The 288,358-nt window shown below is 40.1% G+C and overlaps 2 protein-coding genes and 2 pseudogenes across 7 annotated transcripts; 1 reads left to right on the top strand and 3 right to left on the bottom strand.

The window, feature by feature from the left end:
- Positions 1–30,837: 30,837 nt before the first annotated feature.
- Positions 30,838–42,143, bottom strand: CCKAR (cholecystokinin A receptor). Its single transcript, XM_045799260.2, has 5 exons — positions 41,743–42,143; positions 40,790–41,041; positions 37,385–37,646; positions 35,365–35,492; positions 30,838–34,119 (listed from the first exon to the last, which is right to left on the bottom strand). The coding sequence occupies exons 1-5, from the start codon at positions 41,852–41,854 to the stop codon at positions 33,587–33,589; spliced, it is 1,287 nt and encodes a 428-aa protein (XP_045655216.1). The 5' UTR covers positions 41,855–42,143; the 3' UTR covers positions 30,838–33,586.
- A 64,661-nt stretch (positions 42,144–106,804) lies between these two features.
- Positions 106,805–106,984, bottom strand: LOC123793450 (cytochrome c oxidase subunit 7C, mitochondrial pseudogene; annotated as a pseudogene).
- Positions 106,985–112,053: 5,069 nt separating this feature from the next.
- Positions 112,054–262,681, top strand: TBC1D19 (TBC1 domain family member 19). 6 transcript variants are annotated; one of them, XM_087864241.1, is made up of 22 exons: positions 112,054–112,277; positions 149,551–149,623; positions 150,583–150,628; positions 156,613–156,688; positions 168,628–168,702; positions 169,908–169,971; positions 170,979–171,025; positions 173,536–173,646; positions 182,713–182,785; positions 187,260–187,298; positions 188,996–189,108; positions 198,118–198,192; positions 201,549–201,611; positions 231,984–232,068; positions 234,186–234,230; positions 244,576–244,608; positions 248,053–248,162; positions 250,306–250,397; positions 256,584–256,699; positions 258,120–258,212; positions 261,194–261,264; positions 262,252–262,681. In XM_087864241.1, the coding sequence occupies exons 1-22, from the start codon at positions 112,179–112,181 to the stop codon at positions 262,324–262,326; spliced, it is 1,674 nt and encodes a 557-aa protein (XP_087720367.1). In that variant the 5' UTR covers positions 112,054–112,178; the 3' UTR covers positions 262,327–262,681. The 6 variants fall into 6 exon arrangements, with proteins under 6 accessions (XP_087720367.1, XP_045655226.1, XP_087720369.1 ...); XM_045799270.2 differs by lacking the exon at positions 258,120–258,212; XM_087864243.1 differs by lacking the exons at positions 149,551–149,623; positions 150,583–150,628.
- On the bottom strand, positions 209,994–210,281 carry LOC123793458 (small ubiquitin-related modifier 2 pseudogene; annotated as a pseudogene).
- Positions 262,682–288,358: the final 25,677 nt, after the last annotated feature.

Genomic DNA, 288,358 nt, shown 5'->3' with positions numbered 1-288,358 from the left:
GTGGTGTGTCCAATCTACCTTGAAAACCCAGGCTTATGTTTTAATTCAGAAGCTTGGTAAAGAATGGCTTACTCTGGAAGTTTAGAAGTGATGGGAAATACTCAAGACCAGAGACACAACGCAGAGACAAGAATATCAACAGTGGGAATGAAGGGATTCTTGGCAGCCAAGAATATGGGATAATAAAAAATCGATTTAGTGTTTTGGGGAGTTTTTTTCAATGAAGATTTCCATTATTAGGTAAAAGGAAGTGGGAAGGGCTTATGAACTTTGGTGCTTTGGTAGAATTTTCTCCAGTGTTTTTTCTTTGAAATTTCTTTCCCTCCATTGTCTCTATTCTCTCTTTCCAGAATTCCTCCCAGTCAGATGGCCCTCCCAACCCCATCACCCTGACCAATTCTTTAATTTTCTTGTCTTTTATTCTTTGTTTTTCATTACTTTGTTTTTTTTATTCCATTTTTTCAAAGAGATTTCCTCTACTTTTATCTTTCCTCTCCATTTTCTCATTTGGCTCTATTTTTTTTTTAATTTTCTAAAGCTCTTTCTTGTTTTTTCATAGCACCCCCTTCTTAATGTCTTTGATGGATACAATATATATATTTTTAATCTCCATTTTAAGAGAGTTTCTGACTCAAGAGGTCTGGGTTGAGCCCAAGAAATTGCACTTCTAATGAGTTCCTAGGTGATGCTGATGTGGACCCAGGGACCCCAGATTGGGAACCAAGGGTCAAGAACTATTTGCCCACATCTGTCTTTCCTTTGTAACTTTTCCTCAATTGCAATTTGATGTCAAAAAGTAAAGGAAGGAAGGAAGGAAGGGTGGGAGGGAAGGAGGGAGGGAAGGAAGGGGCGTAGGGAGGGGCCTGGAATGCAGCTAAGAAGCTCAGAGGCCAAGATACAAACACTCCTTTCTTCCAAAAGTCACCTTTGACAAACTCGAATCTTTAGTGGAAAGAGCGTGAGCATGGATTCAGGAGATCAGCATGTCAGTCCCGGTCTCTCTCTAACACATCGCCTGGCCCCTAAAGTTCCCCTAAACTCTCTGGCCTCTGTCTCCTCATCTGTAACCTGGGGGATTGTCACAGATGGTCGCGGAAGATTCCACGGCCGCCTGTCATCAGACGGTGGTACTATTTGCAGAGCTCTCATGTGCCACAAACTATGCTGCTTTACCCCCGATCTTAAGTTCAAAGTGCTCAACAACTCTGGAAAGCAGAACTTCTTATTCCCGTTTCATGGAGGAGGAAACTGAGGCTCAGAGCGACTAACGGGTCCAAGAGCAGATCGTCAATCGTGTCAGCACTGGTGGAAGGCAGCATAGCACGGGCACAGACCCGGGCTCAGGTTCAGCTTTTGCGGCTCTCCTAGCTGGCCGTCTTGGACTCCTCACTTGACTTCTGCAAGCTTCAGTGTTCTCATCTCTAAAGTGAGGGTGACGACATCTGCCTCACAGAGGTCGTTGATAAACGTAAAAATGCAGTCGGATGCCGCAGGTGGCTGGCATGAAGGAGCCCTTCGCCCGATGCTGCATTCGATCTGGGTCTCGGGGAGACTCAGCGACGCTTTTCTGCGGAAGGCAGCCTGCTTGGAAGAGAAAAGGCAAACCTGGATTATGTGTGAAGCCAACTGGCTTTTCATCCCCCCGAGATTTATCAGCCGGTGGAGGGGTGGGGGAGTTACCTGCGTCGGAACAACCATCTGGTTCTCTAGTAAGAAGGGCGATTGCTCCGTGTTCTCAGCCTCCCAGAAACCACGTTTGTCATCTTGAATTAGGCTGCACACGATTCAGGATGCCCCCGGGGTAGCAGAGAATATAAAGGCGGAACTGAGAGGGAAATGAGGCAGATTTCTCCATCTCTGCCGTGGAAACAGACCCTCTGTTAGGATTTTGAATTCCTGCAAACACCTTTCTTTCTTTCTTTCTCTTTCTTTCTTTCTTTCTTTCTTTCTTTCTTTCTTTCTTTCTTCTTTCTTTCTTTCTTTCTTTCTTTCTTTCTTTCTTTCTTCTTTCTTTCTTTTTAAAGTTTGTTAGAATAACTTTATTTGCTTACACTCAAATTTATAATTTTTATAGTCTTACACATCTAACAAATAGAATATTCACTTATTTGATTAGTAAGTTCAAGTAGAATAAGAATGTATGCCTGTATTTTATTTAATGTTAACAATTAGGAAGACATGGCTGTTTTTATAATACTGAAACAATCTTATTTATCATAGGTTTACTCAAATCAAGTGAATTTGAAAAATATTTCTATATTCCCAGGAATTTTAGGAATATTTAATTTATATAAGCACTTATTTTTATCTAAACCAATTAGAATAAAGTTTCCTGAAGGGATTTTATAAATGAATTTGGTAACACCATCTGGAGGAGGGAAAATATCACACATAACAGACAGACAGACACAAGTAGAGATTTTATGGTTTTCATTCTAAAATTTTAACCATGAGTCAGGCATAAACACCAAATCCAATTCTGATAAAAATATAAAGAAGGGCAGAGGCAAAGACCAACACTTACACACACTAGAGAGGGGCTTTCTAAGTGGAGGGGAATGAATCCTGGAGGGGAAGGGATGGCGTGGAGCCTCCAAAGACACCGTGCAGAGCAGAGACGGGCTGAGTTAGGGCTGCCCTGTAGCCAGAAGGTCAAAGACAGAGACACAGAAGAGCCTCTGAGCCAATCAATGATGAGAGCGGGAGGTGGAGACTGTGTCAGGGCTCTCCGTCCCCAACAAGAGCTTTCTCACTGCAGGGGAGGAGGCTGCCTTCCCCGGGGAACAGGTCAGCCACCAGCAAGCATGTTTCCAAACAGCTCCACTGGCTCTTCTGTCTCCTGGAGTCTAAGGGTATCCTCGTCCGTGAAAGATAAGCCGGTGTTCGAGGGTCACACAGGTGTGCAGGATCTCACAGACGCCCAAAGACCGGGTTAGGGCCCCAGCATCCGGGTGTTCTCACCCCAGGCAAGGACAATGCAGAAGCAAATAATGAAAACACTGCAAAACAAAAAAAGTTTCAAAAGCAAATGTTGACATTAAACAGAAGACTCCTTTGAACCCACAGGAGGACATGTGTAGCCAAACACAGGCCCGGCTGTTGGAGTTCCTGTCTCGGCAGGGGAGCCCGACCAGATTAGTGATAATGACTCTTTATTTATTTTTTGAGATAATGCAATTACAGGTTGATTATAAAACAGCATCTCAGCGGGTCTGTCTGGGGGCGCCGGCCTGCAGCCCCAGGGTGGGCTGGCTCAGGTGTGTGCAGCATCTCTCTGTGGCTTTCCCAGCCTGCCCCCAGCTCCTGATCTGGGCGCGGTGACAGAGAAACTGCCACATCCGAGCCTGGAGCCTGGCACCTGAGGAAGCAGGCCCAGGGGAATGAGATTCGCTCCCAGGGCCCTCTTCCTCGCTAAAGGCCAGTTTCTATAAATGTCCTTGATTCTGGAAGGACAGGGGCCTGGGGGCAGGGGGCAGGGTAGAAAGACCAAGCCAGAACTTGCCTAAGCCAGAGCAGAGCAGAAGAGTGGTAAGAGCTGGGGCCCGGGCCCTGGGCACAGCCGCCCCGAGGTGGACAGAGACAGGCCACTTCCATTTCTTGAAGCAGCTCGTATGTTACGAAGTGAAGGCATGACCCTCTAATCCCACACTCAAGGCACTGAAAGCACAGGTCTGTGCAAAGGCTTGTGGATGTTTAGAGCAGTTGCACTGATAATGTCCCCAAACTAGAAACACCCCAGTTGTCCATCATCTGGTGAAAGAATAAACAAACTGGTCTATCCATATGTACTGGGTTGAACGGTAGCCCCTGCCCCCAAAGTTATATCTACATGCTAATCCTTGGAACCTGTGAATGGGACCTTTTTTTTTTGAGAAAGGATCCTTGCAGATGTAATTAAAGTAAGGATCGTCATAGATTTTGGATACAACCCTTTATCAGATATGTCATTTGCAAGTATCTTCTCCCATTCTGTACGATGCTTTTCCATTTTGTTGATTGTTTCCTTCGCTGTGCAACAGCTTTTAATCTTGATGAAGTCCCAATAGTTCACTTTTGCTTTTGTTTCACTTGCTTCCGTCAACCTGTCTAGTAAGAAGTTGCTACAGTCGAGGTCAAAAAACAAATAATCCAGTTAAGAAATGGGCAGAAGACATGAACAGACATTTCTCCAAAGAAGACATCCAGATGGCCAACAGACACATGAAAAGATGCTCAACATCACTCATCGCCAGGGAAATACCAAATCAAAACCACCATGACATACCATCTCACACCTGTCAGAATGGCTAAAATTAACAACACAGAAAATAACAGGTGCTGACGAGGATGTGTGGAGAGGGGAACCCTCTTACACTGTTGGTGGGAATGCGAGCTGGTGCAGCCACTCTGGAGAACAGTACGGAGGTTCCTCAAAAAGTTAAAAATGGAACTATCCTATGACCCAGCAGTTGCACTACTAGGTATTTACCCAAAGGATACAAAAATACAGATTCGAAGGGGGTACATAAACCCTGATGTGTATAGCAGCATTATCAACAATAGCCAAACTATGGAAGGAGCCCAAGTGTCCATCGACTGATGAATGGATAAAGAAGAGGTAGTTATATATATATATATAAATGGAATATTACTCAGCTATCAAAAAGAATGAAATCTTGCCATTTGCAACAATGTGGATGGAGATAAAGTGTACGAAGCTAAGCAAAATAAGAGAAAGACAAATTCCATATGATTTTACTAATATGTGGAATTTAAGAAACAAAACAGATGAACATATGGGAAAGGGAAAAAAGACAGAGGTAAACAAACCATAAGAGACTCCAAACAATAGAGAGCGAACTGAGGGTTGATGGAGGGAAGTGGGTGGGGGATGGGCTAGATGGGTGATGGTATGAAGGAGGGCACTCATCATGATGGGCACTGGGTGTTATATGTAAGTGATGAATCATTAAATTCTACTCCTGAAACTAATATTACACTATATGTTAACTAGAATTTAAATAAAAATTTGAAGAAAAAAAATAATAAAAAACCTTGAGTTGAGATCATCCTAGATTATCCAAATTGAGTCCCAAACTCAAAGACAACTGTCCTTGTAAGTGACACAGAGAGGGAGACGAGGCAAAGAAGGCCATGTGGGGATGGAGGCAGAGATTGGAGTTACACGGTTCCCAGCCCTGGAACGCCTGGAGCCACCAGAAGCTGGAGGAGATAAGAAACGGAATCTCCCAGAGGCTTGTAGACATCTTGATGTTGAACTTCTTGTCTCCAGAATTGTGAAAGAATAAACTCCTGTAAATAAATGTATAAGAAATAAACAAGTTTGTGGTAACACATCATATGATGTCATGCTACTTAGCAACAAAAAAAAAACAACGAACTACTGATAACATGAAATAATTGGATTGATCCCAAATGCCGCTTGCTAAGTGAGAGAAACCACTCACAAGAGGCTTCAGACTCTGATTCCATCACACCACCTAGAAAAGGCAAAACTCTGGGGACAGACATCAAAGCAGTGGTTGATGTGGGCTGAGGGGGAAGGGAGAGGACTGAATACAAAGGGGATCCAGGGAACTTTGGGGGGTAAAGGAAATGCTGCATATGTTGATTGTGGTCACAGGCACACAACTATTTGTCAAATCCATATTAAAAGATTGAATTTCATTGGATGTAAATAGTACCTCAATACATCTCATTTTTTAAAAAGTAAAGGAATGCTAAAACATTGTTTTTAAATTTGTAGTATATTTTAAGTGTTTACATTGAACAAATCAACACTCTTGTGACAACCAGAATAAAAACAATGACATATCAGGATGCCTGGGTGGTTCAGTTGGTTAAGCATCTGCCTTCAGCTCAGGTCATGATAGCAGGGTCCTGGGATCGAGCCCCATGTTGGGCTCCTCAGTCAGCGGGGAGTCTGCTTCTCCCTCTCCCTCTCCCTCTGCCTGCTCCTCCCGTGCTTGTGTGCGCACGCTCTCTCTCTCTCTGGCAAATAATAAGTAAAATCTTTAAAACTAAACAAAACAAAAACAATGAGATATCCCATGTAGCCTTTGGTGGAGGTCATGTTGGAGGTGGAAATTTGTGGCAATGAGACCCGTGGTGAAGGGTGCTGTGGTCCCTGCTCTGTCGTAAGACCTTGCCCAAGGGCAGCTAGAGGGCCTACCAGTCATGGGTATGTGCACCTGTAGGATGCTCTCTTCTTTGGAAACACCAGCCTCCAGGTGAAACATTGAGGGCCTCATCTGAAAGGTACCCTAACAGCTAGGACGTGAGGTAGAAGCCCTTGGCCTTGGGTATCCTTCTCCTCCTGGATTTTTGGAGGCCTACTGTTTGTGGTTAGCTGGATTCTTCAGGCTTAGATCTCTTCTCAAGCAGTTCCTTTATGCCTCAGTTTTGCCCTGGACTCTGGACCTGGCTTGTATGTGGCCTTTGCTTATGTGTAATATTGTGATTTATATTAAGAAATATATATTTGGCTCTCTCTAAAATAAATAAATAAATCCTTAAAGGGGCGCCTGGGTGGCACAGTCAGTTGAGTTTCTGACTCTTGATTTCTGCTCAGGTCGTGATCTTGGGGTCCTGGGATCGAGCCCCACATAAGGCTCCAAACTCACTGGGGAGTCTGCTTAAGATTCTCTCCCTCCCCCTCTGCCACTCCCCCCTGCTCTTGCTCCTTCCTCCCCCAAAATAAATAAATAAATAAAACTTCAAAAAAAAGAAAAATATATATTTGTTCTTTGTCCTCATTTCTGGCACAGAGCTCCTAAAACCCTTGGAATTTCCTACGATAAGAGAGATAAATGTTTCTTCTGTTATGTTAGTGAGATGACTTTTCAAAAGCACTGGAGGCTGGGGAGCTAGTTGCCAGTGGAGGCAACTGCAGGATTGGGAACCCTCAGGTTGAGCCAACCGCCATCGCCCCCAACCCCCCTGCCTTGAAACTCCAGGGAGGGAAGAGGGTCAATTCAATCACCAATGGCCCATGATTTAATCAGTCATGTTTATGTAATGAAGACCCCATAAACACCCCAAAGGAGGGGTCCAGAGAGTTTCTGGGTTGGTGAATACAAGGAGATTTGGGGAGAGTGGTGCACTCTGGCGGGGGGGGGGGGCGCAGGGGAGGGGGGCAGTGGGCATGGAAGCTCCACACCCTTTACCCACACCTTGCCCTGTGTTTCTCTTCCGTGTGGCTGTTCCCAATTTATATCCTTGTATAATAAGCTGGTGATTAGTACGTTAAATGTTTCTCTGAGTTCTGTGAGCTGCTCTAGCGAAGTAATCAAACCCAAGAAGGGGGTCGTTGGAAACCCCCGGTCTATAGCCAGTTGGTCCGTCAGAAGTGATGAGGTACGGGAAGCAAAACAACGCTCACCTTTAGCTCAGAAGGCCGACCTAAAGCCTGCGTAGCTCCGATAAGGATCAAATACGTGCTTGTTGCTACCTTCTTAAAGGGTCTCATGACTGCCTCTGTAGCTCACCAACGGTTAATATCGAACTGAATGCTAAACACCCAAGACATCTTTCCAAAGTAGTTTTACTAGTAGAAATTTTAAAAAAAAGATTTTATTTATTTATTTCAGAGAGAGAAAAGAGAGAGAGAGTGCATTCTTGCAAGCATGAGCGGGGCAGGGTGGGGGAGGGAGGCAGAGGGAGAAGAAGACTCCCTGCTGAACGGAGAGCCTGATGCAGGGATGCGGGGCTCAACCTCAGGGCCCTGGGATCATGACCTGAGCTGAAGGCAGATGCTTAACCAACTAAGCCACCCAGGTGCCCCCACTAGTAGAAATTTGAAGAAAACATTTATGATCTAACACTGCCTACATGTCCCTTCCACCTTGAGCACTAAGCGTGTAAGCACCAGCGCCATACCGCAAAAGAACAGCTCTTTCTCCCCACGGGTCCTGTTCCTCTGCTTCTTAAATGAACTTACCAAGCGGCATCACACAACATCTCAAGAATTCCTTCTTGGCCACTGTGCTCACGGAAGTGCAGGTGACAATCTGGATTTGCAGTGGGCTTCTGAAGTGGGGAGGAGGCAGGGGCGCCGTCTTGTAGGGCTGAGCCTTTAACCTGTGGAATCTGGTGTTGTCTCCAGGTCAGAATGAAGTTAAATTGTAGGACACACAGCTGGTGTCCCAGAATTACTTGGTGGGGGGAAAATCCCACAGTGGAATTGGGTGCCGAATTCTATTATGCCTGTGTCCTCTTCCTCTGGGGCTCTGGCTGGTGACCTCACCTCTACGGCTGGTACCCACGCCCCACAACTCTCAGAGATACTTCCAGGGGATTAGCTTCATTTTCATCTTGTCTCTCTCCCTCTTCGTCTCCCACTGTCGTTCGCCAGCCCTAGATCCGCCATCTTTTCAGAAAGACACACATGGTGGGTTCTCTCAATTTACCAGTGACTGAAACTTTTCAGGCACTGGGCGAAGCCTCAGACTTGAGGAACACGAGTCCAAATCTGCAAGTGGGCTCCTGGGAAGGCTAGGGAAAGGGAAAAAGTCTGCTTCCATCCTTTGTTTCCTGGACCTGAGTATTCTCTCTTGGGAAGAGAGTACCGTATTTTGGTCTGTGAGTCTGTGTATGTATGACATTCTTTTTTTAAAAGATTTTATTTAGGTATTGAGAGAGAGAGGGGGAAAGCGCAAGCAGGGGGAGGGGCAGAGGGAGAGGGAGAGAGAGAATCTCAAGCAGACTCTGCCGACTGCAGAGCCCGATGTGGGGCTCGATCCCATGACCCTGAAATCATGATCCAAGCTGAACTCAAGAGCCGGACGCTCAACCACCTGAGCCACCCAGGCTCCCCTCAGTGCGTGTATTTCATTCTGAAGGACAGAACCCGAACCGCACGAGGTGCTTCTTTGAGCTGACATCTTAGCTGAACCATGAATAGTTCCTTCTACTATTCTACGGGGCGGCTGTTTCCGGCTGAGACAGTATAAGGTCGAACCCCGGCTCTCAGGGGCATGCACCCACAGCCGCATCGCTGTGCCATGAAGTCGTTGTTTCAGCCGAAGTGCTGACATGGGGGATGTTGGTCCCGGCGGCGGTGCTGTGGGCAGGGAAAGCAAACTTCTATCTGGCACTGGCATCAGTTCCAGAAAGGACAAACTATGGCCCCTTCCAGAGGAAAGTGGATCTGAGGAAATCCATTTGTCACCAATGTCCCCTAATCTCATGGTGGCATTTGCCTTTTAGAAACACTTTTGGTGCCAATTGTCTTAGCCTAGGTTCCCTCAAAAACCAGAGCCTGAGACAATAGCTTTCAGGCAGATAGCTTATTTTGTGAAACAATCCCAAGAAACAGCGGTGGGAGATGGGGAATGGTGGGCCGAGGAAGGCGGAGAGCCGTGTAGACGCGCACTAGAAAGCAGGCAAGTGGGTTCTGCCCCGCCGCACACCATCCTGAGGGCCAAGTAGAACACGACTGAGATGCTTCCCTTGCTGGGGTGGGGAGAGCGTGGATGACATTCTTCCCTCCCCCGTTGGTCAAGGGGTCAAGGGGTTCCCTTGTAACAATTCCAAAGGAGACTCATGGGTGCATAATTCTAGTTAACCTTTTTGAGCACCTTACATACAGTGAGTGCTATTTAAAAAGACAATCGCCTTGGTCCTCTGTAATTCCCGTAGGGAAACGGGCGCGGGGAAGCCACAGGGCAGAGGAGTAGCCCAGGGGAGGTGAGGGTGGGTGGCTCTCGCTCCAGGTGGCTGTTAAGAGCGACAGCCAAAGTAAACCGGGGGCTGAGAGGAGGTGAAGCAGGGCCAGAGGAGCCTGGTGCAAAATGGATACAAAATATCATTGTTAGCCGAATTAATTATCCAACATAACACTCAAATATTTTTTATTATATTCTATTTTATTTAATGCAGTAAAATATAATGTGTAATACATACAACATAATATAATAAAGTCTAATATTTTATTATATTTGGAAATGATTTTTGATTAGATTTTCTCGCTTGGCTAGGATTTGGGGTATGCCTGATGATTGCCAAAAAACTGACCATTTGCTGATCGAATGTATCGGCCTGAATCGGCTCTGATCACAGAGTTGTCTTGCTGACTTGGTCCTAAACGTTTCCTCATGCTATCGTTTTCCGAGGCCATTGGCTCTTGTCCAAACCTCTGCCATCTCTCGTATGGAGTTCTCCAGTAGCCTCTAAATGAATCTCCCCTCATCCGCTCCGGTTTTCCACGGAAAAGCCAGCAGGACCTCTCTCGAAATGCATCACATCTCTTCCTCTTAAACCCATTATCCATGACTGGATTGTCGGCGTCCTAGTGTGAACGACAAAATTCCTAACAAATCCTTACGTCCTCCAGGGTCGGGCCCCAGCTTGTCTCTCCTGTCTCATCTCTCCTTTGTCCCCTGGCTTCTGCTCCAACCACATTACCTTTGTCAACCGCTCCTCACCACCTTCGCCCCGTCTCTTCCTTCTGCCTGCATGCCTTTCCCCTCAGCCTACGTCCCCTTGAACTCCCACTCCCTCTGCTGAGCTCTGCGCAGACAATCACTCCCTTCGGGAGCTGTCCCCTGTCTCGCCTCCAGCAGCACCCTCATCAGCTGCTCTTGGCTCCCCGACCTCCCAGTTAGGAGGACGACTATTTGGTCCTTGTTTTTTTCAAACCTCCGGCACCTGACAGAGTGACTAGCCCTTGCTAAGTGCTCCGCAGTGTCCGTGAAGTGATGATAACGGAATGAGTGAACTCTAGGTATTCCCTTCCCCTGGGGGCCCAGCGCAGATGCAAGCACCAGCTTACTTAGAGGAAAAGCACCACGAGCAGCAGAGCCGCTAATCCCGAGCTTGGACGATGCCCACCTGCTGCCCAGCAGACACTCTGCCAGGAAGGGGACCAGCTTCAGGCCACAGGATTTCTCTGTCCCTACGACCCTCAGGATCCAGAGCCCTCAGTGGCCCTCTGTCGATCAGGTGCGGGCTCGGATCTGCGAGTCTACAAGACGTGGGACCTGGCAGCCCTCATCCACTGTTTGGCGAGCGGCATGGATACAGTCTCTGAGGAAAGCTTTCCCAGAAGAGCAGAGACAGGAAATGTTATCAGAGTCACCCAGAAAAGTTGTTTCGGGAAGTGCCGCTCGTGGTAAAAATTTAAGGTGGATGAAATCTAAGGTGGCCTGGAGAGGGCACTTCTTTTCGGCCTGATCGCTTACTTATTCATTTCCCCCTAAGGAAAAAAAAAATGTCAGCACCCGCTCTGAACCTCCAGCCTAGGGGGAAATGGAAGCAGTATAAAGCATTTTCCTAGAAGTCAAGTCACTTGCAGTCCGAGGCTATCAAATTCACGTAGGTGAAACCATTGTACCATTTATTGATTCCTTTGGCAAACAGCGAACACCTGTTACGTGCCGGCCCGCTTGCTCCAGGTGTCTGCAGCTGCCGTATTGTTTGCATAGGTGTAGTCAGGGCCATGGGCTCTGTAGCTGATTGCCTGGGTCTCGTTACAGGTTCTGCCTTTTTTTTTTTTTTTTTTTTTTTGGGTCGTATAAACTTGGGCAAGTTACTTTAACCTCTCCATGCTTTTTCTATGACGTTGGGACTAATGATACTGCCGACCCATAAGACTGTTACCAGGATCTACACCTGAGAAGTGCCTAGAATGGCACCCAGTGGAAGTTAGCCTTCCACGAATTATTATTACTGCTGAGAGTACCCTGTCCTTGTTTCCCACGGTGCGGATCATTTGTAATTCCTCCCCCAGCATCCTCCGCGCCTTCTCCTTAAGATTTTCGTAAGTGATCTTCCCTCCACTCTCTGCTCCTTCTCGGGGTCAGCCCGGGGCTGCATTTAGGAATCTGGGGGTGGAGCACATGACCCAGATTTCAGCCAATCAAAACACTGCATTTCCGGCCGCCAAGACTGGCCCCGGGCTGATAAAGTGATGTGCTCTCTTGCAATCCGAGGGGCTCCCAGGCCCCTGGCTTTCTCTTGCGAGGTTGGGTCAGGGCCGAAGCTGCGGCCACAGCATCTTACTTGAGAGTGAAGGCCTGAGATTTCCTGGGGAACGCGGAGTTCTGGGTTCACCATAGAAGCCCCATGTCCGTTGGGTGAGAAGCCCAGTTTAGGTCCCAGCCCTTCCATTACCGAGGCAAGACATTTTCTTTTGGCTTAAACCGGAAATTTTCTGCCTCTTGGGACAGAGGGTCCTAATAGGGCATCGCACATCCACGTAACACTCTTTTATTGAGTGCCTGCTACCTGCCAGGACCTGAGCTAGGTGCCGGGGGTGGGGGCAGGGTGGCTAGTGTGTCCTCAGGAACCTTGAGTTTTAGGGTGAGACCGCGAGACCCAGGCGCTGTCTGCTCCCCCCTTCCCCCAAGGGCTACCCGCTCTCAGGACATTTGGGAAAGAAACCCTTAGTTTTATTACATGTGTGGCCAGCTCAGCTGCAGGCCACGGGCTATCTGTGTTCAACCTCTGAAACCTCAGAACCACCCTGCCCTTAGCCTCTGCTGCCACTTTCTCACCTGCTCAGGGGAGGCAGGGATATGGGGGTCTCCACTCCTCCAGGACAATGCCGCGTGGTGCTGCCCAAAGCCGTCAGACTGTACAGAATGACCAGGTAATTAGGACCCGTGGATCTAAGCAGAGAGGATGGTGGCAGTCCCCACAGTCATAGAAGAGAAAACACACACATAGCATACTGGGGACCCACACTGGCACACATTAGGTCCTCATTTTCCTTCCCTGTCTCCGAAAGAGGAAGGAAAAGCCACCCTTTACCCAGAAAACTAGTTTGGCCCTGGATCCACCTCCCACCCCCACTCCCCACGACACAGTTCTTCCAGGTAATACCTGCCAGTTGCGTCTTCTCTCACATAATTCAAAATTTTTAAGAGCCTGGACTCCGCAGCCAGGCTACCTGGGTTCGTGCCATTTGCTAGCTGGATGACCTTGGGCAATTTACTTATCCTTTCTGAGCCTCAGTTCTTTCATCTGTACAATGGTACTTCTTGGGGGTTTCGTGATGATTTTTTGAGGTTGTGTACGTGGCGCAGTTCTGTTGGTTCCTTAAACATGCCGAGAGATTCCCACCTCTAGGCCTTTGCACCTGCTGTTCCTTCTACCTGGTTTGCTCGTCCCGGATCTTGGTGTGGCTGTCTCGTTCACCTCATTCAGGTGTCTGCTCAAATAGCATCTTTCAAGGATGACTGACATAATAAATGTCTCTCCCCTGGCCCCCTCGTTCATTCACTAGTTATTGCATTCCCTGTTTTTGTTTTTGGGTTTGTTTGTTTGTGTTTTTTTTTGTTTGTTTGTTTTTTTCTTTGTGTGTGTGTTTTTTTAAAGATTTTATTTAACACAGGAACAGAGAGGGTCAGCAGAGGGAGAAGCAGAATCCCCACTGAGCAGAGGGTCTGATGCTGGCTTCAATTTTAGGACCTTGAAATCGTGACCTGAACCGAAGGCAGACACTTAACCAACGGAGCCCCCCAGGCGCCCCTGCACTCCCCGCGGAGTATTCTGGGTGGCACGCACCACTCCTGCGTTTGTGAGCTTGTGTATTGCCTTTCTCTCCCACTAGAAGGCGAGATCCTAGTGAGGAGACCCTCTCATTCACCCCTGTATTCCCAGGGCCTGCTGTGGCTCCATAAATATTTATTGGATGAATTTGTAGAATGAATGAGCTACATGGAGACTGCCCCGCAGGTCACTGGGAGGCGGGGGGAGGGGACTTTGTCAATCCTGGCCAGTGAGAAGTTGTCCAAGAGGCAACTCTTAAACCAAACACGCACACGTACAGACACACCTGTTCTCAAGGAAAAGCACTTCATTCTCAGAGACTTTAAGTCCATTTTCAGAAAGGCGACTTGTTTCTGGACCACCGCATGTGGTGTGCCCACCTGCCGCTGGAGCTCCTGGACCAGAGCGGGCTCTCTGTGGTTCCGGGGGGCGATGGCAGCTCTGAGCAGCCTGAAGATCAGGAACCAGAGGCTGGGTCTCTCAGTGTATAAAAACCAGGGCCCATTTCAGGACCATCAGCTTCTTGGTAGCCATTCCTGAGCCACCTGTCTTGGAAGAATCTTCGAAATTAAGAATGTGTGTGTTTGTTTGTGCCTTTTCTTTCTGGGGCCATTTTACTCATTGGACCAGACTTCCCTCTGATATGCAGTGGGAAGTAGTGTGAAGGGATCTCTATTTCCCTGCAAGCACCCCTCCGTGACAGATCAGGTATTAAAAAAGTATAGTAAGGATGCCTGGGTGGCTCAGTCGGTTCAGCGTCTGCCTTCAGCTCAGGTGATGATCCCGAGGTCCTGGGATCGGGTCCCATATCTGGCTCTTCGCTCAGTGGGGATTCTGCTTCTCCCTCTCCCTCTGCCTGCTGCTCCCCCTGCTGCATGCTCTCTCTCTCTCTCTGTCAAATAAATAAAGTCTTTTAAAAAAGTATAGTAAATATTCTCTGTCTCTATCACCATGGGGAGCAGAGAAGATGGTCTTCCTGGTGCATCGTACTAAGACTGCTGCTGAACCTGCCAGACTTCTGAGTCTACATTTCCGGGGTTGAGTGTCTTCAGGAGACACATTCAGACCCAATTTGCTTTTTTTCCAAACTCACAGACTATGGAGGAATAGCCATAAATCACAGCAAAAACAGCACCTCCATCCTACGAGGGTATCACATCATTTATTGATCGGAAATTTCATTGAGCTCTAATTTATGATCTAAGCCTTTAAAACACTTACTCCAAAACAGTTTATATTCATTCCTTTGGAAATGGGATATTACTGCCAAGTCTTTTTTAATCGATCTTGTTTCCCTAATTTTCTGCAAATATTTTAAGTTTCACAGGGGGTTAGTTAAAATTTAAATGCACTCAGGCAAAGATAGTGTTAAGTTTCGGCCAGTAGATGGCAGCAAGTTTGAACCTGGCCTGGAAACCAGATTTTCTTGTTTGATGTAGCACAGTAAAGGCTTACAGGCAAAGGGCTGGGTAAAAGCAGGAGCCCCATGTGGTCTCCAGTCATAGTCTTGATGAGCATCTTTCTAACGTCCATTCGGGTCTCTAAGTTTGATGGTGTTTATCACGCAGTGTAAATCGAAAACCATGTCGTGCCAGGTGGGGTGGTCGCGGTAGACAGGGTTTCTGCCATGTTAAAGGTATGTTTTAGCATGAATCCTTAGCTTATCATCCCAATGCAGATCATCTCTAAATGATTTTTTAAAAAGATTTTATTTATTTATTTGACAGAGAGAGAGCGCACAAGCAGGGGAAGCAGCAGGCAGAGGGAGAGGGAGAAGCAAGCTCCCTGCTGAGCAGGGAGACCGATGCGGGACTCGATCCAAGGACCCTGGGATCCAAGGACCCTGGGATTGTGACCTGAGCCAAAGGCAGACGCTAAACTGACTGAGCCATCCAGGCGTCCTTCTAAGTGATTTTTTTTTTTAAAGATTTTATTTATTTATTTGACAGAGATAGAGACAGCCAGCGAGAGAGGGAACACAAGCAGGGGGAGTGGGAGAGGAAGAAGCAGGCTCCTAACGGAGGAGCCTGATGTGGGGCTCGATCCCAGAACGCCGGGATCACGCCCTGAGCCGAAGGCAGACGCTTAACCGCTGTGCCACCCAGGCGCCCCCCTTCTAAGTGATTTTTAAAAGCAGGTATATTATTGAGGTGCAAAGCAAAGGTGTTACGAGGCGGTATACAAAGTATTCTCATTTCAGCATGCCTGACAGCTCCAAATGGGTGCATTCACCAAGGATGAAAAGCAGGTTCCTTGCCTCGCTAAAGTGAGTTCACCAGTTACGAGAAGAAAATTTTGTTTCTGGAAGGTTCGATCATATCTTAGAAATGAACAAACAAATTTTTATGACACCCTGGGCTGAGTTGATTAATGGGTAGTGAGCATGGACAGGCCTGGAAAATGTTTGACGGGGTAGTAAGAATTTGTCTTGTCTTAGAAATCTATCTTTAGGGTTTGTTTATGTAGTTGGAGACTCAGAAATGAGGCTGCCTTCCCATCAGTCAGCATGCTGTTCTGCTGTGTTTCCTTCGGCCTAGCAGGGGAGCAAGGAGGATTGCAAAGGAGAGAAGGTATTTCTCACAGGTCCGTGACACAGGGCGGTGAGACAGCCAGGCTCGTGCTCCCATTTTGTGTGATGCTACCGCACCATCCTAAGCCCCGTTGATTGGTCCGGCATGGACTTCCAATGCGGTGGTTGTCAATTCACTGGGGGCTCAGTTAGGAAGAGCAGGTGTCCGAAGCATGGCAGCCAGAAAATGGGCGAGTAGGGATGTGCAGAGGCCCAGGCAACAAGCACCAGAGGGAGTGGGCTGGAGCCCATGTGTTTGGAACAGTAAAAAGGAGATGGGCACTTGGACTGGAGCAAGCTCAACCTATCCCAACTTTTCCTTGATAATAAGAATCACCCAGGATGACGGGGTGGGGGTGTGCTTATTAAATATACAGAGAACTGGGTCTCTCCCCAGAAACTCTGATTCAGGGAGTCTGGGGTATGAGTTTCTTTATTTCTAACAAGCTCCCACAGGGTACTGATAGGCTAGTCCTTGGACCACACCTCAGGTAACAAGGGCTTAAACTCCCTTTCAACTGGAAATTCTACAATGGCTTCATGTCCCTTTGTATGTAGTAGGGAAAAGAAGATGGACACCACCATTTCCCTAGGGCTGTCCTATGGCGGTCTTGTGCTTGACTCTACAAAAGCTATCACATTTAATGCTCTTGACACCCAACCTTGTGACCGTCTTATAATTCCCACTGTACTGAAAATGAAAGTGAGGATCAGAGAGGTTAAGTAACTTAACCAAGGGGGAATGGTAAACAGGTGAAGGATTTGGGATTCAAATCATCATCAGACTCTGATGATCGTCTGATGAGCAGATGCTCATTAAGTTCTTAAAAATATTTTTAAAGATTTATTTTTTTATTTATTTGAGAGTGGGGGGGAGGGGCAGAGGGAGAGGAAGAATACCCAAGCAGACTCCCCACTGAGCGCAGAGCCCAGCTTGGGACTCCATCTCACTACCCTGAGATCAGGACTTGAGCCGAAACCAAGTGTTGGATGCCTAACCGACTGAGCCACCCAGGTGGCCCTCAATGCTCATTAATTAATTAAACTAATTCATTAATCCAAAAAGAATTACTAAATGTATCTATGAACTTGGCCTTGTATGAGGCGTTAGGATCTAAGAGTCAAACAGATGAGGCTCTGGTGCTCATGGAGCTTAGAGTTTAGCGGGACAAACGATGTTGAAGTGGGAAATGACATCAAGAGTGAAAACAGATCCCCAAAACTGCCGCTTGTCACTGTGTCCATTGCTGCCACCCTGGTCTATGTCTCCCTCTTCTCTTGCCTAGAGGACTGCAACCATCTCGTTCCTTCATCTGGGGCACTCCTCCCCAGATCTTGATGTGGCCGGCCCCTTCCTCTTACTTAGGTTTCAGCTCTAACGTCACCTGCTCCATTAGGCAGCATATTGTAAAAGTGCAGGTAAGGGTGCAGACTGTCTCAGCAAGGCCAGGCTGCATCCCAGCTCCTCTACTTCCCAGCTCTGTGATACAGGGCACGTTACTTGGCCTCTCTGAGCAAGAGTTTCCTCCTCTGTAAAAGGGCAGGGATAGTACCTCCCCCAAGCTGCTGTGAGGATCGAATGAGCAAATCTATGTGAAGTACTTAGAATAGTGTTGGTCACGGGGGAAGCAGCGAGGAGGCTTCTGGTTCTGTTATTCCCTGACCACCTGACCTAATTGTAACCCACCTCCTCTTATTCACATATACCGTGTCGTCCTCTTTTGTTTCCTTCATAGTCCTTACACCGAACCACTGTGTGTTTACTCTTGTGTTGTCTGTCTCTGCACCTCCAGGATCTAACCCAGAAACCTGAGCATTGTCCATGTTTCATGTGTCTCTAGGTCCTGGACTTGGCATGTAGCAGGTTCTCAATAACTCGTTACCAAAGGAATGAATGAATGAACAGAGAGTCTGGGTTCCGTGGCAGAACAGAGCTGTGTCCTCCAGCCCATGCCAGGCAGTCAGGAATGGTTGCCTTCTACGCATCATGATTTCACCCAACCATGTGCTTTATCTGCAATATGGAAGCTACAGCTTTGCCATGAAGAACAGAGGATGGAAAGAAATAGGTGGGCTTTGTTGGTGTCCATTGACCTCTTCCTTGAGTACTTTGAGCCTTCCTGGAAAATCTTTCAGGGCTTTGAGTCCAGAAGTCAAAACTCGAAGAACATGTAGTTATCAAAGGTTAGGCCCGGCAGCCTGTCTTGGGTCACGCTGGTCCGTGTCATACCCTTGACATTATATTTAAACATGGATTTTTATATTTAATAAACAAAAGGGCCCTGAGAGATTCTCTGGAGCCTTGTGCTAACATTAATCATCTTTCCGAACACATGCTGCCATTTGGACTGGGGACCTGGCCAAACTTTCTGGGAGGGCTGGGAGGGGGAGAAGTCCTCATACACCCAGCTAGAATTGCCAACCCATGCTTCAGCTTTTTCAGAGCAGATGATAGAAGGAAACAGATGCATAGCTTTTGCCAAGCCCTTCTCTCAGTACTTAAAGCCTCACCCCTGCCCAAATCAGCTATATGTTGGGGTCTGCCCCACCCTAGGCTGCTAGGACTGTGAAATCGGGAGATCTAAAAAAAAAGTGTCCCCTGTTTGTAAAGGCCTTTCTCACCTGCTAGCTGATTCCTGAAATCCTAAAAGCAAAGCCTCTCTTCCCACAAAGAGATGGTCACTTGAAAAGCACATACATTTGGGAGGGGAAGTCTGTAACCGACATTCAGTCTGAGAGGTGAGAGGTTGACCTCAGACCTTTTAGGCTGAAAGGTTCTGATAGGGGGAAGACAGAGGCAAAGGAGGGGAGCCAGAGAGAGAGGTGGTAGGCAACAAGGAAAGGGCGCTGTGTCAGTCAGCCATTGCTACAGTAATGCTGCGTAAGAAATCAGTCAAAGTTCAGTGACATGTGTTAAGCATTTATTTCTTGCTCAGGCGTCTGTTGGTCAGCTTGGGCTCGGCTGATCTGTGCTAGGCTCTGCTCTTCTCGGTTCCAGATCTGCCCGTGTGTCTGTCAGCTTTCTTGGATGAGCTGCAAACCGAGGAGTAAATGCAAACACGTGATGCTTCTTCAGTCTTAGGCTCAAAACTTGCTCACCGTCACTGTCCCTCTCCCAAATTCTTTTGGCCAAAATAAGTCACACGGTCAGTCCCAATATTGAGGGGGTAGGGAAGGGCATGCTTCCCAGGGAGGAGCTGGTGGTGTCAAGAGAAAGAATATTTCCTGAATGGTAATTTAAACTTCCACAGGCAAGCTGGGTGTTGAAGGCATTTTGCCCACCTCACAATATGCCGCTCTCGGCGGTGATCCCTTTCAGTTTCACAGACTTCGGACATTGACTCCAAATGGTGCTCAGGGTCTTTGGGTCACGGTAACCCTCTCATGCACCATAATTATAGTCTGCAAAGGACTCCCCTCTCCTCACTCGTCCTCCCCTTTCCACCACTCACTCCAAATGCCAGGATTCCAGGCCCCACTTCTCTATTTCTTTGGGCTAAAGTTGATCAAATTCCATTTCCTTCTCTAGGCCTTTTTTTTTTAGATTTTTATTTTATTTTATTTATTTGAGAGACACAGAGAGAGAGAGCGAGAGAGTGCATGGGGGGGGGGCAGTGTAGGAGCTGGGAGATAAGCAGTCTCCCTGCTGAGCAGGGAGCCTGAGGGGGGACGCCAACCCAGGACCCCAGGATCATGACCTGAGCGGAAGTCAGATGCTTAACCAACGGAGTCACGCAGGCGCCCCTTCTCTAGGTGCCCCTGGGGGGGGGGGGGATGTGTGGCGGGGACAACACCACCATCCTCCTCCCCAATAAAAAAAACCTTATAAAAATGAGGGGTAAGAGGGCCAGGAACTGGAGTTTCAGACTCACTTTAACGAGATTATCTTTCCCATAAGAAATTCAATAATAAAGTCTATTTTCATAGTTAATAAGTGTAATTTGTTATTGCCAAGGTAAAAATAAGAAATTGACAGATCAAAACTGACAGCAACTGGGCGGCCTAAGCACATTTTGCCATGTGGCCCGAGTGCGCATGCGCGGCGCCTCTCCCCTGTGGCTTCCCTGTTGCGCTGTGCCCGCGGCTTGGCAGCCACTTAGGGAAACAAGAGGCATGGGGACGGTCCGGGGCTGCAGGACGCAGGGGCAGCGTTTTTCCTCCTCTGGTGGCACTGGTTCTTGACTGCCGTCGGTGAGACCGGCAGGCCTGCCGCCCATCCCCGCCCCTTGTCAGCCTGCCGGACCCAGTTCACACTGTGCACACTCACCCGGTGGGAGGGACGCGGAGGCACGGGAAGCTGCCCCGGGCTGGGCGAGAAACCGGGGTGAGATCGCGCGTGTTTACTGCTAAGTCACTGGGGTGTGAAGGAGCCTCGGAAAGACGGAAAGACGTAGCAACGCTGACTTCCCAGTTTTATGGGGAATAAAGAGCCTGCTGAGTCCGCGTTTAAAGTATCAGGGGGCGGGGTAGGGAAAATGATAGAACTATCCCATGGGATCCATTTCCCCCTGGCTTTAGTTCCAGTGGCGTGGGGGCTCGTGGGTGTCATTCAGCCCTGTGCAGAGGACACCGGAGCCATTCAGAGGGCACCAGGCCCGCCCTGCTGGTGCTTTGGATCGAAAGGTGGAGACAGGAACAGCAAGCAAGCAAGGTTTGCAAATGCTAAACAATGCGCACAAAGTCTCCCTGTGAGGGGTCAGATGCAGGGGTGGGGATGAAGGGAGGGGTGTCAGATGGGGGGGGTCAGATGTCAGGGAGTCAGATGGCGGGGGTCAGATGTCTACAGGAGATTCTTTCCTCTGCCTTTGACCACATTACCTCCTGGTGGGTCCCAGCCTGTGACAGCCTCCGCACACCAGCTCATGGGCAGGGCCTGCGGTGAGGTCAACAGGGAGTCAAACCTAAAGACCAGAAAGCTCCAGAACAGAGATTCTGAAAGTGCACCCTATGAGCCATCACAGAAATACCACCGGGGAGTTTGTTAATAATGCCTGTTCCCGAGCCCACGCCAGCCCCCAGGGATGAGGCCAGGAATCTGAATTTGTATCAAACTCCTCCCATGTTCTCCTACAAACTAACGTTTGAGAACACTTTATTCCATTCACTTTTTTACCAGGGGGTCCCTGCAATATTGCCTTGGGCTGGGAAAGTGGTGACGTTTACCTGGGTACGAGGACCTACACTTTCCCAGGGCAGGGTAGAGTGGCATCTGGGTGCTTAGAATGGCAAATGCCAAGCTGCTGTGTCTGTGTGAGTGTGACCTGTGCCTTATTTTCCTTGTCTAGGCACAGGTGTAGGCTCCCCTGTCACTGGAAGCTGGCCTCCCCCTACGGGTGAATTGTTGTTCCCTGCTAGTAGCAGTTTTGCACTTCAAAGAATTTGCCAGAAGACCCCAGCACCTGCTCAGCTCCCTACTGGGGACTCAGTTTTCTATTGGGGACTTCCTTTGGTGGGTCCTAGTCCTGCACCTCACTCACGTGTTCCTCTTCTCAAGGGGTCAGAGAGTGCATGTGTCTCCAGTGGGACTCAAGGCTGCCCCAGGGCTGTGATCTTGAGAGAAAGCACATCGTGCCCTCTGCACTCAAACCAAGTGAAACATGGGTGAAAGCAGTATTTAAGGCAGTCTCGGAGTATCGCGACTGCCCCTACAGGGTAGGCTGAGGGGTGTATTCAGAAGGGGCAGACCCGAGTGTGTCTATTTTAGCCTCAGATCTGCTTTCCTGTCTTCTCTCAGCCTGCGCATGGCCATGCCCAAGGCTCAACCCCTGGGACTCAGCATCTTGATTTGCCCACACTGTCCTTGTCTGTACCGAGGAGACCTGGCTCCTGGTCAAACTCTGTTGTTTCCCCAACAGCAGCCTTGACAAGTGGCACAGGTCGCAGGGGAGACAGAGGGTGGTAGGTGGAAAAATGGCCGCACAAAGATGTCTACATCCTAATCTCCAGAACCTGTGTGTTACCGTTCTCCAGCTGGACCAGTGCCATCACAAGGGCCCTTAAAAGATGGAGAAAAGAGAGGTAGGGGAGGAGGGGGGACCATGGAAGCTGGAGAGAAGGGGGCGGGGTTTGAAGAAGCTACGCTGAGGGTCCCTTACACATGGAGAGGTCAAGAGCCAAGGAAGGCACATGGCCTCAAGAAACTGGAAAAGGTGAGAAGTAAGTTTTCCCCTAGATACAGGCCCACTGATGTCTTGATTTCAGTCCAGTGAGACCCATCTTGGGCTCTGACCTCTGGAACTGTAAGATGGTGGGTATCTCCTAGTGTTATCTCAGGCCATGAAGTTGGTGGTTATTGGTTACAACAGAAACAGGAAGTGAAGACAACACCGGCTTCTTTGCCTTGACTCCAGATGAGGGGCTGCAGGCTGGGGACCTGCCAAGGACACATCACCCAGAGGCACTCCCTCCCTTGCTCCCAAACTGGCTCAGCACCTATTATGCGCCAGTGCCTGCCATCTCCTCTGGGGGTGCGGTGCCACATCTGGTTTGATTTCCCTTCTCTCAATTTCCTGACCTTCCTTCCCGCCCCCAGCACCTCCCCAACGACCGTCCCTGGATGTGGTTGCCAGTTGTAGCGAATAAAAATACAACATGACACAGGACATGCTTCTACTGAAACGCTACTCATTGGGAATCTGAAATTCAAATTCAAGTGGCCTCTTGTGTTTTCTCTGGTGACCATACTCCTGGACGGAGCCCAGGATAACACCTGCTGAAGTAGGTCTTGGGAGCTGTTGGCCCCAGCCCAGGGAATTTTTCCGCTGGGCTGAAAACCCATCACTTGCCCATCTCGTTTATTTATCCCCCGACCAGCTGTTTTCTTATCACAGCTGCTGCTTCTGTGCTTGAGGGATGAAATTAGAGCCCAAGTGGGAGAGAGCAATTGAGGGAGACGCAGTCCGGGAGCAGGTGGAAGGACTTAGCCCAAGCTCCCGCGGGCTCTGGCTGGTGTCCACGGCAGGGCTTTTGGGAGGCTCCATCTTCTCTGACCAGCTCGGGCTGGTTCTGGGCCACAGGAAGGGCGATGACCCTCTGAGCACTGTCCCCGTCAGGGAGGGAGAGGGATTAGTCAGCTTGGGCCGCCGTGACAAAATACCACAGACAGGGTGCCTTAAACAACAGAAATTCATTTTCCCACAGTTCTGGAGGCTGAAAGTCCAAGATCAAGGTGCCGGCAGCGCTGGTTTCCTCGGAGGCCTGCACGTGGCCGCCTCTTCACATGGTTGTGTCTCCTCAACTGTGGTGTTCCTGGTGTCTCTCTGTGTGTCTCGTCTCTTCTTAGGAGGACTCCAGTCCGATTAGATTAGGGTCTCCCCAGATGGCCTCATTGCAACATCATCACCTCTTTAAAGGCTGTTATCTTCATTTTTTGCTTCTTTCTTTTCTCTTTTTTGTCAGAGAGAGAGAGAGAATGCAATCAGAGGGAGTGGCAGGCTGAGGGAGAAGCAGGATCCCTGCTCAATGCCAGCACCCTGGGATCATGACTTGAGCCAAAGGCAGATGCTTAACCGACTGAGCCCCCCCAGGTGCCCCTAAAGGCCCTCTTTTCAAATACAGTTGCATTCTGAGGTCCTGGGAGTTAGGATTTCCACATATGAATTTTAGAGGGACACAATGCAGCCCCCAACAGGAGACTTGTTGGATTACTGTCCCCAGGGTTTCCTCACAGCTACATGCTGTGACCCACAGGGAGGGTTCAGGTATTCCTCACCAGAGGGCCTCCACCAGACCGTGGGGCCACTTCTCCTCCCCGTGCTAAATGTGAGTTGTATAAATTGTGCTCGAGGTCCTGGCTGCACAAAACCTGGAAGGGGCACCGTGGTTGCCGCAGAAGAGCTGAGCGGATGTCATAAAAAGCCTAGCGGGAGGGGCCTTCGGAAAACTCACCTCAGGACTGAGGAGTACGAATGATGGGAATGGTAAGAGGTCGGAATAGACCTCTGCTCACTCAACAAAGCCAAGGGCACAGCAAGTCTGGAAGTTCATGCCCTGAGCTTATGAGGCCAAGCTTTATTCAAATCACTGGCTAGTCCTGATATATTGACTGATATATTACAGGTCCTGGGATCACAGTTTATTAGTCCTGGAATGGAGCTATAAATTAGTGGTTTTCAAACCACGTTCTGTGGAACCCAGGGGGTTCTGCTAAGATTTCAATAAACTGTCTCAGATTCCCGTTCCTTCAACTAGAGCAACTATACGGTTATCTCTTTCCTCTTCGGGCTTCCAAACAGAGTTGCTTTGGGGGAAAAACGAGAAGTTTCTCTTTGTTAAAATTCAGAAACCACTGATGTAGTTCAAATACTTTATTTTAGAGGCAGGGGATTCATTCATCAAACATGTTTTGAAAACCTCCATATATGACACTCTGTGCTAGATTTGGGGTTGTTTGTTATTGAAGCATAATGCAACGAAAACTGATCAGTAAATCCAGAAACCCCAAGCAGATTTCTCCTTGCATTTCCTTGGTATCTTAGTCCATTCAGCTGCTACAACAAAAGAATCATACACTGGGTGACTTAAACAATAAACATTTATTTCTCACAGTTCTGGAGCTTGGGAAGTCGAAGATTAAGGTGGTAGTAGTTTCGGTGTCTGGTGAGAACCTACTTCTTGGTTCATGAATAACCAAGTGTCCTCAACATGGTGAAAAAGGCAAGGGAGCTCTCTAGGTTCTCTTTTATAATGGGTGCCAATCCCATTCGTCAGGGTGCTACCCTCATGACCTGATCACCTCCCAAAGACCCCACTTCCAAATACCAACCCATCGAGGGGGTTTCAACATATGAATTTTGAGAGGATGCAAACATGTCTACAGCAATTGGCTAGAACCAGTGGTGTGTTAGAATTGGCTTTTATTCAGGAAACTTGGTAAAAAACACTCAAAATATGTCACTTCCTCATTATTTTACTATGCTTAGCTCTCATCTATTTCCTTGATGTTACTGTGTTTCATGTTGGCATGGTGGAAATACTATAAAATGGTGTGCTACTATGCATCTCCTCCAAGTTCCATGTCCAATAATGTCTCACCGGTCACTTGAAATTGGCCATGGCGGGAGTCATGGTACCATTGAAATCAGCAAACTTTTGCTATGGATTAAGGCTTTTTTTTTTTTTTTTTAACTGGAGGGTACAACGTTAAATGTTACTGGTGAGAACTGAGACCCAAACTTACCCCTAAACCAACCACTAACAAAGAGAATGAGCTTGTCATGTCTAGCCTAGCTCCACCATGATTTATTCCTCAGAACTGGGCTTTTCCCCTCTGGACATAAGACCATCACTACCTGTGTGTAACGCAAGCAATGAGAGCAGGATGGGGGAACGAGCTTTGGTTGGACAACTGAAAGTATACAAAGGCAGTGTTATGGGAGCTCAGAGGAAGGAGAAAGCTTTTCCAATAGAAGATTTTGGAGGTTTTATGAAGAAGATAATGTGTGAGCTGGGCTATGAAGAGTGATAGGGTTTTATCGGGAAGAGCAAAAGATTAAAGAAGCACATGCAAACTGGGGGGGGGGGCACGAGTGCCCAAAGATGCTTTTGGAACAGCAAATCATTCTGCTCCGAATGGAAGAGGAGCCTGATTGATAAGGAAGGAAGTTGGGAGGGAGGGTTGACTCCCAGTTGCTGGGGACTTTGATGCCAGGCTAAGGCAATGGGAGAGTAGGGTGAACTGGAGGGGAGAGAATTGAGGGTTGAGAGGCCAGCTGAACTGTGGCTTTTTGGGTGATAAGTACAGAGGTAATTCTGATTAGAGTGTTCTCAATAACAACCCAGTGCACCAGCCAGACTGGGCTAGTAACTGACACAGGTGTGTTAGATATTCCTTCTGCTGGCTGTCATTCCCCAAGTGCGTGCTGCCTGCCAGATCCCCTTCACGCGTAGCACATGTGTTGGAAGATTTGGCTTAATCATAGGAAACAAACTGAGTGTTGCTGGAGGGGAGGGGTGGGGGGATGGAGTAACTGCGTGATGGACATGAAGGAGGGCACCTGACATAATGAGCACCAGGTGTTATATAAGACTGATGAATCAAAAAAAGAAAAGAATTGGATCAATCAGGAAATAGCTTTATTTTTCTCTCTTTAACCCCTGTTAGATCAGCCCCGCCCCCACCGTGATTATCTCTGGCAGCTCCCATAGCTTTCCCATCTCTTCCCCGTCTCTTTTTTCTCTTCATTACAGCAACTTAATTTTTAGGGATTAAATACGCTATAAATCAAACGTTTTATCTCACATCCAGCTTGCAGCTTCTCCCCTTTCCTCTAAGCCAGACTGGTCCCAGGCAAGACATCCACCGGTGAAGAAGAAGCTGGTGGTCTTTTCCCCCCTTTTCTCTCTTCCTCGTTCCATCTCCCCCGCTTGAGGGTATGGGGAGAGGGTACGTGGTAAAACTGCAAAAGCGAGGTTGTTTGTGGCTCTTCCTCCGTGGACAAATCACCTTTGTCATGGTGGGTGTGCAAATGCTGGCTCCTTCCCCTGGGATGCAGCACTGTAGGTTTTTCAGAGCCTTCCAGGCCCCCCCCCATTCCCCTCCCACCTCTCAACCACATACTGTGGGGGGGCCTCCAATGCCTCATGATTTTCTGAGTTGGTGATGCATTCTCCAGTCAGGTCCTGTTCTGTTGGGCCAGCTCCATGACTGCTTGCTGTCCCAGAATGAGCAAGCCTGGCTATTCTCTTTGATGTCTGCTGTGTCCATGGAACCAGACTCTCTTTCCTCTCTGCTATGGACTGAATACTTATGTTCCCTTGAAAGTCACATGTTGAACTCCAATCCCCAGCATGAGGGTATTAGGAGAAGGGGCCTTTGGAAGGTAATTGGGGCATGAGGGTGGAGCCCTCATGAGTGGGATTAGTGCCCCTCTAAGAAGAGACAGAGGGAGTCTCTCTCCTTCATTTGAAGCAAGGGGGCATCCTTCTGCAAACCACAAAGAGGGTCTCATGATGAACCAAATCAGCCAGCACCTTGATCTCAGGCTTCCCAGCTTTCAGAACTGTGAGGAATACACTTCTGTTCTTTAAGCCCTCCCCTCCCCCCTCCCGTTTATGTGATTTTTGCTGTAGCAGCTGAAACCAACTAAGACACTCTCCATCCTTGGAACCTGGTTCCAGCCAGGCTCCTCTTCTTCTTCTTCTTCTTCTTCTTCTTCTTCTTCTTCTTCTTCTTCTTCTTCTTCTTCTTCTTCTTCTTCTTCTTCTTCTTTTTTAAAGATTTTATTTATTTATTCGACAGAGATAGAGACAGCCAGTGAGAGAGGGAACACAAGCAGGGGGAGTGAGAGAGGAAGAAGCAGGCTCCTAACAGAGGAGCCTGATGTGGGGCTCGATCCCATAACGCCGGGATCACGCCCTGAGCCAAAGGCAGACGCTCAACCACTGTGCCACCCAGGCGCCCCCAGCCAGGCTCTTCTTGAACCCTTTACACCATGAGATACAAGAAACAAATCCTGAATCCAGGAGCTACAAGTTCCTTTGGAACTTTTCCCCAAACTGAGGTCCCATGAAAAGAAGGATGAGATGTCAGTTTTCCCTTCTGGCAAAAATTCCACCCTCTCCAAATGTTTCTGGAAATCTCTCTTGCTTGGTTCTGTGATGAGAGGAGTAGACAATGGCACAGAATTCCCCACTCACTCAACTTACAACACTCTTCAGAGAAATCCTCTCTCTTTCTCTCTTTTGTGTTCATATGAGCAAGCTAAAGGGAAGAAACATGTATTCCAGAACGCGCCTCACTATCTCTTTGCAAGTCATGGGACTGCAGCGAGTCCCCCTTTTGGAATGTTGGACGGCTTGCCACTTCTGTCCGCAGCCACAATATGAGTCTGAAAAAGTTTCCTTTAAGATCCTTTCATATTATTTTAGATTTAGTATCATTAATCTCCTTCTCACCCCTGAGGTGAGCCCTGCGGATGAGGACCGCACGCTTGGCCCCGTGTAATGGCCTGAGATCCCACAGCCGGTGAGTGGTGCTGGGTCTGAGGTTAGGAATTCAAGTCTTCCTGACATCAAAGTCCACATTCTCCACTGCTTTCTGATACCACCTTGTAAAAGATGAGTCCGACTTTGAGCCTGAGGACCTGAGAGACTGAGGGTACCATGAGCAGGCAGAGAGAACTGGGAGAAGCGTTGTGGGATATGGCAAATGGCTCCATCTCAGATATGATGAGTTTGGGGACGTGGGGGGACATCCAGGGATCCTAGAGGTGCCCTGCAGGTACCAATAATCTGCCAATTTCACCGGGAAAGAGGGACTTGCTAAACAGGGACTGGGTGAACGGGCAGAGCGGGGAGCTTTACACCGCAGGCTGCTGGATAAGTTGGCCCCGTGTTTGTCTCCTCTCCGATGATTCTGAGAAAACAGATCTGCCTTAATAATGTCGATGATTCGTGAAGGGGTGAAAGCTTGTTTACTGACATTATCTCTTGGCTTCCCCGTGAGGTGGCAAAGTGTGTTATCTTTCTTCTAAAAATAAACACAGGGCTAGCAGCATCCAGGTCACTGTGCACAAAGCCAGCTTTCAAATCCTCCACATTCAGGGAGCTCAGAGAGAGGACCAATGCCTGCGGAGGTGGGGAGGGGAGCGGGACACAGACAGGACCTCTCTTCCTTGGGCACGTCCTAGCACAAGGACTAGGAACTGGAAAGCACCACCGCAAACAGAACTGCCAGCCTGACTTCTTGAACCTCTAGCTGTCGCCTCATCTCCACGGCAGCCTGGTGGCATTAGAACGGGGCCCCATCCTGTCTGTCATTTACTAGTGGCCTGACCTTGGACACATTATCACCCCCCTGGAGCCTCAGTTTCTTCACCGGAGAGATGTGGACGGTGATGCCTCCCACACCTTGCTTTGGGAATTAAGTGCGTGGCAAACATTCATTCCTCCCTTTTATGAGTGTTTACTGTCACCTGCTGTCACCTGCAGTGACCAGCACAGTGCATAAAACAGCCTTTCATCAGTGTTGGTCCCCTCCTACCTAGGCTACATTTATCTCGGGAGTGGCTTTTTATGTCTGCATTTCAGGGCAATGGGACCGGTGTTGCAGGGACTAGCTTCCCACAGGTGGCTCTGGGCACTTGTGGCCTAGAAGGGGCTGAGGGCTTGCAGATTCCTGTCGGGGCCCTGTTCTTTCTGGCCATGGCAGGCTCTCTCAGAGGGGTTCCAGAGGCCGAGCCTTCCTCAGAGGTGGTTATGTGCTTGGGTGTCGAGAAGCATTTCTGATTGCAAAGTCAACGGGAAGCCAATGAAATTAAAGAGCAGATGTAAGCTAATAAGAGGACAGAGCAAATTCTGAGCCACCGAGTCACACAGTATCAGAGAGGATCGACAACCTCTCATTTTGCACATGAAGGAACTGACACCCAGAGAGGGGATGACTCGCCTGGAGCCGCACAGCAAACAAGGAAGAAGGCTACAACTGGGACGCAGGCTTCCGGACTTGTGGTCCACAGTACATCGGCTTTGCCCTCAGAGGAGGCGTTTATGGTTAGTGAACTTGAACGTGGGATCAGCTGGATTTCATGTACATCATGGAGGACTAGAAGGACAGTGTGCTGCCCATCAGCATTGCCCCTTGTCAAGCACCCCCTGCAAGATGCTCCCCCGGCCCCAAGTGGCCAGGAGAGAACTAGCATCGAGGACCGACTCCATTCAAATATATTCATTCATTCACTCATTCATTCACCCCCTGAACGCTTACGAGCACCTGTATGTGCTATGGGTGCTGGATAATTCATGCTTGTCTGACCTCTCTTCCTGGGCAAGAAGGAGGGGCTAGGATTCCTCCCAGGCTGGGCTTTAAGAGAAGCGAATGGGGCGCAGCTGACCTTTCACTGTGGGAGCTGGTATAGGAAATTTGGAATCGATATTCCATTTGAGGGTGGCTAGGAAGCCAGAGGGGTCAGACACATCCCAAAGCAGAGGGATGCAGCACTTCGGCTGGAGCAGAGATGCTGTCAGAGGGGTCATACAGGAGAGCAATGGATGGGAGGGCAAAGCTAAGGGCACCAAGTGGGCTTCGATAATATTTACAGCCCTAAGGAGTAGTTGGCTACTTTAGCACGGATTAGGATTGCTCTGATGGTTCTCTGCTATTCTCCTTAAAGAGAATGAGGCCAGAGAAGAGCAAAACTTTTCATCTTGCAACACGAAAACTCTCTACTTGCTAAACACGAACTCCCCCTCCTCGCTCGCTCCCCCAGCCCTTGGTAATCACCTTCCTACTTTCTGTTTCTATGGTTTTCGACCACTTTAGATGCCCTTTGCCTGGCCCTTTAAAAAAATCTGTGTCTAACACTGTTCACAGACACACAACATCTTCCCACTAGTAACATCTACAGTTACGCACGCATACACCCACACCCACGCACACGTGCGTATGCACACACACACACACACACACACACACACCCAGGAAGAGAGCAAAGGGAAGGGAGCGATGGCAGCCAGCTCTTGGGTGACGATCCATATAGTGCTGGGAAAGGCCCTCTAGAAATTCTGGATACTCCCCCAAGAATCTATCCGCCTGGTGAGAATCACTGCTGTGGACAGAAAGAGCGCTCCCCAAAGCCTAGGAGGCAGAACAGAAGTCAGTCACAACATTTATTGAGCACTCCCAGTATGCAGAGTGCTGGGCAAAACACTGGAAGGAATTACAGGGGAGGCTGGAGGTTCAACAGATATTGACGCGTGCCTCACGATTACATTTTAACCGAATGGAGAGATACGTGTTAAGCATACACAAACGTGTGACCCACATACAGATACATGCATTGCTCATTCACCACGACAAGTTTATTACGAGAAATTACCACAGTAACCCGGGCACCAGAAGCCACTGGGACATATGGGTTAAGTAAAGACCAAGGACACGAGTTGTAACTTACCGCACTGGTGATGCATAGAAGCTACCAGAAAACACTAGAAAATACTAGGAACTTGGTGAATCTGTTTTCTTAACTGTATAGGCCCCTTTAGTTCAAATTCAAATTAGTAATCCACTGCAGCACGAAATGCAGGCAGTTGATTCAACAAAGTACTAGAATAGCTTTACGTTAATAAAAATGTTTCTTAAGTAAAATCAGCCTGCTGATAGTACCGTTCCCAAAGGTCAGACACAGAATCTTTCTGAAATAATAGCACCTTTCTTCTTTTTTAAAAAAGCTTCTATTATATGAAAGACCATCCAATAAACTGAAGTGAACAGAGGCATATTATTATCCTATATCTGGGAAATCTTATTTCTATTTTTATGTACTTTTAAAATTATTTTAAAGTAGGGTTGCCAGATAAAATACAGGATATAGGTTAGTGCATGGGGCATACTCATGATAAAAAAATTATTTGTTGTCTATTTGAAATTGGAATTCAACTGGGCATCCGGTATTTTTATTTGCTTAATCTGGCAGCCCTATGTGAAGGTTAACACACGTTTGGAATTTCCAGAGGTTCCCAGTAATAGGGGGGAGGGCCCAATTTATCTTTATTTGTATGCTGACACTGTCAAAGGAGAAGGCTTTTTCTTCTGGAAGGAGAATTATAGATTTTGTAGAATTTACTTAAATAATGGAGACAATTTCATGTCTTACTCCTTTTATCATTTAGCTGTACGTGCTATGGTCCATTGAATTTTTTTATCTTGAAATATTTGAGATGACTGGTTATAAATACTAACATTACATTGCAGCCTGAGAAACAGAAAAACTAATATATGGCTTGAAAAGTCCCCTTTGATAAACGGTCATATCCTCAATAATGTTTCGTCTGTTAGCACACGGCCATCCCACCCGAAAAACCAAACGGTGACACTCACACCTTATTAAGTTACATAACATCACTTCCCCTATTCGAGATCCCTTCTTGCCAACTGTCTTCCCCTCCCTCCTTTCCACACCGATTTTTTTTCCCGTGATTGAAATCACCACCTTTGCGCATCCGCAGAATGTCAGGCCTGGAACGATGGATGATCTTGGTCCCATGAAAACCAGGAAAAGAAAAGCTCACTTGTCAGATGCTTGGAGGCAAGGATGCTATGAAATTCCTCCTTCCTTCCTTCCTTCCTTCCTTCCTTCCTTCCTTCCTTCCTTCCTTCCTTCCTTTTTCATTCCTACATTAGCGTGTACACTTATTTCTGTCAAAAATGCCTGTGTTAATTTATTTAAACAGTCAAGACAATGTTGCCCCGAAAAAAAAGAAAAAGAAAAAGAAAGAAGCGCTGGCAGAGCAGATTGATACATTCTATCTTAGAAATGCACTTCCTACTATCTAAATTTATAGCTCACGTCTTCTTTTAATTGAGATTTCTAAATAGGAGGAGAGAGAGTTCAACCTTAATTTTGGAAGGAAAAGTTCACACAGAGCTCCAGCTGTTGTGAAAGAATGAAAAATGATAACAATTATTGAATTCCAACATCCATTCACTATTTTTTTTCTTTTTTAAACACACTGAAGAATATACCTATGTAAAGAACATACTTATATGTTTTGTTTTTACATATACATAAAATTAATACAATTACTGACAAATACATAGATTGTATTTAATGGGACAGACAGATTTGACCTTTAAAGCTATTTGTGAATGGAGTCTAAGTAAGCCAGTTTTTCTCCTGGGACTGACTACACATGTTTGTTTCCACCCTTGGAAAGGTACACATAGTTACAATTCTCCTTTGTACCTGGAGTCTTTCTGGAAAAGAGACAGTGCCGGATGAGAATGAGAAATTGAGGCAAAGAAGCCAGGGGGTTCCATATCACCATATAAAGGTGGAGTTAAGTGATATATGTCATTAAAGTAGAAAAAAAATTCTGTGTACCTTCTGGCTCTTCATATTCACAATGGGAATTCAGCATTCGCAGCTATTTGCCACAAATCTCTTTTCTTTTTAGAAATATAAATTCCCAGCTCAATCTTTCAGACAACATTCCTTATGCTGTTTGACGACACCATAAAATTATGTCTCTGGATGTCCTTCATCAACCTCAAAAAGAAAAAGTCAGGCTGTTGTCTTACTTCAGAAAAACGGCCAGAAGAGGGTTTGCTTCACGTTCCCTTTTTGCGGTCCTGATGAGGGGGGATGGCTACGGCGTGTATGTGGTAGACCCTCTCCAGGGACAAAGCAGCCTCCACACTTCCGCATCAGCAGATGAAGCAGAGCATAGAACTCTGTCCCTAGGGGGAGTGAGAGCCCCCCTTGGATGTTCTAGAAACTTCTAAAGCTTCAGTACGGTCCACATCTCCATGCTGACCACGTGTTTGGCATTGCATTTGCAATATGAGCCCTGTTGGACTCCGGCTGGACAACTGGCCTGTTGAGGTGTTTCTGATGTGAATGTTACTGAACATTTCCTGCCTTGAATTGCCTAGAAACCAAGTCACAGCCCCGCTCTGCTGGAGCTCTCCTGGAACCCGGATGAAGGATGAAAAGCAGACAATGAACAGTTCCCACTGGCAATGGCAATCTTCCTTCTGGGCTCGCCCCTCCGCCCCCTCCTCCCTGCGGCGCTGGGGGCGGGCACAGCTCAGGGGGGCGGCGCAGAGGCGCTCATGTGGCTGTAGGAATACCTGGACAGAGAGGCCCCCGTGGTCCTGCCTTCCTCCTCCTCTCCCACCTCTCCTCTCGCTCCTGGGGGACCAGGGTTGGGGCAGCAGGGGAAGGTGGCCATGAAGCCGAGGCGGAAGCGTCTGTTCATGAAGCAGTAGATGATGGGGTTGACGCAAGAGGAGGTGTAGGACAGCAGGAGGATGAAGGAAATGGGGGTCCCCGAGAGGCGGCGCTCGGCCGAGGCCGTGTCATAGGCCCGCCAGGCGTTGGCGCTGAAGATGGGCATCCAGCACAGGAAGAAAAGGAGCACGATGACCATGAGCATGCGGATCACCCGCTTCTTGGCCATGAGGTTGGCCGTGGAGCTGCTGCTCCTGATGCGGTTGACCCTGGCGCTGCCGGGGCTGGACAGCTGCTGAAGCTCCAGCTTCCTGCGGGGCTTGGCCTTCTGCAGGTAACAGCCGTCGCTGTCCTCGCACCGGCCGCTGCTGCCGGTGCTCGGCTTCCTGTCTGCGTGGGCAAGGGACATACTTATTGTTGGGGATGGGTCATGCCGGACAGACGCCCCCTCCACCAAGGGGATCAAGCCAAACTGGAACTGAAGCAGAGGCAGGGATCCTTGGGCCTGCGCTGGCAGGGGTCAGTGTCATCTACAGCGGTCCTTTCCTTCAAATGGAAAGCTACCTAAAACTACCAAAATAATATGGGGCGCCTGGGTGGCTCAGTCGGTTAAGCCTCCAACTCTTGGTTTCGGCTCAGGTAATGATCTCAGGGTCTTGAGATCAAGCCCGGCATTGGACTCTGCACTGAGCCCAGAGCCTGCTTGAGATTCTCGCCCTCTGCCCCTCCCCCACTCTCTCTCTCTCAGGTAAATAACTAAAATCTTTTTTTTTAAAAGATTTTATTTATTTATTTGACAGAGAGAGAGACAGCCAGCGAGAGAGGGAACACAAGCAGGGGGAGTGGGAGAGGAAGAAGCAGGCTCATAGCGGAGGAGCCTGATGTGGGGCTCGATCCCATAACGCCAGGATCACGCCCTGAGCCGAAGGCAGACGCTTAACCGCTGTGCCACCCAGGCGCCCCTAGATAAATAACTAAAATCTTAAACAATAATATATAATCTATCATATACATAGTATATAATAACAGAATATTTTATGCACGTCAATTATGAGGATAAAAATTACTTAAGAATGAATGTTTGTACTCCTTCTTTCCCCAGAGCCTCAGGAGAGAGGTTCCTGCTTGCTTGGTAAGCCTCCAGAATGCTTTTACTGGGAAACCTGGATAATGAGCAAAAATCAACCAAAACCAAAGAGGCTCTAGGGACATATAAGTTCCGGGAAAGAGCTGAACGAAGGGGTGGAGTGAGAAGGGCAAGAAGTTATATCAACAAAGGTGTTGGGGTAAATTTTAGTGGCTAGTGGATCATCATGAGTGGGAAGAAACGAGGCTTTGGGTAACTGCACCGTGACAAAGAAAGGCAGGAGAAAGGATGGGGGGTTGGAGTTATAATTCCCTTCAGTTGCAGAAGGAGGGGTCCATCTGAACGCAACACTGCGGACCGCAAGGGACACGCAGGCCCTCAGCTGATAACTGGGTGAATGCGGGTTCTGTCATTTTGGTTCCATTCAGCACCGTTTTGAGAGGATACTTTCAAAATCTCCAACATACACTCTGGGTGTATCTACTTAAGTTATAGGAAACAAGCTTTTGTTATATTTTGACATAAACATACAGCGAATAGATAGTTACCCCTAGCAGACTTCTTCTGGATTGCATCAAATTTTATTCCTTGGTAAAGTTCCAAAGAGATCAATCCATATGCCACCATCATCACGATTCCAGGAATAAGAAAGAGGATGAGTAACAGGAACGTGTGCCTAATAAAATAAAAAGAAATTCAATAACCAGCAACTCTAGTATTTCAGACTCAGACGGGATGGAATAAATAGGGTTCATCTTCATTTTAACTGGGCTGAGCAAACACATTAATTACTAGTATTTAATAGCCCTGGAAAGTCTATGTCTGGACGTTCAGTCTTTTGAAGTTGTTTACTTCTCTTCTTTTTGTTTTCCGATAGTCTCTTATGAAGGACTAGTTAAGCTGGAAAAGGCTGGTGTGAGTCTGTGCCTGAAACAAGCCTTCATATAAAACGAATCAGAAATTAACAACAACCAAAGGAATGTGCATAATCTCAATAAAGCTGTTACCAAAAACGTGAATAAATACTTGTAGGAACTTACATTCATCGAGTACTTACTACATACTAGGCTAAGCATTGCATACATAATAATATTTCATATTTATATGTAACACTAGATTTAACTCCCATAGTAACCTTTGAGGTAGGTGCTATTATCATAATACCTATTTTATATGTGAGGAAACTGAGATTTATAGAGATTAAATCATCCGTCCAGGGTCACACACATAGTGGCAAAGATGGGATTTGAACCCAAGGAATATGATTCTAGAAGCTGTGCTCTTAATAAGTATCACAATATACTATTTGTGGACTTTACAACAACAGAACCATCAAATGCACAGGTAGGAATGATGGATAACCTCCGTGGTTTAGCAAAATAGGGCGTTCTGGCTGTTTCTGCCCCCTTGGCATTGTGGCGGGCTCCTGCTAGTGCCTGGCGGGGCAGAGCTGTGCTTTCTCTAAACATGTTTGATTCCTGAAGCCCCGCAGCCTCCTTTATGGGTCTGGCCCCTAAATCATTTTTGCAGTCTGGCATGTGTAAGGTTACAGGATTAGGCCACAAAATTGTCAGAGGCACAGTGGCTGGGCCATTTCTCATTTCAATTGGACATGTTTTGATAAGATTCCTTTTCAAGTCTTGGAAATGTTTCTCTCATTTGCAACATAATTCTTTGTGCGTGTGTGTGTCTGTGTGTGTGTGTGTGTTCCTTGGTTGAAATGAAAAAAAAAAAAAGGAAGGCAAAGAAAGCAGAGATTATCTTAGTTTTGAGCCATTTTTGAATGTCCAGTTCCCTGATTCTAAAATATGCTTGGCGTTAGTAAACGTAATACCCTGCATTTGTATTTTTTAAAGATATTTCATGACATCTTCATACACATGCTCTCCTTTGAATCTCACAGCCACCCAATGAGGTAGATTTAAAAAAATCTATACTATTAAATCCTTGCATAGATAAAGAACCTGAACCTCAGAGAGGTTACTTGAACTTGTCCAACATCAGTCGGCTAGTAAGCAAGGAAAGAAGTCTTAGAACCTCGCCTGTTTATTTCTAGTGAAGTGTTCTGTGCCGGCACCATAGCTGCAGATCTAAAAAAAGAAAAAAAAAAAAAAACCTCATGGGATTTGGGACTCATTCTCTGCTTTATCTCCAGTTCTTAGAAAAATCATAGCTCTCCAGATCCTGTAGCCAACACCCCCGCTCGACCATCCAGAGGCATTCTGCACAGGGGTAAGCAGAGAGGCTCTGTGTCTTCTCGGTTTGTGATCGTAAGCAACCCACTTAACGTCTCCATGTCTTGGTTTCATCATCTGCAAAATGGGGACCATAACAGTACCTACGCTATTGGGGTTTGAGAGGATTAATTGAATTCATATGTGTGTGGCATTTAAAACAGCACTTAAGTGTTTGCTATCACTATTATCCGAAAAAGAAGTTAGAATAATTCTTCTCAAAGTCTCCCGGACGTGAATGTCCCCCAGCCACTCTGGCAACACATTCCCGTTTTTATAAAACCTGCGAACGATAACGAGTTGTATTACACAAATACACACCGCCCCGCCTTACCAGGACTGCTGCATAACATCGTTTGGCAGGAGGAAGCGGCACATATTCGCAGTCTGGTTGTTATTTTTGGTAAAAGGCACCAGGTTGCTGTAAATTGGGTACGGAGTCATGATGGTAAAGGAGAGGCACCAGGTCGCGGCAATGACCTTCAAAGCGTGGGATTTGGTCTGCCAGACCCGGGACTGTAAGGGTTTGCAGATCGCACCATATCTTTCCAGAGATATGGCTACCAGATTAAAGGTGGAGACACTCACAGAGGTGCCTGGGAAAGGAACAAAAAGTCGGTTATGACGGCTCTGAAATCCCAAGTTTGTTTGCACATTAGCTTAAGCATATCTGCTCTGCACAGGTTCCATATCAAGGGACAACACTCAGAGGGGAAAGAAATATCATGTACCTGTATCTTTTTAAAAAATTATTTATTCCCAGCTTCGCTTCAAAAAGGATTAAAGGCAGTAAAGAAAGGTATTTACGAACACATCTGATTGCCAATTTTTAGATAGGTTTATTGAACTTTGATTACTACCGAATTCCTTCTCCGACTAAAGTTGCTCATTAATTAATCACCACGGGGATAAGATACGTTCCTCTCCTACAGAAGAGGATTTTGAGTCACCCAGGGAGAAGCTCTCATTTTGAGCATATCCTGAAGTTAGGTTGACCTAATAACCCAGATTCTTAAGGACTGTGACCTTGAAAGGTCACTGGGGTCTGAGCCGGAGGCATTAAAACTTTCCGAGAATTTCTAGTACAGACTGTTTTTAAGAATGAAACATTACAAATTTGAAAAAGCAGTTTGTTGAAAAAACACATAGTAAAGAAAGGATAAAGGGAGGACCCTCCTCACTGTAACTAAAGGTTGCTCCCGGCGGGAGGACTAGAACTTTCCTTCTTATTCTGTTTGCTTTTCTGTGTTTTGTAGAACGAGCATGCGTCGTCAGCGCGAAAGACATCACAGTACCTCATTTACCATGACGTGCTTAGGCATAGTCAAAAAAGCTTAATTTTCTTTAACTTTTGTATTTTGTGTGTGTATTATTACCACATCTCAGCCCCTTGAAATTCTCTTTAACTATTCATCCATGGATTCCGTCAGTTTTTCTGATTTTCTTTAGCATGATTTCTTAAACCTTAGAATTAATATAAGTTGGGGAGAAGAAGCTCGTAGCCTGGGGCCTTTTATGGATATATATAAATTCTCGGCAACTGTGTATAAAAATGTTCTTTTTTTAGGGGGAAATACCTACAGTATTCCTTAGAGACTTGGAAGAATCTACAACCCAAAAACCATTAAATAAAAACTCATGTTCTGAGACAGGATGGTTGTGTTTTCTTGGACTTTACCCCAAGGAACTGATAACATTGAGATTACAGAGTGTAACCCCAATGTCTCCCGAGTCAAATCTGTATAATGGGCCCACTTGTTATTATAAACCCACCATCAGGCAAGCACTCTTTCGGTTTTTCTTTTCCTTTTCCTCTTTCTTTCTTTCTTTCTTTCTTTCTTTCTTTCTTTCTTTCTTTCTCTTCCTTCCTTCCTTCCTTCCTTCCTTCCTTCCTTCCTTCCTTCCTTCCTTCCTTCCTCTTTCTTTCTTTCTTTCTTTCTTTCTTTCTTTCTTTCTTTTTCTTTTTCCTTCATATAAGAGTTTAATGAATGGTAACTGTTAGGTATGGTATTGAGGAGAACACAAAATCAAGGGCGAAATCAGAGTCCCCGGGTTTAGAACTCCAACAAAACCATTACGGTATTGCAAATGGCTTCAGGATTTTCTTGCTTTTCATTTTAGCTATTTTTAAAAACTGGTTTGTTGTTGTTGTTTTGAGATGAAACATCACAAAAAATTAACCATTTTCAAGCAGGCATCCTGTGGCCTTCGGCACATTTACAGTGTTGTGCAATCACACGAGCACTCATTTTAAATCTCCTTTCACAGACCCTAGTTAAGATTCTTAAATAATATTATCATAAAATACACATGGGTGGGCCGTGAAAGCCCAAAGCGCTAGAGATGGTAGGAACTGTTATTGCTTCATTGTTTAGTCGTGATCCCTTCCCTTTATAAGTCCATTTTTATTTTCAGAGTTCTCGGACAAGGACAGACACCCTCTTGGTTGTTTGTCCGTGGCACACGGATCGGTAATTCATCACCGTTTTGTCAGGGCTGGATCCTGCTCCCTTGATCGGGAGAAATCAGGGCTTTGAAAGCTTTCTGGTCTTTGGGGACAGCCCTGGCCCAACGCAGCTCTGCCCATGTTGCAAGGCTTAGGTCAGAACAAAAAACAGCCCTCCCTCATTTCCCATCTCTCTTCCTCCCCGCAGCTGGTTCTCAGAATGGGTGAGCAACAGGGCAACCTGGCAGACAGAGGGGCCGAAGCACATCTGTGCCGGGCTGCAGGGGAGCCCCAGCAGCTGGCAAGCTGGGGCAGCGCCCTCACCCACCACTGGGGTGGCTCCTGACCTCGGTTCAAATCTCAGCTCTGCGGCTTACTGCCTGTGTGTCCTTGGGCATGTGATTAACCTCTCTGTGCCTCTGTTGGCTCCCTGCTGAGACGGGGAAGAATAGCTGTTTTCTTCCGCAGGGTGGATTGGGAGATGAAATCGTGGCAGTAAAAGCACTTCGTACAACACCTGGTGCATAAAAAGTACTCAAAAATGTCAGCTCGTGTGATTTTATCATCGTCCTCATTTGATTGGCAAAGGCAGAGGCTGCCTGTCTCAGCCAGTCAGGGTGAGCTTCATGACCCACGGGCTCTGGGAGCACAATCAACCCCTCATTTAGTGCCAGAGGGCTCTCCTCTCTCTCTCTCTCTCTCTCTCTCTCTCTCTCTCTCTCTCTCGGCCTGAGAGGGTCCCAGCCCCCCGGGGATCAGGCTGGGAAGTGAATCCTGAGACAGGAACCTAGAGCTGGGGTGAAACTGGTTTTCGCAGAGCCGCTGTTCCCTAGGAGAGCAGGAGCAACACCAGAAAGAACCCTCCTCCTTCCCCCCATTCCCCTCAAAAGCCATAGCTTGGCTTGGGCAGAGCTCAGACTAAGACCAATGACTTCCAGGAAGGGACAGAGTCTCTTGAAGCCTCCTTTCCAGCAGAAGCAAGCAAAACCAAACCTCTTCTGTGCTTGCTTAACAACTTACTCCACTCTGAGAAACTGACCTCTGAAACGGACAACCGGGGACTGACTTCTGGGGACACCTGAGGACGGACCTACCTTAAAGTCAGCACCTGCACCCCTGCACGTGGCTGCACGCTGCCAGAGGTTTGTTTTGTTTTTTTTTTGTTGTTGTTGTTTGTTTGTTTGTTGCACTCCTCAGGACGCCTCTGCGGAGGCCGCCCTGGGGGTTGGGAAGGTCTGGGGCCAGAGCGGGGTCTGGGGCGAGCTCCAGAAGCAGCCCCCAGCAGCAACTCACCCATAAAGTAGGTGGTGGTCTTGCAGACAGCACTCCCGAAGATGAAATCCTTGAGCAGGTTGGGGATGAGGTTGAACGGCATGCAGAAAAGGCAGAGCATGAGGTCACTGACTGCCAGCGAGAGCAGAAAGATGTTGGTGACGGTTCTCATCCTCTTGTTCCGAATCAGCACTGTAATGACCAGCGTATTGCCCAGCACGCTGAGCAGGAATATCAAGGAGTACAGGAGAATTTGCACAGCTGGCTGCCACTCTGCGAAGAGGAATAGGGACGAGACAGGGGGACGGAGGTTATGGGAGCAGAATGTTAAAACCTCTGCACACGAAATGAACCGTGATTTCCTTCCTGCAGATTTTTTTTTTTTTATTTTTGCACGCGTCTACAATCATTGAACCCAACTACTCCTCTACGGATGATATTTTGCAGAAACAAACTGAGGAGCACACAGAGTGATTCGTGGCTTCTGAAAGGTTGGTTTGTTAAAGAATCACTCAGGGAACCCCTTTGGCTTAAGAACAAAGCTTCTCCAGTGACTAGTGATTGCTCTCTTTCCCAGCTGCTAAGCATGATTTCACTTTAATCACTTTTTCACGCTGGATTTCCCCCAAGAAAAGGTGACAGCTAGATTGTGACAGCACCTTTTCTGTGATGCTGGTAAGTTCCAGCTTCGACACTTGTACCCCCTTCTTATGACACTTCAGCTCCTCCTCCCCTGGCTTTTGTGCCCCCCTCCCCATGTCCTATACATCCATCTCGACTCTCCTGTGGGGAACAATCCAGATATTTGACTCAGTTCCGCTTTTTGATCTGTTACCCAAACTTGTGAACGTATGACTTTACCCAGCCTGGTCTCAAGAGGACTTCGTTGTCTTTTCTCTAGCAGCCTCGTCTTTGCTGATTTCTCCCTCACCTTAATCATTTTCTGAATTGAAATAACACTGTCTGACACCTACCTTTGGAAGGACGGGGCTGCTCCAAGCAGAAAACCGTCTCATTGTCGATTCCCAGCTCACAGGGAGGGGTGATGTTGCTTCCATTCACAAGAAGGCTGTCGACCACATCCATCCTTGCCTGCTGTTCTCCAAGTGCTGGCGAGCTGGTGAATTGCTCACCCTCGGCTCATTCCTCTAATGACCGGAGAGCCTCCCAAATGCAACCTGCCGTGGAGGGCAGGGAGGGAGGGATTTCCAGGTGTGGGCTTCTGCAGCCATTCCTAAAGGCGACGTGAGTTCAGCACGCTCGGTCCAGCTGGGCAAGCATTTGCTCTCCTGTCTTGGAAAAGGCAGCTCAGACAAGCCAAGCCTGCTCCACCTTCCGAGCCCACCCCTCCCATTCCTGGGCCAGTCTTAGGGCCCTGAGCACAGAGAGCTTGACTGCGAGTTAACCCTTCCCAGAGTGTTGCTGCTCTATGCACAGTGGTACACACACGGATACACATGCGGACAGACACACACACGCTTCCCCGGTACCTCTCTTCTCTGTATAGGAACCTGTCACCAACCCAGACATAAGCAGAATAAAGCCCAAACTGGCCGTGTGAGACAGGAACAATTAACACGGTAACAGATACGATAATGCAGACCATCAGGACTGAAGGGCACGGAGGGACTGTGTTTCTACCTCCTTATATAAAAGCAATTAGTGCCTTTTTAGCTTTGGAACCATGCCCAGCAATGTGTGTAGATAGAACTGCCCGCTGGTTGTTAAGTTGTTACCGACCACAGTGTTATTGCCCGTGGTCTCTGCCCTTGTTAACTGAAAGGCGAGGGGGTGCTTTTGGATATAGGGTTCTGGATCCTTATTACAAAAAAAGTGAGTAAGAGCTTCCATTCAGTCATTTATTCATTTGTCCATTCATTCAGCATATAACCGTTGAGGGTCAACCATTTGCCAGGCGCTCTCTGAGCACATAAGCAAATAATGAACAAGATCCTTTCCGACAGTGGTAAGCACCACGAAGGAAGCAAAGCCAGATGACACAATGGAGAGGAATGGGTTGGAGGTACTAATTTAGGTGGGGTGGTCAGGAAAGGCCTTCTGAAGGAGGGGACCATGATCTGAGACCTGGAAGACAAGGAGGGGAGGAAGCCTAAGGAAGATCCGGGGAAAGCTTCTTCTAGGCAGGAAGAAGGGTGTTTTTGGCAGAGGTCACAGCAAGTGCAAAGGTCCTGAGGTGGGAGTGAGCTTGGCCTCTGTGGGGAAGAGGTAACAGTAGGAGTGAGTGAGGGGCAAACAGTGAGAGGTAAGGTTAGAGAGGAAGACCAGCCTGGGGCGAGGGGGTCTGGGTTTTCTGTGAAGCTCTGTCGCCCTCCAAAGCCCCTCAGTGTCCATCATACAGGTAGTCTCCTCAGTTCAGACGTTTGGGGAAGCAGATGACCGCTGTGGGACCTGTGTTTCTGACACGCCACGTGTCTGGGCTGACACTGGGTCTATTTGCTGGGTATCCCCGGGGCGCTTGTGTGCTGGCAGCTGTCTCAGCCGACAGAGCTACGTGCCACGTCTTCGCTGAACGTGGATGAACTGACTGGCATTTTTGCTGTGGAGGCTGAGGATGTGGGCTGGGGAGAGAGAGCACACCTGGAGTGACAAATAAATCTCTCTCTCCCTCTGCCTGTTGTGCCTCTGCTTGTGCACACTCGCTCTCTCTCTGGCAAATAAATTTTTTACTTATTTACTTATTATCTGTCAGAGAGAGCTCGTGTGCACAAGCAGGGGAGCGGCAGGCAGAGGGAGAAGCAGGCTCCTCACTGAACAGGGAGCCAGATGCAGGACTCGATCCCAGGACCCTGGGATCACGACCTGAGCTGAAGGCAGATGCCCAACCGACTGAGCCACCCAGGAGTCCCAATAAATAAAATCTTAAAAACAAAATAAACGTGTTCACCAAATCACAGATCATGGTATCAATAGCCGTCAGATAATAGTTACTGTTTTCCTTCTATGCAGGAGGAAACTGAGATTCAGTGTGGCTCTGGGATTTGCTATGAGAACCAGTGCTCCATACCCCCTGGTGGGCCCAGCACACCTGTCCTCACTCCACTTCCTGCCCCTTGGAACCTTCTTTGTTATCTTAGGATCACGTAGCCCATTCGTTGCCAGGGCCCTCCTCTCTGCTCCCCCTTCCTGCCACGTGTCCTGTCGGCGGGATCTTTCCAGCCTGCAGAGGATGTGGACCCTGCCCACTAGGAGGGGACCCAGGGCAGTGCTGTCTTGATCTGGGGAGGGAGAAACATTCAGGTTCTGAGCCCCGGGAAGAGCTCAATTTCACCCTAATGCTATTCCCAGCAGCTGGCTGCTCAGCTGCTTCCACCGGGCAGACACCCCAGCCGGGGAGGGAGCCTCCTGCCGCAGCCATCGCACCCGTCAGCAGCGGCTGTAGCAGGTGCGGGAGTGTGCGCAGCAGGACCAAGGGCAGGGGAGCAGGGGGCGCCTCTGACCTGCCCTTAAATTCTGTCCCTTTCCTTCCTTCCTTCCTTCCTTCCTTCCTTCCTTCCTTCCTTCCTTCCTTCCTTCCTCCCTCTCTTCCTTCTTTCCTTCTCCTCCTTCTTGCCCTGCCTCCCTCCCTTCCTCCTTCTTGCCCTGCCTCCCTCCCTCCTTTCCTCCTTCTTCGTTCCTTCCTTCCTTCCTTCCTTCCTTCCTTCCTTCCTTCCTTCCTCCCTTCCTCCCTCCTTCCCTCCCTCCCTCCCTCCCTCCTTCCTTTCCTCTCTATCCCAGTTCTGTCCAGCAGTTGGCAGGAAGCGCGGGTGGAGTATAGGAGGGTGGGTGCTAGAGATACCCTAAACTCCCAAGGAGTGAGTGGGGCCCATTGGAAGGCTGTGCTTTACCAACTTCAGTGCACATCTGAAACACCTGGGGTCAGGCTTAAAACCCCCCCAGGTTTCTAGGCTCCTCTCCCAGGGATTCTGACCCTTCAGCCCCAGACCTGGGAATCTGCTCTTTTAGCTAGTGTCCCGGATGATTCCAAGGCCGGTGATCTCAGGGTTTCCTCTCTCGGGAAGCTCCCTGGAAGTCATTAAGAGCATGAGCACAGGCATCAAGCTGCAGGCACCCAAGCCTGGCCTTCACTTTTGGCCAGCTGTGGAACACGGACAAATTACTTAACCTTTCTGAGCCTCAGCTTGCTCATCTCTAGAATGGGGATAACACAATGCTACCCATAAACAAAGAAAGATATGGAAAGCACTCAGAACAATGCCTAGAACATAGCGCTGGACACCTTTTTTTTTTTTTTTTAAGATTTTATTTATTTATTTGACAGAGAGAGACAGCCAGCGAGAGAGGGAACACAAGCAGGGGAGTGGGAGAGGAAGAAGCAGGCTCATAGCGGAGGAGCCTGATGTGGGGCTCGATCCCATAACGCCGGGATCACGCCCTGAGCCAAAGGCACACGCTTAACTTCCGAGCCACCCAGGCGCCCCTGGACACTTATTATTAGTGGTTAAGATAAATGCTAGGGATGCTCTATTCATCCCCGTTATTATGGCCAGGCGAAGGGGTCTCGATCTCTAGTACCGCAGCACAGTGATTGGCGTAAAGGATGTGTTTGGGAAATGTGAAGGAATCAAGAGTGAAAAATTGGGAAAGCCAATCTTTCATGGCTTATTATACCTTTTTATATTGGTTCCTTTTATTGGTTCCTTATATTCCTCATTAGACCGGTTCCTTTCCTGGCCAACTCTGAGTCTCTGAGCCAGTGTTATGTAAGAATTAAACCGGAAAAGGGAATTCCAACGAGAGCTGTCAGGGCTTTCAAGGGAAGAGCGGATGCATTTCCCAGGGTGTTCGTCCTTACTTCATTCCTCAGCCCACATCTGTTGCGAGCGTCTAAGTGCCAGGCATCGTGCTTGGTCCAGGGGATAAGCCATGAACAAAGCTGGTGGAAATCCTGCCCTCATGAAATCCTCAGTCCACCGTGGGCGACAGGTGATTATTCATAAACTGGGCAAAATGGGAATGCCCCTCTCACCTTGGAGCCTATCCTGGGATCAGGTACAGTTCCAGGCAAATTGAGTATAATTTACTAAATTGAGTTGAAATGGTTTAAGTGCCTTCCCTCTTCGGGGCATGCAGTCCTGGGCGGCACGAGCCCAGGGGCCTCCCGCGCTCCCCAAAGCCCTTCTGGTGCTGGGGACTCTCTTCTCGGGCAAATACTGGAAAGACAGAACACGAGCAACCTCACCTGGTTCTTCAGGAGGACGTCAGTAGCTGTTCCCTAAACCGTTCTCCATCTGAAGGAAGAATTGTTCTAAAACACCAAAAAAAAGTCTGTGTATTTTTTTCTCCTCATTATCACATCCATCACACGGTCATGGCAAATTTTGTAAATCGAGAAAAAGAAATAAGTATAATTATACGAGTCACAAATTTCAGGTTGCCGCATGATTTATTCTCAGTTGTATCGCTTTCGGAGACGCAGTCCAGACCGGAGGTGGTTAACAGGTAACAGTACGTCGTGGGGTACCCAATTCACAGGGCGCCTTGACATTTCTAAAAATTCTCTTGCCTCACCTCTGCAGTTTTGCCTGCACTTCGCTGCTTGGAAGGTGGCTCTCTAAATTCCTTATTCCTCACTCTCCTCCCCAACACAGCCAGACCACCGCCTGCCAGGGTTCTCCTCTTCTCCTTCCTCTAGCCATCCCCAGGCTTCTGGAACTGACTGACTGGGCTGAGAGGCTCTAGGGGTGACCCTTGCTCCCTGCAGAGAATGCATGCAACCGCCCCCCTCCCAAGTTCTTCTCCCACTGGCTGTCCCTGGGAAAATCACAGTGGCTCCTTCCTAATGAAGCCGCCCCTCCCCAACCCTGGAGTGGAAGGCATGTCTGTCTGATGAGGCTTTTGCTTGGCCAGCCCTGGCTGGGTTTGGGCAAGTCTCTTTGCATCTCTCAAACTTGATTTCCTTACCTGGAAAATGGCTTCACAGTGGTAACCTCCCTCCCGCCTCCCCGCGCAGAGGATGGCTGGGACATCACAGGTCACCGTGTGTATAAAGCACCCAGGGGAGTGCTTGGAGTGTCACGAAGGTTCAGCAAATGATAATAGCCGTCATTTACCATATTTCCTGTCCTTAGGAGTATTAAAATCATCCTTAATGCCACTGCCTCAAGATAACTTCTGTTCATGGCCAGGTGGATATCTTTCCAGCGTTTCCCTCTAAACACATCTTTTAAAAAGCAAATTTGGAATCATACTCTATGTATGGTTTTCATTCTCCTCACCGCTTTGTGAAAATGCAGTTTTAATGAAAATTTTGAAAATGAGAAATAGAAATTTTGCGAGGTTTGGAAAAAATGTGTTTACTTTTTAAAAAGTTAAATAAGAAGAAAGCGGGGGAAAAATTGATAATCTTATTACCCAGAGGATTTTACAAAGTGCTTTGCATCCATACTATTTTGTATATTCTTTATTTTTTAACCTAGCGCTGTTTCGTTGTCGTGTTTTAGTTCGTCTCCGTAGTGTTAATGCGAGAATGATGTCTATTCTTTTATTAAGAATATGTACCCCAGGGGCGCCTGGGTGGCTCAGTCGGTTAAGCGTCTGGCTTCGGTTCAGGTCATGATCCCAGGGTCCTGGGATCAAGTCCCATATCAGGCTCCCTGCTCAGTGGGGAGTCTGCTTCTCTCTCTCCCTCTGCCCCTCCCCCCCCCCGCTTGTTCTCTCTTTCTCCCAAATAAGTAAATAAAATCTTAAAAAAAAAAAAAAAGAATACGGACTCCAATGTACTAGAATATTTCCACACCGGTGGGTATTTTGTTATTGTCCTTAGCCCTCTGCTTTGTGACACTGCAGTAACCACATGCACGCATCGGTGTGGCATTTGATGTACATCGGTGACTTCAGGGCTGCCATCAGCCTGCTCCGAGGGCAGCGTTCACTTCGGTTGCGGTAGCCGAGCCACCCCTCGAGCTGCCAATGCACCGCCTCCTGGCGCCGGTAGCCTGGGGCCTGGGCAAATCGCTTTCCAAGAGATCCTACTCACTGGCAAGGCTGCTGTTTATGAGTCCGGGCTCCTAATACTTCGATCGGCACCTGAGAGTATTCGTTAGCCTTTGCCTCTTGCTAATTGAATAACTGAAAAAGAGCACCTCGTTGTTTTAATTTGCATGTGTCTTATGACCACAGAGGCTCCCTGTGTTCCACGGGTTTCGTTACCAGTTGTGTTTCTTTTTTTGCCGTTTATATAAACCTAAGATAAACCAGAGCACCCTTTCTGAATTGTTTATGTGCTTTGCCCATTTCTTTATTCACTCAACAGAGATTCATTGAACATCTACCAGGTGCCGGCAACGATATAGGTTCTGTTCACAGCAGTGAGCTCCCTTCACCGGGCCCTCAGTCCAGTGGGGGACACACTATAAACACACAAACAAGCTGAGTACATAATGTCAGACAGTGATAAGTGCCATGAAGGAAAACGAAGCCAGAGTCGGGGGTTGAGAGGGAAGGGTGATCAGAGGAGGTGGCATCTGAGCAGAGATCGGAATGAATTGAGGCAATGAGTCTCATGATTTCCTGGGAGAAGAACATTCCAGACAGGATATTTATTGTGGTCTTAATGTTTTCCTCATCGCTTGATAGGAACTCTACTTAAAGAGATAATGATGTTTAACTTACAAATTGCTGTCATAAACTGCTGAATGGAACAGAGACTGCTTCCCTTTTCCCCTTTTTATACGGTAATTGGATCCCCAATTTTTAATTGAGTACATGGCTGCCTAGAATTAATGCAATGTTTTCCAGCCTCCTCCACGGCTCAATGTGGCTTCGTGACAAGGTTCTGGCCAATGGAATGTAGGCAGACACAAATGTGCAGCTCCTGAGAATTATCCACAGAGAGCACGCATACCCTTTTCTTTCCTCTTCAACCTTCCTCTGGCTAGGATGAAGATGTGATCCCTGGAGCTGGAGCAGCCATTTTGTATTCTGAGGTGGGTGGATCCAGTGTAGCAGAAAAAGTTATTAGAAGGAATTGGATCCTTGATAGTCTTAGAATTTATATACCAGTTGGCCCTGGATTACTTACCTTTGCACTTCATTTATATGAGAAAAAAGCTAAATTTACTTTAGTAAGCCAATGTTATTTTGGGTTTGCTGCCTCTTGCGGCCTAATCCTAACTAACACATTGTGAATTAGAGTCTGCGTGTCTTAGTTTCTGATGTTGTCTCATACCACCCTCACCCGTATTCAGGATACATCATGGGGGCTTTCGCTTCACTGACTTTGATCACATGTCCCCAGCCCATGGTGTGCCTGTCTGATTCCTTACCACATAACTGGGGTCTAGCATTCTTGAGGGTCCAACGTTACCCCATCTCCAAGCAGTCTTCTCCCGTTTACAACCCTCATCGCTCTGCCTTTTCCCTTCACTGCCCCAGCCCTGCCCACTGACCCCAGTCACCGGGACTTAATCAGATTGTCTTGGTTCTCAGGTTGAGGTTAAATTTCTGCCCAACTTCTCTACTTGCCCCCATCTCTCCATCTCTGCTCTACCCCTAGTCCATGTGACCCTCATCTCTCACATGGAGAATCACCGTAGCCCCCATAACTGATCTCCCATCCCTCCCTTGACTTCCCCAATCCCTCTTCATGCAGTCACTTGAGTGGCATTTTTAGACACAGACCAGGACGTCACTGCCTACCCGAAACTCTCTAACCCATAAGGCCCTGAAGGAATGGCGCCTGCCTCCCTTTACAGCTTCATCTTACACTCTTCCTCATCCCCTGCCCCAATCTGTGTGGGAGAGCCATACCTTCTCCTCCCTCCCGTGCTGTGCTCCAGGCCCACTTTCTTCCCTGACCCCCGGAGTGTGTGCACACCTTGTTCTGCCTGCTCGCTTTCTCTCATTAGGCCCCGCTCGCTGAGAAGGAGCGGGCTTCTCAGCCAGCTCTCCCCTTGCACCCAGACCAGAACAAGTGTCTGTGTTGGATGTTCAAATGTCTCCCAGGTCTCTTCTTTAGCACTTCCTCTTGCCCCACTAGCCTGAAGCTTCAGGAAGACAAGGACCGTGTCTGGTCTGCACATCACTATAGTAACTCCTCAGTGTTAGCGCCCAGCACTGTTCCTCGTAAAACCCTATGAAACTGTAACTCTGTGTTCTTATAATTTCCTTTGGCAGACGAGGAAGATATGTCTCAGAGAGATTGTAAAGGCAGCATTAGGGCTCAGACCCAGGGAGGATTGGTGCCAACATCTATACTCATTCCATTTCACGACCACAACATCCATGCATCCCCAACAACTGCCCTGTCTGATGGGAACAGAGACCAGTAACTGGCTGACTCCTACTCCCGCCAAGGCCTCTGCACAGTTGCCGAGGGGCTTGTGAGCCTTTCAGACGCAAGGGCATGAATCTCAGAATGGAATTTCATAGCAAATGGCAGACACTTGTGGGCAGAGGCTGTGGTAACTTGAGAGTCAGCAAGAAGACAAGAATTTCCTCACTCTTTCTCAGGGGCTCTGAGGACCACTCAGAACAGGACATCCAGAGGCAACTGCTGTGAGGTGAACACATGAGGACCTAGTGTGTGTCTTTACTGTGCCATCTCCACGATCTGGCCTCAACTGGGTTCCACCCTTGACCTTCATCCCTCTGAATTTCCAATTCCTCCTCCATAAAGCACAGATCATAATAGGAACCTCACAGAGTCCTGCGTGGATCCCATGGGATGCGGCATTTGTTTGAAAGTTCTGTATGAACACCAGAGACGTGTGTGAGTGATAAAAGCACGGCCAGCTGAGCACAAACTTCCTTTAGGTGGTTTATCCCGTCCAAATCCACACCGTGGCCCTTCATCCCCCTGCTCTCCTGTGGCGCTCCCCCATCCAAGCCTCTTTCTCTTTCCTAGGTTAAAAGACAAAAGCCCCCAGGAATATCAGTGGTTGTTAAGAGTTGTGCCTCTCTAGGGATGGTGGAGGTCTGTGTCCCAGCTCGGCCAGCCAAATGTCCTACTCATTGTCATCATCGTTCAGTGATGTGTTCCAACTGCACCGGGACAAGGTGGCTGCACACTGTCAGGTCACTAAAAACCTGAGGTTCACATGCCTCTGAGGTGTGGGGCGCCGGCAACATTGCTCTTACGGGAACCTTTCAGAGAGTTGTGCCGGGCTGGCATCGGGTCCACCCACGTGTCCACTCGCTATTTTGGGATTGTAACAGCTACCGAATCCATTAGCTGGACTAAAAGTAAAAGCAATTGGAAGCACAAGTGCCTTGAAATGTTTAAGCACCATAATGCTGATCTGGCCTAATTACTGCGGAAAGTAGGGTCAGAAGAGAACTCTTGATCTCTGCCCCCTTCTTGGCCCAATAAATTAAAGGAGAGATGTGAGATTTAAGGATTAAAAAATATAAGGTCTATGCCTGTCAATAATAAAAGCTTGAATTTGAAAGTCAGTTATCTTAGGAAGCCACTAACAGGTCACAGAGTAATTACAGGCTCCCAGTCTCAGAGCTTAGTCTGTGGCAATGTCTCCACAGTGGGCTCCGAGCTCCTGGAGGGCAGGGCCCTGTCCGCCATGTTTGCCGCAGTTATGTCTCCAGCTGTTCCTACAATGACTAGCACATTGTAAGCATTCACTAAGTGTTTGGTAGGTAAAAGGGTGAACAGATGGGACGACTGATGTCATGTAATGTCATTTTATCATTTTTCCAGATGGAAGAAAATTCAGTAGGAGTCTGGAATTGTGGGATTTTCAGACCGCATGGAATCGTCTCCCTTATTTTACTTGTGATATCACTATTTTGAGAACTCAAGTCTCTTGAATGAAGTGCTCTTTCCAAACCATAAATAATAGCAGCAACAATGAAAGGAATAATAATAGCTAATGCTATTGACTTCTGTTTCAAGAGCTTTATACATACTGGCTCATGTAATCCTCACATTAACCCAGTGAGGTAGGAACCGCTAAGATCCCCGTTTTCCAGAGAAGCTGACTAACTCTGCCAAAGCCACAGAACGGAAACACGTTCTACTGAAGTTGTTCTTGACCTGCTTTGGGTCTTGAATCGCCCTTAGGAACTAGATATCATGAATCTCCACCTAAGGAAAAACGTGCCCCCCTCAAGACACACAGCCGTGCACACAGTTGCAGGAAGTCCACGAACTTGCTGAAATCTAACCGTAAACCATAGGTTAAGAAACAGTGTCATCAGACCCTTTGGCTCTGGAGTCAGCCACATCTGGTTTCATTCTCTTATTTTAAGTATTGTCAATTAGGAAGTAATATGGGATCACGTTTTCTTTAGTGAAAACTTAAACATTAGAGATAATGTCCCTTTGACTAGTTAATTCCAGGACCCTTCCTAGAAATAACTATTGTGACCAGTTCATTTTCTATCCTTTCCCTATCGTTACATACCCATCCATGTATCCATGGAAATTGCTTGGTAGTGGTGTGTGTTTTAGGGACATTTACACAAATGATATTGTACTGTATCTTTTTTTTTTCTTGCTATTTGGTTATTTTCACTTAAGATTATCATCTTAGAGGTTTTTCAGCCTATGTAGATCTGCCATATGTGTGGCATTCCATTTTACGGACGTGCCACACTACTATCATTTTCTTATTAAGAGAATTTAGATTTTTCCTGGATTTTTGCTCTTGCAGACAAAACCACAGCGAATACTTTTATACACACTTCTCAGGCATACGAGCAGATGTTTGTCTAGAAGAACACAAAAACATTGGGATTGCTGAGTCACAGAATAGGTGCATTTTAAAAAATAAAATAGACACCACCAAATTTCCCTGGAAAATGGTGGTGCCCATTTGGACTCCCTCCAACAATGTACCAGACCCATGTTTATCCACATTCAACCATTACTATTATCCATCTTTTCAATCTTTCCCAGTCTGATGAATGAGAGAAAGGTAACTTCTATTATTTTGCAGTTTTGATTATTAGCAATGTTGAGCATCTTTTTGTATTTTGATTATATTTTTCTTTTGTGAATTACCTGCTTATTTCTTTTGCTAATTTTTCTATGCATTTTCTTTCTGTCACTGATTTATGAGCTCCCTATTATATTCTGTTACTGAACATTTACTAACTTTGTTACAAGTATTTTTCTCTCCATCTGTCTCTTGTGCTTGTAATTTATACCCCTGGACTGGAGTCCTGGCATTAACATTGACTTTCTGGATGACCTGAATACAGCTGACCCTTGAACAATGTGGGGATCAGGGGCATCAAGCCCCTGAACAGTTGAAAATCCATGCATAAATTCGACTCCCCAAAACTTAACTCTTAGAGCTTACTGTTGCCCAAAGCCTTACTGATCTCATCAGTAGTCAATTAACACATATTTTTTATGTTATATGTGTTATATACTATATTTTTATAATGAGTTAGAGAAAAGGAAATTTTATTTAAAATCATAAGGAAGATAAAATACATTGATAGTACTGTACTCTGTGTGTGTGTGTGTATATATATATATATATATATATATATATATATATATATATATATGTAGGCCGCATATAAATTAACACACACAGTTCAAACCTGTGTTGTCCAAGGGTCAACTGTAAATACCCCTCTGAGCTTTAGAGTCCTCACCTGTAAAACGGAGGTAGCATTGACCTGTAGGACTGTTATTAGGGATTAAATGAGATAATGCCTATAAAACGCTTGGTGCCATGCCTGGCATATAATAAATGCTCAAAAGTAATTATTATTCATCGCTAATCTTTAAAAAAATTTCTATGTATAAGCGAAAATAATGCCTACCTTCACCTTTTACCCATTGATTACAGATCTATTTTCTACAGGAAAATAGAAATGAAAGTCTGAAAGATCTTTTAGGGTGAATGGTAGAAAAAACATCACATCTGATTTTGGTTTATAAGTTCCACAATAGGTCTGTTTTATTTTCACTTGCAGCCAATGTCGTAGAAATCCAGTTGTTGGCACAGCAGGGAAAAGCCTGAATAAAAGTAAAATTCAGTTTTCATTGAAAAACTTTTAAAGCAAATTTATAAAAACATTTTTCAAAACTACCTGGGAAAATGCAGAGACTTCTTGTTTTCTTCTCCACTTACCCCCACCCCCCGTAACATCAGCTACAAAATCATTATTCTTTTAGCTGCCCGTGTGTTCTGAGAGAGCAAAGCGCTTCTCCTGACTCTGAATGATCATAAGACTCTTGTATGACCATGCTCTACGGGTCACACACCTTCTCAGGAACCTGATTCCCCAAACAAGCCTTTAGAACAGATGAGGCAGGAAGAACTATTTCTTCCAAACTTCTGAATGAGCAGACAGAGGCTCTGAGGGCAAAGCCATCTTTGACCTTCCCAGTGTGACTTCCCAGCGCGACCCTTTCTAGGCGTCTCCAACCTGCCATTGTACAAGTCTCCATCAAACCGTGTCAAAATCATGTGTCTAAGCCTTGGTTTCTTCCAGTGGACAAGTTCACTAGGAGCAGAAACTCTATGCTCTGTGCATCTGTAATGTGCCTGGCATGAACGCGGGGCTGGCTGGCTGGCTCGTGGGGGAATGGATGAATGAATGTCACACCTTGCAAAGCAGTGATGCCCAGGTCTCCAGAAGCCACATCAAGCACTCCTTCTTTAGATGTGTTAAAGATTTTTTTAAAAAAATGTCTTAAATCATCATACAGTACGATTGACTTTTGGGGGGTGTGTATATGGACTTCTATGAATTTTAGGACGTATATATAGATAGATTCACACACTCACTGCCACAAATGACAGAACCGTTCCATCATCACAAAAAACCTCCCTCGTGTTGCTTTTATAGGTGCGTCCCCCCCACCCCACCCCTGCAACCATCACTTTCCTTTTGTTTCTTGATAATGTCATATAAATGGAATCATATAGTGTGAACCTTTTGGGACTGGTTTCTGTCACTCGATATCATGCATCTGAGGTCCATTCAAACGTGTGTCTCCGTAGTTCGTCGTTTTTATCGCTGAGCAGTACTGCTCCGCGTGGCCGTAGCACAGCGCGTTTATCCACTCACTTAGAGAAAGCGATTGAGGTTCTTTCCAGTTTGGGGAGGTGATGAGTAAAGCTGCCGTGAACTAACTCTCATGGACTGTTTTGTTGTTGTTGTTGTTTTGGTTTTTTTAAAGATTTTATTTATTTATTTATTTGAGAGTGTTTGAGAGAGAGAGAGGGAGGGAGAGAGCACAAGCAATGGGAGGGGCAAAGGAACAAGCTGACTCCGCCTTGAGCTGGGAGCCATACACCAGCCGATCCCAGGACCCCAAGATTAGGACCTGAGCCAAAGTCAGATGTGTCACTGACTGAGCCACCCAGGCATCCTTCACAGATGGCTTTTTCTATGAACCCAAGTTTTAATTTCTCTAGGGCAAATTCCCAGAAATGGTATTGCTGAGTCTTACCCTAAGCGTGTGTTTAACTTTTTAAAAAATGGCCAAACTGTTTTCCAGGGTGGCTAGATCAAGCATTCTCACCTTGGTACCATATAGCCTTTCAAAGAAACTCTCTCCTTTTATTTGTCTCTTGAGATAGGATCTTTTCTCCAGGCTTCCCTGAGCTCTAGGGCCGAGGAGGCAGCCACTGGAAGCCTCTCCCCCCAGGTTTTCATATGCCCTCCCTTTCCCAGAACCAGATTCTGTCTTTCGTTCTTATTAAAAACCAGATGCTCAGGATTATGACCCCACTAGGCTCTTATCAGTCACATTCTCCTTAGAACAAACCACATTCGGGGTTTTCTCCGAGACTTGGTCCTGGAAATGGAGCAACGAGGCTGTGGTTGGGCATCTGGAGGGCGTGGGGGGAAGGCAGAGGGGGCCTGAACCTGTTTCAATGTCTGGAGCCGGTTTTGCTCCCTCACACCCTGACTCTAGGTAGGGGCCAGGGCGCCCCACGCCCCACTCCTTTTTCCTACATGGGTCACCGCGACCAACACACTCCCAGATTCTTTCATGCAACCTTTAGTACTGTTGTGATTAGCACAGGGAACCAAGATCGATGCTTTTAGATTTAGATCGCAGATCATGGCTTCTTTCTTAGGGGCTGGTTTTGTTTCCTTCCTAATTCGCTGCAGTGGTGGGGGAGGCAGGGGAGTTCTGATACAACACAGGCGAGGAGATGGAAGATGGTCCTGCTCTCTACAACTTCGGAAGAGGCACCACTACCACTTAAAATAATCTATGTGTAATATTTCAAGCCTCCTGCTCTCTGTTTTATCTGTGATTTTAAACATAGCCCTGGCAATGAAGCGTGATTATGTCAGACCTCATGGCCACAAATCGTGATGTTATTCGAATTGCTTCATTCTCGACCAACTTCACAAACACGGGCGATGGAAAGAAGTTCGTTCTGTCTTTCTCTCTCTGTGAGATCTCGATATAGCGCAGATCCACATTCTTCTAACAGGCCTTGGGCCACCCCCGTGGCGGCGTTGGAGGCATCCGTCAGCGAAGGCCACACCAGCGCTCCTCTCTGTGAAGCTGGGAGGGCCACGTGGGGCCTCTCCTGCTGGTCCTTGCAGCCTGGAGGTGGTGTTTCAGGTCGACCTGCCCCACTGGGCCCCTCTGACCCTGCTGGCTTCAGTGCTCTTCCCTGACTGGTCTTCTGGGATTTCCACATTTCAGGAAGCAAATTGCTCATAGGCTTTATAGCTCGGAGACTCCTTCAGGATGTGGCCCCTCCTCCACTGACCCCGAGGTATGCACACCAGAAGCTCTTTGCCTCACTCCCAACCCCAAAGCTTGTCCTCGTTACCTTTCCCCGGGGCTTATACACTAGGGAGCAATGAAGAGGGAGGGCCAGAGTGTGGGATGCTGAGTGTGATGGGGTCATGACAAAAAAAACCCATGGGACAGTAGCCAGCAAGTGCTGACCCCCTGCTCTAGGGGACGACACATAGGCCAGAGAGAGATTCCCAGTCCCTATCATATCAGCTCTGGGTTACTTATATTTAGTCTGTTAGGTGAGAGAGTAATAACTATCTGTCTCATTTGGGCAGCTGTGTTGTGGGGCCTCTTTGTTACAGCAGTCCATCCTGTACTTGCTTGGCTCCTGCCCTGACTTTATTTTAAACTTGTACTTGAATGCCACTTTCTGAAAGGGACCATCCCTGACCACCTCATCTAAAATAGCACCTTCCAGCATCTCTAGTCTCGGGACCTACTTAATCTTTGTTCGTATTACTATAAACATTAAATATTATATCTATATAGAGATACAGAAAATATATGTCTGTATCTCCCAGTAAGTTCCATGACCGCAAGGAAATTTTCCATCTCCGTGTTGTATTCCCACACCTGGAACAGGTGTAGCCCAGAGTCAGCACTCAGCGAGTATCTGATGAGTGAAAGATTGAAAAAATGAATAACCCCAAAGGATCTGGAAAGCTTGAGCTATGCGAGACTAAATTGGTATCCAAACTTTTATCGTCTATCTCCCATCAGTCAAAAATGTTTGAGCGGGCACCCCCACTCTAGGTCTATTTATTATTTTAAAATACACTATGGAGGAATTTTAAAAAGAAATAGAACTCCCTAGCCATCAATGAATTGTCTCATGTACGTACCTTGGAGTCCGCTGAATTAGAGGTGGTGTTAAGAGAAGAAAAACGAGATCAGCGTTGACACTGGGGATGGAGAAATGTGGTCACCAGCAGTGATTCACCGGCTCACTCAAAGATCTTTGGAAGTGTCGTCTTTCCTCAAATCTCTGCCGATGCCAGCTCTCACCCAGGTGAATGGTTCAAGGAGTCAACCGTTCTGACCAACCAATGCAGAATCTGGGGACGACCCCCACCGTGAAACAACAAAAGCATATGCACAGGTTTTAGAACCAACAGGAACAATTTTATACTTTTCTTTAGTGGAGGAGCTTGAGGGTAAGGGTGGTCTCTCCTACAGTTTCCAAATTGTCTAGAGCACAATATGGTACTTTTATTTCCAATAGACTAGCTCTCATTTATTAAACACCATCAAGGGCCAAGCACTGTGCTAAACGGGGGGTTAAATTAAAAAACTGACGGCTGCCAGAGGGGAGGAGGATGGGGGACGGGCAAAATCGGTGAAGGGGAGCGGGAGATACAGCTTCCAGTCATGGAGTGAGTAAGTCACGGGGATAAAAGGCACCACATAGGGAATATAGTCAATGGGATGGCAAGAGTGTTGTACGGTGACAGACGGTAGCTATACGTGTGAGGAGCACAGCATAATGTATAGACCTGTCAAATCACTATGTTGTACACCTGAAACTAGTGTAACATCGTGTGTCACTATATTCAAATAAATAAAACACAAACAAAACAAAGACAAAAACAAAAACAAAACCCCAAGGGCCTCAAAACCCGAAGCATCACCTTCCTTTTGAATAAGGGGCAAAAAGCAGGAGGAAAACACAGATACTGAGTGATTCTTGTCACTTGCAGAGCATAGAGAACATTTCACAGGGCACTGAACATTCTAGAGCCTGACATTGGTGTTATTGGCATCACAGCAGAGGTGAGCAGCTGCTCCCTTGAATATTTACCTTGCTGTCCCTTGGCCTCCTCTGGCTCCTGTGTTATTGGCAATTTGCCTCTCTTACAGGAACTTACTGCCCAGACCATCCCAGCCTGCTCTTGCTTCTGGCTGCACGGGAGGCTTTATTTGTGATTAACATTTTTCACACCATGTCTGTGCTCTGGATGTCTTTCCTCTTTGCTTCATTAAAACTGGGTATACTGGGGCACCTGCGTGGCACAGTCAGTTAAGTGTCCGATTCTTGTTTTAGATTCAGGTCATGATCTCATGGGTCATGAGATCAAGCCCCACATGCTCAGCATGGAGTCTGCTGGAGCGTCTCTCTCCCTCTCCCTCTATTAACCCCCCCCCCCGCCAAACCCTGTGTGCGCACTCTCTCTCTCAAATAAATAAATAAATAAATAAATAAATAAATAAATAAATCTTTAAAAAGAAGCATTGAAAAAACCACCTGGACATACTAACACTGAGTGTTTTTAGCTCTATTTATATATTGAGAAACAGCTTATTGCAATAATGACTTCTTCCAGGACTCAGGTGTGAGTCCCCAGGGGCTGGGTCAGAAGGCAGACTGCGGAAGTGACGACGGAACCTGCGCTGGGCTCTAGCCCTCCCTTCCTGGTAACCCTGCTGAGCTTGGATCACATCTGCACACTTAACTCCAGGCTGGGATGAGTGTTTTCCCAAGATGATCCTCGTTCCTCATGAAAATAGGGTCTTGATGTGATTCTTCCCCTACTCTTCCAGATGCATCTGAATCCTAGAGGAAACACCTATGGGGAGTCTTCACAAATACATTTGCACACACAGAGTGCACACCGTTTGGTTGAAATAGCCTGGGCTTTGCAGTCAGCAAGATCTGGAATTGAAAGTGATTTCATCATGTTCTTGGTGTGTGACCTTGACCAAGTGACTCAAACTTTCTGAGCCTTGGGTCCTTTATCTTCATGTGACAGAGAAAGAAGGAAGGATATTAGATTATTAATATTAACACCTTTCTACACACACACACACACACACACACACACACACACACATTCCACATTACAGCACACTTGAAATGAGCAAGGATCTTTGCCTGCTTAAGGCAAAGATGGGTTCTGGATGGGTTCCATCAGGGTGAGAGGGAGAGAGGAGAATTAAAGAAATCAACCAAGGAAAGCCAGTTATTTAAGAAAGATATGAAGGGACAGTGGAGAGTCAGAAAGGAGCAAATGGGAGCCCTTTTTATGGCTGACTACAAGGACAAGGGAGTTCTGGAGCTGGGCCTCAGGAGATGTGCTCCTTTGGATCTTCCATGAAACAGACGCCAAGATGGCATTCGAAATACTGAGACTTACTGGGGGAGAATGTCTGTAGGATAAAAAGGAGTGGAAGTAAGAGCAGGAGGGAAGTTTAACATCTGTGAAGAAAGAGGGAAGGAAGGAGGATTGAATAAGAAGAGTTTCAGTCAGGGATGCCTGGGTGGTTCAGTCGGTTAAACATCTGCCTTCGGCTCAGGTCATGATCCCAGGGTCCTGGAGTTGAGCCCCACTTGGGGCTCCTTGCTCAGCAGGGAGCCTGCTTTTCCCTCTGCCTGCTGCCCCCCCTTGTGTTGTCTCTCACTCTCTCTCTGACAAATAAATAAATAAAATTAAAAAAAAAAAAGAAGAGGAAGAGTTTCAGTCAGCTAGACTTCTGTGGAAGTGTTGGCCAGGAGATGGGGAGGAATGGCCAGGCTCTGGGACACAGACCCTGCTCAATCATCAGCTGGGAGCAGCCCAGGGAGGAGGTGTCCTTGCTGTAAACATTGTGATGGATCCTGTACGCACAGCCCTTCAAGGCTGTCAGCTGTTACACACATCACATACCACAGTAGGCTCTCTCCTGAAGGGAGATTAGAGAGGGATGCTCCCAGGTCTGCCACAGACAATGATGCAAAGATGGCCCTCCCCTAGATACCATCATGGCTGCGGGGTTGGTGGTCACCGTTGCTGGGCTAGTATTCTGTTGCTGCCATAACAATTACTGCCAACTTAGTGCCTTAAAACAACACAAATTTATTACCTTACAGTTCTGTAGGTTAGAAGTCGAATAAGAGTCTCATTGGGCTTAAAAATAACTATCAGCAGGGCTATGTTTTTGTTTTTGTTTTTTTCCTGGAGACTCTAGGGGAGAATCTTTGTCTTTCCCAGGCTCTGGAGGCTCACGGCCCCTTTCCTCACATCTTCAAAGCCAGAGAGTCCTTACATCCCATCGCTCGGACATTCCTTCTTCAGTCCCATCACCCTCCGTCTTTCCATTTCTGCCTCTCTCTTCCCCTTTTAAGGACCTTGTGATTACGTTGGGCCCATTCAAATAATTCAGGATAATCCCCCCCATCGCAAGGTCCTTAACTTAATCACATCTGCAAAAGCCTGTTTGTTGGGTGAGGTGACATTTCGGCAGGTGCCAGGAATTAGGACACGGACATCTTTGGGGAGCCATTATTCTACCTGTCACAGTGGCTGTGAGTTTTCAGTTCTGATCATGTGTTCCGTCAGAAACACATTCCACAGAGCCCGCCATCCACGGAGAAGGAAGTGATCTGTGTGACAAAGAGGTGAACTGCACGGTTGGGTTTGTGTCAAGGATTCCATTGGAAGTTAAGGATGGAAAATCTTACAGACCATTTCCTAAAGATAGTCTGCTTAGCCAAAAACTGGGAGGAGGGTGATCCGTTCGAAGACAGAGGTAGCCATAACAAAACTCCTTCTGTGAAAAGAGCACAAGTGTAAGAAACGTAAGGGAACTTTTCATCCAAAGTTCGTTCTTTCTGTCTAACACCTTTCTCCCACAGGGAAAACACAGAACTACCATCCATGTGTTCACAGTTCCAAAAGAAGCACAGTTACAACGAAGGCTAAAATGACCTATGCAGGAACGACAATGTGGAAATGTAGTGAATTTGAACAGGATTGAATTGTTTTGCTCAAGAGCAGTAATTTCATTCTGTGGGGAAATTTACTGAGAGTGAGGATGGGGCGTTGGCCTTCGTCGGTGCTCACAGCTTTGTCAACATCACAGAATTCATGCTGGAATCAAAAGGTGTGAACATGACACATGGAGGAAGGTCTTTAGCCCTGGACTGCTCCTTAGTCAGCATCAAGGAAGATATATGGGGGGAAAATACTCTAGATATGATAAACATGAAAGGCCTTTTAGCCACTGCTCCGTGTTTGCTCTCTACTGGGGCATTCCTATTGTGGTTGAAGCCTGTGAATGTAATGGGCATAGAAAGGCTTTTAGCAAATGCTCAGACCTTACTAAGCACCACAGAATTAATAATGAAGATGAAACCTATGAGTAGAATGACTTTGGAAGGCAAGGCCTTCAACCGTGACGCCAGCCTTGCATAGAGTGAGACAACACTATGGAGAAAAAGCCTATGCATGTCGTGATTGGAAGAAGTCCTTCAGGCAGAGTGCAAACACCCAGCAACAACACAGAATTCACACCAGGGGGGAAAAGCCCATGTAAGTGTGAATGCAGAGAAGCCTGTAATCGAATTCATACACTGAATAAACCCTCATAAATACAAAGAAGGAGGGAATATCTTTAGCCAATGTCACTCCTGACCGCTATCAGAGACTTCAGGTGGAAGAATGAAAAGTGGAACTTATCTTAGTTATAAACATCACTGATTTAACATCAGAAAACTCGCAGTGATGGGAAACCGCCGTGTTCAGCACTCTCTCTTGCCATAGCTCACAGTTATTGACAAGTAGAGAAATTTGCTGGAGAGATATCCAAATCACAGAACAAGTGAGTAATTTGAAGACCCAGGCAGCAAAGCATGTGAAATGTGAAGAAATTCCTTTATCTATGAGACTACCATTTCATAATACATGTTGGTAGTATTTTGTCTTGGAGTAAATATTAACTGAAATAGTGATTGAAAGTAGGCCTTGTCCCACTACAACAAACAGAGAGGCAATTTCTTTGTTATAAGGAAAGCCTATCAACATTTGTCTTTAGAGGCTCTGTCTTTTAATAACGTCTATGCTAGGAATCATTGATTTATTTAGTTTTTAATAGATAAAGTTATGATTCTTTCTAAATGGCTCAGAGGAATGAATTGAAGAATGAATCACTCCAGAATTAAAAGTTTCCGGATGAGCAAAGGGAGGGGCTGCCATTTTCTGATGATGAAGGTAGAAAGGAAGATGTGGGATGAGACTTCAAGAATCTGGCGATTTTACAGCAGATGATAGAGTCATGATGGTGATGAGAATTGACTCATGGGGAGAAAAAATAAGGACAAAGTTCAAGAGGGAGGTCTGTGGAACCTAAGCAAAATGTTTCCTTCAGTGTCAGAACGCACGTAGAGAAGCAAGTAAGACCAAGGAAAATGGGAATGAAGGGTCAATGTCCTTGCCAAAGACTGAAACAAGACTTGTATGCAACCCACAATGAACATAACAATTTGAGGTTGCATGACTGCTTCCCTTGACAGCTAATTTAACATACTGTATAAGGAAAAATAAGATTTTTTTTGAAAAATTTGAAAATTTTCTGCCACAGGGAGAAAAGATTGAGAGTGGAGAGGAGAGTGGATCAGGGAACGTCAGGCAGCTGACAAGGTTTGGAGGTCTGGAGAGGGAGAAGAGAGAAGTGAGGGCCCCTCTCTGGTGGGCGGGATTTTGAGTTACGGAAAGAGGGTCTGCAGCAGTCGTGCAACGATGTTCCTCCCTTACCGTTCTGTGCTTCACTCCTGCTCCCACCCACTACAGCCTTCATGTTGCCTTCGGCCATCAGGTAGGATTTGTGCTTCTTTTAAGATGGCCTTGTTTTATTTGGCTTATATGTAAAAATGGTGGTACTATCCACATTTCGGTATTATAAGAATAAATAAAGCAAAATCTGTGGAAATGCATGACACACAACATGTTGAGCACTTAGTATGTACCCGTCACTATTCAACATGGTAGGAACACAGCAATAAACAGAACAGATATAATCCCGGCCCTGGATCTTAGTAAGTTCTCGTTTTTCTTATCTTCCTTTTCTTAATCTCGGGGGGCATTTCATGCAACCAAAAGGAAATGTTTGCTCTCCTTGCGATCCTGATTTCACACCTGCTTTGCAGAGCAATCTTCTTGATTGATATACTGTCGTTGATTCGTCACGGTAATAATAATCTTGGCTAATATTTGTTGCATGCACTTTAGTTTCCATGTGTTAATGCACTAAATATCCACAGCATACCTATAAAGCAAGGATTCGTGTTACCCCCATTCTGGAGGTAAGATAATGGGGCACAGAGGTCTTGTTTCGGCAGAGGTGACATTTCAACCAGATGTTGGCCTCCAAAGCTGCTATTCTACTGAGACATCACTCTACCACGGGAGTGAAAAGTCCTATTCCATCCGGAGAAATAAGCATTATCTAATGACCCTGCGCAGGTCGCCCTTAACAAGTTAAATGTTGGACAAATGTTTGCTTTTCGTAAAGCAAACCTTAATGCCTTTATCTTTCCAAATGTGTGTAGTGCCGACTCAAGGCCATTCAGGGAGCCAGGGAACAGAGGCAGGCCGAGTAAGCCTTTATTTACATTTTGAGAAGAGTTCAGCATTTTTCTTGTCTACAGAAGAATGCTAACATCTGTCTTTGGCGCTCATCTTGGGTTCTCACTGCTGTTTGCTACTGCCGTCCCCAGCCCCTGGCTGCCAAGTCTGAGCGCTCCCCTTCATCTCAGAATGCTGAGCCTTCCCTGGCTCCCAGTTCCAGACAGATATTTCTTTCCTATGCCAACATCAGGAGTAATTCTTCAACAAATTGTCATGTTACTCCTTCATTTTGAAGTTTGTGGTTGATTTTTTCCACTGCCATATTAATTTCCCCTGTATATGACATTCCTTTTTCTGGATTTCTTTCTTTTCTTCCTTTTCTTTCTTTCTTTCTTTCTTTCTTTTTCTTTCTTTCTTTCTTTCTTTCTTTCTTTCTTTCTTTCTTTCTTTCTTTCTTTCTTCCTTTTACTTTGTTCCTTTAGTTTTTTTCTTCTTATTTAAGGTCAGTGGTGATATTAATATCTTATATTTGAATAGTACTTTCTGAATTACAAGCATTTTCATTTATATAACTTGAATCCTCTCAACAGTTTCATGAGATGGGTTTTCACATGGATTATACAAATGAGAAAGCTGAGGCTTGGTGTTTTCGGTGATTTGTCCTATGTGATCACTGTAATGGATATTTGTTGTTTCTCTGGCATCTCCCCCTTTTCCTAACACCATCCTGACTTTTATTGGAGTCAACTTCCCCAGCCTCAGGGTGTGAGGTCCTTGTGAAGCCGAGTCAGCCAACGGTTCTACAAGGGGACATAAGACTAATACACCCCCCCAGCATCACTGAAAATTGGTCAGTGACCCCCTCAGCTCCAACCTGCCTCATCCTGGGAGTGCCTGTAGAAGGGCCTTCTTTTTCACTAGACATTAAGTTTTAGGTGAGGCCACTGGAGAAGAGAGGTGACGGAAAATACAGTTGATGCATAACTGGGGGACTGTCAGCTTCTGTAAAATCTGGATCCAGCTGGAAGATCCAATACCCCTGGCCTAACCCAGTGAGCTGGTTTCTGTGGCCGACTCTGGTCATCACCCCTGTGCCCAAAAGTGACACAGCTGATGTGACTCACTCAGCTCGCCTGATTGTGCGGCTGGTGTGTTTGCCTGCTCAGAGCCACCTTCGAAGGGCAAGCAGTTCCGCCCACCTGAGTGTGACTGGAAAGTCTAAGGGGCCACTTCATGATGATGTCACTCCCTCTGCTCCCTGCCCCCCGAACTTCCTGTTTATCCCAGCAGCTGTATTTCTACTTGCTTAAGGTTCTTCGCTAATATATTTCCAATGATAAAAGCAGAGCTTAAAATGTCCACCCTGTAAACCCAAAGTCATTTTTTTTTTAATTTTGAGGAGAAGGGTGACTTGTTCTCATTTTTCGAGAGCTTCCTTTACCCTTCTTAAGAACTCAAAAATAATAGTTGATGGCTTTGCGGCCACATCTTCCCATTCCCTGAGTACCTTAGAATCAATGCCATCCAGCTTGGTCGGTTGGAGTGCGTTCCGCTTCTAAATACTCTGCCATTCTTTCTATTTGTAGATCCAGAGATTAAAGAGAAAACCATAAAACCTGCTGACCTTAGGATGATATTTTGTGTGTGTTTCTTTCGCATTTTGTTTTTTCTCTGACTTTCATTGTAAAATTCACGCATACTTCCTGCACCGATTTCAAATAAAGAACATAAAATTAAAAGCATTCTCTCACTCTCCGTTAACCCACCCTTCCCCGGTACAGCTCTCCAGGAATAATCACTGCTCACAAATTATATTTGAATCTCTCCTGATAATTTTTTATGCATTTCAAACATATTCTCTGAAAAAAGGTACGTATCTGTATTAAAAACATTCCTTTTTCTCATTCTCAATTTTCACTTCCTTGGTGTAGCAGTTGGGACTCTTTTAGGTTGTTCCGAGATAGTTTGGGGTTTGCTTAAGAATATGTGATGGACACTTTTCAGCCCAGCACCTACAATTCCACCTCATTCTTCCTAAGGCTGCGTAATAGTTATAGTCTATTTATACTATCATTTATTTAACCATTCTCCAATCGGTGAGCACTTACATTTTGTCTGTTTTTTTGATTATAGACAATAAAGCAAAAAATATCCTTCTATACCTATCTTTACACCCTGGTGCAACTATTTCTAAAGTTCCATCTCTAAAAGTGGAATTTTGGGGTCACAGAGTAAACACACGAATTTTTGGAAGATACTGTGAAATAATGCTCCACAAAGGCTTTATCAGTTGATACTGTCACCGAGCACGCAAAAGTGCCTATTTCTTTTTTTTTTCTTTTTTAAAAGATTTTGTTTATTTATTTGACAGAGAGAGAGGCAGTGAGAGAGAGAACACAAGCAGGGGGAATGGAAGAGGGAGAAGCAGGCTTCCCAATGTGGGGCTCGATCCCAGAACGCTGGGATCATGACCTGAGCTGAAGGCAAACGCTGAACAACTGAGCTACCCAGGTGCCTCGAAAGTGCTTGTTTCTTAACATGCTTGTCAACACCAGAGGTAATCAGTTTTTTAATATTTTTGCTAGGCAACAGGTGGAAAATGGAGTCTTGTTGCTATTTTAAATACTCTTCTTTTACTATTAGTAGAAATTTGCTCTTTTTAGTAGTTACTAACCATTAATATTTCTTCAGTGAATTTCCTGAATATATCATTTGACCATATTTTTATTGAGTGGTTCGACTTTTTCTTATTGATTTTGTAGGGACTCTTTATATATGTATATATATATATTTGTTTATGTATATATATTTGTATGTATACATATGTGTATATATATATATTTGTTTATCTCGCATCCCTGAAAGATTTCAGATTATTGCATTATTTATATCATGACCTATGATAATTCATTGTACTCTAATTTGCCAAAGAGAAGATTTTCTCTCATTTTCATGCAAATTTGTCAGTTTTTCCCGATATAGTGATCTTCTTGGTTCATTTCATTATAAGGAAAACCAACTTCAATCAATAACTGATTTTTCTCCAATATATTTGTAGCACTTCTTAGTTTATTTTTGGTTTAATAAATTGGCTGCCAATTATTCCAACACACTCTATGAAATACCAGTTCATCCTTTTTCTTCTGGTTTGAAATACCATCTTTATCATATTTCCTAAATCTGTTTTTATTTCATTTCTGGATTCTCTCTTCTATTCTAGCAATAATGTATTTGTGTATTCTGAACCAGCATCACAGCATACCTATGCTCTAAGTTATCCATTATATGTATTATATAGTCAAAAGCATAGGCTCTAGAATCAGACTGCCTGGGCTCAAATCCTGATTATATCACTTATTAGTTCTATGACTTCAGACAAGTTACTAAATTTTTCCTGACCACACTTTCCTCATCTGGACAATGTGAGCGATAATAGTCTCAGTTTCCTATTGCTGGTGTGATGGTTAAATGAGATAAGATAAGATAATAAGATAAGATGAGATATATTTGCCTGGCTCTTTAAAAGTCATGCTTTTCCAGGGATCAAGGAGGCTCAGTCGGTTAAACATCTGCCTTTGGCCCAGGTCATGATCCCAGTGTCTTGGCATCGAGTCCTGCATCAGGCTCCTTGCTCAGTGGGGAGCCTGATTTTCCCTCTGCCTGCTGCTCTCCCTGCTTGTTCTCTCTCTCTCTCTCCTGGACAAATAAATAAATGAAATCTTTTTTTAAAAAAAAGTCATGCATTTACAGGGCACTTCAACTCTGAGACCTACCATGTGTGATGTGTTCCTCTGGCAGGTATGTATTTGTAAATCTCTATAGAACATTATAAATAAAATTCAGAAATATTAAGAAACTTGCCTGATGTGTGATGTGGTGGAACCATGGCTCTGAACTGTGTGTCTCATTATAAAACATGTGCTCTTTCCACTATATATTCCTCCTTTTAAACAGGCACTAGGCAATAGTGGTAATTTATGACTCATCTTACATTTTCTGACCATGATATTCTTTTTTTTAAAGTAGAGTGCACGCCCAGCATGGAGCCCAGTGTGGGGCTTAAACTTACAACCCCAAGATCAAGACCTAAGCTGAGATCAAGAGTCAGATGTTTAACCGACTGAGCCACCCAGGCACCCCTGACCATGATATTCTCACTTTTAGTCCCCAGTGTCAGAAATCAGTTTTCTCCCAAACCATTGCTTTTTACTCTCTCTTGATCCTGCTGGCTTCAATATGGAGGAAGGATGTCTGTATCAAAGTTAGTTTTCCTGAGGGACTTCTCATGAGCTAAGAATTGGGGGGGGGGAATGAAACTCTAACTCATAGTAATGCATTTTTTATTCTGGGGATTTTCATAGCTATATTACTGAGAAGAATATTCAGCATAGGCTGTTGGCCAAAGCTTAAAATTGCTTTAATTACACGAAATTTTTATTCCAGGCAACAGACTTGGTCAGTGTGATCTCGGTTTGCCCTCTGCTCTGAACTCCCAGGACATCCTACACCTTGCCACCTTGTGCACTCTGGCGATTTCCTGGACATCTCCTCATTTGGTTCCAGCACTTTGGGGATTGTTCCTTCTCATATCAAAGAGTCTATATGTTAAAAACATGGCAGAGACGGGCTATATATTCGCCAATCCAGTTTCCTCTTCCTAGACACATGGGAAGATTATATTCCCTGTCTGTCCTTGTGGGTAGATTGGGGCCCGATGATGAGTTAGAGCCAGTCGAATATGGTCAAAAGTAATACACATTACTTCCAGGTCTAACAATAAAGTATACTGTGCCTGCCGGTTAATTTTGTATGTCAACCTGATTGGGCCACAGTGCCCAGATGAATGGTCAAACATTATTGTGGATGTTTCTGAGAGGGTATTTTTGGATGATAGTAACATTTAAATGGGTAAACTTTGAGTAAAATAGATTACGTTCCATAATGTAGGTGGGTCTCATCCAATAAGTTGAAGAACTGAACAAAAGACTGACCTCCCCCAAGCAAGAGGGAATTCTGCTAGCAGTTGGCCTCCAGACCTAAACTGCAGCATTGGCTCTTCATTGGCCTCTGGCCTGGCTGCTTACCCGCCAGAGTTTGGAATTGCCAGCCCCCATAATTGCATGAGCCAATTCCTTAAAATAAAAATTTTTCTTATATACACACATCCTATTGGCTCTGCTTTTTTTCTGGTGAACCCCGACTAATACCCTGTGCCATTCTCCATGCTGTTTTGTTCTCTAGCTACATGGCTAGAGGCAAAGGTCTCCAAAGATGATGGAGCCATTTGATAGAAGGAGCTTGTATCCCTGAGTCACTATTGAAGGCATCCTGCCCAGTAGCATCATCTGACCTCTATCAGACTTTATATGAGCTAGAAATAAATGTTCTTCTGTGAAGTCATGGAGATGTGTTACAGCAGCTAGAGTTACTTGTCCTAATAAAAAACACTTAAATCGTTGTTGTCTAGAAACCCAATGAAAATGTCTGACTTTTCTGATGCCCTTCCTTGAAACTAGGAATTTTGCTTGGAAGGTATCCTGACCCTGGAGATCTATCACACTTGAATAATCCTGGGGCTAAACTGTATGGTCCTAAAAATCTTGTCATAGTAATTGTTGTTTTCTAGGGTGGCCTAATTAAGTGATTTACAAATATTATTTTTTTAAAGATTTTATTTATTTATTTAAGAAAGAGAGCACATGCCTGAGCAGGGGGGAGGGGCAGAGAGAGAAGGAGAAGCAGACTCCCCAGTGAGCAGGGAGCCTGATGAGGGACTCAATCCCAGGACCCTGGGATCATGACCTGAGTCGAAGGCAGACACTTAACTAACTGAGCCATCCAGGCTCCCTACAAATATTATTTTATTAATTTATTTAAGAAATATCTACAGAGTACCTACCATTCTAGGCCCTGTTGGACCTAGTGGTCTTGTTCAACAGTGAACAAGATACACACGATGACTACTCCATACAATATACAATATAATGGGGGACTGAGGTCTCACAAAACCTTGCGAGGTTACTGGTATTATGTCTACAAATGAGCAAAATGAAGCACACAGAGGTTAGGTGCTGTTAAGTTCTTTCTTGTTCAGGCTACCTTTCTCTTTGACTCACTGAGCCATCGCAGATGTGGACCTCCAGTGAGCAGTACGTATTTCTGGTTTCAACTCCAAGTAGCACTTGATTCAGGAGTAAAGCATTGCTCATCACTGCTCATGCTTGTTTCTTCCTGAGCCCCTCCACTTTCCGTGCAAAGTTTAGTGTCTAGCAGGCCGTGGAAACCATGGCCTCCATGTGCACTGATGGGCACATCAAATGTATCATCAGGCCTTTTGTTTGTAAGCAACAGAAACTATGTTTGGTAAACTGGGCAGAAAAAGGAGTCATTAGAAAGACATTATATTTCTAATAAAAATGATGGACGATTTAGAGAGCCAGTTGGAAAAAGTGGCAGGAACCTAGCAGAAACAGCCATAACCATGGCTCAGGAACCTTTCTGCTGAGGCTACCACTGGCATTGTGGCCACTGGATTCAAAACTGCCATTTCTGCTATGAATACTGTCCTTACATCTTTGTATCACCTTCTGGACGGGCCAGGTGTCCATGCTATAGTAACCAGGAATCAGGGAGAGGAATCCCTTTGAAGAGAAAGGGTGAGGTGTGTAGATTCTGGGTAGCCAAAAGTAATGAGTGCCCACTCCATCGAGACAGCCCCAAGTGATAGTGGGGTACAGAGGAAAGGCACAATTGCAAGAGACCTGTGGGCATTGGTGACCTCAGAAGCCAGGCATTGGCAGGGTTTTAATTCTGGCTTAGAGGGGATCCATCAAGTTTAGAGCAGGTAGTAATCAGGAGTCTGCATTTCAAGAAATTTAAAACAAACTCCAATTACTTAGAGAAAAAAAAATTACTTGCCTAATGAAATTGAAATGTTCAAGAGTATTTTGGCTTTAAATATGTTTTGATCCAGAGATTCAACTGATGTTGCTAAATCCTGTCTTTCCATCTCTAAGCAATACCTTCCTGTATATTTGCTCTATTCTCAGGCTCTGCTTGGCCCACTTTCTCCTAGGTTCATAATCAGCAGAGAAGAGTGTCTGCCCCTCTCCAAAAGTCCCAGCAGAACCCTAGTTATGTCTCATTGGTTTGTACTGGGTGACATGCCCATCCCTTGACTCATCACTATGGTCAGGAAAATATCTGATTGGCCAACCCCAAGGCACATGCCCACCCTAGAGCTAGAGTAGAAGGTTTAAGTCCACCTATGGCACAAGGACAGAAAGTGAGGGAGGGTTTGGTCCTTCAGAGACAAGCCAGAAAAGGACAAAGGCATGTTAGCAGCAAAAGGTAGTCTGGAAGAGGACCCTGGGCAGTGGTGGAACTTGTTGGCTAGAGTGTCAAAACTCACAGATAAGCAGAGGTTTAGTCCAAGTGGGAAGCTCTACTGAAAATCAAGGAGGTGATGCAGAAGGGACCTGGGAATAGAGCAAGCACAGAGGAGGTTTATGGACCAGAAGCTGGAGTGGTAGACCAGAGCTTTTCTAGGCAAAATACATACTTGTCCTGAAAAATAAATTTCAGACTCCAGCTGCAGATGGGTATCAGCTGACTGTCTTGTAAGCTATCAGTTCAGGGACTGCATAGGAATGAGCAACTTGGCCCCTGTGGACTCAGAGAGGCTGGGATCCAATCCAGTTCACTTGGAATTAATCCTTACAGAAATGGGCGGGCAGTGTAGGTAGCTACATGAGCCGCAGTGGCAAACTGTCTCTTCTGCCCAACCTCCCTTGGTCCTTTGGTTATGTTCATACTTCTCCAAGTATCCCTCCCCTTCCGGTTAATCTTGCTAATATCCTTATTTCTCCGTCTTGCTTTATTTCTCTGTGGTGAGCTGGGTTTCTTACTCCCCTCATTTAGCCCTCTGGCTCTGACCCATCACTTGTGTTGGCTCCCAGGCAACCAGATCAGAAAGCAGGAATTAGGCACTGACCTCAGCCAGGCTCTCGCCTTTGATCTTTGCTTACTCCTTGTACTGGATTGAATAGTGTGTCCCCCTTGACCAACCATGTCCAACCAGAACCTCAGAATATGACCTTAATTGAAAACAGGGTCTTGGCAGATTCAATTATATTAAGGATCTCAAAACGAGGTCATCTTAGATTCAGGGTAGGCCCTACATCTAATGACAGATGTCCTTCTAAGATCTGGAGAGGACGGGGATACACGACAAAGAAGGGGATGTGGAAATCAAGGCAGAGATTTTGTCTGTCAGATGAGGAATGCCAAGGATTGCAGCCCACCACTGGAGGCTAGGAGAAACATGGGATAGATGCTCCCTTAGAACCTCTAGAAAGAACCAACCCTGCTGACACCTTGATTTCAGATTTCTGACCTCCAGAACTGTGAGAAAATAAATTTTGGTCATTTCAAGACACCCGGATTGTGGTGATGTGTTATGGTGGCCCTAGAAAACGAACATACCTGTTCAGACTCTGCGTGGCTGGTGTCCTACATACAGAACCCACTGCCCAACACCGCAAAGCCAGTTAGTGGTAGAAAGAGATTCGAACCCGGTCCTTATGAAGCCCAAATTAAGACTCTTCTTCTACTTCTCTAGCTTGAAGATGTGGGAGGAGAGTGTGTGGGAACACCTGATTGAAGTGGAAAAGGAGGCAGCAAGGAGCAAAGAGCCCCTGATCCCATCCACCCTGCCCTTAGACTTGCTGGCTCAGTACACTTGTTGCTTCATTTCTACCCTCCTCACGGAAAAGAAGAGCGCTGTCTACACAAGCCGTATGCAATGGAAAAATTCTGTGCATCACTTCATTTTTATTTGCTAGTGCCAAACAGCTAAAGAGCAGAATTTTCTGACTGCCATTAGAATGTTTGTTTGACACAGGGATGGAAGAGGGTTAGGCATCTCCACAGTTGGCTTTGTTGAAGGAAAAAAAATTAAGAGTGGTGTCTCAGAATGTCAAAATCACATTACTTTAAATGATATGAATAACAGTCAAGGCAAGAACACAATTACCTGTGGGTAGAATCAGAAAGCAGAGTCGCCCTGTCACAATCCATATCAAGGTTCGTGGTCGTCTGCTTTCCTTCCTATTCCAGACAATTTAACTGTTGATCATTCAAACACGATTGAGAGCACAGACACTGACCCCGACATTTTTAAGGAAATAAAATAGCGTCTTAGTCTGTTTGGTCTAGGCTGCTGCAACCGAATATCATTGACTAAGCAGCTCATAAACAACCCGAATTTATTTCTCACTGTTCTGGAGGCTGGGAAGTCTAAGATCAATATGCCAGCAGATTCGGTATCTGGGGAAAACCCCCTGCGTGGCTCACAGAGAGTTGTTTTCTCCGTGCGTCCTCGCATGGTGGGATGGGTGAGGGCACTTTGCGGGGTATATTTCATAAGGGCACAAATCCCATTCATGAGAGCTCTGCCCTCTTGTCCTAAGCACCTCCCAAAGGACCCACCTCCAAACAGCATCACACTGGGGAGTTGGATTTCAACATATGAATTTTAGGGGATCACAAACATTTAAGCTATAGCAGATGGTATTTCAAATTAGTTGGGAGAAAATAGATTATTATTGTTATTCAACAATTCATATGGGGCAATTGATTATGTATTTGAAAAAAATTAAGTTCTATTCTTACCTCACAGCATACTTGAATCAATGTTCTTGGTTGCAGACAACAGAGCTTTTTAGCTAGTTTAAGCAGAAAAGGAAATTATTTTTTTTAAGATTTCATTTATTTATTTGACACAGAGAGAGAACACAAGCAGGGGGAGGGACAGAGGGAGAAGCAGGCTTCCTGCTGAGCAACGAGACCCATATGGGACTCAATCCCAGGAACCTGGGATCATGACCTGAACTGAAGGCAGACACTTCATGACTGAGCCACCCAGGCGCTCCAGAAAAGGAAATTATTACTAGATATTAAGCAGCCCCATGACTCTCCAAGAAGGTCAGCAATCAGTCCTGGAGACTATGCAACCGGAATAGCCCAAATTACAACACACGCCAACTATAGCAGAGATCCCCTCGCCCTCCACCTTCGCGTACTAACCTCCAGACCTCACCACTGGAGCCAGGGAGAGCTGGTGCCACCAGAACCTCTGCCATCCCTGCCTCTGAGATCTGGAGCCCTGGGCCACCACCACCCTCCCCAGAATGGATTTTTGGAGGCCCCTACTCTGCGTATCACTGTGTTTTATTTTATATATATTATAGATTTATTTATATGACAGAGAGAGACAGCCAGTGAGAGAGGGAACACAAGCAGGGGGAGTGGGAGAGGAAGAGGCAGGCTCCAGGCAGAGGAGCCTGATGTGAGGTTCGATCCCAGAACGCTGGGATCACACCGTGAGCCGAAGGCAGATGCTTAATGACTGAGCCACCCAGGCACCCCCATCACTGTGTTTTAAAATTGAAATTCCACATGGATTGGTAGAGTCTTGGTCACATGCCTGTGCCTTGTGAAGGCAGCGGAACATCAAGTTTCTGGCTTCTACCACGGGGGTAGAACAAACGGACGAGGTGGGAACACTTCCCCCGCCCCCAACACACAAGTACACAAGAAGGATGCGTCCAAGTTGCTGGTCAGCCAAGCATGTAAAAATGGTCGTTTTAGAATAAAGTGCTTTAGAGCAAATGCTAATGGTTAAAGGGTTAATGTAAAAAAAGGGAGACCTAAAAGGACTGGAAGAAAATATAGGCAAATATTGAACCAGTCTTGGAATAAGGAAGGACTTTCTGAGCATAGAGGCAATAGAAGGCATCACAAAGGAACAGATCAATAGATTCAACTACCTAAAAATCCAATGCTTACATCAAGCAAACCATGAACAATTTGACTGATCAGCCCATGGTGGATGCCTCGTTTAAAATGTGTATGTATAACGCCAAAGTCGACTGAATAAAATATATTTGGAAGGTCATCAGAAATCACATAATTTGAGTCCAAATGAAACTATTTCAGTCTTCTCAGGATTGTCTAAAAACCATCTCTGTTCTACTCCAGAAAATTATTTCTATTTCTAAGGAAGAAGCTTTTGTTTTTCTCAGTCTCTTAAGAATTGCTCTTACATATTTGGAAAGTTTAATTATTTTTATTGTCCAAATTACTTTCTGTCTTTTAGAGGAATTTAAGTTAATCCATGTCTAGACTTATGAGATTCTTTTAATTAGCAAGAGGAATGACTTGGGTCACAATGTAGACTTTTCCTCCAGTTCCTTCAGCTCTGTTTACAAGGTTATTGCTGAATGTATTGTTGCTAAAGCGAAGGCTGACGTGGGGCAGTTAAAAAGAATCTTCTTTATTTCTTTTCATTACAGCTACTGGAGAATGTTTGGACTTGGCTCTTGTGGCTAGCTAGGATCTGACAATCGCTTTTTACTGGCAACATAAAATATATTGCTTTTTGATTTCCCATCAGATTTCAAATGCATCATGCAGATGATAATAAACTTAATCTGCAAAGAAAATGAAGAGAAGAAGAGGAACACATCAGGGTCTTGACACAGAGATGTGCTGATGGGTGCGATGCTGGTAATCTGAGCCTGAGAGCAGTGCAGACATAGGGGCGTATCCCCCACTCTGTCATATCGCACCCCCTCCAGGGCGGGTCAAGGGATGAACAATACCCCACAGCTGGGGAGGAGATAAGGAAGAGCTATCTGATCAATACGATCCTAATTGTTTTGGAGTTTGTACGCTAAGATTAAGTAAGCAGGTATGAAAATTATTCCTAGCCAGTATCTTCCATTCTTTGTTTTCTCACTCCTGTAAACGCACTGATGTACCCATTTCTTTGAAAGGGATGGAAAAAGTCAGAAAACTTCATTCTGGCATTTATATGCCAAACACTTTGAATAGGTAACAGAAAAATCATTTTGCTGTTGACAACACTTTTTCAAAATGATGGGCATGGTGGATGAAAGATGGCACAAATTCTTTGCCCCTCCTCCCCTTAATGTGGTTGGCTCTAGCCTTGACCAATAGAAAGTAGTCAACATTTTTACTGTAGAACTTTCAAGCCTGTGCCTTAAGAGAACTGCAGCTTCTGCTTCCAATGCTCCCTCCTGGAAGCCAGTTGCCACACTGTGAGAAGCCCAAGCAAGTGGAGAGGCCACATGGAGGAAGATTGAGTTGCTCCAATCTGGCTTCCAGCAGAGGGCCAGCACTGACTGCCAGCCGTATGAGTAAACCATCTTGGACGTTTCAGCCTCCTGATGACTATCAGGCCAGCTGACACCATGCAGAGCAGAGGAACCACCACGCTGAGCCTAATCAAGCTGAAGAACCGTGAGAGATAAATGCTTGTTGTTACGTTATGCCAGTAAGACTGGGGCTAGGTTTTTAATGCAGCAATCTAAAACCAAAAAGTGGGTTCTGATAAAGTAAGGGGAGGGCCTTTGTTTGCTGAGCGGGGCCTCAAGTTTGCATGTGTTAGTGTAGAATTCAGAGCTGACTTAGAACCAACATACTATGGTAATCAATGTTTGATGGAATGTTGCCGCTGAAAGATCTTGGAGGGAAAAAGAGTCTACATGTTGAGAGTATGGAGTTGGAACAATAAAGAGGAGTGAAAAGGAGAAAGAGAAAGGGAGAGAAAGACTGAGGGGGGCTGGGAGGTGTGGAGCTCAAACCATCACCCCACACGACCTCATCCCCTCTTGAGGCAGGTTAGCAGAGAAGGGAGTTGGGGGACAAACATTAACTCATGTGCTATGGTGAGTCATATGTAAAGGTCTTCTTTGTTGCCCCTACACAGTCTTCGGGGAAGTCTATGTTACTTACAAATGCTTCTGTGCAAGTGCATTCTTTGGGGAAAACTAAAAAGTGATTTGAATTGTGCACACAAGTGAGTGGGGAGCAATCAGACACAGTGGCTGCCCACAGTTACTCAGGACCCAGAGGACAGAAGGCAGAGTACAGGGCACAGGCATTATTCAACATCTCATTTGGTCAGGAATCATTGAACTCATTGGCAGATGAGCCCATCAAAGCTTCCAGATGTGAAATGATGTTTCCAAAGCAGTGCAGTCTAGATAGAAGGTGGCAGCAGTGGGATTCACACTTAGTTCCATCCTAATACCATTGCTTGAATTCTTTCCACCCTACCTTGTTTTTTGTGCCTCTTCTCATCTTTTACCATTCAGATAAGCAATTGTAGGACCTGAATGAGGGTTTCATATGACTTTTATACCTTGGGTTTCTCAAGCCTTTTATCCTCCATAAATGCAATGACCAAGTCATATTTAAATGTTGTTTGAGAGACTATTAGCCTAACGGCCATATGCATAGATTCTGGAGCCAGACTATCTCAGTTCAAAGCTCAGCTCTACCGCTTATGGCTTTGTGTTATTGGGCAAGTTTCCCACCTGTCTGTGTCTGTGTTTCCTCATCTGTAAGATGGGGATGATGTTTTTACCTCTTCAGTTTGTTCAGAATTTTCAATGAGTTAATGCCTAAAGTTCTTATGGCAGTGCCTAGCACATAGGAAATGCTACACAAGTATTAGCTATCGTGATTATGCTCCCCACACTGTTTCAGTCCCCTCCTGAAGATGGAAAACTAATTTTTCTTAATTGTCTTGGAGCTTGTTACTGGTATCCTTGGTCTGTATTGGAGGTGAGAGGCTGGATGCCCTCTCCTTGCAGTGAGCCTGCACTTTCTGCTCCCTGAAGTGGTCAGGTCCCCATCAAGTGAAGAGCTCTGTCCTAGGGGGGCAACAGTGAATCAATGAAGAAGTCCATTTAAGACTTTCTTTTTCTTTATACTGGATGAAAAGAAATAAGTTTTTCAAAACTTAAGGAGACAAATATATATCAAAAGAACAAACAAACAAGCTTATTTAAATAAGAACTCCAAGGTAGAGATTTTTGGATGACACTAATTTTCCTTCATTAAAGGAAAAGAGGTGGGATGCCTGGGTGGCTCAGTCGTTAAGCGTCTGCCTTCGGCTCAGGGCGTGATCCCGGCGTTCGGGGATCGAGCCCTGCATCAGGCTCCTCTGCTGGGAGCCTGCTTCTTCCTCTCCCACTCCCCCTGCTTGTGTTCCCTCTCTCGCTGGCTGTCTCTCTCTCTCTGTCAAAGAAATAAATAAAATCTTTTTTAAAAAAATAAAGGAAAAGAGGTAATGACTTTGGTTGACATACCTCTTTTAAAAACTTTGTTTCCATGAGAAGGAAACAGCATTAGAGTTTCATGCCAAAGGTGTTAGACACAACTTGGGAATTTGTCTCTATGCTTCTCCCATAAAAGGAAATGTACAAAAAAAAGTTCTGGAAAACCATTCAATAAAATATTAAAGGAGAGAAATTTGAAGCTTTCCTACTAAGATCAAAGCAAGGATGTCCCCTCTCACCACTTCTTTTCAACATCGTACTAGAAGTTCCAGCAATTGCAATAAGGGGGGAAAAAGGAAATAAAAGGTATACAGATTAGAAAAGAAGAAATAATACTATCTTTGCAGATGACACCATCATCTATGTACAAAATTCCAAATACTTGACAAAAAACTTCTGACTCATAAGCAATTATAGCAAGGTGGCAGGATATAAGGCTAATATACAAAAGTCAATTGCTTTCCTATGTACCAAGAGTGAACAAGTAGAATTTGAAATATAACATCAAATGCATAATCTATGAAGGAAATAATTGATAAGCCGGATTTTATTCAATTAAAAAAAAAAACTTCTGCTCTGTAAAAAAGTGTCAAGAGAATTAGAAGACAAGCCACAGACTGGGAGAAAATATTTGCAAAAGACACATCTGATAAAGGACTGTTACCCACAATACGCAAAGAACTCTTAAAACTCAACAATAAGGAAACAAACAACCCAATTAAAAAATGGGCCAAAGACCTTAACAGACACATCATTGAAGGAGATATAGAGATGGCAAATAAGCACATGAAAAGATGCTCCACATCATATGTCATCAGGGAAATGAAAATCAAAACAACACTGGGATACCACAACACATGTATTAGAATGGTCAAAACCTGAAACACTGATAAAAAATTCTGGTGAGGATGTGGAGCAATAGAAACTGTCATTCATTGTTGGTAGAGGTGCAAAATGGTACAGCCACTTTGGGCGACAGTTTGGTGGTTTCTTACAAAACCAGACATACCCTTACCATGCAATCCAACAATTGTGCCCCTTGGTATTAACCAAAGAAGTTGAGAACTTATGTCCATACAAAAACCTATACATGGATGTTTACAGCAGCTTTATTCATAATTGCCAAAAGTTGGCAACCAAGATGTCCTTCAGCAGGTGAATGCATAAAGAACTGGTAATTCAAACAATGGAATACTATTCAGTACTAAAAAAGGAATGGACTGTCAAGCCATGAAACGATAAGGAGGAAACTTAAATGCATACTACTAAGTGAAAAGAGCCAATCTGAAAAGGTTACAAACTGTATGATCCAACTATATGACATCCTGGAAAAGGCAAAATTATGGAGACAGTAAAAAGATTAGTGGTTGCCAGGAGTCAGAGAGGTGGGGGCGGATGAATAGGCAGAGCACAGAGGATTTTTAGGGCAGTGAAAATACTTTGTATGGTATTATAATGATGGATATATGTTATTATACATTTTTCCAAACCCACAGACCGTACAATACCAAGCGTGAACCCTAAGGTAAACTATGGACTTTGGGTGATTATGACGTGTTAATGTAGGTTCATCAGGTATAACAAATCCACCATATTGGCGAGGGTTGTTGATAATGGGAGACGCTATGCATGTGTGGGGCACGAGATGTATGGGAAATCTCTATACCTTTCTCTCAATTTTATTAAGAACTTAAAACTTTACTAAAACAAAGAGGCTTAAAAAAATTAACAGTGGCCGTCTCTGATTACAAGCATGCTTTACTTTTTCTTTTATCCTTTTCTGTATTTTCTCATTTTTTAGATAGAACATGTTTTGCTTTTCTTGTCACTAGAAACAAGGAAGTCATTTCAAAGAAAAAATCTCAGAACTCACCATTAACTTGGGATTTATGGATTCACCAGGAAGTTTCAACTTTAGGAACGGTCTTTGCGGTATTCCCAGCTCAAGCCATCTGTCCTTAGTTGACAACAAAAATACCTACTCATAGCCCTTCATGATGGTCTCTCCACCTATTGGAAGGCTATTATGATGTTTTTGCCTCTTTCCTTGTGGAAAATTATGCCAGTTTTGTTAGTCTTTTCTCCTAGAGCCAATCTTCCCAACCCTTTCATCATGTTAACACTTCCCATTGGCAAACCCACCAACTATGAAGAAAATTACATCAAAGCAGGTTGGCCACATCCTGCAACAGACATGTGGAGACTCTGAAATAAAATCTCACCACAACACTTGTGTCTGAGAAAGGGCTAATAAGGCACAGTGACTGAATAGGGCTCAGATGGTCTCCTGCAAGTGCTCATATGACTACCACACCTTCCGTCCTTACTCAACTCCCCGCCCAGGGCCTGGGGCAGGTTTTATCAGGAGGCCCTGGGACTGGAATGCTCCACTGCCAATTGTTCTGCCTTAATAATAGTAATCATTCTGATTATTGTATATTAATAATGACAAAATGACATATTGGCATTTTACAGTGACTGCTATGATTATAGTTGATTCTCATTATTTGCAGTGGTTACATTTTATGAAGTTGTTGACAACTTTAAATAAGTTGATACTAAACCGTTATTCGTAGGGGAAAAGAAAGTTTAGGTACATACAAGACTCCTGTCACATCATTTTCATCGATTGATCAATACATAACCTTATTTCATGTGTGTTTCTGTTTAAAGACACTGTATTTGACATATATTGTTGATTCATTGTCTGACACGTGTATTTTTGAAACTTATCTGACATGTATTTTTTCTGCAGGGCACATCACAGCCTTCTGGCACTTAGGAACCCTAGAAAGCATTTCATCATTATGCATGGGGACTATTTTAAATGGAGAAATCCTATGCAAAAAATGCAAAAAACAGGGCACTAAATAGACTGCAAAAGGACACTTGTTTAAGGGGGGAGGGCTGGGACAAGAAGGCAGAGCACTGTTCGCCTCATTGAACATTAGCTGGGAACGTGAGCATCAAGTTCCTCCCTAATTTAAAGAGACAAATACGTAGCAGAATAGCCCATAAACATGCTTGCTAAAAAAAGAACTCCTTTGTCTAATTTCTCAATTAGTTCAGAATTTACCGGGCACTGGCACGTACCCCAACACACAGTAAGAGCTGGATCAGAGCCCCAAGAATCTGCAACAGCTGACATTTCCATCTCTGATTTTGGAAATTATCTGAGCTACCCATTTTCCAAACACAACCAATTTCCCAGAAAAAGGAGATGCTTTATACAGCAAACTATGAGAGAAACCACGTAGCAGGTTCCAGTAAGCCTCAGGCTTGGTTTGCTATTGGATACACCAGAGGTTGGCCTAACACATCAGGACCACCCCTTTCGCTGTGCCCGTGTATGCCAACTTGACAGGGCTCCCTGGTTATGCCAGGACTACATATTACCCAAACACTGACCAGGAACCCAACTGCCCATTGCAAGCCAGATGTATTTTCTTTGTTTTTAGAGTGTATTATCAGTCTCCTCAGGGCACTTTATATTCAGAAAAGATCTTCCCAAGAAATAGTAGGTAGCTTTTAAGGGTTGGCAGTGTTTATTCAGGACTGGGCTTGGGGGTGGCCGAAATGAAGTAAAATCTAAGCCTATTTTTTCATTCCAGGCTCTTAGTTTAAATGAGCGGCACACTGCCCACAAAATAAGGGCACCCAACCGAGAGGAACATGAAAGGGTAAGTCCGGGTTAGATTTCTAGCAAATTCGTTCTTGTCAGGGCGCCTCTATTCTAAAGCCATTTGTTAATCACAAACGTAAGTCTAAAACCACTATTTTTTGTCTGTCACCTCCCATTAGATTGTGAATCCATGAAAGCAGAGAATTCTATTATACAGTCATATATCGCCAGTGCCTAGAATAGGACCTGGCTGGGAATAATTTTTTGGAGGTAAAATACTTGAATTTGGCTCCTACTCCTAAAAGACACTTAAATATTTTATCCTTGGTTTTATTTCTAGCCACCTACATGGCCTATCGAAGTTTATTCTGGATGTTTCTTTCTGTAAGCAAGATCAGGGCTTTCTGGTGTTCTCCCTCTCTCCTTACCACTGCCTCAAGCAGTTAATAAAACTCTGGTGACTATAATGATTTTCCTCATTAAATCAGGAAGATGTGGTATCAGTAGACTGACAGGTGACTGAAAGTCACCCTGGAGAATCGTGATGATTGATCCTCTATAAGATAGAGGTCAAAATGATTTAGTTCTTATTATGTGAATGAAAACATTTCAAAGCTTGTTTATATTGCTTGTTGATTATTCCACTGAGCCTTGTCATTAACACATTGGGGAAAATAAATGTAATTCAAAGTCACCTTTACCAAAGAGAAAATGATCTCTCAAGAATAAAAATAAACTTCAAAGGGAAAAAGTGAGACAAATTTTGGGGAAAATGAATGGCAGTGAGTCACGTTGTGAAAGACTGATGACACAGAGGACAGATAGATGTTTGGCATCTTAGTGCCACTCACGCTGGACCAAACACCATAGAAAGATAGCAGTTGGCATTTCATTGGATACTCATAGGAGACGAGGGACTATGGAATCCTATAAGAGAGGGAATATTACCATTCCCACTTAACTGATAGGCAAACTGAGGTTCTCAGAAGTTAGTAACTTGCTCCCGGGTCACACCCAGCCTGCGCTCAATGTGCTCCCAGGGGAATCACAAGGAACCTGAGAAAGCTCTTCTTATCTGGAGTGAGAGGTTTGGGTCCCAATTTATTCCTCCTATTTTAGAAAGAATTTGACACATCCTGAAAAGAAGCCAAGAATAATGATTTAAAGGATGGACATGTGTGAAGAAAGGGTCAAGGCCAATCTATTCATGGTGAAGAAGGAGAAGGTTGAAACAATGTTTCCTGGACCTTCCTGCTCTCAAATGATTTACTTTGTAACTGAGAAAAAGGCATGCTGATCGGCTATTTGACTTAAATTTGTGCATGGATGTACCATTGAATAAGAAGCATTTTATTTATTTATTTTTAAATTTTTATTATGTTATGTTAGTCACCATACAGCGCATCATTAGTTTTTGATGTAGTGTTCCATGAGTCATTGTTTGCATATAACACCCAGTGCTCCATGCAATATGTGCCCTCCTTAATACCCATCACCGGTCTATCCCAATCCCCCCCTCCCCTCTGAAGCCCTCAGTTTGTTTCCCAGAGTCCATAGTCTCTCGTGGTTGAATAAGAAGCATTTTAAAACAAATGACCCACCTCCATATTTGGGGTAGACAGAGGACATGCGCAAATGCCATTAAAAAAATACTAGTTGTCTATAAATTTTAAATGACAAGGTGAAACAAGGAGTTAATATAGCAGTAGAATGACCATAGCCTGTATATAATTTTGTCATTGCCCTTGCCATACTGTACGGAACTATTTGCTGAGTGTTTTTCCTGTTGACTGTGAGATCATAACAGTAGCAACCACTTCTTTTTCATCTCTGTAGTTCCAGTGCCATATAGTTTGTTGATTTTACTTATAATAAATACTGGCTACCATTTTTCTATTAATTAAAGACAAATTTGATCCCTTCAAAAACACCTGTTTGTGAATTAGAGTTGAGCCAGAATGTATTATCAGTACTCTGTCAGCTGTAAAGGGCAGAATTTTAACTCAAATTGGTCAAAACTAATCGTGGATCTTACACTGGTTCACAAAATTAATAAAAGTTTTACAGGAATCATGGCTGCTCCAGGAGCACCTGGGATTGAAACTGCACCCCAAATGCTCCAGGACTCTACATCATCTGCCATGTTTTCTGGTCTCTCTTTGTTTATTTTTACCTGTTGAAGATGGACTTGTTTTGTTTTGTTTTGTTTTGTTTTGTAGGAAAGAGGGCTAGAGAAAGGCCGAGTTGTCAGGGGAGTAAGGGACAGTAGCCTTCCACAGCGGAATAGCTGAGTGAGTGGGGAAGGGCTTAAGAGGGGGCTGTCACTCTATTGGAAGGGGAAGGTCTGTTCCTCTACTTGGAGAAGATGTGCTAGATGAGCAAAAACAGTCATCTCAGAAACGTTTTGTTACTAGGGGAAAAAATGTTACATCAATATTTATTTACTGAGCTCCCGGAAGCCTGATGCTGAATGTTGGGTACAGGGAAAGTTTGAGACCCAGTGTCTCCTCAAGGAGTTCACGAATCATCTGGGGAGCCCCAAGGCCATTGCGCATGAGAATTCCACCTTCTCATCCTTCAGATCCCAGCTCAAATGTCAGTTTCTCTAATGTCTCCAACTAGAGGCATCTCTTTGTTTTAGGCCCTTATAGAGCTCTGTCCCTGTCCTTAAGGCAACTTGCATTTATACATTTGCTTGTGTGCCTTTTCTGAATAAGTTGATGTCCTCCCACTGGAGTGTAAGCCCAGTGAGTCAAGGGCCGTGTTGACTTAAGCTTGTCCTTATATAATGAACACGAACACTTAGAATAAAGGATGATTGTAGTTGCCGAAGATACCATCATGAATAACCTATTTGAGGAATTGTGAACACAAAGCAAAGCTGAGAGCCAAGGACTACGCCTCAGGGAGGCCCTAAAATAAATCAAGAAAGAGGAAGAAGAGGCAGATGATTCACCAAGCAGAGATGAGTCCCAGGGAGGAGATTTGGCTTTTCGGCATTGCTCTAGTCAAGATAGGATAAAGTTTCAATGCAAATGGGGAGATGGCTATGTTTATTGCAGTGAAGTGGAAAGGGATAAACAATTTTAAAAAGTCACAGCCCCCTAGGTTTGTTCTGGAAGAGAGAAGAGACTCACCCCACTGCCACAATCCCTCTTGACCCCATCTGGAACTGGTTTCCCCTGGGTTAGAGAAAGCTTTCTCACTTTGAAAAAACCTGAGCACTTGGCCTTGATCTGAGGGACACTGCAGCCTTTAAGGAAAATGAATAATTTCAGAGCTTCTGCTTGTTATTTATTTTGTTAAAGGTCATAAGTTGGGATTTGCTTCTGGTGGAGAAAGGTGTGAGTAAGTCTTTAGCTATGCAAAGAAGAACGCAAACTTTTATACTGGAATTGAGAAGCAGACACAGTGAGCAGACAGCTGGGATTTCTTTACTCTGGCCGCACATTAAACCACATGGGGGGCTTTTCAAACATAACCATACCCTAGCCCCAATTCAGAACTCATGAATCTGAATCTCGGCAGCTACGGTCCAATCACTGGAATTTTTAAAAAGCTCCCCAGGTGATTCTAGTGTGTGGCCAGGACTGAGCCTCACTGAACTAAACTGTTTTATGTGATAAGGTCAAAGCATGGTTTTCCTAGGGGGCAGGGCTTGTATGACAGCTTTTAGAAGTTTAGCCTCTGCATGATGCTAGAGATGGGGAGTCAGAAATTGGCTAAGTGAAAAGATGAGAGGTGGTCTTTGATCGATTGAGGAATGGATCTTTTGCAACATGGTGTCTGGCCTCGGGCTAAGGAGGTAGACAGCCAATATTGGCTGTCCTCCCCGACTCTCATTTCCACCCCTGCCCTCATACCCCAAAAGGGCGCAGCCAGGGAACGTTAGGATTTTTGGTATCTGACTTATGACTGACGTCATGTTTAGGTTTTTCTGTTTTTGTTTTTTTGGGTTTTGTCGTTGTTGCCTTCCATGATAATTCCTCACAGTAAACTTGTGTCAGCAGGGACATGGGGAATGGGGGAAGGGGCTGTGTCCACAGCTGGGCAAAAATGGCAAGGTGGTAAGACGTACCCAACGGAGCAGCCTGGTGCAACCATCTTGAGGGAAGTGACAAGCCTCTCTCTGAAATAATCTTCAGCTCTATCTGACAAGACACTGGGTTTTTCATAATAATATGGAGCGAAGGTGAAAGAACTTGTTTGTGTATAGTTTTTAAAAGTAATACAAAAGGGCAATAAACTTGACTGGGGACGAGAATGTCAAGGACCAAGAAGGATTTTGAGATTTGGCATAAGATCTGAGGGAACAACCAAACCACCAGTTTCAGAGGCATATTTGTAGATTCTTACAAACAGGGTCTGGGTGTGGTGTGTATGCTGGGGGGGCGGTGGTGAGAAGAAAAAGAAGCATGAAGGTAACAAGCTTCAAGCAACAGAGGCATCACTAATGCCTACTAAGGGCAGAAATTTGACAGTAAAGAGGAGAGAAATAGAATCTCAGCCAGAGGAGGTTATAGGATCAAATGAAGATGTTCTTGTGTGTTTGGCTTCGTGACAGGATGGAGGTGTGCATGCTTGAATAGAAAGGAAGAGACACTGAGGGGGAACTACAGATGTTGGACAAGAAGTGCCTAGATGTGAGCCCACAGACATAAGACTAGGTGAGTGGTTTGGAAGCTTCAGATTGTGCCATTGCTATGGGTAAAACATTTTTGAGGATTTACTTTGAATTCAAGTATGTTTACTTATTTAAAAATTGCTTACAGCGGCTCCTGGTGGCTCAGATGGTTGAGCGTCTGCTTTTGGCTCAGGTCATGATCCCAGGGTCCTTGGATGGAGTCCAGCGATGGGCTCCCTGCTCAGCGGGGAGCCTGCTTCTCCCTCTCCCTCTGCTGCTCCCCCTGCCATGCTCTTTCTCTCTCACATAGGTGGATAAAATCTTTTTAAAAAAATTGCTTACATATGCCATTGTTATACACATTTTAAAATTGTGCAAAATGGGTATTTAAAGTGAGGATATAAAAGTAAATTTTTTAAAATAGTTTTATTCATACACAAGTATTTTGTAGTTAAAATTCCTTATATCCACTACTTATATATTATTAATGTGATAATAATATTTTTAGTGGCAGCAAAGTGATTGAATATGCTTCACTGTTTTTGAAAATCTTGATTTAACATTTTGTAATATAGCAATTCAAAGATCTGGTTCTAATTTCAGCTTATTTTGATACTTTATTTTGTGTCTGTTAGCTGAAAAAGATATCTCACAAAGATCCCTAGATGTGATCGGAAGTAGCGTTTGCTTTGCTTACCAAATCATGATCCTCATTTTTCATTCCCACCCACCAATTATGCAAGGGTTGTTATTGAAATTTAGCTGGGGAATTTCCATCTTCCCTCATGTCAATCATTCGTTCTTACAAACTAACTATAAGGTGTTCTGTTTCTACATTTTTAACAGATGTGTTTAAAAACCACTGAAGTCCTTTGTTTGGAAAACAAATTTAAGTAGGTCATGGGGGTGTAATAACGTACAGCATGGCAACTATAGTTAATAATGCCATATTGCATATTTGAAAGTTACTAAGAGAATAGATCTTAAAAGTTTTCATCACAAGGGAAAAAGTATGTGTGATGATGGATGTTAACTGGACGTATTGCGGTGATCATTTTGCAATATATGCAAATCTCAAATCATGTTGTACACCTGAAACGAATGTGTTGTATGCCAATTATTCCTCAACTAAAGAAAGAAAATGGGAAAAAATATTGTTTAGTGGGTGACAACTTACACACAGTAAAATACCCTGGTCTTAAGCTCAAAAGAGGATTTCTAAGCAGAAGAAAATTCAGTGTCCAATTTTCTCAAGTGTGCACATTTGGCTGCTTTTACAGGGAACAAACACAAGTCATTCAGAGCAGCCACCTGAAATATTGTGGCACACTTCCGGCACCAGTTTGGAAACTGATCCTTCCTAGCATAAATATATTTTTAAAAAGAACGACTTTTTTACCCATCATTAAAAATCATCTTTACCTTGAAGAGAGATTAACCCTATCAAGTATGTGCTAGTTAACATTCTAGTGGCATTTACTGCTCATCACAGGACAGGTTGGCAGATTTGCAATGCCTCAGTGCTTCTAATTTTTGTAAAAAAAAGAATGAGTAGCTTTTTTAAGTTTGGCAATGATTTTACCTGGAGATAACTGCTTTGTCCGTCAGGGACCATGTTGTTTGCTGTTGCTGCACTGACAAGTGCAGGACCTGCGGCCTAGGGCAGAGCATTATTTCCTGCTCTCAGGTCCAGCGAGACTCTGCTTCAGGCTGTGGGTGACTGAGCTTGGCTCTGGGCTGCCTCATTCGTCTTATTACAGAGCCCAGGCTGATGGGCAGCAGGGAATATTCTTCTGTGGTAATAGCAAGTGAGCAGGGATTGGCTAGTGCATTTTAAGCCTCTGCTTATGCAACAGCCTCTAATATCCCATTGGTCGAAACGAGTCACACATTAAACCCAAAGTCAAGAGTGGAAAAAACAGTCTGCCCACCATAAATCCATGTCAAGGGTATTAAAATGTACTTTTCTAGCAGGGGAATGAAGAATTGGGATCAATCTTTCAGTTCACCACAGGTTCCTAAGATTTTTGTGGTCACTTCTCATCTTGCTAAAACATATTATACAAACTTCACCACAGGGAATGTTATCTTTGTAACTTTTTCCCTGGAATGTCTTTATTTATTCCTATCAAGGTTCTTGCCTCATCAGAAGTTACATTCACACAGCTTTTAACAAAGCTAAAACTTAAAAAAAAATTTTTTAATGGAAAGCATTCCCTATTGAATTCTTCTATTGGACACATTTCCTTCGAGGTTCTCATGCACACACAAAATCCTTCCTCTGTTCATTAGTGAAACCCAACCCTGAAAACTGTCAAGTTGAAGCATGCCTACAACATCTGTGGTTTCCTCCAACAGAATAACAAAATTCTCAAACTGCTTGACTTGTACTGATATTGATTCAATTTTGCAGCAGTTTGTGTGTGTGTGTTTTATGATTTATTTATTTATTTATTTATTTATTTATTTGAGAGAGAGAGAGAAAGAGAGAAAGAGCATGAGAGTGGGGGCTGGGGGGGTGGGGAAGAAGGAGAGGGAGAGAGAGAATCTCAAGTCGACTCCACGCTGCCTGAGGAGCCTGACATGGGGCTTGACCTCACAACCCCAGGATCCTGACCTGAGCCAAAATCAGAAGTCAGATACTCAACTGACTGAGTCACCCAGGCACCCCCAGCAGTTTTTTAAAATATAACTTTCAAGAGTATTTTCTGACAGATAAAAATGTATTTTTAACCTATCGTTTTTAATGTATTGTTTTGGCCATTTTCACCACCATAGGAAGAACAGGTGTTTCCACTGGTGGTGTGTGGCTTGTGTGGTTTTGGTCTTAAGACATCTCCTATGAGCATTCTCAATATTTATCATCCAATTTAATGAAATGTTTAGGAGTCCTAGATTGATATCACATTATTTTAAATATTGCTGAAAAGTAGTAGGGCTCTTTCATGTTTTGCCTGCTTGATTTTTTCGTTTGTTTGTTTTAATGAGACTTGGTATGCTATCAAAGGAGAATATCCACAATATCTGAAAAGGATATAAAAACACACCTCCCTTTTTCAGTTACCTATCTGTGTGACACTGCATTTTTGTCACCACCCGCAAACAACATGGCTCCACAGCAGATTAAAGAATCCAGCTGTCTTCTTTTAAGCCAGATATCAAAGAGATTTGCAGAAATCTAAGATAATGCCTTTTTCCTCACTAATTTTTGTATCTGAAAATGCAATTCTTTTAAATGAAAATATTTAGGTTAATATATAATGGGTTTGTTGTTGCTATTTTAAATGAAATAATAAGCAATTTAAAAAATTTTTATCCATTTCTTTGACAGAGGGTGCACGAGCTGGGGGAAGGGGCATAGGAGAGGGAGAAGCATATTCCCCACTGAGCAGGGAGCCTGATGAGGCCTCGATCCCAGGGCCCTGGGATCATGACCTCGGCCAAAGGCAGATGCTTAACGGACTGAGCCACCCAGGTGTCCCAAAAGCAATCTTTTTTTGGTGGTAAATATATATAACATAAAATTTAGCATCTCAGTCATTTTTAAAAGTGCAGTTCAAAACATTCATATTGCTGTGCAACTGTCACCACCATCCACTTCCATCCATCTCCAGGACTTTTTTCATCTTGCAAAACTAAACACTCTATATACCTGTGAAGTCCTAACTCCTCATGCCCTCTCTTTGCAGTTTCCAACAACCCCCATTCTATTCTCTGTCTGTATGAGTTTTGACTACCCTAAGGACCTCACATAAGGGAGTCATAATAACATTTGTCTTTTTTCTGCCTAGTTTATTTCACTTAGCATAACGTGTTCAATATTTGTTTGTGTTGTAGTGTGTTGGAATTCCCCATTCATCCATCAGTGGACACCTGGGTTGTTTCCATGTTTTAACTATTGTGAATAATGCTGCTATGAACACAGGTATGCAAATATCTCTTCAAGACTCTGCTTTCAATTCTTTAGGGTATATACTCAGAAGTAGAATTACCCAGAAGTAGAATTATTGGATCATATGGTAATTCAATTTTTAACTTTTTGAGGAACCGCCATACTGTTTTCCACAGTAGCTGCATCATTTTACATTCCCACCAAAAATGCACAAAGATTCCGGTTTCCTTTTTCATTTGTGTAGAATCAGTAGTAATGTCTCACTTTCATTTCCAATTTTAGTAATTTAAGCATTCTCTATTTTTTTTAGTTCATCTAGCTAAAGGTTTGTCAATTTTGTTGATTTTTTTCAAAAAACCAACTTTTTTCTTTATTTTGTTTATTTCTCCTCTAATCTTTATTTCCTTCCACTTTAGCTTTAGTTTAATTTGTTTTTTTTTTTCTAGTTCAGTTGTTGATTTGAGGTCTTTCTCCTTTTTTAAATATAAGTGTCTAGAATTATAAGTACCTCCCCCCCAGCACTGCTTTCTTTACGTTCCCTAAGTTTTGATATATTGTGTTTTCATTTTCATTCACCACGAAGTATTTTCTAACTTCCCTTGTGGTTTCTTCTTGGATCCATCAGTTGCTTAATGTTGTTTAATTTTGACAAATTTCTGAATTTCTAACTTTCCTTCTGTTAATTGATTTCTAACTTCATCCTGTTGCGGTCAGAGAATATATTTTGTATATCTATCTTTTTTTTTTTTTTTTTTTTTTTTTTTTTTTTAAAGATTTTATTTATTTATTCGACAGAGATAGAGACAGCCAGCGAGAGAGGGATCACAAGCAGGGGGAGTGGGAGAGGAAGAAGCAGGCTCATAGCGGAGGAGCCTGATGTGGGGCTCGATCCCATGACGCCGGGATCACGCCCTGAGCCGAAGGCAGACGCTTAACCGCTGTGCCACCCAGGCGCCCCTGTATATCTATCTTTTTAAATCTATTGAGACTTAATTTGTTGCCTAATAAATGATCTATCCTGGAAAATGTCCCATGTGCATTTGAAAAGAGTGGGTATTCTGTTGTCGATGGGTATAATATCCTGTATATGTCTGTTAGAGCTAGTTGGTTTATTGTGGTGTTCAAGTCCTCTATATCCTTACTTATCTGCTGTCTGGTTGTTCAATCCATTATTGGAATTGAGATATTAAAGTCCCCAACTATCACTGTAAAACTGTCTATTTCTTATTTCAGTTCTGTTAGCTTTTGCTTCATATATTTTGATGGTCTGTTATTAAGTGTGTAAATGTTTATAGTTGTTATATCTTCTCATCATATTAAATCTTTTACTAATACATAATGTCCTTCTTTGTCTCTTACAACCTCTTCTGACTTGAAGTCTAGTTTGTCTGACCTTATTATAGCCACCTCTGTTGCATAGAATTTCTTTTTCAATCTTTTCAGTTCCAGAGAGAGAGAGCATGATCAGGGGAGGGGCAGAGGGAGAGAATCTCAAGCACACTCCCTGCTGAGCACAGAGCCTGCCGCAGGGTTTGATCTCACAACCCTGAAATCAGCAAACCTACGCTAAAATCAAGAGTCCAATGCTTAACTGACTGAGCCACCCAGGCATCCTTAATCTTTTCAGTTTCAACCTGTTTGTGTCTTTGGATCTAAAGTGAATCTCTTCATGTTTCCAAAGAAGACATACAGATGGCCAACAGACACATGAAAAGATGCTCAACATCACTCATCATCAGGAATGACAATTGAAACTACAATAAGATATCAATTCACACCACTCAGAATGGCTAAAATTCACAACACAGGAAACCACACATGTTGGTGAGTATGAGGAGAAAGGGGAACCCTCTTACACTGTTGGTGGGAATGCAAACTGGTATAGCCACTCTGGAAAACAGTATGGAGGTTACCCAAAAAGTTAAAAATAGAAACTACCCTCCAGTCCAGCCATTGTACTCTTATATATTTATTCAAAGCATACAAAAATACTGATTCAAAGGGATACATATACACCCCAGTGTTCACAGCAGCACTACCAACAACAGTCAAATTATGGAAAGAGCCCAAATGTCCATTGACTGATGAATGGATAAAGAAGATGTGGTGTGTATGTATACAATGGAATGTTAGCCATAAAAAAGCATAAAATCTTGCCATTTAAAATGACATAGATGGAGTTAGATAGTATTACGCTAAGTGAAATAAGTCCGTCAGAGAAAGACAAATACCATGTGACTTCACTCATATGTGGAATTTAAGAAACAAAACAAATGAACATGGGGGAAAAAAGAGAGGAAAACAAAGCCATAGACTCTTAACTATGCAGAAAAAACTGATGGTCGCTGGACGGGAGATCGGTGGGGGAGATGGGTTAAATCGGTGATGGGGACTAGGGAGGGTACTTGTGAGGAGCACCGGCGTTGTGCGTAAGTGATGAATCACTAAATTCTACACCCGAAGCTAATATTGCACTGTATGTTCACTAGCCGGAATTTAAATAAAAACTTGAGGAAAAAAGAACAACAACAAAATAAAGTGAGTCTCTTGTAGACAACATATAATTGGATGATGTTTTTTAATCTACACTACCAATCTTTGTCTTTTGATTAGAGAATTTAATCCATTTACATTAAAATTAATTACTGATGAGTTACTTAATTTTGTTATCTTACTGTTGTTTTCTATGTGCCTTATAGCTTCTTTTGGTCCTCATTTCCCGCATTATTGTGTTTATTGACTTTTTGTGTTCAGTGGATTTTTTGTAATGAAATGTTTAATTCCCTTCTCATTTCCTATTGTGCCTATTCTATAGCTGTTTTCTTTGTGGTTACCATGGAGATATAATTTAATATTCTAAAGTTATAGCACTCTAATTTGACTTTATACCAGCTTGACTTCAAGAACATACAAAACTCTGCTCCTTCACAGTTCCCTTCCCAATGCTTTTGGTTGTCGATGTTACAAAACTACATCTTTATACACTGTGTTTCCAAAAGCATAAACTAATAATTGTTTTGTTTTTAAATGAATTAGACTTTTAAGTTATGTAGAGAACAAAATGTGGAGTTATAAACCAAAGTTATAATAATACTAGTTTTTATAATTGCCCATGTATTTATTTTTACTGTGATCTTTATTTCTTTATGCAATTTCCATTTGCTGTCTAGTGTCCTTTCCTTTCAACACGCAAGACTCTTTAGCATTTCTTGCAGGGAAGGTCAGAAGTAATGAACTCCCTCAGCTTGTTTATCTGGGAATGTCTTAAATTCTCCTTCACTTTTGAAGGATAGTTTTGCCAGACATAGGTGGACAGGTTTATTTGGTTTTTTGTTTGTTTTAGCACTTTAAATATATCAGCCCACTGTCTTCTGGCCTCCTAAGTTTCTGATGAGAAATCTGTTGATAATATTATTGAGGATCCTGTGTATGTGATGAGTTAACTTCTTTCTTGCTGCTTTAAAGATCTGTTGTCTTTCAGTTGTTTGATTACAGTGCATCTCAGTGGGGGTCTTTTTGAGTTTATCCTCCTTGACGTTTGTTGAGTATCTTGATTGTTTATAATCATGGTTTTCATTAAATTTGGGGAATTTGGGCTCTCGTTTCTGAAAATATTCTCTCTGCCTCTTTCCCTTTCCTCTTCTCCTTGATGGTGTCCCACAAGTCTCTTAGGTTCTGTTTACTTTTCTAAAATCTTTTTTCTGTCTTTCCTTCTATCTTTTTCTTTGTAAAATCTTTTTATCTTTCTAATTTCCATTCTCCTATCTTCAGGTTAGCTGTTTCTTTCTTCTGCCTCCTCAAAGCTGCCTTTTGCTTCTTCCAGTGAATTCTTTATTTTAGTTATTGTACTTTACAGCTCCAGAATTTATCTATCATCTATCTATCTATCTATCTATCTATCTATCTATCTATCTACCTATCATCTATCTATTTAGTTTTCTCTTTATTGATATTTACATTTTGTTCAGACATCATTTTCTTGATTTTCTTCAGGTCTTTCTTTTGTCTTCGAACATCTTTAAGATAGTCTTTTTCAAGTCTTTGTCTAATACATCTGTCAGGTCTTTCTTGGAGAGAGTGTTTTGGTTTATTTTTCCCTTTGAGTGGGTCATATTTTCCTATATTTTCATACACCTTGTGATTTTTTGTTGTTGTTGAAAACTGAACATTTGAGTCAAATATTGTGGTAACTCTGGAAATCAGGTTGTTCCCCTTCACTAGGTTTTGCTGGGTTTTGTTCTGTTTGGCTTTGTTCTGATTGCTGTAGGCTATTTCTGTGCCAAGGATCAGCCTGAGGTGTAAACGTAGGCATCGTTAGGTCTTTTCTGAGACTAAGCCTTTTCCTGGGCGTGTGTGTTAACTTTCCAATATCTCCTATATATGTGGTTGTTTTTGAACATCCTAGTTTTCTCTTTTTTTTAAAAGATTTTATTTACTTATTTGAGAGAGAGAGAGAGAGAGAAAGAGAGAGATAGCTAGAGAGAGCACAAGTGGGGTGGAGGGGTGCAGGGAGAGGGAGAAGCAGGCTCCCCACTGAGCAGGGAGCCTGATATGAGGCTCAATCCCAGGACCCCGGGATCATGACCTGAGCTGAAGGCAGACGCTTAACGACTGAGCCACCTGGGTGGCCCTGAATGTCCTAGTTTTTAATGTCTGACCCCAAAAGGAGGGAAAAGGAGAAAAGTGAAGAGAGAAAACAAAGACTCTGGTCCTTTAAACCCCCAGGGAAGTCACTTCAGCTGGATGAGGAGGGACTTAAAACAACAGAAGGAGGTGAAACAACAGGGGCTGCCCACCTTTGTGTCTACACCTATGGGATCAGAAGCAGCAATCAGCAATTAGAATACAAAGCCCCAGTATGTGGAGGACATGATTTTTATTGACCCCTGGCTCCCACAAGCAGCCTGCAAGCAGCTCCAGGACCATGTACACAGCTGTGTGTCCTCAACCTGGGTAAGTAGCTGTTGCTGAGCTAAAAGCTAAAATTGACCAAAGTTTACCATGCAAGCCTTCCCCTGGAGGTTGCGTCTTCAACTGACTCTATGATTCCAAAACAGATACATCAGATAGATTCTGCCAGTATAATTGTTGTCTGAGTGTGGAGACAGATTCCTGATGCTTCCTATTCTGCCATCTTCCCAGACTCCTTGCCTGCTTGATTTTTTAAGGGTCCTTTTAAATTGTGCTGCCTCCAGTCTATCAATCACTAATATCCAAACCATGAGATACATTTAAGGGGGGGGGGTGTCATTGTTTATGAGAATGGATATAAACCTATATTTCAAATAGTCTTGTTAATATTTGCAAGGAACAGTGCCAACTTCTAGTCATATCATAGTTTTTTACAAAATGTTACCATGACACATGATTGACAAAGAGCTTATATGAGTAGTCACAGAATAACAGCTTTGCCTTTATGGTTTATTTGCAGGTATCTTTTGTTGTTGCTTTGTTGTTGTTGGCCCGTTTTCTAAGGGTTGATTTAATTGAAACATGAGCACACAATCTGTAAATCCACCTCCCACAGCTCAAATCCATGTGTGCCAAACTGTTGAAAAGTGGAATAGCCTGAGACCACTATGGTCAGTCCCCCTGAAACTTTTCCCCCTGCACACCTCCCACCCTGAGTGTGCAACATGGCCGCAGATGTGGAATAAGTGTGGGCAATCTTTATACTAAATAACACTGAAGCATAACTTTATTCTCACAAGACAAATGCATATAAATAGGGCTTCTAATATTGACTGAATAATCCTATTCTGGAAGCTGCTAATTCAGGCCAATAGTTACATAACGGTAAAGAGTTTCTTAGTAAAATATTTAAATTATTTGTTCAAGACTAGATTCTACCAGCAGGGTTAGAAAGGCTAGCTCAAAAGGCCTGCTTCTCTTTCTCGGCTCTCTGATCCTGTAGCAGATTTCCCTCATGGGCTGGTATTTTCCAGGAAGGTAAGTTATTTTCCGTCTAATTCTCAGGGTTTAAAGTTTTCTTTTTTCAAAGCTCTATTATCTTTGTGACCTAAACAAATTATAATCTATACAGTATAATACGGAAATGACATGAATTTTTTTGTGTTTGGTTAAAATTTTTACCTCTGAAAATGGGCTGTGGCTTTTCTTTGCTGTCTTATGCTAGAACTATTCATTTTGCTATAATCAGCTCTGGCAACATTGAGAGAGCCATTTAAAATTAGTCATTTTTTCCTTCCTGAGCTTAATAGACACCTATTTATGCAAAGACAGAGAAAGGATCTTTGCATTTCCAGGAAATAGATCTTCAGACTGTGCAAATAGTGCTCCCAGACAGCACAGTGGCTAACAGAATTTTCTGCCATTCAGGAAATGGGAAAGCAACATGAGCAAGGTAAAGAGCAAATTATGAGTGTATTTCTTTTTCTAACAGACCATCCAAAGAATTAGACAAAGAACATTAAACCCTGTAAGAAGAACGAAGAATAATTTGACCTGTTGAAATCATAGTCTGAATCACTGGGAAATGAACAAGGTTTATCTTTAGCCATCCAGCCTTCCCTTTATTAATAACAATCTCTAATATTTTTACAACACTTTGCAATTTGCAATTTACATAAAGCTTTTCTTATTGGTGGCACCCTCCTTCCCGCATTCTCTCCTGGTGCCCATGGGCTTTCATCAAATCTGATCAACTCATTTCCAGTAAGCAGCTTCAAATCCTTTATGGAACAAGGCAGGGTCAAACTGGAAAAAAAAAAATCATTCAAACAAAGGTAAAAATGACTGATAATGTTTAATGCGTGACCTTTCCGGAGGCATTTGTATTTTACCAGAAGATAAGGTCTTAGATGAATCTGTAATTTTATAAATCAGGCAGCAGAGAGGTTTTCTGCGGGAAGGGAGGGCATAGGACTTGCAGTGTCCTTTTTGATATCTCTGCAATGAAACTATTTAGGAAGTCATTTTGCTCTCTGGCAAGGTATGCCTCTCCCCGAGTCTATATATCTGATGGCATACATTGCTTAGATTAGTTGAATTTAATTAATTAGAGTCCAGATTTTCAAACTGTCCAAAAATATAGACTCTTACAATTTCAGAGATTGAAAGAATCTTCGAGTTATTTTGGCCAAACCTCTTATCTTATAGATAAGAAAACCGAAGACAAGGAAGTCTAAATCATTCTGATTAGCTAAGGTCACACGATCCAAATGCATTAATAAAGAAGGAAGCTGATAATAGGAGGACTAAACACTGAATTGATCAGGAAAGTATCTTGAAGCGTGTTATTGTTATTTTGACACTCACCAGGCACAGGATGCTTGGGGTTTGTTGTTGTTGATGTTCATAGATCTAACTCCACCATATTTGGGCAGTAGGAGATGTTACTATTCCAGTGCCTATCGATGTGGTGTTTCGATTTGGTATAATCATTACCTTTTGTCCCTAGATTAATTATGATTACTTGCATTAAACTTTTCTAATTGTGTATTCATGAAATTTAATATATAGTAGAATACTAGAAAAGTCAACAGATTCTTTTTAAACAGTGGATTCTTTCATCACGTTGCCAAAGATGTCCCTTCTTAAAATACAATGTTGTCGAGCCATTGGGTTCCTTGTTAGCTTTACATCGTCACAGGTTTTGAGGGAAAATCTTTAAAGATATTGTTGGTTAGCCACATCATGTTTTCAGAGAAGATTCTAAGACCCAAAGAGCCACGTACTTAATTTGTAGCAGAACCAGATTGAGAGTCTAAATCCCCTCAATCTGGGGCACCTGGGTGGCTCAGTCATTAAGTGTCTGCCTTCGGCTCAGGGCGTGATCCTGGAGTCCTGGGATCGAGCCCCACATCGGGCTCCTCCGCTGGGAGTCTGCTTCTTCCTCTCCCACTCCCCCTCTGCTTGTGTTCCTTCTCTCGCTGGCTGTCTCTCTCTCGCTGTCAAATAAATAAATAAAATCTTTAAAAAAAAATAGTAAATCCCCTGGATCTGTGTCCATCTGTCCACTGAACCACACGGCACAATTTTACAAGCCCAGAAGTCTCTGATGGCTCCAGAAAGCCACGTATCCCCTATACTTCAAACCTAGATAATATTGACTGGTATAATTCCTTTGTTGTAAATCAAATTCTGGAAGAGGAGAGGAGAGACAGTTATTCTTCTCTCAGGAGTCCTGAGATCACAGGAAATATTCACAGATGATGGGTGAGCCTCTAAGAGTTTGATTTTTCCATTCAGCTCTCTTTTGTTTTGCTTGGCCTTACAAGGAAGGAAAATGTGTAACTGAGTGATAAAGTCAATAAGATCTGAACTGGCTGTTTGTTTTATGTTTTCCTCATTAAGTATTTCCATTTTGTGCTTAAAATTCAGAAGCTCATCTTAGAGAGCAAAGGTTACATTTCAAGATTAGCATCAAACAATTTCTGGGGAAATTAACTGAGAAACCAAAATCCTGGTCCATGGAAGAACTGTTCTCTCCGAGAAAAGATTGATGAGTCATGCTGGTTGTAGAAATTTGTGATCTGTCATGAAAATTGGGCATTTATGATTCAAAGATTTCCTTGGCTGCATCTATACTGAATCATCTGGAGGAATATTGGAAAAAACAAAAAACAAAAAACAAAACCCACCAGTCAATTGTCTGGGTATTTTGGCTACATAATGACAAGCATATAGCTGTTTGCAAGTATTAAGTGACTGTCTGAGGTTTTGGTTATTTTTCCCCCAACTTTTTATTTAAGTTCTAGTTAGTTAACATACGTGTAATATTAGTCTCAGGTACAATTCAGTGATTCAACACTTCCATACATCACCAGTGCTCATCACAAGTGCCCTCCTTAATCCCCATCTCTTATTTCACCCATCCCCCCACCCACCTCCCCTCTGGTAGCCATCAGTTTGTTCTCTGTATATAAGTCTCTTTCCTTGGTTTTTCTCTCTTCCCCCACCCCCACCATGTTCATTTGTTTTATTTGTTTTATTTCTTAAAATCCACTTACAGTGAATTTATATTGTATTTGTCTTTCTCTGACTGAGTTATTTGACTTAGTATCATACCCTTTAGTTTGAGTTTTTTATCATCCAGATTTGCAGTAATGGACACAGTCAAATTCAAAACTGCTGTAGCATCAAGAAACAATTAGTTTCTACCTTAATTGGAAATTTAAGGCATAGATTTGGATGATGACTAGCTGGATGAAAGAACATAGCTTAGATGGGTGTGCAATGCACAACTCATGCTCGAACACTTGCTGAGAGAAAAATATCATGTAAGAGAAAGGATGGAAGTGAACCAGTGCAACTTGGTAGTCAGAAGCCGGCACACTGTTGGCTTAACAGTGGTGTTTTTTAAATGTACAAGCTCAATAAGGCACATGGGTGGCTCAGTCGTTGAGCCTCTGACTCTTGATATCGGCTCAGGTCCTGATCTTGGGGTCCTGGGATTGAGCCCCACATCAGATTCTGCACTCAGTGGGGAGTCTGCTTGGGATTCTCTCTCTCTCCGTCTGCCCCTTCACTCCCCCTGTACTCTCACTCTCTCAACTAAATAAATAAATCTTTTAAAAAATTGTTGGAGATGTTTCAATAGAATGGTAGGGTCTCTGGAGCTAAGCCCTGAGTTCTACTGATTACTAGTAAGAAAGAGCATGCACACATAACTTGCAGTTTTAAGGATTCACACTCATCTAAGAGTTCAATGAAGAAATCCCTAGTGCCTAGAAAATGGGAGAAAACACACACAAAAGCAAGAGATTGTACCAAATGAGGGAGGTCTGTTCTTAGCTACAGCTTTTCATCAGTCTTCAGAAGCTTTAGTGCTCACAGCTACCAAACATCTAACCACTAGCAGCTTGGGTTTTCTTTCTTTTGTTTTTTACTTCTTCTCAGAAGGGATAATTACCTTAAAGCGTGTGTTAATTATTTGGATGATGAGTATAATTTGACGTCAATGGCTAAGTACACTGGGTCAGCCTTGTCAAATGTCACCACCTCTGAGATGCCTTCCCTGACCACCCAGTCCACATATCATACATCTCCACCCATTACAATGTTTTGATTTTTGGAAACATGATTATCCTTTCTTTTCTTGTCCATTTCCTGCATGGGGCGTGAGCATTGTAAGGTCAGTTTTCTTGATGATCTAATTCATTGCTGGATCTCCAGTGCCTAGGATGGAGCCTGACACACAAGAGACATGGAATAAATATTTGTTAAATGAGTATCCAAAAACTGAAGGCAGATGGCCTTAATTATATCTTTTGCTTTCCTTTGGAATGAAAACTAATTTCCAAGTTGCTGTGCAAAGGAGAAACTCCTCTAAGACAAATAGAGAAATTGGAAACTGTTAGGAATGACTAAAGAACAAGACTAAATAAAACAAACAGAGCCAGATGATTAAAAAATAAATAATAAAATGAAATGATTATTAATTATTATTAAATAATTTAAATGTTTTTATAGGTAAAAATTCAAAAGATGGCTAAAGATTAAAAAGCAGAAATAAATTTGGCAAAAAAAAAAAAAAAAGGTAAAGTATTAGTTAGAAGGTTTGAACTGCAGGGTTGGGATGCTCCTTGCAGTGATCCTCAGGGATTAGAATCCTGGATGAATCAGAAAGGCAGAGGATCCAGGTTCTTGACACCATAAATAAGAAACCAGTCATTGGAGACAGCCCAGATTCAAATCCTGGAAAGTCTAGATGATTTTGAAATGAGGTTTAAAGGAAATAAACATGTAAAGGTCTTAGCACTGAACCTGCTTCTTAGTGAGTGTTCAAAACTGTCATCTTTTATTTTGTATTTTAAATCAATCAACGGGGTGCTAATGAACAGAACTGTCTTACCTTCTTTGCTGTGGCCCATCAGCCACCGGGTTGCTCCTGAAGTCAAAGGGGTGGAGATTTGTACAGAATGTCAGCAATCACCTACAGGCAACATTTTGTACCATCTTTTCCCATTATTGTTGGGCATTGGAGTTTGCCTTAGAACTTTACCTCTGAAATGGAAAAGGAGAATTAATAGAGATAAGGATTCCAGTTATAAGCTCTGTACAGACACATGCAACCCATCATCAAAGGCTCACCTCCATCCTGTGCTGTATTTTTACCATAATCTCTACCTACTTCTGTTATGGCTCTTAACACCTGCAGTTGTGCTCATAACCTTTCTCTTAGAGGAAACTCTTCCAGGGAAGAGGCCTAAGTTACTCTTATGGACTGTGTTGTGTCCTCTCCTCCCCAATTCATAAGTTGAAGTCGTAACTCTTAGTGTGACTGTATTTGGAAATAGGGCCTCTAAAGAAGTAATTAAGACTAAATGAAGTCGTAAGAGTGAGGCCCTAACCCAATAGGGCTGGTGCCTTATAAGAAGAGGAAGAGACACCAAAGATGCACACTCACAGATGAAAGACCAGGTGAGGACACAGGGAGAAGCAGCCATCCGGAAGTCAAGGAGAGAGGACTAAAGAGCAACCAAACATACCAACAACTTGATCCTGGACTTCCAGCCTCCAGAACCATGCAAAATAGACTTCTGTTATTGAAGTTACCCAGTCTGGTATTTTGGTATCTTGTTATGGCAACTTTAGCCAACTAATACATTTATCTATGATGAAACTGGAAGATTGGCACTCAGCACCCCTTCCAACTTCCTTCCAGTGTGTCTTCCTGTACTGTAGAGGCCAGGGAGCTTAAAATATTCTCCTCCACCCTCAAATGTAAATTAGTTTCACTGATCAGATGCCCTCAAGGGAAATTTGGAAGGTGGAAGTGAGGCAGGGCCATCTTCAGGCTGCTGTGAGTGTTGCTGGGTCAGGCACAGTCATGAAGCGCTGGGCTGCTCTGTAGTGGCATGCTAGTGTCCAGTCCTAGTTTGAAGGCGGTGGTGAGGCAGTTATTGTGGTGATCAAGGTAGACTCTTGATTGCCAGATGGCAACTAAGGCAGTGTCTCCTCAAACTCAACAGTTCCTGAACGGGATGGTCTTCTTCTTCCTCCCCTCCTCCTTCTCCCTCCTCTCCTCCCTCTCCCCCTCCTCCTTCTGCTCCTCCTCCGCCATCTTTCTTTCTTTCTTTCTTTCTTCCTTCCTTCCTTCCTTTCTTTCTTTCTTTCTTTCTTTCTTTCTTTCTTTCTTTCTTTCCTTTCCTTCCTTCCTTCCTTCCTTCCTTCCTTCCTTCCTTCCTTCCTTCCTTCCTTTCTTTCTTTCTTTCTTTCTTTCTTTCTTTCTTTCTTTCTTTCTTTCTTTCTTTCTTTCTTTCTTTCTTCTTCTTCTTCTTCTTCTTCTTCTTCTTCTTCTTCTTCTTCTTCTTCTTCTTTCTTCCTTTTAGAGATGGAGAGGGATGAGGAGGGCCAGAGGGAGAGAGAGAATCTTAAAATCTTAAGCAGTCTCCATGCTGTGTGTGGAGCCTGACACAGGGCTTGATCTCACAACCCTGAGATCACAACATGCACCAAAATCAAAAGTCAGACACTTAATCAACTGAGCCACCCAGGGCTCCCCCTGAATGGGATCATCTGATTTTCTCACCCCTGACTGTGGCAGAGGTAGCAGCCACCTTGGGGGGACCACCTTGAAAATGTTCTGAGAATCGTTTCTGGAACCCTGGTCTAGAAGTAGCTCCTCAAGTCTTTCCTGCTAGGTTGTAAGTGTTTAATGATCTGTATAAAATCTCTTTCTGCTAAAGAAAGCTAGAGCAGTGTCTGGTTTTTGCAACTGAACCTTCTTTGTGTCTCTAGCATTGAGCACACTGCCTGGCATTTGTAAAAGATGAACAAACCCTTATTATTGTTGTCTAAACTGGTGGTTCTTAGTCTTTGATGTGTATCATCATCACCTAGAAGCCAGTAACGAACATGAAGGCCCAGACTCACTGAGAGAGAATAAGGCTTTTATTTTTACCAGGTTCCTTATGAGATTCTAATAACCACCGAAGTTTGAAAAGTTCAGGCCTACCAGGGACCACGCATCTTTGAAGCACATGATACTCAGTGACTCTTTTTAATCTCATATTGACCTTATGAAGTAGGAAGTAGTAGTATCCCCATTTTTTAGATGAGAAAACCAAGGAATAAAGACTCTTGGAAAAGTACCCAAGATCACACAGCTCATAAGTAGATCTTAGTTTCTAAGCCCAAGAACCAAGGGACTTAGACCCCCGAGTTCATGACCACCACATTCTTCTGTATGAATTCTCTCTTCTCAGAAGAGCCTAAAGATGAATCTCATTTAAATTTAAATCAGATTCCTCTGAACAATTTTTTAAAACTTAACAATATCTCAGTCTTGGGGCACCTGGGTGGCTCAGTCAGTTAAGTGTCCAACTCTTTATTTCATCTCAGGTCATGATCTCAAGGTTGTGAGATCAAGCCCCATGTTGGGTTCTGCACTCAGTGGGGAGTTGGCTTGAGATTCTCTCCCTCCCTCTGCCCCTCTCCCTACTCTCATTTTCTCTCTCTCTCTCTCAAATAAATAAATAAATCTTTTTTAAAAACTCCAACAACAATATCCCAGTCTCTCTCCTCAGGTCATTTAGTTACTAAAGAAAAGTATTGGGCTAACAAAAATCTTTCTACTGAAACGATAGTCTCTAGGCTAGATGCCAACAAACTTCAAAGTCTAATAAAACCTATTTAAATCAAGCAATAGCTTGAAGGAGTAATTGCTCTCAGATACAAACCTAATAATTCCCTGAATATTATTATTACATTTGAAGTGAAGAATAGCAAACTGACCCTTAGGTCCCTCCATTTATTATTAGAAAAACATTATACATTTTCAAGAAGAATAGATCAAAATAGTATTATTTAGCTGCAGAATCCCACATTCCTTTTTTCTTACTAATCATGTTTCTTACGCTTTCAAGATTGCATCTCTAAGATTTAATAAAATCTTATTATTCTCCTAATGCCTAGAAATTAATAATGTAGAGGAAGATATTGGAAGATGTTCATAGGAACTTCTTATAGAGATGTGCAGAAATGCACAATGAATAAGAGGAAGTATTATCCTCTTTTAAACTTTGTAAACTTTTTAGTCAGTAGAAGTTTTCAAATTTAAATTTATCATTATTAAAGGAGAGGATTTCTGAAAACTTCTGAAGTTGTCATTTTTATCACTGGTTTCACTAGTTGGGCTTGTAAGGCAATAGTGGGACCTAAACATTTTTGAGGCAAAAATTACCCTCATTTATCCCAGAGAGGAAATATGATGTAAAAGAGCTGGGTTCAAATCCAAGTTCTATTATTATGAACTTTATTGTGAATTTTGACAGGTTAATCTAACATTCAATTCTTATTTTCTTGTTTTTTTAAAAGTCTCATTTTCTTAATTGTTAGAGAAAATAACCTCTACCTTATGAGATGTTACAAGGGTTAAATGAGATAATATTGTTTTTTTCCCTCCGTGTTGAATCTCTGCAGCCTTGGAGAGGAAAAAGAGAGGAAGGAAGGAAGGAAGGAAGGAAGGAAGGAAGGAAGGAAGGAAGGGAGGGAGGAAGGAAGAAATATAGAAAAGAATGGCATTAACAAACCATAGACACCAAAAATAAACATTCTGGAATCATGAGAAAGCATGAGCTGAATTATTAGAAAATTTGGGTGTGAACTTGGAACTCTGTCTCCATCTTGTTTTGTGATGTGAAACAAGTCTTTTAATTTTACTCTTGTAAAGAACAAATTTCACTCTTGTCAAAAGGAAATAAAATTTTTGACTTTCCAAATTTGTTCTAATTCTGACAGTCGGTGTTGCAGGAATATAAAAAGCAATTCTTAAAATTTATAAAAACTTTTACATCTTTACTCATACATTGAATACCTTAAAATGTGCTCTTCAACCATCCTCATTTCCCATCCACTTTATTTGTATTGTCAAGTGAAGTTGTTCCAGCACATGAGTCATTTGAGATGAAAACATTTATCTGATGTAATGTGTCAAAGATATTCTTTTAAAACGTTTCCAGTATGTTTAGATATTAAGTCTCTCTCTCTCTCTCACACACACACACACACCCACACACACATGTGCACACACATAGGAGGTCTGACTAGAATACTAGTAGTGAATCACAGCCTCCTCTCCCTTTCTCCTTCAGGCTGAAGTTTGATTTTGCCATTTTCCCTTTCCATTAACAAAAGTGCTATTTGATATATTTCATATTTAGTTCTATGGATGAAACTATATTGTTTTGGGACTCTGGAGAGAATATCATATGTGGGATCCACCAGAATGGACTACTCTGGACCCAGATGACAGCCAAGAGGTACTCTGCTAGGGGCTCTGGACTAGTTCAAGAGGCCAGTCCCCAAGAGTGGAGTCCAATTCAGCAGGGACAAACAAGGAACAGAAGAATAAGGCAGCAGTGTAAAGGGCCAAAGTGTCCTATAAAACAGAAAATCAAAATTGAAGTGTGGTAGAGAGAGTCAGGATATTAGGGAGACAATGAGGGGTCAAAGTAGAATATGACTCTGTGGATGCTTGTATGACTAGGACAAGGGCTTTTAAAGAACCAGGTAAAGAAAATGGGTACCTCTTGTGACGGTTAATTTTATATGTTAACCTGGTTATACTACAGTGCCCAGTTGTTTGGTCAAACACTAGTCTAGATATTGCTGTGAATGTTTTTGGGAGATATATATGGTTAACATCTACAATCAGTTGACTTTAAGTAAAGCAGATTGTCCTCCATAACATGGGCCTCATTCAATCAGTTGAAGACCTAAAGAGCAAAAATTGAGATTTCCTAGAGAAGAAGGAATTCTGCCTCAAGACTGTCACTTAGAAAGCCTGAATCTCTCGTGTGCTGTCCTGTGGATTTTGGACTCAAGACATCAACTCTTACCTAGATTTCCAGCGTGATGACCTGCCCCATAGATTTCACATTTTCTGTGAGTCAATTTCTTAAAATAAATCTATTTCTACTCTTATTGGTTCTGTTTCTCTGGAGAATCCTACTGATAATACCTCTGCTGTCATTTTTCTCTAATACAAAAATGCAAAGTTTGGAAGACTCTGGTGGGCTGGAAGTTTGGGGTTAAAGCTGCAACACTCCAGTCAAGCAGTTTCACCTGGAGAAAATTGGAAATCATCATCCCTCTTTTGACCACTTAAGAAGTACCTGCTACCTTCCAGGCATCACATTAGGTACTAAATGTAGATTAGGCTCCCCCAGAAGAGGACTCTGAAATAAAAATTTGAGTGTTCATAGTGTATTGGGGGTGATGTCAGCAAATACATGTAGTGGAGTGGGGAAGTGAGATAGGGAAGGGGAGATAAAATGAGGTATGTTAGTGCGTAGGATACAGATGTGGGCTATTGGGTTCAATACTGCTGAGACTTCTGGGACAGCATATGGTGAGGGGCACTCAGCTGTGTCAAGGAGTGTGTTGACAACCAAGGCTACACATGATGCTTTAGTGTCCTAGATGTTGCAGTATCGAAAACATTTTTATATTGAAATAAACAAAGGTATATTTTGGAATACACCAGTTGTGTCATGAATTTTTGAGATAAAGGATAAGAACTCAAGGATATTTGAGTGGAAAAACACTGTTTTATTGTAGTCTTTGTCTTTTGTTCTCTTTCTTCTCTGTATCAGACATTTAATTCAATTTCCCATGTTTTTGAGTCACGCCATAAGTTTATTTAGAAACATATCAAGTACTTTGAATTCAACAGTTTGATCCATTTTCAAAGAAATTGCACTTCTTAAAATGCTCTTTTTCTTATCTATCTCATGGATTAACTAAAACACCCTTATTTCTTAAGTAGTTGGTGTTTTCCTATAAAAAAAGATGCAGCAAATCCAGATCCAAAGTACACAGTCGCCATAATTAGTAATTGCCACTTGGTTTTCACTGAAAATGGCAAATTCTTACCTAGGCCCTCCTCATAGTGGTTCCCGTGTGTGAACCTCTCGATGCCCTGTCCCAACATGGTGCTGGTGGAAGTTCTGTGAAAGGCACCGAGACCCAAGAGGAAGAAATGGTGCACCACGTTAATTCCCCTCAGTTTCCCACTTGAAAGTCTTCTCCTTGTCAAGTTACCCAATTTGTTCCAGGGTCCATGGCTTTGCTCTTTGCAATGCACGGAGCTTGTCTCAGGCTTAAGTCCTGGTAACAGACCTGTCAGCCCCTTCCCCAGGACACCTCCTATTAACAAGCATCTGCAGTGGGGCTGCTGGTTATGCACTAGAGTTTCATGCTCTGCTCCTCACTGGCTCTGCTCCTAGATGACTAAGCATGTGACAGACACTTTTTGATCTTCTTTCTAGGTCTATAACTTAATCTTAATTCCCTGTATGCAGCCGTATGGACAATTTTTTCCTTCCCTAATGGACAGGGAAAGGCCCCACTGTGACCTTCAATTTGATCTCAAGTACTTAATATTGTAGCTGTTCTATTCATATATATGCCTTATACATGTTGCTATGCCTTCAAAAAAACTGGAAAGAAAAAAAGATGGCAGACAGTACGTAATTTTCTTAGGAGGCAATGGAGGAAAGGTGGTACAAAATAAGAAAGAATAATTCAAAAAGAAACATTATGGAATAGAAGTGTATGTGTGTGTGTGTGTGTGTGTGTGTGTGCGTGCGTGTGTGTGTGTAGTGTAGTTTGGCTGGGGGAGGTGGGAAAGCTGAGCTATGATTAGAGAATTGAGATAATGAGTCAAGTAGATCCTGCTCTATGGTGTCACCTGAAACCTAGAGGAATTATCTGGAGAAATCAGGCCATCCATCACTTTGCAGCAGTCAGCCTCTTTTGCTCCAAGCAGCACACATTGTATAAGATAATAGGTTATTTCCAGTGCTCACTTCCGCTTGTACAACCAGAGAGAATAACCTAGAATTCCAGTAGAGTGACTTCTAGATACAGGGAGGTCTTCACGGAAAGTTATTTATGAACAAGTGTTTTCTTCACAAGTCATCAATTTTTGTCTTTTTTAAAAAAAAATAATAGCACTTGCAAGTATTCTGTTCTTGTCACATAATCTTTTACTTATAGATCTTATTTTGCAAATGGGTCAACCTTATTTATTTTTAGCTTTTAGAATGTCACCACAATACTGAGAAAATGCCACATCAATAAGTACTATAATTTAGATTCCAGATTCTGAACTTCACACAACAATCTCTGTGGATAATAAGTGATCTGGATATTGCCCAACTCTACTTTATTTGTGGTCCAATTGGCCTGAATGTCAGTCAGGAATGCTCACCCACAACTGTTCATATCACAATGCCAATCTGAGACTGAAGTTGTTTTGGACAACATGGTAGAACCAACAAGCCATTCTTCTCCTTCACATTTCTCCCAGGATTGAGGATAAAATACCAGGTCATTTCTTGCCACTCTCTTGTGGCTAGAGGTGGTCAGGTGACACAGCTTTGGGCAATAAGATGCATGGGAAAGTCTTTTTGGGTGATTCTTAGAAAAATAATCTTTCTTAAGGATTATTTAAAAAATAAACTTCTTAGGGAAAACAATATCTCTGGTAATAGCTCTCTTTCTGGTACAGGTCCCCTTTCCAATACAAATTTAAGCAGTTGAGTAAAGAACTTTTCCTGAATCTGCTGGGTTTTAAATGTCTTTAGTGCAAAGTAATCTTTATGCCAAAGAGACATATTTTGGGGTAGCAAAATCTGCTCCCCTCCAATAGCATGGTCTGATAGTCAGCTTGGGTTCAGAAAGGAGATCTGACCACCTTGTGGCAAACAGAACCATAAGGGGCTTTGTGCTTGAGGGGTTTTGTGAGCCTTGGTATTGAAGCATCTCTGGGTTTTTGCAGCTTTGGGAGCTCCAAAAAGCAGCACCCTGGACAGTAGCTTTTGAGGCATCAGATACTATCAAAGCAGGCAGAGCAGATCACGATCAGATTTGCTCCTCAGCACACATGTGCCACTTCTTTTCCCAGAAGTAACAGGAAGAGGCTTTCAAGAGGAGGCTGAGGTCCTGTGCTAGCATAGGAGGGCTAACGATCCAGTGACAGATAACTCGTATCACAATGAGCTCATTCATTCCCAAAGACAAGGAGGCCTGTGATATTCATGGTATACATACAAAATACTTTTTATTTATTTTAAGTAAATTCCTGACAACCTACAATCCAATCGATTCTGCAGATACCCCATGCTAATAGCAATGTCTCCTAAAACAACAGCTGAACATACTTTCATTGTAGATCATGGAGTGTATGCAACCCTCAGTTTTCTGTTGAGCTCACAGGGTATTTTGGATGAGGTCCTCATCTTTGCTCATGGGAGGCCACTGGTCAGTGGCTTCCCCCCACCCCCTCACCCACAGTGAAATCTGACACAATTATAAATCAAAGCAGAGCAGATGGGAGAAAGGCAGAACTGAGCCCAGAACCTTACACATGTTGGCCCAGAAATGCCTTTGCTTCAAATTTGAGGAGATTTTGAGAATTCTCTCTGCATTAATTTTCTTTTGTTTCTATTTATATAGTTTTAGCTACTCAGATGAAATTGGATTCCTTTTGCTGTTCATCTCTTAGAGTGTTTTCCCAATTCCCTCCCACTCTGAGTAGAATAGCAATTTCCAAGGCAAAGTTCTGCTTGTGAGATGGAGATAGAAATCTGCAACTTTTGCTTCTTATTGGACAATGACTTTAGAGTAATAAAATTTTCAGATACACAGGTGGGAGCCTAAGGAGGCCCACCTACCATTATAGCTCTTTGTGTACTGACATCACCTTTGAGACAGAGAATTTCTTAGAAGAAAGGACCGTTTCTTACTCATCTTTGTATTCCTTGCCTTTCTTAGCACAGAGCAGGTGTTCTGAAAAGTTTTGCTAAGTTGAATTGGAAAAAGAGAACAGAGGGCATTCTAGAATTGAATTATAACCTAACACACCTGCTTCTGTGTGTGTAAGAAACAAATCTTTAATATTAGGATTAAGAATATTTTTTTTGCTTGGGCATGTCTTCAGAATCAAATCCAAACTTCTTAATTGTTGCTGTAATACTGCAAATTGTTTTCTCCTTAGAAAAAAAACTTTTTAAAGCTGCTATTTGTGCAAAAAATTGTGCTGGGCACTTTCACACACATTGCTACATTTATTTACTTTCCATTCCTTTGTCAATAGTATTGGATATTGTTTTTATTTACTTATCTCTATTTTAATATTTCATTTATTCATATTTTTAAATAAATATTTTAACAGTAGCTATATCTTTCCTCAGAGTATCCCCTCAGGTGGTATTTTATCCTCCTGTTACAGATGAGAAAGCTGAAACTCTGACAGGGGAAAGGACCCAAGGGTACATAGCAGAAAAGGAGTTAGGCTGTTTTCTTATTCCAGGTGCCATGGCTTTCTGCCACTCCACAGCTTCATCTTCTTTCCTTCCTATGCCTTATGACCCTTCTCAACCTAAGCATTCTTATCTTTCTAGTTATTAACTACCCCCCCTTCCAACCTCAAAAGAACTCTCTCCATAGTTTTCCCTTTTTTGTTCAAAGTGATGTTTGTGTTGGAGATTCATGGATGGCTGGGGAGGTTGTAAAGTGTTGAGGAGATTTTCTCATCTACAAGTTGGAGGAATTCTGAATTCTAGGGGGAATGTTTTGTAGAGAAACTACATGTTTTGTGGAGTCTGTCATTAATTGCCTTTAAGTACTTTTTTCCCCCTGCCGGCCTCTTTCAAAGTTGTTTTTAATAAACAAACATGACCAAATGGGTTATTTGGAATCTGTACTTACTATCACAATATTCTGAACAGTGGTGTTATGAATGCCAAGGTGTGTATGGGTGCTAAAGGTCCAGTCCTTTAGAATTTCTACCATTTACCTGTTTTAGTCCTTTGGTGTTCAGAGCATAGTTTCTGAACCACCAGCAAAACAATCTCCTTGGAACTTGCCAGAAATCAGCTTAGCAGATCCTACAAGGCCTATTGAATCAGAGGATCCGATTCAATATTACATTAAAGTTTAATGTTGTTAGGCTAGAGTAGTTTTTGCAGTAATCTTGGTCTGTTTTCTCGGAATCTTACCTTCGCTTTGCTTAGAATATATGCATACACACACTTGAAATTAATCCTTGATTCTTTTGGTGAGGTTATTCTAACATTTACGTTATTCTACAGGCATTTTTCTAGCTGCCTTTGGGAATGCCATTCAATTAGCTAAATCTGTTTGTTCTAGTTCTACTAAAAACCTTTGATATGTTTCTTTGAAGGCAGGAACCATGTTTTATTTAGGTTTGTGCCCACAGTTTCTTGTATGTAAATGCTCAATAAATTGAAAGCTGAGTGACTTTTCTTTTTGAAAGCTGACTGAATTTTGAATAAATGAATGGATGAATGGAAGAAGAGGCATTTAGATGGTACATCCCTTGGACTGGGACAATGTCTTAGTCATCCTTGAATTGCCAATGCTTCACAGAAAGCCTATTAATAATAAATAAATAAATCTTTCTTGGTTAAGTTGTAGCTCTTTGATGAGAAGATGTTGTCTATTTATACCTGGCATAAGACCCCAGAGAATAGAAACAGGAGAAGTGGAAATAAAATGAATTGTTAAATACAGCGTTAGCCACCTTCACAATTGTTACCGCAGCTAATCATCACAACATCTTGTGAACTGGTGTTATTTTACGAAGATAGAAACCGCGTTCTGAACTGTAGGCGCCTCGCCCAAGTTTACACGGCTAGTGTCAGAGCCTGATAATCTTGGCAGTAATTTTTCATGTAACTGTGTGCACAGCCCTGTTTCTGCAGAGACTGAAAGGTGGAAAAGGAATGTTCCATAATAATAAAACTCAAAGATACACGACTCTGAGCTCCCCCTGCGCATCAGTGGCACTGTAGCTCCGGAGGAAAGAACTGCTATCCTTGTTGCCTTTTAGACGTACACCAAGCAGGAACAATGGAATGAAAAGCTACCCCCAACCAGGTCTTTTTTCCGCCAGCGGAACTCAGGCGCTGGGACCTTCAGCCGCCGGGGGGACCAGAGAGGAACGGACTCACGGCCCGGCAGTTGCCTGGTAACGCCCCGCTAGAGGAGTCCCAGCGTAGAAGGTCCCGGAGAAGTGTCACTGGCCCCGAGTGGGACCCCGTAGCCCGTTCTCTCCTCGCCAGCCTGTCCCTGCGGCTTGGCGGGCTAGGGCAGGGGAAATGTTGCAGGAGGAGTCGGATCTGTCTCTCATTATTGCCCAGATAGTCCAAAAGCTCAAGGGCTCCAATTTGTACGCTCAGTTGGAACGGCAGGCCTGGGTGAGTGAGGCCGAGCGGGAAGGGATGGAGACGGGCGGGGCCGCGGTGATGCCTGCTCCCCGCCTGCAACCCGCAAACCTAAGCGGGAGCCCGCCCCTGGTCTCCCCGGCTCCGCTTCTGGGCACGGAAAAGCTTCCTTTGCAGGTGGAAGCTCCACTTGCTCAGCCTCGCGCGTGGGGCAGTAGATTTTTAAAGCAGGGTGGGGCGCATCCCGCCTTTCTTTAGGCCAGAGAACGCCGAGGCTATTCATTCATACCGTAGTCCTTTCCAGGGTCTAATTTTTTAAGCTGCTGGAATCAGTAGAGATGGGTTGGGCCACGCCTTCCCTCACATTTTTCGTCCTGCGGGTGAGTTTGGACCCCCAGGTGCCTTTTTGCTTTCCGTTAATCTGTCATCTTCTTGCACTCTATTCTCTCTGCAGTGATTTCTTCCTCTTTCTCTCCATCCAGCATTTCCTGAGTATTTTCTAATGTGCTAAGTTCTTTGGATGCAGAGATTGATCTTTGCCTTTTTGTGTGAATGTCATATAAATGGTATCGTACAGCATGTAAATTTTTGTGTCTGTTTTCCGTCATTTAGCATAATGTTTTTGAGATTTGTTCATATTGTTAGTATTTAACTAGTTCTATTCCTTTTTACTGCTGAGTAATGTTTCATGCTTGGATGTACTATGATTTGTTTATCCATTTATTGGCTGCTGGGCATTTTAGGTTATAGTTATGGGTTGTTTCCAATTATAGAGATTATGAATAAAGCTGATATATGCATTTTGATATAGGTTTTTGCTTGAATATTTGTTTTCTTTTCTCTTGGATAAATATCTAGGAGTGGAATTGCTGAGTTGTATGGTAAGTGTATGTTTAACTCTATGAGAATCTGCCAAAGTTTTCCAAAGTGGTTGTATTATTTTGCACTTCCACCAGCAATTATGAGAGTTTCAGTTACTCCACATCCTTGTTAGTACTTGATATCAGCTTTTATTAATTAATTTTTATTTATTAATTACATTCCTCTGGTAGGAGCATGATATCCCATCATGGTTTTGGTTACATTTCCTTTATGATTAATGATACTGAGCATCTTACCATAGGTTAATATCTTCTTTGGTCAAGTAGTTTATGCAAATCTTTTGCCCCTTAAAAAAATTGTGTTTGGGGGCGCCTGGGTTGCTCAGTCGGTAAGCATCTGCCTTCGGCTCAGGGCGTGGTCCCGGAGTTCTGGGATCGAGCCCCACATCAGGCTCCTCTGCTGGGAGCCTGCTTCTTCCTCTCCCACTCCCCTTGCTTGTGTTCCCTCTCTCGCTGGCTGTCTCTATCTCCGTCAAATAAATACATAAAATCTTAAAAAAATTGTGTTTGTTCTCTTACTGTTGGATTGTAAGGGTACTTTTTATATGACACAAGTCTTATCAGATACGCATCTTGCAAATACTTTCTGCCAATCTGTGGCTTATCTTTCCATTTCCTTAACTAGATCTTTCAAAGAGCAAAATTTTTTATTTTGATGACAATTTTTAAAATCAGTTTCTTCTTTATGATTTGTGTGTTTTGTGCCCTACCTACGAATCTTTGCCTAACCCAAAGTCTCAAAAAATTTCTCCTATGTTTGGTTCTATAAGTTTTATAGTTTTAGCTTTTACATTTAGGTCTGTGATCCATTTTAAGTTAATTTTTTGGTATAGATAGATAGATGTCCAATACCACACCTATTTCCAGTACCTATTTGTAGACACACCTATCCATTCGACACTAATTTCATTGGCACCTTTGTTGAAAATTGATTTAGGACACACACACACACACACAACTATTTCTGGTTCTTTGTTCTGTTCTGCTGATCTATTTGTTTTGATTTTTGTAAATTTATATTAAGTCTTGAAATCAGGTAGTTTTCCAACTTTGTTCCTCTTTTTCAAAATTGTTTTGACTATTCTAGATCCTTTGCTTTTCCATATAAAGTTTAGAGTCATCTTGTAAATTACTACAAAATTTTGCTGGGATTTAGATTGGGATTATGTTGACTATGTAAATCAATTTTGAGAGAATCGACATGTAAACAATATTGAGTTTTCTGCCTACGAACATATTTTATCTCTTTATTTCTATTTTCTTGTCAAGTGTTTTATAGTTCAGTATACAAATCTTGCACATATTTTGTTTAGATTTTCCCTTAATATTTATTTTTTGATGCTATTATAAATGCTGATTTTTTTCTCATTTCATTTTCCAATTGTTTATTGTTAGTATGCAGAAATATGATTGATATTTGTATATTTGCCTTGTATCCTGTGACCTCATTAAACTTACTTATTAGTTATAGTACCACTTTTTGTAGATTGCATAGGATTTTCCAAGAACATGTGTCATATGTGAATATAGTTTTACTTCTTCCTTCCAATCTGTATGCCCTTTCTTTCTTTCTTTCTTTCTTTCTTTCTTTCTTTCTTTCTTTTCTCTCTCTCTCTTTTTTTTCTTCTCTTTTCTTTTCTTCTTTGCCTTGTTGCACTGCCTTGTGCCTCCACTGCATTGGTGTTTAGATGTATTCTACTAGGTTGAGGAAGCTCTCTTTTATTCCTTGTTTTTTGAGAGTTTTATTATGAATCATTGTTGAATTTTGTTAGATACTTTTCTTGTATCTGTAGAGATGCTCATGTGATTTTTCTTTTTAAATATGTTGATATGGTGAATAATACTGATTGGTTTGGAATGTTGAACCAATTTTGCATTCCTGAGATAAATTCCACTTGGTTTTGATGCATCATCCTTTATATATATATATTTCTTGATTTGATCTGCTAATATTTTGTTGAAGATTTTGTGAATATTTTCATGAAAAATGTTGGTTTGTAGTTTTATTTTAACTAATCTTTGTCAAATTTTGTTATCAGGTGATGCTGATTTCATAAATTGAGTTGGGAAGTGTTCCCTCTTTCCTATTTTATGGAAGAATTTGTATAGAATTAATATTATTTTCTTCTTAAATATTTGGTAGAATTCCTAGTAAGGTCACTGAGGCCTGGAATTTCCTTGGCGGGGATCTTTTTTATAAAAAATATAAGTAAAAAACATATCCAGGGCTATTCAGGTTATTTATCTTGTTGATTGTTCCATGTGCATTTGAAAAGAATGAGCATTCTGTAAATGTCAGTTAGGTCAAGCTGATTGGCAATTTTCCTCAAGTGAGTGTGGAGGCTTACTGAATATGGAAGCTTCAGTCAGTATAGTTGGGGATCAAGCTGGGCTTGAGTTTTGTTATTACTGTCGTTAGCTTCAGTGTACATAGGCTTCAAATTTGGTAGGCTGCTGTAACTTTGTGCTTATTAGAAAAGGCCCTGGAGTACTGGAAGGTTTTCCTGTGTTCTACATTCTGTGCTTTCATCTGCCTCTGCTTGCCTGTGCCACAGAGGGAAGTCTCTCTCCTTGCTCTTTCCCTCAGCAGTAGAATGTTGTTTGTTACTCAGTCCTAAGATCATGGTAGGTACAGGCATTCTCTATTCTACTGGTCCTGTCTTAATCCATTTGCCTTGGGAGTGGATCTTTCTCAATGTTCCTTCCTCTTCTCCCCTTGGCAACCAAACTCTGCCTTGTATTTGTGGCTGATAATGGGGGAAAGAGAGATTCCTGATCCTCACTAGTGCTGGCTCACCTCTGCTTTGTACTGGTGTAGGATCCTGGGCCCAAGAGAGTTTTTTTTCCCCATGAGGAAGATCATTTTTGCCTCTATCTCATCCCCAGAAACAATTAATTATTGCCTTGTCTTCAGAGTGGGAAGTTCTCTGAGCCCTCCCTCAGAGGTTTAAGGCCTTTTCCTCCTATGAGTGGAAAGTTAGGCGAGGTAGCATGGTTTTATGCCTGTCCTGAAGTGGCAGTTTATCCCTTCTTGTGCACCTGTGCCACAGAAGGGGACTCTCTGGAGTTCCCGGCTTTGCGGCCACTCTTTTGGATGGGCACCTGGTAGAGACCCATGGAAAAGAGCATGAAAGTGCGTGTAAATTCCCCATGTGTTTTGAGCTTTTAGTTATTTTAAACTGAAATGTTAGCCTACATACAGTCTACTGCAGTTAAAATTTCAACCGATTTCTTCTTTTTTTGCTTGTGTAGTAGCCTCCTTTTTCTTCTTTGCTCTGCCAAATGTGAAATAGTTTGGAGCTCCCTTCTGTCCTTGGAGAGGTTTGTTATTCTTCAAAATTTAATTCACTTGATTGTCCTACAACTTCAATTTTCTGATGGGTTCAAGAACAAATTATGGTTTGGTAGATTATACCATTTTTTCTCATTGTTAGGGTGGGAGAGACATTCTTGTACTGGTTTTCTACATCCTATGTATTAGTAGAACTCCAATAATAAGTGTTAAAGGATTGCATCTATGTCCCTGAGAAAAATTGGTCTGTAATTTTCCTTTCTTGTAATGTCTTTGACAAGCTTTGTATCAAGGTTATGCTGGTCTGATAAAATGAGTAGAGAAGCGGTCCCTCCTTTTTTATTTTCTGTTTGCTGAGAGAGTGTTATGAGATTGTGTTATTTCTTTCTTAGATGTTTGGAAGAATTCTCCAATAAAGTCTGTGTCTTAGATTTTCTTTTGGGAGTTTTGTGTGTGTGTTTTTTTTTTTTTTTAGCAGACTTTATTTTTTGAGAATAGTTTTAGGTTTACAGCAAATTGAGCAGAAGGTACAGAGTTCCAATATATTCCCTTTTCCCTTGTACACAATTTTCTGTATTAACATCTTGCATTAGTGTGGTACTTTTTTACAATTGGTGAACCAATATTGATACATCATTATTAAATAAAATCCATAGTTTACATCAGGATTCACTTTTTGTGTTTTACAGTTCTGATGGTTTTTACAAATGTAAAATGTCATATATTTGCTATTTCAGTATCTTACAGAATAGTTTCACTGCCCTAAAAATCCTCTGTGCTGCACCTGCTCATCCCTCCCTTTATTCCTCATAAGCTTCTGTCAACCATTGACTTTTCTGTTCTATAGTTTCACCTTGAAGAATGTCATATAGTCGGACTCATGCAGTATGTAGCATTTTCAGACTGGCTTCTTTCACTTAGTAATATGAATTATGTTCCTCTATGTCTCTTTGTGACTTGATAGTTTTTTTTTTTTTTTTGGAATAATATTCTATTGTGTGGATGTATCACAGTTTATTTATACATTCACCTGTAGAAGGACATCTTGGTTGCTTCCAAGTTTTGGCAGTTATGAATAAAACTACTAAAACATTCCTGTGTAGATTTTTGTGTTGACATAAAATACCAAGGAGCATGACTACTGTATTGTATTGTAAGACAATGATTAACTTTGTTAGAAGCTGATGACTTTTCTAACAATGTGGCTGTACCATATTCCATTCCCATGACCAATGAACGAGTTTCTGTTGCTCCACATCCCCACCAACATTTGGTGTTGTCAGTGCTTTAGATTTTAGCCATTCTAATAGATGTATTGTGATAGTCTCACTTTTGTTTTAATTCGCAATTCTTTAATGACTTATGACACTGAGCATCACTTCAGATGTTTATTTGCCATCTGTATATCTTCTTTGATGGATGTCTGTTCAGATTTTTTGCCCATTTTTAGATTATATGTTCTTATTTTTGCGTTTTAAGAGTTTGTTGTATGTTTTGGGTACAAGGTTTTTTGTTTTTGTTTTTTTAAATCAGCTATGTCTGGTACAAATTTCTCCCAATATGTGGCTAGTCTTTTCATTCTTTTAAAAGTATCTTTTGCAAAGAAGTTTTAAAATTTTAATGGAGTCCATCTTATCATTGTTTTTCTTTTATGGATTGTACTTTTGGTGTTGTGTCTAAAAATTAATTGCTAGACCCAAAGTCACTTAGGTTTTCCCTTATGTTATCTGTTTTTAGAAGTCTTATAGTTCTGGGCTTTGAATTTAGGTCTGTGATCCATTTTGAGTTAATTTTTGTGACAGGTATGAGGTGTGTATCTAGATTTTGTGTGTGTGTGTGTGTGCGTGCCTGTGGATGTCACGTTATTCAAATACAACTTTTTGACTTGTTGATAAGACTATCTTTGCTCCATCGTCAAAGTTGACTATGTTTGTGTTGGTTTTTCTGGGTCTCTATTCTGTTGCATTGATCTGTTTGTCTATTCTTTCACCACTACCACACTGTCTTGATTTCAGTAGCTTTATAATAAGTTGAAGTTGGGTGATGTCAGTCCTCCAACTTTGTTCTTATTCTTTAATATTGTGTTGGCAAGATTTTTAATAACATTAAATTTTGATAGATACAGGAATATTAAGATTTCTATTTCTTTTATTGTGAGTTTTAATAAGTTGTGTTTTTCAAGGAATTTGTTCATTTCATTTAATGATATAAATCAGTGTCCTAAAGTTGTTTATAATAAACATATATTTTTTAAAGTCTGAAAATTCTATAACAACTTCTGATAATGGTAATTTGTATGTGTGCATGTGTGGTGTGTGTGTTTGAACAGTTTTGCTAAGGGTCTCTCAATTTTATTAATCTCATCAAAAAAGCAGTTTGTCCTTTGATGATTTTACCTTAATTTTGGATCATATCTTTATTATTAATTGCCTCCTGCTTTCTTTAGGATTGATTTGCTGTTTTTTTGTTTTGTTTTGTTTTCAGTTTCTTCAAATGGAAGTTTACATCAAAGATTTGAAACCTTTCTTCATTTCTAAAATATGCATTTAAAGTTATACTTTCCCCCCAACCACTATTTTGACTGTATCCCATAGTTTTAATGAGTCATATTTTCATTATCCTTTCATTCAAAATATTTCCTAATAATTTTTTTTGTGATTTTTAATTTGGTTCAAGGGTTATTCTGAAGTATATTGCTTAATTTCTAAGCAGTTGAGATATTCTCTTTTTGTTACCAATTTCCAGCTTAATTTTAGTGTTGTCAGAGAACATCTTCTGACTGATTAAATATTTTTAAAATTTTAGGGGCTTGCTTTATAACCCAGTGTATAATCAATTTTGCTGAATGTTCCATGTGCACTTGTAAAGAATGTGTGTACTGTCACTGTTGGGTTAGGCTTATCTCTATATGCCACTGAGCCCACTTGTTAATTATGCTATTTAACTTTCTTATAATCTTATTGAATTTTTTTTCTGCTTGTTTTATCACCTATTGAAAGAAATATGTTAAAATCTCCCACTATGACTATATATTTGTCTATTTAATACTCTCATTTTATGCTTTCTATGTTTTTAGGCTATTTTATTGGTTACATAAGATTTACATTGTTATTTTCCTGATGGCTTAACCCCTTAATCATTATGAAATGTCCTCCTTTATTTCTAGTGAGTTTCTTGCCTTAGAGTCTGTTTTGTGTGATGTTAGTATAATTACATCAGCTTTCTTTAATTAGTGGTTGCATGGTGTGACTTTTTTCACCCTACTGTGACTGTATTTTCACCCTACTGTGACTGTGTTTAAGATGTGTCTCTTGAAAGCTTCAGCATCATATAGTTGTTTTTTAAATCCAGTCTAACAACCATAGTCTTTTATTTGTATTATTTGTCTATTTGTATTCAATGAATTTACTGATACTAGTTTTGTATTTGTATGTTACTGATTTAGTTTTGTATTTCTGGTCTTAATATTTGTTTTTTTAGTTGATCCATTTGCTTTATATTGTTTTCCCTCTTTTAATTATTCAGATATTATTCAAATATTTTATTATTTCTTTTTCTCTTCATTAATGTGATAGTTACATGTTGTTTTACTATTCTTTAAATAGCTACTCTGGATGTTACAGAATTTATTCTTGATTAATTATAGTCTCATATAAATAATCACTTTACTATTTCCCTGTTATGTAATGCTAGAACTTAGAATACTTTACTCATTTATGCTGCTTTCCTTTTGTTTTTGTTTTGTTTTGTTTATGGGTTTTTTTTTTTGCCGTGCCTTTTATGTGTAGTTTAAATCCCTTGAGAGAGATAGTCCAAGGTGGTGGATGAGTAGGAGACCTTAGTTTCGTCTGGTCCCAGAAATTCAGCTAGATAGCTATCAAACCATTCTGAACACCTATGAACTCAACTGGAGATCTAAGAAAAAAAAAAATAGCTGCAACTCTACAAAATAGAAAAGCAACCACTTTCTGCAAGAATGACAAGATGGAAAAACTCACCTCAAAAAAGAGAACAAGAGGGGTGCCTGGGTGGCGCAGTCATTAAGTGTCTGCCTTTGGCTCAGGGCATGATCCCAGCGTTCTGGGATCGAGCCCCCACATCAGGCTCCTCTGCTAGGAGCCTGCTTCTCCCTCTTCCACTTCCCCTGCTTGTGTTCCCTCTCTCGCTGGCTGTCTGTGTCAAATAAATAAATAAAATCTTAAAAAAAAAAAGAGAACAAGAGGCAGTACTGACTCCAGGGACCTAATTAGTATGGATATAAGTAAGATGTCAGAACTAGAGTTCAGAATAATGATTATATAGATAATAGCTGAGCTTGAAAAAAGCATAGAAGACACTAGAGAATCCCTTTCTGGAGAAATAAAAGAACTAAAATCTAATCAAGTTGAAATAAAAGGGCTATTAATGAGATGCAATAAAAAATGGAGGTTGTAACTGCTAGGATAAATGAGACAGAAGAGAGAATTAGTGATACAGAAGACAAAATGATGGAGAATAAAGAAGCTGAGAAAAAGAGAGATAACTACTGGATCACAAGGGGAAAAGTTGAGAGATAAGTGATACCATAAAGCAAAACAATATTAGAATAATTGGGATTTCAGAAGATGAGGGAAGAGGGAGAAAGAGGGGCAGAAGGTATAATGGAGCCAATTACAGCAGAGAACTTCCCTAATCTGGGGGAGGAAATAGGCATTCAAGTCCAGGAGCCACAGAGAACCCCCCCTCAAAATCAATAAAAAGGCCACACCTCGACATATAATAGTGAAACTTGCAAATCTCAGAGACAAAGAGAAAATCCTGAAAGCACCTGGAGACAAGAGGTCAATAACCTACAAGAATAGAAACATTAGACCGGCAACAGACATCTATCCACAGGCCAGAAAGGACTGGCATGATATATTCAGGGTGCTAAATGAGAAAAATATGAAGCCAAGAATACTTTATCCATCAGGGCTGTCATTAAAAATCAAAGCAGAGATAAAAAGCTTCCAGGACAAACAGAAACTGAAATAATTTGTGATCACTAAACTAGCCCTGCGAGAAATATTAAAGGGGGTCCTTTAAGTGGAGAGCCCAGAAGTAACATAGACCAGAAAGGAACAGAGACAATATGTAGAAAAAATAATGACTTTACAGGTAATACAGTGGCACTAAATTCATGTCTTTCAATAGTTACTCTGATTGTAAATGGGCTAAATGCCTCAATCAAAAGACACAGGGTATCAGATTGGATAAAAAGTCAAGACCCATCAATATGCTGTCTGGAAGAGACTCATTTTAGACCCAAGGACACCTCCAGATTGAAAGGGGGTGGTGAAAACCATTTATCACAATGGACATCAAAAGAAAGCTGGGATAGCAATCCTTATATTAGACAAATTAGATTTTAAACCAAAGAATGTAATTAAAGATGAGGAAGGACACTATATCATAAGTAAAGAGTTTATCCAACAAGAAGATCTAACAATTGTAAATATTTATGCCCGTAACATGGGAGCAGCCAATTATATAAACCAATTAATAACAAAATTAAAGAAACACATTGATAATAATACAATAATAGTAAGGGACTTTTTTGTTTTTAAGATTTTATTTATTTATTTGACAGAGAGAGGTAGCGAGAGAGGGAAGACAAGCAGGGGGAGTGGGAGAGGGAGAAGCAGGCTTCCCGCCAAGCAGGGAGCCCGAAGCAGGGCTCGATCCCAGAACACTGGGATCATGACCTGAGCCGAAGGCAGACGCTTAACGACTGAGCCATCCAGGCGCCCCAGCAGGGGACTTTAATACCCCACTCACTGCAATGGACAGATCATTTAAGCAGAACAACAAGGAAAAAGGGGTTTTGAAAGACACACTGGAGCAGATGGACTTCACAGATATGTTCAGAGCATTCCATCCTAAGGCAACAAAATACACATTCTTCTTAAGTGCACATGGAACATTCTCCAGAATAGATCACATACTGGGTCACAAATCAGGTCTCAACTGGTACCAAAAGATTGAGATTATTCCCTGCATATTTTCAGACCACAATGCTTTGAAACTTGAACACAATTATAAGAGGAAATTTGGAAAGAACTCAAATACTTGGAGGCTAAAGAGCATCCTACTAAAGAATGAATGGGCCAATCAGGAAATTTACGAAGAATTTTAAAAATTTATGGAAACAAATGAAAATGAAAACACAACTGTTCAAAACCTTTGGGATGCATAAAGGCTGTCCTAAGAAGGATGTATATAGAAATAAAAGCCTTTCTTAAGAAACAAGAAAATTCTCAAATACACAGCCTAACCTTACACCTAAAGGAGCTGGAGGAAGAACAGCAAATAAAACCTAAACCCAGCAGGAGAAGAGAATTAATAAAGATTAGAGCAGAAATCAATGAAATAGAAACCAAAAGAACAGTAGAACAGATCAACGAAACTAGGAACTGGTTCTTTGAAAGAATTAATAAGATTAATAAACCCCTCGCCAGACTTATCAAAAAGAAAAGAGAAAGGACCCAAATAAGTAAAACCAAGAATGAAAGAGGAGAGATCACAACCAACACCGAAGTAATACAAACAATTATAAGAACATATTATGAGCAACTATATGCCAACAATTAGGCAATTTGGAAGAAATGGATGCATTCCTAGAGACATATAAATTACCAAAACTGAAACAGGAAGAAATAGAAAACCTGAACAGACCCATAACCAGCAAGGAAATTGAAGCAGTAATCAGAAATCTTCCAACAAACAAAAGTCCAGAGCTGGATGGCTTCCCAGGGGAATTCTACCAAACACTTAAAGGAGAAATAATACGTGTTCTTCTGAAGCTGTTTCAAAAAATAGAAAAGGAAGGAAAACTTCCAAACTCATTCTGTGAGACCAGCATTACCTGATCCCAAAACCAGACAAAGACCCCACCAAAAAGGAGAATTACAGACCAATATCCCTGAGGAACATGAATGCAAAAATTCTCACCAAGTTACTAGCCAATAGGATCCAACAGTACATTAAAAGGATTAGTCACCACAACTAAGTGGGATTTATTCTTGGGCCGCAAGTTCAACATCCACAAATCAATCAACATGATACACTACATTAATTAAAAAAGGACAAGAACCATATGATCTTCTCAATAGATGCAGAAAAAGCTTTTAACAAAGTACAGCATCCTTTCTTGATTAAAACTGTCCACAGTGTAGGGATAGAGGGAACATACCTCAATATCACAAAAGACATGCAGGAAAAGCCCACAGAGAATATCATTCTCAATGGGGAAAAACTGAGAGCTTTTCTCCTAAGGTCAGGAGCACAGCAGGGATGTCCACTATCACCATTGTTGTTTAACATAGTACCAGAAGTCCTAGCCCCAGCAATCAGACAACAAAAAGAAATAAAAGACATCTGAATCGGCAAAGAAGAAGTCAAACACTCACTCTTCACTGATGACATGGCACTCTATGTGGGAAACCCAAAAGACTCCACCCCAAAATCACTAGAACTCATACAGCAATTCAGCAACATGGCAGAATATAAAATCAATGCACAGAAAACAGTTGCATTTCTATACACAAATGATGAGACAGAAGAAAGAGAAATTAAGGATCTATCCCATTACAATTGCACCAAAAACTATAAGGTACCTAGGAATAAACCTAACCAAAAAGGTAAAGGATCTGTACTCTTAAAAACTATGAAATATTCATGAAAGAAATTGAAGACACAAAGAGTTGGAAAAACATTCCATGCTCATGGATTGGAAGAATAAATGTTCTTAAAATGTCCATGCTGTCTGGGGCAACCTACACATTCAATGCAATCCCTATCAAAATACCATCAACATTTTTCACAGAGCTGGAACAAATAATCCTAAAATTTGTGTGGAACCAGCAAAGATTCCGAATACTCAAAGGAATGTGGAAAAAGGAAACCAAAGCTGGCAGCATCACAATCCTGGACTTCGAGCTATATTACAAAGCTGTAATCATCAAGACAATATGGTACTAGCACAAAAACAGACATGTAGATCAATGGAACAGAATAGAGAACCTAGAAATGGACCCTCAGCTCTATGGTCAACTAATCTTCAACAAAGCTGGAGAGAATATCCAATGGAAAGAAGACAGTCTCTTCAAGAAATGTTATTGGGAAAAATTGGACAGCCACATGCAGAAGAATGAAACTGGATCATTTTCTTACACCATACACAAAAATAGACTCAAAATGGATGAAAGACCTAAATGTGAGACAGTAATCCATCAGAATCCTAGAGGAGAACATAGGCAACAACCTTTTTGACCTTGGCCAACCTCCTTGCTAGACACGTCTCCAAAGGCAAGGGAAATAAAGGCAAAAATGAACTATTGGGATTTCATCAAGATAAAAAGCTTTTGTGCAGCAAAGGAAACAGTCAACAAAACCAAAAGACAACCAACAGAATGGGAGAAGATATTTGCAAATGTCTTATTAGATAAAGGATTTGTATCCAAAATCTATAAAGAACTTATCAAGCTCAAAACCCAAAGAATAAATAATCAAGCGAAGAAATGGGCAGAAGACATGAACAGACATTTCTCCAAAGAAGACATACAAATGGCCAACAGACACATGAAAAATTGCTCAACATCACTTGACATCAGGGAAATACAAATGAAAACTAGAATGAAATAACACTTCACATGGATCAGAGTGGATAAAATTAACAAGTCTGGAAATGACAGATGTTGGCAAGGATCTGGAGAAAGGGGAACCCTCTTAACACTCTTGGTGGGAATGTGAGCTCATGTAGCCATTCTGGAAAACAGTATTGAGGTTCCTCAAAAAGTTGAAAATAGAGCTACCCTACAATCCAGCAATTGAACTAGTAGGTATTTACCTCAAAGATACAAATGTAGTGATCCGAAGGGGCACCTGCACCCCAATGTTTATAGCAACAATGTCCACAATAGCCAAACTATGGTAAGATCCCAGATTTCCGTTGACAGATGAATGGATAAAGAAGATGTGGTATATATATACATTAGAATACTACTCAGCCATCAAAAAATGAAATCTTGCCATTTACAGTGATGTGGATGGAACTAGAGGGTATTATGCTAAGTGAAATAGGTCAATCAGAGAAAGACAATTATCTTATAATCTCACTGATATGTGGAATTTAAGAAACAAAACAGAAGATCATAGGAGAAGAGAGGAAAATAAAACAAGATGAAATCAGAGAGGGAGACAAGTCATAAAAGTCTTTTAATCATAGGAAACAAGCCGAGGGTTGCTGGAGAGGAGGAGGGTGGTGGGATGGAGTAACTGAGTGATGGACTTGAAGGAGGTCATGTAATGTAATGAGCGCTGGGTATTATAAGACTGATGAATCCCTGATCTCTACCTCTGAAACTAATAATATATTATGTTAATTAATTGAATTTAAATAAGAAAAAAGAAAAAATCCCTCAAGACATGGCTATTACTGTTTTGTAGCATCAATAGTCAGTCCGTATTTACTCATTTTTAACCACATTTTTATCCTTTTTTTGCTCATCATTTACTTCTACATTTCCATATTTACTTTGGGATTATTTTTCTTCTACAATAAGAACTCTTCTTAGTATGTTTTTTGTGCAAATTACCTGGCATGAATTCCTCAGTTTTATTTGTCTGGTGTCTCTATTTCATCTTCATTTTTGAAGGACTTTTTTAATGCATATAGATTTCAAAGTTGGCAGTAATTTTTTTTTTTCCACCATGCTGAGACACTTTATTGTCTTTGGCTTTTTTGTTTTGTGTTTTGAAGTCAGACCTTAGTCTTTTTATTGTCTACTGAATCTATGCTGCCCACCTTTACCCTGGCTGCTTTTAATATTTTCTTTCTGTCTTCGGTGTTTAGTAGTTTTGTTAAGATGTGTCTTGGTGTGTTGTTAGTATTTGTTTTATTTATTATTTGTTGTTTGTATTGTATTGTTGTTTGTATTATTGTTTTTGTTTGTATTATTATTATTTTATTTATTCTGGTTTGAGTTTGTAGAGCTTCTTGAATCTGGGGTTGATATCTTTTACCAGTTTTGGAAAATTCTTGGTCATTAATTGTTCCAGTATTTATTCTGCCACACTTTTTTCTCTCCTCTCTTTCTGAGGAGAAAGTCCAATTTATACATGTTAGACTTTTCCCTGAATCCCATTTATCTCCAGTAATTTTTTCCTTTTTTTCCATTATTTTTTTTCTCTGTGCTGATATCAATATAGATATTTCTTTTGACCTTCCAATTCACTAATCCTGTTTTAGGCTATTTCATATCTCCTGGTAAATCCAGCTGATGAGTTCTTATTCACATAGTGTATTTTACAGTTCAAAAATTTCCAGATGATTCTTTTTTGTTGATTCCAGTTGTCAGGTAAAATTATCCACTTTTTATCTATTTCGCCCATTTTTTCTTCTTTTTTCAAAAAACATGTAAGTCATAATTATTTTAGAGTCCTTGTTAGTTAACACCAATATCTGGATCACATGTAGATCTGTGTCTATGGTGTTATTTTCTTTTGTTTATCTGATTTTTCCTATCAGCATGACTAGTAAATTTTTATTTGTTGCTAGACATTGTGTGTGAAAAACTGTAAAGCCTGTAGATGATATCTTACTTTATTGAGGGTTCCCTCTCCACTGGGTAGATAGTCTTGTGACTGGTTACTGTAATCCAATTAGGGAATGTTCTGGATTGAGGATGAGTTTTAGCCCCTTTGGTTTAATCTTCCTCTGGTTCTTTCCTGGCTCTCCAAGGTTTTCAACTAAGAATTTGATGTATTCTAGAGGTCCTCTCCCTCTTGGGTCCCAAACTCTAATATTTTTCTTGTCAGACTGCTAAAAAGACATTTTCAGAGGTTTCCTTCTTAGATTTTTAGCTTTCCACTCCACAGAATCCTAATATTAAAATAATTTGAGGACAAAACCAGCCATGTGCTTAAGATCTCCAAGTGTCTGCCAAAGCTCTCCTTATTTCTCTGTCCACTGTTGGTAGCCCTGCTTTGTGCTGGGTTTGTATTGATTCTCAGCCTCTTGTCTGTGCTCAGAATAATGATCCCAGGGAAAACATGGCTATAGACACCAGTTCATCTAACAAGATTTTTCCCTTTCTGTTACTGTAGTTCTTGTTCTCTCAGCAAATCTCTTCCTCCTTCAGATAGTTGATTCCCCTCACCCTGCCCCCCTCCCCCCTGGCTTTGCTAGTGCTCTGCAGGGGTGCTGATCAGCCACCAGTTCTTGCAACTTGGAAATGTAATTCCCATTTTGTGAAGACTGAAAAAGATAATATGCCTGGCACATTGTAAGTGCTTAGTAAATGAAAGCCTGGGTATTCCTTAAAAGTCCAAACAAGATTGCTTAAAACCCTTAAGGCTTCTTATGGCCCTTAGAAAAATGGTTAAAATCCTTGATCATGTCTACGAAGCTTGGTGGTACTGTTCTTCACTCTGCTCTTTCAGCCAAGACCATTTAAGCTCTGTAGGTCTTCTATACCCTCCCAGTTTAATGGCCCGTGGTACCTGGAACTTTCTTTTTTGTAGTATTTATCATACCTGTATTTATTTTTTAAATGTCTGCTCTCGCCATTAAAATATAAGTTTCATGAAAGCAGGAAGAGAGTAGGTCTTCATTGTTCTGCTGTATTTTACACCTACTGAAATGACTGGCATGAGCCAGGTGCTCAACATGTACTTATTAAGTGGAATAAATCCAGATTCTTCTTCTTTAATGTTGATTATAATGATATATATGGAGTATCTACTATATGCCAGATACTTTACTAGGTGACAAAAGACTACTGAAAGCATCCTTACCCATATGGAATTCAAAGTCTTATGTGGGACTCTGCTTTTCTTTGAAAAGTTTTTTTATTTTAAGTATTTCTTTTTTTCAAACTTGAGATCTAATAAGTTAATAGCTGTTTCTCAATTTATAAGAAATCTTAAAGTTCCAGAAAATAAGCAGCAATGACAAAACTTTTTGTTTTTAAAGCTTTTTGTATGTATTTCAGAATTGCAAGTAAAGATAAAAAAACCTGTGTATAACATAACCTTATTTGGAGATTACTGCCCTGAGGAAGTATTTTTGTTGCTTTCTATTTTGAACTCCACTTATATTAATTAAATATGATTATTTATTTGATTATTCAACAAGTATTTATTGAACGTTTAGTATATGTCAGGCACAATCCTACTCCCAGAGGATACAATAGTGAATAAAATAAAGTTCTGCCATCATGGAGAGGTGATAGTATTACAAATAAATACAGGCTCACAATACCTTATCTAAAATCTGGGGGCCAGGTGTGTTTTATAATTCAGATTTTTTTCAAATTTTGGAAGGGTAATTCAGGCATATTTTATGTTATTTAATATCCATACTATGGTCTTGTAGCACCTTATAATTACACAAATTAATATTTTTGCAATAAAATGTATGAATTTTCACACTAAGTGTGATAAATAAGGACTGTAAATAGTCTCATCAGTTCAGGTCAGATCAGATTTTGCCACCAAATGAGTTCAAGTCAGGACCAATTATACCACCAATTCAGTTATGAAAAAACTTTGGTTTTCAAGGAATTTCAAGTGAAGGATAATGTATCTGCAATATAACATCAGTTAATTGCTTTGATATAATAAGAAAGAAACATAAAAGCAGGATAAGGAGATGATTACATGGGAACTCAACTTGTATTTGGCTTGTTCTTAAGATACGTAAAGTAAAAGATCTATAATATTATAGATTGATACTTTAAAAGAATGTAATTATAGATCTTTAATATTAATACAACCTTGACCCTGAAAAAATGTGTTAACAACTTTGCCTTAGCTAATATCCGTTACTGCAGATTTAATAGAAATAAGCTAACTTTTGGGGCACCTGGGTGGCACAGCGGTTAAGCGTCTGCCTTCGGCTCAGGGCGTGATCCCGGCGTTATGGGATCGAGCCCCACATCAGGCTCCTCCGCTATAAGCCTGCTTCTTCCTCTCCCACTCCTGCTGCTTGTGTTCCCTCTCTCGCTGGCTGTCTCTATCTCTGTCAAATAAATAAATAAAATCTAAAAAAAAGAAAAAAGAAATAAGCTAACTCTTAAAAGGCAATTCTACAATCAGTTTTAGTAACATACTTTTAAACCACTGGTTATTTATTTGTTACATGCCTTTACAATTTTAATCATGGGGGCATTTTCGTGCCACCAGCATTTTTCTGTACTGTCTTCATTTTGTTTTTTGGGGTATATTCTGGAAAGTGCTAGAGCAGTATTGGTTCAACGTAATTAGAAAAATAAAATCATGCAGTATATTTTAAAGAGAAATATAAGTGATTTTTAGACTTTCCCCCCAGCTAATATTAACACTTCTTTTTTAATACTATAATTAAACTGTACTTTAATATGTCCTTTGTAGATTAAAATTTAATTATCAAGATCTTAGTGTGATAACGTGGAATTTTGTGTTTCTGGAAAGGGATGATATTTTTTGATTTCTGAGGTTTCTTGAGTTACTTTGTTATGAAGTTGACCTACATCTTAAAATCAAATTTGCTCACTCATCCTCTAGACACTAGCATGATAACCTAATCTAAATTTGATGTTTAGCACAAAGATCAACATTGTTATTTTGTATCATTCATTATTTGTATTTAAAATGGATGTTGTGTAAAACCTCAAATGTTATTTCCATTCCATTAAGTATTTAATAAGTCTTGTTGCTCTGATTGTTATTATAAATAATAGAATTGTGAAATGAAGGAAACTGAAAGAAGATAGGCTTTGGAGTGAGAAGGAATAGTATAATTGATAGGACATGTTATAAGTCTAGAACCCTAGAGCATCTCAATGCTAGTGTCCCTTACTAAAAAACTTATGAAATTATATGTCAAATGTTGTTTTTATTCATCATTATTCATCAGAATTTAGAGATCATAAAAAGAGAAGAAACTGACATTCATTTATCATTCATTTTAAGGAAATGAAAATTTAATGGATTTACATAAATTTTAATTAAATATATTTTCTGTAAGATGTAGATAGAACATGTATATTTTTTTAAAGGTTTTATTTATTTATTTGAAAGAGAGAGAGAGAGCACAAGCAGAGGGTAGGGGCAGAGGGAGAGGGAGAAGCAGGCTCCCCCCTGAGCAGGGAGCCCAATGCAGGGCTTGATCCCAGGACCCTGGGATCATGATCTGAGCTAAAGGCAGATGCTTAACCGATTGAGCCACCCAGGTACCCCAGAACATATATTGGTATTGAAAGGCCTATGCCATGAGTAGAACTTAACCATCTTCTGTCTTTTCTTTCTCTCTAGGGTAGGATTTGGCATATACATGGTTAAGCTTCAGATTGGACTACTGTAGTTGATATATAAATTAATAATTCAGGGACTCTGATTCTGTTTGGTACGAAGCAAGGACTGGTGTAATTCTTACCCATATCTGTCTTGGCTATTGTTGTGTTCTTTAACCCTGGAAAGTAAGACAATTGTAGGAGTGCTGACAATACCGACTCCCTCTTTGGCCCTTCATTTTGTTCATGTTCACTGGATGACCTTTCTTGGAGCTATGCATTCCTGGCTCCTTGGAGATTAATATACATAACTTAGAAATGCCCACCAAGGTTAGGATGGGGGGGCTTGCTTTGACCTCCCATGAATCCATTAAAGATAACATAGTCTTTCTCCTTCCTGATGCACTGGTGGTATCACAAGATCTAATTAAAGGTTAGCTGTTAATTAGGTGCATGCAAAGCCTTTGAGGTGCATGCAGACCCTTTGATCTCGCTACAGTGCCCTTCTGCACATCCTGTCACACTATAAAATCTGTGGACTAAGGTCTAGACTTTGTGGAGAATAGCTATACAGTGCCTGAATCATCATCTGCCTGATCCACCCCTGTCAGTAAGTTACCTGGTAAAACTCTATGTAATGTGTATGGAGTTCCATTTTCTGGTCTCAAAGTGCCTTCTTTCTCTCTTTTATTGATTGATTGATTGATTGATTTCATATCAATTTTTCATTTACCTTTTAGTTAATTAACATATAGTATAATATTGGTTTCAGGAATAGAATTTAGTGATTCATCATTTACATATAACACCCAGTGCTCATCACAATAAGTGCCATCCTTTATACCCATCACCCATTTGGCCCATCCCCAATCCATCTCCCCTCCAGCAACTCTCAGTTTTCTAAAGTTAAAAGTCTCTTATGGTTTGCCTTCCTTCCTGCCTTTTTTTTTTCCATCCCCTCTGTTCCTCTGTTTTGTTTCTTAAATTCCACGTATGAATGAAATCATATGGTATTTGTCTTTTTCTGACTGACTCATTTTACTTAGCATTATACACTCTAGCTCCATCTACATTATTGCAAATGGCAAAATTTCATTCTTTTTGATGGCTGAGTAGTATTCCATTGAGATTTTATATATATATATATACACACATATACATAAATGTATTATATATATATAAATGTATTGATATATATTGATATATATTGAGATATATATATTGAGATTATATATATACACACACACATATATATATACACACACCACATCTTCTTTATCCATTAATCAATCAATGGACATTTGGGCTCTTTCCATATTTTGGCTATTGATAATGCTGCTATAAACGATGGGGTTTGTATCCTTTAGGTAAATACCTTGTATCAGAATTCCTGGATTGTAGGGTAGCTTTATTTTTAACTTTTTAAGGAACCTCCATACTCTTTTTCCAGAGGGGTTGCACCATCAAAGTGCCTTCTCAATTTGGGGGATACTTTACTGTCTCTCCCCTACCTTCTAACAACAGTGTAAAAATGAATTATTATGTATAGCATTTCAAAATAAGAAACCTCTTTTCTCCATAGAATGTATGTACTGGGTAGGCCTGGGTAAGATAACTATTAAAATATGGGTTTGCTTTGAATAAGTAAGTATATCTCTTTGCATTTTATTTTAGCACTGAGTTGCTTAGAGAAGGTCATATAGGGTTTTTGAATTAGGTAAGGCCAAGCTGAAACAAGAGAGAAAGATTGATTACTAAATGTGAACTGAAGACTGGCTCAGGCATAAAGTATATTATGAAAGGAGGCTAAGAAGTAAAGATATGGAATAAGGGGGATAAGACAGACAGTGCTGGCAGAAAAGTGGGTCATCTTTGGGATGTCAGCAAAAGAAAAACAGTGAGGAATCTATCTTCAGGTGAGAGAAACCAGAGCAGGGTTTGAATTATACAACACAGATTGAGTGTAAGGCATGGCCAGCTTGCACAGAGCCAAAATTTCCAATTTGTAACTAAAACTCATTCCTGGCTACAATGTATGTCCACCGGGACTACTTGGATTACAGAAACAGATATGATCTACAATTTCATAAAGAATCAAAAATATTAGGAATGAATAGAGATACCCAGTTCAGCATGTTTTAATTGAGCCTCTCTTCTTTGGTGGGGATGGGAGAAATTAGACGATGTCCAAAACAGTGATGTTAGTGAGAAGGATGTTTGTGGATTGATGCAGGAAAGAGCATTTATTTATCACACTTTTTTCCTTAGCTTTCTTTTTTTTTTTTAAAGTAATCTCTCCACCTAATGTGGGGCTCGAACTTACGACCCCAGGATCAAGAGTCACATGCTCTACCAACTGAGCCAGCTAGGCATCCCGGCTTTTTATGTCCCTCAATACATTATGAGTTCCTCAAGAGTGAGGGAGAATCATGTCTTGTTTTTATTTTTATGTTCAGCAACTGACACATAGGAAGTATTCAATTAATTATTGAAAGAAGAATGTAAATTGATAGGCATATACTAGGATATATATATACTGAAAGGACACAGATGGGAGTAGAGAAGACTTGGCTAGCACTCAAGGTGGGAAGATTGGAATGAATTCCCAAGATAGGAACAGCAAGAAGGTTAAGTGGAAGGTTTCTGTTGTAGGGCACTTCTAAAGAGTGAAGGAGTTCAGAACAAGTCTCCCCAAAATGTGCCACTTTGGTATGTGGATTGTTTTGAGCTGAAGGCAATCGAGATCCTGCAGGCTCAAAAGAAACTTTTGCATTTAACCACCTAGAAGAATCTAAATTGGGTGTTTCCCAGAATAAGAATTATTACCAGAGATAAATTTTATCTGAGTGACCCATCTGTATGGCAGGGCAAATATCTAATTATGAAACATCTGCTCTTCTTACTGCTCTGTGAATTACCTTCCTTCCCTTCGAAGCCCCAGGTTTCTACCCCATTCTTTAGCTCAGGATGGCGCATATACCTCATTTTACCTTCCTATTTTGAACCTCTTATGTATGTGGGATTCGCATATGTATGAAATTAGATTTGATTTTCTCCTGTTAATCTGTTTCATGTCAATTTAATTCTTAGACCAGCTGGAAGAATCTCTGAAGGCTAGAGAAAAATTTTTCCTTCCCAACAAAAGATAAGATTATATAGGTTGGATAGGACTAGGTTTTTAGAAGATCATAAATGCCAGAATGAATTTGCTTTTATTCTGTATGTACTGAAGGGGTCATTGAAGTATTTCGAGGAGGGTGAAGACATGAAGGATTTTTTAAAGAATATTAATCTGGCACTGGTGAGTTCAAGAGATAGGAATAGGAGAGGGTGTTAAAGCTTCATTTTCCACTTTATTCTTTCCTACACTCTCTTGGAACTTTTGCTGTTCCACAAAGTGACAGTGCACAAGAACATCCCCATGCCTTTGCTCGGTCTGCTTACATAGCCCATAGTCTTTTGTTCCCCTTTTCCAGTTCTTCAATTAGAATTAATTGTTCCTGTCTCTAAGGATGATACCTTTGTTGTAATGTATTTTTTTCTTATGGTAGCATTAGTTTTTTTTTTTTTTTTAATTGGGTATCTTCATGTCTGAACTAAAAATTCCAGAAAACAAGGGCAATCATCTTGTGTTTCCCATGGGGTTTTGCAGGTGTAGGTCTAAGGAATCTTTAGTGCAAATGCATTCATTGTGAACATGTTTATGAAGTACTTACTATGTGATAGCTATTGTGCTGATTCTTGGGGTACAGAGATGAAAGACATTTAGATTCTAGAAAACTTGAATTCACCACTGAGAACTTGATGGTTCCTCAATACTTAAAGACTTTTCTGATGATATTTATGTGATGTTAAAGAGTGTTACTTTTTGATCTTGTTTAACAAAATGTGTCCACTGCATCACTTAATAAAGTCAAAATGATCAGTGCATAATGTTATGAAATCATATATAGGTAGAAGATTGATTCAAAGTGCAAGGCAGAGCGATACATATTTATGTAATAAAGCATGAAAACTTTACTGAGGTTCAGATTCCACACTGCAACTAATTTTTAGGAAACTACTAGTCAAATTTTGGTATACTATCACAGGAAAATATCTATAATATCTGAAAAGGATATGAAAATACCCTTCCCTTTTCCAGTTACATATCTGTGTGACACTGATCTGTTTCATATACATCAATCAAAATGACATAGTGCCACAGATGGAATATCACAAGAGATTGAAGGGTCCAACTGTCTTCAGTTAAGCCAAACATCAGAGATTTGCAGAAATGTAAAACAATGCCTCATTTTCTCACCCCAATTTTTGTATCTAAAAATATAGTTCTTTCAAACAAAAATATTTAGGCTAATATATAATGGGTTATAGTGTTATTTTTAAACAAGTTAATATTTTTATTGTAAAATATGCATAAAATTGACCATTTTTACCATTTTTAAGTGTACATTTTAAGTGGCATTAAGTACATTCACATTGTTGTGCAACCATAAATAACCATCCATCTGCAGTACTTTTTCATCCCCAAATAGAACTTTGTACCCATTAAATACTAACTCTCCATTCCCATCTTCCCCATAGCCCCTTGCAACCAGCATTCTACTTTCTGTCTCTATGAATTTGACTGTTCTATGTACCTCATATATGTGAATTCATACAGTATTTGTCTTTTTGTGACAGGCTTATTTGACTTAGCATATTGTTCTCAAAGTTCATCCATGTTGTAGATATGTCAGGTTTTTCTTCCTTTTTAAGGGCTGAGTAGTATTTCATTGTGTGTACATATCACATTTTGCTTATCCATTCGTCTGTGGATACTTAGGTTGCTTCCACATTTTACTTATTGTGAATAATGCTGCTATGAGGATGAGTGTACAACTACATGTTCAAGTATGTACCCAGAATTGAAATTGCTGGATCATGAGGTAATTCAGTTTCTAATTTTGGGGGAGGAAATTCCATACTAATAAACAAATAAGGGTTTTTTTTTTTCTGTTCTAATTTCTAATGCTGTAAATATCAGTAGATGTAATCCACATAAAGAAAGTACTCTTAGATCCTCAATTTTTAAGAGAGTGAGGGTCCTGAGGGTTAAAAGTTTGAGAATCAGTGGTCTAGTGAAATGAGTGAAGTAGAGAGATCAGTTAGGAAGTCACTATCGTAGTGGACAAGTTGCACTGGACTTTGCTCATAGAATGGGCAGGGTGGTAAGAAGAATGTGTCATGTGAAAAGAACTTGGAGAACCTGGAAATATATGTGACCTTGAGAAAAGAAGCTTTTAGGGAAGACTCAGTAGCTTTCTTTGAATATTTAAAGGTCTCCTATAGAAAAGGGATTAGGTTTATATTTTGTGACATTGTGTGTGTGTGGGGGGGGATTGTGATGGTGGCAGATGGTATGAGGAATCAATTTTAGCTCATAATAAAGAATTTTCTAATGTAATAATTCTAAGATGAAATTGGCTAAGGTACGGATGTAGTGAGTTTAGAGTTTCGTTGTTGTCGTCTCCCTCCTCCCCCTCCTCCTCCTCCTCCTCCTCCTCCTCCTCCTCTTCTTCTTTCCTTCTTCTTCTTCTTCTTCTTCTTCTTCTTCTTCTTCTTCTTCTTCTTCTTCTTCTTCTTCTTCTTCTTCTTCTTCTTCTGTTTGGTTTCAGAAGTAGAATTTAGTGATTCATCACTTACATATAATACCCAGTGCTCACCATAACATGTGCTCTCCTTAATGTCCATCAGTCATTTAGCCCATCCCCCACCCACCTCTCCTCCAGCAACCCTCAATTTGTTCTCAGTAAAGAGTCTCTTATGGTTTGCCTTCCTCTGTTTTTATCTTATTTTATTTTTCTTTCCCTTCCCCTATGTTCACCTGTTTTGTTTCTTAAATTCTGCATATGAGTGAAATCATATTGTATTTGTATTTCTCTTACTGCTTATTTCGCTTAGTATTTTGCTTAGCATAATACACTCTAGTTGCATTCAAATTATCGCAAATGGCAAGATTTCATTCTTTTTGATGGCTGAATAATATTCCATTGTGTATATCTATACCACATCTTCTTTATCCATTCATCAGTCAATGGACATTTGGGCTCTTTCCATAATTTGGCTATTGCTGATAATGCTGCTATAAATATCAGGATGCATGTGCCCCTTTGAATCAGTATTTTTGTATTCTTTGGATAAATATGTAGTAGTGCAGTTTCTGGGCCATTGGGTAGCTCTATTTTTTTTTTTTTTTTAAAGATTTTATTTATTTATGTGACAGACAGCCAGCGAGAGAGGGAACACAGCAGGGGGAGTGGGAGAGGAAGAAGCAGGCTCATAGCAGAGGAGCCCGATGTGGGACTCGATCCCGGTACGCCGGGATCACGCCCTGAGCCGAAGGCAGACGCTTTAACGACTGCGCTACCCAGGCGCCCCGGGTAGCTCTATTTTTAACTTTTTGAGGAACATCCATACTCTTTTCCAGAGTGGCTGCACTAGCTTTCATTCCCACCAACAATGTAAGAGGGTTCCCTTTCTCTGCTTCCTTGCCAACATCTGTTATTTCCTGTGTTGTTAATTTTAGCCATTCTGACAGGTGTGAGGTGGTATCTTATTGTGGTTTTGATTTGTATTTCCCTGATGATGAGTGATAAGCATTTTTTCATGTGTCTGTTAGCCATTTGTTTGTCTTCTTTGAAGAAATGTCTGTTCACGTTGTCTGCCCATTTCTTAACTGTATTACTTATTTTTTACATGTTGAGTTTGATAAGTTCTTTATAGATTTTGGATACTAGCCCTTTATTCTATGTCATGTTCAAATAGGTTTTTATCTTGATGAAGTCCTAATAGTTTATTTTTGCTTTTGTTTCCCTTGCCTCTGGAGACACATGTAGTAAGAAGTTGCTACAGCCAAGGTCAAAGAAGTTACTGTCCGTGTTCTCCTCTAGGATTTTGGTGGTTTCCGTCTCACATTTAGCTCTTTCATCCATTTTGAGTCTATTTTTGTGTATGGTGTAAGAAAGTGGTCCAGTTTCATTCTTCTGCTTGTCACTGTCCAGTTTTTCCAACACCATTTTTTGAAGAGACTGTCTTTTTTCCATTGGATATTCTTTCCTGCTTTGGAAGATTAGTTGACCATAGAGTTGTGCATTACCATTTCTGGATTCTCTATTCTGTTCCATTGATCTGGATGTTTGTTTTTGTGCTAGTACCATACTGTCTTGATGATTACAGCTTTGTAGTATAGCTTGAAGTCTAGGATTGTGATGCTGCCAGTTTTGGTTTTCTTTTTCCACATTCCTTTGACCATTCGGAGTCTTTTCTGGTTCCATACAAGTTTTAGAATTATTTGTTCTAGCTCTGTAAAAAATACTGGTGTTATTTTGATAGGGATTGCATTGAATGTGTAGATTGCTTTGGGTAGTATAGACATTTTAACAATATTTGTTCTTTAACCCATGAGCATGGAATGTTTTTCTGTTTCTTCATATCTTCTTCATTTTCTTTCATAATTGTTCTATAGTTTTCAGAGTAGAGATCTTTTACTTCTTTGGTTAGGTTTATTCTTAGGTATCTTATGGGTTTTGGTGAAATTGTAAATGGTATTGATTCTTTGGTTTCTCTTTCTGCTGCTTCATTATTGGTGCATAGAAATGCAACAGATTTCTGTACATTGATTTTATATCCTATGACTGCTGAATTCCTGCATGAGTTCTAGCAGTTTTTTGGTGGAGTTACTCAGGATTTCTACGTTGATTATAACGTCGTCTGCAAAGAGTAAAAGTTTGACTTCTTCCTTGATGATTGGATGCCTTATATTTCTTTTTGTTGTCTGATTGCTGAGGCTAGGACTTCTAGTACTATGTTGAACAACAGTGGTGAGAATAGACATCCCTGTCGTGTTCCTGACCTTCAGGGAAAAGCTCTCCTTTTGTCCGCATTGAGGACAATATTAGCTGTGTGTCTTTCATATATGGGCTTTGTGATGTTGAGGTATCTTCCTTCTATCCCTACTTTCTTGATGGTTTTTATCAAGAAAGGGTGCTGTATTTTGCCAAACGTGTTTTCTGCATCTTTTGAGAGGATCATGTGGTTCTTATCCTTCCTTTTATTAAGGTGGTGTATCACATTAATTGATTTGCAAATATTGAACCACCCCTGCAGCCCAGGAGTACATCCCACTTGATCATGGTGAATAATCCTGTTAATGTACTGTTGGATTTGATTAGCTAGTATCTTGTTGAGAATTTTTGCATCCTTTTTCTTCAGGGATATTGGTCTATAATTCTCCTTTTTTAGTGGGGTCTTTGTCTGGTTTGGGGGTCAAGGTAATGCTGGCCTCATAGAATGAGTTTGGAAGTTTCCTTTCTTTTCTTTTCTTTTCTTTTCTTTTCTTTCTTTCTTTTTTTAAAATAGCTTCAGAAGAAAAGGTATTAATTCTTCTTTAACTGTTTGGTAGAATTCCCCTGGGAAGCCATCCGGCCCTGGACTCTTGTTTGTTGGGAGATCTTTTATTACTGATTCAATTACTTTTCTGGTTATGGATCTGTTCAGGTTTTCTATTTCTTCCTGCTTCAGTTTTGTAGTTTATCCAAATAATTTATCCATTTCTTCCAAATTGTGCAATTTGTTTGCATATAATTGCTCATAATTTTCTCTTATAATTGTTTGTATTTCTTTGCTATTCGTTGTGATCTCTCCTCTTTCATTTATGATTTTATTTATTTGGGTTCTTTCTCTTTTCTTTCTATAAGTCTGGCTAGGGATTTGTTAGTTTTGTGAATTCTTCAAAGAACCAGCTCCTAGTTACGTCAGTCTGTTCTCATTTTTTAAAAATTTCTGTATCATTTATTTCTGTTCTAGTCTTAATGATTGCCTTCTGCTGGTTTTAGGCTTTATTTGCTGTTCTATTTCCAGCTCCTTTAGATGTGAGGTTAGGTTGTGTATTTGAGACTTTTCTTGCTTCTTGGGGAAGGCCTGTATTGCTGTATACTTACCTCTTATGACTGCCTTTGCAGCATTCCAAAGGTTTTGGACTGTCATGTTTTCATTTTCATTTGCTTCCACGTATTTTTTTTTCTTTTTTAATTTCCTGGTTAACCCATTCATTCTTTAATAGGATGTTCTTTGACCTCCGTGTATTTGTGGTCTTTTGAAATTTTCTATGACTTCAGGTTTTATAGCACTGTGGTCTGAAAATATGCATGGTATAATCTCAATCTTTTTGTACTGGTTGAGGTCCGATTTGTGGCCCAATCTGTGATCTATTCTGGAGGTTGTTACATGTGCACTCGAAAAGAATGTGGATTCTGCTGCTTTAGGATGAAATATTCTGAATATATCTGTTAAGTCCATCTGGTCCAGTGTGTCATTCAAAGCCATTGTTTCCTTATCAATCTTCTGCTTAGATGATTTATCCATTGCTGTGAGTGGGGTGTTAAAGTCCCTTACTATTATTGTATTATTATCAATGTGTTTCTTTGAGTTTGTTGTTAATTGATTTATATATTTGGTTGCTCCCATGTTGGGGACATAAATATTTACAAGTTTTGTTAGATTTTCTTGTTGAATAGACCTCTTTATTATGATATAGTGCCCTTCTTCATCTCTTATTACAGTCTTTTTTTTTTTTAAATCTAGTTTGTCTGCTGTAAATAAAAGCTGGCTACTCCAGTTTTCTTTTGATGTCCTTTAGCATGATAGATGGTTCTCTACCCCTCACTTTTCAATCTGGAGGTATCTTTGCATCTAAAATGAGTCTTTTGTAACCAGCATATTGATAAGTCTTGTTTTTTATCCATTCTGACACTCCATGTTCTTTGATTGGAGCATTTAGTTCATTTACATTCAAAATAATTATTGACAGATATGAATTTAGTGCCATTGTATTACCTATAAAGTCACTGTTCGTGTAGATTGCCTGTGTTCCTTTCTTGTCTCTGTTGCTTTTGGCCTCTCTTTCCTACTTGGAGGGTCCCATTTAATATTTCTTGCAAAGCTGGTTTAGTGTTCATGAACTCCTTTAGTTTTTGCTTGTCTTGGAAATTCTTTATCTCTCTTTCCATTCTGAATGACAGCCTTGCTAGATATAGTATTCTTGGCTGTATATTTTTCCCATTTAGCGCATTGAATATATCATGCCACTTTTTTCTGGCCTGCCAGGTTTCTGTGGACGGATCTGCTGCTAACCTTATGTGTCTACCCTTGTAGGTTAAGGACCTTTTGTCCCTCGCTGCTTTCAGAATTCTCTCTTTGTCTTTGTATTTTGCAAGTTTCACTATGGTATGTCTTGGTGTTGACCTGTTTTTGTTGATTTTGAGGGGGGTTCTCTGTGCCTCCTGGACTTGAATACTTGTTCCCTTTCCCAAATTGGAAGTTCTATAATTTGTTCAAATAAACCTTCTGCCCCTTTTCCCCAGTCTTCTTCTGGGACTTCTGTGATATGGGTATTATTGTGCTTTGTGGAATCGCTGAGTTCCCTAAGTCTGCATTAATGATCTAATTGTTTTCTTTCCCTCTTCTTTTCAACTCATTATTTTCCATAATTTTATCTTCTGTATCACCTGTTCATTCCTCTGCTTCTTCCATCCTTGTAATTATATCTAGTTGGTTTTACATCTCAGTTATAGTATTTTTTAGTTCAGCTTGACTAATTTTTAGGTCTTTTATCTCCTCAGCAGGGGTTTCTCTGGTGTCTTTTATGCTTCTTTCAAGCCCGGCTAGTATTCTTATTGGTGTTGTTCTAAATTCTTATTCAGGTTTATTGCTTATATCTGTTTTGAGAAAATCTCTGGCTGTGATTTCTTCTTGATCTTTCCTTTGGGGAGAATTCCTCTTTTTTGTCATTATGTCTGGGTTTCTGTCTTTTGCATGTTATGAAAGCTTGGTATGTTTCCTGCTCCTGAGAGTAATCCTATATAAGAAGGGGGTCATACACTGTCCAGGGCCTGGCACTTCAGGAAGTGTTTCCGTAAGCACTCTGCTATTGTGTTTTGGCTGCTCTTTCCCACAGGTCAGTTCTCTGTAGAGTTCCTCCTTGCTTGCTGTGGGGAGTGTTTGGAACTTTAACTAGGTGTGCTTTGATTTGTTTGTTCAGACAAGCCTGAAACAAACAAAAAACCCCGATCCAAGAAAAGAGAAAAGGAAAAGGAACAAAAAAGCAAACAAACAGACAAAATACTATAAGCCTGATTCCAAAGAAAAAGAAAGAAGGAAAAAAGAATAGGAAAAAAACAGCCTGATCCAAAAAAATGAGAAAAGGAAAGAAACAAACATACAAACAAACGAACAGAAAACTATAAGCCTGATTCCAAATTAAAAAGAAAATTGAAAAAAAAAGCTTGGTCCTATTTCCACCAGAACTGAAACTGATGCTTTAGAGCATTCTATGGTCATTCAATTTGGTACTTGCAGAGGGCCTGTGTTGGTTCTCTGGGAAGAGGCCCGCTGCACTGGCTCACAGTCATATCTGCCCTAGTAGATACCCCTGTCAGGCACAGGGAAGTGGGGTTTGTTGTAAGCAACTCCAGCCTCCACGGGGGGGCACTGTGTTTCTCTTGGAAGTCTTATGGTGCTGGGGTGGTGGTGGAGTGGAGTGTGGTGGGGAAGATGGAGTCACCCTGCTCTTTCTTCCCCCAGGGAGGGGAACTCAGGGGTGCCATTGTTCAGAAGGCCCTTATAGAAGAACTAACAATCTCCCCTCCTGTGTCCCAGGCTTCTGTCAGATTCCTGCTCTCAATCTCTCTGTGCCCAAGCCATTGTTCTCCGGTGTTGTGTCTTTGGAGTGGGGCTGGGATTCAAAACTCCAAATCTTAAAGGACCTAGCAAGACATGGACCCACTCCCCTGCCTTGGAGGAGAGCCTCACAGCTCTGTGCCTGGCACCTTTCTGTCTCAGAAAAGTAGTTGCAGGGCCGCACAGGTGCCTGCAGTCTATGGTGAAGGACAGCAAAAAGCTGTCATCAGGTTATCTGCCCTCCAAGTGAGCCTCTGTCCCAGGCTGTTGAACAGCCACTCAGTGCCTCCTGGTAGGCCTTTTGTCCTTGAAGAGGCAGCGTACCCTCTTCCAAATGTACTCCAGGAAGGGGCATGTTCTCTCCCAGTGCGACTCAGGGGATCCCCACACATTTGCAGGAACTCTACCCTCTGCTCTCTCCCTGACTCCTCCCCATGTAAAGGGCTCCCTTCCCTCCACAGCACCATGGATTTTCTCTCCCCCAGTTCATGTCTCTGAAACTTGCATCTCCCTCTAATTGTGCAGATTGTTTTCTTAATCTTCAGTTCAATTTCCTAGTTGTTCAAAATGATTCGATGTTGGTCTAGCTGTGTTTGAGGGACAAGGCAAGCCCAGGGTCTCCCCATTACTTGGCCATCTTAACTCTCACCCTAGTTTAGAGTTTCTAAGGTAGAGTTTCTAAGCTAGAAAACCACTTGGAGAGGGGAGTTTTATTAAATGATTAGTTGACCCAGAAGAACTCTGTAGCTTCTTTTAATCCTGAAATTCTGTGATTCTTCAGACACAGGAAGGCGAAGTTCAGGATTTGCATGATGGAATAGTGAGAAGTGGGGAGGATGGGTCCTCTTTAAAGGGAGTTAAAAGATACTTGGAACCCCTTTTTAGGCCTTGCTATGCCCTGGTTTGTACTTCATGGAGTATTTAGTCTCAGGTTACCTCCCATCTTCTTGGACTCAACCACAACATCAGCCACTTTGCTTCTCCAGTTTTCTTTACTTGACAGGTTTAGAAATATAAGATTGCCAGTGGCTAATGCTTTGGATTAAGATTATTCTGGTGGACGTAGAAAGAAACTGAATTTGTGTGTGTGTGTGTGTGTGTGTGTGTGTGTGTCAGGGGCAGTGAGGGCAGAGACTGTCATGTGTTTTTAGAGTGCAGAATGGTGGAGGACATCAGAAATGTCAACATAAATAAATGGGTGAAGAATATATGTAGGGTAATGTACACTTTTGCTGGAATATATATATATATTCACTTTTTTAAAGATTTATTTATTTGATATATATAGAGAGAGTGACTGGACGCAAAGGAGTGGCAGGCAGAGGGAGAAGGAGAAGCAGGTTCCCCACTGAGCAGAGAGCCCAACGTGGGGCTCAATCCCAGGACTCTGGGATCATGACCTGAGCCGAAGGTAGACACTTAACTGACGGAGCCACCCAGGTGCCTGGATTATATTTTTTATCATATTGTTACCAGCTCTTATAGTGAGTTAGAGGTGTTTTGTTTAAAGAAAGGGTTAAATTTTGTTGTAGATTTCTAAAAAACTTCTACCTCCAGGCACTCCCTTCCTGCTAGTCTTTTACATTTAGTCCATTGTCATCTGGATACCTCATATTTTATAATACAACTTTAATTTACACTGGAATTCCCAACTAAAAATAACTTTGAAAATTTTTTTATTTAAGTCTCACAGTATCCTAGTTCAGGTATTACTTTCCCTATTAAATAAGGAACACTGAGATACAGAGAGGTTAAATGACTTGATCACGATAATAAATAAAGCTGAGAGATAATTCAAGGTTTCTTATGCCCAATCCTATCCTCATTTAGTCCCAAATAGTTTTAAAATTGTGCTCTGTTATACCCAAGGGCTCAGAAAATGTCCTATTTATTTAAAAATTCTTAATTTAAAAAATATATTAAGAAGTACCACTCTTCCAAATGCATTGTTGTTATATTAAATACTTCATAATCCACTGTGTGTTTCTAAATTAACTTGTCTCTAGATAAGTCCCAGGAAAAAAACCCTGTTCCTTTCATCATCTTCATATATTAGAGACACTTATAAATGTGTCATTGATGAGGAAGGATATAATTCTGCACTGGTCTTTCAAACTATTTGGGTTTGCACATGTGCGCCCATGGTTCATTGTGCAAGTGAGGATACTACTGCAGGGGGTAGGCAGAGCACAGGTGCATCTGCTCAACAGAAGCTCCCTTCATGGTGTACTGCAGCAATGTGGGACAAGTGAGCCAGTGACACATCATGTGGTAGTAATATCATGTTATGTGTAGTTCTAGCAGTCATAAGCATCAGAAGCTCTTTGTCTGATTTTATATTTATGATAACTAATATCAGTAATTTTTTTTCTTTCTTTTTAAGATTTAATTAATTAATTAATTAATTTAGAGAGCTAGTGGAAGGAGAAGAAGAGGGAAAGGGAGAGAAAGAATCTCAAATATACTCCAAGCTGAGTGCAGGGCCTGACACAGGGCTTAATCCCACAACCCTAAGATCATGACCTGGGCTGAAATCAAGAGTTGGACGCTTAGCCGACTGAGCCACCCAGGCGCCCCTTCAGTAATTTGTTTTCAAAATAAAAATTTCCAAGTACTCCTCTTTCGATTTCCCGCAGCAGTTTAATTTGGGAGTGCGCTGAGATTGCCAAGAAGGCTATTAAAAGTGCAACCACTTATCTCTGTGAGTCAAGATTTTTCTTTATGTTGAGCGACCAAAACAAAATACAAAAACAAATTGGATATTGAGGCTATATCATAATAAAGCTATGCATTTCTAATGTAATTATACCTTAGTCAATGAGAGAATACTCATTTTCATTGTCTACTAGTATCACTTTCAATGTGTCTTATAGAGTAGGGTTTTTTTTTATAGTAGGGTTTTTAATTGGGTTCAAATTTCATTTGAAAAAAGTTTTATGCTGCTAAAACATGTTTGAAAATTGCCTTACCATGTTGTCCTGTCACTGGCCTGCTTTTGATTTTCAAATTTCTCAGTTTTTTTTTTCTTTTTTCAAGAGAGTGTGAGTCAGGGGATGGGGCAGAAGGAAAGGGAGAGAGAGAATCTCAAGCAGGCTCCATGCTCAGTGCAGAGCCTGATGTGGGGCTCAAAATCATGACCCTGATATCATAATCTGAGTTGAAATCAAGAGTCAGATGCCCAACCAACTAAACCACCCAGGCGCCCCAAATTTCTCAAGATTTTTATAATTATGCTGATGATTAGGAATTTGGCTTGCCTTTGATTAAAAAATGTATCTAGGAGATCTAGCAACCTTAAAATATTGAAAATGTTTAGAAGGAATAGTCAATTTTTTATCTTGAAATTCTTTTAATTTTGCTACCTCAGAGTCATTTCCAAATACAGACATAGTAAAAGAATACCTATTTCCTTTTGCTTTGATACTTTGGAATAATGAGCAAGATTTCGCAGCTTTTAAAATCCTAACAATAACAGACTGGAAAACAGTCTCTTTAGTTAAAAATAACTTTTATAAAGTTCCTTATTTATCTGGGTGGAAATTGTATAAAAAGGGTAAAACATGGTTTGATCAATATAATTTTGTTAAGCAACAATTAATACTGAGTTAATATTTTAAATGCAAAAATGAAGTCGTTGTCCTTGCCTTTGAATTTAAAATCAAAAAGAAAAATAGGTGAGCTGAAAATTACAGTATAATCTGATGAGTGCTATAACAGAGAAACAAAGTAGGGAAGTGATAAGGAAGTGGTAGGGAAGTGGTAGGGACAAATTGAGAGAAGAGGTGGTATTTGAGGGATGTCTTGGGAGCTAGTAGGTATTTGCCGAGGTGGTGAGGGAGCACTTGCATCTGAAGAACAACATGAACAAAAGCCGTGGAACCCTTAAAATATTTAACAGTTGGGGGATCAATGAATGTAATTCACTGTGACTAGAGAGTAGTGTGTCTTGGGGGGAGAAGGTGTGAGAAAGGAGAGATTATTGTTAGCCTGGTGGAAGAGCAGCTGATGAATTTGGAGAGATAAGTTGGCCTACATAGTGAAGGGCCAAGTGTACCTTGTTAAAAAGTTTAGATTTCTTGTTAATGCTATGGAGATTTGCAGTTAGGAAACTCCTAATGTTTTAGGAAGAAAATGCTAGAAGATGAATTAATAAAGGGAGAAATTGGTTCATTTAGTCAATAAACATTTATTGATCACCTACTATGTAAAAGTAACTATTCTAAGCACTTGGGCTATAACAGTGAACAGAAAGAGAAAGATATCTGTTTTAGTGGAGCTTATCACTTCTAATGCAGGATGATAGACAATATACCAATAAACATAGTAAATACATTAATCATATGGTATATAAGGAAGTAATAAATGCTAAGAAAGGAGAAAAAGTAGACTAAGGGAGTGTAAAAATGCCAGGTGGAGAGTACCTGCAATTTAAATAAAGTGGCAAGACGTATGGTTTAGAAGCTGTTACAGTGATCCAAATGAGAAATGATGAGGACTTAGGCTTAAGTGTGGGACTTTAGAATGGAGAGAAGGAATAAATTGGGAGACATATTTTTCTTTTTCTTTTTTGGTGCTTTTTATCGTAAAATAAAACACAGAAATTGTATAAAACAAACCTATAATGTAATCAATTATAAGATGACTGACCTTGTAAAAACTGCCCTGGTAAAAAAATGAAGCTTTGCCAGCCACACCAGAAACCCCTCCATTTGCCCCATCCCAATCACAAACACCACTCTCCCAAGCAACCTGATTTTTATGGTAATTACTTTCCTGCATTTTTTGATAGTTTTCTTAACCAAATGTATATTTCTCACATGAAGACACTATAACTCGGTCTTGCCAATTTAAAAAGTTTAAAAATTAAAAAATAATTTTTTTATTTTTTAATTTTTAATTTTTAATTCTTAAATTTTTAATTTTTAAATGTTTAATTTTAAAATTATTTTTTAATTTTTAAACTTTTTTTAAAGATTTAATTTATTTATCTATTTGAGATAGTGGGAGAGAGAGAGAGAATGAGCAGGAGTCGGGAAAGGAGCAGAGGGGAGGAAGAGGGAAGGGGAAAGAATCTCAAGCAGACTGAGTGTGGAGCCTGACACAATCCTACGACTCTGAGATCATGACTGAGCCAAACCAAGAGTCAGTTGCTTAACCGACTGAGCCACCTAGGCACCCCTAAAGAAGTTTTTTTGATATATCTTTTTAAATCTACAGGTTTTCTTTCCTTCCCTTTGTTTTCCTTATACTTTATGAGCTAAAGAACAGAGCCATTTTAGAATATCTCATGTCCTGGATTTTTTTGATTGCACCCTCATGGTGCAGCTTAACATGTTCCTCTGTCCTTTGTATGACTCGTAAATTGACAGCTGGACCAGGGGCTTGATCAGACTGAGGTGTCATCCCTTTGGGCATGACTATTGGCAGTGGAGTGTTCTTTCATTAAGAAGCACATAATATCTGGTTGTCTTTGGCATTGTTAACAGCTGTTTCTGCTCAATGCCTAGAATTCGTTATTTATTAGGGGCTGCAAAATGGTGATATTCTAATTATATCACATCTGTTTTAGTTATTAGCTGGAATACTTTTTATCAAGAGACAGTTCCCCTTATTTATTATTTGGTTACCCCGTGATGCAGTTTCTATAGGAAAGGCAAGAGGCATGCCTTTTCCCTTATTTACTGGTTTTCAAGGTAATACATTGGTTCTCTGTCATCCTCAGTTTTTATTTTTCTATCAGTATTTTCTCCTCAGTATGGCTTTGTCTGGAAAGGGGGCGCTAGTTTGTCAGTGGCAAGAACTCATAGGTGCTAGGCTGCCACAGTCTCTTCAGACCTCATCTGCTAGAAGCAGTTAGGGAAAACCTCTCTCAGTTCTAGCTCCTGTTCTAAAATTGGCTTTTCATGTGTTCCAGTGAAAACAGTGCTGGCTATTTTGGGGGTCCTCCTGTTTTCACATCCATCACATATCCCACTGCTTCCTTCTGCTTTTTCCTGCACAAATGCTAATATAATATAGGTCTGTGGCTGTTGGTTTGTCCCCAACTGTTTGTATTTTAAGTTTGTTATCACCAAGTTTTATAAATGTTTTCCAATGGATTTTGGTTTTCCTATTCAGTTGCTTGGTCTGTTTTTATGTGGAAATCAGGGAGATTAAAAAGCAAAACAAAAAACACCCAAACCAAAAGATAATTCACTGCCTCCAATGCTATCTTCCCAGAAAGGGATTGAATCTTTGAGGAGTTAGAGTGGAATTAAGAATAACTGAAGTTTCTGACTTAGAAGGTCTGATGCATGGTAATTTCATAGATGAGGATTAAAAAATAGAAGAGAAGGAACAAAGTATGAGTGGAAGATAAGATCAATTTTTGATTTCTTAGGTTTGAAATGCTTATCATGAGTTATCCTAATATTAATGCCTTCTTAAGGAATAGACTTTTGCAATTTGAGAGAAAGAGCTAGGTGATGAAAAATCAACACTTTGAAAATAATCAAAACCATTTTAAGTTGGAGAAATTATTACTTTTTGTTAAAATTACAGTGTGAAAAATGAATAGAATAGAAAGCATGCAATTGAAGATGAAGGAGACACTAATAAGTATTTGTGAACTACTAGTTTTATGTGTTTTCCGTAAATATGCACAACAAATGAAGGTTTGCATTGAGCAGCAATCCGAAGAGGTAGACACTTTTCAAAGGGATACAACTGGGTTTTTGGTCATTAGGTATAAATGCTGCCATATGTGTTTGATATAATATTAAGAGAATGAATTTATAAAATCTGAGTATTTTTCCTACTAGAAATATAGATACTAAGTATTCATAAAGATAAAAATCTTAGATAAAATGTTAAGTATTCATAAGTTGCAAGTTTTTATATTTTGAGTAGACTGCAGTGTACCATCATAGATCCTGCATATTAAGAGTAGGTGAAAAAGTCTTCTCTCTTATGAGCTATTCTAGATAATTCCAAAGTGCTCTGACCTCAAAAAGGGATTTGTAAAATAGTATGCACATTTGGACACTCTTTTTTAAAATTTTGTTCATATTAAATATCAACCCAAATGACTTACTTTTGACCTCTCTCTTTTCCCTTCTTCTTTTTCTTCTTCTTTCTAAAATTAGGCCAGTCTTCAGAGACCTGAGATTAAGCTTGAATCACTAAAAGAAGATATTAAGGAATTCTTTAAAATATCAGGTTTGTAAGTTGCTTTTCACCCCTAATTCTTTAAGGCACAGTAAGGAAATACTTTATTTGGAGGGAATATTTTATCCTCAGCCTTCCAATTACTCATTCAAAATTGTGAAACAGTGGCTGGATAAGTTTCTATTTGAGGAGAATTAGAACTTTCAGATATTTCAATAAAATGCTGCAAAAATTCAGGAACACTGTGGAAATCACTGCATTACTCAGTTGTGAATGCTCTTTATTTCCTGATCAAAATACATCCTGAATGTATGAAGAATCTCCCTTACTAAGCACTTCCTCTTTTACTTTTCATTTGTGGCTTCTTTTCCTTCTACACCTCCCCCCCCCTTTTCTATCCTTCCAATGAAAAGAAAAGAAAATCCTAATTTCTTTTAGAGCAGGAAGAGAAGTTCCCTATTCCAACCTTTGTACACGGAAATTGAGATGTTAAGTGGTTTACTTATCCAGAAAAGTTTAAGTAGTTAGCAGCCAAGCTCACTGGTCTGATGGTACCTCATAATAATGTTTCTGTTGTTCAGGAGTTTACTTACTAGTTAGTGGTGACTAATTGCTTATGATCTGTCTTTGTCAAGTGCCTGGCTGTTTCTTGCCTTTCCTTGGCACATTCCTGGTAGTACTAGCAGTACAGTAGCCAGCACTGTTTTGGCACTCATTGAGCACCCTAGCAATGGGAAGAAGGATTTCTCCCATCTTGAGAAAATGGTGTAATAGTTTTACTTAAAAAAATAGAGTTATACTGATAATTTTCCTACTCAGTGTTTGCCAATGGACATAGTGAATGTATAGGAAATAATTCCTTAAAAACACTTACACAGCAACTAGCAATTGATAAAGTTCTTTCACAAATGAATATGATGTGAGAGTTTTAGTGAGATAAATTTCATTGTAATGTATGCTTCTTTTTAAAACTAATCTATTCATATATTTTATTCTTTTTTAAAAAATAGGTTGGGAGAAGAAACTTCAGAATGCTGTTTATAGTGAACTGAGTGTGTGAGTTTTTCCTATTTTGAGATACTGTTATGTTTAGCTGTATTTACTTTGTAAGTAATGAATATAGTATTGCTATGTACACTCATTATATTGTTATTTTTCATTAGTATTTATATAACATTTCACGTAAGTTAATACATTTAAAAATTACAGTCCTTCCTGGGAATGAATAATGAATAGGTGGGGTTTTTTACCACCAAAATTTTTATATTAACAATTCATTTATCCAGTGTAGTTAGGGAAATAAGTTAATATTTCAGATAACTGAAGCTTATCAACATTCTTTTTATTGTTGCCATTTTGGATATTACCCTTTTTCTGTCTTTATAAAGCAATCATTCTAAATATAATTAACTTTTTGTTTTTTTTGCGAAATTGGTGTCATTATTAAGGAAACCAGTATTTCTGTTAATATGGACTTGCCCTTAGAGTCTGTTGAGGTGTATAAAACTATTTGTCATTATAAAGAATAAGGATCTAGAGTTAGCTTTTATAGTTTATTCAATATTCCATTATTCATCAGTTATTTATTGAGCACCTACCATGTGCTAGCACTATGCTAGGCACTGGGAACATAGTATAGAACAAGAAATCAATTCCTACCCTCATGGAGTTTATAGTCTAATGGAGTTCTTTTGTCATTTTTTTTTTAAACTGCTACCAATGTGCCTATGTCTCTAGCATTCTCTAGATTCTAACACTTCTGTTTCTAATTTGTCCCTTCTAATCTGCTGTTAACTAGGAAACAAGGGAATATAGTTTATGAGAACTGTTCTAAAATAAAGAGACTCAGATGAAGGACTGTGGAACTATGCTTAGACACACATTTTAAAAATTAGCATTTACTTCTTTGCCTGTCACCATTTTCCCAGTTGATTTACAGATTCTTAGATAAATCATATATAAGTGTCACCTGTTCATTGAAGTTGACTGTGACCATACCCGTGGTCCTAGTCACCCAGAAATAGATGTTTATCATGATAAGTAAGGTTTTAAATATACAATATGTATAGAGATGCCACCGGTTACTTAAACTAATATGAACATGGTGATTTATCTCTTTGCCTGTTACACAGGAAGCTTGTTATTTTGTGTGTCTTTGTGTCCAATACTGGTGGAATAAAAGCACCCGGTTATGTGTAATTGCAAACAGTGGATTCTTATCTGAGGAGATATTACTGGTGATTACTATTTTTGTAGTCTAATCCACTCCTGAAAATTGTTTGGTGAGTGAACAGTGAGTGCCTTTTTACTTGATGGCAGGGTCAGTATTTCATTCATTGTCTTATTTTCAGTATCCTAACAATAGACATTAAATAAATATTTTTTAATAACTTGTTGAGATTTTTGAAAGAGTAAGTAATACTACCTTTTTTACTCACTTGGATTCTGAAGAAATTGAGAAATAAGATAAAACAAAAATCAAAATTATACTTTTATTACTGATAAAGGCTGGATAAGAGGACACAGCTTAGTGCTAGAGCAAAATGAGTCCTTTAACTGAACTCCAGAATTATATAGACTTAACCTTGCAGTTAAATAACATTGGTGAGCGTGTTCAGTTTATTATTCCAAAATTTTAAAGTTGAATAAGGCACTAAACCTCTTCTGTGGCGTAGCGAGTAAAGCCCTGGAGAGAGGCCAAGAATGTTACAGTAATGGAGCTCTTTTCACAGGGAAGGACACATCCAGAGTGGAGAAGTGTTTCCCCTAACATAAATCAAAAGAATAAAGTGGACTTAATATATTGTGTTGGGTTTTTCCTTGGCAGAAATCATTAGATGGACAAGTAAAGAATATAAAAAGTAAAGTAGAAGAATTCACTAGGTTAAATAGAGTAGAAAAAAAAAATACACTCTTACCTAATAAAGGTGTAGACACATGAGCTATACAGATGATACCAGAAAATTGTTCACTTCATTTTAGTAACCATGCTGAAGATTTTTGTCCAATTCTTGTTTAAAAGAGAGAGAAAAATTTTGTATTCTGTTATTTATCTGCAACTTTAATTGTAGCCTATGTTAGTTCTTCCCTCTTAAGATTGACCACTTAATTGGGGTGCCTAGGTGGCTTAGTCCTAATTAAGTGACCGACTCTTGGTTTCGCCTCAGGTCATGATCTTGGGGTCATGGGATCAAGCTTATTTAATTATTGTTGTGTAAATATTTAATAGGCAATTGACATGATTAAATGAGTATTTTATATAAGCACTGTGCTAAGCACTTTAAATACATTGCCTTATGGAATGTAATATTTACAACAACCCTATGATTGTGGAATTTATTATTATAACCATTTTGCAGAAGAGAAAACTGAGGCGTTTTTAAACTACTTAAATAATTTACTGAAGATCATATGGCTAGTAAATGGTAGTGCTGGGTCTTGACCTCCAGCTGTTTGATTCCAAAGAACATGTGTTTTACTACATCTCACATATGTGTATATCTTATCTCTCGGCCTGGATTAAAAGTGTTATGAAACAAGAATTATATTTTATATTTCTTTTAGTACCTTCAAATAAATGGTATTGAGTCAGTGGGTAGGTAGTTATTGGGCCACTGACCAATGCTAACACAAAATAAATATTTGTTGAATTGAGGATACCCAGTAGTTACTAATCCTAAATTTACTAAAAAGATTTAATTAAGACAGTCTTTACATGGAACATGCGCCTTTTTTTTCTGTCTTAGTTTTCATCGTACTTTGTGTAGAACAGTTGATAAAAAAGTAGGTTGCCTATCATTTTCCTTTAAGGAATATAAATAAACCCTTTTAAAGTCTTTATAGGTATATATTAGTAAAATATATACATAGTGTACTGTTATGGTAGATATATGCGGACATCTGCCATACTTTAGAGAGGTGTGAATGTTGAACAGTAGTGGACCAAAAATGGAAAGATTTTAGATAATGGGTACCTTACACTAGACCACAAGATATGGTTAAGTCTTTATAGACATTCATGGCATTTGTTGGAAGAGTGCTCAGGCAGTAGACCAGAGTAATTCCAAAATGTCCTAATCACATAGTTCTTTGCCTTTTTTTGAGTGTTACTTTAAATGTACTTGTTATATGCTATGCCCTGAGCTAGGAATTGAGGATAATGAACAAGCTGGCTAGTCTTTGCTTTCATGGAGCTTACGTCTCAGTGCAGCACACATAGTTTAAGGAGGCAATTACAGTACAATATGAGTACAAGATGAGGAAGTACAAGGAACACATAGGGCAGGCACTAAACTCAGGTCGGGGATGTCATGATGGCTTACCAAGGGAAACAATATTCAGATTGAGATCAAAAAGCTAAGGTAGAGTTAGTCAGGGAAAGGAATAGAGAAGAAAAGTGCTTTAGGCAGAAGGGAGCAACAAGCTTAGAGATTTAGAAGTGGAAAAGTGTGGCACATTGAAGGAGCAAAGTTGTATGGCTGGGTGTATTGGGAAAGGGACATGGTGAAGAATGATCCCAGATATGTAGCTGGGGGTGTGCTTCTTCCTCAAGGCTATCTATCTATCTATCTATCTATCTATCTATCTATCTATCATCTTTCTTTCAGATTTATTTATTTGAGAGAGAACACATGGGCGCGTGTGCCAGGGAGGGGCAGAAGGAGAGAATTTTTGAAGCAGACTCCACGCTGGGTGCAGAGCCCAACTTGGGGCTTGATCCTATGACCCATGAGATTGTGACCTGAGCTGAACCCAAGAGTCGGCTGCTTAACCGACTGAGCCACCCAGGCTCCCCTCAAAGCTTTTTTAGACTGGATCCTAAGAGCATTTGGGTGTCATTTTAGAATTTTAAGCGTAGTAATGACGTGATCATATTTGTGTTTTATATTCACTCAGCAATGTCCTGGTTATCCGGTATGTGCCGCACATTATGCTAGACACTGGAAATACAATCACTGGTGAATAAGAAAGACATTGCTCCTGGCTAAATAGCCAGACAAATTGGCAAAGAGGTTGAAAATGGTGTGGAAGGAGGGGAGACTGCTTAAGAACTTGTCAGATGAACACAGGCAAGAGATGTTGGTTTAAGTGTCAGTGGAGTGGAAAAAGATGAGAAGTATTTCCGGGGATTTAGGGGACAGGAAAAGGCAGGAGTCAAGAGTGATGTACAGGTTTCTTCAACCTTCATCTCTTCATATAAAAATGTGAGCTCTACAAGGACAGAATTTTAGCCTATTTTGTTTACTGATCTATTTCTATTACCTTAAACACTTAGTAGAGTCTCACTAAATATTTCTGAATGAATAAAAATCTAACTTGATTTTGGATTAACATTAATTGATTTTTGGGTTGCCACCTCTTATTACCTATTTATGGATAAACTTCTTTGTGCATTAAATAACAAGATTACCAGTAAGTGCTCTCAAGTTTCAATCCTTAATTTCTAAGGTTTACTAAATTTAGAAATAATTATTATTAAAATGAAAAGATTTTGAAACAATATTTCATTCTAAACTACGTGTCCCTTACAAATGATATAATGAACGGTATGAAATATATGGTTTTTAAGCTGTCTTGCATATATGAAGAAATATTGAGGTATATATAGATTACCTTTTTTTTTCATTTGTGAGTAGGGAAGGATAATTTATTTAGGTACATGGAGTAAGATTTTTGTGGAAAAAACAATTAGATAGAGATAGTGAAACTTTTAGAAATCGGGTTGAACAGGTTGCTTTTTCTATTCCAGAAATGTTTCCTTTGGACATTTGAGCATTTTACTCTTAAGTCCTGGGGTAGGTGTAATTAAGCTTGGTGTAGCATAAACACTTTACCTGCTGGTGTTCCAGTTTGGATGAGGCATTTCTTGAAAATTCAGTGTATGGTTCTTGAGTATTAGAACATGGTTACTTTGCCAGAGGAACAGGTGTTATGACTAATTTCAAAAGGAGTTATTTGTTCTCGTGAAAGAGACTGGAATCTCTAAGTAAATGTTGAACTGTTATGTTTTCCTATTGCGCTTTCTGTGCTTTCATGTCACTCTGTGTCTCAGTTGTTATATTCCAACCATTCTGGCTTTTTCTGATTTTTAAATCTTCCAAATGTTCCTAACTCAGGTCTTGGGCTTGCTGCCCCTCTGCCTGAAATATTCTTCCCCTAGATCTTTGTGTGGTTGGCTCCTTCTCACTTATGTCTTAGTTCAAGTATTAGCTCCCCTAGACACCTACCCTTCCAAATCACTTCTATCTCATTACCCCGCTCTCATTTTCTCATGGTGCATATTACTATCTGATATAGTTCTATTAATTTGTTTCTTTTTCTAATTATTGACTGTCTTTCTTCACTAGAATGTTAGGTAGATGAGAACAGAGGATATTATCTCAATTTCTACCATATACTTAGTATCTAGAATAGCTCAAATATTTGTTGAATAATATTTGCTCAATAAAAACAGTACATTTTGAATATGAATGTAAAGTTACTTAAAACAGAAAGAATCCATAAGACATTACCATTTTTAAATTTTATTAAATTCATGTATTATATAGTAAAACATGGCTCTTTTGAAAGATACTAATTACATTATCATTTCAACTATGTAAAAAATATATAATCATATGGAAAAGGAAATTGGGAGAAATGAAAACAGTTGATATGTTAACAAGTTCATGGATTTTTTTTCAACCTTAAAAAATTCCTCTAAATGTTACAATATTTATATGCTAAAAATAACAGCTCTGACAATTTTTACATGAGCATTTACAAAGCTAAGTAATTTTAAAATTACCTCAAATTATGAATTCAGATTATTGTGCAATTCAACTTTTAACAAGTAATTAAATTGCTAATCTAAAACTACAATATTAGTAGGATAAGAAAACTTTATTATGTTGTTGTACCTTCTGTAAACACACTGAATTGCTAGCAGATATTCTTTTTCATTTATGACATGGACCACAGAGGTAAGTGATTTCTAACAAAGAGAATTAATTAGTTATCAAAATAATGTACAATATCTAGCTGCCTCTTTTTGTCCCTAGGTTTCCTTTACCTAGTCATCCTGCTGCACCTCCTGAACATCTGAAAGAACCTTTGGTTTACATGAGGAAAGCACAGGTTGGCTATTGTTCATTTTCGTTTTATTTTTCCGTGCTAAGTTATGTAATACGGAATGAAAGATCCTCGTTGGTATCAGGAGTATATATTATTCACTATATGGAAGCCTGGGTAAGGACCACTCCAACGATTTGAATAGTATTTGCATGCTCTTCCTTTTTACTTTCAGTAACCAAGGAGCGCACTTACTTAACTACAGTAATCCTGAAAATGTTGAGTTGAAGGAAGAAAAAAAATCAAGTACTGTACTGGCCTGAAATTTTAAATGTGATAAAAGTATTATGTGACCATTTATTTCTCATGCTCTGTGATATTAAAAGAATAAGATGGGAATGAACCGACTCACTCTTCCTTTAAAATATTGGCTTTCAAAGCCGGTCATACTGATACTGTATTTGAAATAGGTTTGTTCTCACAGCAGGCGCTATGGACTAACTGTATTCTGTCACAGAACTCAGTTGAACCTGCTTTCTAAAGTGGGCTGAAATAACTAAAATTCACTTTAAAAAAAGAAATGATTTTAGACAGAAAACCGTAAAGAACTGTTAAAATAGACACTGAGGTTCCGTCACCGTTCTTCACCTCAGTGTGGCCTGACGCACCTGCCTCCGAGGTAACCCCTGCGAGCCTTCCTCGCGGTACAGCGTGACTCTCTGACTGCCGCTGCCAAGGGGTTTAATGGGCAGCACAGAGTCAACCTTCCTCAATCATAGTCTCAGAGATTATCATGAAAAATTTCAAATATACCCCAAAGAACTCCCGTAAACCCATCTCCCAGCTTCAGTTATCATAGTGGTTCGTTCTGCTCCTGAAAGATAATCTGCTGCTTTGAGTTATCACAATCCAAGCAGTGGATGTGAGGCAGCTTTTTTATTTTTCAACTTTTATTTTCATTTGAAAAGGTCTCAAAATCAGATGGTGAAAAGAAGCAATAACAGGGAGATCTTTGAGGAAATATGTAATATAATCCATATCTCTGGGTGGTACCTTTAGGTCTAGCAATCAGACAATATTATTGATATGTCACAAAGCATACTCATTAAATGCTACATGTGTGAAAAATTGTTTGATCTTTTATTGTAAAGACATAAACTCAAAAAAATTAAAAGATTACGTCTGAATATTTTTTTGGTGAAATTTGAAAATTTCCAAAGGGTTTGGAGAAAGTATCAGTTTTAGCATATTAGCTATAGGAAAGAAGATACTGAAGTTATTTTCCTATCATGATGGAAAAAGAGGAGGTAGAGAGGTGGGGTGCCTGGGTGGTGCAGTCGTTAAGCGTCTGCCTTTGGCTCAGGGCGTGATCCTGGCGTTCTGGGATCGAGCCCCGCATCATGCTCCTCCGCTGGGAGCCTGCTTCTTCCTCTCCCACTCCCCCTGCTTGTGTTCCCTCTCTCGCTGGCTGGCTCTCTCTCTGTCAAATAAATAAATAAAATCTTTAAAAAAAAAAAAGAAGAGGTAGAGAGGTAAATAATAGGTCCGTTCTTCACACCTACTGCTTGTTGCTGAGAGCACATATGAAGGGTAAGTGTATGTGTTGTGTGTAGATATATGCGACTCCTCTCTTTTCTTTCCAGACTCACACACTAACGCAGGGCTTGGTGCACTGCAGTCTATGGGCCAGATCTGCCCTGCCTCCGGTTTTTAAACAGCTGGCAAGCTAAGAATATTTTTTACATTTTCAACTGGCTGAAAAGCCAAAAGAGTAATTTCTGTGACCTATGAAAATTATAGGAATTAATAATTTTATTGGAAAATAATCTTGTTCATTTATTTAGATATTGTCAGTGGGTGCTGTTGCACGACAATGTCAGAGTTTAGTAGTTGCCTAGAGAGCTTATGACCTACAAAGTCTAAAATATTTGCTGTTTGTCTTTTTACAGGAAGCTTGTCAATCCCTGCACTACATTATTCATTCTTTAAGAGCAGGGACTGTGTTTTTTTCTCCTTGACATCCAGCACAGTGCTTAGCTCATGGAACACGATTTGTTGAAATAATTGATTCTTTAACTGTGGTCACACTAAATACCTCTTCTACCAATTAGTGTCTAGCTATCTTCTTCTATTTGTTCTCCCTGAGTCATCTAGTTCTCAAGCTCCCGGTTGTATTGGGCAGTTCTCTCCTCTTTGCACAAAAGCTCCTTAGTCCAGATGGTAAAACTACCATTCTATCAGCGTGCTCCCTTGCACCTCATCGTCTCTTGCCCTATTAGACTTCTGTTCTGCCTGCCATTCCAGTTCTCAGCCTAAGGCTACTTCTGCATCTACTTTCTTCTCCCAAACTGTGGAATTACTTAGGAAAGTCACATGAATTTTGTGTTTACCATCAGTTTAATCTAAATCCATTTATTTGTCTTTCAGTGGATTCGTTTTGCTGCCTGTCAGTCCTTTTATTATTACTCATCATGCATTATCTGCTTTCCAGTTAGGTTTTCCCAGAGTTCTTCAGGCTTGTATAGCTCCTAATTCTACTTCTCTCTCTCATTTTAAATATTTAACTGTTTTTAATATTTGCCACTTAGTATTAAGAACATTCACTTCCACTTTATCAATCTCTGCTGTCTTATAACTGTTCTATGTGCCCTTACAAGTGAATCATTTTGCCTTTCCCTCTTGCATCTTTTAGCACTTTTCTTATTTTGTTTTCTAGTCCCGGAAAGCTCTTTCTGCCTTGTTAGTATTATGAAAATCCGTCTATTTTGTGAGGGTCAGCTCAGATGACATCTCTTCTCCAAGATGGTTATCATCCCTGTTGAAAAGGATCTCTCCTTCTTTTGGATTCTTGTAGCACACTGTCATTTTACGGTTCTTATCACAAATTGCATTCTATTATAGCAATTTCTGTGTACATCTTTTTGACTTTTGTTATAAGCCTCTTGAAAGCAGTAACAACTTAAAAACGTTTTTGTGCACCCATTACATCTAGCATACTGATCCTTATGTAGCAAGAACTTAGGACGTTTATGTTAAATTAATAGTAAAGGCCCTTGCCATCTCTTCTACCAATTATTGTGATATTCAAATTAAAAGATCTTTACTGAATGCCTGCTAAAAGACACCCTACTATGTGCTATGAAGATTCAGAAATAAATTAGATATGGGGCGCCTGGGTGGCACAGTTGGTTAAGCGTCCAACTCTTGGTTTCAGCTCAGGTCATGATCTCAGGGTTGTGAGATCGAGTCCCATGTTGGACTCCATGCTCAGTGCAGACTCTGCTTGGGTTTCTCTCTCTGCCTCCCTCTTCCCTTCCCCCCTGCTCGCTCGTTTGCTCTCTCAAATAGATAAATAAATCTTAAAAAAAAGAAAGAAATTAGATAAAGATTCTGCCTATGGTAACTCATGGTTTAATCGCTGAAAGAAGACATAGGCATAAATGGTTGTAATGTAAGGTAGAAAGTGCTATGTGCTGTGGGGGAGATGGCTAAAACATTCCGTAGGAGCACTGGGGAGGACCTGGGCACAGGCGGTTCCTTATTAAGTTGTTCTTTGCTCTTGATAATCAAAAAGAACTTTAAAAAAATCCAGTTAGTATTTCTTTCCCCTTTTATTCAGTAAAACAGGTTGGCAGAAAATATTTTGGAACTGGAGCCTGGAAAATTTTGATTTTTTTTTTTTCCTATTAAAGTTTCATGAGTTATTTGAACTTCACTTAGCTCTTGATTGTGTCTTCAGAGTTGGGATGTAAATCAGCTCTCTGCAGTTTTTGGCAAGCTAGATTGGTGTTCAATTTTCTGGGCTGATGAGGGAAAGAGGTTTCTTATACTGCATCAGCATTTCCCAGGTTGTTTTCTGCTGAAACTAGCCCTGAGAGATGCTCCACAAAAAAGGGTTCTGTGGACAAATAAGTTTAGAAATTGAGGACCACACTGCCTTCCTCTTGGTCACAGATTTTCTTCCTTCCTTCCTTCCTTCCTTCCTTCCTTCCTTCCTTCCTTCCTTCTTTAAATATCCTTTTTTTATTTGTATTTATTTTTTATTGAAGTATAGTTGACACATAATGTTACATTAATTTCAGGGTTTCGGGTATTCAGCATAGTTTCGGGGGTACCACATCGTGATTTGATGACTCTATACATTATGACGTTCACCAGAAGTGTAGCGCCACCTGTCATCATACCGTGCTATTACAGTATCATTGACTATATTCCCTGTGCTGGAACTTTCACTCCTAGAATCACAATTTATTTATGATTTCTTTTGTGGACTTGATTTTTTTTAAAGATTTTAGATTTACAGAAGAATTAAAAAGTTATTATAGAATTTCCATAGATTCCACACCTAGTCTCCCCTATTAACATCATCTTAGGTTAGTGTGGTACATTTGTTAACAATCAGTGAACCAATATTAATATGTTATTATTAGCTAAAGGTTATATTTTATTTGTATTTCCTTAGTTTTAACCTAGTGTCCTTCTTCTGTTCCAGGATCCCATCCAGGACACCACATTACATTTGGTTGTCATGTCTCCTTAGGCTCCTCTTGGCTATGACAGTTTCTCAGACTTTCCTTGTTTTCGATGACCTTGACAGTTTTGAGAAGTACTGGTCAGGTATTTTGTAGAATGTCCCTCTGTTGGAATTTGATGTTTTTCTCATGATTAGATTCGGGGGCGGGTAGGTTCTTGGAGGAAGACCACAGATAGAAAGTGCCGTTTATGTTCCTCACATCATAACAGGGTATAGATAGTCAGCATGGTCTGGCACCGCTGATGACGTGGCTCGCCTGGCTTGTGAGTTTACTTCACTGCAAAGTCGCTCTTCGCCCCCACCCCCTTGTATAGTCTACTCTTTGGAAGGAAGTCACTATTTGTGGTTCACATGTAAGGTGAGACAGTTAGGTTCAGCCTCGGTGAGGTGAGAGTCTCTACAGAAATTATTTGGAGTGTTTCTGCACGGATGAGTTGCCTCCCTCCCCCCAGTTATTTATTATATCACTGTGGACTCATGGATGTTTATTTTATACTTTGGGTTTTAGTTCAATATTCCTTAATTTTGTTGTATACAGTTTATTTTGGCATGTTAAAGACTCCAAGATGTTCTGCAGTAAAGAAACTGTTTAATTTTATTTAATCCAGTGTTGTTCAAACTTATGTGACCGTGAAACCCTATATCCATGTAAAATAATTTGAGAACAACTTTGCTTTAGAGAAAGCAGTATTTGAAGAAACTGATATCAGTGTGTGATTAAATATAAGTATGTGAATTTTCTTGTGAAATAGTACTAGTAAGAACGTGGTGCTCTAATTATGTGCCAGGTACCATTCTAGTGCTTTACAAGTATTTACTCATTTAATGTTCATGACAAGCCTGTGAGGTGTGTTACTCTCTGGATCTTAGATAGGTCCAATTTCACAAAACTAGTAGGTGGAAGAGTTGGGATTTCCTCCTGGACAGTCTGGCTCTAGAATCTGTACTGCCTGATGATATTCAGCCTGTTTCTCTATCCACTCCAGAAGTGCTCAGACAAATTCAAGGTATGCTGTGTGGTTGAATTTGTGCAGTTCTCTGTCAATCTAGTAACCTAAATAAAAATGAAAATTTTGTTAGTTTTATGTGACTTCAATTCTCATCCTCTTCCTAATTGATCTTTCTGCCTTCTGTTTTGTCACTCCATTTCTTAAGACTTTTGGGTTTTCTGGGTGGCTCAGTTGGTTAAGCATCCGACTCTTGTTTCGGCTCAGGTCATGATCTCATGGTCTGGTATCGAGCCCTGTGTGGGGCTCTGCACTTGGTGGGTAATCTGCTTGAGATTCTCTCTCTCCCTCTCTCTCCCTTTCTGTTGCTACCCCTGCTCAAGCTCAGATGCAAGCGTGCTCTCTTTCTCTCAAATAAATAAATAAAATCTTTTAAAAAAACTCCAAACTTTCTCGACTTTTAGGATACAACTGCAACTTCTTGTTTTTGCTTACAAAACTATAAATGATCTTGCTCCTTTTTACCGTTCGGGTCTTATCTTTCATGTCCTCACACTGTTCCTCCCCATTCCAGCACTACCCTGCCCACTTCCACACCCATCAGCCTTCTCTATCTAATCATACTTGACTTCCGTCAGTTGTTCCAGCAGGAGAACTGTTGCTCATGCTGTTGCTTCCAGCCGAAACTGTCTCCCCACAAATCCCACAAATTCTGGCTAACTTCTGCATGTTCTCAGGTGTCAGGTTACATGATGGTTTCTTTAGGAAGGCTTTCTGACCCTGAGATCTCAGATTCTCAAGTACTTTTTCTTTTTCTCCAGTTCTCCAGTCCCCCTGTACCTCCTACCACAGTACTTGGGTTGTCTATATCATCATCTCGATTCTGCCATTTCGGTGAAGCAGGACCAGTGTCTCTCTTTTCACAACCGTATCTTCAACATCTGGCACAGTGCCTGCCTCAGGGCAGATGCTCAGTAGCTATTTTTTTTTTAATGATGGATGAATTGAATAAACACAAAATAGAAAATGTGCCCTCTTAGAAAATATTCACACCCTCTTTCCTAGTAATTCCACTTTTAGAACCTTATCTAAAGGGAAGAATCAGGGAAATGCAGAAATTTATGTTCATGATAATATTAAAAAATTTAAAAGAATCCAAATGAATAACTGTAGGGTTTGCATATATATAGCATGGTATCTCCAAAAGACAATGTTATACAGGCATCAAAAATGTAATTTTTGAAAGAATATAATGAAATAGGAAAGTGTATACAATATAATCTTAAATGGAAAAAGCAAAATATAAAACAATATAATTCCACTCTAAATATGTATATGCATGTGTATATGTATACACACACGTGTATATCTCAATTGTACACACATAGAAAAAATGAAAGAAGAGAACAAAATATTAACAGTGGTTATTTTTGGCTGATAGAAATTTATGGATACTTATTTATTATTCTATTCTTTACATACTGTTCTTTTTTCCAAATTGTCTTGAATAAATGTGTTACTTTTATAGTCAGAGAATTACTAAAATCTTTTTCCTTTAGATAGCTGGGTTATAACTATTTTGCTTAATTTTTTTCAGAGTGAAGGAAATAATTTTTTAATTTTATAATTTCATAGTTTTTTGCATGCTGAATTATATGGCTTTTAAAGACTTATTTACTTAAATTGTTATAAAAAAGTAACAAGGCAATAGGTAATACCGAATTAGAGATTTCAGTACAATTGTGAGTCTTTTGTAATTTTTTTGCTTCTCATGGCTTAGAAATTACCTTATTTATAAAACTCTTGAAATCCTTTGACTTAATACCATAGATTCCAATTATTAGGGAAACTGATTTGAAGGCAACAGTAATTTCATTTGGAGAGGATATGGGTTTGGGTAAAAGGTAATATCTTCCTATTAAACATTTTAAATGTTAAAAGGCCATTCATTTTTCTTTTAAATAGCATTTTAAAGCTTTATTTATTTCATAAGTCTTTTGGGTAGAAACCATTATTTTCTTTGTATCTTGCATTAGTGCACTGTCATTTCTCAGTAGTTGATTTGCCGCTTCCACTTCTTTTTCTGTGTGTGCTAAATATATTTTGACATTTTAATTTAAATAATAGCACAGGACTATGATTTTTTTTTTCTTCGAGCATTTATTTTTGAGACTTTGGGCTTATTTAATCACCTCTACAGATACAGCCTGAGAAAAGGTATCTATAAACCGGAGCTGAAGTGGGTCCAAGTTTATCTCGCCCAACCTCTGATGTTCATGTCCTTTTGCTTAAGTACTTCTAGAGAAAACAGGGAACTCACGATTTCATAACTTAAGCCACTTCAGTTAAGCCTTTCTACTTATTGGAAAGTTTCTTTCTTGTATTAAACGGTCATTTGCTCCTTATGACATTTACTCACTGGTCATAGTTTTGGGCTTGGCACATAGAAAGCATTCCATACAGTGTCTGTCAGTGAGGCAGCAAGTAAACAAAGGAATGAATAAATACCCTGAATTAAGATGAGAGTTCTTGAGGGAACCTAAGGGATAACCCAGGTTGTGGGCAACCACTTTCTTCATCTTGGATTTCCCCTCATTGTCAGGAAATTCTATTCCTCTTTCTGATGTCTATAGAAATGACTTCTCGGACTACCCAAGATTTCTATGGAAATAACCTCTCTGGTCATCTGACTGAAGTTCTTCTAAGGGGTACCCTTGGAAAAGCCCTGCTGACCTTGGCATTGTGTCATAAGTATGGAACGGAAGATGGGGAAGACATGGTGAACCCCTGGAGTTACTTTTCTTTCAGTATTTTTAGGCTTTAAAGAAAGTGGTTTGTATTCTATTAACAACCAGAAGTTTTGACATACCTAGCTTCCCGTTTCCTTGCTTATTCTTTTTTGTTCTTTCTGTGTGTACGGCATATGGCTGATATAGCCCTTGTGAACTTTTTGAACCTGTCTCGTGTTATTTGTGTATCTGTCTTATCTTCCCCACCCCCACAACAAAAGTGATGTGTTTCTTAGATAAATGGGATGCAGTTTTATTCATCTTTAGTGTCATGTGTTTAGTAGGTGCTCAATAAATGTTTGTTGAATTAATATCTTTTCATTACTTGAATTTTCAGCTATAACACCTCATGCCCCGCTGTTCTAGCCACAAAAATCCCTTTTTTAAAAAATTTAATATTCTTTTCCTCTTAATTTTTAGTCATACTTTCTTCTCTTTTGGATTATTTCTAAGTTCCTGCTTCAGTTGTGGAGCACATAAAAATGCTAATTGAATAAAGATTTGTTCAGCATTGCTTCAGTTTTTAATATTCTTTCTCATTCTACTCTCATGTGTTCCTTTTAAAAGTTTCCTCATTCATGCCCCGTATGAGGCTCCCTGTTTGGCGGGGAGCCTGCTTCTCCCTCTCCCTCTGCCCCTCCCCCTACTCGTGTTCTTTCTCTCTCTCTCTTGCTCTCTCGCTTGCACGCATGCACAGATAAATACATAAAATCTTTTTTAAAAAGTTTCCTCATCTATAAAGTGAAGGTAATGGTACATATCTCACAGGATTAATAATTAACATATGTAAATATATGTAAATTATGTGGCTGTTTCCAAACTTTTCTTTCAGAACGCTTTCTTCTGTTGTCTGATTCCTTCTCTGTGTAACTTTTTTCCTTAACTATTTTCTCTTTATATTACATGTCTCTATATTACATCTAATTGAATTACATTCAGTTTCAAGTTGGTAAATTGAAATAATTGGTAGTGGGGTCTATCCATTTAGGAGAACTGTGATTAATCATTTAAAAATTGTACTTTATAGAGAACACTTGAATGAGATGTTTTTACCAAAATAATTTTTTAAAGGAGATGTTAGCAAATATGTTTCAGGATATCTTCTTGAGGTGTCATTCCAGAAGATGTCATTCTATTTTGAATGGCCTTCATGTTTGGGTTTTTAGTAGGCTTTATACTGTATTAAAATTGTATACTGCAGTCTTAAAAATGTGTATAGTATGTATTATGATCCACACATTGATGTCTACTGTAACTTTTTGTTTTTATGTCCATGAGATACTGTCTTTTTATCAGTTCAAGAGCCTTTTTATGTGTGGCTGGAAATGAGAATATTTGGAATCATAATTCAATAATAGCAATTTGGTTCTTTATATAATAGAACAAGTGATACAAATTCAGGGATTGGATTTTTTTATTGTTTATTTTTTTAAAGATATTTGAGAGAGAGAGATCATGAAAGAGAGTGAGAACAAGAAGGGGGGAGGGGCAAAGAGAGAGGGAGAAGCAGACTCCCTGCTGAGCAGGGAGCCCAATGCGGGCCTTGATCCCAGGTCCCTGGGATCATGACCCGGGCTGCAGGCAGACACTTAACCGACTGAGACACTCATGAGCCCCAGAGACTGGATTTTTAATCTTTATGCAAATTTTATTTTTATAGTAGTGATTGAATTAAGATTACTTTTTTTTTTTTCCCCCAAAATAAGCTTTCTTGTATCTCCTTCCCCCACAGTCTGGAGCTGGGTGGGGAGGCAATTGACAGAGGCGTATTAGAGGAAATGATATTTAAGCTGAGACTTGAAAGTTGAGTAAGATTTATTCAGATAAATTGAGGATAAGGATGTTGGGGATGGAAGTGGGTTATATTGTTATAACTACTGTTTGATCATGAATAAGGTGCTCAAATGTATTTTAAGTCTTGGATCTAAGAGAAATATTTACAGTAAAAAAAAGAGAGAGATAATTGAAAATAAACCAGTAAATAGGACTAGTTTTGTCGGTATTTCATATAATTTATGAAGACTATTCTTTTACTCCTAAAAAACCTATTTCTATTTATTTAGTGAACTAAGGCTTATACATTTTTCACAGCTCTATATTTCTCCTATAGGTGAATGCTTTTTTGTTCATTCATTGTTTAGGCCGTTATATCAAAATTTTAAAAAAATGCTTGCAACATTACTTAGAGTAGAAATCTGTTCAATCATTGAGCATCTATTATGTGCTAGACAAAGTGTGATTATGTGCTATGATAGGTGAAGGATGGGGTGCAAAGGCACCTAATACCATCTGGGGTGAGGGACCAGGAAGAGAAAGCTTAATAGAGCTGAAGACCTGAAAGGTGAGTAAGGCTTATTCATATAAAGTAGGAATAAGTACGTTGGAGATGAGAGCAGAGCATGGAGAATATCTTCCAGATAAAAAGGGTAATGTATTTAAATATATGTGTTAAAGAGGAACCTATGAACAATAATAACTATAGTAAAAGCTATCAATTATTGAATGATGATTATTATCATTATTATGTCCCTTTTCCAAATTTTCCAGTATTTTCCAAATACTTTACCTCTATAATCTTTATAGAAACCACTTAAAGGAGCTATTATTATTATTCCACTTTTATTGACTGGATATAACTGTCCATTATCAATAATGTTATATATAGTTCTCTTCTTTTCTTCTCTCCTGGTCTAAATTTTGAAGCTTTGGTATTATTTTATTTTGGTTTCAGTGAGTCAGAAGTGGCCTATAGGCATGTTTTAGTAAAAAGACCAAAAAAAAAAAAATTACTACATTTTAGCTTAGTGTTAAAAAGAATAATTTACTAAAATATGGTAAACATGGGCAATCAATTTATGACTGACTATTAAAAAGAACTTATTATTTCAAGTTTAAAAGAGATATAGGGGTTAGAGAAGAAGGTAATCAATGCTGTGAAAAAACAATAAGACAAATCCAGATTGTAACACATTCTAAAAGATGACTGGCCTGGACTCCTCAAAAAAGTCAATATAATGAAAAAGAAAAGGACAAAGAGACTGTAGATTCAGTTACATGGGAAAAGACATAACAACCAAATGTAATGTAATGCATATGTTTTTAATGGATTGTGGATTAAAAAAGCTATAGAAGATATTTTGGGGACAACTGGAAAAGTTTGATGGTGGACTAAGTATTAGATGATGTGAAATATTATTGCTAATTTTCTTAGGTGTGATAGTGGTATTGTGGTTATTATGTAGGAGAAAGTTCTTTTTAGAACATTCATGCTGAAGTATTTAGGACTGAAATGTCTTGTTTGGAAAAATTACAATATAATAATTCCTGTGAAGTTTTATTTTTACTAGGTTATTAATGAGATTTCTGAGTATCAAACATTTACAAAATGCTTAAATGTAATTTACCGTTTTATTACCTGCTATTTTTTCTTATGACTTGTTGAATTTTTTTTTTTTTTAATCTACCCTCATTGCCATCCTCCCCTAGAACATCAGTTCTATGAGGACTGAGACCGTCTGTTCATGGCTTAATTCACAGCACTAAGGACAGTATCTGGCACATAGTAGGCAGTAATCAATATTTGCTGAGTGAACTAATGAATGAAGTTAACCAATCTCACCCAATCTCACCCAACCAACCACCATTTCTATATAACTCATAATATCTTTAATTTTTTAAAAATTAGTTTTGGTATTGTTAACCAGAAACAATAATAAGTTGTTTTTTGTATTTCAGGGAAGTTGGGAAAAAAGAATTTTGAAGAGTTTAAATAGTATGTGCACGGAACTGAGTATCCCATTGGCACGAAAGGTACTTTTAACATTTAAGTATTTTATTGTCAATCAAATACTAGGAGTACCTTGAAGTTGTAACTGTTAGGCAGATTTATCTTTTTTTTTTTTTAACCAGTATATCAGTTTGTTTTGAATCAAAAATCTGTAAAAGGCCACTTATGTGGGTGTATTCTAAATAGATTTCTATTATATATACTATAATGCTTTTTGTAATGAACATATCTTGAGAATAAATAAAAATATAGTATATAATCTACATATAGATTATTTAGAAATTTGTAAAGGTCGTAAGTGTTATAAATGCACTTTAAGAATTTTAATTACCTTTGATCTCCTTACTTTTGGCTAATTAGCACAATAATCATACTTTTTGAATTTGAGATGGGGTTCAGGCATGCTATTATCTTGTAATAGCCAGTATGGTACCATCTTTCAGTGTTAACATAGAGAATGGAAAGATGATTTGTCATCTCTCAGTTGAATTATTTAGTTCTAATAGTGGTATTATTAGATCTAATTCTCAACATTTATCTGTCACTATGGAGTTTGAGTGGGGAGAGATGAAAAAGAAGAGAAAAACCACTTGAGGAATGCTCTGGATTCTTTTTGGCTTCTCCTGAGTGGGAGAAAACAAATTTCTCTTCATTTTATTCTCCCTACCTGCTATTTATTCCTTGTTGTGGGACAGGATATAGTGGATGAACTTTGGATAATACCCAAGGACAAGTCACTGGAGGCACCAGAAAGATGGTATAAAAAACGGATACATTTATATGGAAAACTGTCGAAGTATGTCGTATTGTGTGATACGCTGTCTTTCATATAGGAAGATGGTGCTGCTGACTCACAATCACACTCTCTTGGCCAGTCCCCCTCGCGGTGCATTTCTGAGGTTGTGGGATGGGGTAAGAGATGTAGTATGCGGCTGAGGAGCAGTTTTTCTTTGTGAAATTTACTGGCCAGTAGAGATCATTTACCTTCTTTTCTTGGGTTCATTAGTACCACATTCTACCTGAGCCATTGAGACTAGATATAAAATAATAGTTAAATAACAAGAATTTTAAAAGTAATTCCCAAAACAGTTCACCTTATGTCATGAAATTATTTTTTCTTATATTATGGTTGCTTATCCAAACTTTTAGATAAGTTATCGGTTCTTATTTTTCAGCTGCATTGCTAAACTGCACAAAATGAAACCAATTTTAAAATTACCTTTTTTAGAGGCCAGTTGGAGAACAGAAAGAACTTCTCAATAAATGGAATGAAATGGGAACTGACGAACCAGGTATATGAACAACTTTTTTCAAAATGTGGTAGTAGGAAACGAATCGCCTTCTTAATTATGGATCCAAAATAACAGCATTAACAGTTCTTTTGGTAGAGCCAGCAATTTTCCTTCCCTGCTAATTACTGTCGTCTACGTTTTTTGCTTCAACTCCTACTTTGCAGTTGAAAAATTCCTAACTTTGGCCAATGTTTTACATTACTTCAAGAATATTTAAAACGATTATCCTGTTTTAAAGCAGCATTTGGAAACATTTTTGTAGAAAAGTAGATTAAATCTTTCAGTGGATTTCTTAGATTCTTAATTAAGGTAAATATTTTTCAGGCTTTAAAGGTAGGTTAAATGGTGAGAAGTTTTGAGACTTCTAAATGTTTTTAAGTATTTCTTTTTGTTCATTTTATGTTATTTTATTTTATTTTTTGGTTCATTTTAATGGTTAAAATGAACTAAATCAATCAATTTTATAAATATATGACAACTGTATCTCATTTACCATGATAAATAGATCTATATAATTGTATAGATAGACATGTACATAATCCCTCACCACTCCTTTAAAAACAAGTGTCGGGGACTGGCAAGAAATAAGTACTGTACTAGAGGAAGCAGTGTGTTATACAAGTTCAAAAGGGAGAACAGCACAATACAACTAGAGGAATTCACTAAGAAAGTATTATTTATGTTCTGTGTACTTTGAGAATTCTCATATAGAACTTTTATGTTATATTGACATTGTTTTTTCAATTCAGTTACAAATTTATTACAGATTTAAGAAAGGGAGTCTCTTAATTTCTTCCAGAATATGTCACTTTAGGCTGTTACTCTTCCTTTTCATTTTTGTGCTCCCAATACTTAAGACAATGAATGAAAAATTATCGATACTGTGCAAGTCTGAATTAATCTAGCTACATAGCAACATATGAAAGAATCATTAACTTTTATTATTAATAAGCATTCATATGGTGTAGTAATTGGACTTTTGTTCTAATCTATTTTATTAATTCCAGATTTAAGCCTTTTCAGACCTGTTTATGCACCAAAGGATTTTCTGGAGGTAGGTTATATTGGATCAATATAGGTATATTAATGAGGGGAAAAAGTGGAAGAAATGATGATATAAGAATATCTCCAGGCAGAGGAATCACCATGTATAAAGCCCTAGAGTCACTGAAGTGGTAGAATGACATGATCAGATTTGTGGTTGGAAATAGCTCTTGGAAAAATACATTAGAATGTGGAGAGATTAGAGGCAAGAAAATCAATTAGGAAGATTTTGATTAAAAAATAGTAATCGTAAATCAGGTAGCCTGTTGCCTGGCCCATATAGATGCTCAGTGAATCTTTCCCCTGTTTTAGTAGTCTAGGCAAGACATGAAAAGGGTCTGAACTAAAAGAACAGCATTGGAACTAGAAAGAGTTCAACAGATTTGCAAGAGATATTTAGGATTTGGGAACTGATTAGGTTTGGGGAGTATGAGAAAAATTAAAGATACAGATGATGTTTAAGTGTCTAGGGTGGGCAGCTGGGCAGAGGTACCTTGCCCTTGACATAGGGGTTATAGGGGGAGGAACAGGTTTGTTAGTGAAGACAAAGAGCTTAGTTAAGTTTGACAGGCATATGGATCATTGAGTGCAACTCTTTAGTAGGCAGTTAGAACTCACTAATTATTTTAATTGACCCTTCTTTGACTCTACTCTTTCTTTTGTACCTTATACATAATCTATCTGCAAATCCTGTCACCTTTACCTTCAAAATGTATTCAGAATCCACCCATGTCTTCTCACTACCATTCCTACATGAATGATTCAAGCTCCTGCGTCTTGTCTGGACCATTGCAGTAGCCTCCCACTGGTCTTCCTGCTCCACCCCTACCCACCAGAATCTGTTCTCAGTGCAGTCCCCAGAGGAAGCCCTTTAAGTACCATTCCAAATAAACCACTCCTCTGGCATCCAGCAGCTTCCCATCTCATTCTCCCTAAAAGCCAAAGTCATGACAGTGGCGTAAAACATCTTATTTGATCTGATACCTCATTATATCTCTGAGTTCATCTCCTATAACTTGTCCCTGATTTGTTCTACTCCAGGTACCTTAGCCTTCTTGCTCTCCCCAGCTTTCTGCCATCTGAGGGCCTTTGCTCCTTGTTTCCTCTGCCCACAGTGCTTTTTCCTCAGATACTTGTCTGCATATTCCCTCACTTCTTATGTCTTTGCTTTAAATGTCACCTTCTCAGAAAAGCCTTCCCCCCACCCTCCTGCTTGGAACTCCTTTTAGTCTTTTCCTACTTTGTTTTTCTTCATAGCATTTATCATTATATAACATTCTCTTTTTCTATTTTGCTTATTGCCTGCCTTTTCCTATTAAATGGAAGATCCACAAGGGCAGGAGCTTCTCTTTCTGTTTTGTGCACTGCTGCAACAATTACAGAGTCAGATGACCGAAGAGACTTGCAGGACTTCACAGGATAAAACCACAGAAGGCTTTTGTTTCAGCAAGAGAGAGAAAGCACATATAAATGCAAAGAGATCCAAACTTCCAGGCATAGCTTCTAGGGCCCTTTCTCAGTTGCACAGGACATGCTTTGTCTCTGGATTATGAGCTACCAAGATATAAGTGAGATACACTGGCCTTGAGTGTCAAGGCACAAGTTTCCTAAGGGGTCTTTTATAACCCCACTGGCAAATCAGGTGAAACCAGCAATCTGTACATTTTTAATAAACAATATAAATAAACTGATATGGACTGCCTCTAGGGGACATTAAATAGCATAGTATAATAATTGACTAGTTAGTATATTTCATCCCATCTTAGCCAAGGTCACTCCCAGACATCCAGGTGTCCGTGGAGAAAAGCATAGAGCTACCACAAACCAGCTGCACGTTAACTGCTCTATCTCCAACTGTAGAATAGTGCTTAGCATATAGTTGCTCAATAAATAGGTGTTGAATGATTGAGTAGAAAAATGAATGAATCTTTCACATTTTATTTTTATTTCTTTTCTCAACTGTTGTCTCTGATACTAGTTTGCCAGCATAAAACATATGGTTGATGCTTGAACAACGCAGGGGTTATGATCCCCTGCATAGTTGAAAATCCACATAGAACTTTTGACTCGCCCAAAACTTAACTACTGATAGTCTACTGTTGGCTGGAAATCTTACTGATAACATGATAGTCAATGACCACATATTGTGTATGTTATATGTATTATATACTGTATTCTTACAATAAAGTGGGTTAGAGGAAAGAAAATATTAAAATCATATTATAATCAAGTAATTTTTATTTTTTATTACCATCAAAAGGTTTTTCATTCTAACTAAATTCTTAACGTTTTAGACTTTCATATGGTAGATCATCAGTTGGAATATTAAATTTAAAGCATGTTATGGTGTTTTAACATTTCAATACAACTGAATAGTTTTTTAGAATGTAATTAAAGTATATGCATAGCCCCAAATAGTTTTTAATTTTGTGGTGATACACCAAGAATATTACTGCCAATTTTATAAGTGTAAACATCCTATAAAGAAACTAACCAATTTTGTTGGATTTGTTTTTAAAGGTGTTAATTAATCTTCGCAACCCAAATTATGAAAATGGTGATTCACTTAGTTTCAGGACCCATTTGGGTTTAATCCAAGTACCTCTGAAAGTAAAAGACATCCCTGAATTGGTAAGTATAGACATTTCAAAATATTACATATAATAGAAGACAGCTATTAGAAAAATATTTTAGTGCAGCATATATCTAAAGCAACAGGACTGTCTGCTCATTCGATAAATTAAGTGAAAGGTTTGTTTTTTATTGTCAGTATGTTTTATAGATAGTGAGTTGCTTTGCTGGTAGGACTAAAAATGAGCTTTCATGGACCTATAAATGTGTTTGCTTTTTTCTCATTTTAATCAACAGCATAGATTTATAAGACAGTTTGTTGGGATTCAGGTGCGTGATCTATGGCAATAAAACTCACTGAAACAAGTTGTGAATTTTATTTAAAAATTTTAAAGAACGTACATTTTATTTAATTCAACCAACCTTTATTAAGCTTAACAAGATGACTCACCAAGGGAGATGAAGGGAAGATGAGGTAGAGATTGTCTTTGCTCTGGAAACTATCACATTTTGGTGAGGAAGTTAGTTTTAAAATAGAGCAATTATAGAAAGGTGGGGAGAATTCCTGATGGTGGAATTAGGAAGTTATCACTCCTTTTGCTAATCACCCCAAAGCAATAAGGAGCACAGAACTATAAATACTGCTTTTGGTGAAACTAGGAAACAACTTATAACTCTGTTAATGTATTCAGTTGGAGAGCTGATAGGAAAATGATAAATGACTTAAACATGAAAGAAGTTCAAGTCCAAATGCCTCTCTCTAGAAGATGGGAGATACAGATGAGAGACATGCCAATAATCAGTTTATCTTTCAGCTCTGTATCAACCTTTTTTTGCTCTGCTTTATTATGCTGGAGCTAGATCTTACAAACATTCCTCTTTTGCTAATTGGCTTGATGTTAGGCTTTATCAGTAGAGGGTTCTGGAGGGCACTGCAGACCATAATAAGAAAAAGGAGCGTCCCTTCCTGGTTCCTATATTCGAAAGGCAGCCGATTACCATGAAGAAGCCTGCTCCAGACTGCCCTCTAGCAAGTTTCTTCACCCACCCCAAGACCCACATGCACATTTCCGGGGTAGCCATTCTCTCTCCTTAAAAGACTGAATCTGAGGCGCCTGGGTGGCTCAGTCACTTAAGCATCTACCTTCCACTCAGGTCATGATCTTGGGTCCTGGGATTGAGCCCCATGTTGAGCTCCCTGCTCAGTGGGGAGCCTGCTTCTCCCTTTCCCTCTGCCCCTCCCCACTGCTTGTTCTCTCTCAAATAAATAAAATCTTAAAAAAAAAAAAAAAAAAGACTGAATCTCATGGAATCTAAAATAGAAAGCAAACAAACAAAAAAAAAAAAAACCAGAAATAAACTCACAACAAATACAGAGAACTAGTGGGTGTCAGAGTAGGAGTGGTGGGGAGATGAGGAAATTAAGGGGTTAAGAGGTACAAACTTCCAGTAACAAAATAAATAAAATATGGGGCTGAAAGTACAGCATAGAGAATATAGTCAGTAACAGTGTAATAACTTTGTATGATACAGATGGTAACTACAACTTACCATGGTGAACATTTTCTCATTAAAAAAAAAAGTCTGAATCTCAGTCTTGAGGGTAGGGGAGACCCTTTCCTGAGTTCTTAGTTCCTTCTTGGTTCTCTCTTCATCAGTCTAAAGTCATAGTTGCTTTTTGTATTCGTTAATTCTATTTTTCCCTTTTCACATTTCTGGTATGATTTCTATTTTCTGACTGGACACTGACTGATACAAGAAGCAAGATGATTTTCTCCTTAGAACTTTGGAAAGGCTTAAGAATTGGAGACACCGCATGTTATAGAAGGGCTTGAGCCATAAGTTTGAATATGAGACTGTGTGAAAGTCTATATCAGGAGAGAGTAGACCCCCAGACTCCTACCACCTTGCATATTCAGGTGACTCCTCCTTCTCCACGGGAGACCAGAGACATATTCATGAGAGAAAAAGAATCAGAAAGGCTAAGAATTCAGAGACTTCAGATTTAGAGCAGTACAGGAATGAGACACTATTTTGAAAACAGAGAAATTAAGTGAAAGTTGACCAAATCATGAGACTAATACCCTCATCCCCTACCTCCATCACTGTGCCTGCTCAGTTCTTTCCCTCTACTGCACCCTGTGCCCCATCCTTGCAGACACAGCTTCGGTCAGTTGCCTCATTCCTAAATATGACTGACCAGCCTAGGATCTCCAGATATTTGAAATCTTCCAATTTGAAAGGCAAGAACCAAAGAAAAATAGCCAAGTTAGGGAATGAATGCTTATTATGAGCACTAATAATTATTTTAGATTTGGAGTTACATTCACATTCACAGGATACAATAGGTCATAACCTGGCATCAGGTTCACTTAGGTTTGTAGAATAGTTCAGGACAGAAAGCATAGCATGTCTGTGTATCACGTTAGATCTTCACTGGGAGTCCTTATAGCAAATCCTATGCGACTTCCCAGCCCTGACAAGGAATGCATGCAATTGGAAGTGACAAAGTTACATAGGCATGACATAGGGAAGTCATACACAATAGGAACTGTTTCTTGTAATGCACATGAGCATAACTTCCAAGTCCTGTCAAGAGACACCACACCAGGTAGCTAAGGTCTGTGTTTTCCAATAGATTTTTATAGTCCTCTCACAGTCTTCCATTTCAAATGTAATTTATCATCAAGGGTCATATTTTTTCAGTAAAGTACATTGCTTAGTAATATAGCTGGCATTCCTTGCCACAATGTGTGTGTCTGTGTGTATGTGTTCTGTGTGTGAGGTCCAGAACATTTTCAGGGCAACAGTGCTGGGAGAAGGTAAACCCAAGGTCATCTTTACATGGACAAAGAGGTTAGCCTGTTAAACATTTCTTCCCAATAGAAGACTTAAACCATTAATATTCTCAGAAAGAAGATACTACTCATGAAACAAGAATTACACAAGAACAGAGTTTCATTAAAACAACAAAATAAAACATAAAAGAATGAGAAAGAACATTCAGGAATAAAAAATATGGTAGAGTGTTGAAAACAAAGGTGAGGAAATCTCTGTCCGAAGACAAAACAAAAGCAAAAAGCCAAAGAGATGAAAAATAAGAGGGAAAAGATTTTTTTTTTACCTAGATATAAATCCAGAAGGGCTAACATCTGGCTAGTAGGAGTTCCAGAAAGAGAAAACAGTGGTAAAGGAATTCTTACAATTCCCAAGACCTGAAAGATAGGTATCTCCGGTATGAAAAGGCCCACCCACTTTCCAGTGCCATGAATGAAAGAAGACCCATTTCAAGCCCCCTGAAAAGAAGACTCTAAAAACTTTTTATAGAAGGAAAACAGAATACATATAAAGTGTCAGGAATTAGAGTGGCTTCTGACCTCTCAGCAGCAAAACTGGAAGACAGAAGATTTTGAAGTAATCCCTGTAACAATCCAAACGATTTCTCACCAAGAATTCTATATGTAGCCAACTGTTGATCAAATGTGAGGTTGGAGTAGACATTTTCAGATGTATGTGATCTAAAATGTTTACTCTTACTTGGGGAACTATTGGTAGAAAGCCTCCAAATCAAGCTCATAAACAGAGCAAAATAGGGGACCCAGGAAGCAGGGTTCCAACCCAAGAGAAGAAAAATTTCCAGAATGAGAGCGAAAAGAAGTTTCAGGGCAAAGGGTGGGCAATAGGACCAGAGCACAGGGATTCCAGATTGGAGCAAGAAGTGGAAGTATCCAGGATGAATGCCTGCAAGAAAAGTTTGACCACATGCAAATTTATATTGTGGAGGGTCTTTTCAGAGTTGCTGAAGGGTATAGGAAGAGATAAATGATTAGAGAAAATTGTGTATGTGAAAAAATGATTTAATTATGAGGTGCATATACAAAAAATAGTACAACAAAGGAAGCATTTATAGCATACTACATGGCTCACCAGTGAATAATATTGAAATAGTCATAATGCAAATTCTTAATATGGATTTAATCAAGAATTGATATATAATTATATTGGAATGATGGAGTAAAAGAATGTATCTGAGCTAAAATCCTTAATTACAATAAAAAAATCAATAGATATCTGAAACTGATAAAAACAGCAATATATGTTACTTGAAATATGGAAATAAATACCAGAAAAAAAGCTGAAAGTGGTTGTCCCTGGGTAGTGGCTAGTTACCATTGTGTGTGCACCTATGTATGTATGTGTGCGTGTGTGTGTGTGTGTGTGGCAGAGGATTGTATAAGATAAGGAACTGCTATTTTGTTGTGACATATTTTTAGCTGATTTGACTTTTTTTATTATGTTCAATTAGCCAGCATATAGTACATCATTCGTTTTTGATGTAGTGTTCAATGATTCACTAGTTGTGTATAACACCCAGTGCTCATCACCACACATGCCCTCCTTAATGCCCATCCCCCCACCCACCTCCCTTCTGTGACCCTCAGTTTGTTTCCCAGAGTCCAGAGTCTCTCGTGGTTTGTCTCCCTCTCCAATTTCTTCCCATACAGTTTTCCCTCCCTTCCCCTGTGGTCCTCCACACTATTCCTTATGTTCCACATATGAGTGAAACCATATGATAATTGTCTTTCTCTGCTTGATTTCTTTAACTATTTGCTGTATGTGGAGACAGTATAGCATGATGGTTAGTTGATTAGATTCCGAAGCCACCTAATTGGGGTTTAAAATTTTTGCTCTGGGGCGCCTGGGTGGCGCAGTCCTTAAGCGTCTGCCTTCGGCTCAGGGCGTGATCCTGGCGTTCTGGGATCAAGCCCCACGTCAGGCTTTTCTGATGGGAGCCTGCTTCTTCGTCTCCCACTCCTCCTGCTTGCGTTCCCTCTCTCGCTGGCTCTCTGTCGAATGAATAAATAAAATCTTTAAAAATAAAATAAAATAAAATAAAATTTTTGCTCTGCCCCTTACTGGCTATGTGACCTTGGGCAAGTTTCCTTGACCTTGAGCTTTAGTTTTCTTATTTGTAAAAGAGGGATAATAACATCTTACAGAAGTATTGTATCGATCAACAAGTTAAGATGTAAATTATGGATTGAATTGTGTCCCTCAAAAAGATATGTTGAAGTCCTAACCTCCAGTACTTGTGAATGTAACCTCATTTGGAAATAGGGAAATAGGGTCACTGCAGATCAATCAAGTTAAGATGATATCTCACAGAAATAGGCTGGGCCCTAAATCCAATATGACCAGTGTTTTTATAAGAAAAGAAGAGACATAGAAGAGAGAAATAAGAGAGTTTCTTAAGACAGTAGAGGCAGAGACTGGAGTTAGGCATCTATAAGCCAGGGAATACCAAAGGTTGCCAGTGATGAGGGAGCAGAAGGCTGGCTAAAGACAAAGCATAAACTGACACCCTGCAGCCTCCCCCCACCCCCCACTCTTGGGTGGGACTTGTGTGACATTCTTCCAGGAAACCCCCAACCATCTTAATGCTAATGACTTGCTAGAGGGAAAAGCAACCTTACCTTGACAACCGCAAGGCCTCTGATATCCTGAGAATCTTCTTTAACATATGAAAGTACTTTCTCAACCTCCTTTTTTCCTTACCTCCCCCAGACCCGTAGTATATAATTAGCCACCCCTCACAACCCGGGGCAGCAGCTCTTTCTGCCCACGGGTCCTGTCCCCGTGATTTCATAAACCACCATTTTGCACCAAAGACGTCTCAAGAATTCTTTCTTGGTTGTTGGCTCTGGACTCCACCCCACTGAACCTCACCTATATTCCAAAATCACATCACCAGCAATACCAGAAGAGAAAGGCTTGAAACGTATTTCCCCTAGAGTCTTCAGGGAGAGCATGGACTTGTTAACACCTTGATTCTAGCTTCTAGAACTGGGAGAATAAATTTCTGTTGCTTAAAGCCACCCAGTTAGTGGGACTTTTTTTTTTTTTATGGAATCCCTAGGAAACTAAAATATAAAGCATATAGATGGTACTTGAAACTTAGGAGGTAGTATATAACTGTTAGTTATTACTATTAAATTTTTAATAAAAAATAATTTTTAAGAAGTTATTTTCTTAAAATGTTAGAAGTCCTGTTTGTAGTAGTTTATACAAAGTGTACAGAAGAGGAGGGTGGCAGATTCTTCTGCTGGAAGTGGTAGTGATGTTGTTGTGGAATATAGGTGAGGTTCAGTGGGGTGGAATCCGGAGCCCATGACCAAGAAAGAATTCTTGAGACATCTTTGGTGCAAAATTGTGGTTTATGAAATCACGGGGACAGGACCCATGGGAGAAAGAGCTGCTGCCCCGGGTTGTGAGGGGTGGCTGATTATATACTATGGGTTTGGGGGAGGTAAGGAAAAAGGGAGGATTCAAGAGAGTACTTTCGTCTGTTAAAGAAGACTCACAGGATACCAGAGGCCTTGCCATTGTCAAGTTAAAGTTGTTTACCCCTCTAGGAAGGCATTAACATGAATATAGTTGGGAACTTCCTGGATTCCTGGAAGTATCTGTCTATGGCTTGTAAGTTATAAAGACATTTAATTGTATCTACATTCCCTTCTGGAAGCTAGGTTATTGATAGAAATGCTTTGTTCTTGTAGACCGGTAAGGCATTTGTAAACTGAGGGAGACTCAAGTCTTGCAGGGTTGTGGTGTCTATAGGTTAACTGTTTCTTTTTCCTTTAGGGCAGCCAGGAGCGCCTGAGGTTTGTCACATACATCCCATGGGGGCGGGGAGGTTGCGGGGTATCAGTTTCTGCTTTGTCCTCAGCTTGCCTTCTGTTCCCTCATCATTAGGAAGACTTCTTAGAGGTACTGCCATTTGGACTAGTTTGAAGGAGTTTGCTAGGTAAAGAAGCAGGGAAAGGATACAGTATGAAAAGGTTTAGCATGTTTGTGAGTGGGACTAGTTATGTCTTCTGTCTGTCTGAGGGGATCTGGAGCTGATGTGGATTCATTCTTACCTATTGAAGAACTGAAAGCCTGTGGCTAATTTTCAAAAAACTTGTGTCTATACCCACTAAGAGTATGGTTAGTCCTTCTCTTCCTGCTGTGACTAGGGCTAGTTGTTCCTGCCTTCCTTGAGTCATGTGGCCTGGTGATATGATTCCAATTCCAGGATGCATGGTTTATTTGAGACCCTGGTCTGCGTGTATGAGTACTGAACTTGGTGAGGTTCACTGAGTCAAATGACCCTATTGTAGATGGCTTTCAAGCCTAGTTTACAATGTTATGTAGACTCATCCATGCTACAAGGACATTTTTTAATAAACTGAAATTTATTAACTCTAAAGTGAAATTGTCGACTCATTCCTATTTACTGATTCAGTCACATAGAGGCAACAGGTTGGAAACTCGAGCTCAGCAGGGTGAGTCAGTATTTATGGAGCCCCTCTGCTCTGTGTCACTTAGCACACTGTACTGGGGATACAAATATTTGTAAGACACTGTCCTTGTCTTGTAAGAGCTTCAGGTTAGTGGGAGATGAACAGTAAAAAGATAATTTCAATATGACGTTGATGAGGGAGCAGAAGGCTAGCTGAAGACAAAGCATAAGCCTACACCTTGCAGCCTCCCCCACCCCCCCATCCTGGGTGGGATATGTGATGTTCCTCCAGGAAATTCCCAACTGTCTTCATGTGAATGCCTTGCTAGAGGGAAAAGCAACCTTAATTTGACCATGGCAAGGCCTCTGGTATCCTGTGAGTCTTCCTTAGCATATGAAAGTACTTTCTCAACCTCCCTTTTTCCTTACCTCCCCCAAACCCATAGTATATAATCAGCCACCCCTCACAGCCCGGGGCAGCAGCTCTTTCTCCCATGGGTCCTGTCCCCGTGATTTCATAAACCACCATTTTGCACCAAAGACGTCTCAAGAATTCTTTCTTGGTCGTGGGCTCTGGATTCCACCCCGTTGAACCTCACCTGTATTCCAAAAACCACACCAATATGATTTTATGCTTTGCAGGTGGTTTATAAAGGTAGTATGTATAGCATAGAAAGTTGTTTATATTAGCCCAGAATATCAAGGAAGGCATCCGAGAAGGCCTTGTATCTTGGGTGAATTTGGAAGGAAACCTGGGATTCAGGTCTACTGATGTTGAGTGAAAAATAGTACAGAGCAGTGAAATAGAAAATGAATGTTCAGAGTTCTGTTTCTGTGCCTTAGCATAAGTAAAATTCTCCATTTTGATTAGAGAAGCTAGTATTGACATGTTTATTGGATCTAGGTCCCTTCTGTAGTATGAGGGGACTACTCCTCTTTAGTCATTAAAAATGGAAGCATAAATTGAAGTGGTTTTTAAAAGTATATATAAAAATCAAATTTAGTTAAAAATTGAAGTATAACATCAGTTATTTAAAATCGATACAAAAATGAAATGAGTATGCATGTTAGGCTGGTTAACTGTCTTATGAGGGGCAGAAATAAATCACTAACTTAAATAATAATACATAATTATGAAGGATTAAAACTAATTCCATCTTTTAAAGGAGAAGGAAGTTTGGTTTTAGCAATTAAAATAACAAAACACTGAGGCAAATATTAATAGAAATATTTAATTAGTTAGGGAATAAAAATAATGTGAATAATATGGGGTTGTTACTTATTTAAAAAGTAACAGACAAACATGATTACTTTCCCTAGACATTACTAGATAACTGGAGGAAGTCTGGAGAATAAATCTAATTTGTTCTTAGTTTAGCAGAACACTTGATAGTCTAATTTTACTTAAAAATTAATTTAAGTTGTTTGGATATTTGCGGTGTTTAGTTGATTAGAAGTGGAGTACAGTACCATGGAAAACAGGTAGAGAATCATATACGTAATTTTAGACAATGAATTTCGAACATAAAATTGTTGAGGTCTACACATACGGTGCGTGTGTGACTCAGGAAAGATTTGAATGTTATTAGTTCTTTACTCAAAAGTATAATTATCATGTCTTACTTTACTAATTAGTCTATTACTTAAAAAGGCAAAATTTTGACTACTGCATTACTCTTAAAAAGTTCAATAATATCCTCTTTAAGAGGATATTTGAATGAAGCAAAGATTCATTTTACATTGTGATTTTTTTATTTAAACTAGTGTTTGGAGGAGGCTGATTTTTTTAATACTATGTAGCAAAGTCTGGGATGTATGTTAATTCTATGTTTGTTATTTTTCAGAAAGAATTCTTTGTAGAACTGGGCTTAACTACAGGACAGCTGGGTATAGATGATTCTACACAAGTGCCTCCTGGTGAGTGTTTCTTCCATAGCACATATAATTAATGATAAATGAGAGTGAGTTGAAGGCTCATCTTGTCATTTCCAAATTAATCTAGTAATTTTTTTATGTCTGAAAACCAAGCATACTTTTTGCTTCTCTTTGATTGCTGTTAATTCTTGAATAGAATTCTGTATGTTGTAATTACCAGAATTCAACTAGGTTTTGTCTTTCTGTTTGAAGGTCTTAAATTTTAAAAAGTCATTAAACATACTTAAGTCATTTTGTTGGCAAAATTGTCACCGGCAGCACTCATATTTTCATTTACTGGCCATTACTATCTATTTTTATTACTGTTCGTATCACCAAGTTAATTGTATACATATATTCTACCTTGTATAAACTTAGGCTATAAAATTAGTGTCTTTTAAATCTTAACCAAACAGAAAATTTCTCCAGCTTTTCTTTTTTTGTGCATAAATACAATGTGTTTTTCATAAAAGACCAGATTGATTATTATTTAGCTATAATAAACAAGAAGTAAAAATTGACTTAAAATATGGATGCCTATATTGTAGTGGAATTATTCTAGTCTTTCCTCCACCACTGGCTAGGTGTGTGACTTGCACAAGTCACTTTACATTTCTGGACTTGTGTCTTTCTCTATAAAATAAGGAAGTTGGCTATTTCTTAATAATAATAATAATAATAAATATAATCAAGTCATTGAGTACATACTATATGTTACATGTGTGTTATCTCATTTTAACCCCAGCAGCTCTAGGAGATATGTACTATTATAATTTTTAAAACTTTATTAATGTATAATGCATATAGAAAAGTACAGGGGTGCCTGCCTGGCTCAATTGGTAGAGTGTGTGACTCTTGATCTCTGAGTTGTGAGTTTGAGTCCCATGTTGGGTGCAGAGTTACATTAAAAAAAAAAAAAAGGAAAAACACATACATCATAAGAGAATGGCTCATTGCATTTTTATGAATTGGACACACCTATTAAAATAGCACCCAGATCAATAAACTGAAGCCCCCTCCTACCCTCTTTCAATCTTTATTCCCTTTGTCAAAGATATCCACTATTCTGATTTCTAACAGTATAGATTAATTTTGCCAATTCTTGAACTTCATATGAATGGAAGCATACAGTATGTGCCCTCTGATATTTGACTTCTTTTGCTCCGCATTATGTTTGTGAGATTCAGCCGTATCGTTGTACGTATTTGTGGGCAATTTTTTTGCATGATAGTGTTCTACTGTATTAATATACCACACATTTATTTATCCATTCTACTGTTGATGAATATTTGGGAAGTTTCAAGTTTGGGGCTATTACAAATAAGGCTGCTATGAACATCCTAGCATGTTTCTCTTGGTGAGCATATGTATACGCCTCTGTTGAGTATACACATGGGAAGACAATTTCTCTCTCCTGGGATTTGCATAAGTTCAGCTTTGGTAGATAATCTCCAAAGAATTTTCAAAAATGGTAGTACCAGTTAACACTGCCACCAACAAAGTATGAGAGTAGACGTCCTTGCATGCTTGCTAATGCTTGATGTATGCCATCTTTTTTGTAGTCATTCTGGTGGCGTATAGTTATACTGCATTATGGTTTTAATTTTCTAGTATCATGTGAGGTAGAAGTATTACTACCATTTTAAAGTTGCTTTCATGTTAAGTAACTTGCCCAAGGTCTCAAAGCTAGTAAGGGCTAGAACCAAGATTCAGAACTAAACAGTGTGCCTCCAAAGTCTGCCATTATATGCTACCTCACCTCCTGACCCCTTTGATAGTCCTTTTTTATTTTATAAGAAGATATCAAATATCTTACAGAATAAGATATTGCTATGGTTTAGACATTTTTGTCCTGAAATATTTTGAAGTTCTAATCCCCAAGGTGATGGTATTAGGTGGGGCCTCAGGAAAGTGATTAGGTCAGGAAGGTGGTGGATCAGTGCCTTGTGAAAGAGCTCTCTAGCTCCTTCCAGCATGTGAGGACACAGAGAAAAGTCAGCAGTCTGCAGCCCAGAAGAGGGCATTCACCAGAGCCCAACCATTCGGATACCCCGATATTGGACTTCCTGTCCCCAGAACTGTAAGAAATAAATTTCTGTTGTTTATAACCCAGGCTGTGGATGTTTTACTGTAGTAATCTGAACAGACTAAGACAGATATCTTATATTTCTGTTCATGGCCAGTAATAGCCATATATATAACAAAAGGAAAAGAAAATAATAATAATATAACCTTGAGTGATATTTATGTTTTTCACTTTTGGAATAATCCTTAAGAATTGCTTAAAATTATTCTAAATCCTGTAGTAGCTATGCTTTAGAAAGCCTAATTGTTTTCTTAATCTAGAGTATAGTTCTTTCTTCTTTGATTCACTTGTAATACAACAAATGTGAGACCCTGCTAAGGGCCAGAGACTAGTGAACGCATAGATATGACATGATCTTACTCTTGGTGAAGATACAGTGGAAAGTAAGATTCAGATAAGAATCAATGTGGAATTTGCTAATATTACCTACAAGGGGTGGTTGGAGCAGAGGAAAGAACACTACATCTGCTAGAGGAGGCTGATAGTCTCTTTAGTTGATGCAGTTGTTTTTATTCTCTACTCCTCAAAGCAGGACTGCTAGAAATTGGGAGGAGGGAATCAAGTGCCAAGATGGTCACCAGGTTGCCAGGGGACCCAGGCTCTACTTACCCAGTCACATGTAAGTTCATGGCCCTTAACACACAGTTATCCCATTCATTAGAAAAGGCAAACTAATCACTGTTGTACAATCTAACAAATCCAATTTACAGCTCCTCCTTTCTCAGCTGATGGGGAGAAAGAGGAAGAAAGGAAATTGAAAAACTGATTTTCTCTGGGATGGGGAGAAGAGCTAAAATCTTTCCCTCTCATAGTTTCATAATCTTTTTTTTTCTCTAATTTTTGAATAACATTTATAGTAGTATAATGTACATTCTGAAAAGGACACAAGTCCTAAGTATACTGATCAGTGAATTTTTATGAAGTGAAAACACTGGTGAAACCTCTGACTAGGTCATGAAATAGAGTATTACCGGGATCCCAGAAGCCTCCAGATAAGCGTCTAGACTCTACCACCTCCAGGGGTAACAACTATCCTGACTTCTAACATCATAGATTAGTTTTGCCTATTTTTTACTTTATAGTTATGGGATCATACAGTTGATGATTTGTGCTATTAATGGTTGATGGTCATTTGAGTTGTTCCCACTATTTCGTTATTGCCTGTAGTGCTGCCATGAATATTCTAGTATATGTCCCTCGGGGCACATATGCACACATTAAGGTGTATACCTGATGTGCATACATCCAGTGTTAGTAGGTGCTGCCAGTTTTCCAAGTGGCCGCACTATTTACATTCCCACCACCTTTGTATGAAAAGTTCACTTGCTCCATTTCCTTTGCATGTAGAATTGTTCATCTTTCATTATACCATTGCTATGGGTGTGTATTTCATAATGGTTTTACTTGCATTTCTCTGATGACTAATGTGGTTGAGCCTCTTTTCATAACTTCATTGATCCTTTGGATCTCCTCTTTTGTAAAGAACCTGTTCACATGTTTTGCCTATAGTGTCAGAGAGTTGTCTGTCTTTACCAGGAGTTCTTTACATGTTCTAGATACAAGTCCTTTGCCAGGTATATGTATTGCAGATATATTCTCCCACTCTGCGACTTACCTTTTCACTCTCAATGGTGTCTTTTGACGAGTAGAAGTTTTTTTCTTTTTTTAATGTGGTTTAATTTATTGAGTCTTTTCCCATTATGATTGGTACTTTAAAAGCAAATCTTTGGGGTACCTGGGTGGCTCAGTCGGTTAAGCACCTGACTCTTGATTTTGGCTCAGGTCATGATCTCCAGAGTCTTGGGATCCAGCCCCACATCGGACTCCAACCTCAGCATGGAGTCTGTTTGAGATTTTCTCTCTCCCTCTCCCTCCGCCCCTCCCCCTGCTCTCTTGCACTCTCTTGCTCTCTCTATTTCAAAATGAATAAATAAGTAAAATCTTTTTTAAAAAAGCAAATCTTTGTTTCTCCCATATAATCTTTTTAAATGGCATTTGTATAGTGGGATTTTACCTATAATAGCATTAAGACTTTTTTTAGCTATGCTTTCATGGCAGATTAGAGAGCAGAAGGAGGGCTTTGCAAATGAAACTATCCAGATGAGTAGACATGTTTCTGTTGTGAAAAGATATTCTGTTTTATTTTAACAAAGGGAAATTAGTTATCAGATTTTTCTTCTGATTAAATGTACTTAACTCATTTTTAATTTCTGTAAGCTTTAAACAATTTAGAAAAAAGATTTTTCTACATATAAAGATACATATTCTTATAGTTCTCTATAGAGCCATTTAGCTTTAAAACAGTATCTATAGCAGAAAAAATATACCTAATATTGTTCTAAACGTGGTTGATTATATTTGTGTCTAATAATTTTATTTTATCATTTTTAGAACTTTTTGAAAATGAGCATGTACGTATTGGGCAAAAAGGTAAGCTTTTGATTATACTCATACTTTCTGAAAATGAAACAGTCTGAAGTAAATGTCTACATTCTGTACCTCCAGCTGAAATTCAATCTCTGAAAAGTTAAAAATCTAAAAAAGGGTAATATTTAGTTGTGTAGTTAATATCATGGGAATCTGTATAAAGAGGAGAAATGCATCATTTTGGCTTCATCAATAAATGTTAGATAAAGAAGTACACAGATGGTTCACTAAAAAGGAAATAATAAATGCAGACACACATTTTTCAATAATGTTACCTTACTCCATTCAGCAGTAGAATTTCATTTCAAAATCAAAGAGGCAGGCTGTCTCTCTGATGTGCCCACACGCTTCTCATTGCCGTTAATGGGAATACGGCTCTGCATCAGGAGAAGCTATCATTTGCATGCTTCTGGACGGTTCACAATGGTAAGACTTAATAACCAAAGCGGCTCTTAGTGTTCTGGGGAATGATTTTTCCCTACCTTTCAAAGATTCTTTTCCTTGTTTTTATAAATCTTGTTTTGTCTTTGAAATACGAAGTACAGATAAGTCTTTGTGTCACAAAGTACCTTCTATGGCAATTGTGTAGTCATGTTTTAAACTCCCTAGTTCAATTTTTCAAAATCATATTTATTCAAGACTTCATCATTTTTCCTTCATATGGTTGACATTTGCATTAAACACAATTGCAAATTAAAGAATATGTCTCATCTCTTTTTATTTTATATGACTCCTTTATTTTTTTAGGCTATGTCATTTTCATTTAGTATAAGCTTTTTTTCCCCCTTTTAAGAAGAAAATAATAAGAAAACATTATGTCAGATAAATATCAACAGTTGTCTAGTATATCTTTTGTTGCTTTTTTTTTTTTTTTTTTGCTTTATTTGTTTGTTTGTTTTGGGAGAGCCTTTATTTCCAGACTTACTAGCTGGTATTTTCACTAAAGAAAATGAAAATGAAAATGAAAGCAAAAAGATAATATATTAATTTTGTGAACTTGGCTTGCTTACAAATAGTTTTTGGCCTTCTTAAAGGTTATCAGATCTTTTATTTTTTACCTCTTTTTTTTTTTAAATCTCTCTTTTATGTTGATTTTGGCAGATAGCTAAGAAGTCATCTAATAGATTAGTTATCTTACATCCTTTATAATTCTTTTTTTCTTTTTTTATTATGTTCAATTAGCCAACATCATTAGTTTTTGATGTAGTGTTCAAAGATTCATTAGTTGCATATAACACCCAGTACTCAACACCTTTATAATTCTTAACCATAATACTTCAAATACCATACTACATCCAAATACTAGAACATTCATGACTTAGAGAATATGCATAAGATGTTTGAGTTTTTTGTAAATATGACTTTACTTGATCATGGAATCCAAAGATTGTGTGTGTGTGTGTGTGTGTGTGTGTGTATACACACACACAGCTATAGTTAAAGCAAAGTGATTTCCAGATACCTGCATTAAAAACTTTTACCAGATTAGGTAGAAGGTGGGAGAATTTAAGGCTTGACACGTATAGGGCTGTAAACAGGGCCACATCAAAATTCAGAGAGTAAAGGAAGGTTGTCAAGACATGATGTAATGTTAGATATAAAGATGAAATGTTTGCTTCCCCAAAGATTTTTAATTAAGGATTTCAGTGTTATTTCTTACATTATGAATTTTCTAATGAGATTTTTCTATACTTTGACAGTTCTAGCAGAACAAGATAGTGCTGCTGCCCAACAGTACATCAGACAAGGAAGCCCCACAGCACTGAGAGCAGAGTTATGGGCTCTCATTTTGAATATTTCCAGTCAACCAGAGGTAAGAAGAAAAAAGGATGGGCCAAATTTGAGATGTTAATATTTATTCTTCAACGACCAGTTATTCAAAATAGAAATATTTTTGTTTCTTTTTTTCTCTACTTTGGTTTCTTAGTCTAATATATTTAGCCCCTCTTCTAATTTCAAAATCACTGTAGTTTTGAGTTCTAAGACAAGATTAACAGAATTTAATCACTGTGTGCTTAACATAAAAGTTTTTGTTATTGATAATTAGTTGGATACTTTAAATTTACAGGTATGAAAACCAATAAATAAAATTATAAGAAAAGGAGTCATCCAGTGGAGGTCAGTGAAGACATCTGGTAGAACTGTGTTGTTAGAATAGGGAGAAATAAAAAAGGACTGCGCAGTATATGTAAATGAGCCTTTTCTCCCTACAGTTAGTTTTGAAACATGCACTATTTTTATGGTTCTAAACACATATTATATGGGAATATTATTTTTCTAAGTATAGGAACATTTTATTTTAGGAAATATAGTGAATATTATAGTGAATATGAAGAGAAATCACCAACAGGTAATAGATTCAATAAGGAGAATTATATAAGACATTGATTCCTTTTGAAAAAAAAATTATTTTTTTGCTTTAAGCCCATTGATCATATAATCCATCCACTTGAAGATTTTAATAAGTAGCAAACTAATACTTCCCTAGCCTAGTCCTTAAAAGCATGGGTTTTGGAATCATATGGACCTGATTTCAACTCCTACCTTTCTCAACTTATTTGAAATGAGCCATTGAGCAAGTTAAATTTCTTGAAAGCTCAATTTACCCATACTTAAATATAGGTAATAATATTTGTATCATAGAGTGGTTGTGATTAAATGAAATGATGTGTGTTAGTCTTCTAACACAGTGCCTGACACAAACGGTCACCGTTAATGGTAATAATAAAATAATACTTACATGTTGCATTTATTATGTTACAAATTAATTACAGTTTATAATAATGTAGTTTTTAAGAAAATTAAATATTATTAATACTATTATAAAAACTACACCTCTAACCTTTGCAAATTATATACTTGTGTGTATATGTGTGTTTTAAATCTCCCTCCATGAACAGCACCATCAAAAATTACTTCCTTTTTGAAAGAATAAATGTTGTGATTTATTTCAGAGAAATTTTAGACCAAATGATATTGCTGATCTTTTGTGGTGACACTAGAATTAACAGTTTACAGAACAGACATCGAGTGTGTTGGGCAGTTTTTGTGAGTGTATCAGCTCTTGGAAAAGAGATGGTAACTCTTGTTCTGATCTAACCGTGTAGATAGATGACCTACCAAGTTCGCTAGTCAGGAGCTAGATTAACAAAATCTGTCTCTCCAAAGGAACTAACTGCTGCTATTTTAGAAACAAATTTAAAATTTTTCCAGAAGTATCACCCTAGAATAAAAGTAGTGGTCCCAGATAATGATTGTTATAATATTCGAAGGCAGTTTTTACACTTGAATTTTGGAGCTAGTAGTCATCTTAATTTTTAAATGCAAAATGGCAAGTTTGTAAATAGAAATTAATATTTTCAGTAAAGCAGTCTTGATTTTATTGAATAAAACACTTTTTCATCACATGCTTATTTTCAGCTATAAAAGTATGACCTTAGCAAACTGGAACAAACAGTTCCAAAATAATTGTTGTAGGTAGTACATTAGAGGGAGAAGGGGGGGAAGAGAGGGAGAATGGTTGCTTCTTATCAGGGATACTTTATCAGAACTTTTTGTTCAATTACTTTTCAATCACTTAAAATAAGCTACACATACAAATGCATCATAATTAAGGAGTTAGATAAGTGGAATATTTCACATTTTACACCCATAAGGATATTTTAAAAAATCTTACCTCAACAGAAAAACTGGATATAATGCTTTAAGTTCCTAGTAATTAATTTACTTCACTAGAACATTACTAACTTTGATTTTTTTCTCTTATTAAGAAAATATGTGATAAGTTTAAAAAGATTGCTTTTGTATATTTTCTTTTATGCAAATCTCTAGGTGTATATCAAAATATCTATATTTAGAAAACAATATTCGTATTTTACATGTTTTTGCTCAATTTCAGTTTGCTAATTAAAGAATACAAACAATTTTTCTATACTTTGCTCTAGGTACTCACTGATAAAATAGCCAGGGCTAGTATTAATATTTAACATTTTCTTTAGTGAGTTCATAAGGTTCCCCACAGCTTTATGCAGGTCCAAAACAACTCCTGACCTTCCTAGATTTTCCTGGTCAGCTCATTTAATCTTCACAGTGCCTGTTTCTGACCTTCACTCTCCTCAACACTTCTTTTCAGAGTCTTAGTAAAACACCTCACCTTCTCCTACCCAGAGAAAACAGAAATCATCCTAAGAAACTCATTCAGATTCCTTCTACCAAACCTGTAAACTTAACTGCATCAGTACCTGTTCATGCCTCCTCTGAAAGAAAAGTCTATGCTGGCGGCATTTACTTCCTTAAAATCATTCATTACTCAGTCTACCATAGTCCTGGCATACACCCTACTACATGACTATAACTGCCCTAGCTAAAGCCACCAAGGAACAATGGACACATTTTAGTCTTTATGTCTACGGTGTTCAATACCCTTGCCTACTCTGCCCTTGAAATATTCTTGGTCTTTAATTTAGTTCACCCTATTTTCTTAGTTCTTCATTCTCTTGTTCTCTCTCTTTTGTGTGTGTGTCCATTTGAGTTCCTTTTTTAGACGTTAAGGGCTTGTATTTCTAAGAATTCCATTTTGATTCTCTTTTCATTCTGTACATGTTTCCTGGACTGTCTCATCCACAAGTCACTTACTCCGTAATGGCTTTGACTCCGTGTTCAACCAAGCTCTCTCTTAAGCCTACAACTTTTATTTCCAGTTGCCTACAGAACTCCGATATGTGGGGGCACCTGGGTGGCTCAGTTAGGCGTCTGCCTTCGGCTCAGGTCATGATCCCAGGGTCCTGGGATGGAGCCCCCTGTCAAGCTCCCCGCTCAGTGGGAAGTCTGCTTTCCCCTCTGCATCTGCCCTTCCCCCTGCTCATGCTCTATCTCTCTCAAATAAATGAGTAAAATCTTAAAAAAAAAAAAAAAAAAAGAACTCCAATATGTGTTCTGAAATTATGACAGACTCATAATGTCTAAAAGAAAAGGCATAATCTTTACCTCGATGTGTTTGTGGTCGTCCAAGAGATGCTCTATTGTCTCTCTTTGCACCACATAGTTCTCTTCCTGAAAAAAACCTCAGACTGTTGTCTGCTCGGAGACTCCTACTCTCTTTCAAACACAGTTTATTCCATCACCTTTTCTGAGAAGCTTTTCTAACATTCTCTCCTACCTTGTCTTCTCCCAGCTCCATCACCATTACAATTAGATACTTCCTTCTCTTTTCTCGTCATCACCAGGGAAGGAGCAAACGCGGAAAGACAGAAAAATGTACTATACTTCTTACTCTATTTGGCTGCCTCTCTTTCTAGGTTGAGTGCCTGAGGACAGAGATTTTTTTTTTCCTCTTCACCATCTGTGAATGTTGGTATCTTGTACAGTGTCTAGATGTTTAATGAACTATAAAATGTTAGGAATGTTCTTTGAGGTCTTTCATTTCCTGAGAGTACATTTCCTTTTTTTCTTTAGTTAAAGAGGTGGTGTAAGTCTGCATAAAATACCAAACAAATATATATACTAAACTTTAAGTATTCTCTGATACTAAAAATTTGGGCTACTTTGTTTTTCAGAGATTGTTTTTTATAATTATAATTTATTACTCTTAAATATCTATATTATTAGAGCTTATACAAAATACTCTTTAAGAATATCCTGTTATATTATTGGTAATCATTGCATTTTATAAATGCTTATGTATTTTATAGAATAAAATTAAGCTATTACTATAAAAATCCTCCCTTAGCCCTATAACATTGTTATAATTTCAACTCTCCTATCCACGTTTTTCTTTCATTGTATATGGATAAATTACACCAAAAATTGTTGAAACCAAACACCATAGCCTGGAATTAGGAAGACTAGTTCTGTCACTAGCCAGTTCTGTAATGTTGGCTAAGGCAGTTAACTTGACCAGATCTCACTTTCTTAATGTGCAAATAAGGCAAATAGACTAGATATTTCCAAGGTCCCTTCTAGGTCTCAAATTCTCTGATACGTTTTTCTTTTCTCTAGAATTAAAAGTAGATTTTTGTCGGTAGCACTGATACATGTCAAGAGTTATATAGGTGTTGAGTTAGTCCCAGCATTTTGAAGATGTATTTCTTTATGGAAGCATACTGCACTAAAATTCGAATTTTAATGACTTGTTTTTATTAAAATATGTATTAGCTTTCTAGCATTGGTCATGAAGAATGTTTATTATTAATTTATAATAAAAAGCATTACAAATGCAATTACAAATTACTATTTAGAATAGCAATTAAAATGAAATTCCCTGTGGGAATTTCTGAATTATAGGCAATAATATAGTTTGCAGTATATTATTACCTAAAGAAATATTTTCTTTGATTTTACTTCACTTTTTTATGTTAATATAAATGTAAACCTAAAATTTTAAAATAGCAAATTAAATAATAATAAATTGAAATCGCTCAAGGTGCCTGGGTGGCCCAGTCAGTTAAGCGTCCAACTCTTGGTCTCAGCTCAGGTCATGATCTTAGGTTTGTGAAATCAAGCCCTGCGTGGGGCTCTGTGCCGTGCGGGGAGTCTGCTTGAGATTCCCTCCCTCTCCCTCTGCCCCTCCCCTACTCATGCACGTGTGCTCTCTCTCTCTAAGATAAGTAAATAAATCTTTGAAAAATATAAAAATAAAATCACTGAAATCACTCAAACTAAAATTAAGACTTTATTTTTTAAAGCAGTTTCAGGTTCATAACAAAACTGATAGGAAGGTACAGAAACCTCTCATACACCTGCTGTGCCCCACATATGCATCGTCTCCCCAGTTGTCAACATCCCCTACCAGAGTGGTACATTTGCTACAATTAATGAACTTTTATATTGACATATCATAATCACCCAAAATCCAACATTCACCTTAGGGTTCCTCTTGGTGTTGTACATTCTAAGGGTTTGGGCAAATGTATGATGACAGGTATCTATCTATCATTATAGTATCATATAGAGGATTTTAACTGCCCTAAAAATCCTCTAAAAATATTGTATTCATCTCTTCCCCTCCAATATGCTAGTGATTACTGATCTTTTTACTGTCTACATAATTATGTCTTTTCCGGAATGTCACATAGTTGGAATCTTATACTATACAGCCTTCTCAGATTGGCTTCTTTCACATAGTAATATGCATTTAAGGTTCCTCCATATCTTTCAATGACTTGGTGGTCTATTTCTTTTTAGTGCTGAATAATATTCCATTGTCTGGATGTATCACTGTTTATCCATTAACCTACTGAAGGACATCTTGGTTGCATTCAACTTTTGATGACTATGGCTAAAGCTGCTATAAATATGAGTGTACAAATTTTTATGTGGACTTAAATTTCCAACTCCTTTGGGCAAATACGAAAGAGTAAGATTGCTGGATTGTATGGTAAAGAATGTTTAGTCTTGTAAGAAACCACCAAATTGTCTTCTAAAAGGGTTGTACCATTCTGCACTGCAACCAGCAATGATCACAAGTTCCTGTTGCTCCACCTCCACCAGCGTTTGATATTGTCAGTTTTCCAGATTTGGGCCATTCTGGTAGGTGTGTAGTGGTATTTTGTTGTTTTAATTTGCATTTCCCTGGTGACATATGATGTGGAGCATCTTTTCATATGCTCGTTTGACATCTGTAATCTTCTTTGTTGAGGTGTCTGTTAAGGTCTGTTAAGCTCTTCAGCCATTTTCTAATTGAGTTATTTGTTTTCTTATTCTTGACTTTTAAGAGTTCTTTGTATAGTTTGGATAAAAGTCCTTTATCAAATGTATCTTTTACAAATATTTTCTCCTGGTCTGTGGCTTGTTTTCTCATTCTCTTGACATTGTCTTTTGCAGAGCACAGGTGTTTAATTTTAATGCAGCAAGCTTATTCATTATTTCTTTTTATGAATCATATCTTTGGTATTATATCTACAAAGGCATCACCATACCTAAGGTCATCTCGGTTTTCTCCTATGTTATCTCCTATTAGTTTTATAGTTTTGTACTTTGCACTTAGGTCTATAATCCATTTTGAGTTAATTTTAATGAAGGGTCTAAAGTCTGTATCTAGATTAATTTTTTTGTATGTGGATGTCCACTTATTCCATCATTTTTTATAAAGATTGTTTTTTTGGTTTTTTTACTCCTTCATATTACTTTGCTCTTTTATCAAAGATCAGTTGACTATATTTATGTGGGTCTATTTCTGGAATCTGCATTTTGTTCCGTTGATTTATTGGTCTGTTCTTTTGCCTCTCTCACTCCCCCTGCTTGTGTTCCCTCTCTCTCTGGCTGTCTCTCTCTCTCTGTCAAATACATAAATAAAATCTTTAAAAAAAAAATTTGTCAATGTATACCATAAACAAGAATCAAACACTTTTTTTTGAAGAAAAAGTATTTGTAATACAAATGACAAAGGGTTAATCCTCATTATAAATAGCCCAACAAATAAAATAAATATAATCTAATAGAACAAATAGGTAAATGTTATGAAAGACAAATCATTGAAGTATAAATTCAAATGTCCAGTAAACATATGAGAGGATGTTCAGCTTTATTGATATTTGGAAAGTGCAAATTAACACAATAGTAAGACCCCATTTTTCATTCATGAGAAAGTTAAAACAGGTGAGGATATAGGTAAGCTTTTGCTCTCATGTGTTGCTGGTAGAAATTTGAATTGATGATTTTTGGAAAATGATCAGATAAACTATAGTCCAGCTAAAGACATATATAACCTTCAGCCTATAATCCTTCTTTTGCCAGTGTATCCCATAGTTACAAAAGCACATGTGAATAAGGATATTTATTACAGTGTTACTTGTAGTGACAAGCAACTTCAGTATCCATCTATAGGAGAATGATTAAATAAATGGTGATCTGTCTGTGGCACAGCTTTAAAAATATTAAAGTGTATGTAGCTATTAAGAAGAAAGATAGATGTATATGTGTTAACATAGAGGGATGACCATGCTATATGGCTAAGTTAGAGAAGCTGAATAATGAGTATAGTATGATTCCAGTTTATGTTTAAAAAAAAAATGACAACCAAAACCCCTACATGAAAGTGTATATTTATACAAGCATGGAGAAAACTATGGAAGAATAAAAATTACAAATAATATTACAAATACAATGCAAATAACATTAGTTTCTTTGGGAAGTCAGAATGGGAAAAGGAAGGATTATTAGATTTTCTTTATCCAGTTTTAGATTGTTGTACTTCTGTAATGGTCACATACAGTTTGTGATTTTAAATTTATTTTATTTTTAAAAAGAGGCATAACTCTGAACTTGCTAGCTTTTCCACTATAATGTTTGCTAGAAAACATTAAAGTATAATACTAGGCTCTTTGTCAGTTGTCAAGGATTGGTATTTGAATTAAGTACTGTTCCTGTCTTTAAGAATGTTCTTTTATTCTAGGGAGAGAAATGGATTCGATAGATACAATGGAAGTTAAATAAAATAATGAAATAATTTTGCCTTAGTTAAGAAATAAAAACATCATAAATAAGAGCAAAGTAATGCTTTTTTATTAAAATTAAAATGACTGAAAGTAGCAGTAAATCTCCAGATTATCTTTAGGCAAAGAGCACTTTGACCCAAATCAGAGAACTGTGTATTAAGTATCTTTCAAGATTAAGAAATCATATTTCAGGAAACATAGGGTCAGACACCATCCTGCCAAGGCAGCTGCTCACAACAGATATTCTTTGTCTCAAACGACCCTGTCCCTCACCTCTTACTTGTCTGAGGAAATGTCTTCAGAAAGAGTCATACAGATTGGTGTGTACTAGTGGAGCCAAGCAGTGTTTGGATCTGGGCAGAAACCAGGGCTAAAAGTGCCTGAGAGATGAATGGAGGGATTGGGAGGAACACAAGGGCCAGCTAAAGCAATGAGATGGTATTTCCATCTGTCTTTAAGACAACTATTATCCACTTGATCCTCACCTTCATTGTCTCTCTCTCTCTCTCTTTTTTTCTTACCTTCATTCTCTTTTTGGGGATGCCCTGACCAACTATTAACCTGATGCTTAACTGGATTATAGTCTCAAATCCCTTCTCCCTCTCTCCCTCCCTCTTTCCCTATTTTTCCTTTCCTCCTTTTTTCTCACCTTTCCATCTTCCCTCTGTTTGTTCTATGCCTTATTCTCTATTAAATTAAACATTAGCCTAATCTTTTCACTATGAACTGTTAATCAGATTCTATGGTGTTATGGGATCATATTCTAATATTTAAAAAACTGACTTCTTTCATATGCTATGTGATTGCTTTTACTAGCTGGAATGATTTAGTATCTTTAACCTTTTTATCTTATAATAATTTAGATATTAGAAAAGCAGTTTAGAGTAGTCCTTCTGGGTGTTTGCATAGGTTCTGGGGCCAGGTTTCCTGGGATCAAATCTTTACTACCTTTGTGCCCTTGAACAGCAAGTTGCTTTTTTCTCTGGGTCTGATTCTCAAATATAAGTGGGAATAATAATCACTGAACTATTTTATTTTATTGGTATGGGATTAAATGAGTTAACCCATGTATGGTGGTTAAAACAGTTTCTGGCATCTAATAATTAATAAATATTATTGTATTTGCTGTTAAAGTTAAATAATGGTTAATCGGTTTAGCAAACATTGATTAAATACTCTACAGGTGCCCAGATCTTATCCTAAGTGATGGGATTAGGTATGTTTATTGAGTATCTACTATTGGTCAGGCATGGAGAATATAGAAGTGGATAAAATGAAGTCCTCTTAGTATTTATGATATTATTAATGATTATTATTTATTAAAATTTGAGGCTGACTTAATAAATGTGATTGACCTTTAATTTTGTTTGTTTTACTTTTAAATCTAGGATATCTTGTATTATGAGCAGCTTAAGACCAATGTGATACAACATGACCTTTTGGTGGACAGTCTAATCTATAAAGTAAGTAAAGGTGTACATAGTTTTTTCATTTCAGTAATATCATTAAACAATTATTGTGAGTCTTTACCATACAGGACCTGTATTTTATATAGTAATACATGTTAATCTTGAAAGATAATTGTAAGTGATCACTGTACTTGTAAAGGTAAGATTCATTTTCAAAATTTGTAGTCTCCAGTCAATATAATCCTCCTTCCCTTTGAAGCTGTCCTCATGATTTTTTCCTGGTACTCCCATTTTTTTGATGAAAAGAATGATAAACATTTCTTGTTTCTGTAAATTCAAATTTTCTACACAAACCAAATAAAAATGCAGCTGAAAGGAAAATCAGACTATATTTTTCAGAGTCGAATCAGACTAGTATTTTTATCTTATTTATCTCATGATTCTTTAGGGCCTACTCGTTTGTTCTCTTGTATTGAATTCATTTTTATTTTTAATTTTTTGTAGTTTTAGACATCTGGTCAAGCACATCTCAAGTTTTATGATAAGGATACATTGAGTTTTTGTCTCCAGGCATCTGGTATTGAGTTGAGGGTTGAGATGTAGATGGCATAAGCATGATGGAGGATATGCCTGATTCTGGATTAAAAATTGGGCTATTTAAAAGACTTGGATTTTTTTTTTATTTTTTTTTTAAAGATTTTATTTATTTATTCAACAGAGATAGAGACAGCCAGCGAGAGAGGGAACACAGGCAGGGGGAGTGGGAGAGGAAGAAGCAGGCTCATAGTGGAGGAGCCTGATGTGGGGCTCGATCCTGCAACGCCGGGATCACGCCCTGAGCCGAAGGCAGACACCTAACCGCTCTGCCACCCAGGCGCCCCAAGACTTGGATTTTTAATTTAGGACTTTTAAGATAGAGAAGAAGGACATATTATTTCAGGTCTCAGAAATGGGAGAGAGAAAATTACACATTGAGGATCTGAAGATTTTTATGGGTAGAACATGACCAAGGTTAATAATAACAGCGACAACTGGCATTTAATGACTGTCTACCATGTGCCATACAGTGTTCCAAACTCTTCACATAGATTGTCCTTGATCCTGAAAGCTACCTTAAGAGTATCAGATATCAGCATTTAGGTATCATTTATAGATAAATGCATCCCCCCCCACCGGGAAAAAGCCCCACATTCAGTAAAATCATACATTAAAGATAATAGAGCTTATGGGAAAAATAGGGTTAGAGTAGCTTTTGCAACTTTGTAACCAGAGTATTAACAAAAACAATTATGGGTAGTTTGAAAGATGAATTGGACAGCTCCAGCAGGCTGCTCCTGCAGCAGCTATTAAAAATGTACACATAGAATGAAGTAGAAATGCTAACAGAAGGCAGATGGAAGTGGTGCACTGGGCCCCTGGGGCTGCTGTTAAGGTGGACACAAGAGGAAGTACAGCAGCTAGGAGATGTGCTGGGCCAGGGGTGTGCCTGTCTGGAGAGGGAGCCCCTCATACGGTCGTTTATTTTTAATTTTCTTGAAATGCAATTGTAGGGCTCATGCCTGTGCAGCAGCTGAACTGAAGGCATTTTTCCTTTCTTGTTTAAGGTTGTAATTCTACTCTTGCAATTTTGGCACCCCTATTAAAAGGAAAGTTGCACCTGAACCAACACAATTTCCATGTAATAACAGATATCATTCCCTTACCCCGTAGAAACTTATTGGCATGTGTTACAGCAAAATAGGAAGTACTATTCTTTTACCATTTTACAGATGAAAGAACTGAAGTAAAGAAAGATTAGAGAAATTAGTTAAATTCACATATTAAGTGGTGAAGTCAAGATTTAAGTGTAGGTAATCTGACTTCACAACCATACCTTTTAAATCACTGTTCACTACAGGAAGCAAAGTCTTGACTCTCTCAGAAGTTTTACATAGATTTGGATCACAGGTACTATTGTTAACTAAGGTCTAATAGTTGTGCTCAGGGGATGCTTTTAGCACAAGCATAAGAGATCTTTTGGGCTTTCAGACCTTCCAACCTCTTTTTCTATTCAAATGAAAGAGACTCCCAAGGGAAGAAGTTCAGAAAGTTAGGGAGGGCTAGCATGAGAATTCTCTTTGCTGCCAAGATGAATTTCAGTTTGAATCAGTAAAGGAAGAGGTAAACAGTTTGTATCTGAAAAATTAAATATAAGTTTTAGTAGAATCAATCCTGACTGTCCACAGCATTAGTACTTTTAAGAAGATACCTGTCTCTGGTTGTTCCAGACGTGTGTGTTGAGCTTGCTGATCTTTCTGGAGCAACTCCAAATGTTAAAGTCAGCTTTTGAAGGAATGGGCATTTAAAAAAATTACTGAAGTTTCATTACAGCTCCCTATGGCAAAGACTAATTTTTAATTTAACTGAAAATAAAGTAAAATTATGTTAGTGATTGAAGGAATGGATGGAACAAGGCAACACTAAATTTAGAACATCACCAGTTTTTCTCAACCTTTTCTTCATTATTGGCTCCCTGAAGAGAAAAATTAATTTTTCTCTAATATAAAAAAATTAAATACCAAAGAGTAAGATTTGGAGGTCTATAAACCATTGTAATATGTAAAATTTTTTGGCTTTGGAGAACTAATTCTCACCCCCTTAGAGGTAATATCATCCCTATTAAGAATGCATTATCTCTACCTCTACCCATATTGTCTTCTGACTTAGACTGACCCTTTCTTTTCTCTTAATTTGTGTCTTTCAGTTTTTCTAGACTTAGCACATATTCACTACCTCTAAAATCATCCATGATTCATTTCATCCTCCCTTGACTGCTGCTTTGCTCAACAGCCTGGTTGAAATTTGTAGATTGAGCAATATTATCTTGGATTTCTTTAATATTTCTTTCTAATTGTTCGCATATTTCTACTACATAGGTATTCTTGCTGGTGAGATTATAGACTTTTTGAAGATAAACAATTGTTGGGTAATATGCAATGACTTGCAAATGAATAATCACAATGGTGTGGAAGATGTTTGGTATTTAAAGGGAATGGCAAGAATGTGAACTTGAACAGTAGGGGATGATTTGGGAACAGTAATTTGGGGCCAGCTTGTTATGGTTTCTTCTGAATGTTATGATTGCATCTGCTTTTCCAACTTTAAGACACTTAAATATTAGATTAAAAGAAGGCAAAAACTGAAATAAATAATAAGGAATTACTAATGGAACCTAAAAAGTTGTGAGCAATTTAATGTGTCACATATATTAGTCAAGCAAATTTATAGCAGTGATGAAATCTAATTGAGACATTTATAATCATACATAAGTAAAATCATTACAGTATTATTTCTAGATAATGCATTTATGTCATAGTACTATAGACATATTCCTTTAGGTTCTTTTCAGTACTCTCTACCTTTAATTATAGGATGTGAAGTTGACAGCAAGCAATGATGATTATTATTTTGTATTTGAAGATTATTTATATCAGGTAAGTTGAAAAATCAAAATATATAATGTTCTTGTTTTAAGTGCTCTAACTCAGCATACTTTAGGAAGTATCTCTGTTTTTAACTGAATCCTCCTGAAATCTAAGCCATGTTTGTTCTTTATCAAATATTCTAAGTTTAGAATAAGGTTAACTTTTGTGCTTATGTGGAATTGGGTGGGAGAACAAGAGTTCTCAAATGAGTGTTTGGGCTGTTTCTTTTGGTCATATTTGCTATGACCAGGAGAGGTATAGGCACAGATTCTTAAACTGGGTGTCAAATTCATACTTAAGCCATCCCAAGATGTTTAGAAAAAGCATTTTACACACTTTTCTATTAAAAGTATTGAATAAATAATTTAATGTTTTGCGGTCAGTTTGAGGTGTCTTGATTATTCTTGGATCATTTCATATGCTAATGTTGTAGATGTTTGGGTCCTTACCTAAGTCTTTTTAGTATCTACTAAAATTAAAACATCTTATCTTAAATAGAGAATGTGTCCTTTATATAGAATTGCCTAGATGATATTCTTTTTTAAAAGATTACACATATATATTAATAATTTTAGTTTGAGTGTCAATATAAATGTCATGGTGAAGATATCTAGTTTCCATGTAGTAATTTCAGCTTGATTGAATATAAATGAGTTCCAGCTGTTTGGATTAGCAGATTTCAGTTGGTAATAGTGGTGGGAGTATGCATGTGTTTAAGAAAAAGTTAAAAAAGAATCTCTCAAGGTTTAATTATTCATTCGAAGAACTGAAATCCAAAGCCTTTATGGGTAAAATTAAGTTTTGAAGTAACCCTAGAAACAAATTTAAGAGGATTTTAATGATTTCACATATGTGACTAATTTTTCATTTTAAAAAACAGTAAAGATGTAAAATTCCATTTTTAAGGTAAAGTCAGTTATTAATTAAAATTTAGAAAATACAAAAATCTGAAAGTTTATTTACTTATGTCACCAGTATGTATACCCCAGTGTCTAATTGTTAGTAATCAGTAAAATTTTGACTATACAGGTAAAGTTAATGTTTCATTTATGTATTAATGTTATTTTACTGACAACCTCTAAACTTAAGAAAATTGAGTGGATATTATTACTTTTGGAATGGTAGCATGGAACCATCCCCAGCAGAAAAACCATAACTGTTGAAAATTATTTGAAAAACAGAAACATTTTAAGTATCTGAAAATGGTCCTAAGGTCATACATCAAATCAGAAAAAAAAGAAAATTATTCAAGAGAAGCTACTAAATCCCAGTAAGAACAGTCTGTGGCACTTGAGCCATGACACACTCTCTCCTTCCCCTCACCCCCAGGTCAACAAGACAGAAGCTTCAGTTCATCTGAGTGTGACCAAGACGATAGGGTTCCCTTTTCCTCTAACTTCCAGTCAAGGGCTACGGTAGCTCTACAGAAGTTGTAGGTAGCCAGTATTTTTCATATCCTTGAGCTCTTTGTTGCAGATGCTAAATTCCAGAATATCGCTGCCAAGAAGTCACAAGCTCCCTTCTTCCACCTAGCCTTCACTCATAGGGCAGGCCTCTGCCCCAGATGCTCACCTGCTCTCACTAGGCTGAGAATACTGGGGCCCCACTTCCCACACGCCAGTTTGCTCCTAGGGTGGCAGTTCCTCACTGGGAGAGGCAAGCTGAGAACACCAGAGGTTACTGTCCCCAACCAGTGCCCTTCTCAGAATCAGAAGTGGGCCAGAGTCCCTACCCCTAGCTCCAGATCAGTGACTCAGATATTTTGTCCCGGGACATAAGAAAAGAGACTAATGAAGCCGTCCTCAAAGAACTGACTTTAAATGGAATGTGAGAAAGTTCAAGCTTAATGGGCTTCTCTAAAACAGTGGAGATTTTAATGACAGGCAATTAAGAGGAGGCAATTAGCTTCATAAGAATAACGAGCTAAAACTACAAGCCGCCTAGTTTACCAGAGACCAGAGAAACACAGCTGAGAAGAGCCTTGCCGGGGTGGTAACAAATTTCAAAGACTGGCTTCAAAAATGACTTCTGTAAAGGATTCAAAATTTAATTGTATCAGACCATGGAACAATGTATGCCTGAGAATGTTGTTGAAAACAGTAGAGCAATCACCTGGCAGTTAGTGGAGCCTAACATCTGGTTGGGATACAGGGGCAGAGAGCTTAGAGAGGTCAGAGAGAGAGAGACAATTAAAAAGAGCCCTGCTAGAGACAACAATTGTTGGAGAGGATGTGGAGAAAGGGGATCCCTCCTACATTGTTGGTGGGAATGCAAGTTGGTACAGCCACTCTGGAAAACAGTGTGGAGGTCCCTTAAAAAGTTAAACATTGAGGGGGCGCCTGGGTGGCACAGCGGTTAAGCGTCTGCCTTCGGCTCAGGGCGTGATCCCGGGTTATGGGATCGAACCCCACATCAGGCTCCTCTGCTATGAGCCTGCTTCTTCCTCTCCCACTCCCCCTGCTTGTGTTCCCTCTCTCACTGGCTGTCTCTATCTCTGTCGAATAAATAAATAAAATCTTTAAAAAAAAAAAAAAAAAAAGTTAAACATTGAGCTACCCTATGATCCAGCCATTGCACTACTGGGTGTTTACCCCAAAGATACAGACGTAGTGAAGAGAAGGGCCATATGCACCCCAATGTTCATAGCAGCAATGTCCACAATAGCCAAATCGTGGAAGGAGCTGAGATGCCCTTCAACAGATGACTGGATTAAGAAGTTGTGGTCCATATATACAATGGAATATTACTCAGCTATCAGAAAGAACGAGTTCTCAACATTTGCTACAACATGGACGTCACTGGAGGAGATAATGCTAAGTGAAATAAGTCAAGCAGAGAAAGACAACTATCATATGATTTCTCTCATCTATGGAACATAAGAACTAGGATGATCGGTAGGGGAAGAAAGGGATAAAGAAAGGGGGGTAATCAGAAGGGGGAATGAAACATGAGAGACTATGGACTCTGAGAAACAAACTGAGGGCCTTAGAGGGGAGGGGGGTGGGGGAATGGGATAGGCTGGTGATGGGTAGTAAGGAGGGCACGTATTGCATGGTGCACTGGGTGTTATACACAACTAATGAATCATCGAGCCTTACATCGGAAACCAGGGATGTACTGTATGGTGACTAACATAATATAATAAAAAATCATTAAAAAAAAAGAGAGAGCCCTGCTAAAAGTTGTGTCATCGAGGAGTGACTGTATACTCGAGGCTGCACCCTCTGACACACATCAGAGGCTCCACACTGTGAGAGAAATGAACTTCAGTAAAATGTTCCAACCAAGTCAGTAAACAAGTAAGCAAGCAAACTCATGTTTGATGTAGTCTCATTTATTTTTGCTTTTGTTCCCTGTGCTTTTGGCATCGTATCCAGGAAATCACTGCCAAGACCAATGTCAAGGAGACTTTCCTCATGTTTTCTTCTAGTTTTATGGTTCAGGTCTTAAATTTAAGTCTTTAATCCATTTTAAGTTTGCTTTTGTGAGCGATGTAAAATAAGGGTCTAATTCCATTCTTCTATATGTGATTATCCGGTTTTCCCAGCACCATTTATTGAAGTGCTATCCTTTCTGCATTGAGTATTCTTGGCTCCCTTGTCAAATGTGAGTTGACTGTATATGCAGGAGTTTATTTCTGTGTTCTTGATTCTGTTCCAATGGTCTCTGTGTCTGTTTCTGTGCCGGTACCATATGGTTTTGATTACTGTAGCTTTGAAGTGTAGTTTGAAATCAGGAAGTGTAATGCCTCCAGCATTGTTGTTCTTTCGCAAGACTGCTTTAGCTCTCCAGGGTCCTTCACATCTTTATACAAGTTGTAGGATTGGTTTTTACAGTTCTAAGAAAAATGCCATTGGAATTTTGATAGGGATTACATTGAATCTGTAGATGGCTTTTGGTGATACCCACATTTCAACAATGTTATTTCTTCTGATCCATGAACAGGGATATTTTTTTCCATTTGTGTTGTCTTCATCTTCTTTCATCAAAGTCTTGTACTTATCAATGTAGATCTTTCATCTCCTTGGGTAGATTTATTCCTTTGTATCTTATTCTTTTGGATGTTACTGTGAGTGGGATTATTGTTGTTGTTGTTTTTAAACTGTTTTGTTATTAGTGTATAGAAATGCAACTGTTGGGCACCTGGGTGGCTCAGACGGTTAAGTGTCTGCCTTCAGCTCATGTCATGATCCCAGGGTCCTGGGATCGAGCCCTGTCTCAGACTCCCTGCTCAGGAGGGAGTCTGCTTCTCTCTCTCTCTCTGCCACTCTCTCATGCTGTCTCTTTCTCTCTCTCTCTCTCAAATAAATAAATAAATAATATCTTTTTTTAAAAAAGAAATGCAACTGTTTTCTGATGTTGGTTTTATATCCTGCAACTCTACTGAATTGGTTGATTAGTTAGTTCTAGCAGCTTTTTGGTGGAGTCCTTAGGATTTTTGTGTGTATAAGTTCATCTTGATGCAGGTGGGTCAGGTCTGAGGACTCAAAGGGGGTCCCACTGGACCAGCCAAGAGGGTCCTTGGCTTCCCACAGGATGGAAGTCAAACATGAGCCAGCAGGAGGTGAAAGCAGAGTTTATTGAAGGTATATAGAGAGAAGATACAGATGGAGTATCTGGGCGACTCAGAAAGGAAAAGAGGGAGTCTTTGCTTGGGGTCTGAGGTTTTTATTGATGATTGCAGTCTTCTGCATGTGTCTTCTCAGGCATCCAGGAACTGATCAGAATGAAGACAGGGTCCAGGTGTCCATCATAAGTCAATTATTCCCTGGAGCCAGGGGGTCTTGGCATGAAGGTGTTTAGTGACAGTGGTCTATAATGTGCACAAAATGGCCTCACCTGGTCATTCCTTAGATGGCATGTTGTGCTGGAAGACTCCAAAGAAAGCATTAACTCTTCATCCCTTATGAGGAGGACATACAGTAAGGTATGTGTAGGGCAAGGGTGCAGGTCCTAGCAAGAATAGAAGCCGGGAAAAGAAGCAAAGGGGGAAAAAAACAACATTTTTTTCTCACGGGGTCCCTTCGGTTTCCCTGTCTCATTCCCTGCTTTGGGATTTTCATCCTTCTATTCTTAGGGGGTGTTGAAGGGCGAAGGTCTCATCTTCTGTAGCTTCTTCAGGCTGAAAGGGATTGTAGACCCTGCCTATTGGAATGCATAAAAATCCTGATTAAATGAAGGGCCCCTACTTGTAGATTGTCAGAGATGTTCATGAGGCGTCATCATAGTAATAGAACGCCTCCTAGAGAATATCCGTTCTGATAATTTTTCTGACATATTTATGCAGAGCATGCAACAACAGTAGCTCCCACAGCAAAGAAAGAGCCCTAGCAGAACTACTGCTACTACAAGTAAAAGAAGTTTTTTCCACCAAGACCATATATTTCCACTAAACCAGGAAGAAATCCAATCATTGAGGGAACTAGAGGAGTCAGACATTGCTTCAATTTGGGCATGCATGTCTGATAAAAGTTTAGATACATTAGCTGAGTTATCTGGGATATATACACAACATTCAGTCTTAATGATAGCACAGGTTCCTCCTTGAGCTGCTGTTATTATGTCTAAGGCCATCCTATTTTGTAATACAGCCATTCTCATTAATGCAACTTCAGAATTTAACTGGCTGAGTGCATGCATACTGTCATTAAGGGCATGTGTGGTATAGTTTGTAAGGGCCTCTACGTGCCAGATTATGTCTTCCATTCCCAGTTGGGGCAGGAAAATACCTAATAGGTGATCATACCAGTGGAAGACTGACCGTGTCCAGCGATGGAGTAGATGGGGATAATTTGCAGGCATAGGTAATTTATCACGCAATCTCCCTTGCATCCAGGGAAAGCCCAGGGTACAGCGCCCTATCCATCCAGGGGGTAGCCAAGGCCACAAATTTGTGCCACATAGCCATTGAGTTCCATTGGGTGCTAACCATCTGATGCCTGGTCGTCTTATCCAATCAGTAGCAAACCAATCAGTTGCTTGTAAAACAATGATATGGGTACAAGCTCCTGGGGAGAGCCATCCTAATTTACGGGTGCTATTAGGCCAGGCATCATAGGTATGATTTCTTTGCTCCCAACATAAAAGAGCTTTCTGGTTTAACTGGCCTATGGTAGGAGTAAGCCACATAAATTCATCCCATACTTGAAAATAACCATCCTCAGTAAATCTCATATTATTAGGCTTAGTTGTTCCCCACAATGCTTTATTTTCAATCTTAGAGTTGGCATATTCAGTCATGATTTTGGCAGTCTGGGGGTAGGAAAAAGGTCTTTTATGGCCTGGAGAATTCCAGGTAGTATTTACCATAGGCCAACAAGAAACATCTCTGTTAGTGATAGAGATGTCCCTATATATGCTTGTATTGGGCTGGAAAACCATATCTTTTACATATTGGTGTAAGTAATGCCAGTCTGTGCCTTGTAAAGGGGAAACCCACCACGGGAGGCCTGAGGTGCTGGATAACGGCAAGAGGCCACAAACCCAGCAGGAACTTCTCTGTAAACTATCAGCGTAGTGTTGAGCCCATTGCAAAAATAAATTAGAGCCAGTAGCTTTTCCTAGATATAGGTAAGGAAAGAGTAAATTCAGAAAAGTGAAAGATTTGAAAAGCACCATTGAGCCTTACTTATTGGTCCTTCAGAGCAGCAACTTTAGTCTTTTCCTCAGGGTCACAGGCGTGGGTGGATGCTAGGAGCTTCAGGTAGACATGCAGCAGGTATTTTCTTGAAAAGATAGCTTAATTCGTTGACAGGCTCACAGGCATATGTGTCCCCTTCTTCCCTTGGAGGCAGTATCGAAGTTGGCTCCTACAGAGACTCAGGAGAGATAGGTTTGATTCTGGACAAGTGATCCTAGCTAAAGATACCTTCAAGTTTTACTGCTGTGGGGGTGCTGAGTAAAAGTTGACAGGGCCCTTTCCACCTTGGTTCAAGCTGATCTTCTGGTGACCCCTTTTTCCATGTTTTTAATGGTATCTTGCTCCCTGATGGCATTGGCAGAGACCACTTGTCTTCAGTGGGGTTCGGAAGTACTTTATGCCATACTTTTGGAGAGACTAGTGCTTTACCCACACTGGTAATATATTTTAAAATTTGATTGGTTTCCTCAGCAAACCATAAAGTTGCAGTGAGAAAAGTTCTTCCATATGTTATTTCAAAGGGGCTCAATTTAAGATTCCCCTTTGGAGCCACTCTTATTTTTAGTAAAGCAATCAGCAACATCTTATACCGTGTTTCATGAGTTTCTCAACAGAGTTTTGCCAAAGTTCGCTTAAAGTTGTGGTTCATTTTGTCCACTTTTCCTGAAGATTGAGGCCTCCATGAGAGATGAGGTTGATAGCAGATCCCTAGGGTCACTGATAATTGTTGTGTTATTTTAGCAGCGAAAGAGGGTCCATTATCACTTTGCAGACTTCAGAGAAGTCCAAACCTAGGTATGACTAATAAGATCTTAGCAACGTCTAAAGCCCTGTCTGTCATAATAAGGAAGGCCTCTACCTACCCTGTCAATGTATCCACATAAGCCAAAAGATACTTACATCCCAGAGAGGGTGGCTTTTGAGTGAGGTCAGGTTGTCAGTCTTCCCCGTGGTAAATGCCTCCATATTGAACTGGCTTAATTAAGAGGGGAGGCATAGGATGGGACCCTGGGTCATTTCTGATACAAATCTCACATACTCTGGTACTTCTCTTATAGTTTTGGCCAGATTCTTTCCTCCGAATACTTGCTGCAGTAGATTTTCCTTAGTGTCTCTACCAAAGTGAGTAATGTGTTTGCTTAATTTTTTTTTTTTCATTTTAAACAAGAAGTTTATTTAAACAACAAGATGGTTGACTTGAAAGGAAAACAATGTAGGGTTCATTTCTTTTAGAGTAATTTATCCCCACTTAAAGACAGATCATCTTACATGTAACAGCTACGTACAAAAAAGTTATAAAATTGTCCTTGGTTTTGCAATGATAAATGAAAAACATTAAAATTCTCCAATCACACAAGGTATGCATAGATTTTTATGTTCTTTTTTTTGTTAAACCGTGAAAGCAAAACAACTTGCTGGACTATAAAGATAAGAGCTGACTAACCGTGCCCCGAGTGGAAAAAGGGGGTATTCTCACAGAACCAGTATTTTCCCCTATCCCATCTCCATTTGATGTCAATCAAAACATACCATTGGCCATTGAGTTTATAAAAAAAAAAGGGCAATGTGCTTGTGCACATGTATAGTTACTTTATGTCCACCAAAGGAATGGGGAAGGGGAAAGTGAAAGAATGGAGAACATTCTACTGCAGGCATCAGGGTGTGGTGGGACCGAACTGGGGTTTGCCAGCTGAGAACGTCTTCTTGGTTGGGAGGAACAGAGTCCTGGAGTAAAGCAGCGAGCTCCCGTTTCAGTGGATGCCTCCTGTCTGCTGCTGGAACACGTCGATTATATCTTCGTCCTGCATGTCCAGCAGTGCCGGCGTGTCCGTTTCCTTGATCGGGTGCCCGTCGAAGCGGAACCTGACCTGCGTCACTGGCAGACCCTGTCGTTCGCAGTAGGCTTTCATCAGCTTACTGAGTAGCGTATGCCTCTTAATCTTAAAGTACACCATAGAGCCATCCTGCCCCGCCACCTTCAAATGGATATGGTTGTTGTTCTCAGTCGGGGCTTCTTCCTTGGGCTTTTCCTCAGCCATGGCGAGCGCCGGGCCTCCTCAGCTGCCGCTTCACCGAAGCGGTGCCAGGTCCACACTGAGCGAGCGCGCCAGCAGCACCAGGAGCGGCAGAAGAAGGCTGAATTATTTTCCATTGCAATGCCTTGGGGAGTACATCTTTATTATTTAATGCATACCATCCCAATCGATTTCAAATCCCTTTTGTGAGGCCCATTGAGCCTCAGAGGGAATATAGCTTGGGCTGCTTTCTGGCAGAGGACCTTCTGGAAGCTAACACCTGTGTAACAAGCTCTTTCTTCCTTGCTGCCCCTTTTGCTATTCTGTCCGCAAAATCGTTTCCTTTACTCGTGATGGTTTGGTCTGTTTGGTGTGCTTTACAATGTACAACTGCCCCCTCGCAAGGTTACAGCCTCTAGTAATGTTAACATTTCCCCTTTACGTTTTATAGGGGAGCTGTTTGAATTTGATAGTACCCATTCTTTCCAGATGGCTGCATGGGCATGAAATATTAAGAAGCCATATTTGGAGTCAGGATATATATTTAACTTTAACCCTTTACCTAGTTGTACTGCTTAGATTAAAGCAATTAGTTCAGCCTTTTGTGCTGAAGTATGGGGAGGCAAAGCTTTTGCCTCAGTTATTTCCTGTAGGCTGACAATAGCATATCCGATTTTTCTGGTTCCCTCATGCGTAAAGCTACTTCCATCCGTAAACCATTCGGCCTCTGGATTGGGCAGAGGTTTGTCCTTCAAATCAGACCGATTTGAATACACTAGTTGTACAGTGTCCACACAGGAGTGGATTAGAAGCTCCTGCTTGCCTTCGTCAGGTAATAGAGGAGCTGGGTTTAAGCCTCCACGCACCTGGAGGGTTAGTTACTTCAGGGGTGTCAAGGAGGAGGGCTCGATACCTCAGTGATCTCTCTCCTGTTAAACATTCATGCCCTTTGGCTTCTAAACCCCTTGGACTTGCTGTGGGATCATGACATCCAGATGTTTTCCTAGAGTAAATATGCTAGCTTCTCCAACTCAGTGGGCAGTCACAGCCACTGCTTGTAAACATCCTGGCCATCCTTCTGCTACCAGATCTAATTGTTTGGAGAAATAAGCTACTGGTCTAGGAACAGGTCTGAGTTTTTGAGTTGGGAGACACAAGGCTATTCCTCTCCTTTCTCACACGTATAAGGTGAAAGGTTTTTCCAGGTTTGGGAGCCCTAAGACAGGAGCAGTGCTCAGTTTTTCTTTCATACCTTTGAAGACTTGGTGGCAGTCATCATTCCATTGCAGGGGTTCTAAATCACTTCCTTATAATGCTTTATAAAGGGGTTTGGCCATTAGGCTAAACCCTGGAATCCAAATGCAGCAAAAGCCTACATGCTTAAGAAGATTCTTAATTGCCTTTTTGCTTGTGGCACTAAAATATTCAGTATGGCTGATTTTCTGTCCTGGACCAGTGTCCGTGCCCCTGGAGTGAAGACATCACCTGGATATTGAGCCTTCTCCTTAGAAGTCTGGGTTTTCTGGGGAGATACTCTCTGTCCCCATTGTCCTAAAAAGTTATGGGTGATGGTTGTATTTTCATCAGAATACTCTTTTGTTGGGCTAGCAATCAATATATCACCCACATATTGAAATAAAGTTCTATTAATCAGTTGTAAATCCCCCCATTCCCTTTTTAAAGCATTCCCAAACAAATGTGGGCTGTCTCTGAATCCCTGAGGCAGCACTGTCCAGGTCAGCTGGGAGGTCTCACAAGTATCAGGGTCGGTCCATTCAAAAGCAAAAAGATATGGGGAGTTAGGGTGTTCTGGTATGCAGAAGAAAGCATCCTTTAAGTCTAATACCATCAGTTTGCATCTGGAGGAACTTGTGTCAGTATAGTGTAAGGGTTAGGGACTCTAGGATGAATAGGGATCACTGCCTCATTAATTGCACTCAAATCCCGGATAAAGCAGCACTGCCCATTTGGCTTCTTAACTGGTAGAATGGGGACATTACAGGGTGACTGACAAAGGGTTAATAACCCATATTTCAAAAATTTCTTAATTAGAGGCCGAATACCTTTTTGGGTCTCTGGTCTTTTCCAAGAATATTCTACACGTGGTCTTAGGGAGATAACAATGGGTGAAATATTATTGGCTCTCCCGGGAACTTCTGTTTCCCATACATTGGGCATTATTCTGATTGTAATATGGGACAGTATACTGTCTGGCACATAGATGTTATTTCCCACTTGCATGTCTAGGCCCATTATCATTATAAACTTTGTTTTCTCTACATTTGGGTCTGTCATTCCTCTTTGGATGGTAGTTTGTGGCTTAGTAAGTAAGTTGCCCCCAGTAAGGGAGTAGGGCATTCAGGTATCAGGAGAAAGCTATGTGAAAGCAAGAGACAGCCAATGCCACAAGCTAGTGAACAAGTAAATTGTCTCACCCGTGGCCATCCATCTATTCCAGTAACTGTACAAGAGTGCTGGCAGAGAAGCCCATTAGGCTGAGTCAGGACAGAGTAAGTGGCTCCTGTGTCCAATAAAAACTCAATATCCTTACTTGCCCCATCAGAGATCACCTGAGGTTCCTGGTATGTTATGTTGAGATGTCTGGGAGAAGCCATAGGGAGAGTTCGGGCCCCTTCAGTCCTCCGTAATTTTGGTCAGCAGAGGTTTTGGGTCTGGAACCACCTTCCTTCTGAGGTGGGGACAATCCTTTTTCCAGTGGCTGTCCCCATCTTACTGAAGGCACATTGATTGGGACCCAGCCTTTTGTGAGCCAGGGGCTCTATTTTGGCTTTGCCAGAGTCCGGCCTCATAGGTTTCCATATACGGGGATCCAGGAGTGGTGAGTTCCCCAAAGCTGTGGCCAAAAGTTGGGCATGGCATTTATTTTGGACAAACCTCTCCTCCTTCTCTGCCCTTCCTCTATTATTAAAAACAGCAAAAGCCATATCCAACAATTGGTTCATAGGAGTTTGGGGCCCACCAGTTGCCTTCTGTCATTTTCTCCTGATATCTGCTGCAGATTGCAGGATAAAATGCACAGCCAACAGTGACTGCCTTTCCGGAGAATTGGGGTCTGTATTGGTATACTTCTGGAAAGCCTCCACCAAAGAGCCTCCAAAGAGAGCTGGGTTTTCATCCTTTCCTTGAGTTTCTTCCCTTACTTTATCAAATTAACTGGCTTAACTGTGTGTGCATGGTCTCATTTCCTCCTCCACAGTGCAGCAATGAGACAATAAGATCTGTAGGTTTCCCCCAAGTCAGATCAAACATCAAAATCAGTTCCAGGATGTCAAGTGCCTCCACTGATTTCGGAACTCAGGCCATGCAAACTACATTATCCTTTGGGGTCCTGAGTCAGGGCCATAAAGGGTAACACAGAAGGCACTTCATTCCATTTCCCTTCCGTCTTACAAAATAAATCAAGCTGTAAAATGGTATTGTAATTCAAAGTCCCATTTGCAGGCCGGGTTTCTTGGTCCCCCAAGAAATATGATACTGGGGCCAAGCCTCATTACAATAGAATATTAGCTTCTTCTTTTTCAACTTCTCCAGCATGAATTGTGTCTGATTATGTAACAAACAAATGGGAATCCGTGGAAATGCTCACTCTTGCCCCCATTTAGGACCATAAGCAAGGAGTCAGATTGGGACAAAGGGAGGATAAGATTCTAGGATAATATTGTTCAGAATGCCAGAGATCTAAGGCAGAGGAGAGAGTCATTGGCCCCAGTGGCCCCAGTCAGATGAATCAGATAGAAGTCATGGAGCTTCCTAGAAACCAAAAGGAAAGATAATCTCTTAAGGATAGGGAAGCCTGCTAATGCTGAATACGATGGTCAGACAATGTAATTCCTCAGTGACGGGCGAAAAAGGCGAATATTCAGAGGGGTAGAAATAGGTGTAGAGGAGTGATAGGGCCTGGCATACTGAGCAAAAGGGTGCAGAAGATTCCAGCTTGCCACATTTCTCCTCCCTCAGCCAACAAGATGACGTGTGTCTCATCCCTATAAGCCGAAAACCCAGTGCAAATGGGGGCACCAGGGCCACTCTTTATTCTAAGAGTTTTGGTTCTCAACAGGATTGGCCACCAATCCGCAGCATATTCCAATGTCCCAGAATTGCCATGAGGAGACATCCACTGGGCAATGGAAAGAGAGAGAGAAGTCCAGACTCTTTCTAGGGAAAGCATGTAGTGGATCGAATGTGCTACTTATGGGGAGAACTTCTCAGAGAGTCACCAGCGGGCCTATCTCCCCCACTTACCTGTCTCAGTTTCTCCCAGTGGCAGTCTAACACCACCATGGGGGCTCAAAGCACAGGATGATCAGTCCTTCTGCGTGCAACCCTGGGTGAGCCAAAAATTAATTACCATGGTTGGGGGGAAGTTTTTCTATGGGACCACACCTGTCTCAAACAATCTCTGATACTTCCCTTGGTCCTTAGTTGCCTAAGAACACCTTTCACTGGAAAAGAATAAGTGTCCCTTTTCTTCAGAGCTGAGTGACTCAGTCTGTCATGACAACTCACAGCCTTGAAGTTGTCTGGAAGCCAGAGTAAAAAAGAATTTCAGAGCAGAGAGCGAGTGGGGAGTAAGAAGAGCAGGTTCACAGACAAGTTTTCCCAGTTTCTCTCCCTCCCTGGAGAATGGAGGAAGAAAACAGAGAAGCACAGAGACAAAAATTACATTAGTATTCAACCAGCTCGGTTTCCCAGAGGTGGAACTTACCAGTTCCCGAAAGCCAAGCTGTGCTTCACAGACTCAAGTTGGGATACCGATGTTCCTCTGTGGGTCCCTTTGTGGTCGCCAAGATGATGCGGGCAAGCTGGGTCTGAGGACCCAGAGGGAGTCCCACAGGACCAGCCAAGAGGGTCCTTGACTTCACACGGGATGGAAATCAAACTTGAGCCAGCAGGAGGCAAAAGCAGAGTTTACTGAAGGAGTAGAGAGTGAGCAGATCAGATGGAGTGTCTGGGAGCCTCAGAAAGGAAACAAGAGAGCCTGTGCTTGGGGTCTGGGTTTTTATTGACATCATGGTCTGGTACACGTGTCTTCTCAGGCATCCAGGAACTGGTCAAAGCAAAGACAGGGTCCAGGTGTCCGTCACAGTCACTTATTCCCTAGAGCCAGAAGGTCTTAGTGTCATGGTGCTCAGTGACAGTGGTCTGGAGTATGCACATGATAGCCTCACCTGGGCATTCCTTAGATGGTATCTGTCATGCTGGAAGGCTCCAAAGAAATCATTAAATCTTCATCCCTTACGCGGAGGACATACATTAAGGCATGTGTAGGGCAGGGGTGCAGGTCCTAGCAAGAATAGAAGCTGGAAAAGAAGTAAAGGAAAAAAAACAAAACTTTTTTTCTCACGGGGTCCCTTCAGTTTCCTTGTCTCAAGATATCATCTACATATAAAGACAATTTGCTTTTTTTTTTTTTTCTGCCTTTTCAGATGTCTTTTCTTTCTTTTTCTTATCTGATTGCCCAGAGTGGTCTTTTAAAAACACCAATCAATTCATGCCACTTGTGTGATTAAAACCAAAAAGACCAAAATCCCTCATGGGGCCTACACGACCCTCCATGCTTGGCCCCCTCCCCAGCCACGTTGCTTACCTCTGTCCTAACTCTCTGGTGCGGTGCGTTCCAAGCACTGATTATTTCACTCCTCGAGTTCCCTGTGTGCCTCTGTACCTCAGGGCCATCAGACCTGCAGTTCCTTTGATGTGAAAGACTGTGACCCTCTCCTCTTCCCTAAGTAAATTCCTATTTTTCCTCAGCTCTCAGCTAAAATATCTCTTCCTGATGTATACCTTCCCTGACCTACACCCTGCTTTCCTACACACACACACACACACACACACACACACACACACACACACACGGTCATGGCCATCTGAAATGTGCTTTTAAAGTACTATGTAGTACTTGTCATACTTTTTATTTATAGCTCTCATCGTGGCTTATTTGATTGTTTCATGATTGTCTCTCCCATATAAATTCCGTAGTGTTTTGGTCCTCGTTGTTAATCCTAGTGCATCCCATGCTGTAGATAGTGAATGAAAATGCTTAACATCGTATGTTTTTTCATTGATGACGTTTGATTTTTTTTTTCTTTGTTGAGAAGGAAACAATCTGAAGGCTTAATTTTAGGAATTATTGGCTGTCACTGTACGGGGCTTGAGATTTCCTTAAGTCGGATTTCGGTCTAGATGTGATAGATCCTTTTTATGAACTCATTCCTGAGGGAAACAGATTAGTTAATGTTGCTCAATATTAAGGATATAAAACAAATGAAACCGGGGCGCCTGGGTGGCTCAGTCATTAAGCGTCTGCCTTCGGCTCAGGGCGTGATCCCGGAGTTCTGGGATCGAGCCCCACGTCAGGCTCTTCTGCTGGGAGCCTGCTTCTTCCTTTCCCACTCCCCCTGCTCGTGTTCCCTCTCTCGCTGGCTGTCTCTCTCTCTCTCAAATAAATAAATAAATAAAATCTTTAAAAAAAAATAAAACAAATGAAACCAAACAAACTAAATATCTACTGCTTGGCAAAAATTTTAACTAACTTGTTAAATTGTTTTGGTCCTTCCTGTGTTAATTATTTCGATCCTGAACATGACACTGTCACAACACTAAACATGAATATGTATATATTATAATATCAACTAAAGATCAGTAGTGACATGATTTATAGCATGTTGATGCTCCTTCAGTGTGTGGGTAAAGTGTAAAGAGAAAGTGTAAAGTTGACAATTTCATCCCCTTTGGTGACTGGAGAGAAGAGGATTGTCAATTTCTAATTACAATTACAAAAGCTTTTTAGTGGTGGTAAAAGGGACTTGCCAGGTAACAAATCTGCCTCCTTCAGTGAACAGAATCAGTAAGGGTATCGTTTGAACTGAGAGTGGTAACAATTTCTTGAAATAAGTTCCAGAATTAACCCTTGAAGCTACAATGGCACCTGCTTATCCAGTTTTGCCTTCCCGGGTTTCAGTTGCCCACAGTCAGTGGTGGTCCAGAAGCAGACGATCCTCCTTCTGATGTATAGTCGGAAGGTCAAGAGTAGCCTAAGGCTACATCACATGCCTACATCATTCCCTGCACTTCATCTCATCACGTAGGCATTTCATTATCTCACATCCTCACGAAAAGAAGAAAGTTGAGTACAGTACGAGACATTTTGTGAGACACAGACTGTATCCACATAACTTCTATTACAGACTATTGTTATAATTGTTCTTCTTTATTATTAGTTATTGCTCTTAATCTCTTATTATGCCTAATTTATAAATTAAGCTGTATCATAGTTACGCATATGTAGGAAAAAGTATATATATAGGGTTCTGTACTACCTGTGGTTTCAGGCATCCACTGGGGATCTTGGAACATATTCCCTATGGCTAAGGGGGGGTATAGATACATATTCATTTTTGCCTCTCCCACATAAACTTGGAAAACTTATAAGTGACTAAGTCTGATAAACAGAATTATTTATGAACAATGGATGTATTCTTTGAGAAAAGCAGAGTAATCATCAGTAAATATTTATTGATATTTATTGATCTCTTTGTTATATGTAAATTATATTACCTTTGATGGGCTTATATTCTAGCTAAGGAGACAAAACAACATAAAAAATGTTTTGAAATTGTTTTAAGGTGTTTATGTAAAGCATTGGATATTAATTCATATGACAGACAGTAATACTGTAGGAGAGTGCTTTAACCTTTATTTTCCATTCTTACCAATATTTCAGTCCCAGTTGGTTTTTTTTTTTTACATAATTTTTTCAGTCATAGATCTCATGGCCTTTGCTACCTTTAACACTTCAGTAATAATACTAAATAAGCTTTAATGTGAATCTTTATTCCTATAAAATAAAGGATAATTATAATACATAAGCTTTGTCTTTGGGAATTATGCAGATAGCTATTAAGGAAACACTTTCCATGATCATATATTTTAATGATTTATTTTACAATTAGTCTGACTAAAGAAGAAAGAAGTTCATTTTATGTAGTAAAAATTAAAAATATATGTAATTGTATGTATTGAAAATAGTATTTATGGTCAGAAATTAAATTCTGATTTTTCTCTGGGAAAAAAAATTATTCACATATGTGCATGTATGTATGTGTGTGTGTGAGAGAGAAGTCATAGTTTGTTTTATTTTGTTTTTTTTTTTTTAATCGTTAGTTATAGGCTTTCCTTTGGCAGAACTGCCCAGCTACACAACTGCTCTGTGAGGAAATTGTTGATGATAATGGAGTAAATTTAATGTTTCTGGCCATGCCCTGGGTCCTAAGCCATTTATTGAGTTTTGTGATTAGACTAGACTACAAAGTTAGATGGCATGTGACATTGCTGTGTCCCTAGATAGATAGATGAGAAAACCTCGAGTAATCCCTCTTTAAGGGAAATCTGGGCCTATGTTACAAGGATACACCAGGCACTACTCCCAAGTGATAGTTACCTAAATTTTATAGGCAACAGCACTGAATATTATACAAATAATGCTTTGAGTCAACTTTTTAGTATTCCAAACTTTAGTTAGTTTTTATTTTGCATGAAATTCTTAAAAATACTTTGTGATGTTGAAAATTTTAAATTGTCAGTTTAAAAATGTGTTCAAACAGAAGATGCTCCTTATTCCACAGAAGTAAATTGGGTAACTCAATCATTTTGGGGTTCTAGTACATCATGACAACCTATAAAAGTCAGCTTGTGGTCCAAAGTGTATAAAATACTCATAAGGAAGAATTCCTATATAGTAAAGGGAAGACATGGGGATTTATTCATTCTGTTGTGTAACAGGTTTTCTATCCTATGCTTGGCTTATCTAGCATATACTTAGCAGTACTGGCATATTAGAGTATTCCACACTTACAGACATTTTAATGCCATTAAATGGAGTTAAAGAAAGGCCAAGGGACAATCAAATATCATTTATTCATGTATCCATGTCATATTATATTGAGTATGTTCTGTTACAGGCACTGTGTTAGATGCCGCGTAATTTTATTAAGCTCACATTTTAGTGGAAAATGAGGGGAAAGGCAAATGCATAGTTAGAATCTGATAAATGCTCTGATATAAGTCTTTGTAATGTTCCATGCAAATACAGTTAAAGTAGACATAAATCTAGGAGTAATACAGTTTATGGTGACTTCAGAATAGAATTGTTACAAGAAATGTCTAGTTCTTAAAGGCAAGGAATTAGGAGGAGAATGGGGAAAACAAAAACGCGCATGAACCACATGCATACGGCGACTGGTGAGGAGAGATTAGCTTAGCGTGGCAGTGAACAGCTCCGATGTTGAGGCCAGCGTTAATGAGCACCGGACAGAAAGCGAGGTCTGGGGGAGTAGACAAGGGAGAACAAAGAAATGTCAGTACCATGATCTATCATTATAATCACTTCCTCTTGAATAGACGTTCAACTCCCTTGCCACTTCCTAGTAGTAATTACCTGACAAAACTTTAACACTGGTTAAATACAATTCTCTACCAATTCTGTGGCAGCAGGATGCTTTTGAATGTGACTGGACAAAGACATGCAACCGTGATAACGAGCTGTGCTTTACATTCATGACCGCTAACCTCAAGAGAGTGTTAGTTCTGCCCAGAAATTCTACTTCATTTACCGAGAGCAGTCATTCATTCCATTCTCCTCGATGGCTTTGCACACCTCCTGTCTCTTCACACCTCCACCTCTTCTCTTTCAGATGATGGCTTTGAGTCCAGTTTCTGAAAAAAGTCAAAGCTCTGAGAAGAGAACCCCACATACTCCCACCACCTGCGTCTGTACCGTATACTCAGCTTTCCTTTCCTCTTATTATGGATAAGCTGCCCTTGCTTTGATCTATCATAAAACCAGTCTCTGCATTTGGACGCTAAAACTCGCGTCACTTTGGTACTCAGAAGCAGCGCAATTGTTAGTTTTTCTGTTGTCAATTTTCCCGTATCTATTGGATTGCTCCTCTCAGTATACAAATATGCTGTTATTCCCCTCATCCAAAAAACAAAGCAAAATAAAATGAAACAAAAATCTTTCTTTTTGTTTAAAGATTTATTCATTTATTTGAAAGAGAGAGAGCGCATGAGCTGGGGGAGGGACAGAGGGAGAGGAAGAAGCAGACTCCTGCCCAGCAAGGGAACCTGACACAGGGCTTGATCCCAGGACACTGAGATCATGACTTGAGCCCAACGAAGTCAGACGTTTAACTGACTGGGTCAGACTGAGCTACCCAGGGGCCCCGAAACATGAATCTTTCTTGATCCCTATTCCTTCCAGCTACAGCCCATTCCTCTGTTCCCTTATTCTGCAAAGCTTCTTTTTAAAAAATCAGTAGATATTGGGGCTCCTGGGTGGCTCGGTCAGTTACGAGTCTGCCTTTGGTTCAGGTCAGAAGCAAGGAGCCTGTGCTTGTGCTCTCTCTCTCAAAGTCTTTAAAAAAATCCGTGGATATCGTTTTCAATTTCTCTTCTCCTATTCTCTCTTGAATCCTCCTTTATTACTTTTTTTGCCCAACTGTTCCACTAAAGTCACAAGCGACTTCATATTGCTGAATCCAAGTTAGTTCCCACTTCTCATCTTACTCATCTCATTTGGTTAATCATCCCCCGCCCTTGTCCTCTTCTCTTTCTTCTCTTAATCTTCTAGGATATTGTGGTTTTGGGTTTCCTTCTGTCTTACTAGCTGGCATCCTCATTCACCTTGGCTGGTTTCTCCTCCTCTCCCTGTCTTACCCTGGAGTACCCCAAGGATAAGTCCTCAGACCGCTTCTTTCTTTCTGTCTTTGCCTTTGGTGATCCCAGCTATTCTCACAGTTTTATATCAATATACTGACAGCTCCCCATTTACTGTACCTCTCCCTTAAACTCCAGGCTTACCTATGTGCTCCCAGGAGGTTTCTTCTGCCAAAAGCCTTATTACCCGAGGCTCATTTCCTGACCACTTTTAGGTCCTAACTGAAGTAGCACACTTCCCCCAATATAGACATGCGCGTGTGTGTGCATTATCCCTCATGTCTGCGTTATTTTTTTTCCATTGCATTCACCATGTGATATACAATGTATTTTGAACAGTGCCTGCCACACAGTATGTGTTCAATAAATACTTGTTGGAAGGAGGAAGGGAGGGAAAGCGGGGAGGAAGGAAGAGTAACTGTCAAAGGTAGATTTTGGTGACTGGCTAAATACGCAGGTTGAGAGAGATGGAAGAATCAAGAATGACTGGATTTTCAGGTTTTTGGTAATTATAAGCTTGGTGGTTCCAGGAATTCACATTAGTCATACAGAAAGAATGTATAGGTTGGAAGTCAGGGAGACAGGGAAGGGAAAGATTTTAAATGTTTTTCTCTATAAGAATGTGGTAAGAAGATGAGAGCCCATGCCTAAGCAAGAAACTAGTCCAGAAAAAAAGACTTTGTTTTTTTATTTTTCTCCCAGTATTCTCCAATCCTTGCAAGTGAGATTGTCAGCACGTTTGTCATTTATTTATGCATTGCCTGTTAGGTTCCAGGATCTGCTCTAGATACTTTATGTATTTTATAACTAATTCTTACCTATAAGGTAGATTTATTCCCATTATACAGATGGAGAAGCAGAGGCTCAGAGCCCAAGGTCAGTACAGCTACCAGGACCCCAAGCTAGGGCTTCCCAATTTTGAAGTCCTTGTAAGCCACTTTGCTTACAATTTATGAAAATTTAAAGCAGGGAAGAGTGTTTTAAAGAATCATTTTTGAACATTTATCATTTGAAATTCTCCAAATTGGTTTGAATAAAAATGCAAGAGCTGCAAATGAAAAAAAATTGCGTAAGAGTTTTAAGTTAAAGTGATTTCCAATTGCTATCCGTTGTTTCTTATGTGCTTTTTACTACATAAATAACCTATTTCTTGGAAACACTCACCATAAATATGTTTTCAAGAGACTGAAGAAAACTATAGGCTCAAGTAAATCTTTTGTAGCTATATATGGACATTTTAGGTGTAATTCTACTGTCTAAGCCATAGTTGGGACTTACACATGCAGTTTCTTACAGCTCTCCTGAATAAAGTGAATCCGTATATATATGCATAACCATGTATAACCTTATCCTCATGAAGTTCAATTTTCACTTAATTAGTAGGTAATCAAAGTTAAGCTTTCTAGTTAATTTGCTAGTTAGTTTCTGGTTAATTGAAATTGTCATCTTTATATAATCACAAAATTTTATAGCAAATTTACAATTGAACTGTTACATCCTTACAGATACAAATTTGGAATCTCAGAAGCTAAAACAACCAGGTTAGAATGGAAGTTGGCAGATCTTTGCTCGTACGCTAGGGTGGCACATCAGAACATAATGTCTGCCGTACCACCTCTGGCATTATCACCTTACAGTCACCAGTATTCTCTCTAGAGTGGTCTCAGATATCTTGTCTTCTCGAGGGCAACAGAGACTCAAGGAGTAGATATTTAAGCACAGATCTCCTCCTAACATTAGTATGCTCCCACCAGCCTGCTAAGGGAGAGTTAATACAAACATTTCTTTAGAAATTGTTTTCTTTCCAGTCAATGCTGGAAAGATATTTGTAAGTATATTTTCCTTTTGCATTATTTTACTTTAATTATATTAATTTTTTATTGGTTGTATTAGTTTATTATTATATTAGCTACGTTACTTTATTAGTTATATTAATTGTATTAGTTTATTATTACTGCTATAACAAATTACCACAAATTTAGTGGCTTAAAGCAAGTATATTTTCTTACCGTTCTGAAGATCAGAGGTCTGAAAGGAGTTTTAGTGAGCTAAAATCAAGGTGTTGTCAGAGATGTGTTCCTTTTACAGGCTCTAAAGAAGAATATATTCCCTTGTTTTCTCCAGCTTTTAGAATATACCTGTATTCCTTGGCTCATGGTCTCTTTATCCATCTTCAAAGCTAGCAGATAGTATCTTCAAATTTCTCTGATTCTGACCCTGCTGTCTCTCTTTTATTCATAAGGATCCTCGTGGTTATGTTGGACCTAACAAAATAATCTAAAATAATCCCTTTCTCAGACACCTGGGCGGCTCAGTCAGTTGAGCATCCGTCTCTTGATTACGGCTCAGGTCCTGATCTCAGAGTTGTGGGATCGAGCCCCACATTGGGCTCCACTCTCAGCACAGAGTCTGCTTGATATTCTCTCTCTTCCTCTCCCTCTGCCCCACTTGCACTCACTCTCTCTCTCACTCCCTCTCTCTCAAAAATAAATAGAAATAAATCTTAAAAAAAAAAAAACAACTTAAGGGGTGCCTGGGTGGCTCAATCAGTTAAGCATCTGCCTTTGGCTCAGGTTATGATCTTGGGGTCCTGGGATCAATCCCCGTGTTGGGCTCCCTGCTTAGCCAGGGGTCTGTTTCTTCCTTTCCCTCTACCCCTCACCCCTGCTCATGCTCTCCCTCCCTCTCTCTCTCTCTCTCTCTCAAATAACAAACAAAATATTTTTAAAAAACACTTAAAAAATAAGCAATAATAAATAATCCCTTCCTCTAAAGATCTTCAACTTAATCACATCTGCATAATTTCTATTCCCATGTAAGATAGCATGTCCACAAGTTCTGGGATTAAGATGTGGATGTCTCTGAGGGGGCATTATTTTATTTAACATGGTGGTACGGGAAGGTTTGGCAAGAGAAGAGATTAATATTATTTACTGATTTGATAAAATTTTATAGATTTGGAATTTTTTAGAACTTAATAATTTTACCAAAATATTGGCAAATATTCATCACAATTATAGGTCTAAAAATAAAAATTATATAATTATGATCATTTCACAATATATACAGATATTGAAGCATTATTACTGGATCATTATTATTACCTGAAACTAATATAATGTTACTATAAGTCAATTATATCTCAACAAAAAAAGATATGATTATGTCAATAGAAACCCAAAACATATTTGAAACTGTATTTAATAGCAATTTATAAAATTTTTGTAAAAAGCACAACATAAAATTTACTAACTTAACCATTTCTAACTGTACAGTTTAGTAGTGTTAAGTATATTTACACTGTTTTGCAACCTAACATCCTTCTTTTTTGCACTCTATGTAAAAGAATGGAAGTATTTTTTCATGACATACAAATAATATTTATGTGAAACCAACATTTGCCATCTTAACATAAATTAATGTTATTTAAGGTTGCAATGCTAGAGATATTCCCACTAAAGCAAAAAAAGAACATGAATCACTTTGGAATTTCTAGCCAATGAATAAAGATAAGAAAAATAACTTAGAGTTACAGATATCAGACAGAATATAAAATTATTATCAAGTATAGATACATAAAAATTCAAAGGAATTAATTGAAAGCTATTAGAGCTAGTAAAATAATTCAGTTAAATGTGTGTTTACCAAATGAAATATTGAAATTATTTACTCTTTTAAATATGAGAAGTAATCATTTAGAATATACAGTGGAAAAGAGAGAGTTGGATAACGTAAGCGACTGAGCTCACTCACACCATAAACATAAAGAAATGCTGGATAGAAGATAACAAAGAATGTGAATACATAACCAAACATTCGTCACAGTTTTCAATGCATGTATCCTTTGACTAGACAATTCTATTTCAATGTATTTGTCCTACAGAGATATTCATATATGTGTGAAAATGACACAGTAAAAAGCAGATTATTTTGGCATTGCCAGAAATAGCATAAAGTTGAAAATTGCTTAAATGTTCATTTATAGGGGACTAACCCATTAAATAAATTATGGTATATACTTACAATGAAATACACTGTAGCTCTTAAAATGAAGCAGCTCTATATGAAGCAGCAATATATTCACATGTACTGGTATGAAAGGATCTCTAAAATTCATTGTTAAGATAAAAGAAGTCAGATAGTGAACATTGTATATGGTATTCTACCTTTTGAGCTGAAATAGTTATTGTGAAGGTCCCCAATAACTAAGTTCAATGACCAATGGTCAGTCCTTCTCTTAATTGATCTCTCAACACCATTTGACCCAGTTGTGCCCTTTCTTCACTTGGCTTTTAAAATGCTACACTCTTTTTGGTTCTTCTCTTATTTTATTGGTCACCAGAGGCAAGTCTAGCATTTTAGGCACCTAAAGTTTATATAATTTGGGAAACCCTTTAAAGATAGAAAATATAATATTACAAATAAATCATAATTAGATAAGCACATGCATAATGGTTTAGAACAAGGGGGAAAATCATAACAAATTATTAGAACAATAAGAGGTTCAGGTCCCTTTTTTCTGAGATCTTCTTAGGCAGTTTATTAGAAATGCATACATAGAAATGTTTTCTGATCACATCCTGACTTCCCCTCCTTTCTTAGAGCATACCACACCAGCAATTCCCAGCAGTCAAAGGGACCCATCCTAATGAGAGGTCCTAAAGACCCTTCATTAGCATCATGGGAAATTCACCTCTTTGGGTTACCCCTCAATCTCCAAGACTGGTTGCTTCCCTTCTTCCTCATATCTTAATGTTAAAGTGCCCCAGGTCTCAGTTCTTGATCTTTTCTCTAGTAATACCTACTCACTTGCTGATTTCACCATGCTCAACTATCTTGTGACTTTCATTATCATCTATATGTTGATAACTTCTAAATTTATATCTTCAGTCCAAACTTCTCTCCCATACTCCAGACTGGTATCTCCAATTGCCTATTCAATACCTCATTTAGGTATTTTGCAGGTATCTGAAATTTAGTACGTTGAAAACTGAAGCCCTGAAATCACTCCCCAAATTGTTAGACTCAACTTTCCCTATTTCAGTTAATGGTAACCCCGTCATTCCACTTACTCAAATCAAACATCCTTCCACTTGGCATTATCCTTGATTCCTATTTTTCTGACATTATATTTAGAATTTGACCATTTTTCCCCCTTCCACTAGCAGTGAACCCACTTGAGAAACATACTCAGTTTGAGATTAGCATGCCAAAGATTAACTAGGGAGTGCTCTTGCAATCAACCCCTGTAGAAAGGCAGTGAATGAAGCAGGATTGAGCAGAGGAAGAAGTCTAGCTGCAATACAGTATAAATGGAAGCCTCAGTTAAAGCTGCAGAGACTTCTAAAGATGGGGTAAACCCTCAGACCTGTCCTGAGATGGGAGCAGGAATTTCAGACCTTTTTGCCATGTATCAGTTGTCATTGGACGTGGGCCATTCCAGGAAAGGGGCATGATCCTTGAGCAAAATAGCTCTCTTCAGCAGAGGCATTCCCTGAAAGGAGCTGACTGCTGAGGGCAGCTGAGAATTGCCTGCTTTCAGCACTACTAGCAGCCAAGTCCTTTATTCCTAAAGAGAATCTGGGTGGCACGTCCCAGTGCACAGCACACACTGCTACCAGCTTGGTCCAAGCCATTACCAGTAGTTTCCTAAAGGGTCTCCATCCTTCTGCCCCCGCCCCATCCCCATGGCCAATTTCTTCACAGTGGCTAGAGTGATGATCCTTATAAAATATAGGTTAGATCATTACACTTCTCTGCTGAAAACCTTGCAGTGGCTCGCCATTTCACTTCCAGTGAAAGCCAGCATCCTGACAATGGCCTGCCATGCCTTGAATAATTCGGCCTCACTTTACCTTTCTCACATATCTCTTCCCACTCATCTGCTCCAGCCACAATTGTATTCATGCTGTTCCTCCAACATGTCAGGCATAGTCCTGCCTTAGCACCTTTTCGATTGTTGACTCTTCTGCCTGAAATGCTCTACCCCTGGATATCCATATGTTAACTTTCTCAAGTGGGTTCAAGTCTTTGATTAGATATTATCTATACACATCTAATGAATCATTGAACACTGCAACAAAAACTTATGATGTACTATATGTTGGCTAACTGAACATTAAAAAAAAAAAAAAAAGATGTTCTCAATGATGCCTACCCTGAGCACTCTCTGTTTCTGGTTTTGGTTTTGGTTTTTTTGGTTTTTTTTTTTTTTTTTTAAACCTTTAGACATTTTTTAATTTAAATTCAATTACTTAACTTATAATGTATTATTGGTTTCAGAGGTACAGGCCTGTGATTCATCAGTCTTATGTAATACCCAGTGCTCCTTACATCACATGCCCTCCTTAATGTCTGTCACCCAGTTACCCCATCGCTCCACTCCCCTCTCCTTTAGCAACCCTCAGTTTTTTTCCTGTGATTAAGAGTCTCTTATGGTTTGTCTCCCACTCTGCTTTTGTCTTGTTTTATTTTTTCCTCTCTTCCCCTATGATCCTCTGTTTTGTTTCTTAAATTCCACTTATCAGTGAGATCATATAATTGTCTTTCTCTGATTAACTTATTTCACTTAGCATAATACCCTCTAGTTCCATCCACGTCATTGCAGATGGTAAGATTTCATTTTTTGAAATGAATCATGGAACATTGCATCAAAAACTGGGGATGTACTGTATGGTGACTAACAAAATAAAAATTATTAAAAAAAAAGATTTCATTTTTTGATGGCTGAGTAGTATTCCATCATATATATATAGCCAGTCATCTGTTGATGGACATCTGGGCTCTTTCCATAGTTTGGCTATTGTGGACATTGCTGCTATAAACATTGGGGTGCAGGTGCCCCTTTGGATCACTACATTTGTATCTTTGGGGTAAATATCCTGTAGTGCAATTGCTGGGTCATAGAGTAGTTCTATTTTCAACTTTTTGGGGAACCTCCATACTGTTTTCCAGAGTGGCTGCACCAGCTTGCATTCCCACCAACAGTGTAAGGGTTCTGAGCTCTCTCTTTTAAATGGCAAGGATCCTTTCCCATTTCCCCGTTACTGTGTGTTTCCAAAGCACTTACAACCTAAAATACCGTATCATGGAATTATTTATAATGCTTGCTATTTATTACCCCCACCATAATTAAGCTCCACAGAGAGGTTTTTTGTTTATTTGTTTGTCTGTTCCTTTTGTTGTTTCCCAAACACCAAGCACCTAGAGGAGTGCCTGAAGCATAGTAGAAATAGAAGGAAAGAATTAGTGAACTGATTTAAAAAGATAACGTCTGTAGAAGTCATCCAGAATGGAGCACAGAATAAAAGTAATTAAGAAATATGGCAGGTCAAATAAGTGTAGGTCAGTCTTACATCTACAAAAGTCAAGTAGAAGTGAATAGAGAATGGGGTAAAAGCATCATTCAAAAAGATAATGGCTGAGAATTTTCCAGAAATGGGGATAAACAAAATTTAAATTTGAAGAGATATGATAGTCTTGAGGCCATATAAATAAAAAAAACCCTAAGTTAAATATGCTGGGGGGGTGGGGGAATACAGAATATAGAATAAAATTAAAGTAATAGTAGTAGTAGTAGTAGTAATTGCAGCTAACATTTTAATAATATTCACCATGTGCTAGGCACTGTTCTACACACTTTTTTTAAAGATTTAATTATTTACTTTAGAGAGAGGGAGCACAAGCAGGAGGGGCAAAGAGAGGGAGAGAGACTCTCAAGCAGACTCCCCCGATGTGGGGCTCGATCTTATGAGATCACGACCTGAGGCAAAATCAAGAGTCGGATACTCAACTCACTGCGCCACCCAGGCACCCCTACACACTTTATGTATATTAATCCCCACAATAGCCTTTGATGTAGATATTATTATGGTATGCATATTACATGTGAGGAAACTGAAACACCAAGAAGTCTAGTAACTTGCCCAACGTCACACAGCTAATAAGTGATGGAGCTAGAATTTGAACTCTAGCAGTGCCATTTCAAAATAAATTCCAGACAGGTTAATGATTTTATCACAAAACGAATTTATCAGAAATGCTAGACAAATAGCAAGATTTCCATTGTATTGTATACCACACCTTTATCCACTCACCTCTCTTATCATCTGCAGCAACATGAATGAAACTAGAGGGTATTATATTAAGTGAAATAAGTCAGACAGAGGAAGACAAATACCATATGATTTCACTTATATGTGAAATCTAAGAAAACAAAACGAATGAATAAAGAATAGAAACAGAGTTATAAATACAGAGAACAAATTGGTGGTTGCCAGATGGGAGAGAGGTGGGAGGATGGGCAAAATAGGTGAATAAGAGGCACAAACTTCCAGTTATAAAATAAATAAGTCATAGGAATGAAAAGTACAACATAAGGAATATAGTCAATAGTATTATAATAACTTTGTATGGTGATAGAAGGTAACTACACTTACCGAGGTGAGCACTGCATAATGTACAGAATTGTGAAATCACCGTGTTGTACACCTGAAACTAATATAACATTGTATGTCAACTATACTTCAACAAAAAAGAGAGAGAGAGAGACCTAGAGGAGAGAGAAGAGAAGAACATGTGAATTCAGAGGCAGAGACTTCAAGCCAAGGAACACCTAGAGACACCAGAAACTGAAAGGAAGAGGCAAGGGAGGATTTTCCCCCAGAAGCTTTGGTGGGAGTATGGCCCTGCCAATACCTTGATTTCAGACTTGCGGTCTCTAGGACTGTGAAAGAATAAATTTTTGTTGTTTTAAGCCACTAAAAAAAAGCTAGACAAAATTTCCTGTTTTAGTCAGGATACACTAGATTATGCTGCAATAGCATAGAAATCCAAAATCTCAGTGGCTTAAAACAACACAGGTTTATTTCTTGCTCATGGTCGTGTCCATCTGATAGGATGGGACCTAGCTCTGTGTCATCTTCACTCCAGAGCCTAGGCTGATGGAGTAACTGCTGCCTGGAGTACTGATAGTTGCTGTGAAGAGGGAAAGAGGGAACGTGGTTATTGCTTTGGTTCTTGAAACTTTCATTTAGAAATTTTCAAATGACACGTATCTGCTTCATTGACTAAAGAGCAAATCACACAACCACACCTAACCCCAAAGTGGCCAGAAAAGACAAGCTGACATATGTTCCCAAAGGGAAAGAACCAGAAATATTTGGTGAAAACACTAAAAACGTTCATAATCTAGGTGAATATATAGAGAATATCTTAAATGTGGGGAGGAACTTTCTAAGCGTGAAAGAAAGTGTTGGTAGATTTCAGCATATATAAATTAAGAACATCTCTGTGTCAAAAATAACAAATCGTTTGAGAAAGACATTCGTAACATATTATTAGACCAAAGGTTAGAATTCTTCATATACAAAAAATTTAAACAAATAATTTTAAAAACATCAATTTTAAAATGGACTAAGATAATGAGCTGGAAAATAGCAAAAGAAATGCAAATGGAAAAGGGTTCAACTTTATTAGTAATTAAAGCAAAATGCTATATTTTACTTATAAGCTGCTGATAACCTGTTTTGGTGAGGATAATAGAAAAGGTGCACTATGTTATTGCTGTATTTATTAAAAACAAAACCAAAACAAACTATCTAGAGGACATTTTGCAATGTGTATCAAAAGTTTCAGATTTAAAATGCCCATTGCTTTGAGCGGACAGCTAGTCCAGTTTTAGGAATTTAAACAAAGTCAAACAAATATTTAGCTATAGGGCGGTTTATTGCAGCATTGTTTGTAGCTGGGGGAAAGCGGAAATAATTAAATGTTCAACAAAAGACAGGTTAGATAAACTATTGTTTATCCATATAGTGGCACATTTTCTGCAACATTAAAAAATGTGGGCAGGGAATATTTATATTATTAAGAAAAAAATAGATTATAGAACAGCATACATAATTTTGTTGTTTGAAAAATGTATGTACGTATAAGAGCAGTCTGAAAGGATATACATCAGAATGTTAACACAGATGGGCTTAGGGGCATTTTGTCACCTTTTTTGGTGATCTGTACTTCTAATTTTTACCATAACCATGCATTGCTTGTATAGTCTTTCAAAATATAATTAAAAAAATCAGTGGCAATGGTTGGTACACATTTCACCATCGGGCTTCACTGATGCTCAGTCTCCTTATCTATTCTTTTTCTAAAGCTGGGCCCCCTTCTTATGCCTTGGACCCACAGTTTCTCCATTGGCTCCTGCTGCTAGTCCAACCCTGACCTCGTGCCCCTATTCTGTTAACTGGTCTTCTGCCTTTTCCTGTCGTTCCCAATTCTTTTCTCAGTAACATCTTTTGAATCCTAGGTCTTCCGATACCAGGGCCCGGATTTCCTGTCACTGATCACCTTGGGATCGACCTCCTGCCTGCAGGTTCCAAGCTGGTGTCAGCAACCCAGTTCCTCCTAAGGACATCCTTGATTCTCACTTTCTGCCCTTCCTATTTTCATCTCCAGGTGGACGCCACACTCCACCTGCTGGGCAGGAAAACCAGCTCCGCTCGTTCTCCAGCTGCCTTCCCTTCTAGATGCCATAAGTGGCCTTTCCTCCCACCCTAACATGCCCAACTGCCTGCGGCTGCATTCCAGCAAAGACTCCAGGTCCGGTTTCCTGCACTTCCCAAGCTACTCTGCCCCTGTAGTTAACTAGGGTCCCCGCAATACGTTTGTCACTGGGTTAAATTTCTCCCAGCTGTTTCTCTTTTCCAGATACAAAACAATAAAAGAATCAACTGGTAGTTAGTAACTTACATTATCTGCTGCTGTTCAACGTTTATGTGGCTAACAGAAATCTTCAGGTGAAAAATCCCACTTGGCGTCCACTGTAACACTTAGCTTCGATGTACCAATAGAGGGCACTCCTCCCATTTCCAGGCACCACACTGAATCGGAAAGATGTACCTCCATGCCTCCCCAGAGGGAAACAGCGATGAACTACCTGTTATAAAACAGTGCTTAATTGTTTGTTTCTTCCACTGTTGTACCCAGGTATTACTTTGTTTTTCCCGGGACACATCTGTGTTGGGTCATTTTGCGTACAACAGTGCTTCACCACCGAAATCATACATAAGAGGTAAAATTTTAGTTACATAAAGGGAGTATTCTTTAAGACTTACAAAATCATACCAAGACTGTTATATTTTACAGCATTTGTTGGTGTTGTTAAATTTTTTATTGTAAAGTACTTAATAAGATTTCTCTAGATTATCGTAACCATACTTTCTACTCCTACTGAAATCAGGGCCCGAGCAACTCATCACAATCACAGACCAGTGGTTCCCAGAAGCAGCACTTAGAGTTACCTCCTTTATCTCCTCCGTTGCCGTTTTTGTCATATCTGTTGACTTTTATTTTCCCTCCTAGTTATGAGTTTATCACACAGATTTGCTTGTTCTACTTCTTTTCTATTCCTTCAAAATGGTCTACCACACTTAAAATTTGATGTAATTTATATGCTGTTAGCTCTCTGATTTCTATTTTAGGGCTTTCGTCTCTTCTTTATCACTAGCTGCCTACAAGATATTGCTATTTCAATATCCTGCTATCACCTGACAACAGATCTAATTTCAGCTGAAAGCCTTTCCCAGTTTCTCCTTTTTATTAAGTGGTGAACACCCAGCACTGAAAGCTTATAACCCCATTGTGTATGATCACCCTGCTGTTCCTGTAAAGAAAGAAACTGTCTCTCCTGTAGCTCCCAAGTCTTTCTGCCTGATTACTACAACCCCTGCCCTAGGACAGGCCTATGTTACCCGCTGTACATCTGACCAACAGGCTATAGATTGGGGGGTCCAGCAACCTGCTTTTTGGATTCAATTAATTTGCTAGAGCAGCTCACAGAACCCAGGGAAACATGTACCTTTGCCAGTTTGTTAAAGGACATGATAAAGGATACAGATGAACGGCCAGATGAAGACATACACAGGGTGAGATCTGGGAGAGTCCTGAGCATAGGAGCTTCTGCCCCCATGGAGTGGTGGGGTGTCATCCTCCCAGTGCTGATGTGTCTGCCTACCCGGAACCTCTCTGAACACCTTACTACTGGAATTTTATGGAGGCTTCCTCGAGTAGGCATGATCAGTTATTAACCTCATTTCCAGCACCTGTCCCCCTCTGTGGAAAATGGCAGATGGGGCTGAAAATTCCAAGGTTCTAATCATGACTTGGTCTTTCTGGTGACCAGTCCTCATCCACAAGTCCACCAGAGTCACACCAATAGAACAGATGCTCCCAGTCTCATCACTTAGAAATTTACAAGGGTTTTCACCTAGCCCCATATTTACTACCCAGCTGGTACTTGTACCATCCATATCTCTCTCCCTCTCTCTTTCTCTCACTTTTCATTATTCTATTCTTCCCTTACTCACAAGCTCAGTCCTTGTTATCTCCACCCTAACCTAAATTGCTCATGCTCCTTATTCTTTGTCTTCTCTCTGCCACCACTCTCAACAGAAACAACAAAAAAATTTCATTAAAAACTTACCTTAAAGCCAAGTGAAAGAATGCATGAGACTTTTCAATAGATTCAAAGTATTAGAAAAAAACTGTCAAGATAAAAGCAAGCCTAAGGTTATTCAGTGGAAGGCAGGAAAACACTCAGAACCTTAAGAGTTGAGGGAAAGCTATTTTTTAAAGCTACTTTAAACATTTGATTATGGTGAAATTACTTTAATTTTCTGAAACAATTCTGATTTCCAATATTTAGCCTCATTCTTGGACCACATGAATTGTTTTAGAATTCAGAAAAATATTACCACTATATGGTTTAAGACATTTAATTTTTAACTTCAGCACATTCCAGAGGAGTGTAAACTAATGAGGCATTGCAAAGCTTAGGACTTAATTTAATGAATAGATTAGAATTATTCATAGTTAACAAAACAAGTCTATGCTTCTAAATAGATGCTTCTCTTCTTAAGTGCTTAAGGAAGTTGAAAGGGTTTGTTCTTTTAATTACTTTGTATCAGTTGCTCATACTTAAGTTTATATTACTGACTTTGAGGAAAGGATTTGCTAATATCAAAAGATTAGCTGGTAGATTTTCAAATTAATTCCATATCCTGAAATGAAGTCAAAAGAGATTGTACTATAGTAGTTTTTTAAATTCCATTATGAATACATCCACAAAATTAGTTAATTTTTATAGATTTATTTTAATTATACTGAAACCTTCTATGGTTTTTCTTACAGGAAAACTAGGATTAGAAGAATATGCAGTCTTTTATCCACCAAATGGTAAGAGTAATACTATTGCTTCCTCTAGTGGGAAATAGGAAAATTACAACTTTTATGACAAGTGTAACCTTGTCTGTGTTGAGATGGATAATAATTTATTATTATTATTATTATCTAAAGTAAACCTTCTATAGAATACCTATTTTAGTGAACTTTCCCGTGTTTGTGGTAGGTTTGTGCTAACCTATGCACACCCTCTCTGGCTTTCCTCGAAACCAGTAGTGGCGTCTATGAGAAAGCTGTGCGGACTTAGGTCTAGGGTGCTTCACTTCCCTCTGCAGGACACTGATTGGGTCTATCCAGGGCCTTCCTTTTTTTTTTTTTTTTTTTTTTTTTAAGACTTTATTTATTTATTTGACAGAAGATAGAGCACGCAGGGGGTGGGGAGCAGGAGAGGAAGAAGCAGACTCCCTGCTGATCAGGGAACCCAATGTAGGGCTTGATCTCAGCGCTCCGGGATCATGACCTGAGCTGAAGACAGATGCTTAACCAACTGAGCCATCCTACTGCACCCCAGGAGAGCCAAGAACATGGGCTTTCTACTCCAGCAGACATGGGTTCAGATCCCAGTTCTGCCAGCTCACCCTCTGACCTTGGGTGGTCACATGACTTTGCTGAGCTCGGATGCATCATCTGTAGCACATGGATTAAATGAGACACAATCTATAAAAAGGGCACCGTGACTGATATGTAGCCAGTGCTCAAAAAATGCAGCTGCTCCTGGTGTTTTTCACTTTCTTTGTCAACTTCTCCATGTGAAAGTCATACTTGGCATTCACGGCACTGTTCTCTCCATGCACCTGTCAGTGTGACCTCTCAGGTTCTTCCACCGGCCACCCTCCTCTGCCCCTCTTGAAGTACTGGTGTTCTCCCACGGCCCACCCCATCCCCATGCTGCTGCTCTTCTTTTTTTTTTTTTTTGCAGTTCCACTTTTTATTTTAATAAAATCAGAATATGCACAGCGCATGCAGTGCTAGCATGTAAACTAATACGATAAGCAATAACTAACGCTACAGTAACTTGAAGTTCAGTCTTTACATTCAGCAAGTTTAAATCCATTCTTATGCGATTTTTGAAACCTTATTTATTAACTGAAAATATCGCTTGCTTATTGATAAAACTTAGACACTACCGCTGAATGTACAAGTCACTGAATATGCCAATACAACAAAGATAACCACTTTGAGGATTGCAATGTGCCAGACATTGAGGATTGCAATGTGCTAGACATTCACTGAAAAAAAAATACAACTAAACAAAACTCACGCAACAAACATCTGAGAGTCTGGACACTTCTTATCAGTGTTTTTGAAGTATGTCATTAATATCTTAAGACAAGTGTATCAAAACCTTGGCATGATTTAATTTCAAGTCGCCAATTTTGTTTTTACTAATATCAGAAATGTATGGCTACACTGCCAATGCCATGTCTGCTTAATTTGACTTAAGAGCTTAATATGACTTAACATTAAAAGCTCACACTACCCCAAAAAACCCTCGGGCTTTTTTACCTGCGTTCTTGGTTCTATTTGTTCGTTACTCTAAAATTTATATCTTCTATTCTGACCTCTATAATAATTAACTCAGGCTTAACATATCTCAGTGTGAACCCATTCATTTATCTTCCTATACCTACTATTCGAAAACAAAAACAAGATGAAATTAAGAACAAAACAAAAACTGCGTTATTGTACTCTCATCAAACCAGTCATTCAAGGCCTAAAGCCCAGTAGTCATCCTTGACTCCGCTCAGTCTAACATCCCCCTCATCGAATAAGTCACCAGGACCATCCAGTTTTTTTGTTTTTTTTTTTTAAGATTTTTTTTATGTATTTAGTTGACAGAGAGAGACAGCCAGCGAGAGAGGGAACACAAGCAGGGGGAGTGGGAGAGGAAGAAGCAGGCTCCCAGGAGAGGAGCCTGACGTGGGGCTCGATCCCGGGATTCCGGGATCACGCCCTGAGCCGAAGGCAGATGCCTAACGACTGCGCCACCCAGGCGCCCCAGGACCATCCAGTTTTATCTTTATCTTTAAAAGGCATCTGGGACCTCTCTTTCCTCTCAACACCATATCTGCTGCCTTGTCCTCAGCCAGGGTTTACCATCTCTAGCTTATTAATTGTAAGAGACACCTGACTGGTCTCCCTTTTTCCAGCCTTTTCTAGCTTTGCTTTATTTTTCACAGTGCTATCTGAGTTTTACATCTAAAAGGAAAATCTAAAAATTGCCATTTTTCTCCTTAAGGTTTTCTTAATGGCTTCCCATCTCTTCCCAAATAATATCCAAGCCTCTCGGCCTGGCGTTCAAGGACCTCTTTTGACTCAGGCCTCTACTCAGTCTGACTCCTGACTTTGTATCTCCCCTTTCCTCTCTCACTTTTCTTTTATCACAGCAATATCAAATGATGAGCTGCACACAAGCTCACGCACACAGACGCAGACGCACACGCATGCGCACCCCTCGTACTCGCTCAGAGCACTGTGCTGCTTCCTTCCTCGTTACCTCCCTGTTCTCCTGTGTGGAGAAGCCTTTCTTCACCTGCTCTAGGGCTCGCCTCAGGCAGGATCCTTTTCAGGAAGCTTTCCCCACATCCACAGGTTAGGTTAAGGACCCTTTCTTTAGGCTCCCATAATATCCAGTGTGAAAATCTTTATATCTCTTATTATATTGTCTTGACATTATTGTTTGTGCTTTATCTTCCTGTCTAGAATGCAAGCTCCCTGAGGTGTAAGGCCATATTCATTTTTGTCCCTCTAGCATCTAGCCGTCATAGCAGTTCAATGAGTATTTATTTGAACTAAATTAGAGGACTTTTAATTTTTATATTATACTTCTGCCTCCTCAGAAACCTAATTTTCAGATAACTTTTTATGTTTATCCAAGAATCAGGAAATCAAAGGGAAAATACCTCTGAAGAACCCAAAGAGGTGCCCATGGAGTCAAGTTCCTCTTCTCTCCATTCCTAGGAGAGCTTTTTCAACTTAGTTTAGAACATATTAGCATAGTCGGTTAAGTGTCCCAACTCTTGGTTTCAGCTCATGTCATGATCTCAGGGTTGTGAGATCAAGCCCTGCATCGGGCTCTGAGCTCAAGGACGAATCTGCTGGGGTTTGTCTCCCTCTCCCTCTTCCTCTGCCCCTCTCCTCACTCACTCATGCTTGCATGCTCTCTCCCTCTCTCTCAAATAAATAAATCTTTAAAAAAAAAAAAAAAAAGAACATATTAGCTTTTACTTAACACACATGCCTAACAAGCTTGGTTTACCAGTGTTTATGGCCCCCTACAAAACTGGAAGCATGGAAAGGGGCCAATAGAAATAGGAAACATGACTAACAACAGTAGAAATGAAAATCAGAGGCTTCACAAAGGAAAATAGAAAAACTAGAAACCAGCACATAAGAGCACTCCAGAAAATCAGCCTGGGACCATTTTATGTAAAAGCTTTTTAAAAGGTCTCACTGGGTTGTAGCATACTATCATAATTTAAACTTTAATTAGGAACTCAGGGCACGAAGGAAAAATATTGCTGTAGTAATGTAACGGTAGCCACGGGGCGGCAACTAACGGTTTCCAAGCAGCACTGTGTACCAGGTGTTCATTCATTTAATCCGTACAAGGCAGCTACCTTCCGAGGCAGGTATTAGTATTATCCCTATTTATAGATAAGGAAGCTGAAGCACAGCGGGTCAGCTTGCCCAGCTGGTGAGTGTCAAGGCCAGGCTTTGAACCCAAAGCTCTTTGACTTCAGTATTCTCAATCACCGTGTCCTGTTGCCTTGGGAAATGTTACCGTGTACGCTAGAGTGTCTTTTAGAAGAAAAGGAAGGGGCTAATATATTGAAAAAGTAGATGTGTATAATAGGTTCTAGAAAGATTTTCATTCAGAATAAAAATAGTTTATTACTGAATGGGGTAACCCTACAGCTGTTCATAAACTTAATTCTTCAGAATAATTTCTTTTTTCGGGTTATTTTAGAACGTTACCAGAATCAGAGAGAACTCTCCTCTCTGCGCAATGAGTCTGAAGTTGCGGAATAGGAAGAGACAAAGATTAGTCAGTGTGCTGTCCCTTTTCTTTACTCAAGGCAATACAAAGCAACATTTTATATTACTCACTCACTTCTGCCAAAGAAAGGATGACTTTAAAATCTTAAGGACACCTCTAGGGCCCCTGGGTGTCTCAGTTGGTTAAGTGTCTGCCTTTGGCTCAGGTCTTGATCTCGGGGTCCTGGGAACGAGCCGCACATCGGGCTCCCTGCTCAGCACAGAGCCTGCTTCTCCCCCTCACTCTGCCTCTCCTCCCTACATGCTATCTCTCTCAAATAACAAATAAATAAAATCTAAAAAATAAAAAAATAAAATAAAATCTTAGGGACATCTCTACCACCACCGCCACCGGAACTGACTGGCTTTCTTGGTCTCAGGGACCCACACAGAGAAGCTGGCCTACAGCTCACTGACATACTTTCCATCCCTGACCAGGCAGGTGCTTGCACAGGGGCACCTCCCTCCCTGTATCACCTTTCCTAGGATTGACATGACAGGCCATTGTGGCATTGGACATTACCTTCTCACCTCATTTGAGGCCTTGTTAGTGGACAGGCTTTCTGTAGTAGATTCACTAAACAACAGGTAGGCAAAATTTCTGAGCTGAGGAGACTCTTCACAAGAATTATATAAGCTTTCCTTGTTTTTATTTTTCATTCACTTTATATCACTTGTCTTTATTTATTCATTTAATACATTAGTCCTGCTCTGGCTCCCTCTTCTATTCTAGGTGGGTGATCTGTGGTAATAACCCAAAGTACCTGCTGTCAAGGAGCTTTCTAGTGAGGGAGATAAACAATAAACAAGTAAATAAATAGCTCATAAAAATAATTTCAGAGAGTGAGGACATGAACAACGAAGGGGAACAGAAATTGATAGTTGGGGGGACATGGCTATTTTAGGTCAGGTGATCAGGAAAAGTACTTCTGAGGAGGTAGAATGGGAACAGAGACCAGAATGGGCAGAGTGAGCTATGCAAAGAGGGAGGAGAAGAGCATTCCAGAGGGAATATATAGCGTGTTTAATGTTTAAGGGCCTAAGACAAAAAACATACCAGATGGTTTGAAGAACAACATGGCCAGTGTGACTGGTGCCAATGAGCAAAACATAATCTGGTACAAGGTGAGGTAGGAGACTTAGAGATCAGGTCAGAAAGGGAGACAGTTGATCAAAAGTTTTGTCTACTAAGTCCAGTGTCTGGGCTTCCTCAGGGACAGTTTCTGTTAATTCCTTGTTTTCCTATGAATGAGCTATCCTTTTCTTTTATTTTAATTCCAGTTGGTTAATGTACAGTGTTATATTAGTTCAGGTGTACAATACGGTGATTCAGCACCTCCATATGTTACTCAGGGCTCATCATGATAGGTGTACTCTTGATCCCATTGGGTTGTACTTTCTCACTTCTTTGCGCACCTGGTAAATTTTTTGTTGATAACTAGATATCTTGAATACTATAGTGTGGTAACTAGAAATCGGATCCTCTCCCCTCCCCAGAATTTGTTGTTGTTGCTTGTTGTGCACTAGTTCCTCGTTTAGTGACTTTTCTAAACTGCTTTTGTCAGGATTGTGTTTTTTGTATTGAATGCCCGTGAAGTCTCTGTTCCATTAGCTTAGTGGTCAGCTGATAATTTGACAGAGATTTCCTTGAACATCTGAAACCCAAAGAAAAAAAAATTACCCCAGGCTTTTCAGGCTGGCTGTATATTGAGGACCCCTTCAAGGCTCAGCCAGGCCATTTCTAGTTCTACCTTAGCCTTCGCTTCCTGCCTGCCGGAGCCCAGGAGTCTGGCAGAAGTGAAAGCTGAAGTGCTCCTTAGGTCTTTTCTAGATTCCCCTGAATAGAGAGGAGCTTTTCAAAGCCTTTATCCTTCCCCACCCTCTTACTTCCCAGTTTGTCAGTCTGTCTACGGCTTGCCTCATCTGTGGTCCTTGCGGCCCCAGGGAGCTGCAGTGAGTGTATTTGCATTAAAAGGCTTTTGATAGTGGGTAGGCCACTTCAGCCCAGCCCTCAGATAGCTACTAGACAGGACAGAGCACACCGCAACAGTCTTTTCAATTCAAGATCCATATTGTGCAATCTGGGACCAGCAAGCTTCCCCAGGAACTTGGATGGCTCTATCTTCACAGCGGCCACCAAACTGGACAATGGGCAATGGTAGGCAGGGAAATTAAATACCACAATGCTCTCTTTCCAAAATTCAGCAGCTTTTTTTTTTTCATTAAGCACTTCCTTGGCTGTAAGGTGTTTTTTTATTATTATTATTAGATTCCAGAACCCAAAAAAGTTGATCTAACAGTTCTAGCCATCACTTGAGCAGAGGGACGGAGTTTTGAAGTTCCCTACTTTACTCTTCTCAGTGACATCTCTTCTCCACTTCAGAGGTCATCCTTACTACTGTGTGGAGTAAAAGTGTCACTCTAATGTAAGCTCCAAGAGAACAAGGACTTTTTGATGATCAATATATCTAACATCAAGAATCATGCATAGCATAAAGTCACTGCTCAGTAAACATTGAACAAGAGAGCAAATGAATGAGGGAGTGAATATAGAAGAATATAGAGGAACAAAAATAGAAACAAGGGGACAAGACTTACAGGAGAAATACACATAGACCTGACTGAGACGTCAATAAACAAACACCACAATTTGCTAATATCATTTGTTTCCTACAGGAAAAGAGAAAATAACTAGTTGCTAGTGAACGTTAGCCAGAAGAGTTTCGGGACTTTTGATCAGTGGTTATCGACCAAGGGCAATTCCATGCCCCACCCGCCATGCCCCACCCTCCATCCCCCAGGAAACATTTGCAAATGTCGGTGGACACTTTGATTGTCAGAGCCAGGGGGAGAGGGGTTTTACCAGTATCTCATGAGTAGAGGCCAGGGATGCTGTTAAACATTCTAGTAAACAGGACAGCCCCTCACAACAAAGATTAGAAAAGGCTCTTGGAAGACATAGTGAAAATATGTCTTTTTACATCCTCTTACAAGTGTCAAGTCGATAAATAGCAATGTACTTTGTCATCTTTATTAATTAAGTAAATTAAAAACATCTCATAATCCAAAATTTATTTGATGTGTAACTTTAGACATAAATTAAAAGCCTAATGAAAATTGTATTTAAAGTATGATTTTTAGATTGATCTTTAAATATGGTTGTATTCCATTATTTGGGAAATTTTAATTACTGAAATAAAGTAACAAAGTCATATTCTGAAGTTCTAATTCAGAAAGATAACAGAAATAGCTAGAAAACAATGTAACCGTTGTCCTAATGCCTACTCTTACCTGTAGGCTACATGTGGAATGAGAGTAACCAAAGGAAATGATTATTTCCACAAATGAATTAAATACAATATACTAAGTAATCCCAAATGAAGGAGTGTAAAACTTTGGAATGATGTTAAAGTGAGTCAGATGTGAGAGCTGTGATACAACTATAAATGCTAAGTATTAACAGAGACAGTGAGGAAATGGAGGGAAAATATTTAGTAAGTGCAAAGCATGTTAATATTCGATATATTTTCTGAGTCATATTCACTATTTATATCTTATCTAGTTCAAGATTTATTTTTGTTGACCATGCTTACCACTCTGAGCTATGTCAAAGACCCATGAAACCATGACTTTATAAAGTTACTCCTATTGAATGGGACAGACAGTTCATATTTTAGACTTTCTTTAGATAGATAAAGGAAGCCTAGTACCTTAAAATAATCGGTTATCGCAGACTTGCAGAACTCTAAGGCCAGAGAAGGGGTGGTGTCCCAAGCATCCCGACGCCTGTTAGAAGTACACTCTTGGATGATGGCCACATGCATGAAACTTGACCCTTGAAAGGCTGAAGTGATGAGAGGCAAAGGAAAGGATTTTGGAAAACTGGCCAAGAACACGACAACCTCTGAGATCAAAGAAATGTTCTAGGCGATGTGTGCCTGAGAGTGTTAATGGATTCTTCACTGCTTCTTCTGCCTTCTGCTTCTGTTTGCCAGAGTTTCACTTTGTCCTTCTTCAATAGAGCAGACCGAGCCCCTTTTTTGACATCGTAAGCCCTGGTTAATCTTGATTAAGTTGAAGGGAACCCTTATCTAATACTGACAAAAAAAGATTTTCTTAGGTTTAAGCTGATACTTAAAAGCGGTGGTCTCCCTTCTGAGAGCATAAAATAGCTACGGTTATTGAGCACCTGCCGTGTCCTAAATACGGGACTATTACACTTTAAGGACACTAGCTCACGGGTGCTTTAGTACAGCTCAGTGAAGTTGGTCTTATTTATCTCTACTTTCAAAAATGAAAATAGACACTCAGAGAGTGTCAGTAACTTGCCTGGAATCACACAGAATTCATATTCATGTCTGTCTGACTTCATTGGCCATTTCTAATTTCAACATTGAGTTTTTGAGAGCTTCTTATCCTACATGTTAATTACTTATTACTTACGCTTTAGTGGTTTTTTCACTTTTTTAAAAATTTATCATTGACACACAATGTTACATTAGTTTCAGGTGACCAACATGGTGACTAGATAAGTCTATACATTATGCTGTGCTCACCACAAGTATAGTGACCGTCTGTCACCATAGAGCACTGTTGCAATACCACTGACTATATTCCCTACGCTGTGCCTTTTATCTCCATAACTCTTACTCATTCCGTAACAGGAAGCCTGTATCCCCCACTCCCCTTCGCCCATTTTGCCCATCCCTGACTCTCTCCCCCTGGCAACCATTAGTTTGTTCTCTGCTGTATTTTAATATTTTATTTAAAAGATTTGATTATATCTATAAATGCTGAAATTTGATTGATTTATGTTTATTGATTTATATCTCATTTGTAGAAGATACTGTGCTGGGTAATGAAGATAATACACAGTGTGAATTATGTCCCTTCCCTCAAATAGTTTTTAGCCTAGCTGCTTACAGAGCAGCTATAGATTTCAGAACTTGGGGAAAATGTGGGGGAAGTGCAGTTAACCACGTGTCATCTTAATATATGCATCCCTTTTCGCTGCTTGGCAGTTCATGAATTCACTCACTATAAGTTTCCTAATTAAAAGTGGCTTGTCCAGACTAGGGTATTCCTGTCCTTAGCAGATCTTTAATACATGTTTGTAGAAGATGAAAATAATCATGCGAACACCTCTATTTCTGACTACCTTAAACTGCTTGTTCAAATGTTGCTGCAGTAGCTTAACAGAGGAAAGAAAAAGGGGTTTTGCAGTAAGAATATAGGGATTTTGCTTTGAGATGTAGTGTTTAGAAAGATGTAATATGTACTTACATTTCTGTAAAGCATTTAAATATGTCTACTATTTATTAACTCATTTTTCTCTCAGTTTTTTTTCAGATGTCAACAATTTTATTGTAGAAAAGTTAGAAAAGACAGACTTTTTATTATTTGTTAAAAGCCTATAATTAGTAAAAGAAAATTAAGCAGCAGAGAGGGAAGGTAGAAAAAGATGGTCATTCATAAGAAGAAAAAGAGACTCAACCAAAGATATAAGCAGAGAGAGAAACTTGAAGAAAGTTGGTGTGTGGGCCCTCATTCTAAGTGCTCCTTGGAACTTGAGTTGGTGGCTATCACGTCATTAGGAATGTCGACTTGTATTGTGAATCTAATCTGGTTTTGAATTTTTTCAGTTTCTAGAAGCAAAAGACCTTTCAGTTGGTAAAGAATTGTAAGCTGGAAGATCCTTCTATGTCCAGTTTTCTTTGGATCTCACAAATTTTTCTGCATTTGCTCTAGGCATAATTGTTAAACATAGAATTTTAGAGCTAGATGATATTTCAGAGACAGGCTTAGTGCCTGTGCATGACAAGCAGTTACTGAAACTCAGGGAGTTCGGTGACTTTCCTGAGGTTACCCAGCTGGTTTGTGTAAGCCGGCCACTTATCTTTTTAACAGACTGGATTCTAACATACAGGATGAAGTTGTTTCAGGAAGGACATAATCTATTGACATTCTGAGACCATTATAATTTGTTCTTAAACTTAGTTCTGTGATCTGCCTTGTTCTGTTTTTGTCTTGTTTTTGTAACATATTCAAAGGTTTAGTTTTTCAACATTATCAATAGAAAGTTAACTGGATATATACTGAAAACTTCTAGTTTGTTTTTATACAGGTATTAAAAAGCATTTTGTTGTTGTTGGTTACAGTCACTAAGTCTTTCTGACATTTGTGAACGAAGTTGAAGCAAAAATAGGAAACCTTTCTATTTTCAGTTTTAATCCTCTCACGTTTACCTAATAACTCAGTGGGTATACTCATTGAAAAGAAACATTTTTTAAATTTTTTTTAGGTGTAATCCCTTTCCATGGATTTTCAATGTATGGTAAGTTGGACTTTAAAATATTCACTGTTTTTATCACACTTTAGAGAATTAAACATGAAGATCACACTTTATGCCACATCACCCACCCACTTAACAAGTTGTGAACATTTTTAAACATTGAATTTAGTATTTGTTTATATCTACAATTAATTTTTTTTAAATAAAGGGTCATCACAATTTCTCAGACGATGATTGCTTGACAAACTAAAATTAGAACATACTGTGAAAGTGCCTCTGTGTTGACCAGGTTCTAATGTGATGGAAACTAGAGATACATGTTAATATTTAGTTCTCATAGGTGGAAAATGAGGTTGCTTAAATTCCCGAACTAATTCTCCTAAGTCTTTTAAGCAAATAATAGGACAGAAAGAATGTGAAGGGAGGGCCACCACTGAGTTCGAGTCTATGCTTTCTTCAGACTGCTGGCATACACAGCGGGTTTCACTGAAGGCTCGCATGTCCCGAGGTACCGTGTGGAAAGCGCACGTGCAGGCATGAGAACCCTGAATGCCTTTCTGGCCTCAGGTGTCATCGAATGAGGAATGCAAGAAGCTTAATGAAGATTAGCAAGAGGAAGAATGCTCTACACCTTAATGCGATTTAATTTTTGAATTGTCACACATTACATATAAACATGTTGAAGAGTGTTGTCACCCCAACTGCCATCTCCCCACCTTTACACTAAACAGAAATGCTTTAATGTTTTACTTTTATAAAAAGAACCAGCGACACATTAGCACTTTTCTTTGTAAAAGCCCCTCCGTGTTCACGATCAGACAATAATGGTGAATGACATAACATAAGACTTTCAAAACTAGCAGTCAACAAAAGGGTTCAGGAACTTTGCATTATGCTCCCCTTGGTGGTGTTGATCACAGGCTTGAATTACAGGGCACTCCGCTGTATTCTCTTGAGCAATCAAAATTTCATAACATAATACATAACGTTATAATGACCTTTCAGCACATTTCTCTTTTATAAATATGTGAGGAGTTTAAAATAGAAAACCCCAAAAAGGTTAAGAATATAAATTTTTACATCTAATAATAAAAATGTTAGCCTGTTATCTGTCTATTTTATTTCCAACTGCAAGAATTTTTCAAGTAAATAGTTTTTAAAAAGTGAACTTGAGTGATTTGGAGGATATTAATGATGTCATGAAAGTTTAAATCTTAGTGACGCTTAGGGAAAAACATACATCATTGACTCCAACTCTGCTTATTCACATGTCTGGTCACATAAATAGGCTGTTTAATGTTTGCTAAGGAGGTAGATGATGCAAAATGTTTTATAGAGTTTCTTTATACTATTGTAGAAATGTATGTTAAGCTTCCACAAACACCTAGCAGCGGTCACTTATTCAGAACCGGCGTGCTAATCACAACGCATCCCCACGGAACTCCACGCAGTACTTCGCCTTCAGCTTTAGCTACTGTGTTTCTTCAGAATTACAATACTTCTCTCATTTAAAAACTGATTCGAAACTTTTATTTTTAAACTGGCCTCCAGCTCTCCCATTTCTGCTGAATAATGAAATTATTGTAGGTACGGTATGGATGATTTCACAAAGGAGTTCCTAGGATACTAAATTTAATTGACTTAAAAGATAATGAGCTAATTCATTTTTATGGAAGGACCAAATAGGGAAATGTGCTTTAAATAGAAAGTAAACTCATGTAGATTTCTTACATATCATATAAAGGACTAAAGCTTTTCCATTTCATAGCTGTATAAGGGAAGTCAACACAAACAGTAGGGGTATCTTGAATAATAACTGATTGTAAAGGTTTTTGTATTATACATGTTTGTAAAAAAGTGCTGATTTTAAAATTGTCTCTTTTATTCTTTCACCTGAGATGATAATTAATGAGTACTGAACCCATAAAATCTTTAGACTTAGATTATAGATTTTACATATCAATAACTTTAAATGTTAAAGGAAAAAATATGCCGAAAAAGGTAAATAAATTTCAAAGCTTCACTTCGAATGTATAATAATGCCATGTATTTATGCCACATTGCTTTTTTAGGTTGTTGCAATTAGAATATGAATTATTCTTATTAAATATATAGAATACCTTAATTTGGGCTATTTTAATAAATAGCACTTTATTTTGGTAGTAAAATAAGTTTTTAAAATTAGTTTGAAAATGGAAAGATATGCCTGTCAGTTTTTAAATGTGTATATATATATAATGTAATTTTTTTCTCTGCATATAAAAGCAGTTTATTTTTGTGGGCATTTGTTTAGTCCCCTAAAATTGATTTGTCTCTCTTTTCCCCTTCAGAAAAAATGAAATCTCTCCCTTGCAATGCTAGTTTTTGATGATTTACTCCTCTGTGATACTGTGCACTGCCATTTATTCCAGATAATTGAATTTTTATATTTGTAAGAGTTTAAAATTTTTTTATCATTTTTCTTTTCACTTTGTCAAAAAGAAGTGAGTCGAGTTGGCTGATTGCTTTCCCTGATAACTTAATGCCTACTGCCCTCAGGGGCAGTACTGATGGGCTATAGAGCCTGAGAGTTTCTAACTTGTCCATTCCATATCATAGCTAAAATTACTCAGTAACTCATTGTGTTTTAAAATTAATATTTAGGTAGTGCAGTTTTATGTACCTGCATTATAAGTGTGTTCATGATGCATAAAATTCTCAAGATTTGAAAAGATGAAAAGCATGACCACGTCAGTCCAGAATAATTGTGTTGTGACATCAGCATCTGAAATTCGGACTTTCTGACATTCGGTTGTGGGGTGTCTGATTGAGTTGATCCACCTGTGCTTAATTGCCAAGAATTGGGTGCAGAGGAAAACTTAATTCAACATTCATTAGGGAAATAAATCCTCTGCCCGAGAGTTGTTTTATTGTAAGTCTATAAAAACTGACTTCTTGCATGGTGAGATACGCCAGTCTCACGGACCAATAGTCTGAACTGTTAATCAGAGTTTTTATTTTCAAATTGAATTAGTTGAAGACCATGATTCTAAATGCTAGACGTGAATCATCTTATATTTTACTTACCTGACTCGCAAAATAAAAAACTTGGAAAAACCTTCTGGATCCTTTGTGGAACAAAGTGAAAATGAAGTACCTCCATCTCACTTTCTTACTATTTCAATTTAAAAAAGAGAGACTTGACTTTACGTAGTTTTTAAAGGTTACTTTGAATTTTTAATATCCCTCTATACGTAATCCCATTGTGTCAATCTGTTAAATTTGGATTATGGTAGTTTTTATTCCTTTCTTTATAATTTTTAATGACGGAACTTTTTACATGTGTATATATTTCCTTTTCAACATGAAAAAATATATATGATTTTAAACTTGTTTTTGAATGAATATTACTATAAGATATTGATTTATTCTTTCATGTTTCATTAATTTATTTTCTAAAATTTTAATAGTTCTGCAATGTTATCGATAATTTCTTTATTCTTTCAGTTGCACCACTTTGTTTTCTCTACCACGAACCTTCCAAATTGTATCAGATATTCCGTGAGATGTATGTGCGTTTTTTCTTCAGACTCCATTCCATCTCTTCTCATCCTTCTGTAAGTTCATAAAAATGGGGTGAAATTAGACTCTAATCTGTTTTCTTTCCTTAAGAAGAAGTCTCCTACTCAGTTAAATTATAAAGCAACAAATTTTAATTTGTGATGTCAAGCAGCATATTTCTACAGAATAAATGAAAGAGAAGAAAAATTGATATTTGAATATTTTGGTGATAATTCGGGAGGAAAAGGGTCTTTATCAATTGCACTTACAGTATCTTTTATATGTTAACAGAAAAGACATATAAAAATGTCTGTATTATTCACTTTGACAAGGATGCCTACCCTCTTCGAACACCGATGTCCTCATCTAGGAGATGAGGTTAATATGTTTCTGTAGGGCTGCAGAGTGCCAGGGTAGCACTTGGCTCATGGCAGGTGTTCAGAAATAAATGGCTGCTGTTTTTATTATTGTTGTTGTGATTATCATCATAATTCTTCTTTATTAATGAAATAAAACATTTGTCACTATTTTCAATTTCATATTTGACTATCAGTTACTGCACTAAGTATTTTCTTTGTGTAGACAGTTCTGTTGACCTCAATATGGAAGTCCAAGAGGATTCTGTTGGGAGTTGGACATTTTTTTCTGATTTATGTTAGCTGGTCCTTTATCACATCTTTTTTCCACCCATGAGCCTGAGTAAAAAACAATACTTACTTCACTTTAGTTATACTTTTTTCACCTTTGGGCCTGCTGTGGTCTACTTGTGGGTAACTCAACTGACTCTCCAGAAGAAACACTGAATTGGAATCTATCAGGGCTACGGGATTTCCCTGAAGAGAAGACTCAGTCACTGCTATTAAACTTAAGCGCTTTTCTGTATCCCCGGCAGTTTAACCCTGTGTATTCTTGTCCACCTCCCTGTCTCCACCTTTGCTCTCCTACACTGCTAGAAAAAGCTGACTAGCAACAGAAATCCAGGATGTCTCCAATGAGCAAATGAAGCACCACCAATTATCTTGGGTTCCTATTCTCTGAGACAACTTGAGTTAGTAGTACTTATCTTACATTAACTTTTAGTGTAGAGTAATCAGAAATATATAAATAATTCTGTTTTCTAATAACCTCCTTTTTAGCCTCAGATTTCTTACTCTCATATTCTGTACCATTTTACGCCCAGTATACAGCCACAGTGCTTTCCTTGTGCAGAGCACTGAAGCTTGACATGGAGCAACCCTGGATATTCCTTCCCTGTCTCCATGCTGACCCTGAGGTGTCCTTTTTCAGTGAATTGGTTGGGCCAGCCCTGCCTCTTGCCCTTTCTTTATTCGGTGGAATAGACGTACAGGCGGTCACCTCCTTTTCTGGCTTGTAGCCAGTCTGAACTACTTGGAACCATGCCAGGCTTTTTTTTTCCTTAGAAACTCACAAAGAGGATTAAAATTTCCCCACAAAGATCAACCCCAAGGAATGCTGAGCTACAAGAAAGACTTTATTCACAGTTGTCAAGTAATAAACGCACTTGAAAAACCATCTGCTTAAAATGGTTACTTCTTGTCCTTTACAAATAATGCCCTTATAAAAAGTAGATTTCAATAAATATATATATATCTTTATACTAAGATAATCAAACATTCTTGTTTGATAACTTCCTGATGCAAATTTCAAACAGGCAGTAGTCAGTCTTCCCTGGGGATGAATTTCAAAGAAAGAGTGAGAAAAGCAGGAAATATTTTCCTGGATGGGTGAGGCAGCTGGAAGCGAAAGGACATGTGGGGGGAGAGAGTAAAGGGTGTGGCTGTAGTACCAGAGAAATACCTGGAAACTGGAATACATCCAGAAAAAACTAGTTTGCTGGACATAGTGATAATACAGGGCTTACAAAGCAATAGGTTTTCTATAAAATGATGTTTTCCTTGGACTCTCTGAATGTTATACACCACATTATATGGGGATCCTATTGTGTTAAAAAGGAGGCTCCTTAGCATACCAATAGTAGGTATCCATAAATAGGGGGGAAAATGTATCTTTAAACAAAGTATTAGAGATCATTAGAGCATTTCCTGTTTTTTTACTATTAGACAATATAAAAATATTTATGTTGATAATCTCTTCATTTCCATTTGAATAATTTATTGCCAGAGTTGATTTTTAAATACTAAAATATGTACTTCTCTTGTGTTTTGTTATTATATCCAGGGTATTGTGTCCCTCTGTTTGCTGTTTGAAACTCTTCTTCAAACCTATCTCCCCCAGCTTTTCTATCATCTACGAGAAATTGGGGCTCAACCGTGAGTACCTTTCTCTCCTAACTGAAGAATAGATTGTTTGACATCAGAAACTTCTATTACATCATTGTAAAGCACCTTTAAAGATACAATAATTCTATAGAGAAATTAACAATTTCTCCAATAAAACAATAATTATCAAGTAATAGAGTGTAGCTCTACATTGTGCCAGAAATTCTTGGAAGAATTTCCAATATCCTAATAAATTCTTATTTGCTGGAATTTTTGTGCCTGGTATAAGAATCACCAAAATGAACTAATTTAATTTCTATTCATAAGGAAAGGTGTTGGCCAAAATTGAGGCAAAAATTTGTGAACATAAATACTATGTAAGAAATATGATAATACTAAAATTAAGTTGGTTTAGGCTAAATTTATCAGAGAACAACTTAATAAAAGCTGTGTAGTTTTAAGTTAGCTGTCTTTCGATAAAGGAAACTAGATCAGTTACCTAGTAATGATTGTACACTGTGATTATTTTTTTCCAAAAGTTTGAATATTTGTTCATTTATCTCAGTATGAATTATCAGTGAATATGTAGGGTTCCTCTGAGCTTCAACATTATTGGTTCTCTTCCCTTTTTTTAAAATAACAATGTCTAAGGCAACAGAAGTTTCTAAATGATTTATTAATGTTTTGTCACTGTCTTCCCCTTTGTGAAACCAGTTTCCCCTATTGGCAGAGCATATTTGAAAGGAGCGTTAACTCTTTGAGAACACAAAAGTAGTAAATGGGAAATACAATAGTTTAGTATTGTCTTCTCCACACTTGAATTCACATCAGGTGAATGGGTGGATGGATGGATGGACGGGTGGGTTTAAGAGACAGACCAAGATTTAAATTCTATCTACTAAACTGTATAATCCTAATGAAGTTATTTAGTTCATCTAAGTCTCATTTTCTTTCTTTAAATCAAGATAATTCAACTTCCTCATCTTTAAAATCAAGAGAATTCCTATCTCATGAAGTTGTTTCAGTAGTGAAGGGTTTTTTACATATATATATATATATACTTTCTCTAAAGCACCATTGAATTTCGGACATCTTAAATCTTAGAAATACCTTTTATAAAACAATACCTCAAATCATCCATTGATAATACTGAGATTATACTCTTTCCTTTGTAGCCATTAAAAAACAAGATTCTAGGGGAGCCTGGGTGGCACAGCGGTTAAGCGTCTGCCTTCGGCTCAGGGCGTGATCCCGGCGTTATGGGATCCAGCCCCACATCAGGCTCCTCCGCTGGGAGCCTGCTTCTTCCTCTCCCACTCCCCCTGCTTGTGTTCCCTCTCTCGCTGGCTGTCTCTATCTCTGTCGAATAAATAAATAAAATTTAAGAAAAAAAAACAAGATTCTGTTAATGATGAAGATTATAAAACAAGAATGTGGCAGAAATATATTGTACACGTCTTTTTTTCTTAAACTTGTAGTAAATTAGCTTGTTTTACTCTTGTGCAATGAGAATTTTATGTAATGAGGCTTTACTAGGATGAAGACATTTAGTTTACTGCTAGAAACTAAAGTCCTGATTTTTTCTAGCCTATTTATACACTTTAATCATGAAAAGGAACAAATTTCAATGACTTATGGCAAACATTAAAATTCTTATGCAGAAGAAAGTATAAAAATTTAATTGTCAAGCTAGAAATCAATTTTTCAAAGGCTTTTATGACTTAAAACTGATGCTGTTGAAGGCTTTTAATTAGAATTTAATTTCTTCAATAGATAATAGGACTATTGAGGTTATCTATTTCTTGAATAAGCTTTAGTACTTTGTTCATTTAATCTATCATATTTATGGAACTAAAGCTATTCATAATATTCCCTAAATATTCTTAATTAGGCTTTTAATATCTAGAGAATCACAGTGACAATACCTCTCATTCTTGAGATTGATATTTGTATCTTCTCTCTCTTTTTTCTTGATTGTTTGGCTAGAGCTTTATTAATTTTTCTTCTTTGAAAGAACCATGTTTTGGTTTCTTTGATTTTCTCTATTGTTCTTCTGTCTTCAATTTCATTATTTAAGTTCTTATATTTATTATTTCCTTCCTTATGTTTGCCTTAGGTTTATTTTGCTCTTGTCTTCTTGTTTAAGGTGAAAGATGATTAGTTTGAAACCGTTCTTCTTTTCAAACATAATGCAATATTATTATAAATTGCCTTCAAAGTACCACATTACCTCCACACAACAAATTTTGATATGCTGTGTTTTCATTTTCATTCTATTCACAATGTTTTTTTCCTTTCTTTTTCTTTCTTTCTTTCTTTCTTTCTTTCTTTCTTTCTTTCTTTCTTTCTTTCTTTCTTTTTTTTCTTTCTTTCTTTCTTTCTTTCTTTCTTAATTTCTTAATTTCTTTCTTTCTTTCTTTCTTTCCCTTCCTTCCTTCCCTCCTTCCTTCCTTCCTTTTTTCCTTTCTTTCTTTTCTTCCTTTTGAGAAAGAGAGAAAGAGAGCATGTGTGAGAGGGGGGATGGGAGATGGGCAGAGGGAGAGAGAGCATCCCAAGCAGATTCCCCCCTCAGCATGGAGCCTGACACAGGGCTCCATCTCACAACCCCAAAATCATGACCTAAGCCAAAACCAACAGTCAGGCACTTACTGACTGAGCCACCCAGGCGCCCTTGAAGTGTTTCTTAATTTCTCTTGTGACTTTCTCTTTGACCATAGGTTATATAGAAGTGTGTTGTTTAGTTTCTAAATATTTGGAAAGTTATGATACCTTTCTGTTATTGATTTCTATTTTAATTATGTTGCAATTAGACAACATGCTTCGTAAGATTTCAGTTTTTTTAAATGTGCTGAAGTTGGTTATATGGCCAAGAATATGATCTGTCTGGGTGAATATTCCAAGTACACTTGAAAATAATTCATATTCTACCAGTGTTCAGCAGAATGTTCTGTAAATGGCCACAAAGTCAAGTTTTTGTTCAAGTGTTCTATAAACTTAATTTTCTGTCTACTTTTTCTATTAATTGTTGAGAAAGAAATGTTAGTCTCCAGTTATAATTGTGAATATGTCTATTTCTTCCTTCATCGCTGTATATATTTTTACTTCATGCAATAGAAGCTCTGTTTTTGGAAGAACTGATCCCTTTATCATTATTTCATGTCTTTATTCCTTGTACTAAATCTATTGTATTTGATATAGCCATCCCAGCTTGTACGGTATAGTCTTTCTATCCTTTTACTTTTAGTGTATTGATTATCAATTTCTTTATTTTCTAAGTGGCTTTCTTGTCAAAAGTATAGTTGGTCTTCCAGTGCAGCAATTTGTCTTTTTAACTGGTGTGTTTATTCTGTTTACATTTATAATTGATTTATTGAATTAAAATAATAACAATTGATATCATCTACTATCTTGGTAGACATTTTTTATCTGTCTTTTTTTTTTTTTAAGATTTTACTTATTTACTTGACACAGAGAGAGAGAAGGAACAGCAGGAAGAGGGAGAGGGAGAAGCAGGCTCCCCTCTGAGCAGGGAGCCCAATGCAGGACTCCATCCCAGGGCCTTGAGATCATGATCTGAGCTAAGGGCAGCTGCTTAACCAACTGAACCACCCAGGCGCCCCTATTTGTCTTTTTTTATTCTTTTTTCCCTCTTTTCCTGCCTGCTTTTGAATTGAATATTTTTTATTCCATTTTATCTCTACTGTTGGATTATTATTTATACCTTTCTTAAAATGTTTTTTTGGTAGATGCCTGTCTTAGTTCCGTCTGCTATAACAAATTGCCATGAATTGTGTGGCTTATAAACAACAGAAACATTTCCCACAGTTCTGAAAGCTGAAAGTCTAAGATCAAGGTGATAGCATGGTTGAGTTCTAGTGAGGACCCTGTTCTAGGCTGCAGACTGCCAACTTCTTATTGTATTCTCACATGGTGGAGAGCAGAGAAGAGAAACTAACTCTCTCATGATTCTTATGAAGGCACTAATCCCAACCCTGAAGGCTTCACCCACATAACTTTATCTTATTCCAATTACCACCCTAAGACCCTCCCTCTTTCCTAATACCATGACATTGGGGATAGAGTTTCAACGTATGAATGGTGGAGGGGGGGACGACAGAAACATTCAGTCCATAACAATGTCCTGGGGTTTACGGTATACATTTTTAATTAATCACATTCTACCTTCAAATAAACTCCAGGCCTGGATGGCTTTGCTGGTAAATTCTGCCAAACATTTCAGGAAAAAAATGTTTTTTCTTTGTCTTTAGTTCTCAGCATTTTGATTATGATGGATCTGGGCATGGATTTCTGTTGTGTTTATCCTGTTTGGAGTTTGCTGAGCTTCTTAAATCTGTAAGCTTATGTCTTTTGCCAAATTACGGACATTTTCAACCATTATTTCTTCAAATATTTTTTTCTGCACCATACTTATTCTCCTTTTCTTCTAGGATTCCAGTGATAAAAATGTTGAAACTTTTGGTCTCATCCCAGAGGTCCCTGAAACTCTATTCATTTTATTTTCAATCCTTTTTACTCTATGGTTCTGATTAGACACTTTCTATTGCTCTATATTCGAATTCACTGGCTCTTTTCTCTGCCATTACCATTTTGCTATTGGATCTATCCAACGAGGGTTGTTTTGTGTTTTGTTTTTGTTACTGTATTTTTCAGTTTTAAAGTTTCCATTTGGTTCTTAACAAAACTCCTAGAACTGTGCTTTAATAAGGGTAAATTTTACTATCCATAAATTATACCTCAATAAACTTTATTTCTAAGAAACTAATTCTGCCCTATATATGGAGAGGGGCACAATGTGTGGTGCTATTTTTCTAATAAGACACTAAGAGATCCAGTAAAATGAAACTCGATGACATTAATAATTTAGACTTAAAAGGCAAATGATCTTTTTTTTTTTTTTAAGATTTTATTTATTTATTTGACAGACAGAGAGACAGCCAGCGAGAGAGGGAACACAAGCAGGGGGAGTGGGAGAGGAAGAAGCAGGCTCATAGCAGAGGAGCCCGATGAGGGGCTCAATCCCAGAACGCCAGGATCACACCCTGAGCCGAAGGCAGACGCTTAACGACTGAGCCACCCAAGCGCCCCCTCAAATGATCTTTTTTAATTTAAAATATCTGGTGGCCAAAACTTTTTTCAGCATTTATAAACAGATATTCTAAAACCAACCAAAAAGTTTGATTTGTCAATACTATTCCCTACGTGTATGTCGTTATATTAGAATAATAGTTATCTAGTCTTGAGGAATTTCCAAAAACTTGGGGGTGTTTTTTGGTCTTAAGAGAATTAATACCACATCAACAATGGCAATCTCTATGTCCCTTTCTCTTGCTTTAAGAAAATAGCACAGATACTTATCCACATAATATTATAACAACTCCAGCAAAGAGTTTGCCTAGCACCTCTCAGGGGCAGTCAAGTGACGTTTGGATGCTAATAGATAGTACAAAAGTGTGAGGGACTCCTTTCTCTCTTAAAGCACCAAAGCTTCGAAGTTCATTTCCTGATTGCAGAGAGAAATTATTATTGTAACATAACCTACTTATAAATAATGGGATCTCATATCTCTTAGGATTTTTTTTTTTTTTTTTGCAAAATTAATTGAATTTTCTGGTTGACCTTTCAGAGTTCTGATAACCTCCCCTTTAAAAAGAAGGATTTGAAATCAGAAATCTAGTTCTAAGGTCCTTTATAGCTTTAAAACTATTTTTCTTTGTCTTCAAAGACTCCTGCCTCTTGTTTTATTTTATTCATCCTATGTAGCCATTTGACTGAAAATGTAGGGATATAATTCATTGAATTGGGAAAGTATACAGCTACCAAGCACTCTTTCAAGTATTTTGAATAAAAATTCAAATAATCATGATTCAAACTGCTAGGAACTGTTGACTCTTAAGACCACCTCATTGATAGCTAATTAGTTCAGACCCTGAAAAACAGAACATAGAAGTGAGTGAGTTTTCTAAAGGCTGAACTATAACATAGCACATGTAATTTTTCCTCTTAATATGCCGAGACCACTAATTTGAAGACTCATGGTTTCTCACCATTGCACTTCTGCAGTTTTTAAGAGAGCACGTGAGATTTAAATGCATGGTGATTTCTAAGACTCGCAAAGCGGTTACCTTCACAATAGAATTGCTTGGCTCTTCTGATATCACCTTTTTGTAAGAAGAAAAACCAATGGTAAAATGGATTTTCTTTTCTTTTTGCTTACAGACTTCGCATATCCTTTAAATGGATGGTTCGAGCTTTCTCTGGATACTTAGCTACAGATCAACTCCTGCTTTTGTGGGATAGAATCCTAGGATACAACTCTCTGGAAATTCTTGCTGGTAATAAGTGCTTGTTTGTAAACCACATGTTTCTATAGTAAAGCCCCTTTCCTTTCTAACATTCATCATCTGTAATTGCAGTTTGAGTCTATAGTTATCTGTCATTTCTAATTCATAAACATTTAATAGATTATCTGCCTTAGAAAACAAGTACTAAAGTTCTGAGATCTAGATACTTCTGTGTAACTTCTCAACACTAGTGTATTCCTAGTCTTTCTTCTTTGCTCCCAGGAAAGTCCATTTCTCCTCCCTCATTTCTAGTTTAGCCAGGGCTTACTACGTCTCAGCAACTGTGAGGTCTGTGCAGTGGGGTGCAGGTACACCTCAGTTCTATTCCTGGCTCCCCCGACTAGCTCAGCATCTGTTCTGTGCCTCCTCCCAACCACTGCCTAAAATCCATCTGACACGGAGCCTCCCTACAGAGTTGAAATCTCAGCTCTTCTGGATTTCAGCTTCTACCGAATTCAAAACCTTTTCTTTTTTGCTAACAGTCTCTGACTCCTGGTGCTTTAGTTTCCCCTTTTAGATATTAAGCCAAAAAATATTTCATCTTTTTTTTTCCAGGAAGCCACAGATTTATCTCTTATTTATAATTAAGCAGTTCTTCAATAGATATACGCACAAGACAACTGTATGATAATACATAGGGCACAGATTTCTTATTAATTATATTATTTTGCTTCTCTTATACCAGATAGTCTCAGTTATTTTTATCATCGGGATTATCAGATTCAAATAAATAGCACAAGGTTTTCACAACAATGGATGGAGAGCAGAAAAGTTGGCAGAGTGCTGGGTCCAACCTTCTCCAGTTGTGTAATATTGAATAAATTATTTAACTTGCATGAGTCTTCATTTCCTTACCTTATATTGATAGCATTATAAAGACACCTCTCTGTGTTTGTGGAAATAATGTTTAATTGAAGAAGACCATTTTCTTGCAGAAGATTTTTTTAGGTACCATATTAACATATTCTTGAATGCTGAGAGGTCTAGAGTATTTGTATGGCTTTTCAAAAAGGAAAATTACAGTAATAATGAAGTGCCATGAAGATAAACATTACCTTTGGGGTAATCAGAGATACCACTTATGTTGTTAACAACTCCTAGTATCCTTCTACCTCACTTGGGTTTTAAGCCCACACAGATTTGACTTAGGAAAGAAGGGTCTGCCCTCATTTCTCTTGGCTGAATGGCGGTGAGACATGGAATCTAGAGGTAGAGGAATCCTAGAGGTCATCAGGTATGACTCTTTTAGATGTTTCCAACAGGCAGTTCTCATCCTCTGCTTGAACTTCGGTGTTGGAGTCCTCGTCTGACAACATAGCCCATTTCACTTCTGGACAATACACCTTATTAGAATGGACTCCTGTTAAACCACGGTCATCATCATGTGTTTTCTACTCTTGCCTTTCCCCAGAGCTTCTGCTTTCCAGGCTAAGAAGCCTTGTTTTCTGCTACCATTTCTTAGGCAACAGGATTTTAGACTTTCCAGCAAATAAACCTCTTCTAGGTATGTCATAAATTTTGAAGAGTGTTGTGTATAGTTTTTTATATCATTTTAAAAAGATATTAGAGCATGTTAAAGAAGGGGGTTCACTATAAGAAAGTACTTTCTAATAATTAGGATTTTCCAAAACTAGAATGGGCTTTTAACTGTCACCGAAAGGTTAAGAATGTTTCCTACTGTGAAAGAAATGTTGAATTGGAAGACCTTCAAGACCTCTTCCAATTTAAATTTTCTTATTCTGTGACTTATCACCCCTCAGCAAACTGAAGTGAGAGAGAAATAACTGAATGTTGCATGATACACTTGGTCGAAACTAGGCACTCTGCTGTGAGCTCAATACATTAATAAAAATGTTAGTGCTGGATAGTAGAAATGCGGCCTGCACTGTTGATCCATTGCCTTCCCTGAGTGTTTTTTTAAATCAACAGGGAAGAATTATAGAACACTTAGAAATGGAACTAAACTGGTGGGAAGTCCCCTACCATGAATCCAGATAAAAAGCCACAGGGTAGACCATTTTATGTAGTTATACCCAAATTAGTTTTTATTATTTCAGACATTTTTTTGGAATGGTTATTTTGGGACCACCTTTTTTGCTCACGTTAGTCATTACATAGTCTTTAGAAATTGTTAGTAAATATTACTGGCTTTAATTATGAATTAATTAGGGTCTTTTGAAAAACAATTTAAAGCGTAAGTATCTTAATGCTTATGATAGAGTTGCTTAGAATTAAAGTGATGAGAATAGCTTAAAAGACCACAGGTAAATATTAGAGTTTCTATATTTCCTGTGATGCATGGTTGCAGTTGAAAATATCCCAAAGTGGCGATCTTTACTCCTCGGCAAACAGACATGTTCTGCGGAAGGGCTGGGCGAATCAAACACGAAGCAGACGCAAAGGAACTTCTGTGATGTGACACCAAGATAAATAAAGGTTATGAGCACATAAGCACTTGGGATGCGGAGGTCAATTAGTGAACTGATCCTTTTTCCCCCCTCTTATCTACCTTTGGAAAAACAATTTCCCGCCATGTAAAACTCTTTCCTGCTACAGCAGAAAATTTGGCCATCCTGTCAAGCTTTCACCGGCTCTGTTAAATTATACACAAAAAAGGAAGTAGCAATCACACTCCTTAGCTTCCCAAATGACCCTATTGTCAAAATGATTCCAGATATTAGGAATCTATAAAGAAGTTGCTCGTTTACAGAAATTATTTTCTTTGATAGTCTTAAAAATTTAGAAGCTTAGTGACTTTAAAGTACTTAGGTTTTCTCCTTTTTAGTTAAAAGGTAAATTCTTTGTCCCTGATCTCTTGTATCCCTTGTTACATATTAAATAATCTCCGCTGATTTGACTTTTTAAATTTTGTTTTAGCGGTACCATCTCTTTTTTTCCTCAGAGTTTTCCTAATGAGATGCAATCCTTTTTTTGCCAGACTGTTCAAAATCTGTTGTACCCTAGAAAAGTGCCTGTTTCCCAGTCTGGTCTGGTTGCACTCAGTGTCTGTCTGGGGAAATTAAGAGGTCTGGATGCTGACTTCTACTCAGGCACAACCACCTACCTGTCAGAACCCAGGATCACCATAGCATCGTGCTTCAGGACATCTCTGGAAAACCGTTGTGAAGGACAGCAGAGATGATGATTCATAGGAAAGTACCCAGATTTTCATGTCAGGGAAGAGTCATTACTACCTACCTTCAATCTCAATAAAGTCATCACAGAGTGAATGGTTAGATGCTAGGTTCTAGAACCAGGGTTAAGTTTTTATGCTACTCTTTTCTACTTGTGGGACTCTGAACGTGTCATCCAAACTCACTGGGCCTCAGTTTCCGTCTTCATATAATAGGGCTAGCAATGATGCTAACTCATAGAGTTGGTGTGAAAATTATCACTAGCATCATTATCATTATTCCCAGAGTAAAAATGTCTTTAAAATATATATATATTTGCATTAGCTATGCCATATACTTAGGAGCCAGTCTTTCAGATCATTTTGAAGATTCCTTACCATTTACTTCCTAAATTTCAAGGATTTACTGGGTGGAGAGGAAACTACCACCAGTGGTGATAAAAAAGAAAAACCAGGGAGAAGTCAGTCAAGAGTCATCCTTAGGCAGCACCATCTCCTTGTCAGGGTATCTACCTCTTACATGGGTCCTTTTGCTGTTCGTTACAATGCATTCCTTCACGTGGGGTTTTATCGCAGATTATATAATAAAATGGATTACATGTTAGCATTATTTTTTTGTCATATGCATTTGATCGATAGAAACAAAAATCCAAAGTTGCCTTCTCCTCTATGTACATTATTGACCTTCAAGGTGTCCTGTAATTTTTTTTCAAAGTCTCAACTTCTTTTTCCTATAGCCAATATTAATGTAAATTTCAGGATTAGTCCACAGCATCTCTCCCCACAGACCTATCCATATATGACACTCTAAGAAAGTCAATGCTGAATATAAAAGTATAAATATAACAAAATACTATAAAAATATTTTTTGAGAAAAGGCTTTATTGCACATGTCTATCGGGACACCTCCTTGATACATACGAAACATGTTCTGATAAATATAAAAATACAATCCCCATATAACTTTTCAGAATCCTATTGCATTAGTAAGAAACATCTGCATCAAAATAAACCTTTATTTATCTGTATTATATTTGTTATATATTTATTTATATTTAAGCTCTTATGACTTAAGTTATAGGTAGGAAAGAAACAATTTATAAAATGGCTCTTTTAAGACCACTGAAATTTCCTTTTTCCCAAAACTGTGGGATTCGGTTTATCTAGCCATCAGGCCCTCTGTCCCCCGGAGGAGACAATTTCCATTCATCGCAAGACCTGAACTTCCAATGCATGTGTGCGGTCGTGTGAAGTGCTAGTTCTGAGCTCTGCTAGCGGGGTGTGAGCATAGCAGTCAATGTGGCAGGCCAATGGGTAGGCCAGCAGTTGAAATAGTGTGCATTCTTTTCCAGTGCTGGCAGCTGCTGTGTTTGCTTTCCGAGCAGTGAACCTGATGGAGGTGACATCACTGGCTGCAGCTGAAGTAAGGATAAGTTTCACTCAGAGGGGATGGAAATAGTTCCTGAGAGGTTGCCAGGCTCGGGCCCGTTAGTCTCAGATGCATAGGATACACATTACTCATAGCCTAATTTTTTAACTCGGGTAAAACCTGTAAGTTTCAAGCTAAGTAATAGTAAGTATGCAAAATTCCTTAATTGGTTGAAGGCAATCTTCTTGTGAAGGAATCACAAACGAGATTCTTAGAGGAAACCATTATAACCATTATGGGAAACAAGATACCCAGTAATTTTAGTAGCAACTATTGGGGCTTCAGTTGCATTTTCTTATTATTGTTCACATCTGCGTATTCTGCTAGAACAAAGAAAAACTAGTTGAGAGAGTTAAAGAGCATGCATTCAGATGATACAGTAAATATACAAGGCCTTTGGTTATTTTTAAATGAGTTAATTCTTTAAGGCTGGTTTCTTTTCAGTAGTCTAACTTATACCTGAAACATAGTTCAATTAAATATTACTGTATTTGTTATGTCTCATAGAAATTTAAATTTTACCCTTAAAATAGCTGCCTACATTCTTTGTTAAAAGGGAAGAGGATGTTTATGCGTCTTGCAATTGAATAAACATTAGTTCCATCTCAAAATGATTTCCTGAAGCCAGATACTCCGTATACTAGAATAACGGGACCAAGATTCATAATGTACGTTTATTTATAGAAGCAAGTTGAAATGTTAGACCTCTTATAAACTCCTGCTACCTTGTATATTTGAAGAAGGCTCAAGGCAAAAGTCCAGGGTATTTTCTACTGCACGTTTTAGCATTTTGCACATGTTCTAACATGAAGATGTTCAGAGAAGAAAAGGGAGGTTGTAGCTTCCATGAAGATTTAGAACACACGTGGAGAACTTAGCAAGGATGTCAATGCCAGACTTACATTGCAGTGGTGTTTGTTGTGGCTTCCTTTGCCCATTAGAATACTGATATTAATAATTCTTTTTGTTTTTTTGTTTCAGGCGGTTCTTGCTGACCTTTCTACTTTAAAAGTTATGCCTCTTCTTCAAATTTTTCTGTTTGCTACTGTCACCTGATCTTCTTCAAGGTCACTGACAACACATCTAGTTTTTCATCAGAAAATAATCATGAACTATGCAAAATCTGCATAAAACCAAAATGAAACTTTGCATATAAGCCAATAAAGATCATGTTCCCTCTTCAGTTAAACCTAAGTAGTTTTTCACTTTTTGAAACAACTCCGCACACCAAATATTCCACTGCATGCTGCTGATTTTCAAGAGAGAAGCAATAGACATAACTTCTGCTAAATTGAGCATATTATATATATACTCCTGACTTGTAAAAGGCATGTAACAATATATGCAATAAGAACTAAAGATACTGTAATAAACTTGAGGAGGTAATGTAGCCTCTGGGACAATTTTCTTATGTCAGTTTGTAAATTTCTCTCTAGATAATGTATCATTTTGTCTTGTAAATTGCTCTTCACTCAGAGCCAGGGGTGGAGTAGAATGTGGGAAGATTTGAACGAGGTAATGGAATTCAAATGTACTTTGGTGTTCTTAGCAACTTTTCTCTCACCGGAGATCTTCTGGATCCCTTTCCACTTTATTTCTCCCTGTAAGGTCTCAGTGGGGCAGGTCAAATAGAGTTGTCTCCATCTGACAATATTTTCTTCATCACTTTCCAAAAAAAGAAAATTACAGAGTGATCCCTTCAAACTTCTCAACCTTCCACCTCTTGCTTAGAAGACTTGACGCTGCCAGCCTGTGTTACTTGGGAAGTATGCAAAGAGGACACCCATGGATTCGATGAAGGGAATGAAAAATCAAAAGCATATCCACTTTTGCTGAATCTTGGTTTAACAAGATTTACTTCCAGAGCAGAGCAGCTGAGAAACTAGCAGTAGGTACGATATACATTCATTTTAGAACTGAAGACGTTATGCGGGGCATCAGTCTTATTTTGGTCTTTATTGTAAGTGAAGGGTTTTATTTTATATTGCCTCCTAAAGACCTACCATTTCTATAATTTGGAATAATAGAATGTGAAAAAAAAGTCCAAATTCAAGATGCAGATCATTTCAACACAACTTTGAATCAAGAGATTGATGCTCTTACTGAATGCCTAGAATTTTATTAAGTTTTGTCCAGATGTATTTCTTGAGTCTTTTATTTAAAGAGTATATATAAATTAGAAAATGTCTGAGGTTTAGCACAAGACTGCAAGTGTGATGGAGTTTGATAGAATTAGTTCTTAATTTGAAAATCTTTATTATATGCTTTATTCATCAGGTACTTATTGAAAAAATAATTTTTTTAAAAGATTTTATTTATTTATTTGACAGAGATAGAGACAGCCAGCAAGAGAGGGAACACAAGCAGGGGGAGCGGGAGAGGAAGAAGCAGGCTCCCAGCGGAGGAGCCTGATGTGGGGCTCGATCCCACAACGCCGGGATCACGCCCTGAGCCGAAGGCAGACGCTTAACCGCTGTGCCACCCAGGCGTCCCGAAAAAATAATTTATTATTCAGTGATTGATTCTTGAGAAACCCCAGTTTCATTGCTTTTGAAAGTGATTCAGTTATGATCATATGCTTTGCCATTGGGTGTGTGCAAATGTGCATTCATCACGAAGATGAGCATACACCTTTGACTACTGTCTCCCTTTCTTCCCTGGTAGAGTTGTAAATGATTAAGGTCAACTATGTACAGATGCGCCCATGGTTGGCTTCTTTAAGAGAATATTCATTAGCCTTTTTCAAAGCAACAATGTAGTAGTCTAGTAGAAAAACTCTAGACTGAGAGTTCTTGTCCTAGCAGTGAGTCCCTAGATAATTTAATCTCTCTTATCTGTAATTGAGGGGGTGGAGGGTATGAGGGGCAGGCAACAGGAAATTATTGTATTTGTTCTTGTTTACCTTACCAGGTTGAATAAGACTAAATGAGAAATTTTTTAAAGTGATTTGTTTTAACTGCAAAGTGCCAAGCAAATGTAAGCTGCTGTTGGTAATTAATTTTAGGTATGACGTTTCAAGGCCAAGTGGTAGAAGATTCGTATGAAGAATGCTTAACTCCATTAGCATCTGTCTGACTTTTTTGATAATTTGAGACTATGACTATGAACAATGAAACCTGGAACATGGCAGAGCAGGTCCTTTCATTTGAAACAGGTGGCTCCAGCCAGCAGATCTGAATCTGAACCCCAAAACGGCTGCGCATTTGCTGCCATCACAAACCCCTCCCGGCCAGGTGCTGCGCGCAGCTGCTCCTTAAAACAGTGCATCAAGGGCAATCGGGCCGTCTTGCCCACTCTGCCTCCCACTGCGCTCCTCACGCTGCCCCTCTTGGCTTCCTTCCTCCTGTGTCCTCCTTCGCCACCCCCTACCAGCCCCCGAAACCCCCAGATATGCTCTGCTAGTGGTCACGAAAACCCGAGCGACCGGTGTTAACCATGTAATCTTTCTATCTGCAGCATTCACACTGATGGCGAAATAGGCTAGTAGGCAAATTGTATTCGGCTCTTCTGGATTTCAGTTCATCCACGAATGTAGTATGTATGACTTTATATGATGGAAGGGTTTACTGAACAATCTCTCTGACAGAACGTTTCGGTAGTGCAGCGTTCTGGCTATTTGAAACTTCCAGCTGCTCTTAACTGCATAGCGCCCTCCTACGCTCAGCAGGTACTCTCTCTCCCTATTTCATAGAGAAAATAAAGACCATTAGGGTTGAACCCCCTCAGCCTTCTGCTTCAAAGCTTAGCTTTATTCCCCCTATACTTATCTTCTTCCTGCTTCTCTCAGGAAGTGTCTAGTCTGTTCCTACCGCTCTCTAAATACAGGCTTGGTTTTGTCACTTCCACGCTTAAAAACTCAACAACACCCTGTTGCTTCCAGGATAAAGTCCGGGCTCTGTAGCATAGCGGGAGAATTCTCTACAGCTTGGGCTTTCCATGCCTCGGCCCCCACTCTGATCCTTTATCCTATACTTCCGTCTCACCAGGTTACTGCTCATCTTCAACCAGCTGTGGCCATGCACTTGTCTCTGCCGCAAGGCCCTCCTATGTCCAGGCCCAACTACAGAATCTCTTGTGAAGACACCCTGGAGTCTGTATATTGGAATTAATTACCCCCTTCTCTTTGTTCCCATAAAACTGCTCATCCGCTAATATAGGTGCTTAGAATAGTGAATGACTGTTTTTTTGTATATATGTTGATTCTCCCCTCACTTTATTCTGAAGTCAGTTTTTATGGACTGGTCCTAAGTATGGAGGATGAAAGAAGAATTTGTCCATTTGTGTTTGCGTCCCCTGACTTGTTCTAAAACTTGTTGGGATCTGCTTTCCTTAAAACATAATTCCTCCTAAGTACGTACTAGTCTTCCTTCTTCCACAAAGGCTCTAATTTTTAATCTGGAGATCCCCCCCTCCCCATCCTCAGCACCACATGCTTTTCAGATGAGGCTGACTCCACCCCAGGACCTCTGGGTCGTGGTCAAGCCAGTCACCATGTACCATCCCTCTCGGCCACAGGGATTGCTTCAGGATTAGTGCAAATCCTAAGACCAGTGAGGACCAATGAAACGTGATTACAAGACTTTGATTTAATCTTTTGGGAAAGCTGGGTATGAGAAAGAGAGGATATAGGGTCTGGAGCTGCAACCTAGAAATGGAAAGCATGAAAAGCTGCTCTGTTGACCTTGTTGATCCCCTAGTCACCTTCCACCAATCTGCCTCTGGACTGTTTCGTTACATGAGCCGAAAGATTCTCTTTGCAACAGAAGGGATCCTAACTGAAGGTGCCGTTATTTTACCTTTTAGGTGACCCACTACCACATGGGTATCATTACTTGGTACAGGACTCCTGTCTACACACTGCTTAAACCGGAGGAATCCTTTTTTTCAACTTTTTTTCAGTCAAGACACACCATGACCTTACAAGGATAAATTCTATGTTCCAGACCTACCGAGCCACCTGAAGTACCTTAAACACATAATATATCTCTCAACTTTGGCCCTTTGCCCATACAGCACCCTCTGCTTAGGATGCCTTCTTTTCTCTCTACTGAACTCTTACTTGTACCTCAAACCCCAGCTCAGGTGTTGCTCATCAGGGAAGACTGCGTTCTTATGACTTCTCCTCATACCCTATGTATACATAAGCTATATCATAATCATATGTTAGCTTGTCTCTCTTGCACTAGACTATAACTCCTTAAGAGCCAAAATGGTTTCTTTTTCAGCTTTGTATCTCTAGAACCTGGCATTTGCTTGCCCCACAGTGGGCTTTAATAAATGTTTATTGAATGAACAGATGAAATCATCTAACCTAATTCACTCATTTTACTGGTAAGGAAACTTGCTCGTTCAGAGTAATAACTTGTTCAGTGTCACACAGCTATTTTACCCACCCGGTTGATTTGTGGAGTTGCCTCCACAGGGAGAATGTCTTCCCCTCCAAAAGGGAAGAATATCTTGAGAGAAAAAGACACTTCATAAACAACTTTGTAAACACTTCAGCTCACTCAACTTTTTGCATGTGAATCTTCCTTACTAAGGTATAATTTATGTACAGTAAAGTGTATGCATTTTAATTGTACCGTTATACAAGGCTTAACAAATATATATATCCACATCACCGTCACCACCACAATCGCTTATAGTATACGACATTTCCATCATCTGAAACAACTCTCTTCAGGCCCCTTCCCGTTTGATCTCCCATTCATACAACCACTCATCTGCTCTGTCCCTAAAGTTTGGATTGGTCCTTTCTAGAGGTGCATGTAAATGGCACCCTACATATGTACTCTTGTGTCTGGTTTTCTTTGCTCAGCCTGATGTTTGAGATTCGTCTGTGTTGTGTGATTAGTTGTCCTTTCCTTTTTATTACTGAGCAGTATTCCATTGTATGACTACTTCATACAGTTTGTTTATTCATCATTGTTAAGGGCGTCCATGTTCTCATATTTTGGTGTGTTATGGATACAGCCACTATAAACATTTGTGTGCAAGCCTTTATGTGGACATAGATCTTCCTTTCTTTTGAGTAAATATGTAGCAGTAGACTTGCTGAGTCATATATCAGCATAAATTTAACTTTCTAGGAAACCTCTAAACTCTCTTCTGATGTGGTTCTACTGTTTAACATTCCTACCAGCAGTAAGAGTTCTAATTGCTCCAAATCCTCACCAACACTTGGTATTATCATGTTGATCATTCCAATAGGTGGTTTAACTTGCATTTCCCTGATTACTAATGATGCTGAGCATCTTTTCATGCTTATTTACCATTTATACATATTCTTTTTTAAAGTGTTCAAATATCTTGCCCATTTTTAATGAATTATCTTAAGTTGTAAGAATTTCTTATTCTGGATACACTTACATCTTGTAATATTTTCTCCCATCCCGTGGCTTGTCTTAATTTTCTTAAGTATCTTTTTAAAGAGCAAAAATTTTAATTTTATTGAATCAGTTTATCTTTTTTCTTTCATGGCTCATGTTTTTTGTGTCCTATCTAAGAAATTTTTCCATAACTAATGGTCACAAAGATTTTTTTTCCTATGTTTTCTTCTAGAAACTTTATAGCTGTAGCTCTTATATTTAGGCCTGTAATCCTTTTTTTTTTAAAGTTAACTTTGTGTATAGTACAAGAGTTAATGGTTGAGGGTCGTGTTTTTTTGCATATGGATATGCAGTTGTCCCAGCACTATTTGCTAAAAAAACGATCCCTTTTATGTCAGCACCTGTGTGTAAAATCAGTTGATCATATATCTGTGGGCTTATTTCTGGACTCTATTCCATTCCATGGATTTATGGCTATCCTTCTCCAATACCACACTGTGTTGATTTTGCAACTTTAGAGAAAATCTTGAAATCAGGTAGTTTAAGTCTTCTAATTTTGTTTCCTATGTCAAAATTATTTTGGCTATTCTAAGTTCTTTGCATTTCTAAATAACTTTTAGAACCAGCTTTTCCACTTGTACCAAAAATGTTTTAAAAGATGCTGGGGTTTTTATTGAGATAGCATTGAATCTATAAATCAGTTGGAGACAATTGATACCTCAATAATATTGAGCCTACCAATCCATGAACATGAGATACCTTTCCATTTAGTTACTTCTTCTTTAATTCCATTCAGTAATATTTTGTAGTCCTCCATGTAGAGCTCTTGTGCATATTTTGTTAAAGTACCCCTAATTCTTTCACATTTTTATGCTATTGTAAATGGTATTTTTAATTTTACTTTCCAATGGTTTGTTAATATATAGAAACACAATTGATTTTTTAATGTTGACCTTGTATCCTGAGACCTTGCTAAACTTGCCATTCCTAATACCCCTTTTTGTAGCCTCCCTAAGATTTTCTACATATACGATATGTCATCTACCAATAAAGACAATTTTACATTTTTTTTCAAATCTATATGCTTTTTTTAATTCACTGACTAGAACTTGCAATAGAATATAGAAATGTTGCAGCTCACCTAATTTTAAATTAAATGTACTTCTTTCTTGAATAAGTGCAATAAATATTTTAAATATATACCAGTGTAATAGTTTGGTCAATTTAGGAATGAAAGAGTGGGAGGAAATGAAACAGATTCAGAATGAGGCGGGGAGCCGTACTGCTACACCGAGCAGATCAGTTTCGTCAGCTGCACGTTGCTGACCATCCAAATGGCTTCTTCAGATTATTCCTTTTAACTTAAGCAACTGACTTCAGGTATTATCAATGTCTTTCTTATGTTAATTAGGCGATTGTTTTTGTATTACTTCTTCAATTACTCTTTATCCTTAAAACTTTTGTTCTTAGATAATGTGGTGTGTATATATTTATTCAACAAACACTAAATGCTTACTCAGAACAAGGTACTCTGCTGAGCAGTCAATGTTTATATGTATTTGTATGTTTGCTTCCTCAGTAACAAACGTGGTGAGAGACAGAACTTCTTTCGTAAACAGAATACTAACATCTCTTTTTGCAAGTAATGGTGCCATCCCTCCTGTGGTAGCCAGAATAATGGTGCTCCAGGAAAGTTCATGTCCTGGTCCCTGAACCCAGTGAATATGTGGCCTTACTTGATAAAAGGCAATTTGCTTATGTGATTAGATGAGATTTTGAGACGGGGAGATTATCTTGGATAGTCAGGTGGGTCCAGTGTATTGACAAGGGTCCTTATCAGGGAAAGAGGGAGGCGGTCAGGAGTGTCAGAGTCAGGGAAGGGTTGGAAGATGTGCTACTGGCTCTGAAAATGGAGGAAGGAACGCAGGTCATTCTAGAGCTGGAGAAGGCAAGCATAACAGATTCTCCCCTAAGGCCTTTAGGAGGAACCCAGCCTTGCTGACACCTTGATTTTAGGACTTCTAACCTCCAGAACTGTAGGATAGTAATTTTGTGTTGTTTGAAGCCACTCAGTGTATGGTGACTTGTTGCAGCAACAACAGGAAATCAGTCCACCTCCTCTCAGATAAATTAGATTTACTGTATCGACTGTGACATATGATAGTAAGTTCACATTGTTTCAATTCTCTGACCTATAAAATAGATGGTTCTACCCGTCCAGTGTCTCTCATGGGGTTTTATAATGATCAAATAAGATAAAATGTGTGAAAGTATTTTGAAGACAACCACTGCTCTGGTACCGACAGGGAAAAGACCCCACAAAGTTGGGCTATTTTAAGACAAGCGTAACAGAGGAAGAGAGGTGTTGGGGGAAATGTATTGCCAAGTCCTAACGTTTCCTTCCATGTGGACGTTGTTCACTGGTGTCATGTTTCTCACTCCCTGCTCCCGTGGACGGGAATAAATTATATTATTGATGAGGTTGGGATCAGTGAGTGGGCATATAAAGCCAGCTCCTTTCTCTGTCTCTCTTGGGATTCAACAACCCAAAGCAAGCGTATATTCTGTACTGCTCCCCTGCACCCTGGCTTTAGACAGTCTGGATCCCATGGTATGGAGGCGGGTGGGGGTGGAGGTGGCTATAGTTGTTTCGTGTATCAGTGAGTACGTAAGTTTTGAAAAACCCGTCCTTGCTGCAAAATTAAGTCACACTCCCTGAGATTAACTTTATTGGCAAGAAAGATGATATATCATTTTCATAAGCTTTCATTTGCTTAGGTTTCAATTTTATCTCTCAAGCACTCAGAACTCAGGAAGACAGGTGCTGTTTATTGGACCTCCAAGCCTTATTCACGTGAGCGAGAAAGTTAAGGGTTGCAAGGAAGAAATTATAATGATGGGTCATGGAATATAAGCTAGAAAGGAAGAGATGAAGGATACCTAGGGAGTGATGATAGATGGGTAAAGAGGGGTGGGAGGATTAAAGGTAAACACAAAAAAGTAAACAGCATTTTTGAAGGAACAGTATTAAACCAAGTAACTTGGGAGGACAGTGTTTGTAACCAGAACGGGATATTTGCATTTGAAATTTTGAACTTGGTGCCATTTTTGTTGATGTCAAGATCTAAGGCAAGGTGGAATAGCGAGTGTAGAGTAGAGGAAAACATCGTTGAAAATATGAGGAAGTCAAGAAACCAAGAGTCCATGGTGTTGGATGAATCATCCGTATAAATATTGAAGTCACCAAGGAGGATGACAGAAGTAGGGGAGAAGAAGAAAACAGACTTGCAAGTTAGTTTTTCTGAGAATCAGAAGGAAAGACTCAGAAGCTACTAGTTAGTAACTGTAACTTGGAGGAGGAAGAGTGGTGTGACCAGATGGTGTGAGCCTCAAAGGAGCAGAAGGGGTTTGCAAGAGGGAAGGGGGAGTAAAACTCAAATTGGCATTGCCAAGTAAGGCTGGTGCTGAGTCACTTTGAATGTAAGAGAAAAGAAATAATTCATTCAAGAGAGCAGCAAAGAAACCGTGTCCCTAGGATACAGCCTGCTTTTAGTTAAGCGAAGAGGTGAAGAGAACGTTCAGAGAAGAAGTTGAAATATACAGTTTATTGATCTCACATTGGGAATTGGGAATTCCAAGAGACAAAGGGAAATGCTTTACTAGGGAGGGGAATAAAAAGTGGGCTGGGAATTAGGTCCAATTAAAGGAAAGAAGTTTAGATAATTGATGACTGAGAAGCTTGGAATTCTGATGGAGAGTGGGAAAAACAGGGAAGCGTGGATAGGCTGGTCCTCTCAGAGGTGACCCAGCCATCAGTCTGAGGTGACTCCAGACCATTTCTCTGTGGTGGGGCAGCTGCTCCCTCCCACAACCTGAGGTCGGCATGGTCTAGTTACAGTCAGCTGCCTTTTCAGACAGCAGGTGCTCGTCTCGGAGAGAGCGCTGCACTAGTTTGGTGACTTAGCTGGGTTTTTTTTCCCGCCCAGTGAATTTATTTCCCCTCTCCCTCTTTTGTCTTTTGCCTATTCGTTGTTTCAACTTACTCCTGGCTTAGGGAGGGACAGTTTTCTTTGCTCAGACAAAAGGACCCCTCCTTTATAAATGGAATCACTGCAAAGTTTTCAGGAAATATGGAAAGCAACAAATTATCTCTAATACACACCTTAATTTGCTAGCCATAGCATGTACAGTGATGGACTGACCCAGAGACAGGGAGAGAATAAATGAATGAGTGAATAAGGATTAGAATGTCAATGGTAAGACTCAAGGAGAGATAGGCAGGTTTTTCTCTTTCTCTCCATCACCTTCCAAAGGACCGTGTGCCTTACCTTCAAAAAAGGGCACACAATTTTTTGTGTTGTTGGGCAACCTCTCCTAGTGTAGGAGAAAAGTGACTGAATGATTATTTCATGTATGAGAGCCTAAAGCAAATAAAAAGGCTTGAATACATGTATGGAAAGAAAGATTTGGATCAATGGACAGCCTGATAGAGCCCCAATTCTGTCAGAGGTCTGATATTGCCAGGCTGGGGGCGACGTACAGAAATGTAAAGGGGCAGTGTACAAGGAACAGGAACTCCCCTGGACAGAAGGCCAACCCTAGACTTCAGCCCTGAGATAAGGTCAGTGGACTCATCTGTTGAGCAGGAAGACACCCTGCCTCTAAGGAACCACCAAATACCTATGTCATGTGAGGGAGATGGTTGGAAGAGACAGGAAGAGTTCCTATACCTGTGCTTTATAGGGAACCATGCATCTTAGTAACTCCTGGGCTAGACACGGAGGGAATAGTCACCACTGTTGAAAGCAACTATTTTCACAATATCCCATATTTTTGTTTATACTCTATTAGACATTGACTTGAAACCCAGCTCCAACATCTGCTAGCTCTGCAGTCTTGGTGAAATTACCTAACCTTTATAAGCCTTAATTTCTTCATCTGTAAAATGCCAATCAGTGCCACATAGGGCATAGAGTATAAATTTCCCACTAAGCACTGTTTTAGTTGCATTCCAAAAATGTCCATGTATTGTGTTTTTGTTTAGTTCAAATACTGCCTAATTTCCCTCTTTGATTTATTCTTTGATTCAATGTGTTGGTTTCCAAATAGTTCAAATTTCCTCTAGTTATCTTTGCTATTGATTTCTACTATAATTCCATTGTCATCAGAGAACATACTTTATATGGCTGGAGTCATTTTAAATCTGTGGAGACTTGTTAGCCAGCCCAAGATATATTCTGTGTGCATTTGAAATGAATGTGTATTTTGCTATCTTTGGAGAAAGTGTAAGACACATCATAAACTTGGTTAAAACCAGTAATAAAGAGAAAATCTTAAAAGCAGTCCAAGAACTCCCATTCTGTGCAGAACAGCAAGGTTAAGGATGGCAGCATATTACTGTCGGAAACTTGCAAAATAGAAGAGCGTGGACCAACATCTTTAAAGTGCTGCAAAAAACATATTGTCAATCTAGAATTCTTTACCCAGTGAAAATATGTTTCAAAAATGAATGGGAAATAGACTCTATTTTCACACATTGAAAAGCTGAAAGTACTCAACACCAAGCAGACATGCCTTAAAAGAAGTGGTAAAGGAAGTCTTCAAACAGAAGAAAAATGGCATCAGAAGGAATTCTGAATCTACACCAAGGAATGCAGAGCCCTGGAAATAATAATCATGTGAATAAATATAAAAACTTTTTTCTTAGTATTTAAATTCATTTAAAAAATAAACCATGTAGGGGCACCTGGCTGGCTCGGTCAGAAGAGTTTATGACTCTTGGCCTCAGGGTCCTGAGTTCAAGACCCCATGTTGGGTGTAGAGATCACTTAAATAAATAAACTTAAATAAACCTTGTAAAGCAAAAGCAATAACAATAAATTTTGAGGTTTATATAGAAGTAGAAGTAAATATGTGACAACAGTAGCACAACAGCAAATAGGATATATATATATATATATTCACATTTAAATGGCTAGATTCCTTTTAAATCCGTGGTGACTTGTTAGCTGGACCAAAATATATTCTGTATTCATAAGAATTCTGTGTGCACTTGAAACGAACGTGCATTCTGCTGTTGGATGAAATGCTCTATGAATGTGATTAGATAAAGTTGGTTAAACGCATTGTTCTTTTGTACCCTGATTTGTATCATATATATATGGGATAAGGTTCTGTACGTGAGTGGCACGTCACCACTTGAAGGTACTCTGTGATAAGTTAAAGACTTATATAAAAACTCCTAAAGCAACCACTAGAATAAAAACACCAAGGTATAATTAATAAGCCAAAGGAGATGAAATGGGACTATAAAAACATGCAGTTCAAATGAAGGCAGAAAAGGAGTGAAAGGGAAACAAAATACAGATGGAGAAAATTGAAAATAACAAAATACTCAACCATATCAATAACGACATTAAATGTAAGATTTAAATGTAAATATTTCAGTTAAAAAGCAGAGATTGACACATTGGATAAAAACAAACAAAAAAATCCAGTACCTAACTACCCATTTTAATATGAAAATATAATTAGGTTAAAAGTAGAAGGATGAAAAAAAGATATAGCACGCTATCACCCATCAAAAGTGAGCCAGAGTGGCCATATTAATATCAGACAAATCGGATTTCAAAGCAAAGATCATTACCACAAGAAAAGGTGAAGTCATGGAGAACACCTAGCAGTCCCAAACATGTGTACACACAACGGAGTTTCTAAATATATGAAGCTAAATTGATAATGCTAAGAAAAATAGACAAATCTAAAATTATAGTCAGAGATTTCAACACCCCTCTATCAATTATTTACAGAAGTGGGCAGAAAAATCAGGATATACAAGAACAATGTGTTTAACCAACTTTATCTAATCACATTCATAGAGCATTTCATCCAAAAACAGCAGAATGCACGTTCGTTTCAAGTGCACACAGAATTCTTATGAATACAGAATATATCTTGGGCCAGCTAACAAGTCACCACAGATTTAAAAGGACTCCAGCCATATAAAGTATGTTCTCTGATGACAACGGAATTATAGTAGAAATCAATAGCAAAGATATCTAGAGAAAACAAACTATTTGGAAACTAACACACTGCGAAATAACCCACGAATCAAAGAATAAATCAAAAAGGAAAATTAGACAGTATTTGAACTAAATAAAAACACAGTATCTGGAAATTTTGGGTGTTTAGTGGGAAATTTATACTATAGAGGCCTATATTAGAAAAGTAGAAAGATTCCAAATCAATTATCTTAGCTACCATTAAAAAACGAGGAAAAAAAAATAACGATATTCAACCAAAAATAGGTAGGAAAGGGAAAATAATAAAGATCACAGCAGAGATCAATGAAATAGAAAACAAAAAAAACAGAGAAAATAAAACAAAAAAGTTGTTTATTTGGCAAGATCAATAAAATTGATAAACCTCTATCCCAACTGATCAGGAGGAAAAGAAAGAAGTAAAAAATTACCAGTATCAGAAACGAGGGACATGCTGTCGCTACAGGAAATACTGTGAACAACTTAGCCCATAAATGTGATGTCAAGTAGTTTTAGCCCTCCAACTGCGTTCCTTCTCAAAATTGTTTTGGCTGTTCTGGTACATTTGCATCTTTTATTGAGGAGTCTGGCTCCTGGCCAAACACCCATGCATCATTTTTTCAAAGGCAATTGCTAAGGCTTCACCTGGCAGTCCCCATGAGGGCGAGCTGCCCCCCACACCAGACCTGGTGTACAGCCAACACAGTGCAGCCTCTAAAAGAAGTTGTGGCGTGGACCGGGCTCCCCTGGCTGGCCATGCTCTTCAATACATCCGCATTCCTAGCCCTGGTGCCTTATGGAAGCTTCTTTATCAGAGGTCTCCTCAGGTGCTCTGCCAAAATCTTCCTTTCAGGATACTGGGCTGAGGAGGACCTGAAGACATTTTCTTTCCCTCTGTCTCAATACTTGGTACTCTTCCACTTCTGTCTCCTCCCTCTCTCTTTCCTCCTGGTTCCCTGCAGGAGCCTTTTGTTTGGGGCTCCCTGAGCATTAAGACCATTCCCCACATCTGTGCTGTTACACCTCACCTTCAACTGGAGTTGTTTCATGGGGACAAAATGGAAGAGGAGGGTGACGCTTTTCTCAGTTTAGCCTCTTGCTTATACTGTTGCAGTAATGGTTAAAGGCTCAACTGATACATTTGTTGTGGCTTGTTGCCTTAATCAGCTACTCTGACACCTGGGAGCTCAGTGCACCCTCAGCTCATCCCAGCTCAGTCTTTGACACATTTGAATTACAGTTTGCCAGTTTCTACAAAAAAAGACTTCTGGTATTTTGACTGAGATTTTGTGGAATCCAAAGATCAATTTGGGTAGAACTGATATCTTCACAATATTGAGTCTTCCATTTCATGAACATGGTATATGTCCATTTATTTAAGTCTTTTTAAATTTCACTCAGCAATGTCGTCACACCGTATCTCTGCATTTGTTGTCAGTGTACAGGTCTTACACAGCCTTTGTCAGATTTTTCTCTAAGTTTCACATTTGTGATGCTATCATAAGAGCTATTGTTTAATATCAATTTTTGATTGTTGCTAGCATATAGAAATACAACTGATTTTTGTAGACTGAAACCTTGCTAAACTCATTACCGGTCCTACTGCTTTTTGTAAATTCCCTATAATTTTCCACATAAATGATAATATTTATGCATAAGAACATTTTTACTTCTTCCTTTCCAAAGTGGATGTCTGTTATTTCTTTCTCTGGCCTATGCGCACTGGCTAAAACTACCAATAAAATGTTGAGTAGAAGTTGTAAGAGTGGACTTTCCCCCGTTCCTAACTTTAGGAAGAAAGCATTCACTATTTCTCCATTAAGTATGGTGTTACAGTAGGTGGTTTTGTTGGTTTTTTTTAAAAGATTATTTATTTGAGAGAGAGGGGGGGGGGGCGGGTAAGGGCAGGGGGAGAGAGAGAGAGAAACTCAAGCAGACTTTGCACTGAGCACAGAGCCCAAGGCGGGCTTGATCCCATGACCTTAAGTTCAAACCTGAGCCGAAACCAAGAGTCTGACGCTTAACCAACTTCGCCACCTAGGAGCCCCTACAATAGGCTTTTTATACATCCCTTTTGTCAGGTTAGGAAGTTACCTTCTAGTCCAAGTCTACAGATAGTTTTTATTAGGAATTAATGCTGAATTTTATAAAATCCCTTTTTTGCATCTACTGAGATAATCATATGATTTTGCTCTCTTAGTATGTTAATATGGTGAATTTTATTTAAATAATTTGGCACACAGGGCACCTGGGTGGCTGAGTCAGTTAAGCGTCTGCCTTTGGCTCAGGTCATGATCCCAGAGTCCTGGGATCAAGCCTAATATGGGGCTCCCTGCTAGTGGGGAGTCTGCCTCTCCCTCTCCATCTGCCTCTCCCCCAGTTCATGCTCTCTCTCACTCTCTCTCTCTCAAATAAATAAATACAATCTTTAAAAATAATTAATTAATTTGGCACAGTACATATAGGAAAGCCTAGATAATGCTTGATTCTTTCTTTTTATTGGTTATGAAGGCCATGGGTTGGTTCCTTATTATTCTTCAAAATGGTCAGTTGTTTTTTAAACATCGCTATGAACATAATGGACTTAAATATAGTATTTTATGGGTTTCAATCCATTGCAATTTTTGTCATGAATGAAGCTCAAATTGCTTCATGTTTGGTCAGTGACAGCCCCTTTAAGTGGGCTCCTACATCCTTTTGGCACGACATTAGTCATCAGTGAAAGCTAGCTTGCTGTCTGGTATGACAAATGTTCCAGGTTCATCTGGTGCATCTTTCACCCCCAAACCTGAAAACAGCCAATTCTTCAGGAAGTTCTGGTATCTTTTATGGCACACAATATTCCAAAGCCACAAGCTAGATGTTAGTGCCATTCGTTGCTTTTAGGTTAGTCATTGTTAGGCTTTTTCAAGTGTTCAGAGGTAATTTCCAAATCAAATACAGCCTGTAGTATTTTTATCTTAGCTCTTCTATATTATATCTAGATCTCCTTTCCTTAACATTGGTAATCATCGTTCTCAAGGACACAAGATATGATGGAATAAAATATCTATAACCACTTATTTATTTTATCCAACAATTCACATACCATAGTCTCAAAACGGCAAGCCTATTACCTCAACACAAAAGGGTTTTTAAATATCTTTTGTCATACGTACTTCTCATTCTAATACTATAATTCATAGTTGCCCCAAATCTACATTGTCAGAGCATATAGTCAGAACATATTCCATATTTAGTCTTGGTTCTACAAGTAACCATATTGAATACTCACCATCAGTACTCATGCCGATGTCTTCCTAATCATTTCAGCTGTCTGAAGCTTTGATTTCTAGTAGATTCCTCGAGAAGGACTCATGAGAGGGACAAGAAGCCCCAAAGTCTGCATGTTGGTTGCATCTTGAATGCATCCTTTTTTACTTGAAAGTAAGTTTGCCTGGATATAAAATCCTTGGCTCCCATTTTATTTCCTTGAATATCTTAAATATGTTATTCTCTCTTCTTCTGCCCCAAAATGAGATGATAATCTAATTCTCCTTTCTAATTCTCTTTATAAGTCACTTTCTGATTTTGCCTGCATTTTCTAAGGATTTTTTTCTCTTTCTTTAAAGACATGTAATTAAAATATGTCTTGATGTTGGTTGTTTTATGTTGAACCTTCTGAGGCGGTATATTGTTTCAATGTGCAATTTCAAATCTTTTTTATGTAAGATTTTATTTATTTTTTTGAGAGAAAGTGAGAGAGAGCCCCAGAGCAGGGTGAGGGGCAGATGGAGGAGCAGACTCCCAGCTGAACAGGGAACCCGATGTGGGGCTTGATTCTGGGACTCCGGGATCATGACCTGAGCCCAAGGCAGATAGATGCTTAACTGACTGAGCCACCCAGGTGCCCCTCAAATCTTTTTTTTAATTTCAAGAAAGTTTTTTTGAAATATAATTTTTAGTGTTTGTTGTGTTTCCTTGTTTGGGTTTTTTTCTGCAGGAAACCCGAAATATTTTTACATAGCTCTGTTAGATAGGCCTTCCCATCCCCATTTGTCAACTAAGAAAACTGATAATCAGAAAAATTACTTAAGTTATTCAAGTTTCCACAGCTGGGAGGGGGAGAGCTAAACTCTAGTCTGTTTACCTCTGAATCCTAAGGCCTTTCTCCCACACTACCCAGCTGCCCATGTCCAGATGTCACACAGGCAGATTTTCCCCGTGTTTCTTTCTTTCTTTCTTTCCAGTGGTCATTCTCCCATGTCTTAAAACCTTGCTTCTCAAAGAAAGGTCCTTGGACCAGCAGCATTAACATGTAATGAGCCTTGAAGCTCATTAGAACTGAAGAATATCCTTTTCTTCAGGACTACTGAGTTTTTACAAGATCCCCTAGCAATTTCTATCATATTAAATTTTGAGAAGCAGTGGTCTAGGAGGAAAATCTGAAGGTACTCTAGGCAGTGTTTCTCGAACTTTACTGCATATTAGAATAACTACAGAATCAGAGGCGTCTGGGTGGCTCAGTCGGTTAGGCGTCTGCCTTCTGCTCAGGTCATGATCCTGGGGTCCTGGGATGGAGCCCCGTGTCAGGCTCCCTGCTCAGCAGGGGTCTGCTTCTCCCTCTGCCCCTCCCCCCCACTCCTGCACGCAAGCTCGATCGCTCTCTCTCTCTTAAACAAATAAATGAATAAAATGTTTTTAAAAAGGAAATAAAATTCCCCAAAAGTACAGCCAGGTTTGGGAGTCCGTGCTTCAGGCTTTATGTTCCTCGGAGTCACCTGGGAGCATCTGAAATGACAGATGCTGATCCAGTAGGTAGAAGGCGGGGCCTGTGAGTCTGCATTTCTAACGACTTCCCAGATGACAGCTGCTGCTGGTCCCAGGAGTTTCCGGTGTAAAATGATATTACCTGGGGTTTGCTCCAACAACCCCAGTCCCTACGAATAGGGCAGGATCGAGGCCCGCTCGGCTCCGTAAGGCACAGTCCTGGCCTGCTTACCTCTGCGGGAGATAAAACAAGGAAGGCTGGGAGAAGGGGGTTGCTGCAGGCTCTTCCGGGGCCTTGCAGGTTACTTCACACCTGGCGCTGGGCTGAGCAACCGCACCTGGCAGACAGGCTGAGGGCTCCTGGGGCGTCAGAGGGCGGCCCAGCGGCCGCGGGGCAAGAGCTCTTGCACCCGCACTTCTCTCTGGCTGCCCGCACCTTCCCGGGCTGTCTACTTTCTCCTTCCCTAGCCCGCCCTTCCCGCCCTTGGCCCTGGGCTCCTCCCTGGGGCACCTGCTGCGTCCCGCGAATGCTTCCCTGGGCTTGGGACTAAGTCCGCGCTGCGGCAGCCGAGGCCACAGCCCTGCGGCACGCAAGCCGGGAGAGCGAGGGCCTGCGACCGGTGCCTGAGAGACACAGCAGGACCCAGCTCGGCTTGGTTTCCGTCCCGGCTGCGCTCAGGACACGCAAGATGCGGTCTGACGGCTGCAGCTTGGCAGGACTTCACACGGTCTCACTCCAGCTCCTAATTTCCATATTCTCCTCGCTTGGCGAGCCCCCAGCTCTGTCTGCAGCAGGTCGTGCGGGGCTCGCCGGGAGCAGCCCCGGGCTGGGCGCGCTGCGGCCCAGAGTTCGGACTCAAACCCGCCGGCCTGCGGCGGGGCGGGGGTGGGTGCCCGCGAGGCGGTGGCTCAGTAAGGGTTTCCCTCCGGATGCCCGAGGCTGAGGACCCCCCTGCCAGCCGTAACCGGCCCTGTTCCTGCGGCGGCGGAACACTTACCCAGAATTCCGGTGGGTACAGAGCGAACTGCCTCACCTTCCTCTAGGTTTGACAGAAAGAAAAGAACGATGGGGTTGGGGAGGGAAGAAACCGAGACCTGAGGGTGCCCATTGCAAAGGCAGCCAAGTCAGAGATGCTTTAAATCTGTTTCTACACTGAGATCATCCTGTGTTTTTTACTGGGGGTTTGTTCACTGACATTTTTCTGAGCACTGCTTACAAGACCTTTTCCACAGGCCAGATAAAGCTAGTCATCAGGACACAACTCTGCAGTAACACTGTTTTTTTCCAGATTCCAAAGACTGTTCCATTTCTTGCCAGCTTCTAAGGATTCCGACAAAGCCACTCTGGGACCTTAAAGAGTTAATGTAGCTCGAAGGCTGAGCAGGTTTTTCCTCTCTGCTGGTAGCATAATTAACCCTTACTGTTCCCGAAAAGCTGGCCAAGGGAACGCTTCATTCCCCAGACGAGGTTCAACAACCTCCCTAAAACCCTTGTCCCAGCTAGGATCCACGGCCAGGTGTCCCCGGTGCAGTCTGGGTTGGACCCAGCCTCTTGGGATTGGCGTCTGGTCTCCCATGACTAGTCTAAATAGAGGTAAGCCCCTGTCTTCACTTCCCTAACCCTAATAACACCCCCTTGGGATGTTATTTAAATAGAGCTGTTTTGAGAGCTACAACAAAAGAAGAAATTTCCTGTTCCATAAGTAATTGGCCTAATGAAACCTCACCTGGGGGGCGGTGGCTAATTAACCAAGAGAGAGCAGAGGAGGAAGCGGCTCTGCAGGAGATCGCCTGACAAGCAGGGAAGCGTCCCAGGGGGTGGAGGTGTGCTGTCTCTGGGACTGGAAGTTTCAGCTTCAGCATGATCGCTAAGACCCCCTGGCAGCCTTAAGCATCTGGTGAATTAGAGGAGCTCCCTAAGGGCTCTAAGATCCAGGCCTGGAACCATCCGCCCAAAAAGCCCCAGAGTTAAGGTTCTGCTTTCACTCGCTGGTTCTCAGTGGTTGCTGGGAAACAGCAGCAGCATTGCCTGTGGACTAGTTACAAATGCGCGTTCTCAGACACGGTCCTGGATCTCCGGAGTCTGTCTCCTGGTGGGATCCAGCATCCTGTGTCCGAGCAAGCCCTCCAGGGATTGCAGGCTGGCTCAAGCTTTGGCACCACGCTCCAGTGAGAAACACCATTGTTCGCTCAGCCCCTTTTACATTTGGATCATCCAGGGCAAAGGGGAGTTGGGAGTTTCAGATCGGTCTGCCTGGTTCTGAAGACCAGCTCTCCCACCGCCCAGTCCTGGGACCTTGTATGTCTCTTCCCTCAGCTCTAGGGTGGGGGGAGTAATGCCTCTTCCACAGGAGGTCACGAGTGTCTGTGTCTCCCCCCAGCAATCCATCGAATAGGAAATTTACAGAGCAAGACTCACCGTCCCTAGAGTGAAAATCTGCAAGACAAGGAATGGCCACACATGTACAGGATGCTAAGGTTAATACATTTTTAATTAACATTTTTAAATGGCTCTAGGTTTACGAGAGTTCAGTTCAGCCTTTGAGCCCCGAGGATAAAGAATTGTTTTTAGCAGAAAAAATGTTTCCCCAGGCTGACTTTCATCCAAATAGTTTCAAAGATTAGATTAAAACTTTCCTAAAAAGTGAAACGTAACTTCATGCACTTATGCTTCCTCTTTTTTTCTTGTTAAGAGGGAGAAGAACAGATCATGTGAGGATTGATTTTTGTTTTTCGTATAAGTAATTCAGGATTGGATAAAGTTAAAACTGATTTGAGCATTTTCCCTCTCTCTTACTTCTGGCAGAGCCCTTTTGACTCTGTGTTGCATGCTATATTGCTTTTTGCATACATATAAAAAAGCATATTTTTAGAGCAAGAATTTTAGAAAACACAGAGAAATATGAAGAAGAAAACGCCCATATCCTACTGCTCAGAGATGACCACTGTTAATATTTCAGTATATTTCTCTGTGGGTTTTTTTCCTGCTAATGGGTATGATTATTAATATGTGTATGTACATAAAAACTTTTTAATGGGATCATATCATATTGTGATCACCCTGCAGAGGTGGGATGGACTTCTCCCACCCAAAATTTGGTTCAGATGTCAAAACTGGTGAGACAACACGCACACACCAAGAGGATATGATAAGATTTATTACTCACATTGTGAGGCTTTCTGGAGGAAGGAGGGGAGTGCGGTGCAGGCTTCGGAAGAATGGCTCAAGAGAGCAGGGAAAGGCAAATGGTATTGGTTTTTCTTGTGGTTTGAAGGAGAGGCTGGGGTGACCAGGCCTTGTGTGGTTTGCTCCTCTCACTGGTGCCGAAGGAATGGTGCCCCTGTACTTTCTCATCAGCTTGCCCAGATGTGGGGCAGAAAGGGAAAGGGGAAAGGGGAGCGGTGAGCACTAAAGCTGTCACCAGCTAAACACCAAAACTGGAGTTAAACTCTGTATTACTTGCATAGTTGTGCATCTTTGTCTTAAATTTGCCATCATGTTCTATGTTTAGGGGTGACCAGAAGCTTCATTGTCCAACTAAATTTCTTTTGACGTTGGCATCTCATGACAATGCCAGTTTTCCCTGTAACTGATCATTTATTTGTTCATATTCTAGAATGATTTATGGATTAAAAACAACATTGATTCTTTTCTTATAAAACAAACAAAAAAAGATTATGGAAGAATAAAACACAGCATACATCCTGAAAGCATTGCGTCACTAAGAAAACAAATACAGCTTGCTTGGGGAAGAGAATACAGATAGTTTTCTTGTTTGTGAGTATATTTGCATTTGTAATGATCACACATCTCTCTCTATTCTGCAAAATATGACTGCAGAATGTGTGAGTCACGTATCTAATCTGCTTCTAAATATTGGTTCTAAAGAACGTAGGTACTTCTAATCCTACAGTTGGAGTCCACACCTTGTAACAACAAAAGACAACTCAAGTCAGCTTTGCAAACAGGAATCATAACTAGCCACGGGGCTATTTTTTCCCTCTGTAATAAAGAATGTTCCAACATCTTTAATGACCGAAGATAATCCTCTGTCGTCATCTGGTGCATCTAGGTTATAAAAATATATACACTGCTTTGAAGAAAGGTTCTGGTCCATTGATGTCAAGCGAAGGTCAGATTATGGAAAACTGGCATTGTTACAGCAAGAAATGAGGCCTGCTTATGTTTTCTCTTGGTATTTTGAATAAAGAATCTCACTACATAGTTTCCAACTTGAAGATTTAATTAAGGCCATGAGGAGTGATTGATTCTAGATGCTGATGACTGATGATGACTTGCATGCATCAGAGAAGCACCTTCTATGGAAGTGGATGAAGGGAAAAATCTGGTTTCAGATTGAAGGCCTCCTGAAGAGCATTTTGAATCGACCAGGAAGATCAGAACAAATTAGAACATCTTCTTCCAAGATAAAAAAGAACTTAAAAAAAAAAAAAAGCTATTTGGTAGAGACGTTAGCCAATCCTGTTTTTCCCCTTTAATGCAAAAGAACTTGTCATCTCTGAGAAATAAAGTGGGTATGCTTTTTGAACTGAAGTGTAAAGATTGGCAATACAATGTCAAAATAGTAGCTAGATGAGGGAGACATAAGACAGGAGGATGGAGGCAGGGTGCATAAATTGAGAAAGAATGCTCTCCCACAGTTTTTAATTTAGAGAAATGGGTGCTCCTCATACTTCCCCTAAGAGGCATGGCTCAGCCCATGGCAGAAATGCCTCTGGAGCATGCCTTCTGGTGGCTGCTGTCCCCAGGAAGCTTCCTGGAGCTTCTGTACAGGTCACCTGGGAGCCAGGTCAGAGCAGAGCTCACACACTTTCCTCCTGGGAGTCCTGTGTGTTAACCTTATTGAGATGCTTAGCCACTCAATGGCTTTGGTTCCAAACGGCCTCTCCTGCTTTTCCCCCTTCATAAGAACTCCTTCAGTATCTTCACCAGGGTTAGAAAACAACCTGCACGAACCTATTCACACCCAGCGGGGGGATAGGGACACTGACCCTCTTCCTTCTCCATTGCCCAGGTTGTGACAAAGGCTGTGCTGACTGACAGCAACAGGGCAGGGATCCCAAGGGTCCTTTAACCCCAAGTGGTTCTCCCAGTAAAGAATCCTGGAGGCTGTGTCTTTGTGAGCACTTTTGTGCTCCATAAATCCAGTATGGAAAAGCCAACAAGATTTAAGACTGTCGTCTAAGCCTCTTATTCCCCAGGCTCAAAGTTGTCTAGTGACTGCCCAAGGCACTTGGCAGGAGCCCAGGAGCCCAGCCTGGAGCTTGCCTCATCACCATCTTGCCTCTGCAGGCTACTGGCAAATGCCTGGGCCAGTGAATGACTGGGCAAACCACCCAACTGCAACTTAAAATGGAACAGAAACCTTTGTGATGGGCGTTCCCAAAGTTTGTCTTTTGATATACCCAAGAGACATTCCCAGGGGCTCTCTTGTTTGCCTCTGCTTCCCCCCGCCTGCAGAGCTCCTACAGCCTCCAACTGCTGCCAACCAAGAGTTCTGTGTGTTCAAGTTAACTCTTGACCCAGAACAGGAATTTTTGTGGTGACCCCAATCTCAAATGAGTCCCATGAATCTTCTGAAGACATAAGAGATCTTAACTCTTGATCGAAATAACATGTTTGAGTATCCTTAAATCTCTTGCATGGCAAGTTCATATTCTTTTTTTTTTTTTTTTTTTTTTTTTTTGAGTAGGCTCCATACCCAGCATGGAGCCTAATGCAGGTCTTGGGCTCATGACCCTGAGATCAAGACCTGAGCTGAGATCAAGAGTTGGATGCTTAACCGACTGAGTGCCCTCCCACCACCCGGGCATCCTGGCAAGTTCATGTTCTAATACTGAACACTTTTTGAATTTGTGAAGGGAGAAGTAGTTCTTTGCCTTCGGGGACATTGGCTAATTATTTGTAGAGAGTTAAAAACTACCTCGATATAAATTCAGGCTAAACCTCAGATTTTATTACTCTCTGATATTAAAGGATATTGATCATGAAAATAATGATAATGGCCACACTTTATTAAACACCAACTTTGGGTCACATGCTAGACACTCTGCCTACACTCAAGAAGACAAGACACATTTTATCACCCCACTTCACATGTGTTAAAACTGAGGCTCTGGGTGGTGAGGGGACTTGCCTAAGGTCACACAGCTTGTTAGAGGCAGTTTCACACCCGGTCTGCCTGTCTTTTATCTCCCGCCCCCTCTAGCTATTATTTTGACTTTGTATTGGTGATCTTTACAATTCAGTTCAAAAAATTTGTATTTCAGGGGCACCTGGGTGGCTCAGTCGTTAAGCGTCTGCCTTCGGCTCAGGGCGTGATCCTGGAGTTCTGGGATCGAGCCCCACATCAGGCTCCTCCGCTAGGAGCCTGCTTCTTCCTCTCCCACTCCCCCTGCCTGTGTTCCCTCTCGTGCTGGCTGGCTCTCTCTCTCTGTCAAATAAATAAATAAAATCTTTAAAAAAAAAAAAGTTTGTATTTCAGGGATAACAAGTTCTTTTGCAGTAGAGGGGGAAAATATTTCTCCTAAATCTCTCTCTCTCTCTCTCTCTGTTTTAAGAACTTTCACAATAAGATAGACTTCGCTGAACTATGCAAGCTGGGACTGAAGAAAACCAAAATGGCCCCTGAGAACGCTAAGAGCGCCTACCTCATAGGATTGCTTGGGTTGGATGCCAGTGATGTGTGTAGAGCAGTTAACACAATGCACATCACACAGTCAACATTGAAAACGTTGACTATCACCATGATGATGATGGTGACAGTGATAATGATGATGACAAGGTTATTGCCCTCAAGAAGTTCAGTCTAGTGGAGGAAGCACTCAGGTAAACAGATGATCACCCTATGGCACAGTGTGAATAATGCATGAAGGGGGACCAGGACCAGAGAGGGGAGAACTCAAGCCAGCCCAGGGCCTGGGGTGTGACTGGGGAACCACAGCATTCAGTCAACACGCAGACGCATGGTGCGTATGTGCATGGATGACTACAAGTGACTTAAAAAATGACTGCTTGTCATCTGTCTGTGTAAACAGGAACAGAGTTAGGTTCAGACAACTGGTACTTTATCATTTCCTTTTCCTTGTGCTACAGAGGACCAGGATCTCTAGGAGCTTTTAAAAATACCACCTTGCACGCCATTGAAGGGTATTTTGGATTTGTATTCCAGTTATCAGAGATCCCATTGTAATATAAAGGGGCAGGCAAGATGGAAAGCAAAAGAATTATGGTTGCCTACGAAACTGAATACGACATTTCCTGTGATTATAGTCTCAAGGCTGAAGTTCCATACTCACTGCAGACTTTTTTTGACAGAAGTGTGTACCTGTTAGAAGGTTTTGAAAGAGTGTAAACTAAGGTTCTTTTGGGTTCCAGGAGACTCTGGCTCAGGACTCCAGCAAGAAGCCATTTTGTCTGTTGACCTTTCGTGAATGGCTTTCCATGACCCCAGTCACCTGAAGACATGGCCTCCAGCCTCCTGGTCATCTGGGAACATGGCTATTCTCAGCTGCCCATAAAAGCGGAGTAAACGTTCAGTCATTAGCCAGTTGTCAGTAAGTATCCAGTCTGCCCAAAGTGCTATGGGAGATTTTATGAGGGACACCTGATCCCTGGCCTTAGCATTTCCAATCTAGTTAATAAGGTAATGTCTACACTAGGAGAGAAGTACCACACCGGGCTGCCACAGGAGGGGTTCAGTTACTGAGTGCCACAGAACTTTGGAAGAGGGAGAGAGCTGCCTTGCTCCATGTAGGTATTTGAGGGAGGATCAGAAGGATGGGTCAGTTGTATTCAGTGGGTGAATGGATGGGGGGTTGGGTAGATGAGAACGTGCATGGGTATAGCATTGTAACACCGTAACACAGTGGTTTGAAGCCAGTTGGACAAGAGCTGTTCTGTCATTTACAGCTGAATGGCCTCAGGAGATTTAATTAACGCCATCAAACCCAATTCCCTCACCTATAAAATAGAGTTGGTTAAGACTTACCTTGCAAGCTTATGGAGGGAATAGAATGTGATAACGTTTGTGAAGCAACTGGCATATGGTAGGCGTGCAATGAAGAGCCACCATGTTTATTTCTAGTGGTAATGGTCCAGAAAAGTTTTCAGGTGGACACAGAATTAGAAGAAGGCCTAAGAAAAGACAAATTGCAGTGGACAGAAAGGGAGAAAAGGACAGTCTGCTGGAAAGACAGCATAATGAGAACATGTATCTAGAAAAGCAGGAGGCACGGGCAGTGTGGCTCAGGAAGGAACCGGAGCCGCTCGTTCGCAGGGTTAGAAGGTCAGTCTGGGGCCTGAGTTGGGAATGCCTTGAAACGCCAAGGGGTTCTGGCTTTTCCCTGAGGAATCCTGAAGGTTCAGAAGGAAGCAGAACGCTCCCTCTGGGCCCCCTCTCTTCCTCTTCCTCAGTCCAACCGTGACCACATCCGGACTTCCTTTGAACTTGGAGGCTCTCATTTTTTATAGTATTTATAGTTCCCTTTCCCTCTGACAAGTGGCCCCTGGACTTCCTGCGCCCAGGACAGCTGCGGGGCACGGGCAGCCGGCTCCCTCTCCATCTCCAGGGGAGCCGCTGGAGGGCTGCTGTGTCCCCAAACCGTCCCGTGACAGTTAAGAAGCAAATGATTTTTAAAGATGAGCTGGCACAGAGGGAAACAAGGCCCCTACAGCTCCCCTGGCAGCTAAATGCTGCCGGTGAATCAGAGCGGTCGGCGTGACTCACGCTCGCACCAGGCTCGGCAGAAGGCCCTCTGCCAGCAGATCTGGGGGCGCGGCTCCAGCCACCAGACGCCCCGGGGAGGTGGGCAAGAGGACGGGCTGTGCGCTCAACGCCCCCAAGCCGACCACAAGGAGGCTGACCCGGGGACCTAGAAGGTGCCTGCAAGGCTTCCTTCCACAGGAGGCAGCAGAGGCACGGGGAGCGGCTCTTGGCCGCTTTCAGA

This window comes from Ursus americanus, chromosome 8 (genome assembly GCF_024610735.1).
Source record: "Ursus americanus isolate L20-20 chromosome 8, mUrsAme1.1.p, whole genome shotgun sequence".
Taxonomy (NCBI): domain Eukaryota; kingdom Metazoa; phylum Chordata; class Mammalia; order Carnivora; family Ursidae; genus Ursus; species Ursus americanus.
This window is presented reverse-complemented; position numbering and strand designations above follow the sequence as displayed.

Coding starts and splice junctions, on each gene's coding strand:
- CCKAR (XM_045799260.2), bottom strand. CDS start 41,854: ATGGATGTGGTCGACAGCCTTCTTGTGAATGGAAGCAACATCACCCCT. Junction 35,493..37,384: donor GATGTTATGCAGCAGTCCTG/GTAAGGCGGGGC, acceptor TTATTTTATTAG/GCACACGTTCCTGTTACTCA. Junction 34,120..35,364: donor CCAGAAGAAGTCTGCTAGGG/GTAACTATCTAT, acceptor TTGCCCACGCAG/ACAGGAAGCCGAGCACCGGC.
- TBC1D19 (XM_087864241.1), top strand. CDS start 112,179: ATGTTGCAGGAGGAGTCGGATCTGTCTCTCATTATTGCCCAGATAGTC. Junction 173,647..182,712: donor TAAAAGACATCCCTGAATTG/GTAAGTATAGAC, acceptor GTTATTTTTCAG/AAAGAATTCTTTGTAGAACT. Junction 201,612..231,983: donor TTGAAGATTATTTATATCAG/GTAAGTTGAAAA, acceptor TGTTGTACCCAG/GTATTACTTTGTTTTTCCCG.